Here is a 284269-nt window from a genome sequence, read left to right as displayed (position 1 = left end):
CCAGTTCAAACCAGCCCTGGGAGCTGATGGCTCCCGCTCTGTAGCAAAACTGGACAAAGGACATGGGAGTCACATCCCCCCTGTCCAGACCCTCTCCTGGGAGGGTCCCCTGAATCTTCCCAACCCTCTCCTTAGGGTACTTCAGGGCTTACCTGGATGTAGGTCCCTAGAATCGTCATGGACAAGATTCAGAACTGAAAACACTGCACTTATACCATCTGGGCACTCTGGACTTCGTTTGGGCCAGACTTCATATCCCTTTCAGTCTGTGTACCATACCGGATCTGTGCAGGGCCTGTGGAGCATCCAAGACACTTGAAGATAATCTCCCTTGAAGTGAACGAGTTACTTCCCTGCATTCGCAGGCTCCTCAACACTGCTGACTGGTCTGCTGATCCCAAGCTCCTGCAGACTCCGAAGGGTTCAACAGCACAGGTGGTGGTTATGTATGTCTCTCGAGGCCCGAGATGCCCTCTTACAAATTCTGAGGTCAGAATTCCCTGTGGGGGCTGCATTAACCAAACCTCTGTGCAACACATGCTTTTGCATGTGCATATGCATGTTGGCAACTCTGTGACAAGTGCATTGAGCTCAAAGTAGCCCCAACCTCCAGCAACTTCATGCGCAAAGATCTTCAGCAACGCCACCTCATGGGCACAGTGGCCCGCTCCTTTTGGTGAGCTGCTCGAGGTTCTCTCGCAACTCCTGTACCTCCAGCCTGGGGGTCCAAGTGACATAGACACTGTCCCCTCTGCTTTCAGGTACTCCTCTTCCAGAATCCATGTTTGGATTTCTCCGGACACTTTCTCCTCTTCCAGCTGTGGCACTTTCCTGAAGTCCTTCATTGAGGTCGGCAGCGGTTTCCGACATGACTTCACACCAATGTACCCGGCTTCCCTGGGATAGGTAACTTGGGTAATCGCATGCTCACAACGCTACTAGGGCAGCGCAACTGTCTGAGGCTGCGCAAGCCTAGCGTCTGACTTGAGCACTGGTTACCCCAGCAACCGGGCCCCACGTGACCACGTACCACCCACCCTCGGCAAACACGGAAGTACACTTTAGCTTCGCGTTAGAGCCCGTACCTCACTCCCACGGAGCTCCCGACCGAATCGCTGCTAGGCTAATCAGCCTTACTTCCTGATGCCACAAGTAAGTCCAATAATCTCCCGACTGGATAAGTCAAGGTTCGACGGAACCATATAGACCCTCTCACTTCCCTACCACTTTCCATTTTAGATGGTGGTTGCCCGGTAAAGCAGGGTCGGGGGAGCTCATGAAGCCCTGAATCAGCGTGCTTCGAGTAAAAATGTGTTGTCTATCTGTTCGCATGTGTATGACTGCAAGTGCTACCTGTATGCTAGTGTTGTGAGTGTTTTTAACTAGATCTTAAATAATCAGCACTTAAGATCTTTATTTATTGTTCAATCACGGCACACTCCGATTCTGGGGCTTAGACACAGATAATGTTTATTCCTCATGAGCCATACCCACTCATGTTCCTGGCACTCACGGGTACAGCGGCAATCGTATATCGCAAGCCACGATACAACACAGGTCCGAATGTGGCATAAAAGCCTGATGGCAGTAAACGTGTGTTTCTTTCACAAACACCACGCAAGCCTGCTCCAGTTACGATTGCTCAAGTCCGAAAACGGGCACATCCCCACACAGTGCACAAAGCACAATTCTCTGTATGTTTGCACTGGATTACTTCGCCCTCACCGCACCCTTTCTCTCCGTTTTTTCCACAGGTTTTTATCCGAAACTACACGGAGAAGAACACTTTTAAGAAATCACCGGTTTGTGATTTCACTTACACTACTAGGCTAGGGCAGGATGCACCTTAGCGTGTTTTAACCACCCAGCCTACGTTACACTGGTCCTGATGAAAACCTCTACAATCACACGAAGGTTGAAACATGTAGACCTATCCTTTTAACTCTCTTTACGTCTATTTTTTGACACAACAGCCTACCTAACCAGGCAAAGGTGCCACATGTAAATATAATTGCATATATATTTTTACAGGTTGTCCAACCACTCCAGAATAAAGTCTTTCAGTGGGTAGTGTTGAGACAACTTTTAATCACAGTTTCCTCCTCATATCACGTATAAACAAAAATAACCAGCTCCACTGTAATCAGGTGTCACAGCACACCTGGATGGCATTCGGCTATCCGGGTGGGACCCCGATGATGATGCATGTCACCATCAGGTTGGTGAGTGAGGGGTCTTCTAAGGACAAAGGATTGTCCCAGATTGGGTCGCAGGGCTTGCTCCTCAATACCGTACTAACTATACGGTATTTAGTACCCTCAGTGGTTACTCCTTCATTTGTTTAATTATTGAATCCGAGGGGACCAGGAGTTCCTACTAGACCTCTAAGGTTAAACCACCCTTTCTCTTCTAATTGTTTACAAGAGCTTTTTAAGGTTGCCTGAGACCTATTAAATCACAATAAGGGTTGTCTGGACTGGTGAAGGTGCTGACTTACATTAGTGGACATCATATACCAGGCCAGCCTCTCACAGAGGCGTTCTTCACATCTCTTCATGAGGACTTGCGGGCAATGAAGATAGAATTCTCTGCAGATCTGTGGGAAATAATCTGGAAGAAATTGGTGATAGGGTATCCGCCATGGAAAACCGCCAAACCAGGCGTGATGAAGAAATTCAATTACTGCAACAAGAAGTTCTCAGTCTAATGGAACAGCGCATCGACCAACAGGCCCATGCTGAGGATTTGGGGAATCGTTCCCAGTGGAATAATATACATATCTGGTGTGTCCTGGCTCATGCAGAGGAAAGTGGTCTCAGAGTGTATGTAGAGGCCCTTTTTCAACATATCTTAGGATTCTCTGAAGAGACGAATATAAAACTTGATCGTGTTTATATCGTGGGCCTACCGAAACCAGATAACGATCCCCTGGCGGAAATTTTAAACTGCTATCCATGATTTCCAGTTGAAAGAGAGCATTCTTCATGGGGCACAGAAATCCGTTTTAGTTAAGAAGTCACACACCTGTACTATACCAGGACTTATCAGCGATAACACTTTGGAAATGTCAAGACTTCTGCTCCGTCACTGTTCATCTGCGTGAAGCTGGAATAATATACTCCCATGGCTACGCTTTCCGACTCATATTTCATCTTGATGGATGAAAAACTGTCAGGATAGCCCTTCAGAAAGTAAGGTAAAGAAGAGATCCCAATGGCAACGGAACAAGGGAACCTCAGCAGTAACAAAACCTGACCTTTATACCATAGCCAAAGAGAGAGAATCTGTGCTTAAGAAATTGTCTGGATCTCCTGAGTAGCCAGAAGAACGTTGAATTTATGAGATCAATCTCATTTTAGTTTTGCTCTTCAGGCAGGGGGCATCAGGGTGGCAGGGATGGAGAGTGGAACATCACATTTTGATGGGACAGTCTTGTACTCCCTTCTTTGCAGGAATGATACCTCTTATAAGGATTAGGAATGTTTTTTTCTTTTCCTGCCTGGCTCATGTTTCCCAATTTTCCCTTCTCTACGACAGCCCTTTGTCATTATTACAATGTTTTGCTACTTTGTTAGATCAGTTTATAAGGTTTTGGGATTTTTTTCTTTGCTCCTCTGCATGTGTTTCTTAGTAAACACCCTTCTTTCTCCCTTTTGGGTACCCACTTCGATAGGTTGCTTTGCGACGCTGCTGCCTATCCTAGGGTCCTGGAGCAAAATACATCTCTTTTTTCTTGTATTCTCTATTCCAGGACCTTCAAGTTTTAATATCCAGGGATTAAATAATCCTAATAAGTGAGCAGCAGTAATTTTACTGTTAGACCAATCTGGTTGTGACATATGTCTGCTTCAGGATACCTAATTGCTTAACAAAGACATACCCAGAATGCAACCAAGTTGGTTCTCTCATCACCTTCGTTCTTCAGGTCCCTCTTAGAGGAATGGAGTAGTCATTCTTCTTTCTCGGAGGTTCATAGGTAAGGTTTTATCTACTGTCACAGAGATTAAGGGATGCCTATTTGCAGTTCTAAACTGCAAGTAGGCATCCCTACTGGGCACCTTTTGTTTTACCGTGGTGAATATTTACACCCCTAATTATCATCAAGAAGCATTCATTATTAACTCTCTGTCATCTGCCCTAGACACTCCGGATGCTGCTACTTTAATTGGTGGGGCCTTGAATTTAGTAATGGACTCTAATCTCGACCGCTCCAGTCAACGTTCTTACCGGACAGGTGCTTTTTCCATCGCTGGCCTGCTATGGTTGGCGGACTGTGGGTTACGAGATGTTTGGCGCCACTTTCACCCTGTCTCTAAGGATTATACCTTCTATTCTGCTGCCCATAAAACTCTATAATAGCCCATGTCACTGCAGCAGCCATCATGCCTAGATCACTGTCAGATCATGCTCCTCTTACTTTGACTCTTCGACTTGACGTCAACCAGTCCAGATCGTCTCATTGGCAACTTATAGACTCCCTTTTGCAGTCCCCCTGTATGGTCAACTCTCTACAGAAAACCCTGACAGACTATCTCCATTGCAAGGACTCTGGGGAGCTTTCCCTGGCCTCGATCTGGGGGTCCTTAGAATCTGTGATTGGGAAGCATTCATTGCCATATCCACCACCAAAAATCGCAAACGTAGAGATAAACATCAGCTCTTTGAACAATCAGTTGCGGAAATTAAAGCTATTCATAAACATACTGGGGCACCTGAAATCTGGCGAGAACTAGAAAAATCGGCTTGCCCTTAAACGTCTCTACCTCGATAGAGCAGAATATGCTTTCCTGAGCCTGAAACACAACTTCTATCTCAGTAATTACCAATGCGGGCAGATGTTAGCCCATGGAACAAAACTCACTCCGGCTCAGTGAATAAGATATGCACTGACTGCTCTAGGGAGGTTCACTCTGATGCAGAGATTGCCTCAGCCTTTAAGGGTTTCTACTGTGCCCTCTACTCCTCCTCTAGGAATCCTCTATGGGATCCCTCTCAATTCCGAGATGGCATGGCTTTGACGTCACTGCTGCCAGCACAGGAGGCTAAGCTTGATCAAACTATACATCTAGATGAGGTGATTTCAGCCATTGCTTGCTTCAAGACATCAAAATCTGAGGGCCTGATGTTTCACCACCCTCTTTTAAAAAGCTTTTTGCTATGAGCTTGCACCCTTATCTGCTCAGCTCTACAACTCACTGCTTGACTCTGGCTCAATGTTGGAGGTGGTATTCACTCAAAATATCGAGTTTTTAATATCGATTTACATTAATATCGAATTAAAAATATAGAATGGACAAAATATCAAATGGACAGAATATAGACAACAAAAATATCGAATTTGAGGTAAGTTAATATTAATTTTTTAATAGTATCAAGATGTTTAAAGTGTTTTTTATGTTAGTATATGTGTGAAAAGTGTATATTTATTTTATAATTTATTTTAATTAATTAATTTTACGGTATTTAATTTTTGCATAGTATAATTCTGTAGCGGGTTGTGGGTTTATAGGGGAATAGGGTGGGAAGTAATTTAATTAGAATTAATTAAATATGTTAATGTATTTATTGGTATTTATTTTGAATTAATTGTTAATTAATTATTAATTGGTCATTAATTAAAATATAATTGGTAATTAATTTTAATTGATTAATTGATAATTATGTTAATTTTAATAATTTATTTTCTGTAGCGGGTTGTGGGTTTATAGGGGAATAGGGTGGAAAGTAATTTAATTTATTTATTGGTATTTATTTTGAATTAATGGATAATAAAATATTTAATTGGTAATTAAATTAAATATATTTGGTAATTTATTTTAATTAATTGATTAATTGATAACTATGTTAATTTTACTAATTTATTTTCTGTTGCGGGTTGTGGGTTTGCAGGGGAATAGGGTGGGAAGTAATTTAATTGTAATTAATAAAATATTTTAATTTATTGGTTTTGTTTTGTTGTAATTTTTAATTACTTTTTAATTGTTAATTAATTAATTTATAATTGGTAAATAATTTGTATTAATAGGAAATTATTTTTTATAATTAAGTTGTATTTTTATTTTTAATTGATTAATTATTATATTATATAAAATTGTTAATTACTTTTAATTAATTTGTGCTTGGTATTAATATTTAATTTATTTTTAGTCATATATGAAGTATTTACTTTCCCTACTGTTGCACTCTCTGGAGTGTGAATAATAATTTTTACCATCCCGCTATCCAACGCTTTCCCTACTGTTGCACTCTCTGGAGTGGGAATAGTAATTTTTACCCTCCTGCTATCCAATGCTTTCCCTACTGTTGCACTCACTGGAGTGGGAATAGTAAATTTTACCCCTACGCTATCCAACGCTTTCCCTACTGTTGCACTCTCTGGAGTGGGAATAGTAATTTTTACCCTCCCGCTATCCAACGCTTTCCCTACTATTGCACTCTCTGGAGTGGGAATAGTAATTTTTACCCTCCCGCTATCCAATGCTTTCCCTACTGTTGCACTCTCTGGAGTGGGAATAGTAAATTTTATGCCTATGCTATCCAACACTTTCCCTACTGTTGCACTCTCTGGAGTGGGAATAGTAATTTTTACCCCTACGCTATCCAACGCTTTCCCTACTGTTGCACTCACTGGAGTGGGAATAGTAATTTTTACCCTACCGCTATCCAACACATTCCCTACTGTTGCACTCACGGGAGTGGGAATAGTAATTTTTACTGCTACGCTATCCAATGTTTTCTCTACTGTTGCACTCACTGGAGTGGTAATCGTAAATTTAACCATTTCGCTATCCTACGGTAAAAAATATTGTATATTTTTTAATAATATTATGTATATACATATTTACCATAAAAAACATAGGTTTCAGGCCTTATATAGTTAGGAATTAGCATTTAACCCCTTCGACGCTGATGACGAGCTGGGCTTGTCATGGCGTAGCCTCCTCGCACGCTGATGACGAGCCCAGCTCGTCACGCAAAGTGCGTTTTTGAAAAACCCAGCGTGCGAGCGGAATTCCGCTAGCGCGCATGCGGTTAAAAAACCTTTGAAATTCACTGAAAAAACCATAGGTTTCAGGCCTTATAAAGTTAGGAATTAGCATTTAAAAAACCTTTGAAATTCACTCAAAAAACTATAAGTTTTATTGGTGTTATAGTTAGCTGGACATTTCACTCATACAAAACCATTGAAATTGCTCATATATAGTTTGTTGTACTAACTATATTTCGCACACCCGCAATCCACTGATGATGATGTCACATATTACATCATTCATGACATGGTCAGTGACATCACTAATGACATCTCAAATGACATCACTGATGACATCATCCAGTGAATGTGGTATACTTCGTTATTTAAATATGCATTATATATATAGCAATTTGCATTGAAGAATGAGTGGATATATAAAAATTAAATATTTGGATGGAGGATTTAGTAGCAGTGTAATTGACTGTTTACTTTACCAATTTATAGTGTCTCGCTAAATATAGTGGATAGTAATTAAACTGCGTGAATATCTGTGTCACTTTGTCAGTTCTTGTGTAAACTGGTTCTCCAGTTGGTTACTAGGAATGTGAAAGTCTATATTAGTTATTGATTAGTTAACTGAGTATTTGTATGGAGAGTGAATGTGTGTGTGGTTCGGCAGGGGGTGTGTGACTGCCCAAAGATGTGTGAATAGTTGATTCAGTAGATATATGTACTTAAAACGACATGTTCTAACAGTTGTTTGGGTGAGTGAATATCTTTATGGGTGTGGTGATGAGCAAATATATTTCTCAATGGTACATGTCCAACAAACTACAAAAATAAAAGGTTGTGTATGTGTCAGTTGTTGTATATAAATAAGTATGCATAAGACTCAATGATTGTGTGAGTGACTGTATGGATAACTGTATACTTGTAATAATGAATTATAATACACTAAGTATGACTTACTATCTAAATGAATAGATGAAGTGGTGTTTGTATAAGTGTGGAGCTAGGTAAGTATGTAAGTATGATCCTTTGTTTGCATAAGTGAGTAGGATAACTTCATATGTGAATAGGTTGTGTGCTGGTGTGTAATGTCGATATAGGTGTATCAGTATTTTTGATAGTGCTCTATTTTTCATTGACAGCATGTATGAGTGAATCTACAGGTAAGTGATTAGATGTGTGTATACATCTAGGAATCACTGATGGGTTTTTAGATACTTGTATTGCTGTGTCAATGGATTCAAATATGATACTCTGTATTTTACAAAGAGTGACGAAAGATTTTACTAGTGTATGAAAAGGTGTATGTGATTGTCATGAGGATGATGTCATCAGTGATGTTATCAGTGATGTCATTTGAGATGTCCACAGTGATGTCACTGACCATGGCATGAATGATGTAATATGTGACATCATTATCAGTGGATTGCGGGTGCGCAAAATATAGTTAGTGCAACTAACTATATATGAGAAATTTCAATGGTTTTGTATGAGTGAAATGTCCAGCTAACTATAACACCCCTTAATATTATAGTTTTTGGAGTGAATTTCAAAGGTTTTTTAAATGCTAATTCCTAACTATATAAGGCCTGAAACCTATGTTTTTTTCAGTGAATTTCAAAGGTTTTTTAAATGCTAATTCCTAACTATATAAGGCCTGAAACCTATGGTTTTTTCAGTGAATTTGCAAGGTTTTTTTTAATGCTAATTCCTAACTATATCAGGCCTGAAACCTATGTTTTTTTTATTGAATTTCGCAGGTTTTTTAAATGACAATTTTTAAATGTATTCATTTTTTTTATACTGATTTACTACATTTTTGCAGGCAGGTGTTCAAAGGGCACGCCCCCTTTTTAAAACACTCTGCAGCACAGCTCCATGGCGCTTACTAGAGATACCTGTCGGACTAGTTACCTCTAGGGGACCTCTGTATTGAACAGGAATTAATTCCTCAAGTTAAACTGTGCATAGACGTCCTGTAGAGTGTTCTAAATTGGGGGATTACGTTCCCTTGCATATTAGGGGTCCCTAGGGGCCAACTAGCCCACCATGAGCCTCCATTATGCGCCAGGGGGCTGCGTTGCTTTTCGCAGGGGCAATGTAGGGGGGATTGGGGCCCCACCACACTTCTTCATCACTATGCCCCCGCGATTTTGTCCCCCCGGGGGTAATTTGGGAAGAAAACGGGTTTTAAAAAAAATAAATGTGGCCCTGGGGGTCCTTGTGGGACCACCTGGGCAGGCCTAGGGGGTCAGGGTGTTTCTACCCTGCCCCCTTTTTGTGTTCTACACGTTTGTTTTTCTGCTTTCTTGTGACTCGGTCTACCAAGCACAAGATGGCTGCCAACACTTCGTGGTTTGAAGTGTTGAAAGCCAATGAGCATGAAGCTCCTGCTCGGAAAGTTTTAGAACTCAAAAAGGGGGCAGGGTAGAAGCACCCTAACCCCCTAGGTCTGCTCAGGGGGGTCTCACAAGGAACCCAAGGCAAAAAAAAAATTGGGGGGGGAACCGTGGGGTGCGCGCTTGACGAATCTACACGAGTCTTTCAGGGAAAAAGCGGAGCAGAACGGGCCATCTTCTTTGAGAAATTTGCAAAGATTCGTCCACTGGCGCCAAAGTTATTCCCAATAGAATGTTACGGATTTCCTATGGAAACTAGGTCCTAACTATATATACCTACTGCGACCGCCAGTAGGTGATATATATGTATTATACAAATCTGTCAATAAAATTGTTTGAAATTAAAAAAAAGTATTTTTGTTTTTTTAAGTTACATTCATTATTTATTCATTTTAAGGTTATTTAAGTATTTTAAGTATGTTTAAGTTAATTATATTTATTATTTCATTATTTTTCAATTACTTTTAATACATTTAAAAAATTCGATATTTTGACTATTTTTTACAACAATATTTTTGATTCGATATTTTTGTACTTACCTGTTTGGAGGTAGAGAGTCGATATTTTTGCATTCTATATTTTTTACTCAATATTTTGGTAAGTCTATATTTTTGTCATCGATATTCTTTCAGTGATCCGTTGGAGGTGTCTAGTTCAGTGATCCCTAAGCCTTGCAAAAATCCTGCTCTTTGCAGCTCTTACAGACCCATTTCTCTTTCAAACATAGATGCCAAGCTTTTCACAGGTATCCAGGCACACTGCTTGAATCCCCTCATGATGGGTTTGGCTGATCTGGACCAAGCAGGATACATTAAAAAATGGCTATGCGGGGTGCGTCGCCAAGATGGAGGCGGAGTAGGATGTGCTTTTAGGTCCCTCCGGCGCCTGGCCTTCTATAGCTTTGTTTAGCACACTGCTCCGGTCTCGACTGTGGCCCTCCGGGTCTCCTTGCATCTCCTGGAGGTCCGTGTCCCACTGCCGATTCTCCGCTGCCCTGCCACGGTGTCCCGGGGGCGGAGAGCGATCTGACGGAGCTGGAGCTGGCGGCCCGCGCAAACCGGACACGGCGGTGAACTGCCGACTGTGGCCACGGCTCGGCTGGGAAGAGCTGCGCGCCGGGGCTGCATGGTGAGAGGCCCCAGGTGCTGCCCGAATGTGCGTGGAGCTGACCTGGATCCGGCGGCGGGCCCTGAAGGAGGCGGAGTGACCGAGGCCCAACACGGAGGGGGAGGCGCCTCCCAGCCTCGCGATCCACGCTAGCCTGAGGCCTGGACGTCCCGGAGGTGGCTGCCGAGAGGTGGGGTCTGCCCTGACGCTAGGCTCTCTTGGGCTGCGGAGCTGCTACTGGGGGTGAGCGCGCGCTGGGCGGCGCGAGACAGAGAGCTGTGCAACGGCCCGGAGGAGCGGGAACCCACCCCGGAGATCCCTGACCCACGAGGCAGACTGTTGGCAGCCCAGATGGCCCTCCTGGGATAACCCCCGCTCCCTCACTGATGTTGGAGGGGGGACAGCTTGTGGGGCCGGAGAGGCGGTGACCTCCCTAGCGATGTGACATTGAAGCCCCCTGGAGCCTGGGTAGGGCCTGAAGCAGGGGACGCTGGCACGAAAATCGAGCCCGGGGATTACGGGCCTACTGCGGCGGAGAGCTGGGCCTGTGGCATCTAAGGGCATGCGAGGGGTGGAATAGTGTTGCTGACCCACCCGGACCACTGTGGCGAGTGCCTTTCCCCGGCGCAGTGGCGCTGGAGCCCCTGAGCCCCGTGGGACTACTGGATTGAAAGATCACCGGTGCAGAAATTGAGCTCGTGGATTGAGGGCCTGCGGCGGCTAGGAACCGGACCTACAGCGTCTGGGAGCCCCCCCGAGATCGGCTGTGAGGCGATCGACGCATTGGGGCATTGGTGAGTGGCGCTCTATCCCGGCGCTGCAGTGGTGGTGCCCCTGGACATTGTTTACCTCTTGAGCTAAGGAACCACCAACAGTGGGTTCAGTCAGCAGGTGTGGAGCTGAGTCAATTGCGGCACCCCTCGACGTACCGTGACTGGGCTGGCTGTGGCTTTGAACGGACGGACAGATAGTGAGAGACGTGGCGGGCGCCATATACCACGTGGGGAGCACAACGCTTGCCAGGGGACCGCTGAAGCAGACATCTTGCTCTTGGGCTGAGATCTAGACAATGAAGGTGTAAAGTCGGGCCAGCGGCACTACGTACTAGAGGAAGGAGATCCCTCGCCCTGAATACCCGAATGAGTAGGGGCAACGCAATGTCCTCCACACAGCGCAAAGGGAAGCCCGGTAAGGATGGCCCCCCAAAAGGATCCCAGCAGCCGGCGTCCCCCGGACCCAGCGCATCGCCTAAGCAGAAGGATGATGAGGCCCCCGCAACCAAAGCCTTTATGATGGAGCTTTTCGCTTCTATCAAGGAGGACATCTCTGAACTCCGTTCTCAACTGGCCTTGGACCTCCGCGAGGTGAGGAGAGACGTGGACGGTATCGGTGAGCGGGTAGCTACTCTGGAGGACCACGACCTAAGCGTGGCGAATGATGTTCACCAACTGCAGCAGGATGTAATTTGGCTCACGGAGCAGAGCCTAGACTTCCAAGCACATGCAGAGGACTTGGAGAATCGTTCCCGTCGGAACAACATCCGCAAACGTGCAGTGCCATGGGACGGGGAAGCAGGTGATCTACGGGGCTATGTGCTGGCACTCTTCTTGCAGATCTTGGACGATGAGGACCTACATGAAATCAAGATGGACAGGGTCCACAGGGTCGGACTGCCTAGACGGGGAGGAGGTCCGCCACTCCACATTTTGGTCTGCGTGCACGACTTTCAGCTGAAAGAACGCATTCTTCGAAAAGCACGGGATATCCCGTCATTACAGTTCCGAGATCATCATCCTCAATTATACCAGGACTTGGCGGCATCGACACTCCAAAAGAGGCGCAAATTTCATCCAGTGACTACCTTTCTGAGGAATACAATGTCTCCTACTCTTGGGGCCAGCCCTTCCGCATTATTTTCGGATGGCAGAATAGGCTGGCGCAGATCCGATCTCTTCTGGGAGCAAAAGACCTCCTGTGCCTTGGGGACACGGCCCCCTCCCCAGAGGGCGGAAGCTCCCCATCGTGGAGAAGATGGTGGTCCTCCTCATGGCAGAGAGTGGGTCGAGAGGCGGATCGGAGACGACCTGATCGTACAACCAGCCTACAGGAGAGGGGAGAGGGGAGAGGCGGTGGCCTCTGTGGCTTCTGCAACAGTGGCAACCTCCCAGCATAGCTCCGGAGCAGCCTGAGCTCTGAGATGATGGCCGATTGGTGCCGGAGGGACACGTATCTTCAGGTACCGTGGGTAAATTTGTACTTTTTGGGAAGACACCCCGGTCAATGGTCCAGGGGGCACTCCCAGTGGTGCCCCGTCCTCACCCCATGGTGGAATCTACAGACTTCTATGCACTGGGACAGTTAAGTACATTGTTCCTCTTTGTTTTTTTTTGGGGGGTGGGAACCGGGGGGTTTTGTGGTGGGAGTGGGGAGGGGGGTAGTTGGGGACTGTGCTGGGACTGAACTTGGGGGTGGTGGCGACCGATGTGTGCTTTCTGTGAGAACCGTTTTTTTTGGAGGTATGAGACATGTGCTCCCTGATAGCCAGGTCCTGGGCTATGGTGCCCAATGGGTCTTTGATACTGATAGAGACGCCCTAGTGCTGCTGTTGGGATGGCCCTCGGTGGGGCCTGAGGATTGGTTCTGGTGGTTGATTGGATGGGAGGCGGGGCTTGATGGCGGGATACGGGGTGGGGATGAGGAGCAGTGGGGCGCCTGGCTGCCTGTGGTGGGGAGGGGGCTGGGGCCTATTGACGGTGTGGATGCAATGCGGTTGGAACTAATGTTTTGTCATGCCACTTAGTATTGGCACGTGGAATGTGAAGGGCCTGAACTCCCCACAAAAGCGCCAGAAAATTTGGAAATACCTGACTGACCACCAATTAGATGTGGTGGGTCTCCAGGAGACCCACCTGGCGCGCAAAGATGAGCTTCGGCTCCGGCTCTGGCACAAACACTTCCTCCACATCTACAGGTCATCTGCCTCCACAAAACACAGGGGGGTGGCTCTTCTGTTTCGGGCGTCCCTTCACTTTCAGCCTATGGGAGTGTGTTGTGATAAGGTGGGCCGCTGGTTGATGGTCAAGGGATTGATGTATGGCAGGTTATGCACTTTTGTGGTGGTGTACGTCCCCAATGCCGGGCAGAATAGCTTTCTCCAGGAACTGCTGGATAAGGTTGGGAATTTTGTGGAAGGGCACCTGTTTTTGATGGGGGATTTCAATTTGGTTTGGGACAAGAACCTGGGTAGCTCCCGCACTCAGAGAGCAGATGCAGGCGTTTTTTCCAATGAAACGCAGCGACTTATGGGTGACTTAGGTTTGATTGACGGCTGGCGTTCTTTGCACCCCCAATCCGAGACTACACCTTCTTCTCCCATGTCCACCATTCCTATTCCCGCCTAGACCACATCTTTTTGAGCCAAGCCCTCAGGGGAGATGTCCGCGACTCCAACATTTTTCCACTCTCCGTGTCTGATCATAGCCTGTTGGTCCTTGGGTTGCACTGGGCGATGGGAGGGGACGGGCTGCGGAAATGGTACTTCCCGGCTGCGCTTGTCCGGGACGACACATCCTGTAAGGAGCTGCGGAAGGCCATCAGGGACTTTCTGGCCCTCAACCCGGTCTCGGACACGTCTGTGTTCAATACCTGGGACGCATGCAAAGCTTCGCTCCGAGGCACCTGCCTAGCCCTCAACGCGAACCTTAACAAACTGAGGAGGAAGGAACGGGAAGAACTAGAGGTGGAACTTGCTATTCTGGAACAAGCACACAAATCGAACCCGTCCAGGCTGACCCTCCGGCCGTTGACAGCTGTGAGGGGGAAACTAAAGGCCCACTACAATAACCGAGCTGAATTCACTCTCCTGAGGCTACGGCGCCTCTCATATTCGCAGGGGACAAGTTCATGTTTCGCACCCTGGTCGCCTTTGGCTTCTCGACTCAGTTCATATCAATGATCCGTGCAAATTACAGCAGTCCCTGCTCTAGAGTATTGATTAATGGACATCGATCCGCCTGTTTCACTCACTCCTGTGGTACCAGACAGGGCTGTCCCCTCTCCCCCCTTCTCTTCTCTTTGAGCATCGAGCCACTAGCTCTAGCGGTGCGGGAGCATGAGCAGATCAAAGGTCTCCCCTTTACTGGTGAGCAGCAGAACATTTCCCTATTTGGGGATGATGTATTATTATCGGTGGGGGACCCAGCTCACTCATTACCGCATATCCAGGCTGTGCTGTCTGACTTTGAAAGGGTGGCCGGTTTTAAAGTCAACTTTGATAAATCATATATCCTAAATCTCACTCTCCCTCCAGCGGAAATGGAGCGTGTGCGGCTGCTCATGCCTCTCTCTTATACCTGGGGGTCCGACTGACACCCTCCATAGGGTCACTGTTCTCCGCGAACTTCCCCTCATTGCTGGCGGCGGTGCGAGCGGACTTGGACCGATGGAAGCCAAAGTATATCTTGTGGCTGGTCAGGATCCATGCTCTTAAGATGGTCCTCCTCCCCAAGTTTTTATATCTTTTTCAGGCCCTCCCCATTCCAACGTGGACTTCTTCCGGCACCTTAAAACCTTGATGCTGCGATTCATATGGCAGGGAGGGCGGGCGCGGTTCTCCTTCGCAACTCTGCGACGACCGCGGAAGGAGAGGGGAGTGGGCTTCCACGATATGCACCTGTACTATAAGGCCGCGCAGCTACGGGTCCTGGTGGAATGGTCCCAACAGCTCTCAGAAAAACACTGGCTGCACATGGACAGGAGTGTGGCTGGGAGATCAATCTGGGACCTGGCTTGGAAACCCAAGGTGGATAGGCCTAAGAATGCCTACATCAGTACACCCACTAGCACCGTCCTGAAAGTTTGGGACACGGTCTCTGGTGACGACCGCTGGACTACGTTCCCATCCCCCTTTACACCCATGCACTTCAACCTGGCCTTTCCGCTGGCGATGCAGGAAGGCCCCTTTCAACTATGGAGGAAGGGAGGATGCAGGGCTCTTGTTCCATGGGTCTGCACCGCTCACTTTTGCTAACTGCATGAGAGATTACGGGGTCCCGGCCGCTGAACGATTCCGCCACATCCAACACCACCACTGGGCAACCTCACCGGTAGTGGGAGATGCAGCTACAAGACCGCCGTCGCCGTTTGAGGCCTTTATCCTACGTACTTCCACCATGAAGGGCGCGATCTCCTTCCTGTACAGTTTGCTGCTTACCACTGCAGTGTCTCCCCGTCCCCGCTACATGGGGCAAAGGGAGGAACTTCTGGGCCGAGATATTACGGACGAGGAATGGAAGGGTCTCTGGCGGGACATCGCTGCACACAACCATTCGGTAGATCTGAGAGAGGCCCACCTAAAGACCCTTATGGATTGGTACTTGTACCCATCCAAGCTACATCGAATATTCCCGGCCCCCTCGGACAAATGTTGGAGGGGCTGTGGTCTGCTGGGGGACTTCCGCCACATTTGGTGGGACTGCCCGATCATCCGCCCATACTGGGAAGAGATTCTGTCCCATATCAAAGACGTCCTAGGCTATCCGATACCTGATTCCATATATCATGTCCTACTGGGTCTTCGAGATCCGGCTCTGGAACATCAAACGAGAGAGGATAAACACATCCTATGGCTCTGCCTCGGAGCCGCCAAACTCACATTGGCTGCGGCCTGGAAGAAACCGGACGCCCCGGCGATATCCCTGTGGCACGCTAGACTATGGAGATTACTGAGCATGGAGCGAATGGCGGACATCTTCCTGGGCAACTTCAAGAATTTCCTGTTCCGCTGGGGCCCCCTGGTCCGCTTCCTCTCACGAGGCCTACCCTCTGCGGTCTGCCCGTCTGCAGTGCGCGCTCTCCACCTCTATCAGATTTAATCAAGGATGTGTGAATGTGGGAATGATTGTGAATCGTTGTCGCCACCACTAGGGGGGTGGGTAGGGAGGGGGGGTTGGGTGGGGGGAAAAGTTGGTTAAATTACTTGTTGTATATGTAGTTGAGGGTATTGCACTCAATTATTCAAAATTTCTTAACGTTAATTCGATATGTGTGCAGCACTAGATTAGTGCCTGCTGAACCCTTATGCATCAATGAACATGGCCTGGGATCGCTAGATCTCCAGGACTCTAGTGCGCACAACGAGTAATTTATTTATACAAATGAAACCATTTTTAAAATTTTACTTTATCGTTAAATCATCACGAGTTTGGTTAATAAAATCCATTTACATCATTTTGTAGACAATGTATCAAAAATCAATAGTCAATGTGAATAAATCATATACAGTTTTCCAAAACAATTTTAGTACAACACAATTACATTTGTAACCCAATGCATTTCGGGGTTTACACCCCTTCGTCAGGGGTCTAGAAAAAAGAAAAGGAAAGAAAAGAACAGGAAGCTCTATTAATTTTGATGCTCTAAATGAGATGTACTGTGCAATCTTAAATGTTTTCTCAAATGTCTTACCCAGGTAACTGGTTGTCTTAGATGTATATATCTGCTAAAGGAATATAGAATCTAAAGGGTCAAAAAACGAACAGGAATAAGGAATCAGTCACATGATTCTACTTGAAAAAATTATTGCGTGGTAGAGGACTAGTCACGCAAACGCGCTATCGGTATCAACATTCGAGCAAGAACGCTAACACGGAGCCGGCTAATGTGCCTCTCGGTAAGCTAATCTAAATTGACCCGCATAAAGCGGCAATAAGTGAAGGCTGCTAATTTAGAAGACCGCTTACTAAAACCGATATCCTTTTATTTTCCCTCTAGCATGAGAGAAAACGCTGCAAGCGAGTCCCTAACGCTATTTTCTAGGCTCGCAGGTAAACCCCCATTCTTTAATAAATTCGTACTGAAATTAAATTGTGTTGCAATAGACTTATTGCAATTTCAACTCTGCTTGAACCCTAATAGAATCCATACGCTCGGCTGCGCACACAAGACCAAACAGGTGAGCTTTGTGCCTTAAGTTAAAACGCATACAGCAGGCATTTTGAGGAGAGTTTTTTTGGCGCGTATATCTTTGATCATTTGCAGATAAGTTCGCTCAACCCAGAAATTCAGGTAATTTCTGTGCCCACCGTTTTCTACCACGCAATAATTTTTTCAAGTAGAATCATGTGACTGATTCCTTATTCCTGTTCGTTTTTTGACCCTTTAGATTCTATATTCCTTTAGCAGATATATACATCTAAGACAACCAGTTACCTGGGTAAGACATTTGAGAAAATATTTAAGATTGCACAGTACATCTCATTTAGAGCATCAAAATTAATAGAGCTTCCTGTTCTTTTCTTTCCTTTTCTTTTTTCTAGACCCCTGACGAAGGGGTGTAAACCCCGAAATGCATTGGGTTACAAATGTAATTGTGTTGTACTAAAATTGTTTTGGAAAACTGTATATGATTTATTCACATTGACTATTGATTTTTGATACATTGTCTACAAAATGATGTAAATGGATTTTATTAACCAAACTCGTGATGATTTAACGATAAAGTAAAATTTTAAAAATGGTTTCATTTGTATAAATAAATTACTCGTTGTGCGCACTAGAGTCCTGGAGATCTAGCGATCCCAGGCCATGTTCATTGATAAATTACTTGTTGTGACACCTCAGGCATATGGAGGATGCCAGACTTTTTCTTTCTTTTGCTGCACTGAATCCCTCGCCTGGGTTTCACCACCCTTCCTCGCAGGGCTGCTACCCCTCTGAGATTCGAGAGGGGGATTGATCTCGATTTCCTATATAATTGCCATCGGACACTGATTCCTCGAACTGCACTTTGATAGCTTTCTATATTGCCTCCTTTTTGCCTCTTATTTTGCCTCTTGAACTGCCCCCTGCGTGGGGAACATTGCGGGACTGTCGCTTGTCTTCTTGTTTTTTGCCTTTTTTTTCTCCTGTTCTCTTTCTGCAAAATAAAAATAAAAAAAATGGCTATGAGAGGACAATACCAAATGACTTATGCTCTTCTTGGACATAACTCATTGGTTGCAGAAGGAGTCTCTCCGTCTCTCTTGCTAAGCTGAAAAACCATTCAATCATGTCCATAGGCTCAATCTCTTTGCAACTCTTTGACAGTTTGGCATTGGCAAAAAATCTATTTGATGAGTTGGCTGCATTTACAGCGCTCCCCTCTCCTCTGTCCTGGTCAATGGTGTGTCCTCCCCCACTTTCCCCATATACTGTGGAACGCATCAGGGAGGCCCCCTTTCCCCTCTTCTTTTCACTATTTATATGGTGCCTAAGGCGCAAAGGCTGAGGGATAATCCAGACGTCTACGTGGTTCCCTTTGGTGGGGATATTCTTCTTATTAACCTTTATACGAACAATGTAATTCTGTCATTAATCAACCCGTTGATGTTGTTGCTGGTGGGGACTGAAGAGCTATGCCTTTTTGGCGCAGTCCCTGGCTTCAAGGCCATATACAAAAATCTCAGATTTTGAATCTCTCAGTCATGCCCCCACATGATGCTATCTTGCGCTCTCTGTTCCCTTTCAATTTCAGCAGAAGATGCTCTTCCATATCTATGTATCCAGGTGGCTAAGACACTTTCCAAGACCGTGACCTTAAACTGTTCTGGTCTTCTCTCTCAGATGAGTGTGTACTTGTCTTATTGGACACGGCTACGCCTTTCTTGGACTGGCGCTTAGCAGCTCTCAAAATGACTATTCTCCCACGCTTATATTTTCCAAACTCTCCCCCTGTCTCCTCCACCCAAGGCCATTTCTCACTACTATTGGCCATCAATAAATTCATTTGGGACGGCAAAAAACTTCAACTTAACCATAAGATTTTATACAGATGGAAGAGTGACAGTGGCCTGGGGCTCCCCTCATTAATTTGCTATTCGCAGGCAACTCAGCTTTGCTTTCTTGTAGAATGGAATTGCCCTTATTCTGAAAAACATTGGTCCTTTATGGACCAGTCAGTGGCTGGATCCAACATTTGGAGGGATGCCAGGTTTCCACATAAATACAGAGCATGGCGGCTGTACTCCTCACCAGTGACAAGCTTGACTTTCAGTGATTGGGGCTCAGTAGCCCTCTGACTTGGTATGGCGACAATTCCCTCCACACTGACACTGATCCTAAATAACCCAGACTTCCCGCCAGGTCTAGACTCTGTGGTATTTAAACGCTGGCAAGATGGGGGCTGCAAACACGTAGGTTCACTCTTTAATCAAATAGGATTATCCCTTTTGATCAATTAAAATTAGACTATGACCTCCTCCCGACATAATCTGGATACACGAAGGGAGCCTCTCGACCCTTGATCTTCTTTGAGAAATGGTTGCTTCTTAAGTCTGCAGATTCCCATCTTATCTCTGAACTTTACACTCTTATCCAAAAGAGGGACCCATGAAAAAAACCGAAGGGCAGCTTTAGTGGGAGTTTGAGATAGAACGAGATTTAATGAACAAAGAATGAGAGGATATTTTTTATAGAACTCAATGCACAGCGCACAATATGCCCAGTACGGAGACGACATATAAGATTGTCTCCTACTGGTATTTTACACCAGCCCGCCTTCATAGTTGGAACCCGGGGAGCCTTAAGGAGTGTTGGCCTGGTTGTGGGTAGACGGGGTGCCTTCTCCATCTTCTCTGGCACTGTTCCAAACTTTCATGATTTTGGAAGAAAGTTCAAATTGATATTCATATTGCCTTGAACACCCCTATCCCTAGATTTCCTGCATACACAATATTAGGGCTACCAAACCCTTTTACTTTTCCCTTACACTCCCACTGTGGTAGACAGATGGCTCTGTCTCTGGGGGCGGACAACAGTTAATCCTATCCCTCTGGGGGACGTAGGAGATCCCTGACCATGTCTTTTGGCTACACAGGCTGTGGTTGATATTGGGACTAGAACTCTTATCCATGGCTGTGGACTCCCAGGACACTTCTTATCGATATATGCGGACCCCTTTTTTTATTAGGATCCTCTCCTCTGAATTCGGGAACTGACATGTCCGATTTATCTATGGTTGCTCACGCTGATCCCCCACGAAGAACCAGTTGCAGACTAAGACCCTAGCTCTCATGCAACCTTTTTTTCCTCTTTTCCTATCATGTGAAACCTGACAAATTTCTGTTGTTGATGGGAGCTTTGGTAGTAGGAGGAGGGGGAGGGGTGGTCACCAGGGAGGGATGTTATCTTTTATTTGTATTATAAAGTTACCGTATCTCGCTGCCGGCCCCAGGGTTGTAGACAGAAGCAGTGTACTACTGGTTGCCTTTTTTTTGCTGCTATCTATTGGTTGTAGGTGGATAGCTAAATAACTTCCCTTACAGGTTTTAATAAATTGAAGTGTTCTCTAATTTATGGCAAATATTTACTGCAAAATGCACCATTTCCCCCAGTTTCTTCTAAGTTTTTTTCGAGGAGAACCACCAAAATGCCCCAATGGTAGTTGAAGTCACCGCCTTCATTTGATCCTATATCAGTTAGGGCTTTACACTTCAACATTTCCAAAGTTCTCTAGCTACCTACGAGGACAGCATATTGTAGGACTTCAGAAGCAGTGTTTTTGCTCACCTCTGGTATTAACGGAACATCTCCAGAATAAGAAGATTAATAACTACTTCACTAATCTCCTTATTTACCTGCACTCCATGACTAGAGCCTTTTAAAAATGCACTAAAGTACAATTATGTCTACCTAGCATTACACTGTAGCAACCATAGGTATGCGAAAATAAACAAAGCAGTAGAAAAACAGCCATTCCTTTGGAATTCACACGGCAGTGAGGACGGCTCATGTACTTTTTCTGCTGAGGGGACATCTGTGGACTTCAATATGGCTAGTGAGTAGCCTGAGAAGGTCCACAATCTTGTGATTGTGGAGGCTGAAATAGTGGGGCAAGGGCTATGCGGACCAGCAGCTGGCACTTAAGACAAAGAGGTGAATTTGACAGGACTTCGCTGAAAGGGACACCCAGATGTGCATTATAATAAAACAAGTTTCCATGTAAGGATATGCTGAAAAGACATACTTTATTAGTCCTCCTTGATGCCCTAGACATCTTAGGAGATCCTCCCAGTAAAAGCTCACTCCATTGCAGCTTAAAGTCCTGGTAGTGACCTGCTTCAGGTTCCATCGGCAGCTGTAAGAGCAGGAGCAGCAAGAAAACAAAGAGTAAAATGCACTTCAAATGCATCCGAAATATACATATTTGAGCATTATAGCTTACTATTTGAAGTACAAAATATAAATGCCACATGGCTTCGATCAACTTTTCCACTGGATTGAGAGTGCTCAAATTAGCTTTATATTAGCTACTGATGTGGTGTAAGGCGCACTACATACATTCACACCTCTGTAATGACCGGATTTTCTGATTAGATGGGATCAGCCCCTAGGGGCCCCTCCAACCCAGCCAGAACGTAATCACATCCCTCCTCAGGACTATCCATCCAGGCACCTGGGTACCTACCTGAGGATGGGGAACTCGCAATATACAAGCTCATATTATTAAAAACACCACTAAATCTATAGGGATACTCACTGATTACTAGGGATATCCATACCCTACACCACACTTATATTCACATCAGTTGGTCTCGCGGCCACCCCGACCCAGACCGGTCTACCCTAGGGCAGATATGACACACAATCCGGTGCGTCTACACATGGGCCTGCAGAACCCAATGCTCCCTTTTCCAAACGGTTCGCAATCCGGCAAACCTACACGCCAGTCTCCCCCCTGACGCTCTCACTTATTCAAGCCACAATCTTGTGGGTATCCACGCTGGTCTCCTACCCAACGTTCTCACTAACGCCGCATATCAACGACGACCACATTCCTATGAACACCTATATATATATATATTGGGAAGTCTCTTCACTAAGGGTCTGCTACTACAATATTAGGAGTTAGCCAATTAATATAATGTACCTCTTATTCTTGGCATCATAGGTCCACTCACTCCCTATTTATGTGATCACCACTTACCTGATTGGGATTACTCATCCATTCATGTACCTAGTAAACACCTAGGAGATGCATTTACCTAGATTGAACAAAAATATAGGACACATGCCAGTTTGCTACAAACTGGGGGTTATTTTATTAGAACAATATAAACATTTACACAGATCTGTAACTGACAAAGACTATAGGTAGAACACACCGCTGAAAGAGAAAAGAATTAAACATACAATAGCTTAGGGAATAAGGGCAAGATTATGGGTAGAATTCACCTGATTAGTGTGTAGTCTTGTTCTAGCTGTCATCTGGGTCCCTCTCTCGTCTGTGCCTTGGCTCATCTCAGACTCTCTCTCTCTCCTGCACTCTTGGGTACACCTCTGCGCTGATCACTTTGCACTGGACTCCTCTCCCCCACGAACTGTCTCCACCTTCCAGCTTCAATCTAATGGTTCCTGCCGCTCTGATGCTTTTCATTCCACTAGCTTGTTCACTCTGTCTCTGCACCAATGTCCAAATAACTCCATCTGCTCCCACAGGTTAGTCCACGATCTCTCCTCCGTCTCTTCTAAAAGGCATTACTTCAGACTCCAGCTATTCACACCTCCTCCTGATAAGCAACTGCTTCTGACTGCTTCCTTCAGTTCCAGCTCACTATTCAACTCAGCTCTCTCTCCAGCTTGAACCCTCTCTCTCTGCCAACTCCACTCCACTGCTTTCCACTCCTCCACCTTAACACGACTGACTGGCACCGCCACCTCCACTCGACTCTCACTCTACTCGACTCACTGACTCCGCCTCTGCACTTCACTGATATAGAATGCTGTTTCCTCATGGAAAGTTCCAGCCATCAGCCTGCCGCCCACCAGGTCTCTGCATCACTTCGCACCAAGGACACACACCCAGCTGGCCAGCCTTTTGTGGTGTCTTCAACACAGAGAATAATACAGCCTACCGATAAGGGCTGGCCCAGACCGGTTCTCTCCAAGTGAAAAACAGCCTTAACTATAAACTTTGCCTTTACCCTGAAAAGCCTCTCAGCTTCATCAAGATGGAGTCGCTCTAGTTCTAGGCCTGTAGGCCTGAAAGGGATGAAATGCCCCTTAACTCTGCCAGAATACCTACATAAACCATACCAATGTGTCTAATATGTCAAAGCCAATAGGCAATAGACAGGTTAAAGTCAAGAATAAAGGATCTATTATCATATTAAGCAGCTATCCTCTTCTAGGTCTGGAAAAAAAGGGCTTAAAAGGGCCAACACAGGCTAAGAATACCTATACTAGATGTGAGCAAGACTAAGGTCTATATCACTGCTAAATAGAGCCCAAGAACTCTGCCATTACAACCTCCAAACACAAAATATATCGGAGTAAAGAGGCATCAAGTGCAATGTCACCTGCAGCAATATGTGATTCATGTCCTGACAACTGGGTCATTTTGATTTGACGTAATGTAATGCAAAAAGCATGCATGTGTATACATTATCATCATTGATGCCCAAAACAGCTTTATTAAGTGATAGGATATGATATGATTGTGCGTCATCTGCGACAACAGCCAGGTGAGGGATGGAATGCTTTAATTAATCTCAGCGACTGGCGATCACTTGGGCCACATCCCAATCCATCATTTTTCACCTACTGTGCCACCTCAATTTGGACCTAGCCAAATGCATAGAAACAGTCCAGCCGAGAGTGCCAAGCCACGTCCTACCTGAACCCGAATACAAGCAGCCTAGGACAGGTTTCATCCTGATAAGGGCTCAGAAGCCTGGTATAGCTTGATTCCAGTGGCACAGTGAGCATGGGACCCACGTCTGGGCTGCCCATTGGACTTAGGGCAACAACAAAAAAGTGATGAATGGAATGCTTGAATTAATATCAGTTATTGGCAATTGCTTGGGGTCGCATTCTAATCTATCGATTTTCACCTACCAAGCCACCTCAGTTTGGGGGCAGCCATATGCTAACCAGGCTAGACCCTGCTCCTCATGGGTACAGTCCAGTCCCAACTGCCAAGCCAGGTCCTCCCTGAACAGGAATACAAGCAACCAAGGACCAGTTTTGCCCTGATAAGGGCTCACCAGTCTGGTATTGCTTGATTTCAGTGGTGTCCTGGCACCAGTATGCCACCCTTCAGTGCAGCCTGATTCTTTGCATGGTAGTATCTACTGCTGTTTGTGCCACCATGAGGTCTTCCCATGTGAATGAAGAGGCTGCACTGGGCAATTGAGAATAAACTTCATATGGGCCAACTCTATACTTATAGTGAATCTGCAAAGGATATTCAAGGATAAACCTACGTTTGCGGAGGTTTAACCAGCCATTTGGGTATACACCTGCACACTGGTCGACTGCAAGGGGTATCATGGCCATGACTGAATATAGCAAAGCTACACTAACCATTTCAGGCTAAGTCTACACTTTTGGGAAAATGCAATAACAATACAACATGGTACATTATTTATCAGGTGTGCTCTCATGGTGAATAACTTTGGGTGTTTAATGCACCAAAATCTGGATGATTCGGTAAATACTATGGAATAGATGCATCAAGCTAAAATCCGGTCACAAACGGGCAGATTCTCAGAATCTGCCCCTTTGCAACCGGTATTTTTGCATTTGGGATGCATCATCCTAAATGCAAAAAGCGCAATTTAAGAAATCGCAAAATTGCGATTACTTAAATTGCGATTGCATTTAAAGAATCTCAAATTGCGATTCCTTAAATGCAATGCATTAAAGTCAAATAATTAGCGATTTCGCTAATAAGGGAGGTAAATTACCATGAAGTTGAACTTCATGGTAATTTGCAAAAACTTTGAAAAATGCACTAAAGTGCATTTTCAAAGTTCCATTTTACACACAAACATGCCCTTAGGGCATGTGTGTGTGCAAGATGTACCCATATGCAGATTTCAGGGGTGCAACAGGGTGTCCTTTTGACACCCTGGCACCCTTGAAATTGCAATCTCAATTTGCGATTCTCTAATTGAGAATCACAAATTGAGAATGTCTTCTCATTCATTCCTATGGGCCTCTAGACCCATAGAAATGAATGGGGAGGTATTCCTTAATTGCGACTCGCAATTTGTGAGTCACAATTAGGGAATGTTAAGAAATCGCTATTTTTTTAGCGAGTTCTTCATGCATTGCCTTTTGCTAGTCCTTATTAGCGTATCCTTATTTTTTGCTAATAAGGAATGGCAAAATGGATGCTTGGTGAATCTATAGGTATATGTTTTCCCCTGTTAAATTGCGGCAGTTTGGATCTGCCGAAATTTAATAAAGGTTGGGTTATTTAACACAGCTTATCATTATTGGATATGTTAAAGACCTTCAAACTCATAGTTCTGACCCATGCTTAAACAGGAGTTTAGGCATGGGTCGCAATATTACGGGTAGCACATAATCAGGCCCCAAGTAGTTAAAGCCAAACCAGAGCATTCTGAGGATGCACCTTGCATTTGCGAACGCAACTGTCTATCTGCACCTGTTAGCTGTGGCTGGTCATTTGGGAATGCACTTTGGAAATTGTGGCTGTACCCAGAGTATGATCTGGTTGAATTGGAATGTATGTACGGTTTGATAATAAAATTACTAACAAAATCAGTGGCACTATCAGGAGCTGGCTTTTAGCCAACATCATTATGGGTTAAAATTAAAATATATATATATATATATATATATATATATATATATATATATATATATATATATATATATATATATATATATATATATATATATATATATATATATATATATATATATATATTACCTACTGGCGATAGCCAGTAGGTATATATAGTTAGGATTTTTTCTCTATGGAACTTTTGAAAATTCTATGTCTAATAACTTTGGCGTTTGTGGACGGAATTGGCTGAAATTTTCAGGAAAATGGCACATTTTGTTTCTGAGCAGCTCCTAAAAATTTGGAGGGGGTTCGTCAAAGGGGGGCCGAGAAAAAAGGGGGGTCCCAAAACGCGTTTTTCCCATGTTAATTTCCATAGGGCGGTTGGCCTCACTTTTAGCCCGAACGGCTGAATGGATTTCCACGAAACTTGGCAAAATTGTAGGGACTGTTAGCCCGATGTGCCTTTGCTAGGTCTCAATATATGTGCCTCAGTGGATTTTGAGAAATTAACGTTTAAAACAAGATATATATCTGTAACAGCGCTCCGGGTAGCGCTCCGGTTCGCGAACTTTTCGCGTATCGGAACTTTGCGAAGCGAAGCTGATTGGCTCTCCGGTGTCTGTCAACATTCTAAACAGTCCGGAGCGGCCGCCATCTTGTCTCTCGGTAGGATCGAGAGACAAGAGGAGGCCAAAACAAAGGGGGAAATGAAGGAAAGGGGGCAAGGTAGACCCCTTCTGACCCCCTAGGATTGATGAGGGGGATATTATAGAGCCACGCGGGGCCCAAAAAAAAAAAAAATCCGATTTTTTCGCCGTAGAGACGCGTCTTGGTACGCGAACCGGGCAGCTAACCGGGCAGCTAACCGGGAAGCTAACCGGCAGTGTAACGGGAGTCTGAGGAGTAGCTGATTGGCTGTCAACATTGTAAACAGTCCGGAGCGGCCGCCATCTTGTCTCTCGGTAGGATCGAGAGACAAGAGGAGGCCAAAACAAAGGGGGAAATGAAGGAAAGAGGGCAAGGTAGACCCCTTCTGACCCCCTAGGATTGATGAGGGGGATATTATAAAACCACGCGGGGCCAAAAAAAAAAAAATCCGATTTTTTTGCCGTAGAGACGCGTCTTGGTACGCGAACCGGCAGCTAACCGGGCAGCTAACCGGGAAGCTAACCGGCAGTGTAACGGGAGTCTGAGGAGAAGCTGATTGGCTGTTATCATTGTAAACAGTCTGGAGCGGCCGCCATCTTGTCTCTCTGTGGGATCGAGAGACAAGAGGTGGAAAAAAAAAAGGTGTAAATGAATGAAAGGGGTAAGGCAGACCCCTCCTGAACCCCTAGGATTGATGAGGGGGCTATTAAAGTTCCCTGCGGGGCAAAAGAAAAAAAAAATTGCGATTTTTCGCGGTAAAGGTGCTTCCTGGTACGTTAACCGGGCAGCTAACCGGCAGCGTAACGGGAGTCCGACATATTGTGTTTTTTGAACATTTGTGATATGTGCACGTGTGGATTTTGTCTAATTGAGGTTAAAAAAATATATATATATCTTTAAGCGTGTTCTGGCGCGCTTACGTTTTGGGTTTGGTTTGCGCTGCAGAGACGATACGTCACGGTTATGCGATGCATCATGAGGCGTCTCACGGGCTACGTGATACGTCACTTAATAAAGAATATATTTTACAGCTATAGATATTAGATTTTAAAAAACCAATGAAATTCACAGAAAAAACCATAGGTTATAGACCATATATAGTTAGGAATTTGCATTTACAAAACCTTGAAAATTCACTGAAAAAACCATAGGTTATAGACCATATATAGTTAGGGATTAGCATTTAAAAAACCTTATTTTATTTGCACAAAACCATTGAAATTCCATATATAGTTAGTTGCACTAACTATATATCGCGGACCCGCAATCCACTGCTAATGATGTCACATATTACATCATTCATGACATGGTCAGTGACATCACTGATGACATCACTGATGACATCTCAAATGACATCACTGATGACATCACTGATGACATCTCAAATGACATAACTGATGATATCACTGACATCTCATTTGACATTACTGATTACATCACTGATGATATCATTTATGTGATAATACATCTTCAGACTCTAATATAACTTTAGATACACTCAGTGTAAACAGGCACTCACAGACTGTCACACATCCATGGAGTTACTCACACACCTAGTCAGTCATGCAAAGAATCAATCACATCTCCATTTCCTCAACTATACAGTTATACACACCTTACTTATTCAAACATATACTAACACATATTTACTCTCTTATACAATCCCTGATACAAGTTCACAATGATCCATACAGCCACTCACACATTCACTGGCTCTTATGCACAGTTATTTATATATGTCAACTCTCACATGTACTGTGTTTTACATATGTACTTACTTTGACATGTAGCACTGAGATATCCATTCACTCACCAATACACTCATGCACACAGTCAACCGCCCATACAGCTGTTTCCACATGCACTTTTGAAACCATACATCTAGTGAATCAACTGCTCACACATCTATGCACAGAGTCATACACCTCCCAGCCACCCACACACACACTCAGTCTCCCATACAAATACTTGGGCAACCATTCAATAACCCATATAGTTACTGATATAGCTACTGATTTAAACATGCAGCAGTTTACAGAACAACATAAATAATGATTGCCAAATTAAGACACTTTAATCACTAACCCATGCACTCAGTGAGACACATTTAATCATTCTCTGATACAGTCAGTCATGCACCTACTAAATCCTTCATCCAGACACTTATACATCCACTCATTCTTCAATATGTAAGACATATTTTAACTTTACAGAAACATACAGTCACCGGGTGTTGTCATCAGTGATGTCATCAGTGATGTCATTTGAGATGTCATCAGTGATGTCACTGACCATGTCATGAATGATGTAATATGTGACATCATTAGCAGTGGATTGCGGGTCCGCGATATATAGTTAGTGCAACTAACTATATATGGAATTTCAATGGTTTTGTGCAAATAAAATAAGGTTTTTTAAATGCTAATCCCTAACTATATATGGTCTATAACCTATGGTTTTTTCAGTGAATATATATATATATATATATATATATATATATATATATATATATATATATATATATATATATATATATATATATATATATATCCAGACAAAAAGTCTCCAGTATGGAGCCCCCGACCCTTCAGGGCGGCCTCTTGCAACGGGCACGGAGAAACCCGTCCAATCCACAAAAGCAGCACACCAAAAGAGGCCCAATACTGGGGAAAGAAGCTTTATTCGAGGTCATGCGGCATTAGAAAGCTTCCCATAAACCAACATGTTTCGGCGGGTGGGCCTTGATCACGGAAGGAAGCCAACCACCAAGTGCGTCAATGCACGCAATTTAAATGTTTTAATCACGTGACTCAATAAGTCTCTATGTACCACAATGCATCTGGGACATAAAGTGTCAAGCTGATTTCAAATTCGTTTTCATTTTACATTTTCGTGGCTCAGTCAGTGCCGAGCTCGCTGCTTGTCACCAGTGCATTCAAATTCAAAAATAATGTGCAGTCTCGTGAATGTCTATCACAGCAAATGCTCGATGTTTAAGGACTCCGTCCAAAACTCCAGTCCCCAGCACGATCTGTGTGGAAGTTCTCCACACACAATCCCTTCCAGCGCCGAACTCCGACTTGCAAATAGCATACCTCAGTGGGTGCACAGTCCGGTGAGTGGGTCATGCTCCATTATTTAACATCCACACAAAAAGTCTCCAGTATGGAGCCCCCGACCCTTCAGGGCGGCCTCTTGCAACGGGCACGGAGAAACCCGTCCAATCCACAAAAGCAGCACACCAAAAGAGGCCCAATACTGGGGAAAGAAGCTTTATTCGAGGTCATGCGGCATTAGAAAGCTTCCCATAAACCAACATGTTTCGGCGGGTGGGCCTTGATCACGGAAGGAAGCCAACCACCAAGTGCGTCAATGCACGCAATTTAAATGTTTTAATCACGTGACTCAATAAGTCTCTATGTACCACAATGCATCTGGGACATAAAGTGTCAAGCTGATTTCAAATTCGTTTTCATTTTACATTTTCGTGGCTCAGTCAGTGCCGAGCTCGCTGCTTGTCACCAGTGCATTCAAATTCAAAAATAATGTGCAGTCTCGTGAATGTCTATCACAGCAAATGCTCGATGTTTAAGGACTCCGTCCAAAACTCCAGTCCCCAGCACGATCTGTGTGGAAGTTCTCCACACACAATCCCTTCCAGCGCCGAACTCCGACTTGCAAATAGCATACCTCAGTGGGTGCACAGTCCGGTGAGTGGGTCATGCTCCATTATTTAACATCCACACAAAAAGTCTCCAGTATGGAGCCCCCGACCCTTCAGGGCGGCCTCTTGCAACGGGCACGGAGAAACCCGTCCAATCCACAAAAGCAGCACACCAAAAGAGGCCCAATACTGAGGAAAGAAGCTTTATTCGAGGTCATGCGGCATTAGAAAGCTTCCCATAAACCAACATGTTTCGGCGGGTGGGCCTTGATCACGGAAGGAAGCCAACCACCAAGTGCGTCAATGCACGCAATTTAAATGTTTTAATCACGTGACTCAATAAGTCTCTATGTACCACAATGCATCTGGGACATAAAGTGTCAAGCTGATTTCAAATTTGTTTTCATTTTACATTTTCGTGGCTCAGTCAGTGCCGAGCTCGCTGCTTGTCACCAGTGCATTCAAATTCAAAAATAATGTGCAGTCTCGTGAATGTCTATCACAGCAAATGCTCGATGTTTAAGGACTCCGTCCAAAACTCCAGTCCCCAGCACGATCTGTGTGGAAGTTCTCCACACACAATCCCTTCCAGCGCCGAACTCCGACTTGCAAATAGCATACCTCAGTGGGTGCACAGTCCGGTGAGTGGGTCATGCTCCATTATTTAACATCCACACAAAAAGTCTCCAGTATGGAGCCCCCGACCCTTCAGGGCGGCCTCTTGCAACGGGCACGGAGAAACCCGTCCAATCCACAAAAGCAGCACACCAAAAGAGGCCCAATACTGGGGAAAGAAGCTTTATTCGAGGTCATGCGGCATTAGAAAGCTTCCCATAAACCAACATGTTTCGGCGGGTGGGCCTTGATCACGGAAGGAAGCCAACCACCAAGTGCGTCAATGCACGCAATTTAAATGTTTTAATCACGTGACTCAATAAGTCTCTATGTACCACAATGCATCTGGGACATAAAGTGTCAAGCTGATTTCAAATTCGTTTTCATTTTACATTTTCGTGGCTCAGTCAGTGCCGAGCTCGCTGCTTGTCACCAGTGCATTCAAATTCAAAAATAATGTGCAGTCTCGTGAATGTCTATCACAGCAAATGCTCGATGTTTAAGGACTCCGTCCAAAACTCCAGTCCCCAGCACGATCTGTGTGGAAGTTCTCCACACACAATCCCTTCCAGCGCCGAACTCCGACTTGCAAATAGCATACCTCAGTGGGTGCACAGTCCGGTGAGTGGGTCATGCTCCATTATTTAACATCCACACAAAAAGTCTCCAGTATGGAGCCCCCGACCCTTCAGGGCGGCCTCTTGCAACGGGCACGGAGAAACCCGTCCAATCCACAAAAGCAGCACACCAAAAGAGGCCCAATACTGGGGAAAGAAGCTTTATTCGAGGTCATGCGGCATTAGAAAGCTTCCCATAAACCAACATGTTTCGGCGGGTGGGCCTTGATCACGGAAGGAAGCCAACCACCAAGTGCGTCAATGCACGCAATTTAAATGTTTTAATCACGTGACTCAATAAGTCTCTATGTACCACAATGCATCTGGGACATAAAGTGTCAAGCTGATTTCAAATTCGTTTTCATTTTACATTTTCGTGGCTCAGTCAGTGCCGAGCTCGCTGCTTGTCACCAGTGCATTCAAATTCAAAACCTCAGTGGGTGCACAGTCCGGTGAGTGGGTCATGCTCCATTATTTAACATCCACACAAAAAGTCTCCAGTATGGAGCCCCCGACCCTTCAGGGCGGCCTCTTGCAACGGGCACGGAGAAACCCGTCCAATCCACAAAAGCAGCACACCAAAAGAGGCCCAATACTGGGGAATACTGGGTGTTGTCATCAGTGATGTCATCAGTGATGTCATCAGTGATGTCATTTGAGATGTCATCAGTGATGTCATCAGTGATGTCACTGACCATGTCATGAATGATGTAATATGTGACATCATTAGCAGTGGATTGCGGGTCCGCGATATATAGTTAGTGCAACTAACTATATATGGAATTTCAATGGTTTTGTGCAAATAAAATAAGGTTTTTTAAATGCTAATCCCTAACTATATATGGTCTATAACCTATGTTTTTTTCAGTGAATATATATATATATATATATATATATATATATATATATTCTCCTCCAGTAATTTACTTTTCTAAAAATTATTCTTTCAAGTACTGTTGTTTTTGTTAACTTGAGCAGTGTACTTTTCTTGTTTGCTTATGTTACCCTAAATGTTAGTAAATCTGGGACATGGTGTTTCCCTTCCAACTTTCTCCTCAGAGGAGTGCTACCTTTGTGCACCACCATCCTACCTGAGTGTTCACTCTACTCTGACTTTCATTAAAAATGGTGGTACTTGGGAGGATGGAGGTGTTCACATTCAAGGCCCACTAGAGCGCTCATGATCAACTCTAAACCAAGAACTGACACACGTGCATATTTACTACTTTCATCAATTTTCATCATTGCCTCAAAATCAAGTCCTCACCAATGCTGCCTTACCTGCCTGTGCCCAAACCTGCTGATCAGTTTGTGGTTTTCTCTCCCTCTGCAGAAGCAGATATCCTGGCAGTACTAAAGTCCTTGAAGTCTGGATCTCCAATGGATCCATGTCCGGCTCAGGTGCTTGGGGGGGGGGGGGAGGGGGGGGGGGGTGGCCGAGACAGTATCTGGGGAGGTCACTCAGATTGTTAACCTCTCCTTTTCTACTGCGATTGTCCCGATCTGCTTGAAGCAGGCTAAACTATTGCCGCTTCTAAAAAAAGCCGGGATGGATCCAGCCGCCCTGTCAAGCTACTGGCCTATATCTCTGCTACCGGCACTGGCGAAAATCTGTGAAAAGATGGCTTTTCGGCAACTGGACAACTTCGTGGAGACTTCTAATGCCTTGCACCCTGCTCAATCAAGGTTCCGGGCAGCCTATAGCACTGAGACAGCTTTGGTGGAGGTATCGGAGGCTAGTCGGGAATGCCTGGATGGAGGCGGCAGAGCGGTTCTGATTTTGTTAGAATTCTCTGCTGCCTTTGATACGGTGCCCCACGGGCTCCTCCTCTCCAGACTGTCTGCTATTGGCATCTCTGGTCTGGATCTAGATTGGCTGACGTAATTTTTGAACAACAGGACGCAGCAGGTCTGGATGCCACCGCATGCATCTTTGCCTAGGATACTGTCCACGGGAGTTCCGAAGCGGTCTACACTTGGCCCCCTGCTTTTTAATGTATACCTGACCCCTCGGATTTATTTGGCGGTACATTTGGGGGCAAAAATTATGGCCTACGCAGACGATACCCATGTTTACCTGGCCAGGTGACAATTTGAATACGTCGGCTGTTAAGCACTGCCTCTCCTCTGTTTTCCATTGGAATGCACTAACACAGCTAAAGTGCAACGAGGATAAATCTGAGGTCCTCTTCTATGGAACCTTACCCTGTAACTTCAGAGATCTTCTATGGACACATGATATTCCCTGCCCCAAATCTATGGGTGGCCCAGCTAAGAACCTGGGTGTTTGGTTTGGAGATAACTTAAAATTTGAGGACCATATCAAAAAACTTACAGGTGCCTGTTTCGGAATTCTTAAAGCCCTGCGTAGATTTTTTCCTCTTCTCCCAAGAGATGCCAAAGAGACAGTGTCGCGTGCCCTCATTTTATCCAGGCTGGATTACGCAAATGCCCTGTTTACTGGCATACCATCTTATTTGATCAAACGGCTCCAGGTAGTCCAAAATGCGGTAGCTAGACTCTTGTTTAATATTCCTAGGAGGTCTAGCGTCCGCTCTCACCTGCGTAGTCTCCACTGGCTTCCGGTGGCACAGCGAATCCTGTTTAAAGCGCTGGTCCTCTCTTTTAGAGAGACGCATGAGCTTGGGCCAGTGTACTTGAGAAAACACTTCTCTATGTATGGTCCCAATCGCTGCCAATCAGTGATAGATGGCTCTTCTTAGATTCAAGTATGCTAGGCTGGGAGGCCAATCTACATCTGTTATCGTAGCCAGAGCCTGGAATGCACTTCCTTTCCACCTCCGCATAACGCAGAATATTGTTCACTTCAAGAAAGGTCTAAAAACCCATTTGTTTAACCAACCTACCTACCTAAAAGCTTTTATCACCTTCCTCTTCTGCTTTCCTCACTCACCTCCCACGCGCCAGGATACTCGAGAGTAATAGAGCACGCTATAAAATATTTTATAACATAACATAACATAACATAGTTGAACGATTGTTGTCCCAGGAACTTCTGCAGCTCCAAAAGTACATTTAAATTGACCGAAAGGTTAGCACTAACACATTGGTTATAGTTCCTCAGAGCCTGCATCAGGGTATTCCCTCATAATCATGGTAAATCCCTCCCACCTCTACAGATGCTGCATTTTTAGGTCAATAGTTTGTGCATCCTAGGCTCCCCAACCACCGCACCTTATTTATGTCTTCTTTGGAGCAGGGAACGTGTAATTCCTCGTTTTTATATTCATTCCTATTCCATCATCCATCAGTTTGACATTTCCATGTTGTCAATGGCTATTGTGCTAGTTATAAATTGTAATCCTCTGATTATTTACTGATATTCTTCAATACTGCTCATTTCATACGTCTTCATTTCAGTCATTGTTCAGGAGGTAAATCCAGCCTCGAGGCGGGAAACTCTAAAAACAATGCTGGATGTGTGATTCCCACCCACTACCTGGGGGCCATATCTGGGTCGGCATCCTCCAGCAGCCTCCTGACATATAGTCAAGGCTTAAGCAGTGAAGGGGAGAGTGTGGGTGTTGATATGACTGGAAAGGCTAGCATGATTCGGATTCATGAAGATTACTAGTAATTGGAGCATTACCTCTGCATCACTCATTACTTGTATTCCTCATTGGCAATACTTAAGGTCTTCGGAAAACTCCAAGACAAATCACACAAAAAACAACCGCTGCAAAACCCAGTGACATTAAAGTGAAACAATAACATTGACCCAGAATTCAACTGAGGACAGGCTCACTAATGTTCATTCCATCAACATCCAATCCCCGAAGCCTATATTGTTGGACAAGAAGGACCATCTCAGATCTGGAAGCCTCGAGCCGGCACCCCCGATCCACTCCAGAAATGGGACGACAACTAGCAAGAATGCCAGAGCAATTGTGGGATGAATATATTGACAGATGGTAATTAGGGAAGTGCGAAATGCGTGTCAATTGCATTTGCATAATTCTCTGAAATTTGGGGAAAATTATACAAACTGACATGTAATTCGCAAAGTGATAAATGGGCATCTGCCGCTATATTTGAGTGCAAGATGCGTCCTTCAATCTATTTTGGAAGCAAGGACCAATGTGCTTTAAAATGTGGGAAATCCTTGCAATTTGAATATTTATCCGAAATATGGGTAAAAATATGCAAACTGACATGTAATTATGAGAAATTCAAAAAGGACATAAATATTTAGGTGCGGAATGCGTCCTTCAGTCCCCTTTGAGCGCAAGGATCAGTTTGCTTTAAAAAACACCACAACATACAAATGCTGCACACAGCAGCCACTCACAAATGGCACATGATTAGGCAACAACGATTATGACATAATAGTGTAATTTTAAGAATTATGTGAAATAGGCTTACCACTAAATTACACAAGATTACTTCTATGTTATGGAAATGTAACTCAGGTCTAATGGTAATTGGAAAAGCCTTACATATCTGACTGCCAACCTCTGCCAACCTCAGCGTCAAGCTTTCTATTTGGGTATTGAGTGAATGGAAAAGATGAACCTCTGAAGAGGAAAACGAATAAAGGAAGGCTAGACGTGGGCTTGGTGTACCACAGTGACAAACTCTGCTAAGAAACACCCTGAGTCTAAAGAAAAGAGGGCAAGCAAGGCAGAACACCAAGCTCACCAATACAGAGATCAGATGTGAATGCTATTAAGGGGGGGCCACCTTTATAGTCTGTTTTTCCCCCAGAGTTGTAATATAGGGCAAACATGACCCAAAGGTATCAGAGCGCTTTACATGAGCACCAGTTGCTTACACAAAGACGCCTTCATTTTTGTACGGCATGGAAAGATTAAGTGATTTGCTCAGAATCACAGGATGTTGAGCGTCATTGTCGAGGATCAAACCCAGTTCCCCAGGTTCCAGGTCGACCGCCCTAGCCGTTAGACCACATCCTCTCACTTCAGGTATGCCAAAGATAAAGGCTCGAATGGGAGAACATGGAGAGCCAGGGACAAATCATACAAAGCAGAAACTGGACAAACCACAAACAGAGTCTCTGACTATCACTTAAACAGGCAAACAGCCAAGGCCTCACCATCACCATGTTACACTAAAGGTTCTTAAAGGTTCAGATATCTACCAAATAGGCCCTCAGGACATAATGCAAGGTGTACTAGTTCCAGGGAAACTTAAGGACCTCTGCAACTCACACACCAATGGAGACAATGAAGAGTCAGAAATGGTTGATGGAAAATCTGGTGAAAAAAGTGAATAGCCTAAATTAGATGGTAGGGATGCCCTTGTTCTGCAACCCACACATCTCAAGCTCCAAACCAAGAAGTACAGTGCCAGATGCATCAAAGGGGTTTGCCCATTCTGTATCTATGTGAAAATGTGTTTATGCATATGACCCATAATCTCCCCAGCAGAAGACATCTCAAGGAGACAAACATGGAGGAAACCATTTCGGCATCCAAACTAGTCAGAAGACCAGTGCCCAGGGTAGTAGAAATTAACTGTTTTGAGACCAGAAGATAATAATGAAAATTATCCCCATTTCTGCAAACCCAAGTTGAAGGCAGGCATCCATTGTCACAATCTTAATGCCTCCTGCAATCGATGGAAAGCCTGTAATTATCAAGAAGTGATCCAGCCATCATTGAATTCACGAGCAGCACAGCTGTCAAAATTGAAATCCGGGCTGTTAAGTCCCAGGAGATTGTTACCAGGGATTATGCAGATAAGAAAAGGAAAGGCCAAGAGCACAGAGAAACCCAAGGGATGCTGAAAGTGGGCTAGGCCATATAACTCTGGGGTAATCCTGGGTTCATATGATACTAGTCAAGTCTGAGCTAATGACAGTTATTTCTGTTAGACCTGACAGCCTTGGTGTGTTTTTCCCCCAAACATTTGACCTCCTTTCCTCCAGTTGTCTGGATTGTGTTTTTATTGGCATTAGGATTCTGTGCATTTTACAGCTGCTAACCAGTGCCAAAGTGCTTGTACTCTATTCTTTAAATATGATAACATTGGCTGGCACCCAACTGGCACATTTAATTTGCTTATATGCCCTTAATGTTGTGGTACCACATATGCCCATGGCTTGTAAATTAAACACTACTAGTGAGCCTGCAGCACTTATTGGACGACCCAATAAAGTATCCATTAAAAAAATGTCTTAGGCTTGCCACTGCAGGCTGTGTGCAGTTCCAAACTACCAACTCAACCTGGAAAAATAAGCCATTTTCCAAACCAAAAACTTGATTTCTATAACATAGTAGACACTCTTAAGGTAGTCCCTAAACAGTCCTATCCTGAAGGAAGATACCACAGTTGCTCTGTGGATCTTTACTGTCAGGACCACATCTCTCCGATCAAGAGACCGCCACCTCAAGCATTGCCCCAGCTGCCAGAATTCCGTTCATCAGCTCTATTTAGAGCACACACACATATCCATGCATCATCAGATCCCAGATAATTGGTGTTTTTCCACCTTGAAGATCGCCTTTTCCCACTGCCAGCAACCTCTATTTCTAATGGGTTATCTCCTGTGAATACCATTGCACTCTGACGTTTTACTACTTGTGAGCCCGGGAAGACAGTTTTGCAAGACGTCCCACCAATCTCCCTGATATTTCTGCCATATCCAACACCTCCAGGCAACTGGCCTCACCTATTCTGTTTCTAGGTCCTTCACACAATACAACCACTCCCCAGATCAATACTAGTCCTAATGAGACCCTTTTATTTAGCACAGGGTCGAAACACTGCAGACAACATCTAAAGACAGATCTAAGTACAAACACACCAGATATCTCCACTAGTGTTCTCATTAGTATACCATACCATTGGCTGTATTTTTGCTTATACCAATATGCCTTTTTATTGACACATTGTCACTTTCTTTACTTTCTTTACTTTGTTCGGGTATGGCCCTTCTCACTTGGGAATTGGGATTCTGTTGAGAAAAACTCTCTCACTACTCACTTGACCATGTTTTACTTCTACATATTTCTAACTGTCTTCTGAAAATAAAGTCAAGTCAGACTAATTGATTAATATACTGGTTGTCTCTTTTAGTAAATTTATGCTAAGAGTCACTCATGACATAGGGCCAGATGTACGACGATTGCCTTTTGCGCGTCGCAAATTGCGTCAAATTGTGACTCACAATTAGCGACTTGCAAAATGCAATGTACAACAGTGTCTCAGACACTGTTTGCAATTCCCAATGGGGTCGCAAATTGCATGCCTCATCAATATTCATGAGGCAAGCACAATTTGCGAACGCATTGGGAACGGCTAGCACTCACAGGGATGGTGGTCTGCTGGGGTTAGGTTTTAAAAAAAAGACGTTTTTTTTTTTAATTCAGCCCGTTTTCCTTAAAGGAAAACATGATGCATTTAAAAAAAAATTAGACTTTAAAATTTCATTTTTTAAGGGCAGGCGGTGGTCCCTTGGGCCACTGCCTGCTCTTAAATATCATTTACGCATCCATGCACAAAGGGGAAGGGGTCCCGTGGGGACCCCTTCCCGTTTGCGAGTGGCTTACTACACTTTTGAAAAGGGTGGTAAACTGCAAGAGTTTTGCAACTGCAAATGTGGTTGCCAAACAATTATATATTAGTGTGAGACTCGCTATTAGGAAGGGACGCCCTTGGCACGCCCCTTCCTAATAGCGAGCCGCAAACCATATTTTGCGAGTCGCCGAAAGGTTAGTGACTCTCAAAATATGGTTCGTACATGGGTCGGACCTATTTTGCGTTCGCGAACGGGCCGAATTTCCGTTTCTGATTGCAAAAAATGGTTGTACATCTGCCCCAGAGTGTTTTATGAGTTAGGGCTAGGTCACTTTTTTTGAAACCCCCCATAATATTCCCCCAAATGCCAAAGACACTATCAAACAGGCTTCCTTTTTTAGAGGCAAACTGCGTAATTGTCAGCCTTTAGCCCATCCAGGAGCCTGCTGCCCCATAAAGGCCATCCCACAGTTTTAACTTTTACCACCAATCTCCAGACCAGATTGTATCTCGCTAGGAATCGGGCAGGCATTGTGCCCTTTCAGTAGCTTTCCCTGGTCAAGGAGGATAGTCAGATAAGCTCATGACATGCCCCTGTGACAATTTGACTAAGTAAAGCATGTTGCACTTTGTACTATTTTGTGCACTTTATAAGTCAGTGCGAGTCAGATTTTTGCTCCCATTATTGAAAAAGTTTTGACCGTGCACGTATGGCAAGGGTTTTAGCTGCCTGTCTCATTGGCCTCAATAAATGCAGGTCCTATAGGAGGAATATGGATGTGTATGCCTCTCAAATAGTCCTATCAGAGTCCGATCCTAATGCAGAATACACACAGATCCAGAATGTCTTAATGTGTATATACCAATGAAAATCCTGTCAGGTTTGATAGATCTTGATGGAAAATACACGTCTCTGTATTAAATAGAGAACGCTGTTTAAAATTTGATGGTGTCTGATAGTCCGGGAATTACCACAGATGAGGTTCAGCGTTAATGTGACATTACATAGCGGGCATCTCGTACCGAAATGTCCTGCTTAATGGCCAATAGCCGAAAATCGTTCTAGCTGCAGTCAGGAACCAGAGGGTACCGGAGGATCGGACTCTGATGGGCCTATTTGAGAGGCATATACATCAGTATTCCTTCTATAGGACCTGCATTTATCCTTCATATGATCCAGTAGTCTTTTAGGATCGTTATTTCTTTGCATCTTGCTATCTGAATATCACAAAGAAACTTTGTGGCTTCCTGATGAAGGCGCAGTACGCCGAAACGCGCGTAGAAGATCCATCTCCCAGCCACTACCTTTCTATCATGATGTTGTATTGAGTATTGTATCATTTTGTCAATGTCTTGATGTTTGTTATTTTCGGAAATGTTCTTGTATTGTGTCATATTGTACTTTATTAAGTACTGTCTTTCAAGATCCTGTGTCTATTTATTTTTCAAAATTAATCGGTTGTTTGATACATGTTCAGAAATGTTTTTAATCAAATTACATTAAAGATATGAATTTTTAACTGATTACTTTTAGTTTACACTGAGTTCCTTAAATCATGTTTTCTCTTGATAGGGGTTGTTGATTGTTTATGGCCTTCGATTGCCTCAGGATTTACTTTCAATTGTATTATTACCCTGCCCTAGGAATGTTACGTATTCGCAGGGGGTCCTTGTTATTTTCATCATAATGTATCTCTATGCTTACTGATGTCAGTCCCTCTGCAGCACTTATAAGCGACTGGGCAGACTGGGCTCCACTCTGAGTGTACCTGAATAAACAGACATTGGTTTGTATTCTCTGCTGTCAGACCAACACTTCATTTGGTATGAAAGGCTGAGAGGTGGGCTTGAGTGACCCGGGTGACTCTAATCGGGCCACTTCCTTCATCTTATTTGAGGTTTTTGTCACCTAGGTGTTTATTCCAGTTAGGGTCTTAGCCTATATTACAAACAAGATGCACTTTATAGATCATGATATCTAAACTGGTGTGAATTGTCACTATGTTTGATGACGTTGTTAATGAATTGTAAATGTTAAAAGTGCGCGCTTTTATGGTTCATTGAACTGAAGTAAAGTTTATCTGACTGAGTGTTTTTGTCCAAACTAATGATTTTTCAACATTGAGGAATTCAGCACAGGATTTCCCTGTTGCATTTTATTGTTCATCTGAATGCCTGTTACACGTTTACACAGAAAAGGGGGCTGGAGCACCCTTGAGACTGCTGGAAGGAATGTACATAAATACAAAAACATACATGCATTCAGTTAAATGTATGGGGTTTAGACTGTGCAATGCCTTAACAACAGGTGCACAGCTCTGCTCCGTACTAGCCCACAGTTGCATGAAAATGCCACAGAAAGGCAGAACACTCATTTCCCTTCTCTACTGCTTTGAGAAGCTCCTTAAAGTCTAAGATTAATAGCTGGGCCATGTATCACCCTTAAATTTCAGCCCAAAGTATCTGATGGAATCCAGAATATGCCCTCTTGATGGAAGATAACACATTTTTTTCATAAAATCTTTATGAATCATGTTTCCTGCCCCTGAGTATGTGGATACCGGACTTGTCACCAGGGATTCAAACAGAAGAGCATCCTACATTGACGTATTCATCTCCGCTGGCGGGTGAAGGGATAGAATAAAGTGGACATGATTGACCTTGTCTGTATCCTTCCACTCACATAAAATGGTATCAAAGGTATTTTGATGAAGAGGCAGCCCAACCTGGGGAGTAGGTTGAAACTACCTAATCAGCGTATGAGTGAAAATAACAAGGCCATCAGTAAGAGGATGTTCTATTGAATCCAGGCCAGCATGGCACTGAGCATCTTCCTCCAATGGACTTTTCCCGTGATTCACCTTACCACTCCCCTACAAGTCTGTGAGATTTGTATCAGAACCACAATATGGAGTAATCTCGACCCTACAAAAAGAAGCCTTATGAATCTTATTTAGGGCATCCACAACTTCCAGTGCAAAATCCTGTAGCTTATCCTGCAAATCCTATCGTACTCCTTCCAGACATGCTTGCCTTGCTTGTGGTGAGGAGAGGGAGAATGGGAAGGCTTGCCTTGCTTGTGGTGAGGAGAGGGAGAATGGGAAGACATGGAGGAGAAGACAACATCATGCTGTCACTTGCTAGAATGTTTGTCCATTACCACCATAACACCGCATCAGGGCAAAGTTACCTTTATTGGAGTTTCTGAGAGCTTTGGGTTTCCAAAACAGCAACCAGGGCACCATTCTGTCAAACAAAAACCCTGTGGATCCATTTGAGTTTCCCTTTCACAGAGTGTGCCCGGAAAAGGTGTAGGTCGGAGTCTGGTAGGGACCCCACAGCACACACTCAAGTCCAGATCTTGGCTATTGGCATGACACTGAGAATTTCCCCCAGCTTTAAAGCCCATTAAGGTCTCCATGTCTTGCATTTCTAGTATGCTTCTGTAGTTTTCCATCACATAAGCATTGTGTTACAGACTAGAATAGTGGCTGAGGCATTTTATCAAACACAATAGCGATTATATTTGCTTCAAATAACATTTAGAAATGTAGCAATTTTTTCACATTTCTAGCTTTTGCATGTTTTAATGTGAAGACCAAAATGTAAGAGCTGTTCTGTAAACAAAATGAATTGGCTGCAGGCCACTAATGTGACAAATAAGAGTATAGAAAAAACACAATGACATCATACTTGAACAGCATACATAACACGAGGAGATTTCAAAGCAAGAGATTACAATTAGCACTCTTAAAGCCTTTTGTGAGTAAAGACTTGTGTGGCCACAGGACAGTCTTCTTACAAGAGAGGCTACTGAAACCACTTATCTGTACTAACATTATTTTAACATTTCTGGTTCTTTTACCATTTAAACGTCATGCTAAATAATCAGCTCAGCGGTCACTGCGAAGTCCAGGGTCACTACTTAATGTACATTTCTTTCAATGTGTCCAAACCCTGAACTTTGGTGTGACGAAGCATCATTGTATCCATTGGTTACAATGATTGTATCCATTGCACACTATTATTGTATCCATTGCACACCATTATTGTATCCATTGCACACCATTATTGTATCCATTGCACACCATTATTGTGTCCATTGCTCACCATCACTGTGTCCATTGCTTACTCTTATTGTATTCATTGCTTACCACTGCTGTATCCATTGTTTACCTTCATTGTAGCCGTTGCTTACTATCACAGTATTCATTGTTTACAATATGGGGTTCAGAGATCAGAATGCACAATTAGCTTAAATGTAACTTTGGGGGTTGGGCAATTCAAAAATACAGCAATATTTAATGCTCCAAGAGTCCAGTTCACTCTCCTTAATGGTAATTTTACTTGGTACATGTGATGGTGGCAAAAAGCCAAGTTGCTTCAATTTCATATTTTACTTTAGTTCGCCCTGAGAGTGTGATAAACTTGTTCACATAGAATGGTTCACCAATAATCAACATCCTTCACTTGATTTTCAGAATTTGTTTTACTATAGATTTTAGATTTTTTTATTTCCCCAATCGCAGAACTCTGAATTCAAATTTACTTTGGAGCTTCTAGTAAACTTTTTTGGCCTGTACCTTCCAACATATTTGACACCAGGCACAACTCTAAATACTTTGCTTTATCACTCTAGTGAAACATGATCTATAAGTACTGACTTTCTATGGTTCTGGGTTTCAATCCAAATCAATTAATTTCATTGTAAAGTATATATTGCAACAACGCCAGTGTTTTTGAGGCTTCACGAGCTCCAATAATATTTATTCCTCTTCTAATTGCTTTCCAGAGGGCTTTGCCAGATAATATCTTGGTTTGGTAAATGCACATCAGATTGGATTAAATCACAGTATAAGGATTTTTGGGGGAATAGTTAACCAAAACTATATTCATCCCCCAAAAATTCTATCCTTTTCCCATGTTATCATGTGGTGAGGCTAGCTGGATAAACTCACCGACTTCCCAAATTGTTTTGCATACAGATGGACAAAGATAATGTTATGTTTCCATTCATATATATGGTACAGCTATGGAAGTTTAACTTTAATCCATTTTTGTACAGTCTTAAATGTTCAAATGTCCATGGACACTAAGTTCCAAACATCTGGGGGGGGTAAAAGTATGTGATTTCTATGTTGGTTGGCTTCTCATAGATCAAAAGAGCAGAGAAAAGTAACTATTTTCACTTTCTGTTGTTGAGTATTACAAGGGAGATCTCTGTGCTGAAGATTGCCAGTGATGTACAAGACAATTTGGCTATAACTAGAGAAGCTTCGAATTAGGAGAGTTTGCACTGATAGGAATGACTTTCATAAATCTTATTTACCTAATGTCATGACTTCAGTTTCCCATTATTAAAGAGGATATAACTTAAAACTCTTACCTTCCCTTCCCAGAAGAGAAGGCTGAGCCCCACAGCACAGTTTGTCTATCATTGAGCCATTTTCTCGCTACTAAATCCGGTGATGTTTTGGAGAAGACGTTGCAAAGCCTATAGACTCTTATCATTATTCATGGCTGCCTTTATCTCTAAGGTGCACACCAACCATTCCCGTCATGCAATTTCTTCCACTTAGGAAACTGAATATTACCTACAGCTTTGCAATGAGTTGTTATTGGTCACTTAACATGCGGCTGGTATCATTTAACATGTATCAGTTAAACGTTAAACAACACATCATGGTAAATAGGAACAATTTGGACAACCTTGCATCAAAGCTTTCCTACCTCCCTCCAGATTGTGCAGTACAATGTGCCCATTTGCTGAGATGGCCTTCATATGTGGCTTACACTTTGACTGCATGTGTCTTGGCTGTGTAATTTAAAACAAGATATGGACATTTCTGACCCCTGTCTCATATCGTTTACTCCTTCTCCACGGCCCATTTAACCTAGAGCCACTAAGAAGATTATTTTGTTGCTTTAGTACTTTCCTCCACATTGAGTTGAAAATGATGAGAGTCTTCTAGCTGCCACTGCACTAGGTTCAAGCTTGAAAGGGGGTGAATAACATGTTTCCCTTGCAGTGGGCCACAGGTCATGACTAAGTGAAGTGATGGACACTCTATCCTTGTTTCCTACACTGGACTCTAATCTATGTGTGGGTGAAGAGCCACAGAACCGCCAGGTCACACCTGGACTTGACCCCATTCTGCATGGAATGGAAGAAGAGAATGCATGCCTGTCAGTGCTGGAGCAGGGTCCAGGTCCATGCTGGCTTGAGGAGGATAAGCGCTTCCTAAAAACTCCCACACTGGCCCCTGGACCTTGCTGAGGTAAAGAGTAAGGGGACAGCTCTGCTTCAGCATCACCAGGCCGCAGTCTATTTTGGGAAGAAAGAGAGGACATTCCAAATCCACCATGATAAGACCCCAATCTCTGTCTGATGGATGAAGTGAGGAGATGGCTGGATGCCCCAAGACTAGGCACCATTGAATGTCGAACTGAGGAGTATGAAAGCCTTCCGGCTTCCTCTAGTCTAGACTCTAATCCAGGTTCTCCAGAAGAAGAGGCATGTCTGGTTCCCTCTGGGAAGGGCCCAAACCCATGTGGAGATACAGGTGGAGTGTTCTGTGCCATATCCTTTGGATACAACATTGAAGTTGGCGAAGGCGAAGCAGACAATTGCCTACCTTCCGTCAGGGTAGGTCCCATTTTGCGTGGGATTGAAGAAAAGGATGATTGCCTATTTGGCATTGAATGAGTCGCAGAGCCACACTGGGCTGATGAGGAAATCTTCACAGGAATCCCCATTTTGGGCGTCATTTTGATAGGCTTAGAAGAATAATTTGTCTGGATGGCAGCTTCTGCAGCAGAATCGAGGCCTTCTAGAGGTAAAGAGAAGGACACCTGCTTTGTTCTCCCTTTCTTGGGTCTCAATTTGCACACAGGTGACAAAGAAGAGAGTTTCATACTTTCCCCATTGTTTTGACCATGTCTGTCTGAAGGTGTCAATGAGTTAATTTGACCAGATAATTGCTCGTCGTGACTCAAATTACTTGGAGATAAAGAGGACGAAATTGATAAAGAGGAAGGTAACTTCCTGATGACACCCACACTAGGCCTTGACCCACGTGTGGGTAAAGAAGAAGAAGAGTCAATGTCTTCACCTGCATCAGACATTAATCTACATACAGACTTAGAAAAGGAGAGACTCCTATCTTTCCTTGAGAGAGCCCTTCTATCACGTATTGTTGAAGAAGAAGGAAATTGCTCTGTTATCACCACAGTGGGAATCATTCCATGTGTGGGTGAAGAGGAGGAACATTTCTTTGGAGAGCCTACTTTGGGCGTTGATCCACGTGGGGGTGAAGAGCCAGAGAGTCGCTTGGCAGCCCCTGAACTGGGTCCTGTTCCATGTGGTGGTGATAAGCCAGACATCCTTCTTGCTGCTCTTGTATTGGGCTCTAGTGCACAAGGAAGTGAAGATAAGGTGTGTTGACCAGACACTGGGGAGGAGTTGGAGTGTCTAGTTATCCCAGTACTGGACCCCAATGTACATGGTGGTGAAGTACAGGAAAGAGGTCTGAGGGCCTGAACACTGAGTCCTGATCCACGCAGTGGCAAAGGGGTAGAGAGTGGCCTAGCTTTCCTACTGTTGCTCCTTAGCCTGCATGGAGATGAAGAGCTGGAGAGTCTCTTGGCTGCGTCTGCACTCGGCTCCAGTGCAGATACTGGTGGGGAGTGAAAGCGATGAGGTGGGTTACGCCTCAGCTGGACCTGTTATAAGAAAAAGGCAAAAACAGAAACTTAGAGGGAGAACAGAAATGCAACAGGTCAGAAAAACACATGCTTGAATGTAATGTAATATTGTGTTATTATAGATTTAATAAGAGCCCAAAAAGATGGAGTACTTAGATAGGGACATATGTTTAATTGTGCTTCATCAAGTCAATATGTGACCAAACAAAAGTAGTCGGGAGACCTAAATTCATACTGTAGCTATGGTTCGCCAGCATAAACCTGTGCAGGAGTAGGCACAAGTCCTGTTCAAGTGTTCACATGTGCAACAGGGAAGACATAACATGTTATCCAACAGAGTATGTATTATTCCTTTATCCTGGTTTGTGAATGCAGGAAACCCTGCATACAACTTTCAAGCTGAAAATGAAATCATCTAAATACATAACTGGCTGGGTGTCACACCCTGGTAGTAGATTTACAACTACTGTCACAACATGGCAAAATACATCTATACACCACTGCGGCTCTCCTGAAAACTGGGAACATTCCCATTTACTCAGCAACATATAACCTCACACTCTGCACTTTACACACTGAAACCCTTATGGCTTGCACAGATATGGTCAAGAAATGCTATGTCTCTTCTCCCAACAAAGCCGGAGGCTCTGCCTCGCTCTCTAGTAATGGATACCTATAGGTGGCCTACCCTAGGGTTGTGACCCAATAACTCTTGAAACTATTAATAGCAAATAAGGGCAGGTATGAGCTAAATTATTTGTGACTCCACAAACGTGTGGGGCTACACCTGAAATTCCAGACTAGAAAGTGGAAAGCTTAAAGCACAGTCTGTGAGATGATCCTGTTACTCATTTGCAGAAGTAAAATAAGAACCAAACCAGTACCTGTTAGAAATGGGGGTCTCTAGTTGGCAATGGTTTGCACCTTTGTCCAAGTAGGGACCCTTGCTTCTAGTCAGGGTGAGAAAGTTATATCCTTAGACAACCCCTGCTCAAACCCTTGGTAGCTTGACACGAGCAGGCAGGCTTATCTAACAGGCAATGTGTAAAGAATGTGTGCACTAATGCACTAACACAGTGAAAACACTACAATGGACACCACACCAGTTTAAAAAAATAGGAAATCTTTATCTAAACCAAACAAGGCCAAATCGACAACAATCCACCATACATTTATCAAAATAGGACTTTTAAAAAGGTAAAAACTGGTCTGTCCATAGCAAACTATGGATGCACAACTTTCTACACAAAGTACCTGGGATGTGTCAAAAATCGCAGGCAAAAACAGCCGCAGGGAAGGTGATGCATTGGCTCCTTACATGCAGGGAAGGTGATGTGTCAGTTCTTTTCTCCAGGGGAGGTGATGAGTCGGTTTCTTACTGCCACGCAGGAGAGGTGATGCTTCGGTTCCTTACTGGAGAGGAGGTGATGTGTTGGTTTCTTACTGTTTGAGGAGATGATGTGTTGTTTTCTTACTGCGGTCCGGTATTTTGGTAGATTTGTCGCCCAGGTGCGATGCGTTGAACACCGGAGGCGAGGCGTATTTTTGCGATGCTTCGCGTCATCCAGTGTTAGTGCTGTGGCCTGTGTGACGAGGCTTCGCAGGCCATTGCATTATCTGGTGTCGGTTCAGAGAAGCACTCAGCTGTGCGGCAGGACATGGCGAGGCTTTGTGTTGTCTGGCATCGGTTCCGAGGAGGGCGCAGCTGTGGGGCGGTTACTCGGCGAGGCTTTGCATTTTCCAGCGTCTGTCCGAGTAGTGCGCAGCTGTGCAGCGGGACTCATTGGGGCTTTGCGAATCTTTGCTCCAGTTCTTACGGAGATCAGCGGCAAATCCCACTTTGGAGGCCCTTTGACTGGAGGGAGGCACCTCAGGCAAGGGTAGGACTCACAGGTAGCAGAGTCCAGCAGAACCATCAGAGTTGCAGGAAGTGTTTTCTGTCTCTGAGACTTCTTAACAGGAGGCAAGCACACAAAAGCCCTTGGAGAAACTTCACAAGCAGGATACACAGCAAAGTCCAGTAATTTGTCCTCTCCTTGGCAGAAGCAGCACTGCAGGCCACCCCAGCTAAGCATCCACACATCAATGGGGCAGTACTCCTTCTTCAGCTTCTCTGGCTCTATTCTTTGGCAGAGTTTCCTCTTGAGTCCAGAAGTATTCTAAAGTTCTGGGGCCTGGGCCCCAATATTTATAGCATATTTTTCTTTGTTCTCTTGTGGCAAAAAGCCCCTCAGCTCAGTCCAAACCAGTTCTGTCCTCTCTGGTCCAGCTTCTTGGCAGGAGGTGGAGACAGCATTGTGCACAGGAAACTGGGCCTACTCAGGTGCAAGGAAAAATCCTCTCACTAGTCTAAATGCAGCCCAGGTCTATTCAGCTGAGCTCTGAGTCATCCAGAAAACACAGGATACCCCTCAACCCAACCCCCCGATGGATGTCTATGTTGAATGCACATCCCCAGCTCCCATCATTCCAAAACCAGACAGTCAAAACACAACCCAGCAGAGGCACACAGAATGGTTAAACAAGAAAAGACTACTTCCTAAAAGTGGCATTTCCAAACACACAATTTAACAACCATCTACCAAAAAAGATGTGTTATTAAATTCTGAGTTCAGAGAGACTAAACTCCATTACTCTTTCTTGTCGCAATGAAAGCTATACTTGTAAGATGTTAGAAAGCAACTCCCTCGTAAGCCTATGGGACAGATATCCTTTCAATAGTGAAAAACGAAAGTGGCAGTATTTCACTATCAGAACATGTCACACACACAAGCACATGTCCTGTCACATACATGCTCACAGGAGTATCTTGGGCCAACCTGAGGGGGTGCCTTAAATGTAAGAAAATGTAAGGTAAGGGCCTGGCAAGTGGGTGCACTTTTCGACGTGGCAGTTTAATACTGTGTGCGCAGACACTACAGAGATAGGTGTGAGACACATTTACAGGGCTACTCATGTGGGTGGCACCACTAGTGCTGCAAGCCCGCTAGTAGGATTTGATCTACAGGCCTTGGTACACTCAGTACACTTTACTAGGGACTTATCAGCAAATCAACTATGCCAATCATGGATACTCAATCAGAATCACAATTTACACAGAGAGCATATGCACTTTAGCACTGATCAGTAGTGTAAAGTGCCCACAGTCCCAAAGCCAACAAAAACAGGTCAGAAAAAATAGGAAGAAGAAGCAACAAGTTTGGGGATAACCCTGCAAAAAGGGCCATTTCCAAGAGTACCTTAAACTAAACCTTCAGGCTAGTATCCTTTAGTTGTGACTTTTTGGAAGTCCGCCCCTAACTTTCTCCTCAAAAGACGTTTGGGTCCAGAATCCCATAACCATCATTTGTTGTTTTGAGAAGAAGCTGGTGACATATGACATTGGAGAATATTGTAACTGTTGGCTTGATGAGACTTGGGGCGTGATTATGATGGCGGTTGGACAAGCGTCCGACAGCCATACTGTCAGGAATTGGACCGGCCGACAGGAAGTCGGCGGTCCCGCCATTCAAATGACGATCTGACTGCCGTGCAGGTGGTTGGAAACATGACTTGTAGCATTGAGGCTTGTGCTGTGGTGCAAAAAAGGGCTGCAGCACATGCTTCACTGCCTAAAGGCATGTTTGGAAACATTCCCGCTTTATGTGTCAGGCACCATGTGGTGCCTGCTACATGGTGCAGGGATGTTCAGGGGGGCACCTTAGGTGCCCCCTAGGGCCCATGGCGTAGGGCTAGGGGGGCCTGTAAGGGGCCCCAAAAGTCACGTTCTGCCTGCCTTTTTATGGTGGGTTAGCAGCCATGAAACAGCTGGCAGACAAGACATTGTAATCCCTGCAGCGGTGCCTAGGCAGGCACCACCACTGTTGTAGGGATTGCAGTCCCTCCGACAGTCCAACGGGCTCCTTGAGCCCGTCAGATGCGTGGCGGATGGTCTAGCCACTGGCCCACCATCCGTCCACCATCTTAATGTGGCTTGCAGACTTGCAGGGACAGATGGCGGTGAGAGCACCACCACTAGCCTGATGGTGCCGGTCCCACCGCTATCGTATTCAGGCCCTCTGTGCCTAGCCATCCAGTCTTTGCATTCTCTTGGTCTAGCCCTTCTTCCAGGTAGAGGCCACAGTCCAGGAAGGGTGTCTGCAGTTATGCTACTCATGTTGGACTTGGCAGGACAGCAATCCCATACGACTGGCTCCTGGCCAGCACACATAGTCAATATTTCTGTTTCCTATAAGGGCCTTCCACAACTAACCAATGTTTAGAACTATCCAGTCTGCCTAAATCTACATCCTGCGGTGACAAATGCAAAAACCAGAGTTGATGGACAGAATGCAGAACAATGTCATACATTCACCCCAGTACAGAGATCTGGGCCTAAATCCATCATTTTTTGCACTCCACACCACCCCAGTTCAGACATGACCATATGCAAATCAGTCTGACCCTGTGCCTCATGGGACCAGTCCAGCCCGAACTGCAAAGCCATGCCTTCCCTGGACCAGAAACAAGCTTCCGAGGACCGGTTTCGGGCATTCCAGCCGTCTTCAGCCCAGCTTGCTTGAATCCAGTGGTGTGGAGAGCATGGGACTCACGTCTGAGCATACCCATCCCACTCGGAGTGACAAATGCAAAAACCATAGTTGATGGACAGAATGCAGAACAATGTCATACATTCACCCCAGTACAGAGATCTGGGCCTAAATCCATCATTTTTTTGCACTCCACACCACCCTAGTTCAGACATGGCCATATGCAAATCAGTCTGACCCTGTGTCTCATGGGAACAGTCCAGCCCGAACTGCCAAGCCATGCCTGCCCTGGACCAGAAACAAGCTTTCGAGGACCGGTTTCTGGCATTCCAGCCGTCTTCAGCCCGGGTTGCTTGAATCCAGTGGTGTGGAGAGCATGGGACTCACGTCTGAGCATACCCATCCCACTCGTGGTGACAAATGCAAAAACCACAGTTGATGGACAGAATGCAGAACAATGCCATACATTCACCCCAGTACAGAGATCTGGGCCTAAATCCATCGTTTTTTTGCACTCCACACCACCCCAGTTCAGACATGGCCATATGCAAATCAGTCTGACCCTGTGCCTCATGGGAACAGTCCAGCCCGAACTGCCAAGCCATGCCTGCCCTGGACCAGAAACAAGCTTCCGAGGACCGGTTTCTGGCATTCCAGCTGTCTTCAGCCCGGCTTGCTTCAATCCAGTGGTGTGGGGAGCATGAGACTCACGTCTGAGCATACCCATCCCACTCGGGGTGACAAATGCAAAAACCACAGTTGATGAACAGAATGCAGAACAATGTCATACATTCACCCCAGTACAGAGATCTGGGCCTAAATCCATCGTATTTTTGCACTCCACACCACCCCAGTACAGACATGGCCATATGCAAAAGCAGTCTGACCCTGTGCCTCATGGGAACAGTCCAGCCCGAACTGCCAAGCCATGCCTTCCCTGGACCAGAAACAAGATTGCGAGGACCGGTTTCTGGCATTCCAGCTGTCTTCAGCCCAGCTTGCTTCAATCCAGTGGTGTGAAGAGCATGGGACTCACGTCTGAGCATACCCACCCCACTTGGGGTGACAAATGCAAAAAACACAGTTGATGGACAGAATGCAGAACAACGTTATACATTCACCCCAGTACAGAGATCTGGGCCTAAATCCATCGTTTTTTTGCACTCCATACCACCCCAGTTCAGACATGGCCATATGCAAGGCCTATCAGTCAAACATATATATATTTGGACTTTAGTCTTTCAAAGAAAAACTCTCAAAACACACATAAGACATGTAAAATCAATTGTTAGCAATGTGCAACACTAACAATAAAACATAATTAAAGCCACAATTCGATAGCAGGACCGGAGGCTCCAATTATGCTTTCTCCATCTTTATTTCTCTAAATAGCAGCCAAACAAAAAACTCTAAATTACACATATACAACTACATTTTCCAAAAGGCCTTGAACCACACTACCTCAACAGTCGAACAATAGTGTATAGGCATAACATACAAAACAGAGAGACACTATCATAACTGCCCCTTTCTTTGCTGATCCGCAGTCAAGCTAAGTGCCTTTCTGTTTTGAGCCTATTATGTACTGACCCGAATGTTGTTGTCATGCTTATAATGTTTTTCTTTAATTAATTTTAACTGTGTCTTTGCATGCTGCATTCACTTTGGATTACAGTATTTAGCACGCTCTGGCTTTATCTTTACATTTTTTTCCCTTTTAGGGGTTGGTGACCACCTCCGGTTCACATCCCTCCATTTTAACTTTGGTGCATGTTGCACCCATTCCTTAGGATTCTATCAATGTGAGTGGTGACTAATTTTATATGATATTGTATATTCTCTAAACTCGTGGAAACGTGCAATTTGAAAATCAGGCCTCTCTGCGAGTGGCAGAATGAGGGCACTCTGCGTTTTTAAAATACCCCTCACACACTATGAATCCCATAGTGTCATTCTCCCATCATTGGGGTCTTCCCGTCCCTCTACGGGGCGGGGCGGGCTTCGACCTACGAGTGACGCGGGGGCACTTATATTTTTGACAATAGGCTATGTGATGTGATGTGGATAGTGATATGTGTTAGGGAGTATAGGGATCTATTTACGTGAATGGTAGTGTAAAAAAAGGGTAAAAATTCCCTGGCTAGTTGAAAAAATTAACTTTAATGGCTTCGCAAGCTGGGAACATTAAAAAGGGGGTTAGCAAGTAGAATTACAAGTGTGGTCGACTTTGTCGACATGATGACATGTTTCATAGGCAGACCGCTCCTGCCTACTCATCAGGACCTCTGTTGATCCCTACAAAAAAACTCAATTCTAAACTAAATGTTAAATGCCTATGGTCCTAAAACTTAACAGCAAAAATCGGCTGCTAGGTTTAGCCTCGGGGCTTGAGGGAGTGAGGACACATGGTAGCCCAATTCCTTGTGACCGTGTCGAATTATGAGCCTTTTGAGCAAGCTCTCGAGACTTACGGACCGCATGAAGATGAAGATTAGTATTATGACGACAGACTTGTGGAAGTGATCAACCAGTCAGTCCAACGCTCACTTGACAAAGTCCTTACTCCTACCCCACTATCAGGTTCCTCTGAACCTCCTCCTAACTCTTCTACAGATTCCATGTGGCCACATTCTGATGCCTATAACAAATTGTCCCAAGGTGTTCTCATGAGCACACGTACGGTGCCAAGAAGCACTCCAGCTCTCCCAACCTACAGACACTGAAAGAGATATAGCTACCTCATCTTTCTCTCAACGGTCCGAGGCCAGCAAGGGTCCCAAGAAACATAAGGATTCCTCCTCTTCTGATCCGATCTGAGTTCCCTTTACTTTTAAACCCTCTGACATCGTTCACCTCAGGTCCTCTGACTGGGTTCCAGCGCCCGCAGTTGCGGACCATATGCAAAAACACTGTGACAAGAGCTTTGAAAAGGATGTTTGCTCTAGGTCTGACCCCTTCAGAAGACAGCTCACACTCCTCACATTGCCTCTAATGTGCTTACCTTTCTAAAGAGGTTTGCCAGAAATCTCAAAATGGGCATTACCAGAGCCCTCAAAACAGTCAAGATATATTGCTTGATGTATCCGACCGTTTTGCAAATATTCTGTCTGCTGGGCAACACCAACTGTGCCCTTGCTTCTGACAGGAATAAATTGGTGCTTATGAGAATTGATCCCCAATTGGTTGAGTTGGCAATAGCTGTACCCAGCCACTTAGCAGAGGGGCTACTCTTCGGGTACCACTTTGTCAAAGATATTGGCAAGTTGGTAAACACATTTGCCTCACTAGATAAGGCCCAATCTTCAATGAAGAAGGCATTCAACTTCAATCTCCATTTTGCCCAGGCCGGCAGCGGCAGAGAACGGCCGGTCAGCTGTTTCAACTCTCAAAGTCCTCAACAAGGATTTGTCTCTCAACACTGAGGCTACAGGCAGGACCCCTCACATTCAAGCTTCTTCCACTCCAGATCCAAGGTCTTCTGAGGACATCATAACAAAGGCGTCAACAGGGGTAATCAAGCCTCCAACAATCAATCTACAGGTAAGGATTCCTCCTCTTTCAGGCTTTCCTCTGGGGCAGACTGAGACATTTTGCACACAAATGGGCCAAGATTTAGACAGATGGTTGGGTTTTGGACACGGTTCATGGTTACCGATTAGAACTTTCTCAGGTGCCTATTCAAATCTCCCCCTCTCCCCAATACTTTTTATTCCAACAAGACATGAATTTCATAGATTCCGAGGTCAAGAACTTTTGACGAAACAAGCTATTGCATCAACCTTTCCCCATCCAAGGGTTTCTGCAGCAATGTGATCTGGTTCAGAAAAAAGGTAGAGGTCAGAGGCTGGTATTCAATCTCAGAGAGTTCAATCCATGGTATACTGCCATTCCAAAATGGAGGGTATTTACCTACTGTGTGATTTGCTTCAGGAGAAGGATTGGATGGTGCATCTAGATCTCAAAGACGCATATCTCTCCATTCCTATTTTTCCTCAACACAGACGTTCTCTCTAATTCCAGTGGCAAAATTAGTGGTACGAGTACCTCTCCCTCCCCTTCGGGCTCTCATCAGCCGCCTGGGCATTCACGAAGCTCATGAAAGCAGTCACTGAATGGTTGAGAGAGAAGGGTGTTCGCATGATGGTCTATCTAGACAACATGATCCTAATGGCACAGGACAAGGATCTTTTCCTAACACATCTGCTGTGGGGAGGGTCCCTGGTTCAATTCTTGGGGTTTGTAATCCATTCAAAGACATACGAGACGATTCCTTCAAAACAGATAGAATTCTTGGGTTTTCAAGTAGATTCAGTCAAAGCCCAATTTCTTCTGCCACCTCCGCAGGTGAAATACATCAAACAGGAATTGAAGACTACTCTTTCCAATCAGATAGTACCTTTGAGATCCTTAGCTCAAATTGTGGGTTTGTTAGCTTATTCAAGTGATTTTCCTTGCTCTGTTACACTACAGAGCCCTTCGACCCTTAAAAATACACTACCTCCAAAAAAGTTTGACCTATGAATTTCAGGTTTCCTTATCTCCCAAGGCTCAGGAAGATCTTCAGTGGTGGCTTCATCACATGGAGGCATGGAACGGCAGAGCCATTTTCGGGGCAGTTCCAGATGTCATCATAGAATGCGAAGCCAGCCGTTTGGGCTGGGGTGCAAGGTGTGGGGACTTTTCTACAGGCGGTCGCTGGTCATCAGATGAGCAAAGGCTTCATAGAAATTGCTCAGAGCTTCTGGTGGGTTCCTTCGCCATAAAATCCCTCTCTCCATGAAGAGCAACTGCTGCATCCTCCTTATGAATGGACAAAATGTTGGCTGTTCGCTACATCAACCGATTGGGGGATAACAGGTCTTGCCTTCTAGCAAACATAGCCAGGGAATTTTGGTACTTCTGCCTCAGTCAGAATATTACAGTGCTAGCAGAATATCTTCCCGGCAAAGACAATCTTGTAGTGGATTGGAACTCCAGGTATCTTGTGGATGGACTATAGTGACTGGAAGCTTCATTCCCGAATATCCCAGGTTTTATGCTCCTTGGGTCTGTGTCAGGTGGACCTCTTTGCTTCTCGACTGAAAGCTCAATTGAAATACTTTTACAGTTGAAGACCAGACCCGATGGCTCTCACCATGGATGCTTTTCTTCAGAATTGGGATGGCATTACTGCCCTTTTCCATGATTCTGAGACTTGCAGCTCAGGCCCAGCGACAACTGTCATTCTTAGTTTTGATCACTCCGGTACAGAAGACGCAACCTTTGATTCTGGCCCTTCTAGAGATGTCTGTGTCACTTCCTATTCTTCTTCCTGTATTACCACATCTTCTCTTTGATCTGCTGGGCTCCCCACCTCATCTCCTCAAAGCCAGTTAGTTCTTATGGGCAGGAAAGTATCAGGAGACATGGGCAAGTCGAGGGCATTTGAACGTCAGCTGCTGCTTTTATATGACAGGTTTTGGCTCCTTACTCCCACAAGCGATATTGTTCCATGTGGAAGAAGGGGTGGTGGGTTGGGGCCTTCAAAGGGATGTGGATCCAGTGGAGTCCGGGTTCAAAGATGTTCTCAATTTTCTGTCCGAGTGTGCTGAATCTGGGTTATATTACAGGTCAGTAAATAATTTCAGGTCAACTTTATCAGCTGGAAATTATTTTATTGATGGCAAGCAGGTGGGTATGCACCCTCTAGTGTGTAAATTGTTTAATGCTATCAGGATGGCAAACCCTCTGAAGCCAAGGTATGCACAAATGTAGGATGTGAATAATGTTCCATTCCTTTTTTAATTTCTGGCCAGAAAATTCCGAATTGACAATTAAGCGGATTTCCGCTAATCTATCCAAGCTTCTCTGTTTGCTTTTGTGTCGAAGGGTATCTGATGTCAGAGCCCTTGAACTAGCAGGTAGGCTGTTTTCACCTGATGTTGTTTCCTTTCTTATTTCAAAATGGACAAAGACTATGTCTCTGGCGATTGATTACCCTGATTTTACTCATAATGCTAAATTGTGTGTTTTGAAATGTTTGCACATTGACTTGTAGGGCTGATCCCCTGGGTCCTCTGTTGTTAGCAATTCAGAAACCTTTTAAACAAGTATCTGCAGTAACTTTGGCCCATTGGGCCAGTTGTTCAGTTCAGTTCAACTTTATTTCGGCTAATATAGCCATAAAAGCAGGAAGTACAGACGAAGAAAACATTTACAGACAAATATGTAAAATACCCTTGACAACAATTGATCACATAACACATTACAATTAATATAGTGGGGCAGAGTAACAATTGATTCTGTAACAATTAATTATATATTAGTGCATAAAATCCAGATAAAACAGTAAAAAAGGTTGATGCCTAGTAAAAAGCCAGATTAAAAGCCTACGTTTAAAATCTTTAAAACCACGCAATTTTTACAAAAAGTGAACTCAGTGCATTCTGCGTTATTTAGTGCTATGGATGAAGACTCCAGATTCCAATGTTGTATTACAATTTGTATCCAAGACGTTTCCTGATGAGAAACACAATGAATAAGAACCTGCTTATGCAAAAGACCACCAATTGTGAGGAATTAGACTTGATGATACGCTCAGCCTCTTTATACGTCCTGACACCCATATTTTTACACAAGGATTTTATCCAACGCTGTCTAGGTAACGCATAAGCGGAACAAAAAAACAATAGATGGGCATCATCTTCCTTAGCCTTTAGTGAGCAAAGGGTACAGATACCATCCTCATTTTTACCTCCCCATCTACATGTATGAGCATTGGTCTGTAATACCCCGTATATAAATTGCAAATATAAGGTTTTTGCTAATGGTGGTCTTATCTCATCCATGAACGGTTCGAATTCAGCGTTGTCTTTTATGGACAAAAATTTCTGAGTCAGTATGCCAATAGCTGGACAGTGGGATGGCTCGTCGTTAACATAAGACCAATAGGAAGTTTTTAAAACCTTTTTACACACCGAAGTCATATTCTGGGGTTTGTCCCAAAAGTGGGACAGCCCTAACCTGGTACACCAAAGTTCAATGTGTTTTAACCATCCAATTTTCTTGTACTCATCAATCTGAGTAATTTCTATCAGTACATTTTAGGGCCAGTTGATAATTGCAGAAGCCAGCATTGATGTTTCTGTTTATGGGGATCGTTCTGCTCGAAGAGCTCTGGCCTCCAAAGCATTTGTGCTGGGTTCCAGATTAGAAGACATTTTAAATGCTGCTGATTGGTCACCTCATTCTGTTTTCAAGCCCTTTTATTATAAACCTATTGTGCATGCTTCTGTTGTGGTATGAAAGGGTATGTCACCTTTGCACTAGCACAATCGGAGCCTCCAGTCCTGCCATAGAACAGAAAGTTTTCTATCATTAGCAATAAGAATTTTAGATTCTATTAAGGACACAGAGGATAGGATTATACACCCGTTGGGACAGGTAAGCTATTCTGAGAACGTTATGCATCTTGAATGTAAATGTTCGATTTTCCACACCCTTGTGATTGTTTCCAGGGTTCATAACCCCTTTACTTTTTGGATTGGAAAAAGGCTGAGGTGTCTTGGAACTCAAGTATCCTTTGGGGTCAGTTATCTTCTGGACTTCAGTGGATTTACATTGCATCACATTCCTGATCCTGTTGTTCATTCCTGCTATGGACTTCTCGTTTCGGCCACTGGTTGGACCGGTCTTAAAGCAAAGAAAGAAGCAGTCAAGATGGTGTTTCTCTGTTTTGTAGGTTTTGCCAATAGACTAACGGTGGACTATTGAGGAGGCAGGGTTCAAAGCCTCTTGTAAAGCTTAGTTTTATATGTGTAATTTACAGTTTTGTGTTTATCTGCTATTTGAAGTAGTAAAGATGGAGAAAGCATAATCCTCGCCGCTGTGTCCTTAATAGAATCTAAAATTCTTGTTGCATAGGCTGTAAAATTTTCTATTCATCCTATCATAGATGGATCTTATTATGCTAAGGCTTTATACAGGTGATGAAAATCACTCCCCGATTAACACATAATTAAAACCCTAAATCATCCTTAAAAAATAGTCAAATTGTCCACAAAACGTATCTACAGACATTAAAAATCACCTAATAGCACATGTTACATCCAGGTAACTCATTTTCACAAGTAATTTAATTGCTTGCCCTTATCCTTAATATTATTTTTATTCACTGGTTTTAACAAAGCCTTCCATTGAGCTAAGAACCGCAAACAGTCCACCAAAATATGTATTAAATCTCTCTTCATGTTGAGACCACATTTTAAGTTTTTATCACCATTTAGCAGAGTTCTGTGCATGTCTGAAGTGAGAACTTGGTTAACCACACATTTAAATCTCAGAAGACTTCAACGCATCTGTACATTACGGAGTTTCTCCAGGCAGGGAAAAGTCTAATCTCTCAACCATGAGTTCATCAAGAGGGATACAGATTTCTTATCCTTTAGGTGGATAAAATCTTTCTTACAGAAAACAAAACAAAATTCAAAATGCTGCAAGGGGCCATTCATGTACATTTCTCATGTTTATTTGAAGAAACTAATAGTTGAAATCAAATAATTAAAATAAGTGGGAAAAATAGCAATCGATGCCAGGTTTTAATCTGTAAATTTTTGCACCAATTAATGATTTACAAAAATAATACACATTGTGTTAGCCAGCCCTTCTGGTCACAGGGAGTTATAGTATTTGTTAGGAGTCCAAAACACAATACCCAAAGCTGAGTTTATATTCAGTTTTAGGTCTCGGCCTAGCGTACACTGCGCAGCAGTGTCGCACAGCCGAGATTTTATGTTTACAAGTATGGGGGCTTGAACCTGCTCCTCTTCTCCATTGGCTGGCTTCCTAAATGGAGGCCAGCCACTGGAGGAGAGGGGCATCACTCCGTTTAAGCCCCGTCTTTTTCGGATTCGGGGGCGTGTTTTTTGCAGCTTTTAACTCTGACGTCATCCGTCACTCAACAGCAAAAACTACGCCCCCGAATGCTAAAATGGCAGCGCTTTTCTGACGCCATTTCTGCCCGACCGCTGCCGGAAGAAGTCGAGAAGCTGCCGAGTCCTCCGGAAAGTGCTCGCTTTTCTTGTCTATATTCCCTGATTGCGCCCGTGGTCTTGCCTCTGTCCTGTCATTGTGCGTCTGTCCCCTCTGTTGTGCGTTTGCCCCCTAGTTGTGCTTGCTTTCTGGCCCTCCTCGCTGTGCTTGCTCCCCTGCCCCCTCGTTGAGCTCGCTTTTCTGCCCCCCCACCCCCTGTTGCCTCGTTGTGCTCGCTTTTCTGCCTCCCACCCCCTGTTCCTTGTTGTGCTCGCTTTTCTGACCCCCCGCCCCCCTGTTCCTTGTTGTGCTCGCTTTTCTGCCCCAACCCGTTGCCTCGTTGTGCTCGCTTTTCTGCCTCCACCCCCCTGTTGCCTCGTTGTGCTCGCTTTTCTGCCCCCACCCCCCTGTTGCCTCGTTGTGCTCGCTTTTCTGCCCCCCACCCCCTTGTTGCCTCGTTGTGCTCGCTTTTCTGCCCCCCCACCCCCCTGTTCCTCATTGTGCTCGCTTTTCTGCCCCCCACCCCCCTGATGCCTTGTTGTGCTCGCTTTTCTGCTCCCCACCCCTCTGTTCCTCGTTGTGCTTGCTTTTCTGCCCCCACCCCCCTGTTCCTCGTTGTGCTCCCTTTTCTGCCCCCACCCCCTGTTCCTCATTGTGTTTGCTTTTCTGCCCCCCCACCCCCCTGTTCCTCGCTGTGCTCACATTTCTGCCCCCACCCCCCTTTTGCCTCGTTGTGCTCGCTTTTCTGCCCCCCACCCCCCTGTTGCCTTGTTGTGCTTGCTTTTCTGCCCCCTACCCCTTTTGCCTCGTGGTGCTCGCTTTTCTGCCCCCCTCCCCCCTGATCCTCGTTGTGCTCGCTTTTCTGCCCCCACCCCCCTGTTGCCTCGTTGTGCTCACATTTCTGCCCCCAACCCCATGTTGCCTCGTTGTGCTAGCTTTTCTGCCCCCAACCCCCCTGTTGCCTCGTTGTGCTCGCTTTTCTTCCCCCCCCCCCACCCCCCTGTTCCTCGTTGTGCTCACTTTTCTGTACCCCCACCCCCCTGTTCCTCATTGTGCTCGCTTTTCTGCCCCCCCACCGCCCTGTTGCCTCGTTATGCTCATTTTTCTGCCCCCCACCACCTGTTCCTTGTTGTGCTCGCTTTTCTGCCCCCCCTGTTCCTCGTTGTGTGTGTGTGTGTGTGGCTCTGTGTGTGTGGGGGGCGTTGTGTGTGTGGCTGTGTGTGTGTGTGGTGGTCTCTGTGTGTGTGAGTGTGTGGTGGGCTCTGTGTGTGTGTGGGGCTCTGTGTGTGTGTGTGGGGCTCAATGTGTGTGGGGGGCTCAGTGTGTGTGGGGGGGCTCTGTGTGTGTGGTAGGGCTCTGTGTGTGTGTGGAGCTCTGTGTGTGGGGGGGCTCTGTGTGTATGTGTGGAGCTCTGTGTGTGTGTGTGTGGAGCTGTGTGTGTGGGGCTCTGTGTGTGTGTCAGGCTCTGTGTGTGGGGGGCTCTGTGTGTGTGGGGGGCTCTGTGTGTGTGTGTGGGGCTCAATGTGTGTGGGGGGCTCAGTGTGTGTGGGGGGGGCTCTGTGTGTGTGGGGGGCTCTGTTTGTTTGTGTGTGGGGCTGTGTGTGTGGGGCTGTGTGTGTGTGGGGCCGTGTGTGTGGGGTTGTGTGTGTGGGCTGTGTGTGTGGGGGGCTGTGTGTGTGGGGGGCTGTGTTTGTGGGGGGGACTCTGTGTGTGTGGCTCTGTGTGTGTGTGTGTGTGTGTGGCTCTGTGTGTGTGTGTGTGGGGCTCTGTGTGTGTTTGGGTGGGGCTCTGTGTGTGGGGGGGGCTTTGTTTGTGGGGGGCTCTGTGTGTGAGGGGGGCTTTGTTTGTGGGGGGGCTCTGTGTGTGAGGGGGGCTCTGTGTGTGTGGGGCTCTGTGTGTGGGGCTCTGTGTGTGTGGGGGGGGGCTCTGTGTATGGGGCTGGTTGTGTGGAGCTGTGTGTGTGTGGGCCTGTGTGTGGGGGGGCTGTGTGTGTGGGGGGCGTTGTGTGTGTGTGGGGCTGTGTGTGTGTGTGTGGCTGTGTGTGTGGGGGAGCTCTGTGTGTGTGGGGGGGGTTCTGTGTATGTGTGTGGGGCTGTGTGTGTGTGTGTGGCTGTGTGTGTGGGGGAGCTCTGTGTGTGTGGGGGGTTCTGTGTGAGTGTGTGGGGCTGTGTGTGTGGGGGGGCTCTTTGTGTGTGGGGGGGCTCTGTGTGAGTGTGTGGGGTGTGGGGTTCTGTGTGTGTGTGGGGCTCTGTGTGTGTGAGGGGCTGTGTGTGTGGGGGGGGCTGTCTGTGTGTGTGGGGGGGGCTGTGTGTGTTTGTGAGGGGCTGTGTGTGTGGGGGGCTGTGTGTGTGTGTGGCTGTGTGTGTGTGGCCGTGTGTATGGCTGTGTGTGTGTGGCTGTGTGTGTGGGGGGCTGTGTGTGTGGGGTAGGGGCTCTGTGTGTGTGGGGCGGCTCTGTGTGTGTGGGGGGCTCTTTGTGTGTATATGTGTGGCTGAGTGTGTGTGGGGCGCTGTGTGTGTGGGGGGGGCTCTGTGTATGTGTGAGTGTGTGGGGCGGTGTGTGTGGGGCTGTGTGTGTGTGAGGCTGTTTATGTGGCTGTGTGTGTGTGTGGGGCTGTGTGTGTGTGGGGGGCTGTGTGTTTGGGCATGTGTGTGTGGGCATGTGTCTGTGTGTGTGGGCTGTGCGAGGGGCTTTGTGTGTGGGGGGGGATCTGTGTGTGTGGGTGGGGGTTCTGTGTGTATGGGGAGCTCTGTGCGAGTGGGGGGGCTTTGTGTGTGTGGGGGGGGGCTTTGTGTGTGGGGGGCTCTGTGTGTGTGGGGGGGCTCTGTGTGTGTGGGGGGCTCCGTGTGTGGGGCTGTGTGTGTGGGGCTGTGTGTGTGGAGCTGTGTGTGTGTGGGGCTGTGTGTGTGGGGGGCTGTGTGTGTGGGGGGGCTTTGTGTGTGTGTGTGTGGCTGTGTGTGTGGGGGGCTCTGTGTGTGGGGGGGCTCTGTGTGAGTGTGTGGGGCTGTGTGTGTGTGTGGCTCTGTGTGTGTGGGGCTCTCTGTGTGTGGGGGGCTGTGTATGTGGGGTGGCAGTGTGTTTGTGTGTGGGGGGGCTGTGTGTGTTTGTGAGGGGCTGTGTGTGTGGGGGGCTGTGTGTGTGTGGCTGTGTGTGTGTGGCTGTGTGTATGGCTGTGTGTATGGCTGTGTGTGTGTGTGGCTGTGTGTGTGGGGCAGGGGCTCTGTGTGTGTGGGGGGCTCTGTGTGTGTGTGGGGCTCTGTGTGGGGGGCTCTGTGTGTGGGGCTGTGTGTTTGGGGCTGTGTGTGTGGAGCTGTGTGTGTGTGTGGGGCTGTGTGTTTGGGGGGCTGTGTGTTTGTGGGGCTTTGTGTGTGTGTGTGTGTGTGTGGCTGTGTGTGTGTGGCTGTGTGTATGGCTGTGTGTGTGTGGGGCTGTGTGTGTGGGGCAGGGGCCTTCTAGCATGCTCATCATCTGAGTGATGTTGGGCAGAGAGAATCTGTCGACCACGACCTCTTTGTTCAGGGACCTGAGGTCAATGCACAAACGAACCGACCCATCCTTTTTTCTGAGCTGCTACAATTGTCGCCAACCATTCTGTGGCCTCCACAGGTTCGATGACTCCTGCTTTGCACAGTTTTTCAAGTTCAATCTTCACTGCTTCCTGGATTGCTATCGGTAGTTTCCTTACTTTAGCTACAACAGGTGTCGCGTTTTCCTTTAGTTTGATCTTGTGGCAGTAATTCTTCAAGCATCCTAGTTCTTCTCTGAAAACTTCCTTGAACTCTGTGACAATATCCTCCCTCGTTTCTTGCACTTCTTGTATTAGGATTTGAGGATCTTTGTTGGGATTTAGATAAACCCCTAATTCTTTCTGTGCCTGCCAGCCCAAAATGTTGTCACTCACTGTAGATACATAGATTTTTGACACAGTTGCTCTATACTTGTACTCTACTGTGTCCCAGAAGTAACCCTTCATGGAAATGGGACGACCTGCATAGCCCCCAGGCCTTACATCCATCCAGTTCAATCTAATCTTTCCCCTGGACACCCGTGAAAATTCCTTTGCGCTGATGATCGTTATTCTTGAACACGAATCAAACAATGCTTCTACTTCAGTGCCTTTTACTTTTATGGTGCCTTTGGGGTTGCTGACCTGATCTCCACCTACTTGCAACACTATCTCATCACACACTGTGTTTGTCCTGTTTTTGCTCTGCTTGCTAAACCCCTGACCGCTCCTGCAGTACTGCTTAAAATGGCCTTTCCTCCCGCACTTGTTACACGTGAATTTGAGCACGGGGCACTCCTTATTGTTAGCCATGTGTCCTTGCTTCCCGCATCTATAGCAGGTACCTTTGAACGACCACCCTGTCTTGTTCTCTTTCTGCTCTTTCTGTACTATCTTCTGGCCCTTGACCTCTGACACCCCTTCACATTCAGTCACGACCTCGCTTACTTTGATTTTGTCTTCGCTTCTATTACCACCACTGTCCTGCTTTATCTCGCTCACGCACTGCAACATGTGTTCCACCTGTTTGGCAACTATTAGGACCTCCCTCAGGGGCGGGTCATCTTTCAGCCACAACTCCTCCCGTACACGTTCTGTCCTACACCCTAACACAAACTGGTCCCTTATTCTCTCTTCGCATGCACCCCCAAAATTGCACGTCGCTGCCAGTTTTCTTAGATCAGACACAAAATCTTCTACTGATTCCCCATCCTTCTGCACTCTCTTGCTGAAATGGTACCTTTCTATTATGGTGCTGGTCTTAGGAAGGAAGTGTCAATCTAATTTCTTAATGCTAATTTCTAACTCATTCAACCCTCTCGTTTCCTGCGCACCTAGATCTGGTAGGTGTTCCAACAACGCTTCCCCCTCTGCTCCTAAGTAGTATGACAGTAAGGCTACTTTCCTTTCTAACCCTAGGTTTGGGCCGCATACTGTTGCATAATTCAAAAACACCCTTTTCCACTTTTTCCAGTGTATTGCAGGCTCCCCAGTGTTAGACTGAAAAAAAGGTGGAGGTGTCACACTCTGCATCTTATTCGCTGTATTTGGGAGTCTACTCTGGGCAATGTAATCATGTGCCCTAGATACACAACGGAATAGTGTTGAATGCTAGCAAAATACTCCCTCAAGGAACACAAAAGGAGTAGAATTAGATCCCTGCACACATCACCCTATGCACAAGATTAACCATGAAGCATTAACTGTTGGAAGAGTAATTAAAAACTTTTTTCTACATTTTGCATTTTTACCCCACCAAGATAACTATAAGCACTTCAATGCAAAAGGCAGGATAGAGGTTACTCTAACCACACACACCAAACACCGATATCACAGTTTCAATACGTTCTGTATGCTCCCCACAGTTTCTTGCTGCAGGCTCTGACGACAATAAGATAGGTTACTACTACCACTATTAGGTACCCTAGAGGAACAATACACAGTTCTGTCTATTTCCCAAACCACCTTTCATCAATATATATAAGTAAGTGGGTGCAATGTACTTCGGAGCCCACAATATGGCACTGTTGTTCTTGGAGCTCACGTTCAGTCAGGCTTTCCTCTTTTGGATTTCTAGCAGAATCAAAGCTCTTATCCGTGTGGCAGGAAGTTGCACTGTTGGGATGGGGTATTCTCCCTCACACGATCACAAAAAGCTTGTAAGGTTCATTGCGATAGTTGTTTTATTTTTTTTTCTTTAACTTGTCTTGCAAGGATAAGCTTCTGATGTGATTTATTGCCTCCATTAACTGTCTTTACGCTGCATTAGGTCCCCACAAAAGCTCTGTTCGGCCGCGCCTCAGTGATCCACTCTGCCTCCCACGTCGCGCTCCTGAGATGCCTTCCGATGTGCCGCTCACAACCAGGAGGCACAATTAGACGCGCTGAATATCGCTGCTTAAGCTTGCAGTGACTATTCTTTCACCAAGCACGCTGATTCTAGCGCTATTTGCGGTCTGCACAGGCACATCGTCAGTCGTGGTATTCTTCCCTTAAAGTCACTAACTGCAGGTCTTATTTTCCCCTGTGTCCTTTTTTATGCCCTACTCCGCACTGCCCCAGACTCCTTCTTCGCCGAGTCCACTTGCCACCTCACTTACACAGCTGTCGCATAGGCACAGCTATTCTTCCGCTTCGTTTTTTTCTCACTCACCGCTGTTCTCTTCTCTGCCAGTGTGACCTTTTCCAACGTTCATAAAGGTATTCCTCTTCTCAACAAGTTTGCACCAAGTTTTTTTTTCCTTCCTTCCGATTTGCGTGTTGAGGTGGTTGTCGTGCTTCTCCCTCGTCGCCAGTGTAGCGTTTACCCCAGAGATGACGGGACACAGCGTAGGGGGTAAACAAGAGTCTTTATTAGGTCCGTAGCTTCAGACACAACAACCTCAGCCACAGCTTGCTGTCACAACAGGTGACAGCCGCATTCACTGCCGCGGCGCTCGCCTTCGAATCCTGGTCGCGGTGACATTCCAAATGATGTCACCGCGAGCAGTACCAACCTTGCAGTGCATAATGAGGGGGGATGAAGTGTGTGGAAGATACCACAGCGGGTCAGGTCCATCGCGGGATACCTTTGCGCAGTATAGCAGCACTACCATTGCCCCAGCACCACTTTTACAACAGCAGACCATGAAAACATTATGAAAACCATCTAGCCCCCACACTAAGTGTAACCGCCTGTTCAAATGCCTCGCTCGACTCGCAATGTCTCAGTAGCCATCCTGATGTCAGTGAATTTTAATGATGCGCAGTATCGTGTGCCCATGTGTTACATTGTGGTTCTATCGCTGAGTCAGAGCCAACCCTGCCAGGAGCAGTGTGCACCACGTGCTGCCACTGCAGTTTTTATGGTGCATTTTTATGCAGCAGCGCTCCGGCTTCACAGCTGAGGAAGTGCTAAAATGCGTGACTGCATTTCAATGCGGTGAGGCGGACCATCACATTGAAATGTGTTAGTCTAACGCCTGATGTGAGGTACTTGGCAGGGCTGTATTGCCCCTGCTTGCTCAGATATGTTCGAACCTGATTTGAGCAGGCTAGCCCATACGTCATTTTATGGGACTAAAAAGTAAAACAAGCATTTGCAATTCAATAGGTCTCGCATTAGGAAAGTTTGAGCTATTGGTATTGTAAATGACACATTTTTTTATTTATGTTTTGGTTTTGAAAATAGCAAAATTAATAGCTTTGTCATTTACAATGCCAAAAGTTATAACTTTCGCAAATGTGACACCTATAGCATTTGTAATGCAATATGTGTTGTATTTCAGTGACTTAGATGTATTGATATTAGAAATAATGGCTTTTAATGTTTTTAATAATTAATACTTAAACAAAAGGTATTGTAATTTATAATGGCAATAGCTTAAACTTTTGTAAATAACTTTTGTCAAGATTATGTTCAGTGTATTTTAGTGTGACGAAAATCCAAGAACAGCAGTGAAATATTAACATCTTTTTGTGACATTTGTAATAAAGCTTGACACATTGAGAGAACATATTTGAACCAGTTGTTGTTGAATGGTTGCACAGATTGATGCTGTGGTGGCGCTGAGTGATGTTGAGGTGGCGACGAGTGATGTTGTGCCATTTATTGATTCTGTGGTAGCGCAATAGTGATGTTGTGGTGCCCCTGAGTGATTCTGTGGTGGTGCTGAGTGCTGCTGTGGTGATGCGATAGATAGATAGAGTGAGTGCGATAGATAGATAGAGTGAGTGCGATAGATATGTCTGAAAGTTCAAAGTCCTCTCTCAAACAACTCATCCAATGTGGCTTGAGTCAATCGTATTTGCAAACGCAGTGTGCTGCGACATCTAGTATTGGTTTTGCTTTGAACTCCACTGTCTATGCCCAATCTGGACAAAAGGGATCCCATATACATGAACACATAGTTTTTTAGGCTAATCTGTCCTTTCCACTCTTGTTTATGTTGCCTCTTTTCTCACTTTCTAGAGACACCACCTGCTCCTCATTTATTTAAGATAATTAATATAATTCAGAAAATGATTTATATTTCTGGCGTACATTGTGGGTAAAATAAACAACAGTTTTTGAAATAATCAATGTAAACCCAAAAGAAAGAGCTGATATAGTGGTTGTTTTACTAGTACTAATAAAGCAAAAACGAGTTGACACATTCACACTGGTAGGGAGGCTGATTCCTCTTGCACTTGTTTTTTAGGTTCAAATGGTCTCTGCCACGCCTGCACCAAGGAAAAAATCCTCACTTGCTCTTTGGAACAGTGAGGTGGACACAGAAGTATCATTCTTCTGAAAGTATTTTCTAATTTACTTTGCTGTTTTCTGAACAGAAAACATAAGTGACAATCAGCGATCCCCAAAGGCAACCCAGAATGGATGACGTGGGTAGACTAGGACAATAACCAAAATATCCATAGGCCCCTCAGTGACAACCATGATATCTAATACACACATCAATGGTGAGGTAACTAAACTTAATTGTGACATCACACAAGACATAAGGTGTAAGACATCTGATGTAGCGAATATGTTGGGCGTCTTATGACAGCAAGGAATAAGATCTGAAAGGCAAGAGTAGTATGATGGGTTTTAGCGTTCATACAGAAGGGAATGGCTCTTAGAGTTTAACAATTAAGGAGTGTTATCATTTAAATACCCCTTCCTAGATTTGATGTGATCAGAGGACATATAACATTTTATCTATTATCTACAGCATACCTCCGGAACATCCTATTTTTTGTTGTTATGTCTGGGAAAGCGTAACTCCAAGTGTTGTTGCAGTTTCTTATTTTGTGGCTAAAATCAATCCTTGAAAAAGTTTAATTTGAAACAGAAGTAAATCCAGTGCTGAAAGGAATTCTCACAATCTATATTACAGCACCCACAGAGGATACGCCGCACGAAGAATCATCTTTGCCTAATCTTGAACTTCCTTTAACTGCTAGAAAACTTAATAAGATCTTCAAATCTGCAAACTTCGAGCGGACAACATCGCACCAAGAATGTTTGTAGGACTACCTGACACTAAAGCACAGTGAAGAATCTTGCTCATTCAAACTTCTTACATGGTAGAGTAGTTTTATCAGAGAAGCACTTTACATTAGGAGGTATGGCTAGCTTGTCTCTTTAGGATGTGTGGGCTGGAGGTCATTGCACTTCATTTTTAATGTGTTTAAATATTTTGATGTATTAAATAATTAAGTAGATGTATGTGATGGAGCAGGGTGAAGAGCAAAATATTGTTCTAACCTGTGAAGTTAATTTCCCATAATATATAACTTGACTAATAAGCATGTGGTGAAAAGTATTAATCAACTTAGTTTAAAATTGCAAACATTACACGTGGGATTAACAAATGTGCTTTATGTTGCATACGCGAAGAAGAAAATAATAAACTAACTTTGTCTCTTGTCTTTGTCAGTATTAAATGCGGCTGTTTAACTAATGGCATGTGCTTATTATATGTGCTTATGTCATGTCTTTTGTGACAAAAGCCTTTGGAGTTAGTGCAGATCCTGGAGAAAAAAGTAGATATATATTGCTGCATTCGTGTGCTTCGGCTAGGTAACATAATTAACCTGGTTAATTATTAGAAGGGGGCGGGTAACAGATAGGGTCTCAATTCTTTAATTAATTGATGTCTTGTGTTTGTTTAATAATAGTTTCCAAAGTGAGGCCTAAAAAGTGGCTCGGAAAAATATGGCTGACAGAGATGCAGACGTGAAAGAAATCTTGTCCAGAGTGTAGCCTTGCATTACGTAATGGAAATATTTGCTGCATAGAACATTATTAATAAAAGGAAAAAGACTTTGCTTGAATAAAATGTGCTCTCGGAAAGAAGGCCCAAGGACAGGATCTGTGATTGTCTGCCAAGGTTACGAAGTAATAAGTACAGCACTCGAAGTGAGAAGATACACTTTTGAGGAAGCCGAAAGAGACAATAGGGCTTATGTGAAGCCCGGACTTGGTAAAAATTTGATGACCTAATGGTGGACTGGCATGGCTCAGCCAATGAAAGACCTGGATTTTGTTGAAAGAATGTAGAATGTAGAAAGTTTTAGATAGAGAAAAGGTATAAAACTTGACATCATGAGCAGGGAAAAAGCTCTTGCTTCCCGATTCCTGAATGACGTGCTGATGGACTTTTGGCGCACGGAAGGACAGCAGTCTTTAATTAATATTCTTCTTTTCAGGTGAAGTGAGAAATAGACAGGGAAATAGAATTAGGGTATGGAAACTGTTATTTGCTGATACTTCATGTTTCTGATCTTGCCTTAATAAATGTCAGTTCATTAATTCGTTTCCTAATAAAATGCTGTTTTCTTATTTGCTGATATAATAAAGATTCTAAACGTAAATGCTCTTTCTTTATGAAGAATAAAGATAATAAAAATTAGATTCGAAAAGACAAGCTGGTCTTGTTTATTCATGGTCTAGTTACTATCAGTTGATCCAATCGCCTTAGTGATCTGTTTAATAAATATTAAATGTTTTTTTTTTTGTTTTTTTTTTAAATCCTCATTTGCCTGGACCCTCCTCTTATTCAGCCTCCAACTGCCATGCGCGTGCTGACTTAAGGTGCAAGTTTACCCCTGCTCCTGAAAACGCGATTTATGAGAATCGGCAGGAGATGGCCCGAAGAGAAAGCGGGTAATGACTCCAAACTTAGTGTTTAACCAGTTGAACTAGCCTTGGGACCAAATGAGGGGGGCCTAGTTCTTGGAGTTCTAAGGCATAATCATTGGACCGGGGAAAAAAAAAAAAAACAACCCCGGTTACTGTCTCCACTGAACCAAAAAATTCCAAAAAGCCCGGTTGCGTGGGCCACCTGATCTCAACATGTCTGTTTTAGAGGTTGCATAGAGAGATGATAACCAGTTTGCATGTGTTGGTGCCGAGTTTTCTATCCAGACCTTGCATATTTCCCTTCTTGCAAGCAGTATTGCATAAAACAGAAATGTCCTTGCATGACCCTTAATGCTAATATCCCATCCAAATATAATCAAGGGGAGTGAAATAGAAATCGAGATATTGAGGATAGAGTCCAAAGTCACTTTTACCTCATTCCAGAACTGTAGTATGTTTGGACATTCTTTAAACATGTGAATGTCCGAAGCTGCGATGCAGTTACATTTATTGCATTTCTTCCCTGGGATGAATTTAGACAGTTTTAGAGGTGTAAAATAAGCTCGGTGTATCGTAAAAAAATGATTACGCCTAAGCCATGCAGGTTTAACACATTTATATAGCAGGGTGCAGGATTTCTGCCAGAATTCGATACTCTGGGCTCCAAGTTCTGTACCCCATAGTTGTTCCGGGAGGATGAATTCTCCATCTATCTCTTCTAACAGGCTCCAGTACCACTGCGAGACTTCTTTGCCTCCTCCTGATCTAGCTACCAATTTCTCTTCAGTGATACTGCACTTCCCAAGAGTTACTCCAGACCTGACCAGTGTTTTGAACCAACTGTCTAATTGTAATAACTTAAACCACGAAAACTCTGAACCCAGTTGATCCCGTAATTCCTCCCAGGGCCTCAAGGATTCGCCTACCAATAAATCTCCCCATGTTGATATTCCTCCTAGTCTCAACGAGTTTGCAAGCCTGTCTTCTAGACAAAGCGGCAACCCTGGAGAGTCCCAAATGGGTGCAGAGTTAGAGTAATATGGTAAGCCTAGTTTCCTCCTTATATGTGACCATAACTTCGCTTGGGACATAAGAATTTTTAATTTTACTTTTTTGAAATATTTCTGATCGCCATATTTAAACATGAATCCATTAGTTGGTAACCCAGCACCAATCAGCATGGCGTTAAACATGAGACCAATAGAGGTATTAGATGGATTTTTTAGGAGCATTCTTGAGTGAGACAGTTGGAATGCCCACGCATAATATTGCAAATCGGGCAAAGACAGGCCCCCCTTTTCCCTCCTCCTTCTCAATTTCTTCCATGCCACTCTTGCCGATTTATAACACCAAACAAAGGAATTGAGCTCTCTCTGACATTTCTCCAAGGCTGCGTTATCGAATGCAAGGGGGATGGAGTTAAAAATAAAAGTAAATTTGGGAAGGATGGACATCTTCATCAGACTTATTCTACCAAGGATAGTCAGTGGGAGATTGGACCAAGATTTTAATAATTTCTTGCTTTCATTAGACACTCTCTCGAGGTTAACTTGAGCGATTTTGCTGACATCTTGCACTATCCGAATACCCAGGTATCTCATTGAGTTGGTTATTTTTAGTCGTAAATCAGGGATGTTCCAAGCCATGATGTCGGTTTTGCTTGGGTTAATCTCATAGCCCGAGATCCGGCCAAACTCTTCAGCTCTCCTTATTACCTCTGGAAATGTAATCTCCGGATCTGAGGTAAAAACTAGGATGTCGTCTGCATACAGAGCTACCCGCTTTTCCCACCCCCCAAATCTGAAGGATGGAATAAGTTCATCTCTTCTTAGGACTTCCGCAAATGGTTCAATATACAGATTGAAGAGGAGGGGGGAAAGCGGGCAGCCCTGTCTAGTGCCTCTCGACATCCCAAATGATTCAGATAGTGTTCCATTTATTAGGAGCCGTGCAGATGGTGAGTTGTACATGAGTTCTATAGTGCGGCCAAATTTCTCCCCAAAGTTAAACTTCCTCAGTACATCATTGAGGTAGGGCCAATTTACCCTATCGAAGGCTTTAGCCGCATCTAGGGTGAGTGTTGCCAGCGGAAGGGAGAAGGATGAGGCGATGTCAATTGCCCCCACAAGGTCGTACGTTAGATCGGAAAGCTGGCGACCTTTGATGAAGCCCTTCTGGTCCTGGTGTATAATTTCACCCACTACTGATCCCACTCGCTGCTAAAATGGAAGCAAAAATCTTGTAGTCACTGTTCAGTAGTGATATTGGGCGGTATGACCCGCATAAAGTTGGGTCGTTGCCAGGTTTGGGAATCAATACTATGGTGGCCTCGCTCCACGATCGAGGGGGGTTGTGACCTTCCCTCAAAATATCATTGAAGAGGGCCATTAAAGTGGGGACAATTGCATCGGCCAAGGTACGGTACAGTTCTCCAGGAAGTCCGTCAGGACCTGCAGCTTTGCCATGTTTAAGTGACAAGATGACCTTCCTTACTTCTATTTCGGAGATATCCATCTCAATCCCCGCGCGTTGTGCGAGTGAAAGGGATGGTAAAGCGATCTGATTTAACCATGTATCTCTTGCCTGTTGGTTGTCAAGGATATCTTCCCTGTAAATCTCCTCAAAGAATTCCCTGAAGACTGTACTAATTTCTTGATTTGCTGTCCTGAGTTCGCTTTCACCTTCAACCTTGATTCCTCTTATATGGCTTTTAGCTTGATCAGCCTTAACCTTCCAAGCCAAGATCTTACCCGCTGTTTCCCAAAATTCAAAGTTTGAGATTTTACTCGCCTCCCATCTCTTTGTTACTCTCTCTTGTAAAATGTTTTCTAGCTGATTCCTCAGTTCGGAGATGTTCTTTTGATCTTGAAGCGACCCAATTGAGCCCCCGAGTCTCTGCTAAATTATTTCTAGTTCTTGTTCGAGATTGTGAATTTTCGATATATAAGTTTTCCTCAGGTAGGAGGCTCTGTTTGTAATACAACCTCTCAAGTATGCTTTTAGAGCCTCCCAAACCGTATCGAGAGAGGCTGAGCCGAGGTTGATATCCAAGAACATGCTAATTTCGGTTTTTAAGTATGTCACTTCCTCCTGCTCTAGTAAAATAGTACGGTCAAATGACCAAGAGGAATGTTTAATTTGATCATGAAGTTTTAGCGTAAATGAGAGAGCTGAATGATCCGATAGGTGGGAGGGTATATACTTGATACTAGGAATAGAATTTTGGAGGCAGTAGCTGAACAAGGCGAAGTCAATTCTTGAGGTATGTTTATACTTTAAGTTCCTATAGGATATACCTTGTTTGTTACCCGCTTTTTCTCTCCATAGATCTGCCAAGAATATTTGTTCCATAATCCCTTTGAGAGACTGTCTAGCTTTGGAGGGAATATGACTTCTATATCCGCTGTGGTGAGTGGATTTGTCTAGTCTTGGATTCAGTATAACATTAAAATCCCCTGTCCATATTATAGGTTCCGTAGTGGTTATTAAGTTGTTCCTGACTATTTCTAAGAAAGACGGATCATCTATATTGGGGCCATAATATCCGACTAGGTTACACACCCACCCATTGATGGACAGCTTAACTAGAAGCCATCTTCCACTTTTGTCCTCGTTAAAGTTGAGGATCTGCACCTTTGCTGTTTTTTTGCAGATTAAAAGGATTCCTCTTATATTAGCGTTATGATCAGTACTGATGAATTTGTCAATCCACTTTTGTTTTTTTAGTATTAAATTGGCCTCACTTTTTAAAAGATGTGATTCTTGGATTATAATGATCTGCGCTGGGGAGTCCCGCAAGTATTGTAAAATACGTTCTCTTCTCCCTTGCACACGCAGACCATTAACATTCCAAGATAAGAACTGAACTGAGGTCATCTTTCTACATCCTCCCTAGTATATTCTTCCCTCCCGCTCACTTTGATGTTATTACCTTTATTAGCCTTATTTGTCTTATCAGTGGCAATTGAGTGGATTAAAGGAAAAACCTGAATTTGAGGGCCAGACTCCTGAGGATAGTTTGGCATTTTTGTGTTTCCCCCCCTCCCCCAGCTCCCGACCCTCCCTTCCCCCCCCCTTGGAGAACCCACCCATACTTACTCCGACCAGATGTATGGCCGGCTTCGCGCCAAGCTGCGCCTTCTCCTCCCACACCACGGAGTGCTCTTCTTAAAGAAAAAAGACTAACAAGTGCCCTGTGCATTAACCTGTATAGGGTCTTACATATATTTGCTTCCCCTTTTAGTAATCTTCGATTATTTATTTATTTATTTATTTATTTATTTATTTATATGATTATTTTCTTTACTCCCCTACCCTTTTTTTTTTCCTCCTTTTTATTTCATTTATTTATTTGTTTATTAGGGTTTTTTTTTTTTTTCTTTTTTTTCCAAATCTTTTCCCAGAACTTTTCCTAAAGCCCTATAAAGCGCCCCCTAATACTGTGCCCACTTCAAACTACATTCTCAACAATGATACATCGAGTCAAGTAAGAATGAGGTAAACAGGGGAAATAAAGAGAAGAATATGGTTGATGATTCTGCTCACTTAAAGTTTACCCTGAGAGTGATTACAAATGGATTCCAGGAGTTCATCTGCCTCATAAGGTGATCTGTCTTTGTGCATCTTATTGTTATACATAATGCGCAAGAAAGCCGGGAACCTCATCTGGACCGTTGCACCAGCTGCTCTGAATTTATCCATCTTCTGGCCCAGCTCCCACTGCCTATCAAGCGTAGTCTTGGATAGATCGGAGCGGATTTCGAAAGGGAAATCAGGGCCTTTTTTGGTTTTAAGTCTAAGGGCAGCGTTGAGAATTTTCTCTTTCAGGGCATATGTCAAAAAGTTTATAAGGATTTTCCTAGGCTTCGTCCTGCCAGAGTTTAATCGGAACGGGTCGCGGTGAATTCTCTGTATGTCTTTATCCAACTCCTCTGCTGACTCTTCGAGGTCTAAGGCTTCCTTCAATAGTTTAACTATAAAGCCTTTAAGGTCTCCGCCTTCCTTTCCCTCCGGGATCTTAAGAAGGCACAAGTTATTTCTGCGTGAATAGTTCTCTAGCGATTCCACTCTATCTTTCATGGTGTCCCCTTCCCTCCGTAATTTTTGGATTTTTGATTCGGCTGCATCTAGGTCAGCGAACGACTAAAGGAGAACATGGCGGCCGCAGGCTAGTGCGGCGCGCGCGTCAGACGCCGAGCTCTGCACCACGGAGCAGCCCTTTATCACTCTGACCTGCTACCCTGTCGAGGTCTGCTACGCGGGAATATGCCCTTTGAAATGCTGTCAGAGCTTTGTGCTGCATCTTTTCAAACCCAGATCGTAACCTGAAGTTGCCGATTGATTGTTGGTGGTGGTTCCTTCCTTGGATGTGTCACGGATGTGTCACGCCTCGCTACCTCCTTCCGGCAGCTCTCCCGGCAGCTCTTCGCCCCTTCGGGGCCCGTGGCACAGAGCAGCCGTGGAGCTTCGACGGGGCCGTTCTGCGCGGGGTCAGCTGCGAGGTAGGTTGGGCTGTGCTGGTTCTGGGGGAGCGGGGATTCAGTTGCTGCAGAAGCAGGCTGGATCCAAGTCCACCGACCGTAGCGGACGTGAGCAGGAGGGCAGGACCGGGGAATCAATTACTCTCGGAGAACGGACTCGGGAGGCTTCTGTGTGCTTGGAGGGCCCTGCGTGCAAGAGGGGTGTGAAGGTTAAGGAAATCTCTCGTGGAAGGACAGACACTATAAGTTTTAAACGTGTAATTAAAAACTTGAAAGTGATACAAAGGGTTGGCAAGAAAACACTACAACTCCCAGAGTCCCCTGTTTCAGGGAAAGTGGCATTAATTGAGCCCTCTACCGAAACTTTTGCAACAAGCGAGCCCTCTACTTCCACCTGTACAACCTCAATAAAGGGAAAGTCAAGCCAGAATCTTAAGCCTAAGTCCAAACCTAAAGGGAAAAGAAGCAAAAAAAGCAGTAAAATCGTTCTCCAAGAGGGGTGCAAGGCTCTGAATCCAACTTGTAGTGCTGGGAGAGTAACCCCTTCTTTGCGCTCTTTTTTCAAGGTACTGCCCCAAGTATTAGACTTGATACCAGTAAACAACCTGGACAAGAGCGTCAGAATAGATACCCCTCCTGTCAGTTTGATTACTACCAACATTAACTCGGACATTTTTGAGCCTACCAGAGCTCCTGATATTTCTGCCCCAGCCCCTGCATCTGACATGGCCGACCCACTGCCTCCACCTCCACTGAGCGAAATAGCAAACGCCCCGGAAAATGATGGTGAAGTGCAATCTTCGACTCACACAGGTCTTTCACATAATCTAGTGGCTAGTGACAAAGAAGAAGAAGGAGACATCCTTAAGGGCTCTACTAACACCGAGTCCGCATTGGTGGCCCTGGCAGCCTCAATCGCTTCAATGAGAGAAGAGATTCGTAATGACTTTCTAGTCTCCAAGACAAATCAGAACGACATTCGGACATCCTGCGAAGCGCTGGAGAGGAAAGTAGATGGCTTGGGGGAGAGAACAGAAGCTTTGGAGAGCTCGATTGGAGAAATGAAAGCAAACCTAGATGCAGCCGAATCAAAAATCCAAAAATAATAAATGTTTTTAAAACCATGGTAAAAATGATAAACTGCAGTTGTATATAATAGTGGAAATATTAAGTGAGTGAATTTATTAATCAGACCACATGATTCAGTTGCTCAAAAATTGTCTCATTGGTTTTATGGGCCTGTTTGAGTTTTTCATAATTATTGGTGAGTATTGAGGTGATAGGTAGCGTTTGTGAGACAGTTTTTCTACAGGAGAGTTGTTGCATGGACACTGACACAGTCATACAAACATTTCCTGTGTCCGTTGTTTGAGTTTGCTGAGCCGGGGCCGTTGGTCAGTTACGGTCGGAGGAAGTGCGAGCTGCTGCTGTGGACCGCTAGGACTGTGCGGGATCCCCGCAGTAATCACCCACTCACCTGCTTTCTTTCCGTCTGCGGGTTCGGGTGGCGGCGCGGGTGCAGTGCAGCGCGGAAGCCAGAGATCCAGCCCGGCGAGGAAAACGGGAGCGAAAGCCGATCGCGGACCGCGGTCCGCCCCCTGACCCCGCTCCTGGTTCCCCCGGCTCCTGCAACGCGGAGCGAGTCACACGGCACACGGCGCGAAGCACAGCTCGAGCGACCGGAGAGAGATCGTTTGCCTCTTGCAGCCGGCTCTTCGTCTCCGTCTGCGTCTGCCAACCTAACTAACCAGCCAGCCTGCCAGTCAGCCAGCCTTCTGGAGGTGAGCCCGTAATACATTGTACCACAGTACCACAGTATCACAGTGGACAGTTACTGGCCTCCAGGACCCTCTGCCTCCGCCTCGAGGCTGTGCCACCTGCTGTTTGACCGGCCTCCCGCCCGGCTCCTGTCCCACTGCCTTGCAGTCCCTGCAGTTCTGTCCTGGTTCCGACCTGGTTGTCGCCGCTCTTGCATTGGTGGCGGACGCTTGTCAGGCGTCAACCGGCAGGGCTGGGCAGGCAGGGCGGGGAGGGGAGGGGAACCAGCGAACAGTTAGTCAGAGGAGCTGGGGAGCTGGAGAGTGGATAAAGCTGGTAAACCTGCAACTAGGGGGCGCGAGAAGGGCTTCGAGTAGTGGTGCATGTTACATGCTCGTTAAGGCAATAGAGGAAACTGGGAAACTGGGATTCACTGGCTCCTCACTGCGTATGACATCTAAGACCGGAAGGGAAGTTTAAGCACCAGCTCCTTCTGCGGAGGCCCTATTTCCCCATTGCTGTGACATGGGAGACAGCTATAAAGGGCTCTTAATTGTCTTACCCCAGCCACAGATCTACTTCCTGGGAGCTTTTGAGGGGCTTGTCTGCATTGTCAGTTATACAGCTACATAGGGAGCAAAGCCGTAAATTTGCGACAACAGCACCAAAAGGCTACACTAAGACTGATTGCCCACCTGGCTCCGCCTGACACCAGTTAAACTATCCCCTAACTTGCAATCTAGGGGCGAAGGGTCCAAAATGAGATCAGGAAGGGTCTGAGGAAAATAAATCAATGCTCGTCTCAGCCCAAATTTATACAAAATTCTGTTTTCTAAAAAACGCGGGGGATACCCTATTTTGAAAGATCAATGAAGTATAAGGTTTACAATCGCCCCTCGAGCCATCTCAGCTACCCCTGCCCTATCAGTTCAGTGGCACAGTCCCTACAGGACAAGGACAAGAGCAAAGGAACGAACAGTACAACGCCTATAACCTCACCCCAAACAACATCAACGCCCCAGCCTAATAACTGCCAGGCAGGGCGAAAGACCGCATCCGCGGGAGTCATAACAGGGATGAAACTGACCATAAACACCAACCTAATCCAAGTACACTGGCCAAATAAAGTAAAGGATAGAACACCACCAAGAACACCAGACGATAGCAGTTTCAGTATCACCGATAACGCCGAGGGCAACAGTATGAGGAATAGAAAAATCCCAGAGGCCATAAGCCGCATCAGGGAACTCAAAAACAAGGAGGAAATTGGAATTGATCGTGAGACAGAGAAGGATTTATCCTTGATAGTCCTGGACACTCCTTGTAAAAAACAAGAGGCAGGAGATGAGAAGACGGAAAGGATTCAAAGCAAAGTAGAAAGGTAGCTGAGCCCAGCACCAGAGGTGATAGAAATATCCTCTTATTTGGGGAAGGAGGATTGGGAAGAAATTATAGCTGCATATCCGCAAGACCATAATAGAAGCAGGACGGCTTCAGACATACGGTCCACGAGAACTGAAGGCACGCAGGAAAATCAAGTGGAAACAGGCACGCCAGAAGGAGTAGCAAACTGTAAGGGGCCACCCGGAAGCCAAGAAAAAATTCTAAAACATTCTGGGCAGGAAAGCGCTTGGCCTAGCCTCCTAAATACAGTACAGCTCTTGGTGAATGCTCTACACTACCAATCGGAGAAAATGGACGCCCAACTAACGTTATTAGACACTTTAGCCGTGTTTGTGGTTGCCATAGACGGGAAGCTGGGTACGTTAAACACGTTTCTCCAGATGAAATTGAACCATTTACAAGACGCAAGCAGGAGCACCAGCAGTGGGTGCAGATGGGGACCAATCATTGATAAGCTATCCGTCCTCCCAACACTATTGACAGACCTGTGCACACAGCTAAAAAGACCTGCACAGCAAAACACCACGCTGGGCAGTGAGATACAGGGTCACCTAAAAATAAAAGACACGAAAAATGTTCTCTCCACACAAACAGAAGTGACTGAAAAAGGAAAAACTGCTGAAGACCCAGAAGTCGCAAGAAAGATTGAACTGATGAGCACAGGATTACATGTACAAGCTAAAAAGACTGATCTAAACAAAAGCATAGCGGGCAACGACATGGGACTAATGAGCCCTTTACCAACGGACACCATAGATGAAGATAACATCAATCTAAAATTTAACGCGAAACAGAGGCGAGCCAAAAAACGTAAAGGCAGAAAACATATACTCTGCTCAAAACGCGAAGGATTCATGCAACTCTTTGGCCGATCTATCATTCCTGAGCAAAACAAATCACAATCTGGGGAAGAAAAAACTTTAAATCATAATCTCAGCGAAATGAGCCTTACAACTGATAACTTGCAAAAAACAGTTAACACCAGATCAGATGAACAAAAAGTTCACTCTCAACACGGCCATTTAGTACCTGCCCAATCACCTAGGAATAGCACAACGCCTACTGATCCTGGCCTGTCAACCGCGTTAAAAAATAACACAAAGACCAGCCCCAATCCCACGCAAAACATAAAACAAGAACTCACTCCGGATAGAATGGACAAAAGAGTAGAAAGTCAAGGCATAGGATTGACGGATAGTCAAATACACGCTATTTATCAAGTAATTGTGACATCACATATACGGGGAGACCGCACAACAACAGAATCGGCACCTGTAAATCTGACAGGCAAAGCGCACTGGCCGTGCGGAGGGGGGAGACATAAAGAACCCAAAACTCTTGCACCTTACCAATGCGCCAATGACCAAGCCTCAGGCGGAGCGACCAAAATCGAAACCTATCTGGTAAAAGCAAGACCAACAGAATGTGCGGACCTGAAAACATCAATAAACATCTACAACGGAGGGCAATGCACAAACGATCAAGGGAATACCCCAGACGCTATATGGTTCATCGCAGATTTCGTCTCCAAAGGAAGACATGATATCATCAACAGAAGCAACATATTACGGCTACTATCCCATATCCCTTCACTGGCAAATGTGTCAAGCACAGATTGTTGTCGATTGAATTTATAGAATTAGAAGGCACAGGAAGGGAAGCGACAAAGGCGACTTGGGCCTCGGGAGCAATATAGCAGAAAATTCTATCTGAATCTGAGGTATTCAAAAACTGGGGCATTACGATAAAACCACATACAAAGCCAAGATATCCGGACATACTATACCCAGGAGCAAAGCTGGAGTCCAGGGATAATGCAGGCAGCCTTAGAACGTCGGTTCTTAGAGGCGCGGCAGGGCCATGTGGAACAGGCAGCAACGAGCACATTGAAATTACTTGCTGGAAAGGAGCAGACAGGGTAGCTCCAACTGAGATGAAAGATCAAAGATGGATTGTGAGAAACATAAAAAATAACAACTGACAAATTGGCCAGAACCCATGGGAGCATATGCGAAACGAAAACTGTGCATATGCTCCTGGAATATCAATGGTTTAGCCACCAAAATGTTGGACCCAGAATTCGTAGCTTATATAAGATCTTTTGACATAGTGGCTTTACAGGAAACATGGCTCGCCGAACCCCCACACCTCCAGGGGTATTTACGTTTTTTCACAGGTGCCAAAAGGACAGCTAAGTATGGGCACCTTAAAGGCGGCCTAACAACATACGTAGCAACCACTAGTTTTGTCAAGATAGAAGAAATTGGGCCTTCTTCGGCACCTACTCTTGCAATTAAGCTGGCCCTAGCACCACCAGGCTCAGGCAAAGCCAATACTGACTTCATTCTGATTAACGCTTATATCCATCCTAAAGGGGAAAAAAAAGCAGCAAAGGAACTTTACATCTTCTTGGAGGAGTGCATTACAGGAAGATCAACAACCAACATTGTGCTTACAGGGGATTTCAACCTTAACCTCATGGGAACGCCACAAGAAGAGGTAATTTTAGCTCAAAATACAACTTGGGACCTACCATTGCAAGACAAACTACAAATAGCCAAACAAACAAAATTGGGAGCACAGACACTTGAAGAACTGGAACACTTCAATATCAGAGCCCTAAACGGTAGATTTGTGGGAGACAGCCCGCCAGCCCCAACTTATTCTTCAACGAGAACAAACAGTATTTTAGATTATACCTTTATCTCACTACCTCTCTTTCACTACACAACCTCGTTCCGGATAGGAAAAAAAACTGACAGTGACCACTGCCCTCAGGAAATTGCCTTGGACATTGCGAGACCTATATTCGAGCGATCAAATGCCCCAAAAGAGACTATCCATACCACCAATTTCAAAAAAATTAAGTACGCGGTAGCGATGGGCGAAACTTTAATAGGAAGGGCACAACAACACTTTATGGAGCGCACTGGATCAAATGAAATAATAAAATGGGAACAATTCACAACCAGAATGTCAAATTATGCAACAAAGTCCATAGCATATGCAAAGCTCAGCAATATGGATAACCTATCTCGAGAGTACAGAGAAAAAATTAAGGAATCAAAAAACATGATTTACCGTTTAATGAGGGAAATACAGTTGGATCCCAATGAAAAAGTAAAGCAAAACCATCTTCGAACACTGAAATCCAAACTAAAAAAGCTGAAATGGGAGGCAACCAAAACAATGGAGGACAACTTGTGGGCAAAACTCCACTCCGATATTAAACAGAATGATGGGGCAAGGTTTTGGAAAACCGTTAACTCCCTAACATGTCCAGCAAACTTGGGGGTTTCATCTAATATCACAGAGGAAACATGGGCATTCTATCTTGGTAAACACTTCAACCAAAACCCAACCAACAACCGGGACTTATATAACTCCAACATCAGAACAGACCACAAAGTCGATAATGCACAACAAACACAACTGTGCACAAACACTAAAGACAGATATGAATTAATGAATCCCTCAAAACTGCAACACAACATTAAATGCCAAATCAAAAAAGGCAGAAGGGAAGGAGCTCCGGGACCAAATGGGATCCCGCCAATCCTCTTTAAGCAAGATGCGGGTTACTGGGCAGCAGCTCTTGAACCCCTTTTTTTGGAAATCAGGAGCTCGAACATCTTGCCAGGCTCCTGGAAGGGCTCGATCATCACCCCAATATATAAAGCAGGGGATAGGACTCTTCCTCAAAACTATCGACTAATGGTCCTAATCAACAATGAGGCGAAGTACTTTGCAGGCCTACTGCTGGAAGAACTACAGGCATGGGCCACAAAGAAATCTCTGATACCGGTTTATCAGACAGGCTTTGTTAAATCAGTGGGAACGACGACCAATATACTAGCCATGGGCCTACTAATAGACAAGGCAGAGACAAAAAAACTGCCCCTACATCTCTGCTACATAGACTATAAAGTGGCTTTTGACAACATTAACCGGAATCTGCTATGGTCAAAATTAAAAGGCTGGGGGATCGTAAAACCATTGTTGGACCTATTAATAAACTTGCACACGGAGACTTGGATACAGATAAAGGTGGGGGACGGCTCACTGCTGTCGAGGCGCATACAGACTAACAATGGCCTCAAGCAGGGCTGTGTCTTGGCCCAACACTGTTTAATCTGTTTCTGGGTGACCTGGCTCCAATTTTGAACAACTGCAATTCACATGCTTCTAAACTAGGAGGGCTTAATCTACCATGCCTCTTATATGCGGACGACATTGTTTTAATAAGCCACACTAAAGTAGGGCTTCAAAACCTCCTGAACAGCACACAGAGCTATTCCAAGGCAAACGACCTAACAGTAAACCTCGAGAAAACCCAAACTATGACTATCAGTAAAAGAAAAAGAAAAACCTTCTCGTGGTTTTGGAACAACTCTCGCATCAAAGACACGCCAACATATAAATATCTAGGCGTGAAGATTGATAACGGAGGTCGATTCAGTGTGCAAAGGTCTAGCATTAGAGGCAAAAGACTTGCTCTGGCAATTGCTTTAAAAACACTGAATAACAAGCTAACTGGTCCATCTCTAACACCTTTGGTACAAGTTATCTGAGCCAAAATACTGCCTACAATAACTTATGGAAGTGAGGTCCTACGAGGCAGAGATGCAACTATACTCGACAGCACAATCATAGCCGCATATAGAATCATTTTTAGCCTTCCTAAGCGAACCTCCCTATCACAGATTAGGCTGGAGTTTGGCATCCAACAACAGCTCCTGGCACGTCAGGGGGCCTATATATGTGTATGGGACAAAGTGAGGAAATCTGCACAAGGAACACTGAACGAATATTTGTGGAGGGAGATAAAGCAATCTTCGACCTCGCCAGCAGCTAAATATTTAGCAAAAAGTCTGGTAAATACCGGGCTGGAACAGCTCTGGGCTTCCTCCTCAGATCACAAAACGTTTAATAAACTGGTAAAGAAGTCGATTAAACAACAGTCGTGGGTACAAGATAAAGCAGATTTCTCCAAAAGAACGCACGCTTGGATAATTTTGAGTTCATATTCGGCAAAAACTCCCCAGAACTATTTTGATCTGGGATATGCCCGAAAAAACTAAATGTGCTATTTAAGGTACAGGCTAGGTCTGTTGCCTGCATTCAGCATCTCCTACACTGGCTAAAAAAGAAAGCAGGCACGCTATGCCGGCTATGTGGTAACACGTAAGAAGACATGCTTCATCTGCTATGCTCTTGTGAGAAAATGCAAGAGGAGCGGTAACTTCTTTTGAGACACCATTTTATTCGACACGGGACATGCACACGAAGGAGTGCAGTCCTTACATGCTTTTCATCCCAGGACCCTCAACTGAGCTGCAGCCTTGTAAAATTCCTAAAGGCTGTGGAGAAAAAAATGCCAGGACTTGATTCTTGAACCGATTGATCTTAATCTTTGTTATGATATAAACTATGTATACTGTCTAAATACTTGTGTGACAAATGAGAGGCTAACACGATCTTTTTATAATTAGGATGAACAGAACAGCAAAGTTCACACCATGATGGTTTGAAAATATATGTGATTTTATACTGTGTTTTACTCCAATTCATATTTTGTATTGTATTGCATTGGTTTTAATTAACTGTGCAAATAAAATTTACTTTACTTTACAGGAGCGCTGGATCAATTACTTGGTAGCAGAGTTCGGTTACTATGGTAACTGACATGTTACATGGGAATACATAGGATACATGTCTAAAACATGTTAAGTTTGTTCAGTTGTTACATGTAGTCGAAAGGTTTTTTCCAGAATTGTGAAAATTCCAAGTTGTGCCGGCCTGAGTAGTGTGACAGGTGAAGTTACACAGTGCATTTGTTCTGTTTCAAAATAGTGGTATCGTCGTATATCACAAGTGTTGTGGACGTACAGCACAAGTTTAGGGATTTAGGTGTGAAGGTAGAATGCATAGTGAGGATTGTCTATGAAATCGTAACTTTCGAGTATAGGGATACTTATGTCCTGTTTTAAAACTCACTGTGAAAAGAGTAGCAGAATTTATCTAAGCTTGAGTGAAGGGTAAGGAAGCGTTGTCTAACTTACTGGCGAATTAGTATTTCTGTTAGCAGGTTAAAGTCCTACTAAAGATTTATGTATGAATGGTTAGGGATCCTTTCCGTATGAATGTGCGTAAATGAATGGGTAAAGTAGCCTTACTTTATCGACGAATTTTAATATTCTGTGAAAATAGTGTTGTCTATTTCACGCGAAAGAATACTTGATTGTTTGGAAAGCGATCACTTTATTTAGCGAAACAGACAAATGGTTTTGTTTTTGTAGTGTTACTAACTGAATTCTATCGAAAGGTTTGTAAATATGGCACTGTAAAAATGTTTTGTAAAGGAGGTGTCAGTTGCAGCTTCTTCTCTGCAGCGGTAGCATACGTCACAAGAGTCGCGCTACGATTGGCTAACATACGTCACAGTATTCGCGCCCAGATTGGTTCATGTGACAAGACGCGCTTACAGCTGATTGGCTTATCCTGAAAAACAGTAATTCTATTAGTTGAGCAGAACAGTGACGTAGGTTAACCTGATTGGTTGGTTAGTGAGTTTCGCGCACGGATTGGTTGGTGTGGCGGAATAACAAGAAAGTTGTTACGATCCTTACCGAGACAAAGAAAATTTGTTTAAAAGACATGGATTATTATTACATGAAAGGGACAAAGAAACTTACATGGTTTCAGAAGTTGAAAAATAAAATTAAACCCGACAAGAAAATTTCAACGCGAAACGGAAGATTAATTCAGAAGTACAAAACACCAGCAGCTTATATGTTAGGTGAATATGGTTACCATACTGGTCTTTGGATTGAGAATTGATGGTATTCTAGCATGGCCAGAAGATGGATCGTTTAACATAGCGGTCTTGAGAAACTTAAGAGAAAGGATGATGGGTCTTGTACCAAAGCCTAGACCTACACAATTTGAAGCTTTAGTTGAATGGGAGGATGAAATGTTTGAATTAGAACGAGAAAGTAGAGGCATACCAAAGCGAATAGGATTAGGTCTTGATAGAGAGACACATGAGGATAGAATGTGTCGATGGAGAAAGGCAGACATGTGTGATGGTTTGTACCCAGTGAGACTAATTGATGAGACATCTGGTAAAAAGAGTTCCCAAAAGAAAAAACATGTTAGAGAGGAACGTGATTCAGAGGATGCGGTATTAGAAGAAATTTATACCAGAAAGCCACCACCTTATCAACCAGTTTGTACATGGACTTCTCCAAGTGCCCCTCCAAGGGAAATAATTAATGAGATATCTCCCGAAACAAATCTGAATTTTAAAAGAACACCTGAAAGAGTAGAGACATCTCCAGAGACAAATCAGAGCTTCAGAAAAACACCTGAGAGGGTAGAAACAGGATGTAATTCGAATATATAAGGAGAAAATAGTAATTTCACTGCAACTCCTGTTCAAAGAAATTAAACCCCAAGAAATGGAAATAGAGCAGAAAGATATGAGGGATTGCCAGACACTTCAGAATACATTCGTTTTGCGAATCAAATAATACAGCAGTTAACTAAAAGCATGGAAGCAGTAACAGTGCCTGTAACTATTGGACCTGTTCTCCCAGTGTTTGATCAAAAAGAAATTAGACATTCAGCTTTAACAGTCCCATTAAATTCAGAAATACAGAAAGTGACTGAAAAATTGTATTCAGATTTAAGCGAAATACATCGAGAAAGAATGATGCCTGATTTAACTTTTAATCAAAGTCATGTAAAACCCCGACTGGTGCCGATTCTGATTCTGGATCTCCAGTAAAAAGTTTATTGCAAAGCCCAGAATGTAAATTACTTGATGTTGCAAAATTGAAAGCAGACAGAGGAATTAATAATTGGAACAATTGGAACTGACAGATTAAAAGCATATCAGGATGATGAATTATTATTCATTTGCAAAAGCATAACATGGAAAACGAAAAACAAATATGACCAATTAGAGGAAATGGCTTTTGAATTAAAAATAGCAAACAGAAGAGTTTGCAGAGAAGTTATAGAGTGGATTTTTCTGAAAAAGACATTGAAAATTTGAACACTGCAGGAAGAATTACTCATATAAAAGATTTAATTGTGATCCTGAGAAAATGGGGTGAATTAAGTAAATGGAGAGCAAAATGGGCAAAGAGGAAATATGAAGACACAATAACCTTAGCTTTTCCTATCAGAAAAAAAGAAAAAGAGGCAAAAGAGTTTCCAATGAGAGAAATAACAGGAGGAGGCTATGTGCATGTTCCTTGGACAAGGCAGGACATTCTAATGTTCACCAATGATTTTCCCCGATTGAGAGAAAAACCTGTAGAATGGTATCGACAGGTAGACAGATTTGTGAAAGTTTCAAAAGTCCTGTGGGTTGATCTTGATGGATTCTTTGACATAGTTGTCCCATCAGATCTGTGGACAGAATGTAAAATTTCCATAGATTGGCTAGAGAAGAACACTCTCAAGATAAAGTAACAGGTGCCCCTTCACCAGATGTAATGAAAATGTATGATAAAGTGATTGTGTTTTTGAAAAACAAGATTCCCCCAAAAGAAGTGGATTGGGTTAAAATAGACATAACAACCCAAGAGCCGAAAGAATCAGTGCATTCATTCTATGAAAGATTACTGCTGGTATTTAAACAATACAGTGGTTATCAGCATCTAAGTGAAAAGGATATGAGCCATTTCATATACAGATTTGTATATGGTTTAAGCCCTGAAATTGGTGAGATGATAAGATCTGGAATTGTTGGTTGGCAGTCACAGTGGATGATATTTTGAGAAAAGCAAAATACTGTAGTGATGAATCGAAATTTGCCTAGCATAGTAACGGTAAGTTTCAATTCTATTAAGGACACAGAGGCGAGGATTATGCTTTACTCTCTTCGCTGTTTATTTAACAAAAACCACATAGCAGCCAGAAAAGCAAATCATTTTTGAAGAATATGTCATATACCCCAACACTGGGTCAAAACATATAAAAAAACATCATAACACATGGGGTAAACTACAACTCCCATCAGTCCATAAACATAGTCCTTCCACAGTGTCCATAGCGTTAAGGTAGGGAATCCATCTTGTGATCCCTTCCTCTTTCTTCGCTACTTCGCAGCCAGTTAAGTGCCTTTTTTTCCCTGTCTCTCACTCGTTATTGTGTGGTGGGGACGTTGTGGGTTCTGTCACTGTGTGTGGTTTTATATCGCTTTGGGGACCATTGGATGTGGATTCGAACCCTTTTATTCCCTTACAGAGTCCCGTATTTATTATTTTCTTGTCGCGGGGACGTTTCGGCCCTGATGCAACTGTCCCCGGGGTTGCGGCTTGTGTAAATAGCCGCTAGAGGGCGCTGTCGCGTCTCGTTCTCCTCAGCGCATCTCGTTCTCCTCAGCGCATCTTTCCCTAAGACAGGAGCCGTGCTGAGGAGAACCGCCACGTCGGAGCCTTGCCTGCCGCCTCACTGTGACGCCCGCAAAGGGTTGTATCGCCCCATTTACATCTTGACGCCCCGTGGGGGTCTGTATTTAGTGGGTTACCACTTCGGACGCCTGCGGGCGGTATCCTCAGCACTTGCCGATTTTTTTGCAAAAACCAGCCGTGTTCCTGTGTAAGCGCGCTAGGGAGGCGGCATTTGACCCGGGCTTTTCATAAGAGGGTCAGCGCGCTGTAGGAGGGGTGCTGCCTCTGTAGTGTCTGGTGTGCCAGTTCTGAAAAATCTTGCTAGCCTCCGGTTAGCCTGCCTTCCTGGTGTCTGGTGCCAGTTGACGACCCTCATCCTTACCCTCGGTGCTACAGGGACATTAGTCATGGCAGAGGGGTACTATGTGGAAGAGGAGGAAACCCACCAGTACTTGGGGGATGATGAATTTTGTGAAGCTGTCGACCAGTCTATTTTTAGGTGTGTTCAGGAGATCGTGGGGCCTATGGAGGATTGACTCTCGGCCCGCATAGTTGAAGAGTGTGCAAAGGTGGCCCCTGTACCACCAAGTTCCCATGGGGTGGCCCCGGCTACTTCGGAGGGGAACTCACCTGCTCCCAAAAAGGCGTGTAGGGACGGAGGCTTGGGGGTTCACAGGGTGTGGATAAGGAAGCCTTTGAACGCCTCAGAGATGCGTTCTTGGCCAAGGCGACTGCCCCGTACGCTTCTGCGCCACTCCCACCCCTGGGCCCTTCAGTGCCGCCTGCAACAGCCCCTTCCCCTCCGGGAGGGTTCTCCCCGGTGGAGACCGATGATGATGGCGATTCAGTGCGATCGTGGCGCCCGTCCGGATCAGCGACTGAATTTCCCCACGACGCTTCAGGGATGCTTCACCCGGACGATATTATCCACCCGAGGTCGGCAGCCTGGGCGCCGGGCGACAAGGTCGCGAAGTTCGTGGCGGGGCGTCTACGCAAGCCATTGGAAAAAGAGGCGCGTAGTTGCCTGAGGGAGAATGTCCGCGGCCTACACTGGAGGGTAAGGTGGCCATGACCCCTGAGTTGGAACGGAAAATGGCCACCTTTATGGCTAAGTTTGTTAAAGACCCTCGCAAAGGCATTGACCGCTCGTGGCGGTCATGCCAGAACAAGTTATTGGACACCATAGGCCCACTAACCAAGATCCTGGATATGGCGGAGGAAGCCAAGGTCTCAGGTTCCACCATTTCCCCGGACGTTTTGTCCAACTGGGCGCAGAGAGCGGTAATATTTTCAGGCAACGCTAACTGTGCCCTTTCAACTGAGCGTAGGCACTCGTTGCTGATCAAGTTAGACCCCAAATTGAGGGACCTAGCCTCCCCTGAGTCGAGAGAAGTGGCGCAGGGCAGCCTGTTCGGTGACCCTTTCATAAAAGAACTGGGGAAGTTCGTCTCCACTTTTTCCTCCCTGGATAAAGCTCAATCCACCATCAAGAGGGTGTTTAACCAGCGGTTTTCTAGGGGGGGCGGTTGTGGTAGGGGCCTCACGACCGGCCGAGGAGGTCAAAATCAACCCAATAAAGGGCAAGGCTCTGGCAGAGGCCAATACAATTCCTCAGCCAACTACAATAACTTCTACCCTTCCAGAGGCCAACGTTTCAGAGGCCGCGGCGGCTACAGGAATGATGCAGGAAACCACAATTCCCAAGGTGAGTGTAATCACGGCGGACCATGTTCGGATAGGGGGGAGGCTAGCCTGTTTTCCGCAAGCCTGGTCGGCACTCACGAAAGACGCGTGGGTTTTTCAGACCGTGCGCGGTTTCCTCATAGACTTTTATGACCGCCCATATCAGTTAAGGGCTCCACGTCCCATTCTTTTTTCCCAAGAGGATGTCCGGTTGATCGACGAGGAGGTCTCGGCGCTATGCCAAAATGGGGCCATCTGTCGTTCAACACGGCATCCCTCAGGTTTCCTCAGCAATATTTTCCTGGTGGAAAAGACGGATGGGGGCAAGAGGCCCGTGATAAATCTCCGTGCGTTCAATGGTTAGTTGGTCTACAACCACTTCAAGATGGAGGGTATCCATCTTTTGAGGGACGTCCTTCTGTCAAACGACTGGATGGTCCGTCTAGACCTCAAGGACGCTTACTTAGTGGTACCCATCCACCCGCCTCACCGTCGGTTCCTACAGTTCCTTTGGCGGGAGCAGATCTACGAGTTCAAAGCCCTTCCGTTCGGGCTCTCCTCGTCTCCATGGTGTTTCACCAAGCTGTTACGCCCAGCGGTGGAGGTCCTTCGGAGTCAAGGAATCCGGATGATCGTCTACCTGGACGACATCCTCCTGATGGCGCAATGTCCTAACAAATTGGTTCTTCAGCTCAACCAGACGTTAACTTTATTGCAGGGTCTGGGCTTCATTATCAACCAGGACAAGTCTGTCTTGACGCCTTCCCAGAGGATGGTGTTCATGGGGTTCCTGGTGTATTCGGTGCAGGCCTCCCCGAGCCTTCCGTCGTGGAAAATGGCCAAAATAAAACATGAGCTCTGGCAGACGATCACAAAGTCACACACATCCCTGAGTCAGATCGTCAGAGGGGTAGGTCTTCTCTCAACCGCCATTCAGGCGATCTTTCAGGGTCCTCTTCCTTATCGGGCCCTCCAGCGCCTCAAAGCATATCATCTCCGAAGAGGCCTATCTTATGACCAGTTGGTCCCATTGTCGGACGAGGTAAAAGAAGAGATGTCCTGGTGGCTCTCCCATATGAAGGTCTGGAACAGCCGGGCTATTTTCGGATCAGTTCCTGACTTAATAATAGAGTCGGACGCCAGCAGATCGGGCTGGGGCGCCCGTTGCGGCGATTTCTCCACAAGCGGAGGTTGGTCATCAGAGGAGCAGCAAATCCATATCAATTGTCTGGAGCTCCTCGCAGGCTCTTTTGCTGTCCGGTGTTGGACCAAGGACTCAGCGATGTTGTGTGTCCTTTTACGAATGGACAACATCTCGGCGGTGCGCTATTTCAACCACCTAGGCGGCCCACAGTCCAGGGTCCTGGCGAAATTGGTGAGAGATTTTTGGGATTACTGCCACGCCCACCAGGTCTCAGTGACGGCGGAGTACCTGCCAGGTCGGGCCAATCAGGTGGCAGAATGGCACTCGTGGTACCTGCGGGACTCGAGTCTATGGAAACTGGACGCACGGGTGTTCCGTTGGTTGGAGACCACATGGGGCCCGTTTTCGGTGGATCTGTTTCCGTCTCGCCTCGACTTCCAGTTGCCGAGATTCTTCAGTTGGAGACCGGATCCTCTAACGGAGGCCACAGATGCGTCTCTCCAAGTCTGGAGTCGGGAACGACCTTATGCCTTCCCTCCATTTTCAATTGTGGCAAGATCTGCGGCCCTTCTGCGCCGCCAACAAGCAGAAGTGGTGATGGTGACGCCCTGGTGGAGGTCGCAAGTTTGGTTTCCAGTTCTTCTAGAACTTTCTTGGGATTCACCAATCCTACTCTCCCGGCTCCCTCGTCTTCTTCTCAATCTGGACGGAAACCCGCATCACCTGATAATGCAGGATTCGCTCCGCCTCATGGCATGGAGGCTTTCCGGAGACGCTGGTCGCTCCCATGCCTTTCGGGCTCGGCTGAGTCCTTTCTATCTAAAGCATGGGCTAGCAGTACCACGAAGAGGTACCGATCAGCATGGTCCAGGTGGGTTCGTTGGTGTCTTCAACCGGACCTGGATCCCCTGGTCGCAGGTGTCATTCACATCCTGAATTTCCTGGCGGAACTGGCGGCGAATGGCCTGGCTTACCGGACCATTAATGCCATACGCTCTGCGATTTCGGCGGCGCACGAACCGCAGACGGGGCTCCGGTGGCTTGGTTTGAAGACTCCTTCGGGGAGTACGTCTTTCCTTACCCCCGGAGCCAAGATACTCCGTCCTTTGGGATGTTATTTTGTTTCTGAATCTTTTCCTTTCTTGGCAGCAGAACAGATATCTTTCTTTGAAAGAACTATCAGCAAAATTGGCCATGCTCTTGTGCCTGGTGTCGTGTTGTAGGGTATCTGATGTACGGGCGTTGGATATATCAGCAAGAGTGTTTTCCCCGGATGGGGTTCCCTTCACAGTGGGTCGCCGTACAAAGTCCGCTACAAGATCTATATCTTACCCAGCTTTTGTGGACGTTCCCAAACTTTGCGTTGTTCAGTGCCTCAAAACATGCGAAGACGTTATGTTGGAACTTCGCCCTCCGGGCGAACAACAGCTCCTGATTGCGCTGAGAAAACCGCATAAAGCGGTGTCTTCTCCCACCATAGCCCGTTGGGTGCGGTGGGGCCTGCAAGAGGCTGATACAAAACAGTTTGGAGCTCATTCGGCCAGAGGTGCCATGGCCTCGAAGGCGTTCTCCTTGGGAGCGCGTTTAGAGGACCTAATGCGTGCTGCGGATTGGTCCTCGGATTCCACGTTCAAACGGTTTTACTTTAAACCTGTGGTGGATATTGCGAGTCTGGTGGTTTGCCAGCTTTAAACAAGCATAATCTGAAGCCTCCAGTCCTGACATAGAATCAAAATTTGCCTAGCATAGTAACGGTAAGTTTCAATTCTATTAAGGACACTGAGGCGAGGATTATCCCACCCATTTTTCCTACGGAGATCCCTCCCCGTATTGGTGTAAGTAAACAGCTTACTTTGGGTGCACTTGCTTCTAATGTCTCTGCCTATGCATTGTGCTAGAGTTCGTCTTGCCGGTCTACTGGTGATTTACAACGCTGACACTGTTGTTGTTTTTCCTACTAGGTAATGAGGCTAAACAGGCCTCCGGTCCTGACATAGAATTAGATGCGAAACAAAAGAAGCAGAAAGAAAAAGCTATGTGGGCACAGGTAAAAGTGGCTGAACAGCAAATAGCAACTTTAAACAAAAATGTTGACCAGAATCAAGGGAAATTTAAAGGTAATTATAATAAACCAAAATTGATGGGAAACATGGAAGAGTTAAAAAAGAAACTCCCATGTTTTAATTGTGGCAAAATTGGACACTGGAAGCGTGAGTGTAAAAATCCACCCAGAAATTTTGTAAAAAATACATCATTAAATCCACAGATGCAGAATGAGATAAATGAGCAGCAACAGCTACAGCGACACAAAGTGAATCAGCAAAGTCAGATACCACAACCGCCACTTCCAAACTGTGTAAATGTGCAGAGATACAATACAGAACCAGGATTCTGCGGAGGTGAACAGGTAAACAGATCACAGAGAGTGAATGTGTCAAATGTGTCTCAACAATTTTGGATGAAAGAGGATGTGAGTGAATCGGAGGATTACTTCTGACGGTGCCTGAGAGAGGAGGAAGAGTGTGTGCTTGGAGACACTCTTGAGGTAGATCAATCTGGTCCATTTATAAATGGTAAAGTAAATGATGTAGAAATTACTTTCCTAGTGGATACAGGTGCTACCCGATCTACTGTTAGATCAGTGGAAATAAAAAACCTGCCTCTCTCTGGTGATAAGATCCAAGTTGTAGGTGTAGCTAATCAGCAAATTAAAACAGATCTAACTGAACCAGTTGAAGTTGAAATTGGTAAATTTAAAGATATGCATAGATTTGTAGTTTGTGATAGCAGTCCTGTAAATCTTTTAGGTAGGGACATTCTCTGCAAGATGAATTGCAAAATATACTGCTCACCGGATGGTATAGAGCTGCTAACTTTAGAAGAGGATGGACTTTACAAATTAACAATGCCAATGGTTGAGGCAGAAGAAAGCAGAATATTTCCTGTGTTTGATAAAAACAATTTGCCTGAAGAACTAAAAGAGACAGTGAATGTTAAAATCTGGGAATTCACTAGAGATGAAATGGGTTTAATGAAAAATGTAGATCCAGTACAAATAACAGTAAAACAAGGAGCAGATTACCCAAACATTCCCCAGTATAAAATGAAACCGGAAGTGATTGAAGGTGTTACACCTGTAATAGACAAAATCATAAAACAAGGAGTTCTAAGAGAAATCGAGAGTAGCCCATGTAACTCACCGATTATGGGAATTAAAAAGCCAAACGGAACTTTAAGAATTGCTCAGCACCTGAGAAAAATAAACAAAATTGTTGTTCCATGTTGCCCAGTTGTACCAAACCCAGCGGTAATTTTATATCAGATTCCGCATGATGCAGTATGGTATACAGTTATTGATCTATGCAATGCGTTCTTTACTGTTCCATTGCATCCAGAAAGCCAGCACATTTTTGCGTTCCGGTTCAAAGAGCGCATATTAGCATGGTGTAGAATCCCACAAGGGTACACTGAGAGTCCATCTATTTTTAATCAGTTGCTAAAGAAATCCTTGGAAGATCTAGAATTACCTGGAAGGTCTACGTTAGTGCAGTATATTGATGATCTTCTTGTAGCTGCAAAAACAAGAGATAACTGCGTAACAGATACCAATACTCTTTTAAATCATCTGGCAGATGAGGGCCATAAAGTGTCACCTGCAAATTTACATTTTTGCAAACAAGAAGTAAAATATCTTGGTCACAGAATTGCAAAAGGAATCAGACAAGTGACAACAGGAAGAATAAAAATGATTCAAGCAATGCAACCTCCAAAAACACAGAGACAGGTTAGAATGTTTTCTAGGAATGGTAGGTTATTGTCGCCAATGGATTAGTAGATTTTCGGTAATTGCAAAACCATTGCAGAGACTAACAAAAGCAGACATAAAAGACCCAATTAAATTAACAAAAACTGAATTAGAAGCTTTTGAACAGTTAAAGAGAAGTTTGTGTGAAGCTCCAGCATTGGGAATGCCTGATTATGAAAAAGAGTTTAAGCTGTATTGCAGTGAGAGAGAAGGTTGTGCATTATTAGTTTTGATTCAAAGACATAGTGACTGATAGTCAGTATGGGTATGGCGTAGTCCATGGCTATGGCCAGCTTTGGTCTCAAAGAGGTTATTTAACTTCTGCGGAATTACCAATAAGAAATGCTCAGTTGATTAAAAGACTAATAGACGGAATACAGTTACCAGAAAAGATTGCTGTGGTGAAATGCACAGCCCACAAAAAGGGAGCAGATTATATAACATTGGGAAATGCATATGCGGATGCAATTGCAAAATTTTGTGCAAGACAAAATGTATCTGTAAATCGGGAAAAAAGTAATGAACATGTTTTGAACTCTCTTATGCTAATATCTGTAGTTGAAACTTGGCAAGGAGTAAAACAGTTACAAGATGGGGCAAGTGATGAGGAAAAAGACACATGGCTGAAAGCAGGTTGCAGGCAGAGAGAGGAAGATGAGATCTGGGTTTACAAAGATGACAGACCAGTAATGCCAGACAGTATGATTTCAGACATGGCACGCAAGTACCATAGTCCAGGACATATCGGAAGAGACTCTATGATTAGATTGTTTAGGCAAACTTGGTACAATCCAAAATTCAGAATAATTGCAGAGTCTTTTTGCCAGAGATGCCTCATATGCCAACAGATTAACTCAAACAGAAAGACTGTTGTAAGCATGGGAACCATAGGACGGGGGGTGGTCCATTTACCAGAATACAGATTGATTTCATTTATATGCCACCTCGAAACAGACTCAGATATGTGTTGGTGATAGTCTGTTTGTTTTCAAGATGGGTGGAAGCTTTTCCAACATGTCACAATGATTCAATTACTGTGGCAAAATTGCTTTTGAGAGAACTCATACCAAGGTATGGTTTTTCAGTGTCGATTGAGACAGATCGCGGCACACATTTTGTAAACAGATTGCTAAAACTGATTTGTGAAGCACTAGGAATAAAGCAAAAACTGCATTGTGCCTACAGACCAGAAGCATCAGGAGTTGTTGAGCAAGTGAATGGTACAATAAAAAATCAGTTAGCTAAGATGTGTTTAGCTACAGGAATGAAGTGGACAGATGCACTTCCACTTGTTTTGATGACTCTGAGAAGCATTCCAGACAGAAAAACAGGTATGAGTCCACACAAGATCTTAATGGGAAGGGTCATGAGACAAGCATTTGTTCCAGTTGATAAACTACTGAGCATAAATGATAGTGCAATTATGGATTATTGCAAGAACCTATCTGACGTGGTGACTTCTGTGTTCCACCAGGTAGGAACTGAAGTACTTTCAAAAGAGAAAGAACAAGCTCATGATCTGTTGCCAGGAGACTGGGTGAGGACAAAGGTACATCGAAGAAGAAATTGCCTAGTACCAAGGTGGCAGAAGGCAAGACAGGTGATACTAGTCACAACAAATGCAATAAAGTGTAGGGGACTAAAACGATGGATCCATGCTAGTCATTCCATATGAGTCCCTCCACCTGAAAATCCTGATGAAGAAGGTGATGCAACTGCTGATTCAGATTCAGAAGAAGAACCTGAGAGAAATCCAGATACTGAAGATCGACAAGAAAGTCGAGATCTGGAAGATTCAAATGCGAATGAAGCATTGAATGAAGAGAATGATGAATTTGCGATACAAGATTCTGAAGAAAATGAAAATGATCTGCTGAATCAAGTAGCAGAAGAGCAAACTGAACAAGAAGTGATTCAAAATCAAGATCAGGAGGGTATTGAAAATCGGATTGGAAACTTTGGAAGAAGGAACGAAAATTCTGAAACTGGTGGATTGGAAGTAATCGAAGAAGAAGAAGAGGAAATTCCAGGTACCAGCTATAAGGTTGCTGTTCCTAACAAAGTGAAACTGCTGGATAAATAAGTACCTGAATCTGAAGAAGAATCTGATACAGAAAAACTGATAATTGAGGAATCAGCTGATAACACAGAGAGTGAAACAGATGACAGTGGAGATGAATCAAAAGTGAAAAGACCAAAGAAAAGAGCTTGGAGAGTAGAATATAACCTGACAGAGCCAAAAAGGAAGTTAACATGAAAAGTAGACAATTGGCAAAGTGAAAGTAAAGGCCTGAAATTTAAATTAGTGAATAGAGCAAAAGAGCAGGTGAATGAGATTACAAGTAAAAAAGAAGAAGACTTGAATAAGAAACAGCAAACAGAGAAAATAGAAGTGATCAGTAATAGCCCAAAGAGAACAATTAAACCAAATCAGAAGTATAAGTCACCTGAGTGGTCCTACATAATCATCCCACCAGTAATAGAAATTAGTAGTAGTCAGATTAATTTAGACGATGAAAGTGACAATGACTGATTTTCTTTGAAGTGACACAAGGTCGAAAAAATTATGTTAGGAGACACAAGGTCGAAGAAATTGTGTTAGCTGGAAAACACATTTGATGTATGACATAAAGTCGAAGAAAAGCGGTTAGAAAAACAAAATTATCTGATATAAAAAAGAAAAAGAAAAATAGGGGGGTATATTTAGTGATTTTTAGTGATTTTTCGTTTTTATTTTATTTTTTTTGTTTTATTTTTAGTAAAGATGCCTTCTTATAATAATAATTCGAGATGCTCAATTCTCAAAAGATGTTGCAAATTGTCTTTAATATGTGTAGTTGTAATAATATTAGTTTGGTTAATTTTAGCTGTCATTTTTCCTTTTGGAATAGATAAAGAGATGTATAAAGCTAATATGACTAGTAAAGCTGTGGTCAATCATGACAAGATTGTTGACCCTAATAAGATCATTGTACATAAACCAGAGATTCATCAAGATAGATCTGTGGGAGATTTTTCTAGAAATACTTTTTCAAGACTTGTATCTGAATACGTTAAGGTGATGAACGCAAAAGATTGTTACGTTTGTGTGAAATTACCAACTTCTGTGTCAGAGGGTGTGATATATAATATGCTTCCTCTTACTTACGGAGTGACATGTAGTGTAATAGCTAGTTTGCTTTATAAAACTGGACGTCTGGAGTATTATTACTTTGACTTTGATGAGATTTTTGCAAATTTAAAAATTGTAGAAAGCTTGAATAAAGTGAAATATGCTAAACAGATGAATTTTTCTTAGTGACTAGTGAACTTACTTATGAGTATGCTTTTAAAAATAATCTAACATGTAAATTGAGAACAGAAGAAAAAACATTTTTAAATATGGTGGAAGAGAGGAGAGCTATTTATAAGCGAAATGAGATGATGAAACAGACTAAGTCTAAATTTAGGCAGTTGGAAGACGAAAAGCTTAATGGTGGAAATGTTAATGTTGCAATTCACATAGATAAGCCTGTTAGTGGAAAACTTTGTATAAGAAGAGATAATACCCAATTTGATAACTACTTTGTTGGTGCAAGTCAATGTGAAGATACCTATCGTATTGTAGGGGGTTGGGGATTTAAAGGAGGTAAAGATCCAATTTTTCCTGGAATTAATTTCATTTGTAGGGATAAAGCTTATTACAGTCTTCCTGACCACTGGTACAGGACATGTTTTGTAGGTTTAGTTTTTCCAAAAATGTTTCATGTAGATAGAAATGCAAAGGGTTCATTTGAAATTGGTTATCACCTGAGTAGATTTAGAAGAGAAAGCTTTTCAGACATTTTAGGAGACATATTTGGTGCGCTAATACCTATGGTAGGAATAACCCTGAATGCAAATAAAATTAGAAAATTGTCCACAATTGTTGACAGATTGTCAACAGATACTGCAGGTGGATTCCAATTAGTTGACACAGAACTTGTTGCCATGAGATCCATGGTAATGCAGAACCGTCTTGCGTTAGACATTCTGCTAGCTAAAGAGGGTGGAGTCTGTGGGATATTGCATGTTCAACACTGCTGCACATATATTCCTGATAAGAGTCAGAATATAGAGATGTATATAAGAAACATTACTGAGCTACATAGTGAGATAGAACCCATAGAAGATGAAAGTTTTTCAGAGCGCGTAGCTAAAAGATTTGCAACAATTAAACACTGGTTTCAAGAGATTGGTAGTTCAATTATAGGTAAGATTGTTTTTCCTTTGATAGTCATAGCTATAATAACACTTTTGTTTAAAATTAGTTGCATGATACATAAGAGAAGAAAACACTTAATACAAAAGAAAAGAATTTACAAACTCAGAAAGGAGAAAGAAAAAGTAGACTTAGAAGAGTTTCGGAGAGCACAATATGAAAAATGCAGAAAAAAGGATGAGTAAAGTTTAGAAATACTAATATCAAGAAAGTCCAGAACATGTTCAAGGGATAAAAAATTATAAATTTTGGGGTATTGTTTGGTGATTTTGAAATCACCAGATGAGGGAGTTGATGGAGAAGGGTGAAGAGCAAAATGTTGTTCTAACCTGTGAAGTTAATCTCCCATAATATATAACTTGACTAATAAGAATGTGGTGAAAAGTATTAATCAACTTAGTTTAAAATTGCAAACATTACACGTGGGATTAACAAATGTGCTTTATGTTGCATACGCGAAGAAGAAAATAATAAACTAACTTTGTCTATTGTCTTTGTCAGAATTAAATGCGGCTGTTTAACTAATGGCATGTGCTTATTATATGTGCTTATGTTAGGTCTTTTGTGACAAAAACCTTTGGAGTTCGTGCAGATCCTGGAGAAAAAGTAGATATATATTGCTGCATTTGTGTGCTTCGGCTAGGTAACATAATTAACCTGGTTAATTATTAGAAGGGTGGCGGGTACCAGAATGGGTCTCAATTCTTTAATTAATTGATGTCTTGTGTTTGTTTAATAATAGTTTCCAAAGTGAGGCCTAAAAAGTGGCTCGGAAAAATATGGCTGACAGAGATGCAGACGTGAAAGAAATCTTGTCCAGAGTGGACCCTGCATTACGTAATGGAAATATTTGCTGCATAGAATATTATTAATAAAAGGAAAAAGACTTTGCCTGAATAAAATGTGCTCTCAGAAAGAAGGCCCAAGGACAGGATCTGTGATTGTCTGCCAAGGTTAGGAAGTAATAAGTACAGTACTCGAAGTGAGAAGATACACTTTTGAGGAAGCGGAAAGAGACAATAGGGCTTATGTGAAGCCCGGACTTGGCAAAAATTTGATGACCTAATGGTGGACTGACACGGCTCAGCCAATGAAAGACCTGGATTTTGTAGAAAGAATGTAGAATGTAGAAAGTTTTAGATAGAGAAAAGGTATAAAACTTGACATCATGAGCAGGGAAAAAGCTCTTGCTTCCCGATTCCTGAATGACGTGCTGGTGGACTTTTGGTGCACGTAAGGACAGCAGTCTTTAATTAATATTCTTCTTTTCAGGTGAAGTGAGAAATAGACAGGGAAATAGAATTAGGGTATGGAAACTGTTATTTGCCGATACTTCATGTTTCTGATCTTGCCCTAATAAATGTCAGTTCATTAATTTGTTTCCTAATAAAATGCTGTTTTCTTATTTGCTGATATAATAAAGATTCTAAACGTAAATGCTCTTTCTTTATGAAGAATAAAGATAATAAAAATTAGATTTGAAAAGACAAGCTGGTCTTGTTTATTCATGGTCTATTTACTATCAGTTGATCCAAACGCCTTAGTGATCCGTTTAATAAATAATAAATGTTTTTAAAACCATGGTAAAAATGATAAACTGCAGTTGTATATAATAGTGTAAATATTAAGTGAGTGAATTTATTAATCAGACCACATGATTCAGTTGTTCAAAAATTGTCTCATTGGTGTTATGGGCCTGTTTGAGTGTTTCATAATTATTGGTGAGTATTGAGATGATAGGTAGTGTTTGTGAGACAGTTTTTCTACAGGACCGCTGGATCATATGGTATATCATGTTTTATTCTTTTATGGATGAGTAAGTCTAATTAAGATCTTTGGAACTTGAGTAGTGTATGTAAATTTGCTATACTGCTCATTGAAAATAGGAACAATTAGTCCATGAACAGTTATTTTATGTCTGCCAGTATAATAAGTATGGCTAGTCTGTTGCCAAAATATGAAATGAATATATAAAAAGAACCCTTTCTGGAGAACTACTACTTATTCCAGTAGCCTGCCCACTGCCGGCAAACTCGTACTATTTAAACCACCATAGACTTTGAGCGGGTATGAAAGAGCAGACTAGTATTCCATGGGTACAGTAGAGTATGTCTAACAAGGCTAACAAAACTAAGCCCTGGACCTTGAGGAAACATTTTATATTCTAAATTTATCTCTGTTGCAGATTTTTTAAACAGGATTGGCAAGTATTTGTTTCACCACCAATCGAGGAGTGCAATCTAATCTGAACAGGGATTTCTCCTAAACCTAGTATTCAATATAGAGCTCTTACCTCTGTAAGAAGTACCAAACCCTGTTTTACAAATATTATTTGCATCTCATCTTTCGGCAAATGTTTTTCTTGGCCCAGAGATGAGACTTCACTATACGATGTAACAGTGCATCGCTATTGCTTTAATGATGTAAAACCAATAAAGAAATAATAAAGAAAAAAAAATAAAGAAAAAACAGTGCATCACTATAAATGATTATGGTTCAATATTTTTGACCTAAGTACGTATATTGCGTCTCCTGAAAAGAGCAACTGATACAGTTGTTTTTTCTCACAAGAAGTGGCCCATTTCTGCATGAATCTGTGTTGGTATTCAGCAGACCTTTCCTCACAAGATGTTCATGGTCCAGAGAAGACTGTTCGATCCACAATGTGAGAAGATGGTACATCAATCTAAACTATTTGTGCTCCACTTTCTTCTATTTACATATATTTTCCCCGAATTCCAGATACTTCTGTGAGCAGACTTTAAACGCCTAGTATTCTTTAGGTTTGATGGAACTGAAAGTGTATCAATGGGCTGGTTATCTACGGTGTTCAGGGGGACTATTTATTAATTAAGTACTGTTTGGAAGTGAATTAGTGATCTTATGGGGGGGCTGGTTGTCAGAGCGCTAATGCAGCTGAGTTTACGTTGTTGGCTGCAAACCCAATAAAGAAATACTAACAAATTCAAGACACTTCTGGATTGGTACAACAGTGTTATCTGACTCAAATGAGATACAGATGCTGCAATAGTGTCTCTCTGGCACTAAAATCATGTTGTGGCTTTGAAAAAAACAGATAAATCAAGACAGCTCGCGAGCAGGAGGCGGGTCAAACAAGCATTGACAGCGCAAGCAAAAGTGATCGCGATCAAGGGTGCGAACGGGAGTTGTGTGCACGCGCGTGATGTGCCCAGCTACCATCGGGTGCTCCCACTTTCGCCGCACAAGTGAGTGCTGTTGCTGAGCTCTTTAAGAAAGTAAGAGCACCCAATGGCAGCTGTGCACATCACACGCACGCTTGTGCACGTGACAGTAAGCTGATCGTCAAAAGTAGCCTTTCCCAGAGAACCAACTAAATGCTCGGTCAGATCAGCGCATGCACTGGATCAGGCCGAGACCTAAAAAGGAGAGAATCCTCAGATGGTTAAATGTCGAAGTCGGCCGGTGCAGATGTTATCGTTTCAAGATGTATATTTTCCAGTGAAGATCTGGATGCAATTTTAGATTTGTAGTCCTAATTTACAATAAACTCATTTTGGTTGATATTACACATCGGCATTACGAGGGATGGCATAGGATGAAAGGGCAGTGCTTTAAATGGGCCGGTACTCTCCGGTACTGAGTACCGGCACTTCCAATTTTTTTTGCCGTCAGTACCGGCACTTTTCTGTAGCCAGGGAGAGTACAGGTACCCTGATTCACGGCAGGCGCAGGTTACGTTTTCTCTACAGTCAAGGGCAGAGACCGCTCTGCTTCCGAGGAGCTTGTAATTAACTCGGCTGAAGCAGCTATTTGCAGAGTTGCTGGTAAAGATTCCCGCTGTGCCCATTTTAAAGGCCCCAAACTGCAGGGGGTTCACAGGGCCACGCTGTGATTAACAGGACAGGGTCTCTAGACAGACCTTGCACTGTCAATCAGGTACGCAGTGACCATTCAGGTGAAAGTGTCATCATCATGACTTTCATTTTGTGTAATTAGTTAATCTGTTTTTTTTACATGAAAACATTTCTCATGTGTTTTAATATGTGCTGCAACTGGTACAGAAGTCATTTTGTATGATTATTTTGAGGCCGTATCCCCGCATCTAGCCCCGCCCACTTGCCACACCTCGATTTTAATGAGTACCTGCACTTATTTTTCCCCATTTAAAGCACTGATAAAGGGGAATTAGAAAAGTAATTTACAGTTCAGTTTCTGCTTACCAGACCAACAGTTCTTATATTCACTTTTAATACAATGTGTACACGTCAGCAAGCCCAGACTACCTTTATTACTGCTATAGAAAACTGCTTCACCATAACGACCAACTTGCATTGCACAAGCCATCAATTATTCAGAACTCTCCGTTAGGTTCCGGGAATGTTCATGCACTCAGGTATCTTTATACTTGATGTCAAGTATGAATCTGCCTGGGCCCCAGCAGAGGACAGCTAGCAGGTGACAAAGACTCCAAATAAATTGATTTAACCCCTTGCATGCTGATGACGGCCCCCGTCCGTCATGCACTACGGCGCTCGTGTGCTGATGACGGCTGGGGGCCGTCATAAACCCGCCCACTTGCGATTTAGCCGCACAGGCGCAGAATCGCGGCCGCATGCAAGGGGTTAAAATCGTTCAAAGGTGTATCCCCTAAGTAACCTCCTCTGCCCAACATGCAGCAGCCAGATGCAGACCCAAGGTCTGTTGCCCCTCCTGGGATTTAGCAAACAATCTCACTATATCACATGACAATAAACTCACAGGAAAAATAACTCACTGTATTAACGAATATGACAAAGCGTGAAATGTGCATGGTACAAGTTCTAATCCATGAGATCTCGTTTAGAGCATGATTACCCTGTCATTTCTGAACTGTGCCAAAACTCCACTTTGCAGAAGGATCGGAATTCAATTACTACAGTAATCCCCACACCCCCTACCACTTTGCCAGTGTAAATTTCGGCAAGTCAGATCTGCCCGAATTTTCTTTGTGTGGTTCAGTTAGGGGAATGCGCAGAAAATTCCAATAAATGTGCAATTTAGTGCAGAACTCTCCCAGTTGAACATATAATTGTTCGTTTTCCACAGGAAAATCCAGACTAGGACGTACTGACCACACCTAGTAAAATGCCACACCTCGCAGTGTCCCCATTTACTTGGTCAATAAACAGTCACCTTTTCCTAGGGCATTTGTGGTCAGGGTCTTAACCTATCATTGTTCTGAGGTTAAGAAATGAGCTGCACTGATTCATTTTATAAAGCTTTTGTTATAAGATTCAAGATATGATTCAGATTTTCAGTCCTATACTATATGGCAATTATTTTGCATTTACATTCCCTCTGCTGGAGAGAATGTGGTCAATTCTATCTACAAACGAGAAATCTGGAGCTATTGTGGGGCCAAGGTGAAAATATATTTTCTCTAGTACATTAAAGAAAATCTACAATGAGAAGGCAATATACACTTCACGGTATGGCAATATTATAATATGTAATAATGGGTAAATCTCTAAGGGTTTGACTGGGTAAGTGTGACTTGTTGTGGAAGGTCAACAATCTAGAATGTCCATTTATGCTGGTCTCGTCCTCAAGCAGTTGAGGCTTGTGGTATACTAAACCTTTATGGCTAAGATAACTTCTGCAGCAGCTCCTTGTTGCATAGTCTAGATAATGTCAGTTCAGAGCCAGTATCTGTCGGCTCTCTCCATTACTTCAGCTCTTTCAGTAACTTCACCCAAGGCCTAGCTTGTTTGGCTCCCGGGTGTCTTATGTAGTGCTTTCCTTGCAAAGCTTACTTTAGTAATTGGTACAGATGGAAAGAGGTTTGTGGTGTATTGTGTTCTGTTCTGCTCAGCCTTTTGGGTGTCAATGTGCTTTTCTTTGTCTGTTCATCTCCCTGCTCATGGTGGGATGCGGGTGAAGATGAAGCTAAAGCTGGCATATTTCACTGCAGCTCTTGGTGGGAAGCGACTAATCGCTCAAGGTTTTATATGAATACTCCCTAGACATTTATTCATAATATTTTGGACATTCTTATAGCTGCCATAAAAATTCTTGAAATAGTTCAGTACTCAAATGTCAACACTTTTTTAAATCAGTGCTTACCTAAACCTCGATTGAGCTTATTGAGTAAGTAATCATCAGTTGGGAATCTTAACTTGTTAAGTGTGGTTGAGCGCTGGTTGAGTATGTTAAGGAATTGGATTATTAGTTGAGGTGAGGTGTAAACCCCTCTCAAGCAGAACCGCAATCCTTGTCAGGGTGAACTGCAAAAGTCACTAAATTAACCTGTGCTTAACCCTCAGATAGCTTGGTAAAAATGCAATCAGGGTTAACTTAGATGCACTGTGTTAAGTATTTATGCAGCAACAAACACTAATAAAGTGAAAACACACAACATAAATCTCACCCCAATTTAGAAGAATACAGTAAAAATTAATAAATAAAATGACACAAAAATTAATTAAATCCAATCAGTAGAAACAGAGTTATGACTTCTTAAAACTGTAAGTCAAAATTTGTGCCTAAAAGATCGTAGCGCTAACCAAGGGCATCTGATCGTGTACACCGGGGCACAGTCAAAAGATAAGCCTGCCTGCAATGGAGCGTGGTTCTTCAGATACATGACGTGAATTGGGCCTGGTATCGTCTTACCTTCATACTTAGAAGGAATTCTGCAAAAAGGTCCAGAGGGGCAAGGCTGTAGGCTGTGGCTGAGGAGGAGTAGTCCTTGTCGGGAGTGCTGAACAAGGTCTTGGTGAAGCCGTCGACGATGACGAGAAAATGGTCTGAGCAGGAGAAACTGGATTACCAGACTATGGAAGTCATTGCTGGTGGGGAGCCTGTTGCAGTTGAGCCAGTGAAGCTTTATACATTAAGACTTAGGCAACGTTTTGAAAGTAGAAAACCTCCAGCGGGACGAAACTGCAACCTGTAGCCAAAGATGGATTCAAGAGGCCGGATACAGTTGCTGAACGGTCCAGCTGAACAGGATTTACTAGCGCTGAGAATGACTTAGCAGGAGCTACCACAATGTCAGGCTGAGGGGTGATACATCTTGGGTGGATCAGCTGGTAGGTTAGTCCAGGTCTTCAGTCAGTTCTTCTAACACTCTTTGGTGAAAATGATTCTAAGTCTTAACATTTAGGGTTAGGCAGGAGGAGCACTTTTATCATCACTTTCTAGAGTCCAGGTCTGGTTGGGGGGATTAGGACTCACTCCAGTAGAGGCCATGTGCAGGGTTCAAGGTCTCTAGCTTGCTATGTCCCTGTGGCTCACACCGGAGACCAGCCAACCAGCCCTTCAACTCACACTAGTAGTCCTGGGTTCAAGTAGTAAGGCAGGCCTCAAACATTAGCAGCAGGTCAGTCCTATGGTGTGCAAAGTAGGCTTCAAGCAGAAGGGAAATCCCCTGATGTATGGGGTCGTGCTTCTGATGTCCTCCAGGGGGCAGAAGTGTACTGAAGAAGTGTTTTGAGGGTTTAATATTCATACATGGTTCCAGCCTTTGAAATGGAGGAAGCTTCTCAGCTACTCACACATTTGGTTCTCAAAAAATATATATCTTTATTCGGTTCAAAGAACCATAAAAGAAAACAGAGCATAAAATATTCAAACAAATCCAGCATGAAGTGCATTCATAGTTATAAGGTGCCAGTTTCTGCAAGATTAATTCTTACATAAATAAATACAATACAGGTTTAGATAACAATCCATGCAGTTCGTAAAAGAACGCGTTCTTAGAAACCATTGTGGTATTATACATGAATGTAAACTACTAGATCATAAGGAAAATCATTTATACAAATATGTAAATTCCAGACTAAAGTGCAATGCCTTCTGATCACAAGAAATACAAGTCAGTGAATAGGATACCGTAGATTTAGTTACAATTTTTTACACAAGGGTTAAAAATTGCTAAAAAACGTATTATTTGTAAAAATATATGTACTGTGAACATTAAAAAGTAAGGTTTAAAAAGGTACAATCTTAATGTTTTCAAATATATTAACACCTTAGCTGCTATGGAACGTCCAGCTCCAGTGCTGGACGTTCCATTGCGCAGGTGCAGTTGGAACGTCCAACAGCCGACGGCAGCACTCCCGAGGTAGTGGTGCCGTCGGCCTTTGGACGGGCGCAGCGCTTAAGGGGTTAAGACCGAGATCCTACTTAGAATTTCTGACCATTCTTCATTCTAATATAATTGGCATCCAGTAAAAATCTCGAGACTCCAAACACAACAAGCTGTTTATTATCAGTTTTCAGAATACGCATCATTTCCATGTACCTTCTCACACCCAGCTTTCTTCCTAAGGGGAAACATCCTTTACAACGCAACTTTTAACACACAGTGCTTTTACATCGCAACATTTACAACGCAGCCCATTACAACGCATTGCGCTGGGGGGCGCTGTAGGATAGGGAATAAATTTAATTTACTATCCAACACCTTCCCTACTATCCACGGGGACTGGAGTTGGAATAGTATATTAAACTCTTCACTATCCAGCACCCCTCAACACTATGCGTTGTAAAGGCATGCGTGGTAAAAGCATGCGTTGTAATGTCATACATCCTTCCTAACGGTGCAATTCATTTCTGTCTAGCTTTCTTATAAGTAGGACAGAATAAAAGAACATGGGCTCTAATTTCCCTTGTTGACAGCTGGCACATTTTGCACTTGTTATCTTCCTCTTCATTACAAGCAAGTCCTCACCTGGCCGTAAAAGATCTAACTAAAAGGGTCCTGTACCTTAATTTTAAATACAATGTTTTTGCAAGTTGAGGTTCTATTTGATCAAGGAAAACCTCAAAGCAAGGGACGGGTTTAACCATCAGATAGACATTAGTGAGTGGGCCAGCACTACTATTCGATTCAGTTTTTAAAACAACATGGTTCCAAAAGATCCTCTTAAGTTCTTTTTTTGAACTAATGGTCATTTTTTCTGGGTGGAACAAAAACTCGCTAAGCCCTAAGTCTGTTAACCACCTGCGCACATTAACCAGCCAAGGGAAGGATACATGTGGATCTAGTGCAATACATTCTTTAAGTGCCATTCTGTACATAAAAAGTTCTTCAGTAGCCCATAACCTGATCCAGTATAGTAGGGTCATCATTACTGCTCTGTCCTCTATACATTTTAATCCTAGATCATATGTGAACGGAATCATCGGGGTGTTTTGGGGCAGGGGGATCAGTGCTCGTAAGATCCTGTTTTCCCCGTGACCAATGTAGTTGTTTGCTCTCCACCCCACAATTCGGACCCATAAAGAGTGGCAGTTTGAGCCTTTGATTTATATACCTCCAATGCCGGAGTAATAGATTTAGTATAAGTGGCATGGCTTTTTTCAGTATGGGTGCAGAGTTCTGCGTTAAAACAATTGCAGACTTCTTAATATGAGGACGCCATGAGACCTTTGATTCTAGGGTCACGCCTAGGTAAACAAAGTTATGAACCCTCTCTATACTGTAGGTAGCAAGGACCCCCTGATAAGGATAAATATCCTGGGACAGGGTAAACGATATTTGAAAAAACAATCCCAGGCATAAACTGAGGAAAGTACACAATAGATTAAACAAACAGACTAGTTCAGTTAGACTGAACTAGTCTGTTTGTTTAATCTATTGTGTACTTTCCTCAGTTTATGCCTGGGATTGTTTTTTCAAATATGAACCCTCTCTATTACAGCACCGTTGAGTGTGATATTGCTTTTAAAACTTTTGTGGGGGCTGATACACATATACTTGGTTTTTGAAGGATTTATTTCCAGGCCCTTTGCTGTGCAGTACCCCTCCAGCTTGTTTAGAAGATTCTGGAGCCCCCTAGGAGTCTGCGAAAGCAAGATAGTATCATCCGCAAAGGTAAGGGCGCACACGTGGGAGTCACCTAATTTAGGCGAGTCATGTTTTGAGTTCAATAGGGAGTCTACCATGTCATTAATATAAAGGAGGAAGAAGTTTGGCGCCAGGAAACATCCCTGGCGCACACCTCTCCTCACCTGGATCTCCTCAGTTAACTCCCCACCTGTCCCCCAACAAACTTTTGCGTAGTTATTTTCATGAAGCCTTATCAGTTGCACCAGTATATTTTTGGGGACACCTTGTTTCAACACATTTTCCCAAAGTAAATCTCTTGGAACTAGGTCAAAAGCGATTTTAAAATCGATAAAGGCCATATACATACTACACGATCTTATTTTAGTATATTTCCAGGCAATGGTTAACAATCTGAACACCTGGTCTATGATGCGGATTCTTTTTCTAAACCCAGCCTGGTAAGGGGACAGTATGTCACGCTCTGTTAACCAATCATTCAACCTTTCCAGGAGGTGCTTTGCATATATTTTTGGGTAATGCCCATCAGGCTAATCGGCCTGTAGTTGGCGGGATTGTCTCTACACCCCTTCTTGTGTATGGAGACAATCACCGCCCCTTCAAAGAAGCAGGTATGGGTTGACCACTGCCTATCGCATTACACAGTAGATTCATGTACGGTGCCCATACATCTGGATCATGTTTAACCCCTTGCGAGCTCGTGACAGAACCATTCAGTCACGAGCCACGGTGGGGCTGTGCTGATGACGGAATGGTTCCATCACAGCCCGGGCGCCGCACCTGCGCGGCGCATTTTTCGCCTGCGCAGCGCATTCTATTGAGCGGGCGGGGCCGTGACGGAACCATTACGTCACAAGCACAGCACCACTGTGGCTCGTGTCGGAGTGGTTCCATCATGAGCATGGCGGTGCCCCGCGCCCCCTCCTGCCCCCTAGCGTCGCGGAGGAATTACCGCTGCGGCCAAGGGGTTAAAAGGTCCCCCGGAAGATTATCAGGCCCTGGGGCTTTCGATGCCCTGATTGATGCTATTGCCTGCCTAGTTTCTGAGATAGCAAAAGATATTAGAACGATCTCATTAAATTCTAACAGTACTCTAACAGGACTTGGGGTCTGACTGAGTGTCAATTCCTCAGGTGCATATAACTGTGCAAAATGATTAAACCAAGTAGTGGGAGCCAGGTGGTAGTCCTGGGAAGGCTTACTAAGTTTAGTACCATTTGCGATAATCTGCCAGAATAGTGAATGATCTCTCGCCGTTGCTGCAGCTAACAAATCTTCCCATCCAGCATCCTCCCAGCATTTGTGCTCTATCCTTAAGGTCTGATTATAACTATTCCTTTCTTGACGAATTAAAACTGTTTTTTTGGAGCGCAGAGTTCTAATTAGCACTTTTTTAGCAGTTCTACATGCTTCATTAAACCAGGGATTAACTAATTTAAACTTGTTCTTGGGGGAAGGTTTCCCTATTGCTGTTCTAGTAAGTAATGGTTCAATTTTTACCACTAGCATAGAGTGGATTTGAGTAATTAAAATAGGATCTGTAGCCTCTTTAGAAAGAAAGAAAGATAAAAGATCACTAAAGATATTATATATGGCAGTCAGAGGTTCGATTTTACCTAGGATTGTCGGCCATTTTAGGGCCCTCTTGTTATTACACAGCATAGGCTGAGGAATCTGCACTCCAGTACAATACTGGGGTTGGATATATTTAGCTTCTAACGTTTAACTAACGGGGAAGTGATCACTTTCCCTCCTTTCCTCCACTTTAAAATCAATTACATGTCCCCAATGTGTGGCACTTATCATAATATAATCTATTGGTAAAAACGCTTTGCCCCTAATGAAGGTATTTGCTCGCTCAATATCGGATGGACACCTGCCATTACATGCCCGCAGACCTTTTTCTATAGTGAAATTAAAAATCTGAAGAGCTGAAGCGGTGCACCTTACTAAATTGTCGGTGTTCAACTGTGGGATACCTAATGCTTGATCTTCTTCCTCAGTAACAGATGACATACCCCGCAGGGGTTCGTAGCAACAGTTAAAGTCACCTCCGATTAGGATAGAACCATCATTAGTAATAGAGTCAATAATCCCAGATAGCTGAGTGATTAGCGGAGTGTCCTTTGCAGGATTACGTGGTCTTATATATATAGTACGAAAGTAGATTTGTTTGCATGTCAAAAATAATCCCTGGATATCATCTGATCCGGTCAGTACTTCATCTATTTCAACATCTAGTTGGTTCCTAATCCAAATTAGGAGACCACCAGAAGGTCTACCCTTATTGTGGTGCGTTGCTGCAATACTAAATGTCCGATAACTCACTTTAAATATTGGTTCCAAGGCCCACGTCCCCTGGAAAAGGCATATATCAAATTTATCCATGTAAGATTGCCAATCTGGTTCCAATAATTTTTTAGCTAGGCCAGCTATATTCCAGGACAAAATATTAAGGTTGCTTATTATAATGGCACTATCGCTTACTGAAGTCTGCTCACTTTCTATAGTGGCATTAAGGTTGACAGGAGGAACGGTAATCCGTCCCCCTGCAGGTTCCTCAAATACATTTTCCTTAGCTTTTGGTTCTAGAAAGTTCCTTCCATCCCTGTCAGGGCTCCATGAAGTCAAGAGTCACAAAATATTAGTGTCTGGTTTCTTGTGTGAGCTGGAGGCAGCCGCTATTAAAATGTAAGTGAGGCAGAGAACAACTCTGCCCCCGTCCATCCTGTCAGGATGGCCCATCCTGCCCACATCAAACCCTTAATATCTCACTGTCTGGGAGGAATACACAAAGCCTAACAGAAGGGTCATGTGACCTCACTGGAAGGAGGCACTAAATGGTTAAGACAAGAAAATGACAACTTTCTAAACATGCAATTTTCCGATTTGTGACTTAAAATCCCACGTTACCATTAAAGGGATTTTAAATTATAATTCATTTTAGACAAAACATATTATTTCAATCTATCTTAATGAAAGGTAGCACTTATTAAATGTAATAAAGTAACCCAATATTATCCTATGGGAGAGGTAGGCCTTACAGTAGTGAAAAAAACATTTAGGAGTTTTTCACAACCATGACATGTCCTACTTATTAAAAACAATGCACACAACCATGTAGACTGTTTAGGGTCTACCTTAGTGAGATTTATATGTATTTAAAAAAAATATTTGGGCCTGACAAAAGGTTTATTTTGCCACGTTACATGTGGCAGTTTGAAACTGCACTACTACCTTCATTGGTAGGCCTGGGGCTTGCTTTAAAGTGCTATTTTAGTATGTGTCACAATAAGTGCTGCAGGCCTACTAGTAGCATTTACTTTACAGGCCCTGGGTACATGTAGTACCATTTTACTAGGGTCGTATAAGGAAATTAAATGTACCGATTGGGTGTAAGCCAATGTTACCATGTTTAAAGGAGAGAGCACAAACACTTTAACACTGGATGGTAGTGGCAAGGATCGCATAATCCTAATGCCAACAAACAAAAAATTCTGAAGCAGGAGGGGAGAAGACAAAACATTTGGGAGAAGGCCACAAGGATGTCAAGTCTAAGAAGTACTCACATACAAGATTAGATTGAATAGATGGTTAGGCTCAATTAATGGTCAACTGGTCAGGCTCACTTAATGCTCAAATTCATTGAGTTTTAGTTGACGTTGATCAATTTAATTTCCACATAAAAATCTCTACCAGTCGTCATCGGCGGTGCCTCCATGAGGGCAAAGGAGCATCACCTCACCTCTGAAAGTGAAGGGAAACATGAAAAATAAAAAGGTTATCAAACAAATGTCTTACCATTTCATTTTTCATTCTTGTAAGCAGTCGAGTCTTAGAGGGCTTAGCCGGCAGCAGGGAGGATCAGTGGGCACAGTGCACTTCAGTTTAAAGTTTGCATGCCACTTTTCCAGGCCAACCTGACCACTCCAACTCGAGATGTCTCAGACAGCTGGGTGGAGAGCAAGCACGGGCCCCCAGGGTCTGAAGGAGCTTCGAACTAGGGGACTCCAGACAGTCTTTTATCTGCTCTCATGCTGCCTGAGCAGCTTTAGAGCAGTTCCAGGATTGGTAGAGGGGAGATGGATTAGGCCCAGGGAGCTTGCGGCTTGTGCTGTAAGTAAATATTTATTGAATTAACTCACTGACAGGCACTGTGAGAAACTCGCAATGCCTTCAGCCCCAAATCCAGAGCTCTCAATCGAGGCCCGATTTAAACACTGTTTAAAACAGACCATGACTGAGAGCTTTGGCGCTGAGCCGAACAGCAATGCTGCTTTTTTTATTTCGTAGTGCCTATCAGTGGGCTAAATATTCGACTCACAGGTTTTGTTTGCAGCTAGCCGCCACTGCCAGTCGTCATTGAACTTGTGTCCCTACTATTAAGGAATGATTCAATGCTCTTAGATGAGTGCTCTATGCATTTTTTGCTGGGTGTGAAGTCTGACTTATACCTAAGAAAGAAGAGGAGATGCTTTATACATGACTTTATTTTAAGCATTTTAACAATATCATTTATAGTTTACTCCCACTGCTGCTATCCAGGTGTGTTACTGAGCAACTGCGTGTGCCAACATGTGAGAACAGAAGACCTGTGTTCACCAGCTCATGAACAATGTTAAACATGCAGAGGTCCAGGAGGAAAAGCATGGTATTTTGAAAGAGAGAACTGTTCATGGACAAGGGGCACCTAAACTTGGTAATCCATTTCTCCATGAAAATGCTCAGCCTGCCATTGACACAAGGTAGATTTTTCAGCGGTCCCACACACTCTACTAGAAGTATCCTACACTATTATTCAAATATTAGCTTGCACTCACCTCTGACCCTGGATTGTACAGAGTATCTTCTTTTAGACCTCCAGTCAGAGGTGTACCCCAGCCTCACAATCCCTAACAAGCCTGTATCACTTGGTGACTGAGAAAATGTATCCTTTTGAACTTCCTGAACTGAAACACCATCACAAGACCTAAACTTGTCCTTCATCCAGAGCGCATTCTCAAAATCATGACTTTCAACTGGAGAGTCACTACTTGCCCACATCTCTATCTTATGTCTGTTAGACAAAGTACCCTTTTTACATAGAGGTCTAAGTGATCTGATGGTGCATTCCTATTCTTATTTGTTTATTTAAGGTTTTGTACAGTTGTACAATGCCCATATAGCAAATAGCATTTTACAGAGAAGAAAAAAGTAACTTTGCAAAAAATATGCTAAGTAAAGTAGGATATGTAATAGAGCTCAAATACAAAAAGAGTCTGCAAAAATAAGAATTACAAAGAAAATAGAAATTAGAAATACAATAAGAATGTCTACAATGCTTGCAGGAGATATATATATATATATATATATATATATATATTCACAGAAAAAACCATAGGTTATAGACCATATATAGTTAGGAATTTGCATTTACAAAACCTTGAAAATTCACTGAAAAAACCATAGGTTATAGACCATATATAGTTAGGGATTAGCATTTAAAAAACCTTATTTTATTTGCACAAAACCATTGAAATTCCATATATAGTTAGTTGCACTAACTATATATCGCGGACCCGCAATCCACTGCTAATGATGTCACATATTACATCATTCATGACATGGTCAGTGACATCACTGATGACATCACTGATGACATCTCAAATGACATCACTGATGACATCACTGATGACAACACCCAGTGACTGTATGTTTCTGTAAAGTTAAAATATGTCTTACATATTGAAGAATGAGTGGATGTATAAGTGTCTGGATGAAGGATTTAGTAGGTGCATGACTGACTGTATGAGAGAATGATTAAATGTGTCTCACTGAGTGCATGGGTTAGTGATTAAAGTGTCTTAATTTGGCAATCATTATTTATGTTCTTCTGTAAACTGCTGCATGTTTAAATCAGTAGCTATATCAGTAACTATATGGGTTATTGAATGGTTGCCCAAGTATTTGTATGGGAGACTGAGTATGTGTGTGGGTGGCTGGGAGGTGTATAACTCTGTGCATAGATGTGTGAGCAGTTGATTCCCTAGGTGTATGGCTTCAAAAGTGCATGAAGAAACAGCTGTATGGACAGTTGACTGTGTGCATGAGTATATTGGTGAGTGAATGGATATCTCAGTTCTACATGTCAAAGTAAGTACATATGTAAAACACACTCCATGTGAGAGTTGACATATATAAATAACTGAACATAAGAGCCAGTGAATGTGAGAGTGGCTGTATGAATCATTGTGAATTTGTATCAGTGATTGTATAAGAGAGTAAATATGTGTTAGTATATGTTTGAATAAGTAAGGTGTGTATAACTGTATAGTTGAGGAAATGGAGGTGTGATTGATTCTTTGCATGACTGACTAGGTGTGTGAGTAACTCCATGGATGTGTGACAGTCTGTGAGTGCCTGTTTACACTGAGTGTATCTAAGGTTATATTAGAGTCTGAAGATGTATTATCACATAAATGATATCATCAGTGATGTAATCAGTAATGTCAAATGAGATGTCAGTGATGTCATCAGTGATGTCATTTGAGATCTCATCAGTGATGTCATCAGTGATGTCATTTGAGATGTCATCAGTGATGTCATCAGTGATGTCACTGACCATGTCATGAATGATGTAATATGTGACATCATTAGCAGTGGATTGCGGGTCCGCGATATATAGTTAGTGCAACTAACTATATATGGAATTTCAATGGTTTTGTGCAAATAAAATAAGGTTTTTTAAATGCTAATCCCTAACTATATATGGTCTATAACCTATGGTTTTTTCAGTGAATTTTCAAGGTTTTGTAAATGCAAATTCCTAACTATATATGGTCTATAACCTATGGTTTTTTCTGTGAATTTCATTGGTTTTTTAAAAGCTAATATCTATAGCTGTAAAATATATTCTTTATTAAGTGACGTATCACGTAGCCCGTGAGACGCCTCATGATGCATCGCATAACCGTGACGTATCGTCTCTGCAGCGCAAACCAAACCCAAAACGTAAGCGCGCCAAAACACGCTTAAAGATATATATTTTTTTAACCTTAATTAGACAAAATCCACACGTGCACATATCACAAACGTTCAAAAAACACAATATGTCGGACTCCCGTTACGCTGCCGGTTAGCTGCCCGGTTAACGTACCAGGAAGCACCTTTACCGCGAAAAATCGCATTTTTTTTTTCACCCCCCAGGGAACTTTAATAGCCCCCTCATCAATCCTAGGGGTTCAGGAGGGGTATGCCTTACCCCTTTCATTCATTTACACCTTTTTTCCACCTCTTGTCTCTCGATCCCACAGAGAGACAAGATGGCGGCCGCTCCAGACTGTTTACAAAGATAACAGCCAATCAGCTTCTCCTCAGACTCCCGTTACACTGCCGGTTAGCTGCCCAGTTCGCGTACCAAGACGCGTCTCTACGGCGAAAAAATCGGAATTTTTTTTTTTGGGCCCAGCGTGGCTCTATAATATCCCCTCATCAATCCTAGGGGGTCAGAAGGGGTCTACCTTGCCCCTTTCCTTCATTTCCCCCTTTGATTTGGCCTCCTCTTGTCTCTCGATCCTACCGAGAGACAAGATGGCGGCCGCTCCGAACTGTTTACAATGTTGACAGCCAATCAGCTACTCGTCAGACTCCCGTTACACTGCCGGTTAGCTTCCCGGTTAGCTGCCCGGTTCGCGTACCAAGACGCGTCTCTACGGCGAAAAAAACGGATTTTTTTATTTTTTATTTTTTGGGCCCAGCGTGGCTCTATAATATCCCCTCATCAATCCTAGGGGGTCAGAAGGGGTCTACCTTGCCCCTTTCCTTCATTTCCCCCTTTGATTTGGCCTCCTCTTGTCTCTCGATCCTACCGAGAGACAAGATGGCGGCCGCTCCGAACTGTTTACAATGTTGACAGCCAATCAGCTACTCGTCAGACTCCCGTTACACTGCCGGTTAGCTTCCCGGTTAGCTGCCCGGTTCGCGTACCAAGACGTGTCTCTACGGCGAAAAAAACAGATTTTTTTTTTTTTTTTTTTGGGCCCAGCGTGGCTCTATAATAACCCCTCATCAATCCTAGGGGGTCAGAAGGGGTCTACCTTGCCCCCTTTCCTTCATTTCCTCCTTTGTTTTGGCCTCCGCTTGTCTCTCGATCCTACCGAGAGACAAGATGGCGGCCGCAACGGACTGTTTAGAATGTTGACAGACACCGGAGAGCCAATCAGCTTCGCTTCGCAAAGTTCCGATAAGCGAAAAGTACGCGAACCGGATCGCTGCCCGGAGCGCTGTTACAGATATATATCTTGATTTAAACGTTAATTTCTCAAAATCCACTGAAGCACATATATTGAGACCTAGCAAAGGCACATCGGGCTAACAGTCCCTACAATTTTGCCAAGTTTCGTGCAAATCCATTCAGCCGTTCGAGCTAAAAGTGAGTCCAACCGCCCTATGGAAAACTCAATGTTAAAAACGCGTTTTGGGACCCCCCTTTTTTCTCAGCCCCCCCTTGACGAAACCCCCCCAAATTTCCAGGAGCTGCTCAGAAACAAAATGTGCCATTTTCCTGAAAATTTCAGCCGATTCCGTCCACAAACGCCAAAGTTATTAGACATAGAATTTTCAGAAATCCCATAGGGAAAAAATCCTAACTATATATACCTACTGGCGACCGCCAGTAGGTAATATATATATATACACATATATATATATATATATATATATATATATATATATATATATATATATATATATATATATATATATATATATATATATACCTACTGGCGGTTGCCAGTAGGTAGTTATAGTTAAGATTTTTTTCAATGTTAAATCTCAAAATTCTATTTGGAATAACTTTGGCACCAGTTGACGAATCTGCCTGAAAATTTCCTCAAAATGGCCTTGTCGAGTTCCGGTCTTTCCCTGAAAGTTTGGGGGGGATTTGTCAAGCGGGGGCCGAGATAAAAGGGGGGTCTCAAAAAACGTTTTCCCCATGTTAATTTCCATAGGGCGGTCGATTTCACTTTTAGCTCGAACGGCTGAATGGATTTACACCAAACTTGGCAAAATTGTAGGGACTAGTAGCCCGATGTGCCTTTGCTATGTCTCAAGATATGTGCTCCAGTGGATTTTGAGTAATTTAGGTTCAAAAAAATATATATATCTATAGGTGCGCCCCGGTACGCGCTCCGGGGAGCGCACCGGGCGCGCCACGAGACTTGCGCGCAGAAAGCTGATTGGCTCTTGGGTGTCTGTAAACATTCTAAACAGTCTGGAGCGGCCGCCATCTTGTGTCTGGGTAAAATCGAGACACAAGAGGTGGCAAAAACAAAGGGGCAAATGACCATAAGGGGGCAGAGTAGACCCCCTCTGACCCCCTAGGTTTGATGTGGGGGCTAAAATAGGGTCCTGCGGAGCATTTAAAAAAAAAAAATTCGATTTGCGCGGGGGGAGCGCCCGGTACGCGCACCGGGAAGCGCACCGGGGAGCGAAGCACGCGGAAAATCCAGGACCATATTTATGAAGGCCTTGTGCTGCCAGTTTTGCGCCGCCTGTGCTTCACTTTTTGTGACGCACCAGCGGTGTAAAAAAATGCGCCTTGTTACGCTATATTTAAAAAGTGACGCATCTACCTAGATGCGTCACTTTTTAAATATAGCGCAACGAGGCGCATTTTTTTACACCGCTGGTGCGATGCGTCACTTTTCTGTGCGCACTCCTTATGACATTCCAGATGTGTCATATTTAATGTATGACGAATCATGTCGCAAGGAGTTACAGATACGTCAGTATTTCTGACATATCTGTAAACATAAAAGTGACGCGAGGCAGGCGCAAGATTTTGACGCAACAGCATCCTAAAAGTGACGCAGTGAAATCTCATAGATCACCAAGCTTTTTGCGGGGGAATGCCCCCTCTGCATACATTATACCTGACGCAGATATAATGTGGCGCAGGGTTTTAAAAAGTGACCCATGTACCTAGATGCGTCACTTTTTAAAAATAGCGCAACGAGGCGCATTTTTTTACACCACTGGTGCGATGCGTCACTTTTCTGTGCGCACTCCTTACGACATTCCAGATGTGACATATTTAATATATGACGAATCATGTCGCAAGGAGTTACAGATACGTCAGTATTTCTGACATAAAAGTAAACATAAAAGTGACGCATTGCTAGAGTGCGTCACAAAAGTGACGCAACTCCAGTAATGCGTCCTTTCACAAGGGGAAAGCACCATCGCACCAGCGGTGTAAAAAATGTGCCTCGTTGCGCTATATTTAAAAAGTGACGCATCTAGGTAGATGGGTCACTTTTTAAAACCCTGCGCCACATTATATCTGCGTCAGGTATAATGTATGCAGAGGGGGCGCTCCCCCGCAAAAAGCTTGGTAATAGCGACGCAGTAAAATATATGAGATTTCACTGCGTCACTTTTAGGATGCTGTTGCGTCAAAATCTTGCGCCTGCCTCACAGCAGGTGTAAGACTGACGCAAGACCTTTCACATGGTGCTTTCCCCATGTGAAAGGACGCATTACTGGAGTTGCGGCACTTTTGTGACGCACTCCAGCAATGCGTCACTTTTGTGTTTACAGATACGTCAGAAATACGGACGTATCTGTAACTCCTTGCGACATGATTCCTCATACATTAAATATGACACATCTGGAATGTCGTAAGGAGTGCGCACAGAAAAGTGACGCATCGCACCAGCGGTGTAAAAAAATGCGCCTTGTTGCGCTATATTTAAAAAGTGACGCATCTAGGTAGATGGGTCACTTTTTAAAATCCTGCGCCACATTATATCTGCGTCAGGTATAATGTATGCAGAGGGGGTGTTCCCCCGCAAAAAGCTTTGTAATAGCGACGCAGTGAAATGTATGAGATTTCACTGCGTCACTTTTAGGATGCTGTTGCGTCAAAATCTTGCGCCTGCTTCACAGCAGGTGTAAGACTGACGCAAGACCTTTCACATGGTGCTTTTCCCATGTGAAAGGACGCATTACTGGAGTTGTGTGACTTTTGTGACGCACTCCAGCAATGCGTTACTTTTGTGTTTACAGATACGTCAGAAATACTGACGTATCTGTAACTCCTTGCAAATTGATTAGTCATAAATTAAATATGACATATCTGGAATGTCATAAGGAGTGCGCCCAGAAAAGTGACGCATTGCTGTTTTCACGTAGCGATGCGTCACTTTTCAGAAATGAGGCCTCCAGTTTATTCACTGTGTCACCTCTACGACCCTTTCTTGCGTCAATACGTCCCTTTTGCATACATTACACCTGACGTAGGAATAATGTGGCACAGGGGTTTACAAAGTGATGTATTTACCAAGAAACGCCCCTTTGTAAATATGAATAAATAAGGTGCATTTTTTATTGGAATGTTGTGTCACAAAAAGTGATGCTTTGGTGGCGTTAAAGTGACGCATGGCTTCATAAATGAGGCCTTCTACCTTCAACTCCAGCAATGCATCTTTTCTTATCCTTCAACACTCCTGTTCTTTTTCAACATTTTCATTGAATATCAACATTCCCCATATTCACTCTTCTTCTCATGACTTTCTTTCCTAACACTCACCTTCTTTCAGTCCTCCTACTTCACTTCTTTTTTCCTCTCATACCTTTCTGTTCTTTCTTACTCATTCTCCTTTCAATTATCAATGCACTCTATTTCACTTACTCTTTTTCATTTTTTTAAGAATATAGCTCTTTGATGAGGATTGGAGGTAGTTCTGAAAAGAACTTTTGGTTTTCTTCTTTTTTCTAAACAGGAACAAAAACAGGGAATGGAAACTGCTCAACAGGAGCAAAAAAAATAAAAAAAATTAGGGGTGTGAAGGGCAGCGATGGTTTTCTAATGCTCGAACCATGAGCTGTACACTTTGTTCTCCAAAGGTAAGCAGTTGATTGCAGTATCTGCATCTGAGGGCACCATGGTTAAAAGCAGGTAGAATGTTCGGAACCAGCTCTTGTGATCCCCCCCTCCCAGAAGAAGTTGCTCCTCCGGTTGATGTAGAGGCCCCATCACTGGGAACCTCTTGTGCCAGAGCCCTGACACTTTCCCGGGCAAAATTCTGGGGGTGCTTCCTCTCCACATGCCGGATCATTGTGAAGTTCCCAAAAGAGTACTTTTTCAAAGGGTTTCCTCGTGACAGCTCTTCTTTGCAGATCTTGCACTGCACTTTTGGAGCATTTACCTTTTTTAGTCCAGGTGGGATTATAAAAAATTTCCAAATGAAATGTTCCTTAACTTTTCGTTGAGGAGGCTGTTCATCGATAAATTCTGGTTCATCCTCACTGCTGGATTGTCTGCTAGCCATTGTAAAACCAACAAATATCCAGGAGCAAAAAGGCAGGTCTTTCAGTCACAAAAGTGAAAGAAGAATTGAAGGAAATGGGTGGGGATTTCATTCTTTGTAAAAAAAACTGTTAGCAACTAATGAAAAGTGTTATTTTAAGGTCACATGACCCGACGCGCTTACGCTGCGTGCTCCGGAGCGCTTCCGGGTGCGCAAACGCGGCGCGAACGTAGGCGCGAACGTAGGCGCTTCCGGGGCGCATACGTGGCGCGAACGAAGGCGCTTCCGGGTGCGTTTACGCGGCGCGAACGTAGGCGCTTCCGAGGGCGCTTATATTGCGCGCCGAAGTGACGTCATCAAACTTTTACGGAAATGCATAATCATTTTCCTTATAAAAAAAAACTGATTTTATTTGTATGGTACGAAATGTTTTGCATTATTATTAACTTTTCATTCCTATTTTTTTTCACGAACGAAAGTAGCGCTCTGGGTGCGCTATCCGGTGAGCTTACCGGTTAGCTTACCGGAAAGCTTACCGGAGAGCTTACCGGAGCGCGCACCCAGAGCGCAAAAGAAAAAAATTATATAAAAAAAAAAAAAGAATACTTACACAAAACAGCAAATTGAAAAAAAAATAAAAAGGTTAGAAACTCGATATAGTTAGGAATTAGCATTTAAAAAACCTTTGAAATTCACTGAAAAAACCATAGGTTTCACACCAGTTATAGTTAGGAATTAGCATTTAAAAAACCTATTAAATTCACTGAAAAAAACATAGGTTTCACACCAGTTATAGTTACCTGGAAATTTTACTGACATAAAACCATTGAAATTCCACGTTATAGTTAGTTGGACTCACTATAACTTGCGCGCCTGCAATGCACTGCATATGACGTCACATATTACATCACTCATGACATGGTCAGTGACATCACTCATGACATCACTGATGACACCATCCTTGTGACAGAGTGACAGACCTCCTTTCAGTGTAATGTAACCCCTGAAACACATATTCAAAAATAGAAACTAACATTTACAAAAAAGTGGCGATACCTATACCAGTTACAACAACCAATTCAGTAATTCAACCATTTATATACACATCCACTCATTCACCAACAGTTCTATATAGTCATTCATACATATACTCACTTATCATATGAAGTGAGACACTTTTACATCCGTTAACACACCGACAGTCTTCCAAAAGTTACTCACACATATACTCACACATGCAAAGAAACTATTGAACATCCATTTATTTGCATATACAGCTATACACACACTACCACCTTACTTCTAAGGAAACTTACACATACTTACTCTCTTAAACAATCACTTATAGAATCACATACTTATTTAAACAGGAACTCTTACAATCTCTCACTCTCACATTTACTCACTTATATAAATCAATACTCCATATACTAGAATAAAACATATGTATACACACTCATATATAAAACATATTTATTTTTTCAGAAAGACACACATTCACTGGATGGTGTCATCAGTGATGTCATGAGTGATGTCACTGACCATGTCATGAGTGATGTAATATGTGACGTCATCAGCAGTGCATTGCAGGCGCGCAAGTTATAGTGAGTCCAACTAACTATCACGTGGAATTTCAATGGTTTTATGTCAGTAAAATTTCCAGGTAACTATAACTGGTGTGAAACCTATGGTTTTTTCAGTGAATTTAATAGGTTTTTCAGTGAATATATATATATATATATATATATATATATATATATATATATATATATTACCTACTGGTGGTCGCCAGTAGGTATATATAGTTAGGATTTTTTCTCTATGGGATTTTTGAAAATTCTATGTCTAATAACTTTGGCGTGTGTGGACAGAATTGGCTGAAATTTTCAGGAAAATGGAACATTTTGTTTCTGAGCAGCCCCTGACAATTTGGGGGGGTTTCATCAAGGGGGGGCCGAGAAAAAAAGGGGGGTCCCAAAACGCGTTTTTCCCATGTTAATTTCCATAGGGCGGTTGGCCTCACTTTTAGCTCGAACGGCTGAATGGATTTGCACGAAACTTGGCAAAATTGTAGGGACTGTTAGCCCGATGTGCCTTTGCTAGGTCTCAATATATGTGCTCCAGTGGATTTTGAGTAATTTAGGTTAAAAAAAAGATATATATCTGGGCGGAGCCTAACCACACATCTGATCTGATTGGCTGTCAGCACTTCATCCAAGAAGTGTTGGCAGCCATCTTGGGACCAATATACATGATTGCACCTCATTAAAAAGCATTGTAGTTAATAGAGGGTTTTAGGACTTTAGTTACATTATAAATCATTTGTTGATGGTACCATACTCGTTTTAGGAATTGTGGTGGGTTCTAAGGTGATTTTACCATGTGAAAGAACCTTCTGCTGTGATATCATGAATATTGTTTGAAAGAAAACTAATATCTCATGATTTTCCCACAGTGGTTTGGAAGGGGATCTATAAGCTAAACTGAAAGCATATTTTCTGTAAATTCATATTATCTTTCTCAGTCATGTGAAAATGAAGTCTGACATTCTCAGTAAAACATGTACATCCAACAAGGACAGAGACTGTCAGTTGATTCCTTTGTGTTCTACTGCAGCCTCCTAGAGTGTTCTAAAGAACAACTAGAGCGCTAACAGTCCTACTTATTACAAAGGTATGGCACACCTGAAGCCATCTTGATTGGAATAAAGTGGTAACTCTTAAAACATTTAATTTAAAAAGAAACAACATGAGGGGGTATATTTTGCCATAGAAAGTATGATTAATTAATTAATTAATTAATTAATTGTGTTCTTATATAGCGCAGGAATCACTCCCGAAGGGGTACCTCCGCGCTTCGACCGCTGCGAAACCCTTCCTGGCTTCCCTGAGAGATGGTCCCTTAATGGGTATCTCCAGGGTGAGACCAGGCATCCCCGGCGGTCTGGTGGGGCCGTTAGTGAAGTTGAGGCAAGCTAGTGCCCAGAGTTGCCGAGTGTGATCGCTGATCAGAGTGGGCACCGAGGAGAGAGAATTACGAGTCCGCTGACCCTGGTCCAGAAACCTGCCGCGTCGGGAATCGAACCCTGGTCCCGGGCCGTCCTCTGCTCTCGGGTCTGCCGCCTCTAACCAGTGAGCCACACTACTTCACAAGTGCTGCAGAATGAAAAATTAGGGCACATTTTGAGTGACTTCTCAAATCCTTTTCTATTTCATTAAAACATTCTGACATGCAGTCTCCCAAAATGGCCACCAGAGACAAAAGAGCCCAAATATAGCCCAAATATCACCCAGATGTAGCCCAAGCATAGCCCAACGACAGAATATCCCAGAGTGTTCTAAAGAACAACTAGAGCGCTAACAGTCCTACTTATTACAAAGGTATGGCACACCTGAAGCCATCTTGATTGGAATAAAGTGGTAACTCTTAAAACATTTAATTTAAAAAGAAACAGCATGAGGGGGTATATTTTGCCATAGAAAGTATGATTAGTGCTGCAGAATGAAAAATTAGGGCACATTTTGAGTGACTTCTCAAATCCTTTTCTATTTCATTAAAACATTCTGACATGCAGTCTCCCAAAATGGCCACCAGAGACAAAAGAGCCCAAATGTAGCCCAAATATCACCCAGATGTAGCCCAAGTATAGCCCAATGACAGAATGTCCCAGAGTGTTCTAAAGAACAACTAGAGCGCTAACAGTCCTACTTATTACAAAGGTATAGCACACCTGGAGCCATCGTGATGGGAATAAAGTGGTAACTCTTAAAACATTTAATTTAAAAAGGAACAAAATGAGGGGGTATATTATGCAATAGAAGGTATTATTAGTGCTGCAGAAAGAAAAATTAGGGCACATTTTGAGTGACTTTTCAAATCCTCTTCTATTTCATTAAAAAATTCTGACATGCAGTCTCCCAAAATGGCCACCAGAGACAAAAGAGCCCAAATGTAGCCCAAATATCACCCAAATGTAGCCCAAGTATAGCCCAATGACAGAATGTCCCAGAGTGTTCTAAAGAACAACTAGAGCGCTAACAGTCCTACTTATTACAAAGGTATGGCACACCTGAAGCCATCTTGATTGGAATAAAGTGGTAACTCTTAAAACATTTAATTTCAAAAGGAACAAAATGAGGGGGTATATTTAGCCATATGAATTATGATTAGTGCTGCAAAAAGAAAAATTAGGGCACATTTTGAGTGACTTCTCAAACCCTCTTCAATTTCATTAAAAAATTCTGACATACAGTCTCCCAAGATGGCCACCAGAGACAAAAGAGCCTAAATGTAGCCCAAATATCACCCAGATGTACCCCACGTATAGCCCAATGACAGAATGTCCCAGAGTGTTCTAAAGAACAACTAGAGCGCTAACAGTCTTACTTATGACAAAAGTATGGCACACCAGAAGCCATCTTGATTGGAATGAAGTGGTAAGTCTGAAAACACTCAATTTAAAAAGGAACAACATGAGGGGGTTAATTTTGCCATAGAAAGTATGATTAGTGCTTCAGAAAGAAAAATTAGGGATCATTTTGAGTGACTTCTCAAATCCTCTTCTATTTCATTAAAAAAATTCTGACATGCAGACTGAAACATGCACTTTGAATACCAGCAGCAGACGTCCCTGGTGAGCAGTAGCTTTACTACAGTGATCTAATGTGCAACTAGAGTGCTAACATTCAGAATTTATGGCAAATGTGTGACACATCTGAATGCCTTCTTGATGGAACCAAAGTAAACAAGCATTGAAAATGCAATAGATCTCGCCCTCGTTTAAGTTAAAGCCATTCTGTTTGTAATGAGGTGGCTTTTTAGCTTTGCTTTTATTAGTGTTTTTTCAACTTTCATGTAAATAGCATGCATCTGTATGCATATAAGTATATGTATGCATGCATTTATGTTTGTATTTATATAGATATACAGATGATATATGTTTATATATGTATGTATATATATATATTCACTGAAAAAACCATAGGCTATAGACCATATATAGTTAGGAATTAGCATTTACAAAACCTTGAAAATTCACTGAAAAAACCATAGGTTATAGACCATATATAGTTAGGAATTAGCATTTACAAAACCTTGAAAATTCACTGAAAAAACCATAGGTTATAGACCATATATAGTTAGGAATTCGCATTTACAAAACCTTATTTTACTCACACAAAACCATTGAAATTCCATATATAGTTAGTTGCACTAACTATATATCGCGCACCCGCAATCCACTGCTGATGATGTCACATATTACATCATTCATGACATGGTCAGTGACATCACTGATGACATCACTGATGACATCTCAAATGACATCACTGATGACATCTCAAATGACATCACTGATGACATCACTGATGACATCTCATTTGACATTACTGATCACATCACTGATGATATCATTCATGTGATAATACGATGAACCTCTTCAGACTCTAATATAACCTTAGATACAATCAGTGTAAACAGACACTCACAGACTGTCACTCATCCATGGAGTTACTCACACACCTAGTCAGTCATGCAAAGAATCAATCACACCTCCATTTCCTCAACTATACAGTTATACAAACTTTACTTATTCAAACATATACTAACACATATTTGCTCTCTTATACAATCCCTGATACAAGTTCACAATGATCCATACAGCCACTCACACATTTACTGGCTCTTATGCACAGTTATTTATATATGTCAACTCTCACATGTACTGTGTTTTACATATGTACTTACTTTGACATGTAGCACTGAGATATCCATTCACTCACCAATACACTCATGCACACAGTCAACCGCCCATACAGCTGTTTCCACATGCACTTTTGAAACCATACATCTAGTGAATCAACTGCTCACACATCTATGCACAGAGTCATACACCTCCCAGCCACCCACACACACACTCAGTCTACCATACAAATACTTGGGCAACCAATCAATAACCCATATAGTTACTCATATAGCTACTTATCAACACATGCAACAGTTTACAGAACAACAGACATAATGATGCACAAATTAAGACAGTTTAGTCACTAACCCATGCACTCAGTGAGACACATTTAATCACTCACTCATACAGTCAGTCATGCACCTACTAAATGCTTCATCCAGACACTTATACATCCACTCATTCTTCAATATGTAAGACATATTTTAACTTTACAGAAACATACAGTCACTGGATGTTGTCATCAGTGATGTCATCAGTGATGTCATTTGAGATGTCATCAGTGATGTCATCAGTGATGTCACTGACCATGTCATGAATGATGTAGTATGTGACATCATCAGCAGTGGATTGCGGGTGCGCGATATATAGTTAGTGCAACTAACTATATATGGAATTTCAATGGTTTTGTGTGAGTAAAATAAGGTTTTGTAAATGCGAATTCCTAACTATATATGGTCTATAACCTATGTTTTTTTCAGTGAATATATATATATATATATATATATATATATATATATATATATATATATATATATATATATATCCATCCAACAGAGTTTGCCCAAAGCAATGAGAGCGCACACGATTTCAGAAGAAACCATCCGGTTTATTTCAATGAAAAAACGAGCAGCAGCATTCATGTTTAAAATTCATTCCGTCCGACGCGTTTCAAGGCTCCTGCCTCTTAATCATGGACCTTTTCATGCACCCAGCAGCTGACTCTGATGATTTCATTTTGAGCATGCCTCCTTTACACACCTCCAGTGAGCCTCGCTGTTTACGTCACTCTCTCCAAGCATGCTAGGATTTGTAGTCCTAATCAGAGTTATTCATTACCTTCCAGTAGGTGCTGCTTCGTGTATGACCTCTTTTGACCTCTCGTTTTTTCATTGAAATAAACCGGATGGTTTCTTCTGAAATCGTGTGCGCTCTCATTGCTTTGGGCAAACTCTGTTGGATTTAATTACACGGCAGCCCTGCCGTGGAGAGCTGCGCCATCTCCAAACTCACGAGTGAGAGGCTGCAAGTTGGAACTGTGCCATACTTGATTTCCAGCATTTCAGAGGATTACAAAATATAAACGGGCTCAGCAAACATGACCCACTGGAGGGGAACAAAAACTTCCAAAAAATGAACTTTAAAGAGGTCATACACGAAGCAGCACCTACTGGAAGGTAATGAATAACTCTGATTAGGACTACAAATCCTAGCATGCTTGGAGAGAGTGACGTAAACAGCGAGGCTCACTGGAGGTGTGTAAAGGAGGCATGCTCAAAATGAAATCATCAGAGTCAGCTGCTGGGTGCATGAAAAGGTCCATGATTAAGAGGCAGGAGCCTTGAAACGCGTCGGACGGAAATGAATTTTAAACATGAATGCTGCTGCTCGTTTTTTCATTGAAATAAACCGGATGGTTTCTTCTGAAATCGTGTGCGCTCTCATTGCTTTGGGCAAACTCTGTTGGATATATATATATATCACACAAAAAAATCCCCAGAGGCAGGACCGCACTCCGCAGCAGGTAAGTTTACACAAAACTCTTTTATTAGGCATGTGACTTTCCTTCCCCGCATATTGTCCACAGGCCTGACGCGTTTCGAAGCTTTTTGCTTCTCTTCAGAGGCTGGTAACCATCAGGACGTTCTATGAGGCTCTCCATGTCCCAGCTAGAATGCTTCCAATGATCGCACAGCTTCCGGTATGCCCCCATTTAGGGAATCAGTTTCTAATTGCATCTTGGGAAATGGAATCTTTATAGCCTAATTTACACCCTCCATTGGGTTTGTCCGCTGTACCACAAGTTAAGACACTTTTTCTCAAAGCCCTCCATTAGGCTCCCGGATGAGACTTCACATGCCTTTAGTTTAACTCCTGCTGTGCCCATCAAAACGTGACGTTACACTTCTGCGAGACCGTTCATTTGCTCTTTGGCGGTGCGTTGTCCTCGCGGCCTGGAAGCGCCGCGTATATATCACACAAAAAAATCTCCATTGTGTGATATAGGCCGCGAGGACAACGCACCGCCAAAGAGCAAATGAACGGTCTCGCAGAAGTGTAACGTCACGTTTTGATGGGCACAGCAGGAGTTAAACTAAAGGCATGTGAAGTCTCATCCGGGAGCCTAATGGAGGGCTTTGTGAAAAAGTGTCTTAACTTGTGGTACAGCGGACAAACCCAATGGAGGGTGTAAATTAGGCTATAAAGACTCAATTTCCCAAGATGCAATTAGAAACTGATTCCCTAAATGGGGGCACACCGGAAGCTGTGCGATCATTGGAAGCATTCCAGCTGGGACATGGAGAGCCTCATAGAACGTCCTGATGGTTACCGGCCTCTGAAGAGAAGCAAAAAGCTTCGAAACGCGTCAGGCCTGTGGACAATTTGCGGGGAAGGGAAGTCACATGCCTAATAAAAGAGTTTCGTGTAAACTTACCTGCTGCGGAGTGCGGTCCTGCCTCTGGGAATTTTTTTGTGTGATATATACGCGGCGCTTCCAGGCTGCAAGGACAACGCACCGCCAAAGAGCAAATGAACGGTCACGCAGAAGTGTAACGTCACGTTTTGATGGGCACAGCAGGAGTTAAACTAAAGGCATGCGAAGTCTCATCCAGGAGCCTAATGGAGGGCTTTGAGAAAAAGTGTCTTAACTTGTGGAACAGCGAACAAACCCAATGGAGGGTGCAAATTAGGCTATAAAGACTCCATTTCCCAAGATGCAATTAGAAACTGATTCCCTAAATGGGGGCACACCGGAAGCTGTGCGATCATTGGAAGCATTCCAGCTGGTACATGGAGAGCCTCATAGAACGTCCTGATGGTTACCGGCCTCTGAAGAGAAGCAAAAAGCTTTGAAACGCGTCAGGCCTGTGGACAATATGCGGGGAAGGGAAGTCACATGCCTAATAAAAGAGTTTTGTGTAAACTTACCTGCTGCGGAGTGCGGTCCTGCCTCTGGGGATTTTTTTGTGTGATATATATATATAACCTACTGGCGGTCGCCAGTAGGTAGTTATAGTTAGGATCTACTTTCCATAGGAAATCCGCAACATTCGATTGGGAATAACTTTGGCGCCGGTGGACGAATCTTCGCAAATTTCTCCAAGAAAATGGCCCGCTCCGCTCCGCTCCTTCCTTGAAAGTTTGGGGGGATTCTTCAAGCGGGGGCCGAGATAAAAGGGGGGGTCCCAAAACGTGTTTTCCCCATGTTAATTTCCATAGGGCGGTCGAACTCACTTTCAGCCCGAACGGCTGAATGGATTTGCACCAAACTTGGCAAAATTGTAGGGACTGGTAGCCCGATGTGCCTTTGCTATGTCTCAAGATATGTGCTCCAGTGGTTTTTGAGTAATTTAGGTTCAAAAAATATATATATCTATGGCAGCGCCCCAGTACGCGCACCGGGGAGCGCTCCGGGCACGCCACGAGACTTGCGCACAGAAAGCTGATTGGCTCTCTGGTGTCTGTAAACATTCGAAACAGTCCGGAGCGGCCGCCATCTTGTGTCTCTGTAAAATCGAGACATAAGAGGTGGAAAAATCAAAGGGGGAAATGACCATAAGGGAGCAGGGATAGACCCCCCCTGACCCCCTAGGTTTGATGTGGGGGCCATAAAAGGGCCCAGCGGGGCAAATTTTTTTTTATTTTTTTTGATTTACGCAGGGGGAGCGCCCGGTACGCGCACCGGGGAGTGGACCGGGGAGCGTCCCATGGGGAAAAATGAATAATAGAGTTTTTAAAAAATGTAGCCTTTTTTTTAGAAATTGGAGGTAGTTCTAAAAAGAACTGTTTTTTTCTTCTTTTTGTTGTTTTATATTTTTTTATTGTTTTTTGAACATTTTAAACTTTTTGGGGGTTTTCTGAACAGTTTCATATTTTTTTGTATTTTTCATGGGGAGAAACGAAAAAACAGGGAATTGAAAATGGCTCAACTGGAGCAAAAAAAAAAAAAAATAATAATAATTAGGGTTTATTGGGGCATTTGTGGTTGTCCCCAGCTCTGTTCTCCGTAGGAGATGGTCTTCCCACAATATTTCCAGATAATTCGGAAATCTGCAAATCGTGGCTGAATGCAAGGCATCGTCTCACTTTCCTCTGGTGCCGACGGAGTGGGTTGCTTTCTTTTTGTGGTGTGCTTGTGGATTGGGGAGGGTTACTGGCCAGTTCCCTCATCTCTGCAGCAGAATAGTTTATTGGATGCTTGCGCTGCATGTGGCGAATCATCGTGTTGTTTCCAAATGAATATTTTTTATTAGTGTTCCCCCTAGAAAGTTCCATACCACAGATTAGGCAAGTCACCTTGGCTGCATTTACTTTTTTCTTCCTCTCTGGGATCGAAAAAAACTCCCATATAATGTGTGGTCTTGGCTGGTATGAGGTACTTTGTTCTTCAAGCCATCTTCTCCTCCCCTCTTCCTCCTCCTCCTCCTCTTCCTCCTCTTGTTGACCACCAATGATATCTTGTGAGTCCAACTAACTATAACGTGGGAATTTCAATGGTTTTATGTCAATAAAATTTCCAGCTAACTGTAACTGGTGTGAAACCTATGTTTTTTTCAGTGAATTTAATAGGTTTTTTAAATGCTAATTCCTAACTATAACTGGTGTGAAACCTATGGTTTTTTCAGTGAATATATATATATATATATATATATATATATATATATATATATATATATATATATATATATTCAATGAAAAAACCATAGGTTATAGGCCATATATAGTTAGGAATTAGCATTTACAAAACCTTATTTTACTCGCATAAAACCATTGAAATTCCATATATAGTTAGCTAACTATAAGCGCTAACTATATATCGCGCACCCGCAATCCACTGCTGATGATGTCACATATTACATCATTCATGACATGGTCAGTGACATCACTGATGACATCACTGATCACAACATCCAGTGATTGTATGTGTCTGTAAAGTTTAAATATGTTTCACATATTGAAGAATGAGTGGATGTATAAGTGTCTGGATGAAGAATTTAGTAGGTGCATGACTGACTGTATGAGTGAGTGATTAAATGTGTCTCACTGAGTACATGGGTTAGTGACTAAACTGTCTTAATTCGTGCATCAGTATGTTTGTTGTTGTGTAAGCTGCTGCATGTGTTGATCAGTAGCTATAAGAGTGGCCATATGGGTTATTGATTGGTTGCCCAAATATTTGAATGGGAGGCTGAGCGTGTGTGTGGGTGGCTGGGAGGTGCGTGACTCTGTGCATAGATGTGTAAGCAGTTGATTCACTAGGAGTATGAGTTCAAGAGTGCATGTGGAAACAGCTATATGGGCGGTTGACTGTGCATGGGTGTGTTGGTGAGTGAATGGATTTCTCATTGCTACATGTGCAAGTAAGTACGTATGTAAAACACAATACATGTGAGAGTTGAGATATATAAATAACTGAACATAAGAGCCAGTGAATGTGTGAGTGGCTGTATCGATCACTGTGAGCTTGTATCAGGGATTATATAAGAGAGTAAATATGTGTTATTATATGTTTGAATAAGTAAGATGTGTATAACTGTATAGTTGAGGAAATGGAGGTGTGATTGATTCTTTGCATGACTGACTAGGTGTGTGAGTAACTCCATGGATGAGTGACAGTCTGTGAGTGTCTGTTTATACTGAGTGTATGTAAGGTTATATTAGAGTCTGAAGAGGTTCATTGTATTATCACATGAGTGATGTGATCAGTGATGACAAATGAGATGTCATCAGTGATGTCATTTGAGTTGTCATCAGTGATGTCATCAGTGATGTCATTTGAGATGTCATCATTGATATCATTTGAGTTGTCATCAGTGATGTCATTTGAGATGTCATCAGTGATGTCATCAGTGATGTCACTGACCATGTCATGAATGATGTAATATGTGACATCATCAGCAGTGGATTGCGGGTGCGCGATATATAGTTAGCGCTTATAGTTAGCTAACTATATATGGAATTTCAATGGTTTTATGCGAGTAAAATAAGGTTTTGTAAATGCTAATTCCTAACTATATATGGCCTATAACCTATGGTTTTTTCATTGAATTTTCAAGGTTTTGTAAATGCAAATTCCTAACTATATATCCACTATAACCTATGGTTTTTTCTGTGAATTTCATTGGTTTTTTAATAGCAAATATAAAAAGCTTTAAAATGTCAAGTACGTGATAGATAAAAACATTTTCGTATTTATGCACGCTGATGTGCTTTGAACGCTGCCCCCCCCCCTCCCCTCTTTTGCCTTAGTAGTACTCTCTCTTTGCAGATACTGAAGGGTAGTTAACGCAGGCCTTTACCCCCGTTGTAATCCGTCGTGCCTCCTTGTCTCTCCATTTGATTGATTGTTGTCCAAGCATTTACTGTTTTAGAATTGGTTCTCTTTGGATCATTCTCTATTTACAAACAAGCACAAAGTCGCAATACTCTGTTTAGTCTTTGCAGATAGTGAAAAATCGTGTAAAAAAATAAAAGTAATCGAGCAAAATCAGTAGGCCACTAATTGGATCTCTTTTTGACCTCGCTAAAATAGAAATATTAGGAACAACCCTTCTTGAGAAATACGAAAATAGTGAGATGAACTGAGCTCCACACCATGAGGGCTGCAAGACAGCTCGGCTCCATCACCCATCCCGCACAAAATAACGACAAACCCTATGCAAATATTAAAAATATAGACAACACACCAGCAAAGAAACAGGGTAAAACATTTTATTAAAAAACTATTTACATAACGTTGGTTTATAAGATGATGTCAGTAGTGGACCGATGTGTGAATAGATCGAAAACAGCACAAGGCTCCAAGATCCGGATAGCAAGCTCCTGGATGTTGGGTGCCATAGTTTAGAGTTCTGAATTTCAGCCTTTTTCAATGCCTGTGCTTTGTTGAATCAAAATGGCGGCTTGACACAAAGCTGACTCAAGCGTTGTTACTGATGCTATGCAGACCAAAACTGGTTTTCAGTTTGTACATTTTTCTAGATTTTTCAATCCAAGTTTGGTTGACTTTGTAGAACGATGGCTTCAGATTTTCAACATACGGTGTGGTGGCGCTGACTGGGAGGGGGCGCTTCGCTCCTGCCCCCTCCCCAAGAAAAATTTTCATACGTGAAAGTACGTTAATGGTTTTGGTCCCTGAGATGCTTCGATGTCACTACCATTCTCAAATAGCATAAGTTCTGGATGTTGGGTGCCATAGTTAAGAGTTCTGAGCAGCGCTTGTAACACTGTCTGAAGCTTATTTCCACCTACTGCAGCTTCACTATTCTCAAAGTAAGTGAGTGTCGTTTGTGGACCTGACTGCATTAGAAAACAATGTGATATGTTACCTTCCTAAACAGCTTGACGGAGGCCCCTGAGGGGCGGTGTGATGGCCATGGACTCGGAGAAGACGCTTGGCTCCGACACCCTCCCCAAGTCTTATAGCACTGGTGTAGCCTGAGATCGCCCCCGACATAGGCGGCCGGCTCCCGGGGTCCGGCGGAACTTTTTGCCTTTTGATGACTCTTCAATTCTGGACCTTGTCCCACAATCCGTTTGACCTGAAGACAAGCTGTAGTGGGGCGCCCCTTTATCGTTTTAGTTGCCATTCCGCCCGCTTTTGCTACACTGTGCCTCTTCCGCCATTCAGCTGTTTTCCGCCCGCTCTTGCGACTACAGCGTCTCGCTCACCATGTAGTTGAGATGCGCCCGCTCTTGCGGTGCAGCGATAGGCGGCTGCCACAGGACTCTCAAAATGGCGGCCGGCTCTTCGGTTTTGGGCCTGGTCCACTAAAATGGCCCTGGGACACCTTGGAACTCGGACGCTTGTCTGCTAGGGCTTGGGTCCCATTCTCGAAAAGCGTCCCCTCAGCCGTGAAGATTCTACAAAAGTCTTGGGGGCCTCCGACTCCCGCAGGCTTCTGGTGGGGAGCGGCTGCCATGATTGCTCGTGGAATGGCCACGACGGAGCTACGAGATGGTAGTGGTCTCATGCTGACGCCAGCTTTAGTCTGAAACATCCAGAAACACTGTAGACTACCAATTCGATCAGTTCCGGTAGCGCCCCAACATGACCCGGAAGAGAAGAACTTGCCCTCCCCTCTTTGACTGATGGTTCTTGTTGCCTGTCCCCTCTGTTGTCATTTAACAGAACTTTTTGGACTGCTGAAAGGGGTTGTGTTCTGAACGCTGGTTGGTGGAGACATTTAGACTATATTCTTGACCTACGTTGTCGCGTAATGCGTTTTATGACACGCCGCGTTAGCGCACCCGGAAGTGATCCGAGGCGCGGCGCGCAGCGAGTAACGTAAGCATAACAGGTCATGTGACTTGTTAATAAAACTTTTCATTGGTTCATTTTACTTTTGTTAATTTAATGATGAAAAGCTTGGTCATATGACCTAAAAATAACGCTTTTTATTATTTTCGAACAATATTTTTTTTTCAAACATATGTTATAATATTCCAGGCTAATGTACTTTCCCGGAAAATTTACAACTGTCTTGCAAGTAAAATATATTCCTTTTTCGAGAAAGAGGGCGTTTCTTCCTTCCATGACGGAGCCGTTGAGTAAAAGAGATTCGGCCTGCTGTCTTAGTCGCCGATACGCCTGATTATCAGATTCTTATCGATCACTTTATGTTGCAGACATGAAAAACACAACTGCCCTTGACCATTTATCTTTACTGCGTTCCTACATATTATACCTTTTATCCGTCATGTAATTGGACTGCTTTATTTCACTTGCCTTTTACTGATTCGAAAACAGTCACTAAAAGTAAAAACTTTACAAATGAAAATACTACTACCGTGTTTTGTTTTAAAAACCTTTATTGTGAAAATGTCAGTATACAAATACGGGCCTATAACCACGTGGGCCGGCCACGGAGCAAACTGAAATCGTATATGATGAGGAGACATTTACACTGTAGAACAACGTAACGAGCGGGCCATTAGGTGACAAGAACAAAGGTGTCTAACAGTTGCGGAATCGGTGGACGTACATTTTGTAATTAAAATACGACAGGGCCACTTACAATAACATTTTCTAGATATACATTTGCGGGCAAAGAGTTACGAGTCCCATTTATACCGGCGCCATTTTGGGCGAGGCCGGGCAGGTCCAAGATATAGTCAAAATGTCTCCACCAACCATCGGCCAGACCAGAACCCCTTTCGGCCCTTTATGCTACAAGATGGTGTCTTCCATTCAGAAAATATTGGTGGCAGCATTTTGAAAGGAAACAGAAACAGCCGTTCTCCTAGTGAGTTTCACATTGTTACATTTAGGAAGAATGTTGAAGAGTAGTATGTGGAAAATCTGAAGCCATTTTTCTACAAACTCTCAATCAGACTTGGATGGAAAAAAAAAACCTGAAGAATGTACAAACTGAAAACCAATTTTTGTCTGTATAGCACCAACAGTAACGCTTGAGTCAGCTTTGTGTCAAGCCGCCATTTTCATTCAATCAATAGCGTCCCCCTGCACACATTCAGGGACCTGGTCGTGTCTTCAGATGAAACGCATTGTAGGAAAAGAAGCAGAAAGGAAAAGGAAAAAAGTTCCGCCGGACCTAGTGAAGCTGCAGCAGGTGCAAATAAGCTTCAGACAGTCTTACAAGCACTGCTCAGAACTCTCAACTGAGGCACTCAACATCCAGGACTTGCCATTCGGATCTTGGCGCCTTGTATTTTTGTTTTGTTTTTGATGGAGGGGAAACAACAAAAAACAGACATTGAAAAAGGCTCAACAGTGCAGGGCGCCTTGTGCTGGTTCTGACCTATTCACACATCGGTCCGCTACTGGCATCACCTCATAAACCAACGGGGCACCCCACGCCGACTTTCGGCGCAGCATTGTAGGATGGCCACACCAGTGCGGCAATTTGCTGGACACCACCTCGGTGCCATCCAGATCTCGGCGCGTTCATTCAATCAATAGCGTCCCCCTGCACACATTCAGGGACCTGGTCGTGTCTTCAGAAGAAACGCATTGTAGGAAAAGAAGCAGAAAGGAAAAGGCAAAAAGTTCCGCCGGACCTAGTGAAGCTGCAGCAGGTGCAAATAAGCTTCAGACAGTCCTACAAGCACTGCTCAGAAATCTCAACTGAGGCACTCAACATCCAGGACTTGCCATTCGGATCTTGGCGCCTTGTGCTGGTTCCGACCTATTCACACATCAGTCCACTACTGACATCACCTCATAAGCCAACGGGGCACCCCACGCCGACTTCCGGCGCAGCATTGTAGGATGGCCACACCAGTGCAGCCACTTGCTGGACACCACCTCGGTGCCATCCGGATCTCAGCGCGTTCGAGTCACTGTGCCGGAAGAGTGACCGGAACTCAGCTGAACACGCCGTCTTTCGGCGCAGCATTGTAGGATGGCCACACCAGTACGGCAATTTGCTGGACACCACCTCGGCGCCATCCGGATCTCGGCGCGTTCGAGTCACTGTACCGCAACAGTGACCGCAACTCAGCTGGACACGCCGTCTTTCGGCGCAGCATTGTAGGATGGCCACACCAGTGCGGCAATTTGCTGGACACCACCTCGGTGCCATCCGGATCTCGGCGCGTTGTGCTGCCTTCGGCCTATTCGCACATCGGTCCGCTACTGACGCCGCCTCACGTGCCAACGGATTTTCTACGCTTTTTGTAGCCCTATGTCGCATAACAGGTCATGTGACTTGTTTATAAAACTTTTCATTGGTTCATTTTACTTTTGGTTTCCTAAAGATGGAAGGCTTGGTCATATGACCTAAAAATAACACTTTTCATTGGTTTAGAACATTTTTTTTTCCCAAACGATGAAAGCCCCACCTTGTTTCTGGATCATTCAGACTGAAGCTGGCGTCAGCATGAGAGCACCACCATCTCGTGGCTCCGTCGTGGTCATTCCGCGAGCAATCATGGCAGCCGCTCCCCACCGGAAGCCTGCGGGAGTCGGGGGCCCCCAAGACTTTTATACAATCTTCACGGCTGAGGGGACGCTTTTCGAGAATGGAGCCCAAGCCCTAGCAGGCAAGCGTCCGAGTTCCAAAGTGTCCCAGGGCCATTTCAGTGGACCAGGCCCAAAACCGAGGAGCCGTCCGCCATTTTAAGAGCCATGTGGCAGCCGCCTATCGCTGCACTGCAAGAGTGGGAGCAACTCAACAACATGGTGAGCGAGACGCTGTGGCCGCAAGAGCGAGCGCAACTCAGCTAGATGGCCGCCACCTGGGGAGGCCCGTTCACGCCGGCTCCCCCACGCCCCCCCCCCGGGCCGCCGCACGCCAATTTTCGGAGCAGCATTGTAGGATACCAAAACCAGTGCGGCAGTTTACTGGACATCACCTGGGTGCCTGTCGTACATGTTGTGTCAGCCATGTGACACTGGACACAGACCGCTACTGACGAGGCCTCCCCCCGCACCACCCGGGACGCCCCACGCTGTTTTTCTGTGCTGCATTGTAGGATCCCTAAACCAGTGCGGCACCCAGGCGACATCACCTGGGTGCCGTCCAGAACTCTGCACGTTGTGCTGCCTTGGGACTATTCGCACAACAGACCGCTACTGACGAGGCCTCCCCCCGCCCCACCCGGGACGCCCCACGCCAATTTTCGGAGCAGCATTGTAGGATCCCTAAACCAGTGCGGCACCCAGGCGACATCACCTGGGTGCCGTCCAGAACTCTGCACGTTGTGCTGCCTTGGGACTATTCGCACAAAAGACAGCTTCTAACCATTGTTGCTTTTTGTGTTGAGAAATGTTTAAATGTTTTTAGTTTTTGTTCCGTTTGTTAAAGTTAGTAGTTAATAAAGTTTTATAACCTTACTTTGTTGGAGTGTTATCTATTTTTTTAAAAACGGGTGAATGGGGCCTTGATTCGGGTTATTGTCATGTGTGGGCTTTGGAAGTGTGCTGCTGCAGGATCGGACATTTCAAACTCAAATGCACGTTCTTTTTCTTACCTTTCCGAAGCATGGAGCGCAATAGCAGGCAGAGAAAGGGTGATGCACGTGTTGAACACTACCTGACCTGGCAAGTTGCTGGCAGTGCCCCCCCGCCCGCTCCTGAAAGAGGGCACACACACACCGCCGCCCCGAGTACTTCACAAATCTTTAAAAGACCATGCGCTTGTTCATGAGGCTTAAATGGTTTATCACCTCTTCTAGAACCCCTACATCGACCCTCTGACGTTTCATGGAAAAATTACCATGTAACACAATACCAAGCCCTGTCAGCTGAAACCCCCAAGGAATCGTGGGGCATATTATCAAGGGGGTTTATCTCCGCTTTTTTGGCTTTAAAAACCATGAAAGCGGAGATAAAATTATTTCCTTTTTATCAAGCTGTCGCTAACACCAGTTAGTGACAGCTAAAAGGAGATAGCGACCATCTTGGGCCCCGCTTTGCATGTCAGTGATACTTATCACTAATGACATGCAAAGTGGCGTGCCAAGATGTTAGCGACTGGAAACAGTCCCTAACATCGCTACCTTCTATTACCAACTTTTGGAGATATTCGCGCTAAGCGCGAATATCTCCAAAATCTAACACCTGCCCTGAGCAGTTCTTAGCCATGTTATCCAATGGGAGGTGGATAACATGGCTAAGAGCATTAGGTCGATAATACATGAATATCGCTGACTTTTCTGCGATAATAGCAAGGTTTATCTGCGATAAAAATCGCCGATGTGCGGCGATAATTTTTGTCTCTAAACAAGTTATAGACAAAAATTATCGCTAGTTGTTCGTAATATGCCCCCGGGTTTTTGCTTGCAGAAATCGGGAGGCGGGAGACTAGCACTGAAATCAGTACTCACACGCCTGAATCAGGAGGATTGGCATGTCTGAATTCTCTACAGCTGGGGCCATAAACTACATCCGCAGGGTTAGGTGATAGCCTGGGACCAGCCTGGCATCTAAAATGGCTGCCGTGCACGACAAAATTGTGGCATTCGAAAAAAGGCAAGATGGCGCAGCCGCTGGAAGAGATGTATCAACATATATCAGCCTCCTCAGCCTCCCTCAGGAAACATAGGGGATTAGGATATGTCTCCCGCACCCCCTTATACCTAGTACTTTAATTAACGAAGCACAAAATGGCGAATTCCCGTTTCGCTACCAGTTTGCGGCCCAGTTCGCGGCCCGTGAAGCGCTTCTACCGTGAAAAATCATTTTTTTTTTATTTTCCCCACGGGACCCTTTAATAACCCCAACAACATTCCTAGGGGGTCAAGAGGGGGATACCTTGCCCCCTTTCATTAAATTCCCCCTTAGTTTTTCACCTTTTCTTCTCTCTCGATCCTACCGAGAGACAAGATGGCGGCCGCTCCGGACTGTCACGCAGCAAAAAAAAAAAAAAAGCTCACGCACAGCCGCTGGAAGAGATGTATCAACATATATCAGACTCCTCACCCACCCTCAGGAAACATAGGGGATTAGGATACGTCTCCCGCACCCACTTATAACTAGTAATTTAATTTACGAAGCACAAAATGGCGAATTCCCGTTTCGCTACCAGTTCGCGGCCGCGCTTCTACCGTGAAAAATCATTTTTTTTTTATTTTCCCCACGGGACCCTTTAATAACCCCAACAACATTCCTAGGGGGTCAAGAGGGGGATACCTTGCCCCCTTTCATTAAATTCCCCCTTCGTTTTCCACCTCTTCTTCTCTCTCGATCCTACCGAGAGACAAGATGGCGTCCGCTCCGGACTGTTTAGAATGTTGACAGACACCGGAGAGCCAATCAGCTTTCTGCGCGCAAAGTTCCGATAAGCGAAAAGTAAGCGGACCGGATCGCTGCCCGGAGCGCTGTTACAGATATATATCTTGATTTAAACGTTAATTTCTCAAAATCCACTGAAGCACATATATTGAGACCTAGCAAAGGCACATCGGGCTAACAGTCCCTACAATTTTGCCAAGTTTCGTGGAAATCCATTCAGCCGTTCGGGCTAAAAGTGAGTCCAACCGCCCTATGGAAATTAACATGGGAAAAACGCGTTTTGGGACCCCCCTTTTTTCTCGGCCCCCCCTTGACGAACCCCCCCCAAATTTCCAGGAGCTGCTCAGAAACAAAATGTGCCATTTTCCTGAAAATTTCAGCCAATTCCGTCCACAAACGCCAAAGTTATTAGGCATAGAATTTTCTAAAGTCCCATAGAGAAAAAATCCTAACTATATATACCTACTGGCGACCGCCAGTAGGTAATATATATATATAATGCTAAAAGCAATAACAATATTACAATAAGCAGGCAGTAACCAATTTATCACCAAGGGACCACATTTGTCGAAATTTGGAGTGTTCCAACGTGGAACCTCTTCTGTGAGGTTCATCAATTTTCAAAGGTTCAGCTATGTTTTCACAAAAGTTAATGTAGTTATGCCGACATTTTTGCCTTCCTTCTCCATTTTTTACTGAATTCATTTTTCTGGGTCTTGGGACTCTGTGCACTTTACCACTCCTAACCAGTGCTAAAGTGTTTGTGCTCTTTCCTTAAAATAGATAGAATTGGCTCACACCCAATTGGCCTATTTAATTTACTTCTAAGTCCCTAGTAAACTGGCACTACATGTGCCTTGAGTTTGTACATTAAATGCTACTAGTGGACCTTCAGCACTGGTTGTGCCACCCACTTAAGTAGCATTGTTTCTAAATCAATTTAGTAACTGCAATACAACACATGTTATCTACAGGCTATTGTGCCAGTGTGGCCTTCAATATATTGGACTAACCTCCCGTAAAATTAAGGTCAGGGTGCAAGAACATATCAGCACTATTAAGGCAGGCAAACTCACGACAAAACTGGTACAGAACTGTTTTAGTGAGAAACACTCCTTCACTTGGACGGTTCTGGAGAAGGTGAAGGGCACCCCACAAAACATTGAGAATGTCTTGTTATCGAAAGAATCAAGTTGGATTTTTAGAGAGAAGACTGATCACCTGAGACTCAATGAAATTATTGAGTGGAACAGGATAAGACTCTAATGTGCTGTGTCTCTCTGTGTTCTGTTGCTCTTTGGTATCACCAGGGCTTTGGTCTACCATATATTCAGTTCTACCATTTAGCCATTGGATGACATAGTTTATTTCCAGACTAGAAGGATTTCTGTACAACATACCTAGATCTGTACCAATAATAGGTATGTAATTTCCATAGGAGAGGGTTATCCAAAACGTGTATTCTTTAAATTGATGTAGAATAGTGTCATGCACTCTTAGATAAGGCATGTTTATCGTAAGGGCAAATAATGATCTCTTTGGATTGAAATACACTCTATATCCGATTTCCCAAGCCTTTCAATTGTAGTCCTGACTTTTTGAATACCAGGGGTGTTGGGATTAAGATAAGCTACTAGATGTGGCGAGGTGCGTCTTTGCTGTTTTTGGTTCACCATTGCGGCAAGGGCAGCGCTTTTAATACTTGGGCTCTGAGCACTGTTTATTCGCTACCTGCCTTGTGCTTTAGATGTTTGACACCAAGACACGTTTTGGCAGAGAAATATTCTGGTACTAAACACTTAGTGGCTACACGAGCTTTGTCACGCAGCTCGACACATACAAACAAACGGCTACCGGCATTAGTAAAGCAGCGCTGAAGAGATACTTAAACCCGAGGTTGAGGAGTGCCATACAGGATACTGCTCAGCTGGTTTTCTTAAGATTGAAATTGAGACTGTGGCGCCCCGCAGGGTATTGACTATGTGACCACATTACGAGTGTGAATAATTAGTAAAGGTTGCTGCATGAGAGTGGCATCTTACGCCATAACTTTCACTCAGTAAGTTGTGATGTCTTCCTATGTGCTTTTTAATTACCATATATTTTCCAGTAGCACTGACACCGATGTATGATTGTTATTGCACTCCTAGATTGATGTTCACAGTCGTGGTGATTACAAATACTCAGCTTTGGAGTAAGAATTTTAGTCCCTGAGCTCCCCGGCAGCTGGTATGAGATAAGCAAGCTGCTTGAGGGTAAATATTGTAGTTTTATTACCAGACACGCATTATCCAATGTTGACTGGGGTTTTTAATGTTCCTTCCTGATGTGCCTTCTTTCTCCTGACAGTCTACAGTGAGCAAGTGTCCAGTAGTGGTGTGGCAGCAAATTGTGCGGCCCTGAAGAATCTGCCAAAATTTTCATGGCAGAGTAACATGTCGGTGTTAGGTAATGGTTTGCTAGTCTAGTTACGAGCCTTTTTAATTCAACAGAGCACACACATTTTTCAATAAAATTTGCGGAAGGGTTGGAACTGTTGATTTTAAGCACTTTTGTTTGTCACAAGCAGATTTCTTTTGCTACCACGTTTTTTCTTGCACTTCTTTGGCTGCTGTTTTGGACACACCTTCTTTTGAACCGAATGATGACCAATGATGAGAAAGGGGCCCAGTCTGGAGTTTACATACCAGTTGCCCCGATGGTGGTGTTCCCGTGAGGTGTCATTCGGTTCATCACACTTTTTTTTACCTTTAATTGTTATACACTTGCCATTGATTTAAGGTTCCAGACATATATTTGGACTCGCTCTTGGTGACTGTCAGAGAACGTTTGGCCATTAGGTTTTTTCTTTTAGAGATGCAAAAAAATCTGGACGTTGTGCAGCACGACATCCCGAACAAAATATAAAATACAGGGAAATATAACGGTGAGCAGTACTTTTTGACTGATCAGTTATATAAAAATTACTGACACAATTTACGTCCACAAGACAGGGTGTTTGTTGTTGACGAGGTTCTTGAATGGGGGGCTGCCCTGTCTGTTGTTTCCCTCTAAGCTCCGTTTTGTTATAGGCCGTTTAGCTGGAACCATTTAAAAACCGCCCCAAGGCACTCTCGGGTGCTCTCTCCGTCGAACTCAGACCCCTTCCCGCAAGTGAAGAAGCGCTGAGTATCGTCGGCCTATGATATGATCTGGGCCCCAAAAGACTCCGCCAGTGTCGCCAGAGGGGTCAGGAAGATGGTAAAGAGAGTAGGGCCCAAAACAGAGCCCTGGGGAACTCCGACCTCCAATGGCGGCACTGTCGCAGAGCACGGCGGGGCCCAGACCGTTTGACAGCAGCCCGCTAAGAAAGATCTAAACCAGCTGAGCACCGTCCCCCGCAGACCGATTTCACGGAGTCTGATGAGGAGACCCTCATGGGGGACAGTGTCAAAGGCCGCCGACAGGTCGAGCATCACCAGCATGGCCTTGCCTCCTACATCCAATACCTCCTTGATCGCCTCCGTAACTTCCAACAGCGCTGTCTCGGTGCTCAAGTTGGTACGGAAGCCGGATTGAGTAGAATGTAACAGATTGTGGGATTCAAGGAAATTGAAGAGGGATGTGTGTACGTGTTTCTCCATGATTTTGACGAAAGCTGGCAGGAGAGAAATAGGCCTATAGTTGGCAAAGACTTCTGGATCCAGACTGGGCTTCTTCGGTAATGGAAAAACCATAGCTTGCTTCCAAACTGAAGGTACCACCCCACTGCTTAGAGAAAGGTTCAGCAAGGGATTGACAAGGGGATAGATTACCTCCGCCATTTTCGCCCAAAATTTGGCAGGGCAGGGATCAAGAGTGGACGCTGACTTTAATTTAGCTAAGAGTTCCAAAGATGTAGCTACGGATAAGGGTGGAAATTCCGAGAAAGTGGGCTCCAAGCTAGCTACAGACCCTACTAGGACATTCGCGCCGGGGGCTACCACTACTCCAGACAGCAAGAAGGAGTCCTGACTGGATTTAATTTTGGTGGTAAAAAAATTAGCAAGAGAGGTCACCCATGGTTCCGAGTGCGCCCGTAGCGGCATCCTCATTTTGGGTGCAGTAAATTCCCTTAGAATTGTAAATATCTCCTTGCAAGAATTGGTGGCCATCTCAATTTTCCTTGAGAAATACGTTTTCTTCTCAAGCAAAATATCTTGATGGTAGGCTTTGATGGAAGCCCTGTACACCAGCTTGGCCATGGTGTCGTACTGACGACGCCAGGCCCTCTCCGCAACCTTACACTGACGTCGTGCCGAGGCCAAGGCTTTAGTGAACCAAGGAGCGGAGGCCCGTTTCATAGATTTACAGGGGGCAGTCTCAGGGGCAAGTTCATCTAACCTTTCAATAGGCCAAGCCTGCATAGAAGCAAGATCTTTTTCTAGGACCCCAGACAGTGGGCAAGGATGAAGTAGACAGGCCTGGGCCAGCATTTCAGGGGTTACACGATGATACGCCTGAGGGGCCTGACACGGCCGTAGAATGGTACTGCATGGAGGTTTGTTAGTGCATAGAATGTAGAATTTAATCAAAAAGTGGTCCGACCAAAGCACCGGAGCAGGGGTAGAAACATCAATGGGAACAGTGGAGAACACCTGGTCAAGGGTATGACCCTGGTTATGAGTGGGCATAGTGAGGTAGGGGGAAAGACCGAGGGGAGAAGTGATATCGCAGATTTTTATTGTATCTACATCATCCCCCTCGTCCATATGGATATTAAAATCCCCTAATACAATGCAATGCTCTGCCCTCAAACAAAGTGCCGATGCCACTGCCTGCAGCTCTTCATAAAAAGAGCCCAAGGGCCCTGGCGGTCTATAGATCAGTAGCCCTGAAAATGATTGGTGTGGTGACAATGATATAGAAAATGCCATGGATTCACAACCTGAGATAACATCTGTGGGGATAATGGAACATGTAGCAAATCTATTCACCACGATAGCCACACCCCCACCCCTACCCTTCACCCTATCCTGCCTGAATATAACAAAGTCAGGGGGGATTGCCGTGGCTATGTCCGGGTTCGAGGCCTCCCCCCGCCATGTCTCTGTGAGCAGCAGACAAAGAGGCTCCTCCTTGACCAGGAGCTCGTAGATGTCAAAAGCATGCCTGCTCAGCGATCTTGTATTGAGGAGCAGACATGAATGCTTGGTGGTGGCCGCATTAAAATGAGACACAAGCGGGGGCATTGCCCGGAAGCCAGCCACAGCCCGGGCATCGTCTCTTGCCCCGATGCCGCCCCGGAGAGACCGTGCGGCAAGAACTCACCCCTTTTCTGAGAGACAAAAGGTCTGCAGCTGTGTACTTCAACATTATACCAGCTGACTCAAGCAACAGAGAACTACCTCCGACGCTCCCACCGCACCAGTCTGCCTCCGGGACGCTGACAGGCGCAGACGGGCTTTCCTTCGGCGCTCCTTAGGCGTGATTTAGGCGAGTCCGCACTGCGCGTCCGCTGCGCTGAGAGAGGGTCCTCTGATTGTATGCCGTCTCAGCCGAGAGGCATCAGAGAAAGTGCAACATTAGTCAGCCGACCAGCGTGCAAAGCTCCCCCCAAGATGGCCGCTCCTGCTCCCGCCACACTCCTCCTACGAGTCCCAGAGACCCCAGCGGCACCTAATCGGCCGTGAGGATGGGAACCACCTGATGTAGGCTCCTGTGTGGCGTCGCCGGCACAGTGGGGCAAAAGGGAGGACTGCGCAAGGCAGGGCGAGCGAAAGAAAAGGGAAAGGCAGGTCGAGATGTTATCCGGCTACCGCCTCAGATAACGAAAAAAAATAGGGTGAAAATAAAGTACACAGTAAGTTTTACACATTAAAAGCACAGTGCAAAAGTTAAGAACACAGCGCTAGCAATCAGCGCAACAAAACTCTAAAATGAGGCAGTTGTTAAATGCTAGTGGTCAGCAACAATAGCAATAGCACCCACTTGCCCGCCCCCAGCAACCGCCATAGGCAAAGCGGGGGGGTCAAATGATCTAACCTGGCCCTTAGCGATGCTTGACTTTATGCCGTCTCAGCCGAGAGGCGTCAGAGAAAGTGCAACACTAGTCAGCCGACCAGCGTGCAAAGCTCCCCCAAGATAGCCGCTCCTGCTCCCACCACACTCCTCCTTCGAGTCCCAGAGACCCCGGCGGCAACTTATCGGCCGTGAGGATGGGAACCACCTGATGCAGGCTCTTGCGCGGCGGCGCCGGCACAGTGGGGCAAAAGGGAGGACTGCGTAAGGCAGGGTGAGCGAAAGAAAAGGCAAAGGCAGGTTGAGATGTTGTAGGGTCTGTAGACCGTCTACTGCCGGACGGCTGTCATGCGCTGCGTGTACCTGCCGTGAAGTACCATTGCTACCAGCGGGAGTTGCCGATGTTAAAGACATAAGCGCGAGTGCCTGCTTTACAGATTGGGACGTGCTTGCCTCTGGGGTGGCCCAATTTGCGTTCCCTTATGCGGCGTGGTGGGAGAGTGGAGCCCTACTCTACCTGACTTTGCACAGGACTGCAGACACTGACTGTGGTGTATACGTGCCTCTGCGCCACAAAGGGGTAAAAAGTCTGGAGGCAGTGCTATCACACCTGTAACTGCAGGGCGTGTACAGGCCTCATCCTGTGGAGGTTATAGGGGATACCGTGAGCTCCTTGGAAGCCCTCTTGCCAGTGGCTAGCCGCAGCGGCGTATACCTGGGCTCGACACGCTTTTGAGCAGAGCTCGTGGAGTGGTTTGGCGTATTGGACTCACTTTCACCGTGCTGAATGCTGGTGGAAAACGGGGCGTAGAGAGACTATGACTTGGCCCACGTGGTGCGGCCTGAACCGCCCATTCTTTTCCTCACCCTACTCTATCGACATGGGCAAACCGGATGCCAAACAGCTTAAGATAACATTCGAGCACAATCGCTCGACGCGCCATATGGATTCTGAGAGTGAGCCCCAGACGAGCAGTCAACATGAACTCTGGGCGGAGGACCATGGTGAGGACTTACGGACTCTCATGCTAGAGATGCGCTCTTGCCTCCGGAATATTGATACAAAATTGGACACCCTAACGTCACAACTAGACTCCGTTAAGTCGCAGGTGCTGACACACGAGACTCGCCTCGATCCTCTTGAAAACTGTCACACTGAATTCCACGAATTCCAGGTGGAGACCAAGGAGCAGTTGCTTCACATGGATAAACTCCTGGGGATTATCAGGGCCAAGAATGACGATTTAGAGGCAAGGTCAAGACGCAACAACCCAGGTGGTGCAGGCAGTGCAACGTGAATTTCTCCCGGCCAAACGGATCCTCTTGCAGGCGCAGATTGCGTACTCCTTGGTGTACCCGGCCAAGCTGAAGGTATCGTACGATGGTACTGCTCACTTTTTCACGGATTCGAAATCCGCACTGAAGTTTGCCAAACATATAGGAGGCAATCACGCAAAAAACCACTGTGCAGTGGAGAAACCTACAGAAGGCCACCCTAGCGACAGTGACTGAACTGGGTATCGTATTGTTTGGCAGGCTGTCATTCTGGAACAGTTGTACTGTGGGGTCCATTTGGATGTGGGTTTGGTTTTTCAAATGGACATGATGTATTTTGATATGTGGATCCTTTTTTACTTGTGGAGCCGTGCTCTTGTGTGGTTGGTGCCCTCCACAGAACTCCTGGCCACCTTTGTTCGAGCAAGGTAGATTGCCGGCATAACTGCGCCCCTGTGGGAAAAATCCCAGTTTTGTTATGATTTGTTTTTGTATTTTTTCTCTAGGGTGGGTATTCTGCAACCTGATTGGGGGGTTGGAGTGGGTGGTAGGGGGGTGAGTTGGTTTTCATATTCATTGCCAGTATGGATGTAAACTGTTGGCTAGTATGTGCAATCAGAGATTGGAAGTCACTTCGTGGGCGCTGCACCCGTAGACAGTATCGGGGCAAACTCCATATGTTATCACTAAGGTATTAACTTGCATCACATGGAACATCCGAGGGCTCAATGATGGCAGGAAATGTAGATTGGTTCATGCTTATTTATCCAGACACAATGTTGATGTTTGTATATTGCAGGAGATGCATTTAAATGTCACACCTTCACAGAGGCTCAGACATTGCAGATGGGGCAATATTTACTCCTCTGTTTACTCTAACTATGAACCCAGGGTGGCCATTTTGATTAAAAAGGGTTTGGATTGGAGGGAGGGGTTTGTGCATGTTAACCCTGAAGGTCGCTACGCCCTCGTACAGGGAGTTTTGTGTGGTGCCTCCATTATTATTGTTGAGGTCTATGGTGCTAAGGAGGACTCCCCGGAGTTTTTTAATAATGTTTGGACGAAAGTAAAGGCGATGGGCTGTGGTACAGTACTGTGGGGGGAGATTTTAATGCTGTCTTAGACGACGATTTAGACAGGCAGGGGTCATCCCGTGCATTGCACCCAGCTGCCAGTACCGCCCTGAAAGCTATAATTACATTGGGGACTTGATAGATATATGGCATGCCAGACATCCCCAGACTAGAGAGGGCACCTGTATTTCCAACCAACACAGCGCATGGTCCCGCTTGGACTTCTGGCTCGTGTCCCGAGACGTGGCCGCCTGGACTACTGATATCACACACCTGCCGCGCTCACTGTCAGACCATGGGCCTTGTATGTTGAAACTGATTATCCCGAGTTCACCACAGCGCACATTTACTTGGCGACTCCCACCATATGCCTTGCTGGATGAAGCATTCAAAGAGGAGATACGGATGGACACCACTGAATATTTTCATTTAAACACCGGCTCAGTAGATACTGTGGGTTCACTTTGGGAGGCGTTTAAGGTTGTGATAAGGGTCAGTGTCTAGCCAGGTAGGCTAGGGTACTGAAAGCGATCAGGGGCACGCTTACATCATTGGAGGCTCAAATAAAAGACCTAGAGGGCAGATTCTATTCTACCGATGATCCAACTGTACTTGGCCCCTTGAAGGCCAAGCTACTGGACTTCTCCGAAGAAGCGCAGCAGGAGCCTAAGTTCCTTGGGAAGTATGCAGAGGCTAGGCGCTACGGGGAGGGTGACAGACCGGGGCGCACTTTAGCTGGCATGATCAGACCGTCTAGATCTACAATGTTTATACATGAAATATACACTGCACCAGACACTGTTGTTAGAGGCCAGGCCGAAATCCTGAGTGCTTTCTCCACTTTTTACTCTTTCCTCTATACAGCCACCCAGGATACATGTCCTGAGGGGTTACCGTCATTTTTGGACTCGATTGCGCTGGTCTGGTTCAATAGAACTCGCAGAGAGTATATGGATCTCCCATTTACTGTTGAGGATGTTGCCCAGGTTATAAAAAGACTTTCGCTGGGCAAAGCCCCCGGACCGGACGGTCTGACCACATCTTTTTACAAAACTTATACTGAGGAATTGTCGCCTAAGCTGCTGGCTATTTATGAGGAGGCCCTTGAAGGGGGATATTACCTGAGTCTATGCGGGAAGCTATGATTATCACCCTGCTAAAGCCTGGGAAACCAGAATCGGAGGTCGATTTGTATAGACTGTTATCGATGATTAATGTTGACGTTAAAATACTCGCTGCAGACGCTTCTCCCCATATTTGCATCCATGATCAGCCGGGGTTTATCCCGGGAAGATCCACCTCTCACAACTTACAAACCATTTTCTTTGCCCTGCATTATTTGCACCCAGATGTCCGAGCTGCAGTGGTGTTTTTGGACGCCACCAAAGCATTTGACACTCTTGAATGGCCATACCTCTTCGCCATACTAGGTCGGATGGGGTTCAGCCCGCTCTTCCTTAACTGCATACGACTGTTATACACCTTACCTAGAGCTCTGATTAGAATGAACAGGATGCTGTCTGACTCCTTTCCCATATCGCGCAGCACAAGACAGGCGTGCCCTCTATCTCCACTCCTGTTTGCAATCGCAATGGAACCCCTGGCAGCCCGTATTCGGCAGCAGCACACGGCGTGTGGTATAGGATTTAGCAGTAGAAGCCTGCTCATCTCCTTATATGCCGACGATGTCACTATCTTGTAAACCCAGAGGAGAACCTAGACCCAATCCTGAGGGTATTTATATGGTTTGGAGGCCTTGCCGACATTGTTGTCAATTGGGCGAAATCCCCTAACAGATGGAACACCTCAAGTGAGCTCTAAATAGCCCCTAAAAGGGGAGGCTGGGGAAGTCAAATATCTGAGCATATGGTTAAGTCGATATACGCAAGAGGTATGGAATCTTAATTATGGACGGGCGGTTGTGTGGCTAGAAGAAAAGGTCCAGATCTGGACAAAAATACCACTGTCCCTGGCTGGGAGGATCGCGTTGATAAAAATGGTCGTCTTGCCCAAATGTTTATATCTGTTTGTGAATATCCCGATCCCACTCTTGTTGCACTTTTTAAAAACTCTTGGGGCGCAGCTTATTTCATTAGCGTTTGTGGGGGCACAAGCCGAGATTATCTTGGGACATGTTAACACTTCCGTTACGATAGGGGGGACTGGGGGCCCGGATATGCGCCTTTATGCACTCTGCGCTCAGGCTAAATTTTTGCATTTTTGGGTAAACCGACGCCCTTCCAACCCCATGTAGCAGTGGAACTTGATGCAGTTACACCAGTTCCGCTCAAGGTAGCCGTCTATGCCCCGGCGTGACTCCCACGTGGTGATACAGACTCTTCCGGAACACTGAGCTGGGCTTGGGAGGAATTGCGTAGGCGGGCAGGGGTCCCCATGTTGTATGCTTTCTCAATCCCACTGGCTCAAAATCCGTTGTTGCCCTGTGTAGGTGACGGAATTGGTAAGACACAGGCATTGAAGATGCAACTCCACACTTTTGCCGATTTGTTCCCAGGTGACCAATTCAGGTCACTTCCAACTGCGGACGAGGGCCAGGAAGTGCCCTTCTCCGAGCTGTTTCTATACCATAAGTTGTGAACGGCCTGCTGTGCCTTCTGCGAGAACTTCCCTGCTGCCCTTCCGACCCTATCTGCGTTAGAAAACCTGCTGAAGTCCCCTTCTCCCCGCAAACTTGTTATGCGCCTCTACACACACTTGCAAAACACCACCCCTGCGGTACGGCCTAAATCCCTTCAATATTGGAATAAAGAACTGCCCACCCCTCTTACTGAGGCACAATGGGAATATTGTTGTGGACAGTTAAGAGAACTTTCACCCAACTACAAACTCAGATTGATCCATTTCAAATATTTACACAGGTTCTATAGAACACCCATTAGCCTACACCGCATGGGGCATAGGGAAAATGGCAGCTGTTGGCATTGTAACTATTCACCTGCTTCCTTCTTACATATAGCGTGGGATTGTCCAGGGATAGCGGATTATTGGACCAAAGTATTTGCCATCGTGAGCAGGATAGTTGGTGGCCTGGGGGTTCCATCTCCGATCCTTGGGTTATTGGGGTATGTGAAAGACACTCCTCCCAAATTGCGCAAGTTACATGCTTCGCTTTAGTTGTATGCTAAACACCAGGTTGCGGTGCATTGGGGTAGGAAGAGAACACCATCCCTAAAGGGTTGGATGGTGGACGTGACTTACGGGCACACACAGCTGTCTGTTTTCTGGGAGCTGCCCCCCTTCTTCCCGCCCTCGAGATATCTGGAAGCCATTCCTGACATGGATTCGGGGACAGACTGAGGCGGCTGATGGGGAGCAATCTGAGACACTGCAGACCATGGCATAATGTGACATTTTTAATTTTGAAATTGAGTTTTCCTGCATGCCAGTGCCTGTAAGAAGATAAATGTATGTACTTAGTGTTTTCTTGATCAATGGTGTAAGCGAGACGACTTCCACGATTATAACAATGTGACACTGAATGCACTGTACCAAGCCACACTCGGATTAATGTATCAACAAACTGGCCTGTTATGTTGTTGTACTGTTTTGTACTTCAGCAAAATGTCAATAAAAAAGCAAAACATGTTTCAGGTCTGCCATTGCAGAGACTGTGTGAGCAGTTTTAGATTGCCATTTTGACACCTGACAGAGTAAACCTTTTGCCAGGACCAAGCCTTCCTTTTTGATAGATATAAGTCACCCCTAGGGTAGGCCCTGGACAGCCCAGAGGGCAGGGCGCAATGTATTTAAAAAGTAGGACATATACTTTTAAGATTTATATCTCCTGGTAGTGAACAACTCTTAAATTAGATACATTTTTCACTACTGCAAGGCCTACCTCTCCCATAGGGGAATATTAAAGTTACCTTATTTTTATGTTATAGAAATGTATACAGCGCACAGCTACTCCCAAGACTGTCCCAGTGCTAAAAGACAAGACACCACCTAAGGATGATACTATGCTGATTGCCTGAAAAGCCAATTCTTCAATTTTATTTGGATGACAAGGAGGTCCTGTGTTAGAAGCAACTCCCTAGGGAGCGTGTTCCAGTTAACAGGCCCTAGGTAAGAGAATGATCTGCCGCCCGTTCTGAGCTGGCACATATGTGAGATTTTGGCCAAGTGTTCAGAAGAGGAACGCAAAGTGCGGGCAGGGATGTAGTCATGGATCCTCTTTCTCAGATTACCCACACTTGAGCCGTGCAGGGCATTATGCATTAAAACCATGGCTTTGAATCATATCCTCATTCTTATTGGGAGCCAGTGAAGAGCCTCCAAATGAGTGAACATGTGTGATCTAGGAGAGAGATTAAGTAAAAGCAGAGTTCTGAGCCACCTAAAGTCTACAGAGAAGATATTCCGGGAGGCCAAGATAAAGGGCACTACCGTAATCCAGCCTAGAGGTTATTGGTGCCTGGATGACCGTTTTCCTAGCAGACACTGACAAAAGGGGCAAAAATCTTTTCAGCAACTGAAGTATTCCAAAGCAGGAGCCTTTCGGAGCCTGAATATGTAGTTGTAAGGAGAGGGCACGATCAAATGTTATGCCTAGATTTCTCACAGCGCTCAGTTGGGGGCCCAGGAGTGGAGCTTCCTTTGGCCAGCAAGATCCCCAGAGGTTAGGGGAAGAATCACCGAAGATCATGATCTCGGTGTTATCCAGGTTGCATTTTAGTTGGTTCATAGCTAGCCACACAAACACCTTAGAGAAGCCGGCTGTAATAGCCTCACCATCTAGCTCCTCTCCTTTTCCACAGGGGACGAGGAGCTGGGTTTCATGCGCTTAAGAGATTACTTTCACACCCAGCAACTCTGCCAATCCAGCCAGTGGTGTAAGATACACATTAAACAGGGCGGGTCACCAGTGTTTTGATAAAAAATAGATCGCTATGTACCGGCAGTCGCAAAAATGGTGTGTGGCACATGTGGTGCCAAAACTGCGATTTGATAAAGCTTTAGCTCACGTTACAGGTCCCAAGGATAATCCTAAAATAATTCTGGGTTTGAAACGCATTGACTGCTTGGTTGTATCCAAACAAGTAGTTTGTGTTTTAATTGTGGTATCAGGTCTACAGTGTGGTTTGATAACTAATTAAATAGAGTTCGCATGACCCGAACATAAAACTGTATGGCCAGCTTCTTCCACCTGGGTATACATTGCATCAAAAATAACTAATGTATTCATACTCTTTTTGCACTTCCCTTGGATGTCTAATCCTTTTCTCTTCTTTTCTTAGTGTTTGTTGGAATCTGAGATTTTTCACACTTCACAAAATGTTTTAAGAATGTAAAGTGTTGTATTGTTTTATGTGTAATTCAATTACTGTATGTTATATGGTTGGATTATGTTTGTGGTTCTATGAATGCTCTAAATGTCCATGATAATAATAACATGAACTATCCTTTATAAATAATGTTCTAAAAAGACAAAAACATATAAAAAGAAAATGAAACATTATTTGTTTTCCAATTCAAGTTGCGTGTCATGCGCACTCTTAGAAAGTTGGCATTTTCTTGCCTTATCCATTTGATGCCTGCAGCCTGCCTCTGGGTCACATAATTGGGTGTAGACGACAGCTATGCTTTGTGTATTCCTCTTAGAGAGACAATGGGGACCTTAGGTGTGACTGGATGTGGCATCACTGGCAGGATGGGGAGGGAGGAGCTGGGCCCAGCCCCACTTACACTTGAATAGGTTGAGTCCTTTCTCCATACAAAGGGCTGCATACCCATGTAGATGATCTGGTGCCAGGGCCAGGAAGGCAGGGCTCCGATGCAATTCAAAGGCAAGCCTCTAAAAGCTTCTACCCACTTCAAAGGCACAACATTGTATACTGGACATCAAACACCACTACTTACGTATACTGTTGTACTGCTGAAAGGACTGACACTCTGCTGGACTGCTGCTCTGAATAAACTACTGCCCTGCTGACTGCTGCTATCTTGCCTGGGAGAGGGCAGGACCTCCATCTCCTGAACTCAGAATCCAGAGTGATTCCAAAGGCTAGTTGGCTGGTTTACTGATCTGAAGCCTCAGAGACACAACAGGTTGCTACAAACCTTTCATATGCACCTGGACTCAGCCATCTGTGAGTCTATCCAGCCAGGTTGTGCCACCCGAGTCCTGGACCTTTGGAAGTGGGCTTAAAGTGCTATGCCAGCCCCTGAAGACCCAACAGAGCTGACACATTTCTTCTGCTGCATGCCGGAAACCGAAGCAGAACTGATGATTCACCACATCTGCGTGGTTTGGACCCATCGCAAAGACCTGCACTGCATCATAGCAACCCTGAAGTGCTGAATCGACTTGACTGTGTGACACATCCTCAGCGCACAATCTCACATCCCTCATTGATGCCAGCCTCAACGACTATGCCAGACTCCATATTGCATCCTTGCAGATTTTATAAACCAAAGTATTGCTTCGACTGCGTGCCACAGCCTCAACGTCTGACTTCACATCGCAAGCTCTGTCTATGGGATCCTTGATGACGACACAGGCCCTCACATCACCGCCTTGCCACATCTCAGAACCGACACATCGCTCCAGCTGCATGGCGCATCTTGGATGCGCATCCTCGCAACGCTCTGCAAACCAGAATTTAGGGTATTTTGTTCAGCAGGCCTAACTGAGTCACTGCAGCTTCATTGCGGTCAGCCAGAACTTGTGACTTTGTCCTGGTTCAGCGAGACCAGATATCTACAGTTGGCGCTTTGTGCTTTTAGGTGCTTTCTTTTACCCAAATCTTTAATACTGAATATCTTCGGTTTTACTAATTTGATTATTGTTGTTTAGGTCTTTTTTTATTTATTAAAGTAATGCTTCAAACAATAATACACATTGCCTCTAAGTTAAGCCTGACTGTTCTGTGCCAAGCGGCCAGAGGTCTAAGCGCAGGTTAATTTAAGGTTGGGTTGACCCTCACCCTGACAAGGATTGTGCTTGCTGCTTGACCAGGGCTCTCATCACAGTCATTCAGTAGCCCATTTCTCACAGCCATCATTAAAATCAATCACTTATTTAACAAGCATTAGAAATGCAATAGGTCTCGCATTTTCTTGAGTTAAAGCTATTGGACTTGTAAATGGCAATGTCTTTTCCCCATGTATTATGGAGTGTATGTATGTGTTGTGAAGTGGAATTATGTAGGTTGGATTGGAATTGTTCATTGTGGAATTGTGCGGCACGGAATTCTGTAGTGTGGAGTGGATTTGTGTAGTGGAATTATGTTGCATGGCGTGCAGTGAAAATATGTGGATAGCAGTTATGTGGCATTGAGTGTACTGGAATTATGTGGAGTTGGATTGTGTGTTATGGTGTGTAATTATGTGGAATTGTATTTTGTGTTGTGAAGTGGCAATAATAAACTGAATCAAACATTACCAGATCCAAACCTAAAGTAAGCTGTAAAACATTCATGAGGTAAAAAAGTATTAGAGAATACAAACTGAAATTTCAGAAACAGAGAAGGGCTAGACTTTCCTAGTACTGCATGTGAGAAGTTGGCCTGGCATATGATGTCCACTATTCTAGTGGGCACCTTGCACCAGTCCAAACGACCCTTATTGATGGTAGGTTTAAAGTCAACCTTTATAGAAAGCTATCCTAGTGGTAGCTGTGGAGAGCAGTCTTCAGGCTAAGACTTAGAGGCGAGTTAAGAAAGTTGTTTTACCAGTCTTTATTCTCTTGAATGATCAAATGAAAGCACCCAACACAAGGTATATATCAAATATATATGTATTTATTCTAAACACAACCCCTCTGGACTCTTTATGAGGTCAGAGGTAAAAGTACAATACAAGGAACTTAATTAGCATACGATAAGTTGCACAGTATACGTTTTGCCCTAGGGGCCTCACAAACCATATACTAAAATAGTGTTATAGAACCATGTGAGGGTTAGGGCCCATAGAACAGCTGGGGAAACCAGGAATCACCCAAGGTAGGGATACAGGATACCCACAGGGGACGCGTGCAGTGTCTAAACACAGCCGGAATCACCATTGACTATCTATGGAGAACTAACAAGTTACAATTTTAAAGAATAAGGGCACTTAGAGGTGAACTACGATGGAACCCTTTTAGACTAGGAAACTTAGAGAGTCAAGGCCCATGGGAGCACTGGAGGCCTCGTGTTACCTCACTCCGGGAAGCCGGGTGCAAAGGTGTCTTTTTGTGTCGGGTTTCGTCGTTGATTCCAATGGAGAGCAGCTAAGAAATGCTGCAGGCGACCAGAGGTAAAGTGTCCGGGTGGATCCAAGGGTGGATCGGAGATGGGAAGAACCTGAAAGCAGAGGGGACAGAGTCTGGGTCACTAGCCAGTGACCAGGATGGCGACAGGAAGATGCCAACTGATGTCGGGGGTTTTCAAGTGAAAGAGGTGAAGCTTGACTCTTCAGCCACGAAGACCAGGAGGCGCCGACGACGACCAGGAGCTGGATTCGAGCTGTCCCACAAAGGATGTCGAGTGCTGCAGCGTCGGAATCCGGATTGGACCCAACAAGCCTTGACAACAGCATCCCACGGAAGATGACAAGATTGGCTTCGGTTCAGACCAGCAAGGTCTGAGGGACTTCTCCTTTGGAGGGGAGTCAGAGCACGTCTGGAGCAACCTGGAAAGCTCAAGAAACGAAGGGGTGGCGTTCGTGGGGGCTCACTAGCCAATGGACTAGGAACAGCAAAGAGCCTCGAGCTGGGGTGAAGAAAGGGGGCTCACTGGTCACTCGTGGAGTGCTGGCCTCTTTACTTCGGTGCAAAAGGTGCTCGGGGCAGAGGTTTCAAATACCCCAATGCACAACTTCGGGATACCTCGGGAAGTAGGTGCAGTTGCAAAAATGCAGGATGTCCAAGAGTTTTAGTCCCACATCTCGTATCAGCTACGGGTCTCAGCATTGCTGGGATCGCAGATCAGCTTCAGAGATGTCTGGAAGTCCGTGTCCTGTGTCACAGCTTCTTCGGGATCGGCGGGAGCCTCGAAAATGCAGGCCCGCAAATATGCTTTTGGTGCCTATTTGGAAAGGGTGGTCACTCCTTGAATACAAGGGAGATTTCTTCCATCTTCCAGTCGATATGGAATGTTGAAGGTCCATGATATATGTTGCAGAGTTTCGTCCAGGGTAATCTAAAGTCCTAGGGACTGGGTTCCTATTCTTATAGTAAGTTTAGGGGTTGGACTTACTCTAGGGTCCCACCTATGGGAGGACATGGGGAGGGGATAGTTACACCCCTTCCCCTTTGTCTAGTTTCGCGCCAGAGCTGGGGCAGAGGGCCCCAGCAACCGGTTTGAACTGGGAAATACAAGGAGCACCTTGTGTGCCCCAGGCAGTGTCTGAAAAGCATTCACCGAATTCAACCCACCCTGCCCCAATACACTAAAGCCTGTCTTGGGAGGTGCTAGCAGGAAATCTATTTTCCAGGCCTCCCCTGCCGGAGTTTCGTCCAGCGGCAGGAGGACAGACTTGTGTCTGTGGCAGCAGCATGCATTTTGTGATGCTGGGGTTTTGTTTAACTTTAACCGGGTACACCAGTGTGTACACGTCTTTTCACTCTAGAACGGTGGAATGCTACGCCCGCCGCCAGAACTGGCAGGGGGTAGTATTCCAAATCATTTGACACCAAACACAACATGTTTTGTTAAAACCAAACTAAAGTCAGCATTAACCGCAAGGATTATGATGCACTTAAGAGTATAAGGAGAAGTGTGGCTCACTGGTTAGAGGAGGCATACCTGAATCTGAGGTCAGACCCGGGACCAGGGTTCGATTCCCGACGCGGCAGGGTCCTGAACCCAATTGTCCACGGACTCGATAATTCTCGCTTCGGTGCCCACTCTAAGCACGAGTTCACACTATGCAGCTGTGGGCAACAAGCTTGCTTAATCTCCACAACGGCCCCCCGCAACGGGATGCCTGGCTTTCACCCTGGGGATGCCCAGCACGGGTGATCTCACAGGGAAAAACCAGGACGGGTTCCCAAGGCAAGCGCCGAGATGCCCAAGGGTAACATCGAGCACTATATAAGAACACACATACATACACACATACATACATACATACATATGGTATGGCTATATCATAAAACAGCTATAAGGAGATATTTCTGAAAGCTGCAGAGGGGCTCAGGTCATGCTAGGGCACCCTATCAAACAAAACCAAGCACTTTGACTTCAGGATTGTCAAGGCCTGCCATAGGAGTGACTTACAGCCAGACTAAAGTCGAAAAACCAGTGAAACACAGCAAAAAGTGGGGAGAACCATAGGAAGAATACCCTATTCTCCAACACAGCACCCCCCCCCCCAATGCAAGGACATTAAACAAACCTTGACCAGTTGAGTCTTCATGTTCTAAGTGGAAATATCTGGAGAGTCCATCTGCATTGCCATGGTTACTCCCAGGTCTATGGTCCACTGTATAGTCCATCCCCTGTAGGGAAATGGACCACCAGCTTAGTTTGGGATTTTCACCCTTCATCTGTTTTAGCCATAAGAGGGGCTTATGGTCTGTCTGAACTGTGGAGTGAGTGCCAAACAAGTATGGCCCCAGCTTCCTCAGAGCCAAAAAAACACAGTTTGACAATGAATTCTTTGAAGTAGTTAGGGCTTTGCAGAATTGGTGCAGTGCACATGGCCTGCTTCAGGTCATCAAACACCTTTTGACAGCTCACTATCCATTGAACTTTCTTAGGCATTCTTTTAGAAGTTAAGTCATTCAGGGGTGTCACTATGGAACCATACCCCCTGACAAATCTCCTATAGTACCCAGTCAGGCTCAAGAAAGCTCTGACCTGAGTCTGGGTAGTTGGAGCAACCCAGTCCACTATTGTGAGTAGCTGGACTGGTATATGATGTTCACTATTCTAGTGAGCACCTTGCACCAGTCCAAACAACCCTTATGGTGATGGTTGTAAAGTCAACCTCATAGACCAGCAATCCTAGAGGTAGCATGGACAGAGCAGTCTTAGGCTAAACAGAGGGCATGTGACGCCAGCTGTTTTACCTTATGTAACCCCTTTTAATACCAATTGAAAGGAGACCAAACAGGATATATAAAAAATATATATGTATTTATTTCTAGACAATCCCTCTGAACTCTTTATGAGGTCAGAGGGACAAGCACAATACAAGATACTTAATTAAAATACAATAAGTTGCACAAAATACAGTAGGGCCCTAGGGGCACGCTAAACCATATACTAAAATAGTGGTATAAATACCACTGCTCGAAAAAGGAATAGGCCTAGGGCATCGCTGGGGCTACGCTGTACTACCAAGAGTTAGGAAGCAGGAGACCCACGGGAGGCGTGTGCAGTCTTTACTCACACGCAAGTTACCATAGAGAATGAATGGGAACGTAAAAGATAGAAACTAGTTCTTTTAGGGCACTTCTGACTGGACTCGATGAAAGTTACTTGAAACCTAGACAGTTGGATAGTCAATACCCACAGGAGCACCGAAGTACTCGCGTTACCTCACCCACAGGAAGCGGGTGCTTAGGTGTCAAAGTGTGTCAGGTTTCGCCGCTGAATCCTATGGAGCCTTGAAGAAAGATGCTGCAGGCGACCAGGAGAGAAGTGTCCGGTTGGATCCAAGGGCGGATCGAGGATGAAGAGGACCTGAAAGCAGAGGGGACAGAGGCTGGGTCACTAGCCAGTGACCAGGAAGGAACCAGGAAGGAACCAGGCGATGTCGCGAAGCAATCAGGTGCTGTCATGAAGCTTGTCTCTGCAGCCAGGTGGACCAAGAGACGTTGACGACGACCAGGAGTCAGGAACGGACTGTACCACAAAGGCTCCCGCTGTCGGCTGTGTCGGCTTCCGGATTGGAGTAAACAAGCATTGGCAAAGGCAACCCACGCAGAAATCGAAGTTGGCTTCTTAATCAGACCAGCAAGTTCTGATGGGCTGCTTCTTTTCAGGGAAGCAAGGGCCAGTCTGGAGCAACCAGACCAGCAGTGTAAATTCAAAGGATCGTCGCCAAGATGGCCACTAGCCAACGGGTAAGTGACCGGGCAGATGCGTCGAGCAGGAAAATGCAGAAGGGCCCCACGCAGAACTCGTGGAGTGTGCAGGGCTTATCTAGGGTGCAGATGATGCTCGGGGCTGGGGCTTCTCAATCCCCAATGCACAGCTTCGAGGGTGCCTCAGAAGCTGCACGGTAAGCAGGTCGCTGACTTTTTAAGATGGCCGGTCCCACATCTCGCGTCGCCTCCACCGGTCTCAGCTTTGCTGGAGCTGTGGATCGGGCTGAAGGAAGTCTGGAAGTCCAGTTTTCTCCAGGCTCTGTGCTCGGGCTCCGGCAGGAGCGTCGACAAAGCAAGTCGTTGATCGCTTGGATGGTGCCTGCTTGTGCAGGGTGGTCACTCCTTGATCTCAAGGGAGATTCTTCAGTCGTCTTCTTGCAAAGTAGATCATTGAAGGTCCAGAGTTTTAGTTCAGAGTTTCAGTCAGGATAATCTAATGTCTTGGGACTCAGCTCCTACCTATATACCAAATCTAGGGGCTGGATTACCTGCTAGGTCCCTCCTATGGGTGAGACCAGGGAAAGGGGTGGTTACACCCCTTTCCCTTTGTCCAGTTTCACGCCAGAGCTGGGGCTAGAGTGCCCCAGCACCGGTTTGAACTGGACAATGCATGGGACACCTTGTGTGCCCCAGGCTGTGTCTCCTTTCTTTCAGCCCTCCCTACCCTAATACACAAGAGCCTGTCTGGGGTCGGTGCTAGCACCACCCAAGACAGGAAACCTATTGTCCAAGCCTCCCTCGCTGGAAGGACTCCCAGCAGCAGGAGGTCAGACTTGTGTCTGTGGCAGCAGCATCCATTTTGTGATGCTGAGGCTCTGGTTAACTTTAACCGGGATTAGTAGGAACAACATGTCTTCTCCCTCTAGAAGGGTTGAATGCTACCCCCGTCGCCAGGACTGGTGAGGTGGTAGTATTCCAAAACGTATGACACCTTACTCAACATGTTTTGATAAAGCCAAACCAGAGTTAGCATTTAACCGCGAGGTTCATAATGCACTTAAGAGTATATGGTATGGCAATATCCTAGAACAGCTATAAGGACATGGTTCCGAAAGCTGCAGACAGGCTCAGCTCATGCTAGAGCACCATCTCACATAAAACCAAGCACTCTGCCTCCAGGATTGTTAAGGCCTGCCATAGGAGTGACTTATAGGTGTATATGTGTCTAGATATAAGGTTAGATATAGGTATACTATATCTAAGCAAGGGGTGATTACACGACCTTGCCCAAGCTGAGTGATCAGCCAGTTGTGTCAAAGTGAGTGGCCAGCCAGGGGTGGCATAATACATGCTGCAGCCCCTGCTAGGCCTTGGATACACCTATGCCATGGGTACCTATAGTACACTGTACAAGGGCTCATAAGGTGACCCAATACCCAATTGGAGATGTACCTAAAGTACATGGAGTCCATTTTACAGAGAGAGCCTGTGACCCTGATTAGCAGGATCCCAGGCCAACTAAGTCGAAAACCAGCTAAACACTAGGCAAAAAATCTGGGGTAACCATAGTCAGGTATCCACCTTCCTACAACTATGGTCTATATTTTGCTCTGCAATGGTTGAGCTTGGCCTCCACCTACAAAGTGGTCCAGGTACACAACCTGACTCTGCCCTATCTGGCACTTAGTAGCCATGATAGTTAGGCCTCCTTTTTGCAGGGCCTTAAAAACATTTTTCAGGTGGATCAGGTAATCTTCCCAGGTTGAGCTAAAGACAGCAATATCATATAGATATGCTGCACTATAGGCTTCCAGACCTGTTAATACATTATTCACCAACCTTTGAAATGTGGCAGATGCATTTTTAGACCAAAGGACATTTCCACAAAGTGATAATGCCCACTAGGAGATGAAAATGCTGTCTTTGGTTTTGCATCCTCAGCTAGCCTGATTTGCCAGTAACAAGCTGTTAGATCAAATGTACTCAGAAACTTGACAGAGGCCAAAGTATATATGAGCTCATCTGCTTTGGGTATTGGATGGGCATCAGTCTTAGTGACTGCATTGAGACCTCTGTAGTCTACACAAAACCTCATCTCTCTCTTACCACCCTGGGTGTGAGGCTTAGGTACTAGGACTACTGGACTAGCCCAAGGGCTATCTGAAGGTTCAATTACTCCCAATTACAACATTTTCTGGACTTCAGTCCTGATACAGTCAATGACATGATCAGGTTGCCTGTAAATCTTATTTCTAACGGGCAGACTGTCCCCAGTGTCCACTTCATGAATGCACCAGGTAATCGGAGTCAGTGAAAACATATGTCTGTACTGTTATAGGACTTGTCTGCAATCAGTTTGCTGCTGATCAGTGAGGCTGCCTGCCAAGGCTACTCCATCAACTGATCCATCATCAGGGTTCTGAGAGAGCAGGTCTGGGAGAGGGTCACTCTCTTCCTCCTGTCCTTCAGTAGCCATGAGCAACCCCATGTCTGTCCAATCAATATATGGTTTCAGCCTGTTGACATGAAGCACCTTATGGGGGCTCCTGGGGGTTCCAAGATCTACCAAATAGGTAACCTCTCCCTTCTTTTCAACAATAGTGTGGGGTCCACTCCACTTGTCTTGGAGAGCTGCTGGGGCCACAGGCTCCAACACCCATACTTTCTGTCCTGGCTGGTAAACAGTCAGTACAGCCTTTTGGTCATGCCAGGCTTTCTGTAATTCCTGGCTAGACTCAAGGTTTTTAGTTGCCTTTTTCATGTACTCAGCCATCCTGGCACGGAGACCAAGTACATAGTCCACAGTATCCTGTTTAGGGGGTTTGAGAAGTAACTCCCATGCGTCCTTCACCAGACAAAGTAGTCCTCTGACAGGGTGCCCGAACAGAAGTTCAATTGGGCTGTAGCCAACCCCCTTCTGAGGAACCTCCCTGTATGCAAACAATAGGCAGGGAGCATGATGTCCCATCTCCGCCTGAGCTCTTCTGGGAGACCCTTAATCATAGCCTTTAAGGTTTTGTTGAATCTTTCAACTAAACCATTGCACTGTGGATGATAGGGTGTGGTGAATGTATAATTCACTCCACATTCCTTCCATATTGCAGTCAAGTATCTGGACATAAAGTTTGTACCTCTGTCAGATACTACCTCCTTAGGAAACTCCACTCTTGAAAACACTCCCAAGAGGGCTCTTGCTACAACAGGTGCTGTAGTGGTCCTAGGGGAAATAGCTTCTGGATACCTAGTGGCATTGCCCTCCACCACTAGGATAAACCTGTGCCCAGATGCTTTCTGAGGATCCATTGGTCCAACAATGTCAATCCCCACTATCTCAAAGGGAACCCCCACCACAGGTAGTGGTATTAGGAGGGTCTTTGTAGTGCCACCTGCCTTACCACTGGCTTGACAGGTTACACAGGAGCAACAAAACTCCTTTGTGTCTTCAGACGTGTGGGGCAAGTGAAAGTGAGGGAAAACTCTGTCCCAAGTCTTGTTCTGGCCCAGGTGTCTTGCTAAAGGAATATCATGGGCTAGTGTCAATAGGAAGCCCCTGAACTTTAGAGGTATGTACCTGGCTTAGGGTCTCTATTCTCTGAGTACAGGAGTCCATCATCCAAATAAATCTTATGGGTGCTACTAGCATTCCCAGCAGCCTCAGCAGAAGCTTGCTATCTGAGGGGTTCGAGAGAAGGGCAGCTCAGCTGCTCCTGACTCAGATCTACCCTAGAAAGGCCCCCTTTTCCCAAGAACTCAACCTGATCAGGCTCAAGCTCCTCTGGGACAGTTCCTTCTTCAGGCTTACAATCATCACCCCCCAGAGACTAATCATCACTCTGAGTCAGGGGGGAAGGCACTGCCTTAACCCTACTGCTCCTTTTCATGGATGGCACCTGGTCCATTATTCCAGAATCCAGGGCCTGTTCAGTGTTAGACTTCCTGACCTGTGACCTAGTCACAGCAAACACATGTGCACGGATCCCTAACATTTCTGCATGGGTCCTTAACTCCACTTCAGATCAGGCTGAAGTCTCTAAGTCATTTCCAAGCAAGCATTCTACAGGGAGGTCTGCACTTATCACAACCTTCTTAAGGCCAGTTACCCCTCCCCAGAAGAAATTAACAACTTCCAGGGCATGGATGGTCCTGACATTGCTAGCATTGATCACTTTGGTAAGTCTCACCAAGTATGACTTGTCCAGTGTCCACAAATTCTCATGTCACCATTGTGACACTTGCCCCGGTGTCCCTATAGGCCAAAGCCTCTTTCCCATTTATCAAAGGCTGTTGTCTGTACTTGCACAGGTTACTGGGACTCACAGGGGAGGTCATATGCATGCCTCCATCACAGACTAACACAGCCTGAGTTGGAACTCTGACAAGGCCAGAGCCCATCTCAGATCCCAGGGTTAACCCTACTACACCATTTCCTGAGAACCACCATTTATAGCTGAACTAGGGGGAAAAGTTGCCCTAGGGGCAATGGTGACTGGTGCTGCATCTTTCTTGGTGCAGTCATTGGTCCAATGGCTATTCTGTTTACAGACTTTACACCATGGTTTTCTTGGGCCTTCTTTCTTTTTGGAAGATTGGGAATTCCCACCATTAGAAGCTTTTTGGGGACCTTGTGAAGACTTCTGGTCTTTACCCTTCTCCCTACCTTTTTTATCTTGCTTCTTTTGGGCACCACCTTGGTTCTGTACATTCCGCTTCACCCTGGTTCTGACCCATTTGTCTGCCTTCTTTCCCAATTCTTGGGGAGAGGTCAGATCAGAGTCTACCAGGTGCTGATGCAACAGCTGATTTTGACAGTTATCAAGGATCTGCTCCCTCATGACCAGATTACACAATCCTGTATAGTCACACACTTTACTGCCCAACAATCAGCCCTCCAGAGCCTTAGTAGCACAATTTACAAAGTCAACCCACAGGGATGTGGAATTCTTATAGCTGAAGCCCAGGACATATTGTTTGGGGTCAAGGGCAACAAGTTTTAATGTGTATTTTGTCCTTGGGACAAGTAGGCCCAACCCCCTGCAGCACAAACCCTTCGGCTGCCAGTTTGCAGTAGCACATTAAGGGCCAGGGAAGGGCACTGCCTGAAGTTAAGTTATTATTTGTGTGCCTATGTCAATGCTGTTCAAACTTGTATTTATGGTTCATTAATTGAAAGCCTTTAATAATAGGGTGAGCGCTCTAGGTAAATGTAAGTTCTGACTGCACTACTGACAGTGGTTCCAGTATAAAAATGTGTACTCTCTGTTTCAAAGTTTAGAATTATGAGGCTATGCAGAATGCTCCCAGAATGCTCTCTGATTAGATGCAAATATTTGCAGATGCTTGAAAGCAAGATTAATGACTCTTTGCTTTCAATATAAAATGTTCCGAACAAAATGAAAGTAGGAAAAAAACATTTTGTTAAACTACTGTGAAATTTTAGGTACCATTTCTTTGCAGCATCATTTAGTAAAATGTGTTGATGCATGCTAGTATTTCGCACAAATATTCATATTAGAAAATCAGTGTAACCAGTTTCAATAAGATTATGAGAAACATAAAAATAAACAAGCATTGGCAAAGCCAGTAGGTCTGAAATTAGTGGTCAGCTTTTTAGTTTTGCCAATACGTGACTTGCTTTTGCATGGTTTTTGTAAAGCCTCCTTGATGTGAGAGCTGCCGGGCCCTCACCATTGTAACAAACATGGGCAAAAGCACAAAAAATTGGTCTCAAAAAAGAACACACTGCCACATTAGTTACTGCCACTGAACAAAACTACTTTGTGTGCCAATATACTCCTTGTGAAAGAGCTTAATGCCGTCACTCACAGTCAAACCAGCCGATAGAGAGGAAGAGAGAATTTTAATAAATGCAAAAGGTTGTGGTAAATGCCAGACCAAATTAGGGGCCCGATTATTAAAGATAGTCTCAAAAGTGCACCCTTGGTATATGTCCTTGCATTAAGTGCAGCTATATGGCTTTCGTGAATGTACAAGAATTTACAGAAGTAGGGCAAGAAATGTACTCCTAGAAAATATTTGTGAACTGCAGTTTATCATGAGCAAATATGCATGTGTAGATTTGCTCATGCGAAAACCAGAGTGTTTGCAAGGTCATTTTCCCATCAACCACTTTTTTCCCAACTCTGGAAGAAGGTTTACGTCTGCCATTGTCAGGAGTAAATTTCCAACATTTCTCAGTATGGGAAAAGATTAGAGAAGAGTTGTCGAAAACCCTTAAAACATGCAAGTTAGTAGTTTGGCACAGACTTAAAGGGCATTCCAACCCTGGAACTATTGCTCGCCACTACCTTCAGTCCCAGTATGTAGATCTGCAGAAACGTGGCAACATAAAGGGATTGCTAGTATTCAAAAACTACTATGGTATGAGCCCTGGCATATTCAGAGAGGCTATATAAGAGCTCTTATATAATGAGATTGCTGCCATAATTTGGCGCCGAACCACATGGCACCAAAGGGACAAGTGGATTTTGTTACAGGACAAGTAGATTTATGAAGCAACCTGCCCCATGGACAAGTAGATATTTTATCAAATTCCACACCCCTGAACCCAGTCCTGAGTCTGTGTCTTCTGGGTGTCTCTAAACTGAGATGCTGTTGGGAGCTACGTGGATTGTGGCTGGGGCTTGAGGCTCGCGGCGAGCTGGGGGTTGAGGCGAGCTGGTGACTCTCCCGCTGCTGCTGCCGTCGCGGCCGGGCTTTGCTCCGCCCCCCCCCGTCCTACCTGAGACTTGCTGCTGGTGTCCGGCCGGGCTTGGCTCGGCCGGCACCGCTGGGGACTCCATCACCCAGGATCCTTTGCGCCAGGAAGACACTCATCGCGCGCCAGGAGGCGCATATAACCACGCCTGGTGCTGAGCCCTGTGGGAGACGCTGTTGGGAGCTACGTGGATTGTGGCTGGGGCTTGAGGCTCGAGGCGAGCTGGGGGTTGAGGCGAGCTGGTGACTCTCCCGTTGCTGCTGCCGTCGTGGCCGGGCTTTGCTCCGTCCCCCCCGAATCCTACCTGAGACTTGCTGCTGGTGTCCAGCCGGGCTTGGCTCCGCTGGCACCGCTGGGGACTCCATCACCCAGGATCCTTTGCGCCAGGAAGACACTCATCACGCGCCAGGAGGCGCATATAACTACGCCTGGTGCTGAGCCCTGTGGGAGACGCTGTTGGGAGCTGCGTGGATTGTGGCTGGGGCTTGAGGCTCGAGGCGAGCTGGGGGTTGAGGCGAGCTGGTGACTCTCCCGCTGCTGCTGCCGTCGCAGCCGGGCTTTGCTCCGCCCCCTCCCCGAATCCTACCTGAGACTTGCTGCTGGTGTCCGGCCGGGCTTGGCTCCGCCGGCACCGCTGGGGACTCCATCACCCAGGATCCTTTGCGCCAGGAAGACACTCATTGCGCGCCAGGAGGCGCATATAACCACGCCCCTCGCCTCGCGAGGTCGCGCGCAGGTCGCGCCGGGAGAAGCCCGGGACAAAGGCGGGCCGTCTGTGGCCATCAGGGGCTGAAGGAGGCTGGGCTGGGCCACCCCCATAACATCTATTGCTGGCAATGGGTAAGCGCAAAAAAGCTACTAATATGGAGGAGGGCGGGAAGAACGCTAAGGTTCCAAGGCACTCAAACTCAATATTGACTTATCTTACATCGGCGGTGGGAGCTTTGACGAAAGAGATTGCCAACGCTGAGCTCGAACTGGCTCTGGCAGCCACACCTACCCCCTCAGCTGCCACTAGCCTATCGACCCCCCCGGGCTTGAGTGATATAACACCTAATGTCAAACCCCTGCCTCCACTAGACCCCGTTGTGACAATTGTTAACCCTCCTCCTCATATATGCCATTCAACTAGGGTATTTACCCCAGAGCTGAGCCAGCAGCCAACCACTCAACCAACCAAGAGTCCGTTGGATGACAACGTAACCAGTTTCTGCCCCCCAAATTTGCCAACTGACCGACTGGGGGACAAATTAGAGGAACTTTTTGTTGCTAGGATCGAACCACTACTTGTTGGTATTGCAAAAGACATTGTGGACACACTAAACACCTGCCTAGAAGGACTATTAAAGAAATGTGCTTTAATTGATAGTCTTGTCAACAACCCCCACCTCATATGGTCCAGCACCCTAGAGTAATGTGCCCTGAGGGCAGGGGAGGGAGGAAGTCAAATGACTGGGGGGATTTGACACAGGTACTAGGCGTGGCACCGCAACCTGAGTAGTACAGAGGTTTCCAACGCTAATACATTAATTCCAATCAAGGATGCACCCCCTCTTATCTTGGAGGGGCAGCTTCAGCCCTGTACATCTGAACATGGGAGGGTATCCTACAGCAAATATAAACTAAATTTGCCACCTGAGGCGTCCCCACTAGTAGCGGTTTTCATCGGGGTCCCGCCACTAAGGGTTGGGGAGGTGGAATCTACCACGGACATCATGGCTAAAACAAATAAGTGGTGCTCGGATAAATGTTGTGGGGAGAACATTGCAGATGAGATTATTTATGCAAGGAGGGTGGGTTGGATTGGCAAACAACAGAAATCTACCCAAGGAGATTGTGTGGTCATCAATTTTACCAGGGCTAACCTAGCAGATAGGTCAGAGCCATCCCAAAAGAGCCTATCTTCAAAGGACCAACTGAGACCTGTACCGCTGTTTTTTTTTCACCCCCCCCGCTCGCTCTACCCTATCGAGACGCCCCTGGCGCAGTAGGCCTGGAGGGCGCCAACTATTGGGAGAGGGCAGGACCAACACACATGTACCCCCACAAACCCTAAGGTGTCCAACTATCCCACTAATTTGTCACCCCCTTGATCATCAGAATGGCCGGGAGGGCCCGGTACTGGCCACGGAAAATCGTTTTGGCCCCCTGTTGGGTTTGGAGGATATAGACTGACTAGCAACCAATAGTACCCCTGCAACAGAGGAGACAGGGCAGCTAATAAATGATGAAGCTGGGGCTTGTAAGATATTAAGCTGGAATGTGGCAGGTATTAACTCCAAACGTAAAGATAATGAGTGGATTATCTTTGTCTCAGGACATAAGGTGATTGCCTTACAAGAAACATGGGACAGCACCGCTAATTTTTGGTTGGATGGGTTTATCAGCTTTGCTAAAGCTGCTACCCCTAGCTGCGCTGGCAGAGCTAAGGGAAGCCTCCTTATTTTATTCTCACTAGAACTCAACGGATCTTTAAAACAGATCAATAATGCTTCCCCCAACATCCTCATTGTTGAAAGGGAGATTAGCCCCTCCAGGAGGACATTATATATAAATTTCTATAACTCCTGGAACAGGGACAATTGTGATAACAATATTGCTAGTTTAGACGCAGTTTTAATGTCTGTCAGTCAGAATACACATTTCGATTCGGAGTACATACTATTGGGAGATTTTAATATTCACCCCTGTAAACAAATATGTGGCCTAAGTAACAAGGAAGGGGGAGATGGTCCAGAAGGACCACACTTCGAGCACACTACATCAGGTGAGGAGCTAGAAGATTTAATGGCCAACCATAATCTCTATGAACCGGAGGGGGGCACAAGAACAGCTACCTTTACGGGTACTGACCCCGGAACAATTATTGATTACATCTTTGTAACACAAGGCATCCTAAACAGGGTCATTACCTATCGTAGAGTCCCTTCCCATCATAGTGATCATAATCCAGTCATACTGGATGTAGCCTGGGGAGATTATATGGGTCCAACCCCGGGACCAGTCAGATTACAGCACACCCTACGTACATCCGACCAGGGTAGACGGCTCAAATGGGCCAAGGTGTTTCCGGAGAAATTTTATGCAGAAGTTTTCCCGAAAATCGAGGCCCAGGTGGCGGTGTGCCAAAATCCAAACGCCAGGGAAAGCGAGATCATAGGGGCTTTTGAGACCATGTGTGGGCAGATCTGGCAGGATCTTTTGGCAAAACCCAGGAAAGGAGTGCATAGTAAGTAGCGCTGGTTTGATGCCTCCTGCTCAAAGGCACATAAGTCCCTAATGACAGCCTTGAAGAGAACTCCTAGGATAAGGGACGACATTGTAATGCTGAGGAAGAATTACAAGCTAGCCGTCAAGACTAGACAAGATAACATTAAACGTGAAGCATGGGAGAACCTCCTATCCTTGGCCGTCTTGAAACATAGCAGGCAATTCTGGGAAACAATCAAACAGCCTTTTTTCTCTGATTCAACTAACGATGTCATGGACTGTGTTATCCCTGATGAAAAATGGCTGGACTACTTTAAAAAGGTATATGGGGATAATGGGATCGGTGGTCAAGCATGTCCCCTGGAGGGCCCGGATGCCGCTCCTTTTTATTTTAATACATCTGAGGTGGAGAAAGCTATTTTGGCCACTACCAAGAACAAGGCCCCTGGACCGGACGGGGTGCCTGCTTATTTCTTCATACATGCACCCAAGTTATGGGCGGGGGTTTTGGCTAATGTCTTTACCGCCGTTAACGGCAACCCCATACCATCCACCTGGGCCATTTCTACCATCGTCCCCATTTTTAAGAAGGGCCAGCGGGACGACCCTGGGTGTTATAGGCCCATATCCCTCTTGGACTCTACAGTTAAGATCCTAGGTAGAGTCCTCCTGGACAAATTGAGGGATAGCTTAGAGTGTTGCGGGGGGCTGGCCGACATTCAGTACGGCTTCAGAGAGAAGAAAGGAACAGTTGAGCAATGCTCCAACCTACACCTGTTGATCTCAAAATACACGGTGGCCAAGGAGGGGTCCCTATTCCTAGCGTTTATGGACCTCTCCTCGGCCTTCGACCTGGTGAACAGGTTTAAGTTATGGACCACACTCCTGAAGATGGGGATAGATGAGGCACTGGTCAAGTTCATGGCCTCTCTCCACCAAGAGCTTTTTGCTGCAGTGCGGGTCACTAATGAGGGAAGGTGCACGTCTCGTTTTAAGTCCATGCAAGGGGTCAGGCAGGGCTGCATACTGGCCCCGTTGCTCTTTACAATCTACATTAATGGCCTGGGTGCCTACCTGGAAGATGTTGCTGGTGATGTTCCTCGTGCAGGAGCAGTTAAGATCCCTGCGCTCCTGTACGCAGACGACGCAGTGCTGATAGCCCGCACTTCTGCCTGCAACGTCTCCTGGATGCATTTGGCACATTCATGGACCTTATGGACTTAAAAATAAACACAAATAAGTCCCATACTATGGTCGTGGGGCGCTAAGGCAGCAAAGGTAAATGTAAAATCTTCAAATGTAAGGGAGAGATCGTCCCCAGAGTTTCCACATTCCCATATCTGGGGGTTCTTTTTTATCAGAGGGGATCCTGGGGACCCCAGGTCAGGGCGAAAAGGCTGGTGGTGACTAGATCTTCAGCAGCTATCATGGGATTTGTGAGTAGGTTGGGTGCTAGGCCGATGGAAGCCCTTCTGAAGATTTATAAAAGCAAATCAGTCGCTTTGGCTTCATATGGTTCACCCCTTTGGGGTTATGTAAACTTGGAACCAATTCAGAAGGCCGAAAACAGATTTATTCGGACTCTCCTGTCTGTCCCACAGTCCACACCAACTTTTTCAGTACATATGGAGGTGGGCCTGGACTTCGTCACTGATGGGCTGAACATGGCACCCCATATCTTTTGGTTGAAGACCTGGCTCAACAAGGAGCTGCCTCTTAACCATAAGATCATAGCTGACGTCATGTCTTTGGACCACTCTAAAAGGGTGCCATGGCTGGCCTATTTGTTGAAGGAGTTCTCAGATCTGGGAAGACCAGAACTTTTTACATCCCCCCGGGACATCAAAAAACAAGATATAGATCTGATCAAGAAGCAATTTATGGGTAGAGCAAGAGCATCCCGTGAGGAAAAGGAACTTGTGAAACCGGCAGTGAGGAGGCATTATCTGCTTGTAAATTCATTTGCACTAGCACCTTACCTTGGCTTGGTCACGATCCCATTCCACAGATTCCTCCTAACTAAGTTTAGGTTTAATTTGTGACATTTTTATTTGGGCAGATTAGTCCCATCTTTTCTCTTGTTCTTTCAAGCTCTAAGGTCTCCTTTGCTAAGGCTATCTTGTGTCTCCTTATTCTCAGTTGCGCTTCTTCCATTCTCACCTGATGTTCTCTCTTCTCCTAGAAGGTACCCCTCCTATGAGCAGAGACAGAGGACCCTATAGATGTGCCATAATGATTAGATTCCACTGAAGGTGATCTTGGCCTTCCGAGCACACCACCAACTCTTCCTGGAGGGACGACAAGAGGGCCACTTTGGCCTTCCTCATCTCCAGTAGGAGCTGGGTTCACCAGGTCTTGGTCATTGTCACCTGCCTGGTCAGCATCAGAGTCTGAGTCCTGGTGAGGTTCCCCACTGGGATTCTCCTCCTCTGCTGTACCCACCCCACTGCCTACCCTTACAAGCTCTGTAGCCTGCCTAAAGTCATCAAGCAGTAATGCCTCTATGAGGCGTTGGGTATTGGATTCTGCCCTGTCTTTAATTTTCTCATGGCACATAGAGCCCTTAACTCTTGGAAAGCGAATGTGTCATACATAGATGTCTGTACTTGTCTGACATCTGGCAGATACCCACTAGGTCCTTCTCTTAAAGACATGACTAGTGAGGTGTGGTGTATGCACTACCTACACTATTTGTTTACCTACTAAACCTCTCTTGAGTTGTAGAAAGGTTGTGTTAAGCCCTTGACACACAGCTCTAAGTTCAGTAGAACTTACTATATTTTAAGCTTGTATTATATGTACCTCTGGGACCTTTAGTAGATTTTCAAATGATCAACACTTGAGATTATCTGGTAAAACAATGCAAGCTGGAATCCCACACGCTGCACACCAATGTGAGAAGTTGGCCTGGCATATGCTGTCCACTATTCTAGTGGAAACCTTGCACCTGTCCAAACGACCCTCATTGATGGTAGGATTAAAGACAACCTTTATATGAAGCTATCCTAGTGGTAGCTGTGGAGAGCAGCCTTCAGGCTAAGTCTTGAAGGAATGTAAAGCAGCTTGTTTTACCAGTCTATAATCTCATGAATGACCAAATGAAAGGAGAACCACACCAGGTATATATATATATATATATATATATATATATATATATATATATATATATATATATATATATATATATATATATATATATATATATATATATATATATATATATATATATATATATATATATATATATATATATATATATATATATATATATATATATATATATATATATATATATATATATATATATATATATATATATATATATATATATATAAATGTATTCTAAACACACCCCTCTAGTCTCTTTATGAGGCTAGAGGTAAAAGTACACAAGTTAAACTTAAGTAGCAAACAGTAAATAAGCACAGTATACGTTTTGCCCTAGGGGCCTCACAAACCATATACTAAGAAAGTGGTATAAGTAGCGCTGTGAACATAGAGACAAGGCCTAGGGCCTGTACAACCACTGGGGCAACCAGGAACCACCCAAGGTAGGTACGCAGGAGACCCACAGGGGACGCGTGCAGTATCTAAACACAGCTGCAAATCACTATTGACTTCTATGGAGAAAGTTGCAAGTAGATTTTTAAAGAATAAGGACACTTAGGAGTGGACTAGGAACAAACCCCTTCAGTACTGGACAGTTGCAGAGTCAAGACCCACGGGAGCACCGAAGTACTTGTATTACCTCACCCAGGGAAGCCGGGTGCATAGGTGTCTTTTCGAGTCGGGTTTCGTCGTTGTTTCCTATGGAGAGCTGCAAAGAAGTGCTGCAGGTAACCAGATGACGTGTCGGGATGTATGCATGGGTGGATGGAAGATCTGAAGAACCTGAAATCAGAGGGGACAGAGTCTGTGTCACTTGCCAGTGACCAGGGAGGCAACAAGAAGATACCAGCCGATGTCGGGTGATTTCAGGTTAAGAAGGTGAAGCTTGACTCTTCAGCCACGAGGACCAGAAGCTGCGACGGCAATCAGGAGCTGGTTGTGAGCTGTACCATGTTGGATGTCGAGTACTGTAGCATTAGTATATGGATTGGACCCAAAAAGCATTGGCAACAGCAACCCACGCAGAATTGCAAAGATTGGCTTCAGTGCAGACCAGCAAGGTCTGAGGGACTCACCCTTTGGAGGGAAGTCAGGACATGCCTGGAGAAACCAAGAAACAAAAGAGTTACCTTCGTGGGGACCCACCAGTCAACGATCCAGGGATCGCGAAGAGGCCTAGAGCAGGAATGCTAGAAGCCGGCCCACAGAACACTCGTGGAGTGTAGGCCCACAATCTTCGATGCAAATGGTGCACAGGGCTTGGACTACAAGTAGCCTAATGCACAACTTTGGGAAAGCTCTGGAAGTAGGTGCACTTGCAAATATGCACGGTGTCCAGGAGTTCTGGTCCCACGTCTCTCGTGATGGCTGCGGGTCTTAGCTTTGCTGTGATCTCGAGTCGGCCTCAGAGATGTCTGTAAGTCTGTGTCCTGTGTTGCAGATTCTTCGGGATCCGGCGGGAGCCTCAAAAATGTAGACCAGCAAGATGCTTCTTTGGAGCCTTTTTGAACAGGGGGGACACTCCTTGACCCCAAGGGAGATTCTTCCATCTTCTAGTCTAAATAGAATGTCGAAGGTCCAGGATATATGTTGCAGAGTTTTGTCCAGGGTAATCTAAAGTCCAAGGAAGGGGGGTCCTATACTTTTACTAAGTTTAGGGGATGGACTAACTCTAAGGTCCAACCTATGGAATGACCTGGGGAGAGGGTGGTTACACCCCTTCCCCTTTGTCGAGATTCGCACCAGAGCTGGGGCTGAGTGCCCCAGCAACCGACCGGTTTGAACTTGGAAATGCACAAGTACACCTTGTGTGCCCCAGGCACTGTGTAAAAAGCTCCAATGAATGCACCCACCCTGCCCCAACACACTAAAGACTGTCTGGGGAGGTGGTTAAACCTCCCTGGACAGGAAACCTATTGTCCAGGCCTCCCCTGTCAGAGTTTTGTCCAGCAGCAGAAGGTCAGACTCGTGTCTGTGACAGCAGCATCCATTTTGTGATGCTGGGGCTCTTTAAAACTATTACCGGGTAAGTAAAGGTGTACGTGTCTTCTCCATCTAGAAGGGTGGAATTCTACCCCTGCCGCCAGGACTGGCGGGGGGGGGGGTAGGATTCCAAAGTGTTTGTCACCAAACATGACATGTTTTGCTGCAGTCATTCCAAAGTTAGCATTTACAGCGAGGTAATAATGCACTTAAGAGTATATGGTATGGCTGTATCACAGAACAGCTATAAGGAAGGGATTTCGAAAGCTGCAGAGGGGCTCAGCTCAAGCTTGGGAACCCTCTCACACAAAATCAAGCACTCTACCTTCAGGATTGTCAAGGCCTTCCATAGGAGTGACTTATGGGTTTATATGTGTCTGTATATGTAGGTAGATATAGGTGTACTATATCTTAGTAAGGGTTGCTTACACCATCTTACTCAGGCTGCAGTAGCAGGCCTGTGGTGCCATTTTGGAAGGCTTCCCAGGGGTGGCATAATACATGCTTCAGACCCTGGTAGGCATTTGGGGTACCTATGCCCTTGGTACGTAAGGTACCATCTACTAGGGACTCACAAGGGTAACCAGTAACCAATTTGGAGTGTACCTAATGTAGATGCTATCAGCTTAGAGAGGAAGCAGCTAGGCTGGGGTCCTGGTTAGCAGGGCCCCAGACAGACTAGAGTCGATAAATCAGTGAAACACAGCAAAAAGTGGGGGTAATCATTGTAAGCAGATCCTACTCTCCTACACCATTTGCCACATAATTGTGTAGGAAGTTGCTATTAGTTTTTCCCCGAAACCCCATACTAATAAAATAGATTTACGTCTAGGTTTCAAACAGGCCAAACAAAAGAGCGCCAAGTTAATGAATGATGTGTTGTAATAACGATTTGTAGTGATGATGGAATCATCAGAGGAGAGGGAAGTGCGAATGCTAATTTTCTATTCATAAAAATATGTGCCATATTTGAGCTATTGCTAATACTGAACCACGTTTACGTTGTCATCCTTCTTGTTTAACTCCTTAACCATGGCGCAAATTCCACCGTGGTGTAGGAGTTCTGAAGTGTGGGCGGGGCCGCGTCAGCCAACGGACATGCACAGCACTAGCCAAGTAGTGCTCGCGACTGCAGTTGGCCGACGCGAGCAGCGAAGGGGTCAAACATGATCCTATGTCACATGATATTTTTGTTGATGTGGTTGCTAAAATAAACTCTGCTAATTTCAAATAAGTCTAGGAAAAAGTTAAAGATACCAACCACACACTTTTTTCAATCCTTGTATTTAGGGAAGAAAACAAACCAGTATTACTCTTAGGTTTGTTGGGTTTATCTTGTTCGTACCCTTTTTAATTTCTATTTTTTCATTTTTCAAAAAGATTTTTATGTATGAAAAAGAACACAAAACATTTTTAACATTTACACATAAATACAAAACATTATTCACATATATATACACAATGTACAATTTTTCACTTTATTTACACAGATCATAATCTATACTTGACAAAGTGACGCTCAATGCCAAATTCAATAAACCACATATAAATGCAGACAATCAAAACTTATTTTTGAAAATAAACCACATATGAATTCATTGGTCTATAGATCAATTGATGTCTATTTTATATGCCGACGCGTTCCGAGCCAGCTGACTTCAATTCATAGGTTCTCTTCAGGGCTCTGTCTTTAGTAATTATCTAAAAAATGTGTACAAAGCAAAAAGTTTGTTTTAGCTTTCTGTTTTAATCACTTGTCTTTTCTATCTATTCAAACTGTCGCTATTTATACCTGTTTATCCAGCAGCCGCCGGTCTACAGGTTTGACTTCAATTCACCCAATTCTTGTAATCTTGATCCTGCACCCAAAGTGAAAATAAATTTGTCACCATTTGTGCAGGATGTCTTAGTCCAACAATGTCAAGCCTCATTTCTCCCGGAACATACCTTTCTATATCTTTCAGTGCTCAGGATTCTTTTCCAAATTTCTTTGTGCAGAGACGCTCATTCTGTGCCTTTAAGGCTGACCTGGAATTTAGACAAGCGTCCTATTATGTTTCAAAAAAGTGGTTTAGGGGCGTGGCTAAGATGGCGGCCTGAGAGGACGTGTTTTCACGGAGCTCCTCGTCCCGATCCCCCCGTTGCATAGCCACGCCGCAGCAACTCGCCCAATTTTGGGGAACGGGGCGCCCCAAGCTCGCTGAATCTCAGAGGAGGCCATTTGTCCGGTGGCGTGGCCCCGGTGATCCCGGACGGACCCGCCTGCCGCGGCCGCAAGGCGGCCCCGGGCCCTTTGGTGCCAGTGCAGACGGAACAGCCGAGAGCGGAGCCGCGGGGCCGGACCCTCTGGGGCGGCGCCGGAGGTCGTGGAGGCCGGGCCGACGGAGCAGCGCTGGGAGGGGTGCCCCGCTTGAGGGAGCCGCAAAGGTAGCAGCGGCCACGCCGATAGCCCTGAGAGGGCCCCGCAGAAGACCCGGCGGAGGAGCGAGAGGCGGCGGCCTGACAAACCGCGCGAGGCCCCGGCCTGGGCCCTCCCCCCCTCAATCAACAGGGAGGCGAGGTACTGCGAGCCCCAGAGCAAGGCGACCTTTGGGGGGCGGCCGGTCGGGCCTCCTCCACCCCGCATTCAGCACAGCCTGGGACCAGGGTCCGTGCCGACGGCGCTTATCACCGGCCGTTAGGCGGCCATTTTCCACACGGCCTGGTGGACGGCGCGGGACGAGCTCCCCCGAGATGTCCAACAACAGCCGCCGGAGGGGCCAAACTATCCCCGATATGCTAGCGAAGGGGGCCCCCAAAGGGGACAAGAGCCCGGACAAACCAACGACGGCCCCCCCGCCTAAAGTCAAGGAGCGGGAAGAAGGCGACGCTCCGGCCACCAAGGCCTTCATGGAGGACCTGTTCTCCTCCCTTAAAGCGGACTTTCAGACCCTCCGGCAAGATATGGCAGGGGAATTCAGGGAACTCTGCCGCGATGTTGACGACATTGGAGAGAGGGTGGCAGCTGTGGAGGCCTCCGACCAGGCCAGGAGCGCGGAGGTGGAACATTTGCAGCAAGAAATTCTCCGGCTCCACGACCAACAGACACAGCTCCAGGCCCATGCCGAGGACCTGGAAAACCGGTCCAGGAGAAATAACATTAGGGTGAGAAACGTGCCACTCAAGCCGGAAGGAGGCGATATCGCCGCATACTTGGGGGACTTGTTCCGGGAGGTCCTGGGAGAGGGAGACAGTTTTGACATACGCATAGACAGGGCCCATCGGGTCGGCCTGGCACGCAGAGCGCCGGCCCCCCCACCCGACATCCTAGCCTTCCTCCCGGACTACCCCCTCAAGGAACGCATCCTGAAAGCAGCCCGCCAAAAACAACCGCTCCACTTCAGGGACCATGCCATCGAGCTCTTTCAGGACCTGTCGGCGATCACTCTACAAAAGAGGCGGACATTCAAGGTGGCGACTACTTTTCTCCGAGATAAAGGTATCCCGTACTCGTGGGGCCACCCTTTTAGACTGATTTTTAAGTGGAACGGCACACTTCACCAGCTACGGTCCCTACGGGACACTTGTGCAGTGCTGGGCCTCACTGCGGAGGAAGAGGACCTGAACGATGACGCGGGCCCGAGCCCTCCCAGGCGCGATCTTCCCGCCCCCAGGCGGACGGCTGGCAGACTGTGCGGAACCGCCGCTCCCCCAAGAAAGGATTCAAGCCAGACCCTACGGAGGTCGCGACTGAACATGCGGCGGCGATTCAGAAGGTCTCCGCGGACACGGCGGCTGTGCCTTGAGGAGTCATGTGCACGAAGGTAGACTAATGCATAGCACGCTGTACGGGGGTGGGACGGGGGGCTCCAGGTCCGCCATTGCCACGTTTTCCCACTTCCAGAGACTTCACCAGGGGCCTGGACAATTGCCGAATAGGCTCCGGACAATGTGTTTTTGTTGGGGATTGTTGTTGGGGATTGTTGTTTTGGGTTTGGGGGGGCATGTTCGGGGCTGGGGGGGGGGCACTCGGTGTGTTCGGGGTGGGCTAAGGACTACAGGACACGAGGGGGGCAGGAGGGGGCCGGTCCTATTGCGCTTCAATTCTACACTCTCCCATGGCAGTTGATGATATCCGCGTCCTATCCCTTAACGTGAAGGGGCTTAACAACCCGATCAAATGCAGGGCAGTGCTTTCTTTTTTAGAACACTCCGGAGCTGAGCTCTGCTTGCTGCAAGAAACGCACCTGCTGGCTAAGGACTGGCACCGCATGAAGGCTAGGGCCTTCCCACAGCAGTTTTTCTCGGCGACCTCCGAGAAGAAGGCGGGGGTGGCCCTCCTGGTATCTAGGCATTTTAAGGGGCAGGTGGGCAGTAAGGTGGCCGAAATCAAGGGCAGACTCCTAGCTTACACTGTTCACATTGGCACGTTTTCTTTCACACTTGGCTCGATCTACGCGCCTAACGCCCGCCAAGAGGTCTTCCTGCGGGGTGCCCTGTCGGAGGCGCTGTCGGGCGACCTGAGGCATGTCCTGAATGGGGGAGACCTGAACCTGGTCATGGACAATGAGAAGGACAGATCAGGCAAGAGGTTTGGGGACTCGGGGGCGCTTTCAGCAGCGGGAAAGCAATGGCTCACAGACAGGGGGTTGATCGATGCTTGGCGGGAATTTCACCACACGGCCCCGGGGTACACTTTCTATTCCGCAGTCCACCGCACCTACGCCAGAATAGACAACTTCCTAAGTTCCACTGACCTCCTCCCCATGCTTACAGACATTGACACTACCCCAGCGGCACTGTCGGACCACGACGCGGTGGTCCTTCGGTTGAGCGTTCCTCACACACCCCCGCACAAAGGACGCTGGAGGCTTAGGGAAAGCTTACTATCCAGACAGGGAACGGTCCAGAGGCTCTCCCAGACCATTACTGACTATTTAGGGGTGAATGACACTAGGGAGGTAACCCATGCTACGTTATGGGGGGCGCTCAAGGCGGTAGTCAGGGGCGACTTCATAGCGATTGCGGCCGCAGACAACAAGGAGCGCAGGGACCGCCGGAGGGAACTGGAAGAGCAGGTGACGACGCTGGAAAGGGCCCACTGTCGCACGGGAGCCCCCCGCATTTGGCGTCAGCTTAAGGCGGCTAGGGCCCAGCTGGCGAGCCTGGACCTCGACAGGGCGGAATATGCAGCGCTTCGCCTCCGCCACACATACTACGTGGGCGGCGATAAAACAGGTCGCCTCCTGGCCAGCACACTTAAAGCCAAGACAGTCCGCTCCAAGGTCCCAGTTATACAAGGGGAAGGCGGCGAGGAGCACCGGGACGATGCCGGCATAGCCGAGGCTTTCCGCGCCTTTTATGCCCAACTCTACGCCGCAGACCCGGCCATAGAGGGTGCGGCCGGACAGGCCTACCTTGAGACCGTAGACGTCACCTCCCTTAACGAGACCAACGCCAGCGCCTTGGATAGCCCTATCCGGCTAGAAGAGGTGGTGTCGGCCATTGCCAAACTTAAACCCCTAAAGGCTCCGGGCCCAGACGGTTTCTCCGCGGGTTTCTATAAAACCTTTTGCCACCTTCTGGCGCCGGTTCTCACGAAGCTTTTAAACTCCTTCGGGGGGGGCGGGTTCGATCCCAGCAGAGCTGTTGGAGGCAGACGTAGTGGTCCTGCCGAAGCCTGGGAAAGACCCCAAGAAATGCGCAGCCTACAGGCCGATATCACTGCTCAATGTCGATCTGAAACTCTTCACGAGCATTTTGGCTTCGCGCCTGGGCTCTTGCCTCCCGGGCATTATTGAGCCCGACCAGGCAGGCTTTGTCCCTTCCCGCCAATGCGCGGACAACACCAAACGCATATTGCATGTCATCGACAAGGCCCACTTCAACGCCTCGGACGCTGCACTTCTTTCAGTGGACGCCGAGAAAGCGTTTGACAGGGTGGACTGGCGGTTTCTCGACCACACTCTAGCGAAATTTGGGGTCGGCCCTCGGTTTCGCTCTTGGATAGCGGGTTGCTATACGTCGCCCCGAGCATCCATTAAGGTGAATGGCCGCAGCTCGAAGCCGTTTGACATCCGACGAGGCACGCGGCAGGGCTGCCCGCTCTCGCCGCTCTTATTCGCCCTATATGTCGAGCCCTTCGCTCAGCGGGTCCGGGACAATGAGGCAATCACCAGTGTTAGGTTCGGGGGAACGGAACAGACGATAAGCCTATACACGGACGACATCCTAGTCGCGGTGGACAACCCCAAAGTCTCTCTGCCCGCCTTCCTGTCCGAAATGGAGGCCTTTGCTGCGGTATCGGGATTTAAAATGAATGTACAGAAATCAGTGGTCCTCCCGCTAGGGCGCAACACCAAGCCAGCTCACATTCACGCGCTTCGCATAGGGGGGCTGGAGGTCAGCACCACGGTCCCTTACCTGGGGATAGATTTAACTCCCGCAACCACACAGACGATAGAACTAAACTACACTACACTTCTCTCCCGGGTGCAGGGGGACATCGCTCAGTGGAGGCAAAAACCGCTGTCCTGGCTGGGCCGCGTAGCGGCCGTTAAAATGACACTTCTCCCCAAAATCCTCTACCTCTTCCAGACTCTCCCGGTCACCCCCCTGTTGGGGATGGTCAAGAAGCTCCAAGACGCCTTGAACCACTATGTGTGGGCGGGCAAACGACCCCGGCTCCGCCGAGACCTGGCTATGCGAGTCACGGCCGAGGGGGGCCTGGGAATCCCGGACTTGCAGCGCTATTTCCAGGCGGCACAACTTCGGTATCTGCTGGAGTGGTCAAGACCCACCTCTGAAAAGCACTGGTTATTCCAGGACAGGGCCATGGCGGGCATGCCCCTGTGGAAGGTCCCCTTCCTGGCGCGCCCAGACAGGCCGGCATATTTGCGAAAATCCCCTATCACTAGGACCCTACTACAGGTCTGGAACGCCACCGCTGTCCCGAAGGGCCTCACGTCTTTCCCATCACCCATGACACCTCTGCTGGACAACCCGGCCTTCCCTCCAGGGTTACCGCCAGGCTCGTTTCCCCAGTGGCGATCGTCGGAGTGTCGGTCGGCAGGCCACTTGTTTGACACGGATGGCTTCCTCCCTTGGGACGAGGTGGTGGCGGGCCACGCCCTCATTAAGCCCCACCGCTACCAGTATTTCCAACTCCGCCACTGGCTAACTCACACTGAGGTGGCCCCGCTCGTAGGCCGCCCAATGACTCCTTACGAGAAATGGCTTGTGACCAAAAAGTCGGACTCCGGGTCCATTACCGAACTGTACCTCTTACTCTCCCCACCCCCTTCTGGGGAAAGGTCGGCAGGCCAGAAACGTTGGGAGCGGGAGTTGGGGCGCTCGCTGTCTGATAGAGAATGGCGGGACATATTCCATAGAGAACACCACACTGCGCGAAACACGGCTAGCAGGGAGGCAGCGGTGAAAATCGCCTACTACTGGCACCTGACCCCCGAGCGCTTACACCAGGGAAACCCAAGCAGAGATCCCACTTGCTGGAGGGGGTGCGGACACACTGGGACCATGCTTCACATATTGTGGGACTGCGAGGCAGTTAAGGAGTACTGGGAGGTGGTGCTAAAGGACATTGAGACCTATTTTGACACTGACATCCCACGCTTCCCAGCATACGCGATTTTAGGGCTTCCCAATAAACTCATGTTCCCTCTCAAGTCACTGCGGGGGCGGCAGATGGGGCTGGCTATGGGGGCGGCGACACACCACATTCTGTCACTATGGGGCACACCGAGGAAACCCACGCACACGGGGTGGCTACACAGGTTATGGTACATCATGGGGATGGAGAGGATCCAGGCCTCGCTCACACAGACTTCAGACGCCTTCCGCGAGACATGGCAACCGCTCTTATCTTTATTGTCTCAAGAATTCACGGAACTCACATGCCCGAAATACCTGAGGGTCCTGAAACTGGCGGAGGTATTCCGCGGAGAGACGACCAAAGCAGAACATAAAGTCTGATCTGGCTCTTCATAGGCCTCCGCTATGCTTACCTGTGACACGCCGAGGGGGTGGGGGGGGGGGCTTCGTTGGGGGGGGAGTTGGCTTGGGATCCGGGAGGGGGGGGGGCTCAGTTCTTGGGGGGGGGGGGTAGAAAAGAGTTCTTGCATCTGGAGATGGGCTTGTTTTTTGACGCATAACTTCACATGGGTGCACAATTTCTCCGCCGGCTGGACTTTACGGAGACAGGACTCCATCCAAAGCACTTATTTTGTTACTTTGCCGATACTGCATTTACTTTTTGTCTTCTCCTGCTGTATGTTGTTGCAATGTGGAACTCAATAAAATACATCTGATCAAAAAAAAAAAAAAGTGGTTTATTTTCACCTTTTCCTCACGTTTTAATTGGTGAAGCATACCTGTTGTAATTCTACTGTATAGTCAACACTCTCCATTTTCCTTAGTTCCTGTGTGTGGGGGCGATCATCCAATATTCTTTAGTTCGCTCTCGACCTGTAATTCATGAATTGGTCCCTGTTAAATCTACCGGTGTAACTATCTATCCTTCCTTACTATCCTTCACACTCGAGGTGGCACACCTGTTATGTTCTAGCGACCCTCCGCGTGTTTTTCCATTTCTTTCGAGCAGCAATTGAATTTTGGGGGCACTCGTATCTTTCACATATTATGAAGACCTGGGATTAGTTTCCATGTTTATAAACAAGACTTTTCTTAGTCTAAGGTATTCTACACTCTCCTTACCTGTACTCCTGGCGATCCGGTGACTGCAGGTTCAATCTGTGGACACCGTCGCCATCTTGGAACGGCTTAATATAGATTACCCATGTGTTCTGTGTCGGTCATTTTTTGTGAAAGATAAACATTTCGCGTCAAATCATACCGGACACGAAAAAATGGTTTAAAATAGATGTGTGTATTTGAAACTATATCCTTTATCTTAAGTGAATCATTGTAGATAAAGGCCCGGGTTCCACTTATATGTTCGTCTATTGGGTATTTCATCTGCGGCGGCCATATTGTAATGGGCTTTTTGATAGTTCGCAGATGTTGTGATTCAATAACCAAGTACCAACTACATACACTTCCGACACACTGACGCTCAAGTATTTATAGTCTTGAAATTTCTGACAATGAGTTCAAACCTGAGAGCGCACTATTAAATTTTAGTATTAGGTACGCCTCTTTTTGCAGTAAAACTCTTTCAGGGTCCACTGAAGATTTTTTGTTTTGGACGCTAAACAAATACCCAATAGACGAACATATGATGAAAATATAAGTGGAACCCGGGCCTTTATCTACAACGATTCACTTAAGATAAAGGATATAGTTTCAAATACACACATCTATTTTAAACCATTTTTTCGTGTCTGGTATGATTTGACGCAAAAGGTTTATCTTTCACAAAAAATGGCCGACACAGAACACATGGGTAATCTATATTAAGCCGTTCCAAGATGGCGACGGTGTCCACAGATTGAACCTGCAGTCACCGGATCGCCAGGAGTACAGGTAAGGGGAGTGTAGAATACCTTAGACTAAGAAAAGTCTTGTTTATAAACATGGAAACTAACCCCAGGTCTCCATAATAGGTGAAAGATACGAGTGCCCGCAAAATTCCATTGCTGCTCGAAAGAAAAGGAAAAACACGCGGAGGGTCGCTAGAACATAACAGGTATGCCACCTCGAGTGTGAAGGATAGTAAGGAAGTATAGATAGTTACACCAGTAGATTTAACAGGGACCCATTCATGAATTACAGGTCGAGAGCGAACTAAAGCATATTGGATGATCGCCCCCACACACAGGAACTAAGGAAAACGGAGAGCGCTGACTATACAGTAGAATTACAACAGGTATGCTTCACCAATTAAAAACGTGAGGAAAAGGTGAAAATAAACCACTTTTTTGAAACATAATAGGACGCTTGTCTAAATTCCAGGTCGGCCTTAAAAGGCGCAGAATGAGCGTCTCTGCACAAAGAAATTTGGGAAAAAATCCTGAGCACTGAAAGATATAGAAAGGTATGTTCCGGGAGAAATGAGGCTTGACACTGTTGGACTAAGACATCCTGCACAAATGGTGACAAATTTATTTTCACTTTGGGTGCAGGATCAAGATTACAAGAATTGGGTGAATTGAAGTCAAACCTGTAGACCGGCGGCTGCTGGATAAACAGGTATAAATAGCGACAGTTTGAATAGATAGAGAAGACAAGTGATTAAAACAGAAAGCTAAAACGAACTTTTTGCTTTGAACACATTTTTTAGACAATTACTAAAGACAGAGCCCTGAAGAGAACCTATGAATTTAAGTCAGCTGGTTCGAAACGGGTCGGCATATAAAATAGACATCAATTGATCTATAGACCAATGAATTCATATGTGGTTTATTTTCAGAAATAAGTTTTGATTGTCTGCATTTATATGTGGTTTATTGAATTTGGCATTGAGCGTCACTTTGTCAAGTATAGATAAGGATCTGTGTATATAAAGTGAAAAATTGTACATTGTGTATATATATATGTGAATAATGTTTTGTATTTATGTGTAAATGTTAAAAATGTTTTGTGTTCTTTTTCATACATAAATATCTTTTTGAAAAATGAAAAAATAGAAATTAAAAAGGGTACGAACAAGATATACCCAACAAACCTAAGAGTAATACTGGTTTGTTTTCTTCCCTAAATACAAGGATTGAAAAAAGTGTGTGGTTGGTATCTTTAACTTTTTTCTAGATATATATGGTCCAACCAACTACATGTCCCAGGACCTAACTTCTTTTATTTTGCAAATTTCAAATAGGTCAACACTAAACATTTTCAGATAAAGTCTCCTGAATGTACTACTCCAAGGACATATATTGCTTGTCCTAGTTCAGTTAATATTGTATAACAAGACTGTTAAAATGATAAAACCATAATGTATTGGTGGTGGAAAAAAAATCACTGAATGTATTTGGTGTAGAAATTATTCCGGTAAACTGTTTCCTATTTGTTTAAACGTAATAAATCATGTGTTTCCACAGAATGTATAAACCCCAATGTCTAAAATACTATAGGAGTGTACATTTCTCTCATAGGGCATAGACAGTCCCTACTCCCTTTCTTAAAAGGCAAATTTATGCCAGATTTTATACCGAACTGTACTGAGTTATTTTACCTATGATTGACATGCTACACTCCTAATTTACTGATGGCATGTTCTGTATAATAACTTTAATAGTTCGATAAAGCATTCAAAAAAATCTATTTTCTATCATACTTATGAGAATGTTTCAGAAGTGTATCGTGCGCCCAATTTTATTCCAAAGTGACAGTTCCAATAGGGGAGCTACACAGTCCGAGCTACAGGGACTATACCACTCCGAATATTGAAATTGCAATGCTAAATTTGTATGGCTTTAGTTAAGAATCCTGCATGGGTTCAACGCGCCAACACATACCCACAAAAGTGCAGAACCATTTTATTCTGAAGACTTGGTGAAATGCTGGGTGGTTGAAAATGTATGGCTTGCCACAATTCCTAGAAGTCTTCCTCACAGAAATGTGATCTAAATATGTTGTGGTTAAAGGTTGAGGTTTGCAAGGGCTTCTGCAAAGGAAAACACTGAGAGCCATATAAGTCACCCTACCATGGATTCTCCCAAGTGTCTAGTTTTATAAAATGTGCAGGCTTGCTATGTTTAACCAGGTGCCAGCTGAGCTGGGGCCAAAAATTCACAGCTCCCAACTTTGCAAAAAAAGAGTCAGTTTTTAGGGGGAAAATGTGAAGTGCCCATGTTGTGTCTTAGACTCTTTTATGTTGCAGGCACTAGGTCTACCGCACAAGTGATGTACCATTTTTATTAGGAGGCTTGGGGGAATGATGGGCAATATAACATGTGTGGGTGCCTTCAAATTCCAGGAGTTGTACTTACAAAAATGTGAGGAAAATGTGTTTTAGTCAATGTGTCAGGTGTGCAAGCTCTTCTGCAGAGGAAAATCTGGTGAGAGCCAAGCAAGTCCCCCAACCATGGAGTCCTCAGAGTATTTAGTTTGAAAAATATGTGCAGGTTTGCTAGGTTTTGTTTGCAATTAAAGGTGCTCTCTGCATAAGTAGGAGTCAGGTAGCCAGTTAAGTAGATTAGCAAGTTGTACATTTATTGAAGAGGTTACAGTTTGCGGAGTAAAGTGTCCCACCAGGAGTAGCATTCTCTCTACTCAGCCCATTCTCTCAAACTGTCCACTCTTTCAGTCACTCGCCAACATTCCATGACATCACACACTGGCTAAGCAGCAGGGGACAGAGAATCTATGGAGAGAAGGCTTTGCAACCAACAGCATTATTAGAAAATAATAAATGCAAAAGGAAAATTAAGATAGAAAATAATGTAATCAATAAGTCCTATAAATAATTCAAACCCTACAAATTATTCAGACAGGTCAAATAACAAAACCTTCATCACTTGCCACCCGCCACTTGCCCTCCTGCCGGACAATGGACATACAATTAACAAAACTTCTACTGCACACTTTTGCATATTGGCAGGACCAGGTAAATATAAGCCATGACCAGGAAAATACACACGCCCTCTACAGCCCACACTTTTGAGAAACATACTACAAGGTCCCCCTCTACTGCATACTCTTGCAGGAACAAGACCAGGGACTAGAGTTGCTCACCGACTACTGCACACTCTTGCAGGACAAGGGAAATACACACACTGTCACCCTCTAATGCATTCTCTTGCAGGATCAGGGAACACAAACACTCACCCTCTACTGCCTACTCTAACCGGAGCAGAGACAAATACTACGCACCCACCCTCTCCTGCATACTCCTGCAGGACCAGGAACATTTGCAGTTGATACCTCAGTTCTGTTCAAGGCTGAAGAACACTGGCCAAGTATAGTTTTCTTAAGCTTTCATTCTGTATCTGATGTTTGAGAGAACTCTGTTTTTAGGTGGCACCATGGCAACGTGCAGGCGCTGCTGCAAGACCTGCTGTAATCAAAACACTGCCTTATTCCCGCCTCCTGCTTACAACTGGTTCACCCAAGCATCGCTTTTCTTTGCTGCCTCCTGACTCCTTCCCACAGCCGACACCTCACTTACTTTCAGGGCTCAGGAGCACCGGTGAAGTGTATGTAGGCTTGCCTTCTTTATCTCCTGTTTGTGAGAATTTTTTTCTTTATTTTTGTTTGCAACGCACTGAACGCAGCACATAGTGCTTACACTTTAATAATGGTGGTGCGCAACTTTTTAGCAATGGAGGCAAAGGAAATTTCTTTTCAAGATGTGCTCCTCGCCCGACTTGTTTTAAATGTCTTGAGTTCACTCTCAAGGAATGTGTCGACTAGAATTCCACAAAGCTTCATGTGGAAACGACATTTGTTGATTTCTCTCTCAGTAAGCAACACATTAAACAGGCAGACTGCGGTTACATCTGCACCCTGCACTCTGCGGTTACAGAGCCTCTCCCTCCCTCCCTTCCTCGCCTCTCTTTGTCGCCTTTCCCCACCCTCTCTAAAATATTCACCTTCGCTGCCCTTCCTTCCCAGTTCCATTATTCTGCCACCTGCTTTTGCTTCTCAAGGTTAACAGTGTCTGTTTACTTTTGGTTTGTCATGAGCATCGAGCGTTATTTGGAAGCGCTGCATAAAGCACGTATATGTGAAGAGACAAGTGAGCAGCCATGGTAGAGCACTGCAGTTTCACCACAGCTCATAATTCACTATCATCACCGATAGAGCAGGGATGTATCTCCGCTTCACAATATGTCTGGGGCCCGTCTTCTAAACTGCCAGAGCCCCTCTGGAAGCACAACCTGTGGTGCACTGGTCTCTGAAGTGGACAATACAAGTATGTGCTTCAACAAAATATTACCTCTCATTTTCGAATACTCTCTTTCAGATTGCTATTCAGTTTGCATTTCAGGTTATATTGATGGGTCATTAAGTGGCAAATTCATGCAATGTGCCTGAAGCCTGTTGGATACCATATCATAATTTACACACAGCCTTCCAACGATAATTCATCTAGAAATAGCAAGAACATTCTGCACACTTCGCAAACTAATTATTGAAGTCGCCCTATTGTAATGTTTCTCCGATTTATTTTGCCAAACCCTCCTTTCCTATAACAAGTCATCAACCCAGCACACCCATCCCCCCACCCGTTCTCAATTTTTTTTTATATAGCGCAAAATCAGTTCCACTGCATTAGAGCAATTTGCAGGAGAACTGGAGTACATTACACAATGTCACTTTCATTTATCTATTTATTTCATAGGACTGCAGAAGGGCATGTTGGTAAAGAAAATCCTTATCTTATCTGTGTGCAACTCAGATTTCAATGCCTTTAACAATAAACCCATTTAGGTTCTAGGAGAAGGGGAAGCAGGAAAATAAAAACAAGCATTTACAATGCAACGGTCTCGCATTTGCAAAACTCAGAGCTATTGGCATTGTAAATGACAAACTTTATGAATGTGTTGGTTTTGAAAACAAATAAATAAATTGCCTTGTCATTTACAATGCCAATAGCTTAATCTTTCGCAAATACAAGACCTATTGCATCTGCACCCACACACACACAGAGCCACACATACACACACACACACAGAGCCACACACATACAGAGCCACACACACACCAAGAGCAACACACACCCAGAGAAACACTCACACACTCAGAGCCACACACAGATAGAGCCACACACACAGAGCCACACACAGAGCCACACACACACGCACACACAGCCACACACACACACAGAGCCACACATACACACACACAGAGCCACACACATACAGAGCCACACACACACCCAGAGCAACATACACCCAGAGAAACACTCACACACACAGAGCCACACACACCAAGAGCCACACACAGATAGAGCCACACACACACATACAGCCACACACACGCACACACAGCCACACACACACAGAGCCACACACACACGCAGGCAGGGCGAGGCTCTGCGGCGGTCACTCAGTCGGAGGAGAGGTTAGGGGATCCGGGTGAGTGCAGTACACCCCTCTAGCTCGCTCTGGTGTGAATGCTTCTGCGGGGGGGGGGGGTGTCCAGACTGTTCCTCTGGATGTGGCGCACTCACGTTACCCCCTCAAAGGCTGATAATCTCCTCAGGTCTCTTATCTCAGCCTCTTTCAGAAGTCAAGAAAGATCCCATTGGCAAACCGAGGAGGGAGGCGCCCAGCCTCCTCTGAAAGGGACAGGTTGGGTGAAATGCGGAGCCTTTGACAATCATCCACCTATCTCCAAACATCAGGGAGCTGCTGAAATGGGCGCTGCAGTGAGTGTGGACAATTAAACATAAACAAAACTAATGAATAACTACACGAAAGAAAGAAAGGCGAGGACTGCCGACCACCCAGATACAAGGGGGTTAACAAAGAGACCCCAATGGTGGTGAGTGTCTCCGACTCCAACAGCCCCATCACCAAGCACGGGTCCCAACCGGACCCAGCCGGCTTCACCACAGCCCCTCCGGCCTTGTAGAAAGTGGTCTAGCATGTCACTGATCCCTTCCCCGACTCTCTACGCCCCAGCCCTACCGGCCTTTCACAAACAAGGTAGCATATATGACTCCCCATAGCCCTACCGACCTAGCCTGTATACAGTAGCCTGGAGTGTAACTGATCCTAATTCTCGCACTGAGTCAGCCCCAGCCCTGCAGCCCTTTCATTGAGAACTCACTGACATGGGACAGACTCCTGACCAGCCCTACTGGACTTAGCAAAAAGAGACAGAAAAAACGCCTGTCTCTTCCCCGCCCGACCCCTTTAAGAGGCATGCTCACAGTGTGAGCTGTCTGTGTCTACTCTGGATTGTAAACATCCAGTCACATTGAAACAGCGAGTGGACTTGTCGTGTTTTTCGTTTTCAGCAGAAGGTTTGGCGCTATCTGCTGCCCTTTCCACGGGTCTCATAAAGGTTAAAATTCTTTAGTATGCTGCATGGGGGAGCTGTCAGAGAGCCGAGTTGCCCGGAGATTGATCGCCCACCTCCTTTTGCTTTCTCTGGGTCTGTTTTTTTTCAAAGCAACCCAGCACACAAAGTTGATTTTTTTCTATAGTTTATGAGAAATGAGAAACTGGCTCAGGCACACCCAGAAGTAACAAAGGCAGCCGCATGGCAGCCCGTACACTCACAATCTGATGCAGCCCCACCCCCAACCACAGGTCCCAACCGGACCCAGCCGGCTTCACCACAGCCCCACCGGCCCTGTATAAAGTGGTCTAGCATGTCACTGATCCCTTCCCCGACTCTCTCAGCCCCAGCCCTACCGGCCTTTCACAAACAAGGTAGCATATAGGACTCCCCATAGCCCTACCGACCTAGCCTGTATACTGTAGCCTGGAGTGTAACTGATCTTAATTCTTGCACTGAGTCAGCCCCAACCCTGCAGCCCTTTCATTGAGAACTCACTGACATGGGAGATACTCCTGCCCAGCCCTACTGGCCTTGGCGAAAAGAGACAGAAAAAACGCCTGTGTCTTCCCCCGCCCGACCCCCTTTGAGAGGCAAGCTCACAGTTTGAGCTGTCTGTGTCTACTCTGGATTGTAAACATCCAGTCACATTCCAACAGCGAGTGGACTCGTCATGTTTTTCGTTTTCAGCAGAAGGTTTGGCGCTATCTGCTGCCCTTTCCTCGGGTCTCATAAAGGTTAAAAATCTTTAGTGTGCTGCGAGGGCAGGCTCTCAGAGAGCAGAGTTGCCCGGAGATTGATCGGCCACCTCTTTTTGCTTTCTCAGGGTCTGTTTTTTTTTCCAAATCAACCCAGCACATGAAGTTGATTTTTTTATATATTTTTGAGAAATGAGAAACTGACTCAGGCACACCCAGTAGTAACAAAGGCAGCCGCATGGCAGCCCGTATACTCACAATCTGATGGCTGCAGCATCCCTGAAGCATGCAGCATCCCCTGACCACGTCCCCTCCTGTGCTCTGGTAGCAGCTTTGGAGAAGGTGTCCTCAGCTCGCCTTGACATTGTTTGATCCTAAGACCAAACCAGAACTGACCTTGAGTGCGTGCACCTGGCAGGAAGCTTTGCCCAGCTTCCTAGTGCTTTACAAATCACACTAACTACCAAAGGCATGAAGTAGACTTTCTCTCTACCGTCCCAATCTTACGGGCTCGGTTTGACTTGCTGCTGTGGTAAACGCTTTCTTATCTTTTATATGGGGCCATCTGGTCCGATATAGAAAATAAGACATCTTTTACACCAGCAGTAAGTCAAGGAGTCCCGTCTGAAAAGGACGGGGCTTAGAGAGAAAGAAGAACGTCACTGGGACCTCTTCTCCAATGGCTGTCCACCGTTTAGGAGGCCAGCCAATGGAGAAGAGGGTCAGGGCTTAACCGTTGCTAGTGAAGTACACTCTAAAACATAAAATCTCGCGAGCTCGAAAGCGCATGTGCGTAGTACGCCACGTGAGACCTAAAAAATACAGCGTTGCTCTTCCTCAACTGAAACGTGACAGCCACAAATAATGATGAAAGTGACCCTTTCGCTTAGTTTTTCAAATTTCATTTGCCAGACCCTCCTTTCATAAAAAGCAAAGGCAGCTATAACAGATTTTAGGAAAACTTTTACATGACCATTCACAGAAAACAACCTTACTGCTAACACCTTGTGTGACTTAGTTATGAAAATTGCTTTCCCCACGCTGCTGCATTTACTAAAGGGGTTCTAAGATTCGGACATTCCTCAGCCCTTTGCTTCACAGGAGACTGCAGGCAGAGACGAGGGGTTGTCATTCACAACACTCCTTCTTAATTAAAGGCCACACAGTTTTTCTAACCTCAAGGAAAAGCTAACCATAGGAGTTTTATTAATCCCCACCACTGAGTGGTTTCATTTGAAAATGTTTGCAGTATTCCAGTGTATTAAAATTGTATTTTGCTTGTGAAGTTGCATTTTGGCCTTAGTTACTATAAAAGAATAATCACTTTTACTCGTATATCTTTAAATTACCATTTCTTGCAGGCTGTATGCCCTAGTCCAGCCTGAGCGGTCCCCTGCCCGCGTGAGCAATTCCACTACATTCTTGTACTTGTGCTACCCCCCCTATGCCAGACCAATCTGCCCAGCAACGGCTGTGACTGTAACAAGAGCACTGTGCTCAGACTCGGTAGAGTCACATCATGTCTTGCTTTCTGCCAAACCTCCCCTGGAGATTCAATATAATATACAGTAATATAGTAGTTGAAGAATAGGTTTTTATGAATTATTTTCCCCACTTTTAATAAAACACAGACACTACCTGATATGTAAACACATTATCAGCTTGTTCTGAACCTATTGTTTACTATGCGTGCTAGACAGTGAAGTTACTTTACTGCATCAAGCGGAAATTCAGGTCCAAGTATTGTATGAGTGCAGACTTCCAGTGGCGTAACAATAGCCCGCCGGCTCTGCGGTTGATCCCCGAGCTCCAGGAGGCACCTCTCGGCACAGTGAAGCATGGGACTGAGAGCTCCTGACTGGATCCGTACCGCGGGGTCCTTCCATGTACCTTTCAGGGGGCCCCCTCATGTTTTATTACACCACTGTAGCCTTCTCCTAATTATCTGTGATAGGGTCTGAGGTGAACTTTATAAGGAGATGTACTCTTTTGAAGATATCCTTGGTTGCACTTATTTGATTGAACTTGCTTGGCTTATAGGTGGTGCCTGGTGAGAAAAGATTTTCTTGGTGAGCTGTTTTTGCATCATGGAAAGCACACTCCGCTCCAAAGTGCTTGGGAACCAAGAGCAAATGATTTCTCAACCTGGTAACTTACCATGAGTAGTCGTTCTAGGAATCAGCATTCAAGAATGTGACTGAAATTTCATATATTTCCACTACGCAACTTCCCACCACACCACACAATTCCACAAGAAACAATTCCAATCCAACACATCTCTCCCTTGGACTTCCAAGAACCCAGTCCACTCTCTCCCACACACCCACTGCCCCTCTCATCTCTCCCTCACACTGCTGCTATCCTCTCTAATCTTGCAATCCCACTGCCCTCTCTCATCCCTCCCTCACACTCCCTATCTCCTCTATACTGCCTTTTCACACATGCTAAGTACAGTTTCTTTCCCATACCTTTCTAAGGTTTCCGTCCCTCAAACCCACACTCTCCTCCTCTTACTTGGGTGTCTTCTGAGTATAAAGATCCTCCATCTTTATGTGCTTGCGGCTTTCTCTCCCTTTCCTTTCTGCTCCTCTGTCTTGTGTTCATTTACCACTTCCTGTACAAACTACCTCTCTATCTTCCTTTCTATCTATTCTGTACAGCTCTTACCCCAAGCTATTCACCATGCCACATAATTCCACTACACATATTCACTCCTCACCACACAATTACCGACCTAACAATTTCAATACAAACCACATATTCCACTCTACACCACAAGCTTGAGTAATGGCTTCAGTTGTCCCTCTTCAAGGGGGTGTCAGCCGACACCCTCGTTTGTTAAGTGAACACTACGGCGGCACATACCCTTAATCATTCCACCTGCTGATGGAGAAGGTTCTCATTTACTGGATAAGATTTGCCTACCCAAAGAAACCCATACGAGGGTGTCGGCTGACACCCCTGTGAAGAGGAACTACTGGAGGTATTACTCAAGCTTCCCCCCACGTGTTTTCAGGCTGTCCAACACACCCCTAGTCCTGATGAAGACCCGACACAGATGCATTTAAGTCTGCACTAATACATAGGGTTGAAAGGTCGAAGTTGATTATGTCAATCCGTCCATGCAAAGTCGCAACGCAAATAAGGAACAACTTCATTCTGTAGTGACTATTGGTTTCAAAAGTGGAAACACAAGAAATTATGTTTTGTTTTTGGAAAGCAAAAAAAGATGGAAAGCAAACGGAAGGGTGCTATTTCTCAAGAAGGCAAGATGGCCGCAGGCAGTTTGTAGCACCAAGTCGCATCTCACTCCTCCTCCCTCTCACATGGAGTGAAGCCCGGGCGGTTTCTTGCATGGAGATGAGACAGGCCCCCACCGACAGAGGAAGTGAAGTGAGACCATTGTCCATCTTCACTCCGAGATTCTTAGCAACTGCAGTATCTGTGGCAGGTGGAAACATGGCGGTCTTAACCGGCGATCCCACGCCGCGGGGCTTCTGAAATCTCTTCACTGGCTGCCCATATGAAAACGCATTGCTTTTAAGACCCTTACAATTGCGTTCAAGGCCTTGCGTCGCAAGGGTGCCCACTATTTAAGGCACAGGATCAGCTTTCACCATCCGGCCAGAGCCTTGCGCTCAGCTTCACTGTCACTGGCCACGATCCCGGCTATCAGGCGTGCTCGCATTGGAGGTCGCTCCTTTAGATACCTTGCACACAAGGCTTGAAATGCTCTGCCACTGTCACTAAGGAAGATCGAAAACCTGCTGTCATTTAGAAAAGAGCTCAAAACCTGGCTGTTTTGTCAATAAAGTCCATCTGGTTCCTCGTTCTGTGCCTTGTTGGGTCTGATTGCGCCGGGACACTCGGCATGAGTAGGTGAGCGCTCTACAAAACCCCGGATAACATAACATAACAAAGAACGGAAGCAGGCGAATTCGGCTCAAGAGCCGCTGGAGAGCGATTCCATGAGGCAAGCTCTGGTGGTTGGAGGTGCTTTTACGGAGGTGCACAGGGGCAGTGGGACTGGACAAACAGCGTTGGCTGAAGGATATACCAACACTGTGCCTGCATACAAGGGAAATGGTGAGTTAGGGGATCGAGAGCTAGGAGGGAATCTGCCTGATGCACCCAGAATAGTGAGCACCTGGGCTAGCGATCCGATACTCGCATTTCAGAATATCTCTAAGGACTACAACTTGAGGGGGCTCAGGGGAGACTGGGTGCTGGTTCACCTGAAGGAGATTAGTTTTATTCAGTAAACGAAGACTCCAAATCGCTTTTGTCTAGTGGAACTAGCACAGAAGGAGATACTGATTCTGGTAGCAGCTCTATCCCCCAGAAAACCAGATCTAGAAAGAAAGGTAACCCCTCTGGAAGTCCTACAGACCCTACTAAGAAATTAACTTGGGACTATTCAGCTACATCCTTGGTGTACCAGGACCACGACAACCCACAAAGGCAATCAGGGGAGCACTTTTCTCCTCACCCCCAAACCCCGCCCCAGCCTGCCTCATTAGACATACTTTTTAGCACCTTGAAACAAATGCAGAATGAAGCAAGGGTGGAGAGTCGCAGGGCCAGACAAGGGACAAAGAAAATCCAAAACTCATTGCGGAAAATGAATAAATTGTACGAGAAAGTAGCAGAGAGAGTGACTCAAGTCGAAGAAAGGACAGGGAAGCTGGAAGATGACTTTAGCAGCCTACAAACTTTTACGCAAGGACAGCAGAAGATGGCAGAGGATATACAGTGTAAGCTTGAGGACTATGAAAATGAGCAGTGAAGGAACAACATTAGATTGCTAGGTGTGGCGGAGGGGCTTAAAAGGCAGGATGCGAGACTGTTTTTTGTAAACGTATTAAAGGGCGCCTTTCCCGAGTCACCATCTTGGCAGTGGGAGAGCGAAATACAAAGGACACATCGTTTTCCACTTGTAATAAGGAAATGGCAGGGTGCAAGGCAGGAGGACAGACCTAGAGCTATCCTGGTGTACGAGGGCAATTATTTACTGAGACAGAAAATCTTAGATAAAGCAAAAGCAGAGGCTAAGCGCTCAGTTAGTAACATCCCCTTCTTTTGCCAGGCCAGACTTCTGCCACGTCACTATAGAGAGAAGGGGGAGGCTTAGACAGCTAATAGCTCCTATCCAGGCTTTGGGTGCAGAGGCATACCTTCTATACTCTGCCAAATTGAAAGTGGTTACTAGAGGGCAGGTGAAAATGTTTTTTTCTGAAATAAAAGCAAAAGAGTATATGGAGGAACTACGTGGACACAAGGGGGGGGACAATAATTATGGTTAAAATACAGCAAAACAAGCTTAGGGGCTCCTAGGCGCAAGAAGTAGACCGTTCATAGGGCATGTAAGTCAAAGGGGCAAGGAGCTTATGGGCTAGAGCTAGGCATAACACTGGTTTTGACCACGGGGAGGGAGGAGGATGCAACAGCTACATTCCAAGCGGACACACTTAGGTCATGCTTGACCCATTTGCCTGTATGGTGGGTGGGGGGGGTTGTTGGTGGGGTGTCAGGAGGGGAAGGGGAAGGGGGGGCACACTCCGCACATACAACACAGCACCCTGGGCTCTGGTTCAACAAAAAAAATGGTAGATAAGGCAAAATAACTTTTTGATGTATTCTAATGGCTTGTCGAATTGCCTCAATTAATGTCTGTGGGCTGAACGATGTTTAAAAAAGGATGCGTGTTGCTGCACTTTTTAAGACATTGCGGTTGGATCTTGTTTGTCTACAGGAAACTCACATAGATGGGGCAAAGGGGTTTTTGTTGGAGCAGCTGGGGTTTTCATTGCTAGCTCACACAAAGCAAGGTTCCAAGACCAGAGGCGTGGCTATTTTGGGCAAAGGGAGGGACACCTCGGTAATTAAAAAAAAAAGAGGATTGGGCGTGGCTAGCAGCTGAACATGGCGGTAGCATAGCCGTGAGGCTCCGAGAGTGAGGCGGCTTCACCACTGAAAGCCGCACATTTATCCGACAATCTGTAGCCTCTACCCGGAGGAACCTGGGTCCAGGACCGAGCGGAGTCCGGCCGGCGAAACCCTGGAGGAAATCGTAAGCCGGGAAGTGACGCTGAGGGCTCCGTCTGTTGAGGGCCTTAAACGGACTAGAACACCAAGCACCAGTACCCCTGGATGCCGGGCGGAAGTGCAGGAGAAGCGGCAGAAGATAGCCGGGTGTCCGAGCTGGCGGAGAACTCTCGATACACCTCGGCGGAGGCAAGGACTGGAATCCTCCCTTTCCCCTCCCAAGTGCCTTCTGCAACCTACCAGCACCAGCGCGGGCTGTATCGACGGAGGTGAGCAGCGGTGGAGCGCCCGACACAAAGCCGATCGGGACGCTCGAGAACGCGCAGCCCTGCGCGAACCACAGCAGCGGCAGGGGTGTAAGTATCAAACACCCGACCCGGTGGGAGAGGTCGGCAGCAATTTCTGATTATCACAGCTGAAAGCAACGGCGGTCTCTGCTGTGCACTTTATTGATCCGGACACCGGAGGAAGGGGACATAGTAGATTCTGATAAGCACTGGCCCCGCCTCTACACATAGCAGCCGGGGGTCGGTGGCGTGGCACACCGCAGTGCCGTGGGAGCGCCACACTGCATAATCAGGCTGCAATATCCTGCCCTGGTGATTTTACTGGCTCACGCCCGGGTGGTGAGTGGGCACAGGAAGATGCAGAGACTGTGGTGACTTGAGGCAGAGGGCACAAATGACGTGGCAGGGGCTCAGGGCGCCCAGACTCGGCAGGCGGGCCTGCAGAATTTTCCAGCAGCCGGAGTGAGACAGAGGAAGGGAGATCCCACGAGGCGTGTGCATTGCCGGCAGCATTCACTGGGGAAGAGGCCTTGGACAACCCCTGTGAGGAGGGGGGCTGCGGCCATAGAATGCAAAAAACGGCCAGGCAAGACCTGCGGCACCAGCCGCCAACAGCATCCTGCTGCGCCACCAGAGGTCCGGATTTCCGTGCGCTTGGGTGGCGAGAGGTCGTCAAGACTGCGGTACGGCCTGGAGTCGGCCTAGGTGAGGCGCTCCCGGAGGCAAACCACAGGGACAGCGGCAAACGGGCACCACCGGCAGGAACCATGGCAGGCAGGGGCACGAAAAACAACGCATCGCAATCCAGATTGGAAAAATTCGCCTTCGACAAACATGCCCCCTCTCAATCGGAACCCCGCACGTCCACGGGAAAAACATCGGAAGGTGAGGGGCCCAAGAAAGCAACGCTTGAAGATGTAATGAAGGCGTTGGCGCAGGTGCAGGCGACGGTGGGGTCCACAGCCACGGAGGTCACCCTACTGCGTGCAGACTTTCAAAAAATGGGCGAGAGAGTGAAGCAGGTCGGGGTGGTCACAAAATCCTTAGTGGAGGATGTATTGGAACTACAAAGAGCGATGGAGCGTGTTGAGGCAGAGAATAAGGCGCTAAGGGGAAAGCTGGACGATCAGGAAGGGCACTCCAGAAGGAACAACGTAAGGATTATTGGGGTTGCGGAATTGGAAGGCACCCGCGCCATGGACTTGTATGTGGAAGAACTGATCAAGACGCAACTTAAACCGAAGGGGCTCTCGCAATTCTTCTCCGTAGAACGAGCGCATAGAGTCCCCGGGGGAAGCCCAAACCTGGGGCCCCTCCAAGACCAATCTTGGCGAGGCTCTTTAACTTTCGTGATCGCGACGCCATCCTGCAAGCGGCGAGAGTAGCCACGCCGATACAGATTCAAAACTCCACACTCGCCTTCTTCCCAGATTATACTACGGAGGTCTCACGTCGGAGGAGGACTTTCCTTGAAGTTAAGAAGGAGCTGAGAGCAAAGGAACTGGCGTAATCTATGCTGTTTCCAGCACGACTAAGAGTGGTGGCAGACAGTAAGGTTTGGTTTTTTGACACACCGGGTGCGGCCCGAGACTGGCTGGAAGGATGGAGACAAGTAGGTTTGCCCCGCTGCACTAACAGGACTAACCGGAACCAACAAGGAGACAGCCAAGCGGGATCGCAGACTTCGGGCAGAGATGGCACGGCACGGTACACTTTGAAGCAGAAGACAGAGTGGAATAGTGAATTCCCGGTACACCATAAGGTGATACCTTAAAGAGACTTTACCGGTGGGACCGAGCTTGGACACTGACCTTGAAGATACCGAAGAGGGCAGGGGAGCCGTCTGCTCCGGGGGATACTTCACCCCAGCAAGCAAGTAACTGTTCATGGGATGGGTGAATCACTCTGCTAAGTTGGGGGGCGCGCAGTTCCAGGTCCCTTAAGCAGGGAGGCAGGGAGGGGGGCGGCATGGGGGGTTGTTTTGTTGTTAAGCCGAAAATGCAGGTTAGGGCTAGACACACAGTTAGGCACACACTCAAGGCAGGTTTCTGGGGCGGACGGCACGTTCAGATGGAGGGACATGGTAGCCACCTAGATGGTGACGATGGCAAACATGCACGACTCCCAATCTAACCCCCCTGAGAGGGAGGCGCCGAGGTCGACAGTTGCTCCCCTTCACATTATGACCTGGAATGTACAGGGGCTGTGGGAAAAAATCAATTGAGGATTAGTGCTGCACGCAGTGAAGCGGCAGGGCCCGCCTTAGTACTCTTGCAGGAAACACACCTCACCGGAGGGCTTCCAAAGCGCTGGATAGAAGGGGATAGGTCATGGCGGTATACTCAGACTTCACCTCGGGGTCCAGGGGGACAGGTATACTAATTAAGAAATCATTTCCGTTCATCATATTGAGTACAAAAACCGATGAACAGGGATGTTTCGCAGCGATCCAGGGGCAGTGGGAGGGGAGGCTCCTGAACGTTGTATCAGTGTATGTCCCCCGGCACTACACTCCGTCACGCTACCAGCACTAGGTGACTTTCACTTGTCGCTACCAGCAGGGGGCACGATTATCGGAAGGGACTTTAACGCTACAGCGGACGCCTCGGTGGATAGATTCCCGGTCATGGCAGGGGCCCCCGTGCCTTTCCGCTTTAACAGCTTCTTGGCAGCCATGGGTTTAGTAGATGTATGGAGACACACACATCCGAATACGAAACAATACACCTATCACTCTACAGTACACAACAGCTTGTCACGGATAGATTATTTTCTAGCGTTAGGAAATGGCTTGCAGCACGTTGAGCAGATTGACATCCTACCTAGGGGGATATCAGACCATTCCCCAGTTGTTCTGACCCTATCCACTCAAGAGAAGTCACGTAAAAGGATCTACCCTATACACGCCTTGTTTCTTAAGGTCCCAGAGATTCGCAAGGCACTTCGAAAAGCCACCAAAAACTATTTCGATGAAAACACGAATTCAGTACGGTCCCCAATTATATTGTGGGAGGCGTATAACACGGTCTTGTGGGGCCAGGCGATAACGTCCATCGGACATAAGTGCGAGCGTCAACTAGAATTGTCACAGTTGGAGTTAGCAGTGCATGACGCGAACGTGGCCCATATGGCGGACCCGACGCCAGACACATTGCGCACAGTACTCCTGCGTCAACAGCAGTATAAGGCTCATTTACAACACCTGACGGCTGAGTAGATCACCGCGACCGCGCATCGTGTGTACGATGTGGGGGACAAGGCAGGGAAAATGTTGGCATGGTTGGATAAAAGGGGGGGAAGCGGTAACGGGATACAAGAAGTGCACGACTCGGAAGGAGTGGCGCATACGCGGCCCAAGGAGATAGTACGGGCCCTTGCAGAGCATTTTGCAGATGTCTACACTCTGGACATGGAGGTATCGGCAGATATGGCACGAGCCTCACTCAGCCACATAGTTACACAAACACTGACACCAGAGGCTGCTACAGAGCTGGAGGCAGATATTACGACTGAGGAAATCAGACATGCCAATCATGCAGTAAAGTCAGGGAAAGCACCGGGACCTAACGGTATCCCGATAGAATGGTATCAAACTACGTCTGAGCAGCTCAGTGAGCCCCTACTGGATATGTATACCGATAGTCTGTCTGTGGTTGAACTTCCGCAGGACCAGACGGCTTCCACGATAGTGGCCATCCGCAAGCCCGGCAAGCCCCTTGCGGACTGCGCGTCGTATTGCCTCATCTCCCTTCTTAATGCGGAAACCAAAATTTTAGCAAAACTCTTAGCCACCAGGCTACTCCCTCACCTCACACAACTGATACACCCAGACCAGTCGGGCTTCATGCCCCACAGGAACACGGCCCTCAATCTGAGGCGCGTACATGGAGTGCTGGCCAAAGTCACATCACACTCTGGCCCAGCGGTCATATTGGCACTTGACCCGAAAATGGCTTTTGATTTGGTGGAATGGCAGTACCTCTTCGAGGTGCTGTCGCATATGGGGTTTGGTCCCAACTTCATAGCATGGGTGAGGATGCTATATACCAACCCCGTGGCACAGGTCGTGGCGAAATTACATCTTTCCCCGGTTTTCCCCTTGGCGCGAGGCACAAGGCAGGGATGCCCCTTGTCTCCGCTACTTTTTGCACTAGCGCTGGAACCGCTGGCGACGCTAATTCGCTCCACTCCACTATTGAAAGGAATCTTCTGGGCAGAAGGGTGGGAGGACCGTCTCTCGCTCTACGCTGATGACATGCTCGTATATCTCACAGACCCGGATCGTAGTATACCGGAACTTCTTTCCCTGTGTGATGCTCATGGGAAGGTCTCGGGGTATACAATAAACTGGGCAAAATCCGAGCTGTATGTGTTACGGGGCGCACCGCCCGTTCTTGCAGCCGATTGTCCCCTGCGATCCGCGGGGTCCTCTTTCAAATACCTAGGCATACATGTCACCAAAGATCCAATGGAGTTCTTCGACAAAAACCTGAAGCCACCGTTGGACCGGTTGAGGCAAGACGTTAAATATTGGGCAACCTTGCCTCTCAAGCTTCTGGGCAGGGCGGCGCTCTACAAAATGATGTCACTGCCGCGATTTCTTTATGCTCTAGATAACACGCCCTTCCCGGTCGCACCCAGATATTTTGGGCAGGTGGCAGCGCTGGTATCCAATCTGCTCTGGAGTTAAGGCGCAGCACGCATTGCGCAGGTCAAGATGAACAGGAGTTGGTACGAAGGGGGAATCGTGTTGCCGAACCTCCAATTGTACTACTGGGCAGCTCAATTGAGGCACATAAATCAGTGGCTGCACGCTCCACAGGATGACCCAGCATACAGGGCAGACAGGGCGCAGTTGGGAGTCAACAGTCTGTTAGCACCCCTGTACAACAAGAGTCTAGTGAGTAAGATGGTGGGGCCGACAAGGCTCACGGCTACTCTATGGCGCACAGCACAGACTAAACTTGGGTGGAAAGGACGTATCACTAAACTTACCCCGCTGTGGGATACAAAAGCATTGGGGAGCCTTCGACACTGTAAGGGCTTTACGCAGTGGGACAATATTGGGATATCAACAGTGGGAGACATGTGGGACAAAGGCACAGTGATACCTTTTACTCAGCTTAGACAGCAAGATGAGTTAGGGGAAACAGAATTGTATAGATATGTGCAGATTCGACACGCCCTGCTAGCAGTCATACCACCCGACTCAGTGGTTCTGGAGGCGTCTCCCCTTGAGGGCCGCCTCCTTACGGACTTCATGCAACAAGGGGCTACCTCCCTCACTTATCGTAAGCTGATTAACAACTTGCCAGACCCTACATTAAAACTGAAAGAGAAATGGATGGCGGAGGTTGGGGATATGGATGAAAACTAATGGAACGAGGCACTGGCTTCCCCGAAGGAGGTGGGCATATCAGCCAGATTCCATTTAGTGCAGCTTAAGATCATACACAGGGTGTACTACACCAGAACGACCATGCACATGATACAGCGGGCGCAGCATCCTTATTGTCTATGAGGTTGTGGGGAGGAGGGTACGCTTCTGCATACCATCTGGGAATGTCTTCGAATAATGGAATATTGGAGACAAATAATGCGTACCATTTCACAGACACTAGGGCTGTCCCTTGTCCCTGAACCACGCAAATGCCTGCTGAATGTGTGGGAACCGAATGACCTCACAAGGCATGGCCAAACGTGGTCCACGATAGGCATGCTCATAGCGAAACGAGACATAGCACAGAAATGGGGTGCGGCGGAGGCCCCCACACTGACACAATGGTGCGCGAATATGGATAGGGTGATGATTGCGGAGAGGGCGGTATACACAGCGAGGACATGTCCGCGCAAATGGAATAAAATATGGACCCCATGGAACGTATTCCGGGGGGAGATATGCGACCCATTGCAGGAGGATGAGCCATTAATTTCGGATGAAGAGGGGGAGGAGGGGGAGTGAGTCGTGAGTGGATGTGGGGGGTAGGCACAGCTACCCCGTCATACAGTTCGGTCAAGTAACACGATGGGGGGGGGGAGGGATGATTCGGGGGCCTGGTCCACCGGGACACCCGAGTGACGTGACCACATGTAAGCGTGCTAAGTGTCAGCTAAATTGATGTGAGAAACCTTATTTACCCAGAGACATTATGTGCCACACATAGATGGGTGAAGTGCTCGGACCGATGTGTACGCCTTTTGATTTCTATTTTGTTGATATGTTCGTTTTAGTTAGAATGTTTCTTAAAAGAAGAAAATGGACCTAATTGTTCTCCGATGTAAAAATGCAGGTTCTACACACACACCAATCCACAACGCCGCTGGACCCCCGGGTTGTCGGCTAACGGGCTGTGTTAATTTGTTGATAATACACAACACTGATTATTGTTGCTGCCGGCCCTAAGGGTTGTAGGCTGTATGCTGTGTACGTCCAGAACGGTATAATAAAGGTCTTTATAAAATAAAAAAATAAATAAAAAAGAGGATCAGTGGGGTAGATGGGTAATGGTGGAAATAGTATTCAGGGGAGAAAAGTTCACACTGGTCTCAGTATATGGCTCTACGGAAGACGACCCTGATATTTTCGAATTCTTAGACTCGGAATTAGCCCGTTAACATTAATGGTCGTGATACACAAGCAGGACGGGGATATACTGGCCGAAAGAAAAAAGAATCAAGCAATAGCGGCTATGGCACATCATAACTCACTAATTGATCTCTGGGCTAGACTGCACCCCCAAAAGGATGGCTGTACATTTTTCTCAGCACCCCATAAAATCCTGGTAAGACTGGATTATTTCTGGATATCTAACTCCCTACTCAGCAGGTCCCAAATAGAAAAACACCCCCGAATAGTATTGGACCATAATCCATTGATTACAACTATTAAATTAGATAGGGTAGACAGCAGGGAAAACACCTGGACGTTTGAGAGAGCCCTACTTAAGGACGACGGATACATTAACTACATGAATAACTGGATAAGGGGATTTTGGGAGATTAATAGAGGGAGTGCATCTTCAGGCATAATATGGGATGCATTCAAAGCAGGAGCCCGGGGGAGAAGCTGAGCTATACGATACACAAACAGACATGTGAGAAGGCCAGCGTGGAAGAAATAGTTCAAAAACTAGCCAAGGCAGAGGAGGAACTGAACTTGATAATTCAGCGGAAAATGCCTTTGGAACCACATCGACTTAAAATTATCTTGATTAAAGCTGAAGCAGTCGAGGGCATCGCTAGTAAAACTGCAGATAACTACCTATCCAAGAAAGAAAGATCTTATGAGCTGAGTGAAAGGGTTGGACACATACTAGCAATACGCACCAGGCAGAAAGTATCAGCAGGGGAAATTAAGGAGATTTCAGATAGCCAAGGCAATATTGTGTCCGAGCCTGAGGGGGTAAGGGAAATCTTCCGGCAATTTTACACAGATCTTTATGGGGTGGAAGCTGGCGGTGGGGTTGCAGATATACAGGAATACATTGAACATAATTCAGCCCCGACCCTTCCGGAAGAAGAGAAGATAGTCTTAGAATCCCCGATCAATTTAGAGGAGATTGCCTCAGCACTGGAGAATCTTCCCTCGGGAAAGGCAGATCTCGGTCGAATTTTATAAAGTCTTTCAAAAAGCGCTCATCCCCGATATTCTAAACACTGTACTACAGGCTCATCAAGGCAAGTCAATTCCAAAGTCCTGGGGGTGGGGGGGGCTGATGTTATAGTAATTTTAAAGAAAGGAAAATCACCTATAGCACCGGGGTCTTATAGGCCTATCACTTTGATAAATTCCGATGCCAAGATTTTCTCTAAAATACTTGCTAAAAGACTAGCTAGGGTAATTGAGGGTATGGTTAGCAATTAACAGCACAGGTTCATACCAGGGAAAGGCACTACTCAACACGTTAGACAGGTAAATACTCTGTTTGATGCCACGGGAGTTCCGGGGGACCCGTTTGCAGCTTTATTTCTAGACGCGGAAAAGGCGTTCGATAGTGTCTCTTGGGATTACCTGTGGTTGGTAATGAGATGGTATGGCCTAGGGGAAGGCTATATCTGGGCCATCCAGGCGCTGTATAAAGAACCCACAGCCCGGATTAGGATCAACAGAGGTTATACTGCCTCAGTGCAGATAAATAGGGGGACTAGGCAGGGCTGCCCTTCCTCACCACTGTAATTCATGTTATATTTGGATCCTCTGCTGCGTAGGCTAGAAGCTAACCCAAGGATTCCCTCTTTAAGGATAAACTGCAAGGAATTTAAGGCGCTGGCCTACGCGGATGATGTGGCTATTGTCACACCGAATCCTGCCCTTGCAATTGGTGAGGTTGAACAGGAAGCTCAGCAATTTGGTCAGGTTTCAGGCTATAGGCTTAATAAGGCCAAGACCCTGATAGTTAAAAGCTCCACACACAATCTGCAATGATAATCGCGTAGTCAGTTCGGCAGTTTACCTAGGGGTCGAGATCTCAGCAGATCTGGACGGGGTAGTGGAACGGAACATGGTACCCCTGATGGCTAAAGTAAGATCAGATCTAGAGAGAATGCACAATCTTCATTTATCATTAGTAGGCTGCACAAATGTTATCAAAATGATAATTCTACCTACATTTCTGTATTTTTTCAGGGCAATACTGTTATTTTTTTAAGCTAAATGGTGTTCTGGATTAGAGTCAGTCCTGAACAAGTTTATTTTGGCCCATGGCAAAACAAGGAGGGCATACAGGTTTATTACCCTCCGTAGGGCTAGAGAAGGATGGGGGGCCCCAGATTTCAGGATGTATTATTGGGCCGCGGCCCTGCAGTATATGCAAGGGTTGATCGGGGCGGAGGGTTGATCCTAAAATCACTTCCACTTCCACTGATGTTTATGCAACTATCTTGGGGGCAGAGACAGAGAATTGTTTCCTTAACTGTACTGATGTTTCCTATTATAAAAGAGCAAGGTTTAAGACAGTTTGGGCCGCCCACAAAATTTGGGCTGCCTTTCTGAAAAATTTCGGAGGGGACGGTTCAATAGGTATACTCGTTTGTTTAAAAATAGGTCATTACCAAAGACGATCTTTGCAGACTCGGTTATGGCAGATTGGGCAGGAAAAGGGATTGTGAAGAAAGGTGATGTGGTTGGACCAGGCTGGGTTTTGCAGTTCACGGATTTAGAGACTAAATTTCACATAGATAGGAAAAGCTTTTTCAAATACTTACAGGTCCGGAGTTTTTTTGAGTAATAAACATGGAGGGGCTGCAGGGTTTAACAACAATGGGATTTTGGATAGTATAGAAAGGGGCGGGGATTGTACAATCTGCTTCTATGCAGTTCTTGCGGCGGCCAAACCAGATGATCTGGAGAAGCATGGAACCAAATGGGCTGGGAAATTGGGTATCGAGATAAGCTATTTTCAAGTTTCATTAGACTTAGGTTGCTCGATACTATGTTCAGCTGCACTCCAGGCCCAGCATTACAAGACACTATACACCCTCTACTTCACCCCGGCAAGAATAGCTCAGTCGGGAGGTACCTCAGGGACCACTTGTTCATGCTGTGATGTACCAGAGGCAGACATAATTCACATATTTGCCACCTGTCCGCAACTGCATATACTTATTAGAGATATCGAACTTTTCCTTGCCCGGTCATTGGGGATTATTAGCACTCTCACCCCATCCTTGATACTGCTCGAGGTCATGCCAGGTTTGGACGGCACTCATGGGGAGTTTTTATTCGTGGCCATGGCAGTTTTAAGACTTTCCATAGCCAGGGCCTGGCTGGATCAAACACCTCCTACAATGCAACTTTTGGCTGTTAATAATTTAGAAAAGGGCCTCTAAGCTAGGTAGGGAATAAAGGCGAGGCTGCTCGGAAAGAAAATCTGGGAACCAATTCAGAGATGGAAGGAGGGTATGTCGGAGGGCTGAATATATGCAATAATAATATATATCTTCTGAGCTGACTTTATTTTTATATGTGCAAAAGAATTGACCTTAAGCAACTATAGTTTTGATTTGAGATTCTTCTTGGTATTATCTTTTGTTATGATATGTATTGTGCTGTGTTGTATCACTTGGGAAAATCTTTTAATAAAAATATATTTTTTTAAACGTATGTTTTGTTTATATGTATGAATATATGTCACTTTTCTTATCCTTGTACAGCACTGTCATCACCACTCACGACCAGTCACTAAGCATTTCACGGTTTATGTGTTCTTTGTGTTATTTTGTTTCGGACAGCCAATTATCTAGTGATTAATACAGGCAAGGTATGTACTAAAGAATTATCTTTGGAACTAAATTCAGTGTTGTGTGTCTTTGTGTACCATACATCCAATGTTGCTGCAGAATATGTATTAAGTACAGTGAAGCAAAGAATTTGTTCTATTCCAGACAGAACCACTGTTTTTGTTTAGCTTCAAGACTCAGGTTCTAAGGGTCACTGGGTTTCCCCATTATAACTAATGATTAGATCCCACAGTGGCATCAGAGTGGGGTTAATGTGCTGAGAGGCTTGCTACCAAACTTCCCAGATTTTAGTAAAGCCGTTATGGAGCTGTGGAGTGACCAACTCCCAGAGCATATACTCTTCATGGCCTTACTACCCTTAGTGTCTTAGAATAGATTTAGACACTATAGAAATACAAGGCTCATCCACTGTAACCTCAACTGGGGGCTAGTGCACCCTGCTAGAGGGGTGACTTACCTAGGCGCCAGACATGGGTTGCAGGCATGGGACACAGGGATGTGTGCCACGTCGACTCTTCTCTTTTCTCTGCACCAACACACGCAGCTGCAATGGCAGTGTATGGGTTTTAGCGTACAGGGCCTCTCAATCAATCAATCAATCAGGGAATTGTAAGCTCGCTACTCACCCGTGAGGGCCTCAAGGTGCTGAGGGGGTTCCTCAGATATGTGTAGCCGAAGAGCCACATCTTGAGGGTCTTCCTGAAGGTGTTCAGAGAGTGGTCTTGTCTGATGTCTGCCGGTAGCCCATTCCAGCTCTTGGCTGCAATGTGAGAGAAGGATCTTCCGCATGCTCTGGCTCTGTGGATGTGTGGGGTTTTGGCCAGTGTGAGGTTGGGAGATCGGAAGTTTCTTTTGGGTACGTGGAAGTGGATTCTGTTGTTGAGATATTTGTGTCCGTTGTTGTGTAGGCCTTTGTAGGCGTGAGTGACGATTTTGAACGGCATTCTTTTCTCCATGGGGAGCCAGTGGACACTTCATAGGTGTTGGCTGATGTGTTTGTGTTGGAGGATGCCAAGAACGAGTCTGGCAGCTGTGTTTTGTATTGTCTGGAGTTTGCAGAGTAGGGACTTGTTGATGCCGGTATAGAGTGCGTTTCCATAGTCCAGTCTGCTGGTGATGAGTGCGTGGGTGACGGTCTTCCCTGACACTTGAAGGTGTTGCGGAGGATGTGGAGGGTGTTGAAGCAGCTGCAGCTGGAGGTGACAGTGTTGACCTGTCGGTTCATGGTGAGTGATAAGTCAAGTATGATGCTAAGGTTCTTGGCGTGGTCTGAGGGAGTAGGTGGGCTTCAGAGGGTGGTCGGCCACCAGTTGCTGTCCCATGCAGAAGGGGTGGTACAGAGGACGAGGACTTCTGTCTTCTCAGGCAGCTGCTGGTCATCCAGACTGCAACGTCTTGCATTCCTTTCTGGAAGTTGAGTTTGGCGGTGGTGGGGTCTTTGGTGAGAGAGAGGGTGAGTTGGGTGTCATCGGCATAGGATACGATGTTGAGGCTGTGTTGTCGGACGATGGCTGCGAGGGGGGCCATGTAGATGTTGAAGAGGGTTTGGCATAGTGATGAACCCTGTGGGACTCCGCAGGTGATTTTCATGGGGTCGAAGAGGAAGAGTGAGAGTCTGACCCTTTGGCTTCTTCCGGTGAGGAATGATCGGATACAGTCCAGGGCTGTTCCTTGTATGCCTGTGCCTTTCAGTCTGGCGACTAGTGTGCGGTGGGAGACTGTGTCGAATGCCGTTGATAGGTCGAGTAGGATGAGGGCTGCGGAGTGGCCTTGTTCTAGGAGGGTGCGGATGTTGTCTGTGGCAGCGAGTAAGGCGAACTCTGCGCTGTGGTTGTTTCGGAATCCGGATTGGGATGGGTCAAAGACAGCATTCTCTTCAATGAATTGTGTCAGTTTCCTGTTGAATGTTTCCTCTGCAACTTTGGCTGCGAAGGGGAGAAGCGAGAAGGGCTAATAGTTCTTGAGGTCGGTGAGGTCAGCTGTGGGCTTCTTGAGCAGGGCTCTGACTTCTGAGCACTTCCAGTCATCTGGGAAGGGGCCTGTTTTGAAGGTGGTGTTGATGGTGCATTGTAGTTCGGGTGCGATGGTGGCCGCGGCTCTGTGGTAGATGTGAGGGGGGCAGGGGTCGGTGGGGGCCCCCGGGTGGATGCTTTTCATGGTCGAGGCGGTGTCTTCGGCCGTGATCAGTGTCCAGTTGGAGATGGTGGGCTGGCTGTAGGGCCTGGTGTTTTTGGGGGGCAGGGGCAGTCTGTGGCACCTGATAGATGGTCGATGAAATTGGCGTAGAGGTTTTTGATCTTGAGGTGGAAATACGTTCTGAGGTGGGCGTGGGCTGCTTTGGGTGCCTTGGGTTTGGTGATGGCGAAGTGTACGCAGTGGTGGTCGGTACATGGTGGACGCTGTTTCCGGCAACGAAGATGGGGTTGAGCTCTTTGGGCCGGTGTATTGACGAGTTGCTTAAGTCTGATGCTGACAAGGTTGTCACGAAGGATAGTGGAGTTGGGGTCGCTGGGGTTGTCGAGGTGGAAGTGCAGGTCTCCAATGAGTATGTAGTTTGTTGAGGTGATGGCATGGGGTGCGATCAAGTCGGTGATGGTGGTGGTGGAGCGTGTTTAGGAGCCAGGGGGTCTGTAGATGAGGGTTCCTCTGAGTGTGGCTTTGGGGGTGGTCTGGATCTGGAAGTGCAGGTGTTCGGCGGAGGGGAAGGTTTCGCTGGAGGTGGTGAGGCAGAGGTTGCTCTTGTGGGCGATGGCGAGGCCCCCTCTTGGGTGGTTGGGACGGTCTTTCCTCTGGATCTTGTATACGTCTGGGATGGCAGTGCTGATGTAGGGGGTGGAGGATGCGTTGGTCCAGGTCTCTGTGAAGAAGGCGATGTCGGGCAAGAGAGAGGCGAGTAGTTTCCAGATTTCCATGGCGTGTATGTCTACGGAGCGTAAGTTGAGGAGGATGCATTTTTGGGTGCCGCAGGTGCTGGCGTCGGCAGTGTTGGAGGCCAGGGTGGCGGTGAGGGTCTGGCAGCAGTGGAGGCAGAAGAACTGGCCATGAGTCGTGTTCGGCAAGGCCTGTTGGCATTCTCCAAGTCTTCCAGGGTTGAGTGCGAGGAGGGTGGTGGTCTAGTAGCCATGGGTAGTGGGAGGTCCAGAGTTCCTGGTGCTGGCCACGGTCGGGTCGTGGATGGGCGCAGATGGGCTTGCCTTTGGTCACCTTTAAGTAGGGGGAAGAGGGAGGGAGCCAGGAGTGGGGGAATTCCGGGGGGAGGGGCCGCAGGGGCAGCAGCGGCGAAAGGCAAAAGGAACAGGCAGGCACAAGAAAATAAAAACAGTAGTGGAATTAGAGCAAGACACAGATGGGCACAAAAACAGTTGCACAACAGGCAAAAATTAAGAAACAAAAAAAACTTCTGAGAAGGATTACGTGGTTGCAGGCAGTCTGGTCCCAGTTGGAGCAGGCAGCAGGCCCAGGAGGGGGCAGTAGCCTTGTATCTCCCAAGGAGGAGGTCGGGGTCTGGAGGAAAGAGACGGCACAGCAGAGCTGCGGGGAGAGAGTGTGCCTAGACCGAGGGTCAGAGGTCTTACTCTAAGGCCTCTAAGGATGGCACAATAGGTGCTGCAGCCCTTAGAGGTCTTCCCTGTTCACAGTGCTCTTGGTACCCATGGTACCTTTTACACTGGGCTTACTTGTGGCCAGAGATGTGCCAATTGTGGGTACAAAGGTATCATTTTGGGAATGAATGCAGGCCCTGGAAACCTGATTGGCAGCGTTAGTACCCACCAAGTCAAAGGGCATCATGTTTCATGCAAAAAGTAGGGGGTAACCATGCAAAAAGGGACACTTTCATACACAATGCTTGTTTACTTTATTGTTCTCAAGTATTTTGGGAGGATTCCAAAAACCCTACTGATCACTCCCTGTGGGCCTGCCACCATCTTTATTTGCAATGGATGCCATGTCGGAGGGAAAAATGGAAATGAGGTATCCACATGAACAGCTGCTCGTAGACAGACTGGCGAGCTACTTGGGAGAAGGATACCTCCCTGAAATCAGTGAAGAATGGCTGTTGTTTTTCTGAAAAGTGTGCCGTCATGGAGCAAGACCAATGTTTTGGTGAATGAACTGTTCCTTTGAAATATGTTTGGAACTGCATCTGGAACCACTCATTGATTGCATAGATGTGGAATGTCGTGTCACCTTTGGAGTCCCACCAGAGGTACTGAAGAGCAATCATGATGCCAATCCTACAAAACACTCCACACAAGCTCAGCAGAAATATGCAGCATTTCACATGCAATCTGAAGGGTCAGCCCCCAGCACACAACAACACTGCTATGACAACTTCAGCTAACGACGAGCTTGAATACAATAGTGCTAAAGGGTTGCAATGAACCAATATACAGAAACTGTTTCTTGGTGTCCTGCCATCCATGTGTACGAAGATGCCTTTATTACACTACATTTTTCTCTTCTTTCATCCTGTATTTTTGGCCTATTTTTGTTTGTTTTAGCTGCTTTCTTTTTTTTATTGGCACATGAAAATATCATGCCTAGTAGGCTTATATTGACAAAATGTATCTCTTATTAAATCCAGCATCAACCATTTTGTTTTACTGAAAAGATACCTTTTATTAAGCGAACCCTGACAAATTTTATTGAAAATGCAATATTATTATTGCAATAGCTTAGAACATGCAAGGCTCTCAAGTAAACGCTAATTGAATGCAACTTCAATGGAATTATTTTTGAAGTGCACAAGAAAGGCTTTTAAGTAATCATTAAATGTATACCCCCCACTCTGCAAAAGCTATGCATAGCTTTGATTAAGCTTGATGACAAGCTTTTAAAATGTGCTCTTATATTCTTTGATCGTTTTTATGCAAAATGTAACTTTCAGCAAATTGTGAGATAAAATATTCTTTTACACATTACATGTATATTGTCATCACTGGCAAACAAGGCGAGGAAAACATAGATTCCAGTGTCAGACTCAATTTTTAGGTTTCGCCTAAATCTCTTGTACTTAATATATCTTAAAAGGGGTCTCATATCAGTTCCCAAAACTGAATTACTTTGTTCATTTGCTTTGGTGGGTAACTTTTTTTTGGGTTAACTTCCCCTGGCTACCCTCATTTACAATGCTTCTTTAAAAGCTGTTCACTCTGTTTAAGCCCCATTCACTGTCAAGATAAGATATTTTCCCTTGGAAAAGGCAGACAGCTTCTAAAAGTATGCTGTAATGCTTGCTTTTAATCACTTACTAGTGTAAAGCAGATGTTTTGGCCGTTGAAAATGTATGGCATTTTGTATTAATTATATCTCACATAACTTACCGGGATGGTAAAAATAGAAGAGAACAGGGAACAAAAGAAACAAGAAGAAAGGGACTAGGAAGCAATGCCGTGTTAAGACACTTACCCAAGTGTGACATGCTTCATCATAGGGTCCCCTCTTCACTCTGGGACCGGAAGGTTCCCAGGGTGGGCTACTACTCTCCCGTAGGAGAGGAGCTGTGTTTTTTTTGTCAACCGTACTACAAGTTCTATCTTCTGTGTAGAGGAGGGAGGGGCAGAGAGCAAACAAAGAATTGTGCACGAGTTAAATTTATCTCTTAGTTGTTAGGAAAAATTTTATTTTGGTATCCCCAATGAATAGAGTGATTGAGTGATGGATATTTTCCTATTCTATATCCTGGTAAACTTGTTTATGCCTACATAGACAAACAGATTCATGGCATTCCTCAGAACCAAAACTATGAATCACTCTGCTTCAAATAAAAATTGAAAAGTGAGAACTATACTTTTACTGGTATGAATCATTCTGGTGGTACCGACATCTAGTACGGTCCACAAGGTACTGTAAGATACAAAAAAAAAATCTAACAAGAATGGTTAACATTCTTCTATCTTTCAACACGCAAGTGTCCATCACCAACACTGCACACCCACTATGACGCAGTTGTTTGCCAATAAACTAACTGCATTGGTCCTTACCATGTGTAACCTATAAAATTAGATCCACCTTCATCAGTACCTTCATGGCAAGTTAGAGCTACAAGGATGTACAAAGGTAGTGTCAAAAGTCATGTAAAATCAACAGCAAGGTTCCCTATTGCCTCCTAACAAACTAGCTGACTAATTGACAGTCTGCTCTAAAGTGACTCTATGGTAATAGCAGAATAGGGAGCCATATTCTTATAATAGTATAAACTCAGTTTCTCAAAAGAATCAATGCTTGAATCAAGTGTGACTATTTAACAGTTAAGCGGTTAGGGAACTATAAGATGACCAACAAGGGGGCGGGGAAAGTCAAACACCCCCTGTGTCATCATACTGGTTGTGTAAAATAAAAATAAACACATTTTTATTTATAACGAAAAGAGCAGCCGGATGCACAATACCGCAACACTGGAAAAATATTATTTCCCTGAGGTCTTCAACAATCTTATTACAGCATTACTAACTCTTTTTTCGAAGGTGCCACTCCTACGTCAGTAGAAGTACAGTGTAGCATAACAAATAAACCGCACGCACCGAATGAGAAGGATCTTACCTCAACTGTCTTGATTGCCGCGTCTGTGAAGGGCTGGCAGGGACAAGACTCTGTAAGACGCTCCCATTTGATCGCGGGTTGGTAGAACTGAGCTTTGCGTCACATGATACAACCCGAGAACAATGTCAAGCGATATATGGGAGCTGTAGTTCTTAAAATAAAGACCGACCTCCATTGTAACATATTGTGAAAATCGTTAAAGGAAAGTCGTTCATCCCATAAGGGTGTCGTCATATGGGTAACAAACAGACGTTATCTCCAACTTCAATATGTAAGAGACCTCCAAGAAGTTATGGTGCTGTCATCATACGGAACACCAAGGAATATCATTGTTAAGTCCCCTCTTGTGGGTATTTAGTCTGAATACCCAACGTTGCACCCTCAGAAAAAGGATCTTATCCAGAGGGCCCCTTTGTGTGTCATAGTTAGGTTCCTTTAGCACCACTTAAGTAAGATCCTCTGTGTGCCCTAACTCAAGACAGTGTCTGGTCAGCTTAGTGTTTGATTTTTTTACATCTGATGGAACCACAATGTCCAACAATCCTGTTCCTCACTTTGCGGGTGGTCATACTCACATACATGAGGGTACAAGCGCACCAAATCAGGTAGATTACACCCCACGAATTACAGTTGGTGTGCTTTGTCAAGAGCCACACTCCCCTTAGCCCTAGATCTAGCTGTTTTTTTGTTGTTGTGTAAAAGCAAATACGGAACAAGACCCGCAGGGGAAGTGTCCCATAATTGATAGGCCACCCCGTAGTGACTGTTGAGATGCATGCCCATTACCACTTTGTGGCTTTGTGTTCCTTTCTTTTCACTTTGTTGTCATTATCAGATTGATTTTGTCAACTTAATCTATTTGGTTATTATGATCAAATTCTAAATGTTGTACTAAATAATGCATGTTAAAAATAAAGTTAATGTTTCACACACTCCCAAGCGTTTTAGTTTGGTCCTACTTTGTTATCACTGTTAGGGCGACAGATGCTTCTATTTCTGAAGTATAGGGTGGGGCGGGGGGGGTATCATTGTCCCGAGTTTCTTTGGTTGTTTTCCGTTGCCTCCTTCTTTCATCGCATCAGCACTCGCAGGAAGTCACACTTTACACATCAGGGGACAGGGTATATGACATCCCGGCTCCCTACCACACATCCCCACATTCCTGTGTCCGGCCGAGCGTCCCTTCGGGGCCTCCTCCCTTCTCTGCGACAGGCCATCAGAATGGTTGACACACTACACCAGGTATTATCTCTGCGCCTTCTGTCCTGGAACGTCAATGGTTTCCTTGACCGCCTCAAGCGTACGGCGGTGCTTCGCTACGCGCAACGTCTTGGGGTGGAGGTCCTACTGCTGCAGGAAACCCACTTATTGGGTAATCACTTCCCCTTTTCAAAGCGCTATGGTTACAGCAGAGTCTGGCACTTGGGCTTCACACGTGGATCCCGTGGGGTTGCGATCCTGATCCAGCGCTCCCTTCCTTTCATGACCACACGTGTCATCCAAGATGACCAGGGCACCTTCTTGGCCCTGTCTGGCACCCTGAACGGCTTACCTCTTAATTTGGTGTCACTGTACTCCCCCCATCACGGATGGCCGTGACCCTTGCTGCTTCCATTGGACTGCTGACCTCCTTGCCCCCGGGCTCCACCTTCTTGGTGGTGACTTCAATGCGCTCCTTCCTCGGATCTGGACACGACAGGGATCCCTTCCCATGGCAGACTGGCACAAGCGAAACACCTAATGAGCTGGGCCTAATCCTTAGGTCTTTGTGACGCATGGCGTACATGGCACCCGCATTCCAGACAATTCGCTCATACCTCAGTCACATACCACACTCACGCGGGTATAGACTTCATCTACATTCCCTCGACCGACTGTCTTAGGCTTCAGAATGTTGCTATTCTCCCGCGGGTATATCCGACCACTCTCCGGTGATGCTCACTGTGGGGACTCCATCTACCTCACAGGGTCAGACTTGGAGATTGAACGTTTGGTTCCTCCAAGACAAGGGATTTTTGAAAGTGGTAGGACAGGAAATCCAACGCTACTTTCAGACCAATGAAGGGTCTGTGTCATCGCTGGGTGTCCTGTGGGAAGCTGGCAAAGCCACAATCCGTGGAGTCGCCAAGGGGCAACTGAAAATTCAGCGGCGAGCGCAGCTGGACCAACTCACCTCCCACGAGGCCCAGGCCCTACGCCTTGAGCGGTCCACCGCCCAGAACCCTGATGCCTCAGAAGTGAGACTCCTTGCTCGCATTCGAAAAGAGATCCGACAGCTGTCAATGGATGCGGCTAAACTCCTCTGTCGTTCCTCTATCGCTAGGGTATACGGCTTGGGACACAAGAATGGTTCCCTCCTCCATAGGCTAGCCACTTACCCCAGAGAGAACTGTATAATCCCCGAAATCATAGATCGGGACGGTTTGATATGTAATTCCTTAGCCGACATGGCCCAGACCTTTGCTCAGTACTATCGCCAGCTATACGCGGCCCGGGCTCCCTCCCGGTCTCTCACAGACATGTTGCGAATGGGAGGCTGTCAACTTCCTTGTTTAGACTTGGTCTGTCAGGAGGACCTGGACCGCCCCATCACCCATGAAGAGACTGGGGAGGAGATTGCACTTGTTTTGTCCGGCAAGACGCTGGGTCTGGAACGGATGGCCTCCCCCAGGAATATTATGCCCTGTTCCGCGAGATGTTGACCCCTCACCTTGCCCAGCTATTCGATGAGGCGGTGGAGAAGGGTTCCTTTCCGTCAGAGACTGATGTAGTGACCATTGTGGTCCTCCCTAAATCCCAGCCGCCCTCGCCTCGGTGCACGGAATATCATCCCATCTCACTTATTAATACAGAGCTGAAGCTGTATGCCACGATCCTCGCTCAAAGCCTCAAACCCCATTTCTATACGTTTGTCCATCCTGATCAATGCAGGTTCATTCCCTCACGGGCTACCCGGCATTGTCTGCGGAGGCTTCACTCCGCCCTGGCCCATCGCAACCTATTCACCCCCTATCTCGCTCTCCTTCTGGTAGATTTTGAGAAGGCCTTTGATTCAGTGGATTGGTTTTTTTTTGATGATGTCCTGGCTGAGTTGGGTTTTGGACCCCGCTTTTGGGGTTTCGTCTGTGTGGTGTACGCTCGTCTGAGGTTGCATGTCTTAGTGAACGGGGTTCTATCTGAACCCTTCCAGGTCTGCAGGGGCATGAGGCAGGGCTGCCCCCGCTCTCCCCTGGTCTTCGCTCTGGTGATGGAGCCTCTGGCGGCCCAGATACACTCTTGTTGACAGGTGCGGGGCTGGGAGTGGCCCAATACAGATGCAGATAAAATCGCCCTTTACGCCGACGATGTCCTGATTTACTTGTCCGGCCCTGCAAGTTCGGGGCCCCACTGTCTCCAGATCTTCTGATCTTTTGAACAAGCCTCCGGCCTTCGGGTTAATCCGGATAAATCGGTGTTGGTCCCCCTTCACATTTCCAGGGAATGCTTCGAGTGGCAGTCCACCATACCGCTCCGCCAGCAGTGCTTCAAGTACTTAGGGATCAGGGTGACCTAACTCCCTGAACTCAGCTGGGGTCTCAATGTCACGCCCCTGGTGAAGCGGTCCATGGCAGACCTGTCGAAGTGGCAACCATTGCCCCAGAACCCCATGGGAAGAATTGCGCTTTTTAAGTTCAAGAAAATTTTATTTGATAATGACAAGAGAAAAACCAGGTGTCAAAACAAAGTACATTGGAATATAAACTTGAAGACTATGAGGAGAATACAACAAGCATACAAATGCAAATATTATGAGAAGGCAGGGCGCTAGAGGGCGCACTTGCCGAATGGCCGCACATGCGTGAGGCTCCGGCAGCCTGGCATGAATATCCTTCAATAACCCTTTTTTTCCCTGCACGCACCCGCCCGAAAATCCCCACGGAGGTGCACCAGGGGACACTAAACACACGGTGAAAATTTGGAGGCGATCCCCCTTGTGACACCGGAGTTGTGACCTGCGGAACTCCCCGGCCGGCGTGTGGCTTGCCATGCCGGTGCCTGCTGTCGGCTGCTGACCCTGCGCGAGCCCGGGGATCACCACGAGGCGAGTGGGCCTCCAACACTTGGAGAGCGGCGCTGCTGATACTGGCGGTGAGACCAGCGTGGAGAGGGGGCCAAGGAGATACGTGCGGCTCACATAGCTGGCGCGGCGGGGGCATAGGAAGTGCGGAGTCCCCCGCTGGTTTCACCCGGCTGAAAGCCTCATTGCTGCAGTACTAGGCGCGATATATCGGCGCCATGGAGGACTGACTGGCACACCTCCAATGGACCCGTGACGTCCTGAGGCCTGACCCCCCACCAATACATACGGCCTTCATAACTGCTTGCTGTCGCCTTCACGACGTGCTGCCAGATCCGACAGCCTAGCACTATTGAGTAGATCCTCACGGCGCTACGCCTCCTCATTGCTGCAGTACGAGGCGCGACATATAGGCGCCATAGAGAACTGCCTGAGCACTCCTGCAGCGGACCCGGAACGGCACTATTGGGTAGGTCCTCAAGGCGCTACATCTCTAGCCGGCGCTCCTGCACTTGCTCCCAAGGGGCCGACTCAACCCCCCGATCTGTATCACCGCGCACTCCCCCCGCAAACACCAGCTGTGCTCTCCTCACTGCCTGGCGCCCCATTTACGGTTGTGGCGCCGCTTCACCGCACTGCGTGTTGCAGGGACACCGCCTCCTTCACGTGCTCCTACCTAGCGGTGGCAGATAGCGCATAGGCGCAGGGACTTCCCACATATTGGTGCCGGCATGGGGAAGCCAAACAGCCGCCAACCCAAGCTACAATTTGAGCCCGGGCCGCAGAAGAAGACGACGCAACACACGGGAGACGCGGCGCCGCCCCGGAGCCCGAGCACGGAGGCCTCGACATCGGCCCCACTTGCCCTGGATATGGCCACCATGCTGCAGGAGATGCGCCAAGGCTTTGCGACAGTGGTCGATAAAGTGGATAGACTTTCATCTAGGATGGATGGTATTGCCCAAAAGATGGATGTTCATGAGGAGCGCATAACTGAGGTGGAGCGCAGAATATCCGAAAATGACGACGCCACCGCGGCACATGATACCCGGCTGGCCAGAATGGATAATGTGTTGAAGGTGATTGCCGCCAAAAACGAGGAGTTGGAAGCTAGAAGCCGTCGGAACAACATTCGCGTCACGGGCATTCCGGAGTCGACCAACACAGGGAAGATGGAGTTGTACATCGAAAAACTGCTTACAGCGACAGTGGGGGCAGACGTCCTCTCGAGTCAATTTATAGTGGAACGCGCCCACCGCTCCCTTGGTCCTCAACCCAAACCGGGAGCCACACCGCGACCCATAATTGCGCGCCTGCTTATCTACCGGGATCGCGATGCAGCGCTCCGCGCGGCTAGAGCGAACCAAAATCTGACCTATGATGGCGTGCCCTTCTCAATATACCCTGACTTTACCCCGGTAGTGCAAGAGCAACGGCGAAAATTTCTGGCAGTCAAGAGGAAACTTCGTGACCTGAACATCGACTATGCTCTCCTATACCCGGCCAAACTGCAAGTCACCCATCAGGGTAAACAACACTTCTTTGCCAACCCACAACAGGTCGAAGACTACCTTAAGACTCTGTCCAAGCGACACAGAAGGCCTGTGGACGCCGAGGACTTAAACGCTTCTGGTCCCGAATAGTCAACAGCTAACTTTTTTTGGCTCCTATACTTACACTCGGATGGATCGTTCACACTCCCTTCCCTGCGCAGGGGGCCCTATCCTTCTCTGCTGTGGCGGCTGCTACCCCGGGGGAGCCATAGACGGGTGCAGGACTGCAGGTGGTAATGTATGCCAGGCCCCCACCCCCTTACTCCCGCTCTGCTCCTTAGGGAGACCCCAAGGGTGGACTTGCACGGAGTGGGAAGACTGGGGGTGGTGGAACGTGCACCTCTGATGACCCTAACTGGGAGTTCCCCAATGACATTGACTTTGACTCTTTTATGTTGGTTGTTTTCTTGCAATGTTTCAGTTTGTGGGTGGGGGGAGGGACTGGGATGCTGGCAAGTTGGGGTGGCTTCAGTGGGTGGGGGGTGGTGGGCTGTTTTCTGGGCAATGCGAATGTGCGCTAGGCTAGATATGTCCTCTTTCAACAGGGCTGGGAAATGTCGCCCTCTGTGGTTGCGTACTGTGAACTGTCTTGCTTTCTTCCATTTAGGTCCTTTTGTTGGGACTGTGGAGCGAGGGGTGGGCAGGGGACTATGCTGGGAGTTATGTTGGGGTTTAAGTTTTAACATGTGCATGATGTGTTTTGAACTCACGTATTTGCCCTATGGAGGGGTCCTTAGTTCTGAACCCGGGGTGGGGGGAAGGGACAGATATGCTTTGCATGGTATGTGGCTGAGAGATGATGGTGGGGGCGGCCCCTCAGTGTTCTACTCCCTGCTCCCTCGGGAGGCCGCTGGGCCGATCCGCTTGGGCGAAGGCCTGTTTACTGCTGTAGAGCACTGGGCCATCTTACTCGCTTTAATCCTGCAATCACTGTTTCATGTCTCGACATGGGTGACACACGCTTGAATGTGATTACTTGGAATGTGAGAGGGTTGGGGGACCATAGGAAGAGAAGACAGATATTGAGCTACCTTGATCGCCATAATGTTCACATTGCTTTCCTGCAGGAAACGCATTTTGCACCGCACAGACCACACACCTTTGGCAGTAGGTGGGCTTCCCATACGACTTTCGCTAACTACTCCTCCTACGCACGAGGCACAGCTATTATGGTTAAGAGGTCCACGCCTTTTCGATTTGCTGGCTCCAGGGCTGATCCCCAGGGGAGATATTGCCTACTATGGGGTAGATTGGGGCAAATGACAGTGACACTAGCATGTTGTTACGGGCCTAACACGGACGACCCGCAATTCTTTACTTCCTTGTGGGCTGCGATAGTGGAGACTGGACCACAACACCTCATATGGGGTGGCGACTTCAACACGACACTGCAACCCCCTCTGGATAGGTCACACCCCGCCCCCCATCATTATACCAATGGGCGAGAAGTCCTTAGAGCAACCATTGACAGTAACAATCTCATAGACGCCTGGCGTTCACACTGCGGGACAAGAGGGGAGGGTACACACTTCACAGCGCAGGCACAATCGTGGGCACGACTCGACTACTTTCTCCTCACCTCCCAATTATATACGGCGCTGGTCCACGCGTCGCACCTCCCCAGGACGTATTCCGACCACTCCCCCGTCCTTATTACATTGACCGGCTCGGAGCTCGGCCCCCCGGTGACGGCGTGGCGCATGCAACCCTCGATGTTATTAGACTCGGTGTTCCAAGAAGAACTCCGGGATGAATGCTTAGATTTCTTTAAACGTAATAAGGATTCTGTCCAAGACGTAGAGACCATATGGGACGCCTTTAAGGCAACGCTCCGGGGCTTATGTATTTCAAAAGGTTCAGGTGTACTCAAAAACATATTGACTAGACTGCACAGTCTGGAGGCTGCCCTACTTGAAGCGGAGGCTCGCCTTAGGACAAACCCAGACAATGCAACCCTTGCTACCATTCGTGAAAAGCTGTCGGAGTTCTCCGAAGAAGCTGCCCGCGAGGTAAAGTTTAGGAACAAATATTGGGTGGCCAGGCGATATGGAGAGGGTGAAAGACCTGGGAAGGCCCTGGCAGCGACGGTTAAACTAATGCGCTCGCCAACGGTCATACTAGAACTTGAGACTGCTGAGGGATTGGTACTTAGGGACACCACCCAAATCCTGAACGAATTTGTGCGGCACTATGGTGCGCTGTACTCCTCCAGCAGAACTGGCAGCCTCACCCTAGACGATTATCTAGCGGATGTCTCCTTGGGTTGGTTGAGCGATGGACAGAGGGCCTTCTTAAGCGCCCCCTTTGAATTGGATGAGGTCAGGGAGGCTATTATGAGCATGAAGTCGGGTAAGGCCACTGGGCTAGATGGCATCCCTATAGAATTCTACAAAACGTTTATTGACTTTATGGCGCCAGTGCTGCGGGAGGTTTATGAGGACGCGCTAGAGGTAGGCCATCTCCCCGCCTCCATGAGAATTGCCCTTATTACATCACTGCTCAAGCTGGGCAAGCCCGCCTCCAGCTGTGATTCCTACAGACCACTGTCCCTATTAAATTGTGACATGAAAATCCTAGCGAAACTAATTGCAGCGCACATCAGCCTCCTTCTGCCGGCTCTGATACTTCCGGACCAGGCCGGATTTGTCCCGGGGAGGGCGACTTCGCACAATCTCCGTACCTTTTTCTCTGTCTACGACTCAGTCCACGAAGACCTCCCAATGGCGGCCGTTTTTTTAGATGCCACTAAGGCGTTTGACTCGCTAGAATGGGACTATGTGTTTAAAGTGTTGGAGCGCATGGGATTCCCGCTTATATTTATCTCTTGGATCCGATTATTGTATACACGTCCGGTGGCCAGAGTCCTCATCAATGGGAGATTGTCTTCGGACTTCCCAATCTCTAGAGGGACGCGGCAGGGTTGCCCCTTGTCCCCCCTCCTCTTCGCCATAGCCACTGAACCCCTGGCTGCTAAATTGCGACAGCATCATATGGACAGGGCGCTACGTTGCTTTCAGAGGCAGATACTAGTCTCTATGTATGCCGATGATATCACCCTTTATATTCGACACCCTAGCGACAACCTGCATCCCATACTCCGAGAGTTTTTTACGGTTTGGTGCCCTTTCGGGAGTTCAAATTAATTGGAGTAAGTCATGTATTTTTCCCCTTACTGCCTCGACGGGCCAATTTCCGCTGGAATTCCCGCTTGCCTGGTGTACAGGAGATTTTAAGTACTTGGGCATACATGTGGAAAAAAACTGAGAGGAGCTCATGCGTGCTAATTATGGCACTGTGATGGACAGGATGAGTGACAATATATCCTGATGGATCACACTTCCCCTTTCCATGGCTGGGCGGGCCTCATTAGTTAAAATGGTCATACTTCCTCAGCTTTTGTACCTCTTTTTGAATATCCTGTATCACCCCGGGTCCCATTTCTTTCGGTTGCTGCGCTCGGAATTGCTCCGACTGGTGTGGGGTGGGAAGGCACCCAGGCTCAAATGGGAAATTCTAGTCCGACCATTCTCGCAAGGGGGCTTCGGTATTCCTGACTTTGAGCTTTACTTTCGAACTGCTCAAGCCCACTATGCGTACTTCTGGGTACGGCAGCAGAGATATATGCCTCAACTAGCGGCCGAACATTGGTTGGCCCACCCGACCCCCATCGAAGGAGCACTTTACTCCCAAGTTGAAGGTAGAGACAAGACCCCCTCCACGGTGTCTAGCACAGTAACGGCGTGGAACTCCATTGTATCAAAGCTTGACTTGCACTTCCTATATGCTCCGCTGCTACCACTGACCTGTCACCCGCAGCTTTCTCTCCTACAAGAGGCTGGCTTCCAAAAATTATTGAAAAAAATACATGTCAAAACATGGGGGGACTTGTATCGAGATGGCGCCTTCCGTACAAAGGACCAACTATATGAGGGCATACAACCGACACCTCTGGACCTATTTTATTATATCAGGCTCCGGCACGGACTGCAGGCCCTTACGCCTGACTTCCCCTGTGAGCCCCCAGTGCTTCTCCCCCTACAGGCCATGCTGCTTCATGACACCCCAAACAGACTGGTATCCACACTCTACAAATCTGTTCGAGCCAACATGACCTACACTGCTCTACCAGCTAGGCACAAATGGGAACAAGATCTAGCCTTGACTCTCACAGATACACAATGGGAATTTTGCCTACAGCAGACCGAGCGCATATCCTCCAATAGCAGGTATAGGATAATTCATTATAAATTCCTGCACAGACTGTACCACACCCCGGCGCGCCTACACAGGTTCCAACTCAGGCCCACAGATACGTGTGACAGATGTGGAGCCCCTGGGGCTGACTTCCTACACCTCGCATGGGAATGTGCTGGAGTGAGCCGATACTGGATTCAGGTGTTTCAAGCGTTGTCTAAAATGATACACATGACGGTTGTTCCGTCCCCATTGGTGGCCCTTCTGGGATATGTTGCACCTCTCTAGGCAGCTCACCGCAAATATGTGGCATTGGCCATGCTTCTGGCTAAGCGCAGGGTGGCCTGTAGATGGGGGAGGGGAAGGGCACCCAAGTTTAAGGATTGGATGAGTGACTTGGTGTACTGCCAGGAACAATTACATACTTATTCCGAACTGTTGCCACCTACCTCTAGGCCTACTGATATCTGGGCTCCGTTACACTGTTATTTGATAACCGACCCATTTGAAGATGACCGCACTGGCAATTGAAACGTTAAGGACTGGCGAGGTTTCTTCTTGGGTCTGAACTGAAGCTTCTAGACCAACTTGTTTGGCGTGATGAGCTTGCTGCTCCCCCCCCCCCCTCTGTTTTTCCCCGGCCTCCCCAGCTCAGGGCTCTATGCTCCGACCTCCTCGACTTCACCTATGTGTCCACCGGCCTACTACCCCAGATGCCTAGGCCTGCCTCTCCTTCGTTGGGCGGCCACGTAGCTCTGTCGGCCACATGCCCTCCACGGTCTAATATGCCCGCATGGGCGCCTGATGTATTTGCTTCCCCCTTCCCCCCGCCCCCCCCCCCTCCCTTCCTGGGTTCATCTAGATACGGCACATGTTACTGTTACTATAAAAATTCAAAAATGCAAAACTCATTGATCTAGCTGTGAAGCCGCTGCACATGTCACTTGATTGTTCTTGTTTGACGCGGTTGTAATCGCACCCATGTACTGCTGATTGTTACTTGTGCTACTATATGCATCGATAGCGGCCGGCCTCCGGGTTGTTGGCGAGACGCTGCGTGCTCCTGACAGTGCTCAATAAATGTTTTGCACCAAAAAAATATATATATATATATTATGAGAAGGTAAATCTGGGTAATGGAGGAAAGGAAAAAGAAAAGGTAAAAGAAAAGCATGTTAAACAGCAAACATAGTAAACATGAAAATATTCGAAAGGAATAAGAAGATGGCACAATGAAGAAAAATGGAATGCATTGAGCAATTAAGGAGGTTTGAGGACTTCCTGTTGCGAAGGTGGTGGATGGAACAAACGCTTAGTACATGAGTCCAAATAAAGCGTGACAGGGAACCATAAGTCCATGCGTTTTGCAGCCATACATGCCGGAAAAACATAAGCAGTGTCAAGTCTATGATTGTGGCAGACATTAAACCACCACCCCTTGAAGGAAATATTGGAGAAGTCTTTCCAATTAACCGTTATTTGCTGGAAAGCAGCAGCCAGTAGTAAGTCAACAATCTGAGGCTTTAGATCAACATTGTCCCAGCAAGGGGAAAGGCTGCCCAGGAAGATGTGTATGTGAGAAAAGGGGATACAAGTATGAAAAATCAGATTAATTTGAGCCCAGACCTGTAGCCAAAAACCATGAACAGGAGTACATAAAAATAACATGTGAAACAAAGTAGCTTGTGGTGATGAACAAGACCAATTGCGCTTTTTAAAATGATGATTCTTCCCCGGTTCCTCTACATGCTTCAGAATACCCCCCTCATTTTTCCGAGAGCGTGGTTCCACGAGCTTGACAGCCTGGCTTCCAAATTCCTTTGGGGGAAGGGCAGGTCCCGATTGGCCCTGGGCGTCTGCCAGATCCCTTCTTTTGATGGGGGTTAGGGATGACCCATTTATATCTCTATTACCTGGCCACGCATTTGCTTTCACTCCACAACTGGTTTAATGGGGGATGGTCCGATCCGGCCTACAGGTTGGAACTCAGTGAGTTGGGATGGCCCAACCTCCTATCGATGATGTACGGGGTGCCTGTCACGTCTCGTCTGCCGGAAGTGACGCGTTCTGTGTTCCTGGCCTGGCGGGCCATGCTCCGCCACACCAAATGGACTCGCACGCTGACAACTTACACCCTTGTGGCAGGGTACCTGGCTCAGGGAAGTCAATGGGCTACAGGGCCTCCAGTCGTGGGATCTAATAGGTATTTCTCAGCTGGGTGACGTCTGGGTGGGTGACCACATGCGCTCCTTTCGCGACCTTCAGGCTAGATACTCTGTGCATCACTTGCAGTTTTACAGATATTTACAGCTGCGCCACGCCCTTCAGATGCACCTCACGACTGGTACACATCTCCCGGACCACAGCCCGCCTGAGGCACAGATCCTGCTGGGGGACCTGGGGAGGGGAGGTATCTCCCACATTTACCGTACACTCATTAACAACACTCCCACCTCACTTGATCGGCTGCGAACCCAGTGGGAGGAATGGGTGGGCTCCCTGGAGGAGGAAGACTGGTGCGATGCCCTTATGGCACCCAGGACGGTCACAGCCTCGGCCAGACTGCGTATGGTACAGATTTACTTCTTACATGCTGCCTATTTGACACCAGCAAGCCTGCACCGTGCGGGGTTACAACCGACCTCAGCCTGCACAAGATGTGGCCACTAGCCAGCTGACATTTTCCATATAGTATGGTCGTGCCCAATCTTGGCGCGGTTCTGGGGAGACATTGAGGAGAAGCTCACTGAGGTACTGGGGTGGGAGATCCCACATGACCCGAAGCATGCAATTTTGGGTATCACGGACGGGTTGGATGGGTCCAGGAATTAAAAATTATTTTACACTATACCGATGGTGGTGGTGAAGAGGGACATAGCTTCTGTCTGAAAAAAACCTGACCCTCCCACTGTGGGGAAATGGCAGGCCGGGGTTGACAGGTGCGCCACGCAGGAGGGAGCACTGTATGCAGCGAGTGGCTGTCCCAAGAAGTACCGTAGGATTTGGGGGAAGTGGTTGAGGGGCCTAGCATAGTCTTGTAGGGGATACTTCAAAATTGTCCTTTTGATTCTGTATGTAATTAACCTTGGAATGTCCAGTTTGGTACATGCATCCTTCTGTAATCATGGCATCTTGCCGTTTTGCTGGTACTTTGTTAAAAACCAATACAAATGTGTTTATCAAAAAAAATGAATATGCAAGAGCTCTGCTATATTTTACTACTAAACAGATAGCCGCAGGTGCAGTTACCTTGCAGACAACAGCATCATGATTTGAATAGTGTAGCAGGTTCAGTAGCACTGTGCTCAAAAGTTGTTAGAACTCCTCCAAACGCATAATATTGCTATATTTGACTAATAAAAGGCAGTCACAATTGCAGTTACCTTGCAGTTAGAAGGGACTTGATTTGAATGGTGCATCATGTGATGTGACACCAGGGCCAAAAGCTCTAAGGATCCTACTAAACCCAGATTAGTGGTAACATTTTAAATTAAACTGGCAATCACAACTGCAGTTACCTTGCAGCTGAAAGAGTTTGATTTAAATGGTGCCACAGGTGCAGTGGCACCAGAACCAATAGATCTAGGCAGCCCACTAAACACCTAAAATTGCTATATGTTACGACTAAGCAAGCGCCACAAGTGCAGTTACTTTGCAGGCAACAGGGTCATGATTTGAATGGTGCAGTAGGTCCAATAGAACAGGGCACAAAAGTTGTCAGGACTTCTATAAACACCTAATATTGCTACAGTGTACTACTATACATGCAATCACAACTGCAGTTACCTTGCAGTTGAAAGAGACTTGATTTAAATGGTGCAGTAGGTGCAGTGGCACCAGGGCCAAAAGTTGTCATAACCACTAAACACCAATTATTGCTATATTTTCCACAAGGTCATTATTTGAATAGTGCAGCAGGCGCGGTGGCACTGGGCCCAAAAGTCATCTGAACTCTTCTAAACACCTAATATTGCTATATTTTACAACTAAACAGGCAGTCACAAGTGCAGTTATCTAGCAAGCCAGAGGGTCATGACTACAATAGTACAGCAGGTGCAGTGGCGTCAGGACCAAAAGCTCCAGGCAGACCGCCAAACACTGATTATTGCTATATTTTACAACTAAACAGGCAGTCACAAATGTAGTTATCTTTCAGGCACTAGGGTCATTCATGATTTGAATGGTGCAGGAGGTGCAGTGGCATCGGGTCAAAAAGTTGTCAGAACTCCTCTAAAAACCTAACATTGTCATATTTTACTCTAAACAGGCAGTCACAATTGCAGTTACAATGCAGTTGAAAGGCCTTGATTTAAATAATGCAACAGGTGCAGTGGCGCCAAGAGTTATTATAACGCCACTTAACACCAAATATTGTTATATATTTTAGTACTAAACAGGCAGTCATGAGTGCAGTTACCTTGCAGACTATGGGATCATGATATGAATGGTGCAGCAGGTGCAGTGGCACCAGCCCCAAAATGTGTCATGAACTCCTTGAAACACCTCATATTGCTATATTTTACGACTATATAGGGCACAAGTGTGGTTATCTTAAAGGCACTAGGGTCATGATTTGAATGGTGCAGGAGGTGCATTGGGTAAAAAAGTTGTAAAAACTCCTCTAAAAACCTAACATTGTCATGTTTTACTCTAAACAGGCAGTCACAATTGCAGTTACCATGCAGTTGAAGGGGCATGATTTAAATTGTGCAGCAGGTGCAGTGGCACCAGGGCCAAGAGTTATCATAACTCCACTCAATACCAAATATTGTTATATTTTAGTACTAAACAGGCAGTCATGCGTGCAGTTACCTTGTAGACAACAGCATCATGATTTGAATGGTGCCGCAGGTGCAGTGGCACCAAGCCCAAAATGTGTCATGAACTCCTTGAAACACCTCATATTGCTGTATTTTGCGGCTTTACAGGGCACAACTGCAGTTATCTTAAAAGCAATAGGGTCATGGTTTGAATGGTGCAGCAGGTTCAGTGGCTGTCCATTCAAAGCACTGCCCTTGCCCAGGGAAGTTTATTTGAAGCCAATTCCAAACTTCAGAGACAGTCTCTGGCCCATTCGTGCCACCATTTCCGGACAAGCTTCTTTATGAAGCAGGATCAGCTTTCTCGTCTGAACAGCACCCGTAGGTTTGCAGTAACGTTATCAACGTGCGAATATACTTTGGTAAAGAAGACACAAGGGAAAACAGGGGGTAAATAGGAGAACCACGAGAGAGTTGTGAAATTATATAACAGTCACATACACTGAAGAGGATATGGGAGCCAGAGGCAGAGCGAGCTACTGGAGAGAGGAGGGCAACTACGTAAAATGGGTAGAGAGAAAAGACAGAATCGCGAATTTAGACGGCAAGAGAGAGTACATTGCATTTTGTTGCAGGTGGTGGGGGGAATTCGTATCACAAGCAGAAGAGCGGAGACTAGCTAAGAGGCGAAATGTTCCCAGAACCGTAAAAGATTAATTGGCGGAAAATCCAGGAATAGAGATGGACGTGTTCATTGCTCCTACACAATGAGTCATGCCAATATACAGCCTCCTCTCGGCTCTCCCAGCAGCTGCAGGTGAGGGAACTGAGTCATGCGAGAATAACAGATTTTATCCAGAGCATCGCACAATGTTCTGCTTACTGGTCAACTAGACTTCCACACGATCGATGCTAGATACTACAAGTACGTTTTTTTCGGACAGGGAAGTGACAGTCTTATCAGCTGTGTTATTATAACGCACGCCGTCCCTCCCTCTTACCCCCGTCCCAAGTAAGCACCTTTTCACATTGATGCGTTTCCACACACAACTGCAATTATTTAGCACCTCATATCCCAATACGGAGCAGCATATGCGATGGTGACGTAAACCGACTCACCTACAGAGCTACATAGGGGTATACCACATGACTCACTCAGCCTTTCATATTTTCGAGGTTAATGCAATGATGGCAGTGTGCTGGATGATAACGTCTACTATTTAAGCACACACGCACAATTCGCTTTGAGCTCTGCATTACAGGCTTCCTAGATGCAACTATTTTACAAATTTAAACTTTCAAAAACAACGGCTACGCAGCACATCCTACCTGGGGTAGCTGTCCTTCCGGCATCTTCCGTGCAGCGCCTCCTACGCAGCTGAGATTATATTTAGTTACTCCACTCCAGCCGAGATCCAGCTCTTGCTCTCTGCCTATTGGATGCTGTATTTCGCTCTCCTTCAACACACTCGCACGCCCCCTGGAAGGCACCCACTGTAGATGGCAGGGGCTGTCAACTTTACAGTTAAATCGCATGCATACAACAGCGTCATTTCTTTAAGCATGTGTTCGGTTACACCCCTCTCCTAGCAAGCCTTGCCCTTCGGGTGGGAGTGCTTCGAAAAATAGCAGAGGCAGTGGTTGTGCAATGACGCTGCACAGTCAAGGAGGGCATTTTGAAGGAATCTGTTATGCGTCACGATGCCAAGATCCATCAAAATTAATTAAAAAATGTCCCAACCCCAGGCGACACACGTACACCTAAGCACAGGCTCCCCTTTCGTGGGCTCAGCTACGCTTAAAGCTGTTGGCGGCGAGGCAGCTCACGCTGGTCTTCTGGGAGATGCAGTCTTTAGCAGCATGTGACTCTGCGAAGATGTCAACAACACTCCCTCTGCAGTGCTAGGAGCCAGCAATGACTCACGAGCGTTTTTAATGAAGCCCACAGTAAAGGGGGGGGGGGAGTTAGAATCGGAGGTGAATATTATCAAAGAATCCCATTAATTGCTTCCTCCAGAACCATTAAAACAAATACATGAAAAATAAAACAAATGGGTAATGATATAGGGAAAAATAGGATACAATTTGTACCAACACACACAGAGTAAAGGCCTGCAACTTCTATGCAGAAATTTCAAGTTAAAAGCAGCTTTAGGCTTCAGTAGGAATACAGACACATGCCTCTGCACAAGGAATAGGTCATAAAAAAGCATGTTACTTAGGACAATGAATTCATCTGAACTTATCAGGTCACACAGTTCATTGTTAGGTCAGGAAATGGCCTGCAGTCACAAAGATAAGCTACTGCCTAAAGCATGTTGGACCTGCAAAATCGTTCTACCACAAGCCCATCTGCTAGAGAGATAAGCTGAAAGGTGTCAATCATGCATTTTGTAATCATGTTACTAATGCATGCACACGTACATTAAGCACACACACACAGGATGGACTGGCCCAGGTGCAAGCCTTCACTGCTCATAATGACATGAATGTCCCTTCAGTTGAAAATCACGTCACAGTTACACAATGCTGGGGATGATGGAAGAAACCTCAGGCCAGAGGTCAGATAAGTGTAGCCAATAGGCATTAAGCAGAAATATAATCAGTCGCTTGGCAGGGAAACAGATGTATGTAAAATGTTGTTAATAAAATTTAAAGACTGAGAATAGAAAAACCACTAAGGAGGTTTCTGCCAATATGAGATACGAGGGCCATGTGGCCCAAATCTATATGTGCTTTGTTTCTAAGAAATTATTGTATCTGCCGATTTCAATCTACTCATGTGTGATGTAAAACCTATGCTTGTAACTTTTTTCTATTGTGGTTTTAGAGTATATAAGCCACTGCTTTTGAACATTTCGTTGGACATCAGAATCCAGTCTCGGCTGAGCCTGGCTTATCTCCCCAGCTGATTAATGCATTAAACCATACTGTATTGTCAACCTGCTCCTTTGTTATTCTCACAGAGATTTTTTCCTCCAACACTAGAACCCTTTCCTTTCGAATCTTTTCCGTTCTATGACGTTAGCATATACACAACACATCCATGTTTGCCCATCGTCAGGGCCTCCATCCTCCCTTCACACTTCATCTTCCTTTTGCCAAATTATCATTTCGTTCAAACAAAACTTTTCCTAAATGACCAAACAGCCAAACTTCACCAAGGTGAATACGAATTACCAGGATACCAGAAGTACGTACCACCAACCGAGAGGCGCAGCATACCAGAAGTAAAATGGATACCCCCCAATTCCCCCTATCCCCCCTCCCGCTGTGACAATTAAAGGGCACGGCTGCAGTTGGGCATGAGTGTGCGCAAAGGTGAAGGGTCAGCAAATGACCAAAGCAAACTTGTGATTAAAGGGCCCAATCAGGGCCACAAGAATGGTCATAAGGTGACTGGGCAGGCAGTCCCCAGCATTGTCGCCGGAAGAAATTGATGCTTGTCACCAAGGACTACGAAGCCGCACAAGAAGAACATCGGAGCAGAGCGTCACCACAAGGATGATAACTACTGGGCATAGGGTGACCAACCAGCATGGGTGCAAATTAAGGGCGGTAGCTGTAAAAATTCAGGACAAAGGATCAAAATTCAGGACAAAACTTCGGGACAAACGGTAAGTTTTACAGGCACATCATAGTAAGTTGGGCAATAGTATAAAAGTAAGTAAATAGACAACCACTTAAGTACAAGTCAAAATACGTTTATATTAGGTTGAGACAATCATGAACTTCACGTTTTTTTGGTATGCGCACATCTTTGACCATCTGTGCAGGTCTTTTGTGGTATTTCATATGATAATAATCTATTCATATGGTTACTGCACAGGGTTGTCCAGTCTGATATTTTGTTTATAACTCATGGTCCTAAGCAGGCATATTTGGTGAAAGAAGGGGTCAGGAAGATATTCTTGGATAGACTTTGTTACTATCATCTCATATCTGAGTGCCATTGTGAGATGTAAAGCAGCAGGCATAGGCAAACTAAAGGGAGTATTGCTGTGATGAACCCACTATAGGGAACGCATTATGAATGTTTCTGCAAGTTGAACTTAAAATATGGAATCTGACTTTGCCTATGGGGGCTTCGCAGAAAGTTGCTTTAGCTGATGGAAGTCACAAAGGTGTTTTTCCCTGCATTTTTCTTAAAGAAGGCACTGTTGATACATTATTACATAGTTTATTTTTGGCGCCTTGCCTACTGCTACAAACACAATATACATCTCAAGCACAGCTCATGGCACTATGAGACTCTCCTTAAAACCTTACACCAAAAAAAAAAAAATCATACAATTACTAGTGTAACATTCAAGTAGCAGTTGGGTGTCACTCAAAATGTCATATGCATGTGTATAGATTGCCCATATAAGCACACAGCAAATACAAAATAGTAATACATAGGCAAGGGAGTATCCAGAAAATGTAAATGCCTCCCACTTTGTAATAAAGCTCTTATGACACCAGGAAAGCAAAGTAAGTCATCACAACCCTCACCAGAAGAGCTCTCTTGTCCAAGGATCTAGCCATTCATCCTTTCCTCAAACCCCTGATATCCACCATTTCAAATGTACATCCTGTCATGTATTAATTGTTTCATCCATCATTCAGTCTTTCACCATTCGTTTTGACCTTCTATCTGTGTGCCCATCCATATCCAAATCTTTTCAACCATTTGTAAACCTATCCATCATCTATCCTTCCATCCATCATTTCACTCACCCATACCGCTATCCACCCTTCCCCTCATCCATCCATCTACCTTTTTTCCCATTCCATCCTTTCACTCATCCATCCACTCTTCCACCCCTTCACTCATCGCTCCAACCATTTACCCTTTCGCCCATCCAGCCATGCTTTCACTTAGTTATCCATCGATCCACCCATTCACTCATCCGTCCACCCAGTCACCCTTTCACTAATCCATCCATCCTTTCTTCCAGGTCTCTACACTTCCTTTCACTCATGAATGCCTTCTTTCTCACACCCATCTTTACAGTCTTCTTTTCACTCATCCATGCACCCATTTGCCCATCCATTCTGCCAATCATTTATACATGCTTTCACTTACCCACCTCCCTTTTTCTCTCCATTCCCCTTTCAATTAGCCACTCATCCTTCCATCAACCCTTCACCTATCCACCCATCCATCCATTTACTCATCCACTCTTGAATCCATCCATTGCCCTTATCACTCATGTATCCTTTCATCCATCCACCCTTTCACTCATCTATCCATCCTTTTGTCCATCTACCCTCCCCTTCACTCAGCCGTCCATCCCTACATCCACCCTTTCACTCATCCATCCATTCATTCATTCATTCATTCATTCATTCATTCATTCATTCACCCTTTTACGTATCAAGTCATCATCCATCTAGCCTTTCTCTTATCCATCCACCCATTCACTAATCCATCACCACCCTTTCACTCATTCATCCATCCTTTCAGTGACCCATCCACCCTTTTACCCATCCATCTACCCTTCCACACATCCATCTATCCATCCATCAATTTACCCTCACCTATCCGTCCACTCACTCATCTATCCATCCTTTCTCTCATTATCCATCCATTCACCATTTCACTCATCCATTTAGCCTTTCACTAATCCATCCAGCCAGTCACCCATTCCTTCACTTAATCACTCACCCACCTTTTCACTTTAATTATGAGCTGAGCCTTTGTCTACAGAGTTGCAGACAGAAGAGTCCCATCAAGAACTTCACCCTCATTGTAGTTCCTAAAGCAAGGAGTGGGGGAAGGTTCACTATGACCCTGCACATAGGCAATCTGAAAACTTGGAAGTCATGAGTCATGCATGATGCACAATGCCAGGACCTGAGGTGACTGTGTCATGGTGTTATTTCCAGGGCTTTAAGTGGGATGAAAAAAGAGGGGACCTCTCCAAGGGCTGTGTCTGTTTAATTAAGGCAGTGGCTTAAAACACCTAAGCTAAACATATGTGCTGAGCATAATGTGCCACCGACTGGTATTTTGCTGTTTCTATCATTGCATCCAGTAACATTAGACCTAAAACAAGCCATGACTATTGGCTTTGTCAATGGATGTTAGTTACATAAAATAAATAAAAAAAACAGCGACTATGGCTTTGTTGTATATAACAGTAAAAATGCTTCTGATCTGAAATGATGAGACTCTGTAAGAACTCTAAATAACCTTTTATTTTTAATTTCTTTCACCAGCTTCATTTCAAGATCTGGCACATAGCAGCATGGGTGTTTTTGTACATTTGCTTTGTACATTTATTCACCTAACCCTAACGGAAGGCCCTGCCTTAGACTGAGGCAGGAGGAGGCCCATCACATGCTGTAACGGCCCAAACTGGCCTATTGTTTTTCTGTATTTGGGAATCAGCTGCATACAGAATGACAGTGGGCGGGGTGGGGCTGCTCTTGTGCTCCAAGGATGCGTGCGAGGCGGCTCCATCAGGGAGCTGAGACCTCTTAAAGGAGAACTTGCTCCCTGCAAGGCCCCAAATTACTTACAAAAGGAGTAAGTAAAAGGGACCGTCATGGACAACGGGTGTGAGGTCCAAATTACGGACGGTCCGTGAAATTTACGAAGACTTGATTACCCTAACTGGGCAGAGGGAGTGGTGTGGTGTGCAGAAAGCCATGGTCGGGGGTTCACCCTTAGGGACATCCCGCTTTAAGGAGAGGTGGAAGAGATTGGGGTACTTCAGAGTGCTGCGTGGCAGGTACGGCTGGGATGAATTAGAGCACAAGGTATTAACAGGGAGATGCAGTTGTGAAACATCGTGCAAAGAAACCCAATAGACATGATGAGAAGTACAATGTGATGAAAACTGGACCCAAAACTAAGGACTTCCAGCCCTGTCCCAGTTGAGGAAAATTACTGGAAGCGTGGAATTTAGTAAAGTAGGTATACGGATGGGCATTTTTCGGGCAACACTAAAAATGTACATATAACTACAAGCAAATGGTGGCAGTGGATTTACAGCAACGGCCAGCGCCTCTGATGTGTTTGCACATAAAATAGTTTGGCTGCAATTTTTTTCACGCCGTGCTCTATGTCTTATGCACAGTGCCACCCACAGTGCTAATAACTATATATAGAAGCCTCCATATATACATGAGCAGTACAAAACAAAGACAGAGCACAGCACAGCACCACAAGCATATAGCTGACTATCTCCAGTCAGAATTAAATATTTAATACATAGAACATAAGAACATTTGTGTCCAGCAAATGGTCTTCACCGCTGTAGGTAAACTTTTTTCGTAGCAATGATACAGCCGACACGTGTTTCATCGCCATTTGCGACTTTTTCAAGGCTTCCACGTATAATGGGGTCTCCTGTATTTAGAACCACGATAGATTCACCATGTAGGATAAGGATAAATATTGTCCAAATACACAGTTAGCGCTGTCTCAATACTTATGTCAGTCTGAGAACTCAACCGGAAATGAGTAAAATAGGCACCTAGCACAGAGCCCACTATGTGGCGTCTTCGTATGGTCCGCTATATCTAATCGGATGTTTTCTCAGGCCTTCAAAATTCAGTAAAAGGGGCAGTAATTAGTCACCGTTAATGCGCCAGTAGTCGCAAGTCTTCGAAAATTACGATAGCTCCTCCAAGACGAGCGTTAGCTCTCCGCAAGAGACTTGCGAGCGGAGAGAACCGCTGCAAGAGACTGAGTGACTACTGCAAGCACCTAGACGATGCACCCCTGCGGTCTGTGAGCACCCGTAACAGTGAGTGAAGAGACTGGGCTGCAAGCTGGCGGTGCGGCAGCCGGCACGAGGGGACTACAATGCAGGGCTCAAGATGGCGGATTGCAGGCCATCTATATTTGGAGGCCGTGTTTCGTCAGAAAGGTCTTGACTGGCCCAGTCAGATATCAGGCCAAGGTGTTTGTGATTAATTACAACATTCGATGAGGTATGCGTTTTATATTTTCACCAGCAGATCGAGTGGCGAGCTTGTTTCAGATTAAGGCCTGACCCTAAAATGGTGGGGTTGTGAATGGGACAACATTTTTCTCCTGATCCTAAGCGTGCTCTTTATTGCGAGAGGGAGTGTGTTTGCTGGTGGTCACTGCATCCTGAGCAATCTGTGCTGATCTCTTCAAGGTGGGGCCGTTCAGACTATCAGATTAATTTCGCTACTTAGTGCCTGACTTCAAAATGGCGGAAACTCGAAGGAAATGTACATCGAGTACCTATACTGGGAGTGCCGTTCATTGCCCGTCAGCTGCGTGGTTATAATGTGAGGTACTCGTTGTGCTTTTAAAGGAATTGTGCCATAATATATCATAGTTTACCTTGAGCAAAAGAGCATCAGTGTCGAAGAGCACAAGGAGCAGTGGGGACCTGCCCTGCTGCAGCCCCTCGTGAACCTGTCGGGGCCCGAAGCCATGGAGACTGGCGTGAAGCAGCAGCAGCGGAGGTGGCCACAGCACCAATGCGGGCTAACCTCAGTAGAAGAGGCCCAGGATACACCAGATAAAAGAGAGGCCACAAGTGGGAGACCTCTGGGACAACAGAGGAGCAGTGTGAAGACCAGATGCGAGGAGTGTACCAAGCTGTGCCCAATGCTTAACCCTAAGATGGCTGTCTCTGGGGACATCTGACACACCAATTTTCTAATAATGGCCACCATGAGTGGGCCCCTTTCCAAAGCACTCCCTCTCCCTTTGTTGGGGAGGGATCCCGCATTTATATCATGGGGTCACAGCGACAAGGGAGTCTCACACAGCGGAGGCCTGGGTTTCTATCTCATTACCGCTGGGAGTGCAGCACCGGATATCGTGACTGGCCTGCTCGATTGAACTTTTGGACTATACCCCCCTAGGCGGAAACTATAACCTTTCTGTATGTACTGCAGGGTTGTGTCTTGTCCCCCTTCCTATTCTCCTTATATACAAACGGTTTGGAAACGGAACTTTTGAGGGGGGCTCAAGACCTCCCCCAAGTAAAATCACGCCCTATTCCCGCTCTGCTTTATGCGGACGACGCTGTCATTTTGGCCCGTACTCCACGAGAGCTTCAAAAAGCGTTAACTAGGTATGCGGTTTTCATGGGTAGCCTTGACCTCCATATCAATATCAAGAAGACCTTTGTAATGGTGGCAGGCAAAGGGAAAAAAGGGTTTAGAAACATATCCCTTAACAACCAAAATCTTGAATTGACGGCCCAGTACCCCTACCTAGGGATTACAATAGACGATAAATTAAATTGGAAAGCGGCAGTTGAGGCTAGAAAACATTCCCTTAAGCGTGCAATAGCCGCATTAATGGCTTTTTCACAAACACTAGGTAAACAATCCCCTGTGGAAATGCTGAATATTTATAATGCAAAATGCCGAGCAGTAGCTCTGTATGGGGCTGGGGTTTGGGGACATGTCGATGTCAGTGCTTTACAGGTGGCAGAAAACTCCTTTCTAAGATTTCTTCTAGTTGCACCGAGGCGAATTTCTATATACGCATCCCATATTGAATTAGGCATACCTTACATTGAGGATCTGGCTAAAATCCAACCTCTCCTATTATGGAAGCGTATCTGGACCTCAGAAAAAAACATGCTAACTAGAGGAATTATGGTGGACTCTATGGCACTAGATCATTCAGGAGATATAAAATGGCTTGCCTATATTAGAAACTTCTTTACAGATCTAGGCCTCGAGGATTATTACATAACACCGGAAAAGATCATTGAAATATCTAAGAAGGAGTTAAAAGAAATGGCCCTGAACCACTTAGATGGAATAAGACTCGCAAGTGAAATAGGGAAATCTTCTGTTCACCACGCAATTATGGTTCATTCTGTCCCCACTATTCAGCCTTACCTAACGCTGGAAATTGGCATCTTTGATCGTTTTCTGCTAAACAGATTTAGATTAAATCTGTTCCATCGGTTAGTAGCCTTCCCAACGAGAAACACTTGGGAACAAACGTTAGGCCACTGTCCTTGCGATGATACATCTGTACAGACCACCATACATACAGTTTTGTTTTGTAAATATTACCATGCTCATCGCAAAATCTGGCTGGTACCACTGCTGAAATCATGGGACCTAAGACAGTGTCGCCCTGCCATGCTGCGCCTTCAATTTTTGGACTCCGAAATTACCTGCTACCACATGGTTAACTTTTTAAAATGTATTTTTAAACATAGAAATAATCTGTGAGAAAAATTGCTTTAACCAAAATGAACTGAATCAAATGAAAAAGATTTGATCTTTTTTTAAGCAACACCTCTCAAATTTGCACTGGAAAAATGTTTTAATTGTAAATTTGCTGTATTCTGATTTTATGGTACAACGTGTATAAAAATGCTTTTATGGATTTCTATTATGAAATGCAGAATAAAGAAATTTACTTACTTACTAGTCGCAAGTCTTCGAAAATTACGATAGCTCCTCCAAGACGAGCGTTAGCTCTCCTCAAGAGACTTGCGAGCAGAGAGAACCGCTGCAAGAGACTGAGTGACTACTGCAAGCACCTAGACGATGCACCCCTGTGGTCTGTGAGCACCCGTAACAGTGAGTGAAGAGACTGGGCTGCAAGCTGGCGGTGCGGCAGCCGGCCCGAGGGGACTACAATGCGAGGGCTCAAGATGGCGGATTGCGGCCCATCTATATTTGGAGGCCATGTTTCATCAGAAAGGTCTTGACTGGCCCAGTCAGATATCAGGCCAAGGTGTTTGTGATTAATTACAACGTTCGAAGAGGTATGTGTTTTATATTTTCACCAGCAGATCGAGTGTCGAGCTTGTTTCAGATTAAGGCCTGACCCTAAAATGGTGGGGTTGTGAATGGGACAACATTTTTCTCCTGATCCTAAGCGTGCTCTTTATTGCGTGAGGGAGTGTGTTTGTTGGTGGTCACTGCATCCTGAGCAATCTGTGCTGATCTCTTCAAGGTGGGGCCGTTCAGACTATCAGAATATTTTCGCTACTTAGTGTCTGACTTCAAAATGGCGGAAACGCGAAGGAAATGTACATCGAGTACCTATACTGGGAGTGCCGTTCATTGCCCGTACGCTGCGTGATTATAATGTGAGGTACTCGTTGTGCTTTTAAAGGAATTGTGCCATAATATAGCATAGTTTACCTCGAGCAAAAGAGCATCAGTGTCGAAGAGCACAAGGAGCAGCGGGGACCTGCCCTGCTGCAGCCCCTCGTGAACCTGTCGGGGCCCGAAGCCATGGAGACTGGCGTGAAGCAGCAGCAGCGGAGGTGGCCACAGCACCAATGCGGGCTAACCTCAGTAGAAGAGGCCCAGGATGCACCAGATAAGAGAGAGCTCACAAGTGGGAGACCTCTGGGACAACAGAGGAGCAGTGTGAAGACCAGATGCAAGGAGTGTACCAAGCTGTGCCCAATGCCTAACCCTAAGATGGCTGTCTCTGGGGATATCTGACACACCAATTTTCTACTAATGGCCACCATGAGTGGGCCCCTTTCCAAAGCACTCCCACTCCCTTTGTTGGGGAGGGATCCCGCATTTATATAATGGAGTCACAGCGACAAGGGAGTCTCACACAGCGGAGGCCTGGGTTTCTATCTCATTACCGCTGGGAGTGCAGCACCGGATATCGTGACCGGCCTGCTCGATTGAACTTTTGGACTATACCCCCCTAGGCGGAAACTATAACCTTTCTGTATGTACTGCAGTGCCCGAGCAACTAAGCATGGGTGAATTTTGCGAATCTGGCGTTCGTGAATTTTGCAAATTTGCGAACTCGCAATCCGCAAAATCCGCGAATTCTCGCGAATTTGCAGATGGTTTTTTTTTGTGTTCGCAAGGATTTTTGCCAGTTCGCAAGGCTTTTGTACCAGTTCGCAATTGCGAACTTACATGTCGGCTTGCAACGGTCGCGATTATGTTGTTTCTACGTCTGGTTCATCATCACAGGTTCCCAGCACCCTCTGTTTCACCACTGCCACCCTCTGTTTCACCCATGCCACCCTCTGGTACATCAATGCCACCCTCTGGTTCATCATCACTGTAGATTATGGGGGGAAAAAGCAAGCACACTTGCCCTGCTTCAACTGACATGAATTAATTTGGGGTTGATTTATTAATGTGTCACTGTTTTAAAATTCCAGTCTGGCGCCTGCTTCCTTATCTGTAATTTGCTTTCTGTTGCAGTGCAATTTTTTTTCCAGGACCTTTGTGGCCTACTTGTAGCTATTCTATGAGCCTGCTGTGAGGGTCAGAGCAGGATCATACAATTGTTGCAACTAGCAACTGAACTGGGAATTTGCGGATTTTTTTTTGTGTTCGCAAGGATTTCTGCCAGTTCGCGAGGGTTTTGTACCAGTTCGCAATTGCGAACTTACATGTTGGCTCGCAACGGTCGCGATTATGTTGTTTCTACGTCTGGTTCATCATCACAGGTTCCCAACACCCTCTGTTTTACCCCTGTCACCCTCTGTTTCACCCATGCCACCCTTTGGTACATCAATGCCACCCTCTGGTTCATCATCACTGTAGATTATGGGGGGAAAAATCAAGCACACCTGCTCTGCTTCAACTGACATGAATTAATTTGGGGTTGATTTATTAATGTGTCACCGTTTTAAAATTCCAGTCTGGCACCTGCTTCCTTATCTGTAATTTGCTCTCTGTTGCAGTGCAATTTTTTTTCCAGGACCTTTGTGGCCTACTTGTAGCTATTCTATGAGCCTGCTGTGAGGGTCAGAGCAGGGTCATACAATTGTTGCAACTAGCAACTGAACTCTGGAGGGGCCCCAGTCAGGAAGCACTACAGGGAATGGTTACTAATGATGAGTTTGAACTTTTGCACCTGCTGAATGCTTTCACTTTTGCAAAACTCGTTTTTCTGCAGAACAGCATTACAGCAACTGTAATGCCCCAAACAAGCTTACTTGTGAAAGTTGATTTCTAATCCAAAAGTGATCCAAAGAAAGTCAAAAGGCCTCAAATCCAAAAAAGTGCAGGCAAATGTCAACCTAAGGAGTTATTCTGATAAAAATCATCATTTTCAGAAGGTCTATGCTGCTTGCTAGTGGATTTCTTGTGCAGAATTGCAATTTTTGTAATTTCGCGAGTGCGAGATTGTTGCTGCCGCCGCACCTACATGTTCGCAATTGCGAACTTACACCGCACGCCGCAAAATTGTATCACCAAGAAAAAAAAATCCGCTGCGTGCGAATTTGCGGATTTTCGGTAAATTCGCGAGCGTTCGCGGATTGCGAATTTACCGAAAATCCGCAAAATCCACGAGCGTAACGGATTTTCCGCCCATGCTTATGAGCAACCTCTGGCTGATGACCGGTGGAGCTGTCCCATGCAGCTATAGAGGAGTTTGGTCCTGGTTCACCCCTCGGCTGTCACCTACCCATCAGGACGTCGGACACTGTTTTTCCTTGTCTCCCTGTTGTGCCTCCTACACCCTCCCCCTCCTCTTCCCTCCATTATTCTCTGTCTACCTCCCCTATTCCTTCCCTCTCTCTCCTAATCTTCTCTCCCCTTGCCTATTTTTTTTTTCCTCTTGTTTATGCTATACTTTTGTACTCATGTAATTCCTGTAACTACTCTCCAGTAACTGATGTAACTCTGTAACCATGTTCTGAAAAAAGGTTTCTTCCTCATGTAAAGCGCTTTGATACCTCCGGGTCTAGCCAGTGCTATATAAAACTCAATAAATGATTATAATAACAGCAATAACAGCAATGCAACAGTCAATGATCACCCTCAATCTCAAGTACAAATAACACAACCGGTACAACTACAAGTATCAGCAGCAGTAGTACCTGCTAAATTAAACCAGATGGGAGGCAAGCGGACACTGTTAGCCACGGAAGGGAAGTTTTAAACAAAATGTATTGAAGGACGCCCTATCTTTACAACACCCTACTACCCCCCTGGATGATTTAGGGTTCAACAGTCTACAAGATAGTAAGGAGATCCAGGTAGGGAAAAAAGGGAATGAGTCAGAAGCAACATATTGTTTTTACTCCTTTGCGGATGGTACTCCCTCAGCGGATGAATCTATTTCATGGACAGGCTCTAGCGACAGCTATGCCAGTGATTGTAGTGGACTCTGCTGCCACCTTGCGCAAAGCGTCCAGAAGATCAAGCTGAGCATGGAGGAAACGAAGTACGAGAAAAGAAGACCTGAACTGGGACTATTTTCCGACGTCACTACTGTTGGGGTGCTGCAGGGAATCTAGAGGCTGCTTCCCAAGATCCTCTAGGCCCTCAGGATAGTTCGGTTTCAACACTGGATGTTATACTACAAGCAATCATGTCTCATCTGGAACATACAAGGCTAGACGACAAACGTTCACACCTGGCTCTCCGCAAAATGCACGGAACAGTTTGGAAAGTGGTGAAAGTTTGTAACAATATTAGTGACCGGTTAACTGAGCTGCAAACAAGTACCAGAGCCCTGGAGGATGATATTTCAGATGCTAAGGCACAATCAGTGGCCCAAGAGGCTAGACTGACAGACATCCAATGGAAGCTAGAAGAATAAGAAAATCGCCAACGGCACAACAATTTACGCTTCTTAGGCATTCCGGAGGGATGAGAAGGCACTGATGTCCGCCTGTATTTGATTAACCTGCTGGAGAAGGCATTTCCTGACCTACAAGGGTGGAACTGGCAGCAAGAAGTCCAGCGCGGTGACTGAATTCCTTTCAACGTGAAAGCTCCAGCTGGGCCAGATACGAAACCAAGCGCTATCCTGGTTTATTTTGGGAACTTTCTATTACAACAGAACATTTGAGAAAAGGCTAAACCAGAAACCAAATGGAAAGTTGAGGATTTTGCCTTCTTCGCATGCCAAACTTTTGCCACGTAACAGTTGAAAGGCGATGGAGACTGCGGCAAATGATTGCTCCATTTCAAGCCAAGGGTGCCCAGACATATTGATTAATCCAGCTAAGCTAAAGATAGTAGTGGGGGGACACACTCATTACTATAACTCAGAGATCAAAGCACAGGAAGCTCTGGCAGAGCTAAGGGGATAAGAGAGCATAAGAAGGCAAGGTTTATTTTGATGATAGGCAAAAGACTGCTAACATAAATATAATGTGATGAGAAATGGTTAGCAATATCTTATCAAAGGGTGGCCAACAGTTTGGCTGGGCACTCGTTCATAAACAAAAAGGGAAGCAAGGAGCTAACCTAGCTTTAATATGCTCTAGATTTGCGAAATTGGTTGAGGGTGATCCTATGTATCCTTCCCCCTCCTATTTTCTTTGCTCTTCACTTAGTGTATCTGTATGTTACGATTGTTTATCTCTGCATATAGTCTTAAAGCATTGTTTTCTCTTTTATTCTCTTTTTAGGATTGCATAAGGGTGTCACTGATCATGGTGTTGCACTCCGTCGTCACACACACAGACCTTCGGTCTGGAAGCTTCCAAGGTGGAGGGTGAGCCAGGGGGCAGGGGTTACGGGGGAGAGGGGGAAGAAGGGTAGGCTGGGGGTGAAAAACAAAAAAGAAAGCCGGGTATACATTGCAATGAAGGAAAGTATATGATTGAGAAATGTGATAAGCAATGGCCAATAATGAGGAAAACTGCATGACATTATGGATAGTTATAATATGTGTTCAGCTAACGTGGGTGGCCTAAATGATAAAAAAGATGAGAGATAGGGTCTTTGAAATACTTAAAACTATTAATGCAGATGTCATCCGCTTCCAGGAGACACATATACCTTGGAGCAATAAAAACATTCTTGAGATTAGGGGCTATAATGTGGCAATATGCTATTCCCAAACTACTATGATTAGAGGAGTTGCTATATATATATATATATATATATATATATATATATATATATATATATATATATATATATATATATATATATTAAGCAACGTATTGGTATGGCTATGTGGACCTTAGAGGATAAGTGTTGGCGATGAGCAATCATAGGGTTACCTATGGGGGCGACAGTGATGAATATCAATGGGTCTAACCAAGACGACCCTAACATCTGGGAAGAAATTGAAGTCGAACTTGCCTCCTGGCCAGAGCCATAGATAGTGTGTGGTGATTTCAACATACAACTAGAGGTGACAAAAACTTAAACTCAGACCCAGAAATATGAAGGAAGGAAACCCAAAGTATATAGGGCAATGAATGCCGCTAAAGCATGTCATGGACTGGTTGATGTATGGGTAGAAAAAACTTCAAATGACCCTGGATATACTTACTAGTCCCACCCCCATAGAAAATTTGTATGCTTGGACTACTTTTTAGCCTCATGTAAAGTGGCGAATAAGCTGGAAATTAAAAAATTACCGGATTGTGTGGCACTTACAAACATACACTTGGTCATTTGACAATAAGCTACTTGCTGATGAGGAATTCTGTGCCCGTATTAAGCAATGGCTACATCATTTTTTTAATAGCAATAGGTATGGCGCTACTCGGGGATAGTATGACACTTTCAAAGCTAATGTGAGGGGAGAAGTTATTAGGTTTGTAGGCCGATGTCGGAAACAATAAAAGGCAGAGGTTGATCAATTAATAGGGAAATTGGCGGAACTAGAGGCAGAGCTTGTCAAATTAATAGTCAAGGGAGTTCAGGAAGACTTAGGGGTTGATTATGATGGTGGGCCATCACAACCACATTTACCCCCGCCATATTACCATGGTGGGGGGCACCGCGGTGGACGGAAAGTCCGCCCGCCGCTTTTCCACCGGTCGACAATCATTACGATTGCTGGCCGGGCGGAGCTGGGGCATAATATGGTGGCAGTGCCTAGCAGGCACGGCCATCCATGTTATGATGCCTGGTTCCTTGGCTGGCAGAAATTGCTTTGGGGGCCCGTTGCGGGCCCCTATGGGGTTGGGGGCTGCACTTGGAGGGTACCTTTGGTACCCCCTTCATTGCCATGCACAAGGTGGCAGGCACAGCACGGTGCTTGCCACGTTGTACATGGCAATGCGCAACATGCCTCTTTGGCGTTGCGGCAGGTGCTGCAGCAATGTCAAATATGGGAAATGCGACCCCCACGGTGGCGGTTGCATCCTAATTGGTGGTGCGGGAACTCCACACTGCTGGTGGCCGGTCCCTGCACCGCTAAGGTGGTGGGCGGACTAAAGTCTGCCCGCCATCCTAATGGGGACCCAAGTTAGGGAGCATGTGACAAAACTAGCTCAAGTAAAGGCGGAAATTAATAGCTTTTTCCAGGAAAGGGTGGCCCAAATATTCCAAGCATATTGGGGGGAAATATATGAATATGGCAAGGCAACAGAGAGGTTATTAGCAATGAGGACAAGGCAAAAAAGCGCTAGGAATAACATCTTAAAAACTAAGAATAGCAGGGATCAATTAGTGACAGTATTTGAAGAGTTCTACAGAAGGATGTATCAAGCTGATACTCCTGAAACAAGTCGGATAGACCCTGCCCCATAAGCCCCGTACTACCCAGAGTAGACAAAGCTACAGCTCAGGAACTAGTCCAAGAAATTACCATGAAAGAGGTTCGGGAGGCACTAGGATCCCTCTCTGCCGGGAAGACAGCAGGCCCGGATAAAATACCAGTAGAAGTTTACAAAATACTCTTGTATGAGATTCTCCCTATTATGCACAACCTGTTCTTGGGTGCACAATACAGTAGGATCCCGCCCTAATCATGGCAGGGCACGGACGTGATAGTATTTCCAAAAAAGGGTAAATCAGCAACTACCAACCTCTTATCTCGATATTGCTTATGAATTCGGACGCTAAGCTATACTCAAAGATAATAGCCAAGCGACTGCAAAAGATCATAGTGGCATTGATATCACCTTGGCAACATGGCTTTGTCCCTGGCAGGGGCACCACAGACCACAGACTACTCGATATAGCAGAAGTAGAATCTAGAGAGCTAGCTGTGGTCCTCCTGGACACGGAGAAAGCCTTTGACAGGGTATCTTGGCAATATCTATGGGATACTCTGGTAGAGAGAAGGCTTGGTTCAAGGTTTGTGTGAGCTATCCAAGCTATGTATTATAAACCTCACGCGCAGTTACAAATAACGGGTAACACTTCAGGGGGGATTGACATTGCAAGAGGGACGCAGGAAGGCTGTCCCTGCTCCCCCATATTATTTGCTACATATCTTGACACATTTATCAATCAAATCCTAAATAATCAAGCAATCAAACCAGTAATCACTAAAGGCTCTGAAACTAAGATCCTTGCGAACTCGGACGACATTGCAATAGTTACATCAGAACCACAGATGGCAATTAGGGAAATAGAAAGTATAGCAGAGAAGCTTGGGATTATACCTTTTAAACAAGGGCAAAACTCAAAATATATGCTCTTCCGAGTGCCAGCTACAAGATCCACGCCAATGTGAGGTGGCTACTTATTTAGGAGTTAATGTAACATCTTGTTTGGATAGCCTTTGGGCAGTTAATATTGATCCGATTATGGGGAAAATAAATGGGGAGCTTAAGCTGCTGGATAAAATGCATCTCACAATACTAGACCGAATGAATGTAATAAAAATTAAAATATTCCCGAAGATCCCTTTTCTACTCCAAGCAATACCACTGGAAATAGCCGAAAGTAAAATAAATACAATCAACGCCATGTTCACACATTTTATTTGGGGTTACCAGAAGATATGCAGTGCACTGAAGTATCTGACACTACCAAGAGAGCGTGGTGGTTGGGGTGTTGTGTGGCGTTTAGAGCTCCGAGTGAATTTTCCAGAATCATGCCCTTATAGAAGTACAATTCCCATTGCCCTTATATAGGCATAGAAATCAATCCCTTATTTAGGCATAGCCCATGCTACCCAAATACAGGCGTAGCTACTTCCACCCGTACCAAACGTCACAACGATTTCTTGGAAAATCGGCTTAAGCAGTTAGGGAACTTACCCATGCTTGAATATTGATTTGTCCAAGAACTCATGAACTTTGCAAAGTACAACTATTCCCTAGGGGATCTTTCCTGACGTTCATATGCCCGACTTTACGTCAAACTATGGCATTCCTAAACACCTTCAAGGTATAAATATACCCTCACTTGCTATAGCAAACCACGGTGGTTCGGAGCAGTTCGACTATCTACTTGCCCGACGCAGCTCGCTACAGCAAGTGCAGAAGGAAGCCGACCCACCAGCTGACGCACTGATCAGGAGGCTGCCCTTCTCTCGCCAAGAATCCAGCTCCAGTGTTTCCAAGCTCCCCTTGCGGGGTGTTGGGAAATCGAAACCAGAAACAGAGCAGACCAGACCTCCTTCATTCTAAACCAGGTATTGAGCTGATTAAACAACTAAACCTATGCTACACAATACTACACAATACTTACTTCTTCCCTCGTACTAGACTTAGCTTAGGTAAATTGGGGTAGGCGTATTTAGAAGCACCAGTTGAGTATTTTAGTAAATGTTATTTATGTATGTATTTTTACATGGTTTAAAAACGATACAATGCTCTTACAGTATTATTTTATAATACTCTTCTCGCTGTACGCATTATACTTTGTAGTCTGCATAGCGATTGTAGCAGTTCACTTCTCTTGCATGAGAAAGAAGATTGTTCAATAAACCTTTTTATTGAAAACGCCCATGTCTCCATTTCTCTGCAACTCTGTTGAAACGGAGCATGCACGATTGACTGAGTGAAATACTTATCTATTGTTTCCGCGACTCTGAGAGATATATTTCTTATTCTTGGGAAACAAAGTTGTCATGTTTATGCGGTTGTCAGAAACGAATCCCTCCTTGTGTATTCGAGAAAGTTTTGAGTGACCTCTGAGCTAGCTGGCACTCACTATTAAGTTTAGTATATTCGCTAGAGACCAAGTCGACCTCAGTCCTACGTCTAATCTATAGGATATATTATTCGAATGCGCAGAGCCTATTGGGAATATAGGAACTACACTCATGGCGCCCAAAGTTTGGTAAGGCACTAATTTAACTGTAGATACTAAAGTAACTCAGTGGTGCTTTTCTCAGAGACCCCTTTTCCGTAATACTCCAATAGACGTCTGGAGTGGGTAAAGGAATAATATCCTCCATAACTGAGTAGGACGAAAATCCTATGTATTAGTTTTTGGTTTTTCAACGTTGAAGGATACAGTGTTCTAAAATATTGTGTACCTTATCTTTGTTTCCTTGAAACTTGCTCTGCAATTTTCAATAAACAAAATGTCGGATAGCGATACAGAGACAAGTAGTGCTACAGGCAGCAACACCGTACAAGTCTTGAACTTTACAGGTCTCCAAGAGACTGACGCGGATGCCATAAGCATGCCAGAAACTTAAAGGAAAGCCATCACTATGAAACTTATACGAAATGGCCTATCAGCAAGAGGTGGTAGGGTAGTTTTTGTAATTGAGGCACATGAATATCATCTGACAGAGGTATTCTATTCATGGATAGTCTTCCCTGAAGCAAATCCAGGAACAAAAGTGTTCCACTTCTACAAAGAAAATGAAGCTCCAATGGAATACATTCCTTTCGAGGATGTTGAAATTCCACTAACATACCAAGAGCATGCGCTCTGGTTTATAGGCGCCCTAAAACATGCACATTACATTACCAGGCTCGGTCCTCTAGGTAGACCTTAAGCAACATGGCAGATATTAGCCGGCTATGCACCACATCCTGCCATCGAACATATGACAGATGCGGAACTATTAGTTCAACTAAAAGAGCTCATTAAAATCCACAGACAATTGGTTCAATATGTCATGTGGACCTTTACTGCCCAAACGGCAATAAGGATTCCACAACACACCCCTCACCAGGGGAACACAAATAATATTACACCACAGACTATGCAATCAGTCACTGGTAAATTACCCGCAAAACAGGAACAAATTCCATTCTGGATAGCTCAAAAAATTACTCAAATCAAGGCAGTATTTCCTGATACTACCCCTCATGAGAAACACAGAATTCTAACAATCTGTTTAAGAATGGGGATTGCACCACATCTGGAGGATTGCGACACATGGGGTACAGATTTACTGCAATCTACACCAAAACACATGGTTTTCGTCTATGGCAGTAATATCAGACGTCCTGAAACAGATTCAAAAGGAATACGGGGCAGAGCCTGCTTTAAATCTGGGTATGAAATTACTGAAAGATTTCAAACAGGTCTCGACAATATTATTAGCTAATATTAAATGTGAAGCAGCATCCGTGGCGATCGGCCAAAAGATAAGAGAATTTGATGTAACTGAGCAACCATATCAATTAGCCAGGATAATTGAAAAATCATATGACAAACTAGGTACAGAAGTTTGGGTGGTAAACCAGTGAAACCCCAACTGACTGAAAGTTCTGAAAAGGACTTTTTTAAAAACCCTCCTACTCTGAGGAGGAGCTTAGCACGCATCCAAGATGGTCGCGTGAGCTGAGAGCTCCCGAGACCCTCGCCGCCTCCTACATCTATCCTGTCACGGATCCTGTTTTTAACGACGGGTTATTGTAGCTATAACTCTCCTGATCTACTTGGCCTTTTCAAAAATTGAATCGGACGCCGGAAACCTAAAATACTCCATCCTGACACCTGAAGGCCTACACCGTGAGACAACCTGGGACTTGAGCATCCGAAATGCCCAGGGCGTAGTTGAACAACAACGGCTGATGGAAGGAGACTACTACCCCTGGTCTACTTTCGGTTTCGATTTTCCTGCTCTCGTCTGCTGAAAGACGGCTGCTCTTTGTTCTTGCCGGTCCATGAGACAACTTGCTCAACTGCTCCTAAACGGCGCCCTGCATTTTGATTTTTCGCAGTTTTCTCAGTGAGGAGCCATTCGCACCAGGTCCCAAAAGCCCCTTTGGGGCGCACAGCTCAATATGGCGGGCAAACCTGAAAGCGATAAACGGACGACCAAGAATACGTCTCGGGGTGGTGCCACTCAATCCAACATCATGGATCAAGGGTTCCCCCAGCGGGACTGACAAAACTCCGGAGGACCTCGGAGGTGGCCCCCCAGAAACAGAGGAGCTGACTCTGCGAGATGTAATGGGCGCCATCGCAAGCATGAAGTCATCCATGGGCCAGCAGTATGAAACTTTGGCCTCCAAGATCGACACAGTGGCTGTTGATGTCAGTTTGATCAGGACGGACTTGGCCAAAACCAATGAGAGGGTCAAGTCGCTGGATATCAAAACTGCCAGTCTTACCACCGACGTGTCCGACCTTCAGACCGAGGTCCGGAACTTACGAACCTCGAGTGAACAGTTAGCCCGCCGGCTCGAGGATTTTGAAAGCCGCGCAAGGCGCAACAATATTCACATCGTCGGAGTTCTGGAGTCTTCTGCTGAACAATCGACTGATCTCCTTGTGGAAGATCTGATTTTAAACCATCTTGCTCCTAAGGGCCTCAGCAACTTTTTTGCGGTGGAGCTTGCCCATAGAGTTCCGGGCGGAAAACGCAAACCGGGTGCCACACCACGACCCATAAGTGCTAGGATCTTCAATTTCAGGGACAGGGACGCCATCTTGCAGGCCTCGAGGACCAACGGCCCCACGAAATTTGAGAACGCATCCATCAGCTTCTACCCCGACTTAACCCAATCGGTGCAGAAACAGAGACTGGGATTTACCGGGGTAAACGTAGACTGAAAGACCTGGGCCTGAAGTACGCCATGCTCTTCCCTGCCCGGCTACGGATCAAACATAATGAAAGTGTACTATTTTTTGATAGGCCGGAGGTGGTTAGTGACTGGTTGGACACTTTGTCAACGCAACGGGACCATACGGAGCAACCTAGAGGCGCGGAGGGAGGCCAGACGGACCAGGAGGAGTGAGGAGACTGGCGTGAGCAACTCCCATACCGCGCTGCGGTGGTTCGTCTTATTTTTGAGTCAATGACACTTTCACGATACAAACCCTGAGGTGGCGGGGGGATTGGGACTTTTCCTCCTCTTGGGGTGCTCCTTTTTCTTCTTGTAGATTAGTTTTTTGGGGTAGGGCGACAGGCACACTGCAAGTTGGGGTGGTATTTTGTATTATCGCAGGGGTGCAGGGAGGGGGGATGTGTGTTTGGGGCTTTTTGGGGGAGGGGGGGTTTCTTTCCTTTGTTTGAATTGTTTTAGAGGCTACGTATTGTTGTACATTTTGATCTCTGTGTCCTTCTCGGGGTTTGGGGGACCCCGCCAGTGCTTATGGGATGGGGATAGGGGGTTGAGAGTCTTAAGTTGGAATGTTAATGGCTTGGGGGACAGGATAAAGCGGGGGATAGTACTTCAATACTTGAAACGCCACTCCCCTGATATTGTACTATTGCAGGAAACACACTTGGTGGGGAACACGTTTCACACTATGAATCGGAGGGACTATCGGTTGATTGCACATTCAGGGTTCACCTCTGGATCGAGAGGGACTGGTGTTCTGGTTAGAACTTCCCTCCCCTTGGAGGTTGATGATACTGTCCTGGATGATAGGGGATGGTACGCAGCCATTATTGGTAGGTGGGAGGGGAAGACGATCTCCATCCTCTCGGTATACGTTCCCCCGGGTTTACAGACCACGACGTTTGCCGACCTGGGGAAACTGGTGCTGGAGCTCCCCGAAGGGATTTTGGTCGTGGGAGGAGACTTTAACTCTGTTGTTTGTGGCATGGAAGATCGTAACCCTCCCAGAGATCTCACACCGTCGCAGTCCTGCCTTGGTGGCTTTTCTGGATACATTTGGGCTGGTCGATTGTTGGCGGATGTTACACCCTGGGCAAGCGCAATACACCTTCCATTCGGGGGCACACGGGAGCCTCGCTAGGCTCGATTACATCCTCATGCGTGCGGCACAGGCAATATCGGTGAGAGAGGTCCGACATTTGCCCAGAGGCATCTCGGATCACTCCCCGCTATGGCTACTTATAGATCTCCATCTGGAAGCCGGGGGTCGGGTTGCCCCGATCAATCCTTGGCATCTCCGTAATCCGGAAACCCGGCTGGTGTGGTTAAGGCTATCGATAATTACTTTGCCGAAAATGTGGGATCGGTGTCCTCGCCTGTGTCCTTGTGGGAGGCTTTCAAAACTGTTCTTCGGGGCCAGACGCTGTCGCTGATTGCCTGTGCTAAGAGACGTCATAATGAGGAGGTTGTGAAGCTAGAATCTGAAATCACTGCCCTAGAGGTCGACCTTGAGTCCGGGGTCATGCAAAATAAGGTGTATGTCTTGAATTTAAAATAGTCTGACTATAAAGCCTTGGTGACGAATGCTGCTAAAGCCATGAGTCGCGAGCAACAGGGCCGTTTGTATGATGTGGGTGACAAAGCAGGGAAATTGATTGCATGGTTGGACAAGAGGGAAAGACTGAGTCGAGTGGTGCCGGTTGTTGAACGTGCGGATGGTGTGCGTGTGGTGGATCCACTGGAGATCGTGGAAGAGTTTGCATGTCATTACGGTGTATGCGCCAGTCTCCGATAGGCCGGAGGAGGACTCGCATCTTTTACTAAGAGATATCGCACTGCCTAGCTTATCTGACTCTGATAGAGAGCTTATGGAGGCGGAATTCTCCACCGATGAAATAGCGCTCGCTATTCGCTCCATTTGCTCGGGAAAAGCTACAGGCCCAAATGGTATACCCATCGAGTTGTACAAGTTGTGTCCGAACAAAATGGTGCCGTATCTTCGTTCGATGTTTTTGGAGTCCAATGAGAAGGGCTCGCTTCCCCGAGACCAGAGATTGGTGTCTATCGCCGTAATTCATAAAGAGGGGAAACCCCGTGGGCTGTGTACCTCTTACAGACCCATTTCACTTCTGAATGCCGAACCTAAGATCCTGGCGGAATAGTTAGCGAATCGATTAATTAAAGTGATTGGGGACCTGATACATCCAGACCAGTCTGGCTTTATTCCAACCCGCAACACTGCGTTGAATCTACGCCGTCTTCACGGCGTTCTTGCGAGGGCGGGGACACTGCGTGAGCTGGCCATTTTGGTTTCTCTAGACGCCACTATGGCCTTTGATACAGTGGAATGGCCATACCTGTGGGAGGCCCTTACGAAGTTTGGCTTCGGGCCGGTGTTCATTAGCTGGGTCAAGCTTCTCTATGAGGAGCCTCTGGCTCAGGTTGTTGTTAATGGTAGGCTCTCAGATCCCTTCGTTCTTGGGAGAGGTACGCGATAAGGTTGCCCCCTGTCCCCGCTGCTGTTTGCTTTGGCTTTGGAACCCCTGGCCGCATGGTTGCGGTGGGAACCATCGCTTAAGGGTATCAGGTGGACCCACGATTTTGAAGATCGCATATCATTATATGCGGACTGCATTCTCCTTTACCTCACTTCTCCTCGGAAATCGCTGGGGGTACTGTTTGATGTCCTCAGCTCCTTTGGTAAGAACTCTGGTCTGGTGATCAACTGGAGTAAGTCCTGTGTCTACTTGCTCACTGATGATACACCATTAGTGCCGCGTAATTGCCCAATACAAATTTCACACTCCGGCTTCAAGTATTTGGGAATATATATCTCGCTTGACCCCGCAATTAGGTACCAGCGTAATTTGCTCCCTCCGCTTCTTCGGTTGAAAGCCGATGTGAAAGCTTGGTGTAGGCTGCCGCTGTCTCTTGTGGGCAGGGCAGCTCTATTCAAAATGATGTCCCTGCCTAGATTTTTGTATGCACTCCAAAACACTCTTGACCTTGTGCCCACCAGCTATTTCCATGAGATTGAAAGCCTTCAGAGAAAGTTACTGTGGATCGGACGACCCCGTATTGCCTTGGCTAAGCTAACACTGCCTTGGTATGATGGAGGAATTGCGCTGCCTGACATCAGACGTTACTACTGGGCCTCCCAACTAAGTGCGGTCAATCACTCTATGTATGGCTCGGTGTCCAACCCGGCCTTCGCCATGGACAAATGGTTGCTCCCGGACGGGAACTATCACAGGGCACTATATTCCAAGCAGTCAGATAGGACGTTAACGGGACCCACCAAGGTGGCGGTGCGGATTTGGTATAGTGCAAACGCAGCTATGGGCTGGTCGGATATTGTCACTCGAGTGGCTCCACTATATGTTACTGAGAAGCTAGGCAATTTGTGCACCACCAAGGGCTTTGAGAAATGGGACCTCATCGGTATTAGCAAGGTGGGGGATCTTTGGATTAAGAATAGGGTAAAGACCTTCGATGAGGTAAAAACTGAATATGCGCTTAGCGATAGGGAATACTTCCGGTACCTGCAGGTCCGGCACGCGATTGGCTCGGTCTTCCCGACCGGTACCCTCATTCCGGAATCCTCATCCCTGGAAGACAGAGTGCTCGACGGTCACGTCCCGGACGGTACCATCTCTCTCATATATAAAAAACTGATAAACGACCAGACAGACCTTCTTCTACAGCTGCGGGAGGCCTGGACCAGCGATGGACTGGAGCTAGATGATGAGGATTGGCAGGCAGCAATATCCTCTCCTAAGGAGGTGGCTATCCCGGCCCGTCTTCGACTGGTGCAACTTAAAATTTTACACCGCGTGTACGTGACAGGCCCCCGATTGTTACGTATGGGATACTCTGTGGATGGACTGTGTAAGCGTGGGTGTGGAATGATGGGTACCTTCCTCCATATTCTATGGGAATGCCCCGAGGTAGTATCCTTTTGGAACTGTGTACATGACGTCATGAAAGAGGTAACAGGAGTTTCGATATTGCCTGAGGCCCGTAGGTGTCTGCTAAATGTGTGAGAACCCACGGATTATAACGTGGCTCAGACACAATGGGCCACTTTAGGGAATATGGTCGCTAAACAAGACATTGCACAGCTGTGGGGGTCCTCGAGGGTACCCAGTCTATCCGCCTGGTCAAGGAACATGGATTGGTGCATGCTTCGAGAAAAAACGGTGTATGTCGCACGGGGTAGACCCAAGAAGTGGGGGAGAATATGGAACCAGTGGAATCAGTATCGCGGAGTGATCTGTACTCCCCCTTTTGTAAATCCACTGGAGGTGCTGCAATCCCCTTATCCTGATGTTCCTTCTGTGGTCTTAATTTTAGTTGATACACTGATTGCTTGCTCTCTTCCCCCTACCCCCCTTTTTTACTGCTTATAGCTTCATCTGCTGATACATAAGAATCTTTTAGGTGCGGTTCTCCCCCTCCCGGAGGGATCACTCATGTATATACTTCCTGTCTTGCCTCGTCAGTTATATATATTTTTCTTTCTTATTTATTTTGTTGGTTTCCCTTTTTATAAAACAAAAAAAGAAAAACCTTATTTCTCCTGTGTCTCAATATGCATAGATATGACATGTAAGCTTAATCGCCGCCGGACCCCCGGGTTGCCGGCTGAAGCGCTGTGTAACTTATTTATCCTATGCATTTGTCTATATTGGAGACAGGCGGCCCTGGCGGTTGTATGCTTGCTACTGTATTATTATAACTGTCAATAAAGGTAAAAAAAAAAAAACCCTCCTACTCCTCCCAAAAAGAAGTGGGAGAACACTAAACAAACTTTTACAGAGAAGCGTTCTCAATCCCGAGGTAGGTCTCCTCTAAAGGAGCCCTCTGAAAGGAGGTATAACCTTAGGAACAGGGATAATTTGAGAAAACCTGATAAATATCAAGATACTGATACACGTTCCTCTCGTACTTTTCAGACTTCATCACAGAAATCCGAAAGAAGAGGACGATCAGAACAAAAGGAAGAATGCGTGAAGTCCAAAGACAACAAGCACGTTCCAAAAAATAAGAAAACTCAATTCACCAAAAAGAAGGTCGCAGGTCTAAAGATCAGACATGCTGAGGATCTTGAGGACACAACTCAAGAATGGAAATGGGCTCACACGATGTTGGACAGCGCAGCAGAAGTCACCATAGCTCCCAAGAACTTAAAGGATCATCTGGAGACAGTGGACTTGAATGAGTACATCCAAGTTGAAACTGCAGATACCAGGGTTAGTGTCCCACATAAGTTATAATTATTTATTAGGGGATTTGTATTGTGCATGGCTGCCTCAGTGACGAGGCGTCCCAGCACAGCCAGAAACCAGAGAGAGAACAGAGAGACCTACAGACGCCTAAACATCAGATAATGGAAACAGCCAGGTTTTTATGGTCTTGCGAAACAACAAGAGATTGGGTATACCTCGAATGTGCGCTGGTAGAGAGTTCCATAGTATGCTGCCAAGAGGCCAAACGAACGGCCCCCAGCCCTCGCTTTCCAAATTTGAGGGACACAAACAAGCCCACAGTCAGCACATCTCAAAGCACGCCTGGGCATATAGGGCTTCAGTAAAATAGATAACCCAACGGGGGCTTGGTGCATCAGGATTTTATGAGAGATGCACAGCACCTTAAACTGAATGCGTTCTTCAATGGGCAGCCAATGCAGCTTGGGGAGCACATGCGCCACCGAATGGGATCTAGGTAGAGCCACTAACAGACGAGCCACTGTGTTTTTAATCCTCTGCAGACGTTTAATGTTAGCTTTGTTGGCACCCAGATATAGAGAATTTCCATAGTCAAGTCTAGCAAGGATGGAGGCCTGCACGATAGTTTGGCACACTCTGGGAGGAAAAAAACAAGCAGGGCTCTCAGTCCTCTCAAGAGCCCAAAAACAAACAGCGGCAACAGCTTTTGTCTGTTTCTCAAATGTCAGTCCATTATCGAACCAGACACCCAGATTCTTAACAGTTTCCTTGGGTGACGGGCGGGTTTAAGATGGTCAGGCCACCACTGTTCGACCAGAGATCCTGGTCCTTCCCGAAAAGCAGGATCTCGGATTTGCTGGCATTTAATTGAAGACAGTTAGCCTTCATCCAATCGAGATGACCGACAAATCCTCCTTAAACTTCTCCAGGTTGGCACGGCAATTTTTGGAGAAGGCGATCACCAGCTGGGTGTTGTCAGCGTACAACACAAAGGGCAGCCCCCTGCCTCTAGCCACTTCCGCCAAGGGTCTTACATGAAGATTAAACAAAACCGGGCTCAAAATAGAGCCTTGAGGTACCCCATGGCACAGGGCATAATCCTGAGAGTGAAAAGGTGGCACTGAAACCTGGAAGAACCGCCCTGCCATGAAGGAACAAATCCAATCCAGGGCACCGCCCCTGATTCCAACTGCACGGAGGCGTTCAAGAAGGATTGCATGAGACACCGTATCGAAAGGAGGCGCGTAGGTCCAATAGGACCAAGGCCATGGAATTTCCCATATCCAGCCTACTCCGGATGGATTCCGTTTCCTGCCAGGAGCTCTGACTCGGTACTATGATGAGGGCGAAACCCATGTTGAGATGAATCATAGATGTTGAACTCATCAATAAATTTGGACATGATGGAATTCACATGCGCCTCCACCAGCTTGCCCAAGAAAGGAAGCTGGGATGTAGGGCGGTAGTTGCCAGGGTCTTCCGGATCCAGTGATGACTTTTTTATCAATGGAATGACATTCGCGTGCTTCCACGCCCTGGGGACGGAAGCTAGTTTCAGGGATAAATTGGCCAATTCTAGACCCACGGGGGCAATAAGTGAATGGAGCTGGCGGAAGTGGGCAGATGACAGCGGGTCAGCTGGAGAGCCAAACCTAATTTTGAAGAATAAGGCCTCAAATTCCTGGGGCGACAACAAAGGGAAGACTGACAAGCAGTTATCCTTCATAATGTCCGTCCCTTAAGACACATCGTTCTCAATAGGGGTAGTCTCGTTAGAGATGCCCTGATAAATCAGCACCACTTTATTCACAAAGTGGTGTGCTAAAGCCTTGCATTGATGGTTAGAGGCTATAGGGGAGGCACTAGTCGCGCCTGCACTCTTCATATTTTTGAGTAAAGAAAAAATGGTCTTGGCGGGATTAGGGCTAGCCAAGATTTTATTGACTACAAACTCTGCGCTCGTTCTGCGGATGAGCTTATGGTATTCCTTAACTGCCGCTCGATATTCTAATTTTGCAGAAGCCTCATAGAAGCGGTGCCAGGCACGCTCCAGGTGCTTGCACCCCTTCTTTGCCTTAGTTAGTGAGTCGTTAAACTATGGGTTCGATGCCCCGTGTCCCTTACCTCCCCGTTTGCCCAGAATGCAGCAATCTAAACCGGCCACCACCCATCGTGAAAACACAAGTTCGCCCCCTCGATGTCTGCGGGAAGCTGGGGTCTGTGCTCCGCTAACCAAGTAGCAAGCACATCCTGATTTAGCTTGTGCCAAGGCCGTTTTTCCACAGAGGCTGGACGGGCCACATCAACTCTGCCCAGCCACTGTAGAGAGAATGATACCAATGAATGATCCGCCCAGGTCTGACGGACCGGGATCCAGCAAGTGACCAGCCACATGAGAAACCTCAAGGACATGTTGCGGCAGCTGGAAGGCTTCCAAGTCTGCTAAAAAATGGCGATCTCAGCCTTTCCTTCCAACTCAAGGTGCAGATTGAGATCCCCCAAGATGGTAAAGTTTGCCGCCTACGAAGTAAAACTCTGGATGGAGGGGGACATAACTAGAAAAATAAGAGCATTCTTTTGGGAGAAGCTCTCTCAGGATTATGACATTCTTTTAGCTGAACAAGACTGGCCACCTGAATTTGTCAGGGAGTGCCCACATGGCAAAAACATCATTATGCCAGCATTCTCCAACCACATTCCAATTCATTTAAAATATACTTATGCCAGGAAATGAGCAGTAGCCCAGGCTCCTGCATTATATAAAAATCATGTAGGATGGGATGAGGATTCTTCTAACCATAAAATCCAGTTAAAAATTCAACCAACTGCACAAAGGCAGGACCCAGTTAAGCAAGAAGTTAAAAAACAGATCAGGGAGATGTTAGATCAACTTGACTACCAAGGGGTGATTGAAACATGCACCTCGTCCATGAACAATCCTTTGTTTCCTGTCTCCAAACCAGAAAATACATATCATCTAGTTTTGGATTACAGACATCTAAACTCTTGTTGCAAATCTTTTGCAGTACAAAATGCACACAGTGCAGCACTAATGAATAACATTGTGCGTAAAAAATATAAAACCACATTAGATATTTCTAACGGTTTCTTCTGTCAAAACATTGCACATGAAAGTAGGTGTTTACCTGCTTTCTCAATTATGGGGACACAGTGTCAATTCTGTCACCTCCCCCAAGGATTCAAGAATAGTCCAGGGTTATTTTCAGCCAGAGTAACAGAGTTACTACAAACCTATGATGTTGAGGCATTATCATATGTCGATGACATCTATCTAACAGACGATGACTTGGATAGGCACTTGAACAGGGTTAACACCATCATACTTACGTTCGCCGCTGAAGGGTATAAATTCAATTTCAAGAAATCAAGAATTGCCCATTTAAACGTCCTTTTCCTAGGATATGAGTTATCAAGTGAAGGCAAAAGCCTGGCAGAAAAATTTCCATAGAAATGTGCGCTGCACCAACCTCCAAAAACGCTGAAAAATTTACAGTTGATTCTGGGTTTCCTCAATTTTGGAAGAACTTACATTCTATACTACTCAGAAAGGGTTAAACCTCTCTATGAATTAATTAAACCTGATTTTAAAACAATTAATTTGACTAAAAAAGTCACAGAAAATTTGCGTTCAGTCCAAAAAGACGTTAGCAACAACACATTTACAAATGCGCGTCAACATACGCAACTCAGTGATCGAATCATTCCAGGAAGTTAGGGATTCATGTAATTAACCTTTAATGAGGGAGAAAAAGTACCAATATCTTACAAATCTCACTTGTACAAACAAGCAGAAATGAAATTTACTTTAAAAGAAAAAATTCTGACAGCGGTTTCAACTGCCGTAGCAAAAGAGAGAGCCCTCGCACAGGTAAGCGCATATTGGTCGTTACACCTGTACCTGCCTTAGAGGCAGTGAAGAAAGCGAGCATTTCGAATGCAAAAGCTTTACATCCGAGATGGATACAATGGGTCAATTCTCTTGCTGCAACAGACGTTGAATACGTTTTTGACCCCTATTTGAAAACACAAGAATTTCTACAATACAAACAAGAATGTCCTCTGCCTCCTGAGATTCTGCCTCTAGAGCAGAATGAACGTATCATTTATACTGACGGATCAGCACAGCCCGCTATTGGGGGTAAACAAGCTTATAGTGCTGCATGCACGATCGTTAAAGGTCGCTGGCGAGATGGCAAATTCCGACCTATGGTCACTAAAACGCAATCACTAGGAGATTGTACAGCTCAGCGAGCTGAACTACAAGCATTCAAGATGGCACTTGAAAATACTGATTGCTAATTCCCCACACTTATAATGTGCGATTCATAATATTGCGTTCAATCGTATAATGAATACTTGCAGAACTGGATTGAAATTGGTTTCAAAGATGCAAAAAGTGGCACAATTAAGCATAAGCTGCTATGGGAACAAGTAGTTCAGTTACGACAAGAACTACAAAAGGCTCACGTGATACATACACTGAGTCATCAACGTGATGGCGTTCACGTTGCAGGGAATTCATTGGCTGATGAAGCCGCGAAGGCAGCTGTGCAAACGGCTTCTGTAGCTGTAATCACTTGTTCAAAAACAAAAATAGACAGCAAAATAATGCAAGCTGTCACAGCTTCAAGCAAAGACAGTGGTAAAACATTACCAAAAAGCTTTCCACTCAAATACTCAAACATAACTGATGTGAATAATGTTCCGTTTGCTCGAATCCCTGGAGTGGGGGATAGAGTAATTCCAAACATGGAACATAGATTAGGACTAATTTTAGCGGCACATGAGGGGTTCGCCTCTGTACACGCAGATGTTTCCTCCTCAGTATCATTAATAAAACAGAGATACTGGTGGCCGCGCATGAGGAAACAAACCAGAAACTATGTTTTGGAATGTGAAATCTGCCAAAAGATGAAAGTATCTACTGTGAAACGTCCTGTGCAGAAGCCCTATTGATTTCAGACAAACCATTAGCTGGCGTTTACCTGGATTACTGCGGTCCCTTACAGAGGGATGGTAACTATAAAAATATCATGGTCGCAGTGGATGCGTGCTCAAGATTCATTTGGTTGTGGCCTCAGCACTCGGCTGACGCTCAAACTGTTATAAAAGATTTGCGAGTCTTCATCGGCTGTTACATTCTGGCCAGGGTCCTGCATTTAGCTCTCGAGCTTACAATGAGGCCATGGCCAAATTGGGCGTTGCATTGCGGTATTCTAGTCCATTCCATCCAGAGGGAAATTCAGTAGTGGAGAGAAAAAAACGAGACATAAAGCAATCTATAAAAGCTAGGGTATTAGGCTCGGGGACGGGTGGGTTAAACATCTAATAAGTGTCCAACGTAGTCTTAACAATCTGCCAAGAAGTTCTCTAGGGGGTATCACTCCATATGAAATCCTTTTTGGTATTAGAATGATTGTGCCGGACCTCAATTGTCACACTTCAGTGGTAGAACAAAAACCCTTTGATATCAAAGATCGTTTGGCTGTTTTGCAAGACTTAAATGAAAAAAGATCCAGACAAAGTAATGTACTCCTGAAGCAAATAACCACTGAAGAGAAACTATCCGACCCAGGGGTGCCGCTCGCCTTGCCTGCCTTCACTTTGTGCTCTCCTGCCACCAACGCTGCTGTGTGTCCTGACTGCGTGGGCTGTTCCGCCCTGAGGCGCTGATTGAGGACCTAGGAGCCCGTGTGCTCCACTTTGGACTTTTGCTGCTCGAGTTGGGGAGAGAAGCGTCCTACGCAAGTAGCGGGAGCGGGACTGCGAGGCCCAGAGGTGCTAGCGCTTGTCCATCGCGCGCACCTGGTGCCTCTTCCCGCCCCCTTTCTGAAGGCTACTTCACCTCTCGCGGCCCCCGCTCCGCGGGTGCCGCTCGCCTTGCCTGCCTTCACTTTGTGCTCTCCTCCCACCAACGTTGCTGTGTGTCCTGACTGCGTGGGCTGTTCCGCCCTGAGGCGCTGATTGAGGACCTAGGAGGCCGTGTGCTCCACTTTGGACTTTTGCTGCTCGAGTTGGGGAGAGAAGCGTCCTACGCAAGTAGCGGGAGCGGGACTGCGAGGCCCAGAGGTGCTAGCGCTTGTCCATCGCGCGCACCTGGTGCCTCTTCCCGCCCCCTTTCTGAAGGCTACTTCACCTCTCGCGGCCCCCGCTCCGCGGGAGCCGCTCGCCTGCCTTCACTTTGTGCTCTCCTCCCACCAACGCTGCTGTGTGTCCTGACTGCGTGGGCTGTTCCGCCCTGAGGCGCTGATTGAGGACCTAGGAGCCCGTGTGCTCCACTTTGGACTTTTGCTGCTCGAGTTGGGGAGAGAAGCGTCCTATGCAAGTAGCGGGAGCGGGACTGCGAGGCCCAGAGGTGCTAGCGCTTGTCCATCGCGCGCACCTGGTGCCTCTTCCCACCCCCCTTTCTTCCTCGTACTTAAACAATTTAACATACGCGAACGCGGGACTCGCGCGGACAGAAGCGCGGACGAAGACCGGACAAAGAGCGGGCCCTCTGTGGCCCTCAGTGGCTAAAGTAGGTTGGGCTGGGCCCCCTTATTAATTTCTGTCTATACAGAGATAATTTTATTTTTCAATCCTTTGACTGTATGTAGACGTTGGCTATTGCTGCTTATTCAGTGACTTTATATATGTTTCCGATTGATTGACTTTGTGATTAGATAGTATTCGTGTTATATATTTTAACTTGCTTACTGGCATTGTATATTTCTCTATTCCACATATTTTGATATTAGTAAGCAATATGACTGCTAAAAAGCTAAGATCTGGAAGACTGTTGGGGGGAAGATCAACAGCTAAGACCAGATCCAACCCACTCCGAAATAAGAATGTTTCAACGATTCAGTTGAAAGGCCAAAACCAGATTTTCCAGCTCTGGGAGAAAGCGGTAGATAGGGTACCCCAGGAAAATACTGCTTCTAATAAGAGCGTGTCCTTGATTTCATCACCTAACCCATCGTTTAACCATCATCCGAAGGAGGCAGAACCGGGAACTCTTGGTCTAAGTTCATGTACTACTGTGGGTATCCCATCTACTACTTCTTTACCTTTGGAGAATGATAAATGCTTAATTTCCAGCCCAGATAATCCCAAAAATATCAAGACTCCATTAACATCTGTAAATGTCTTCCAAAATGAGATACTTTCCCTCTCTAAGTTGAGGGAGGATATAAACGAAGACTCACAGCCTCTGGATATTGACCCAGTGTTATGCGAACGTTATTTGGTTGATGTACCTAGGGCATTACTAGAAGCTGTAAAGACCCCAATGGGTGCTACACCTTCGGGTCTTCATCTCTTTAGCAGTACCCCCTCTTCCAACTCACAAGATCTTTCTCTTCAGTCAAATATGTCTAAAACTCCAATGCTCAATATAACAGGGATTGAGGCTACTAATGATCCTAGCCTGAAACTATCAGAGAAACCCATATCTGAATTTTTACTCTCCTTGGAATATTTGCTATCTTCAATTCTGACGCTACTGAATAAATTTGTGGGTAGCTCGGATTGTGTATTGGATTCCGTTACCCAAATTTTAAAGGCATTATTATCAAAAACCTGTGAAAGGAGCTGTGGCCCAGTTTCTCCTATTACAATACCTCCCAAAAATCTTTTGGCTAATACACCTTGTCTGTTAACTGAGAATATACTGGTTACACCCGTAGTGAAGGACTTACGTCCTATTTTGAAAACATCTGCTTATAATTGTATAAGTGATTCCATTCCAGATATTGTATCTGAGGAAAATAATATTGTACTGCCAAATGCTAATGCCGAAAAGGCATTATATCCTATTTTTGATCTAGACTTTAAGGGGCCGGAATTGGAGGAAAAAGTGGAAAAACATGGAAAGCATAAGGGGAAAAAAAAGAGGAAGTCTCTCCGTAGATTTAAAAAGAGGAGGCAGAGACAAATTCTCTTTGAGAATCCCCAAGTTTCCTTTAAATCCTCCTCTGCTGAGGTTGAGAATGACAATGATAATGGTTCGCTGAGGCATGACTCAATTAGGTCATCTACTGAATTTTTGGGGCCTCCCGTTAATTCTGATGAAATTATTATGAATTGTTCTAAATTAAATTCAATAGAACAAGGTGTAGAAAAAGAAAAATTCATGACCCACCGCTTAGCGGTAGAAGAAAGAAGCCCTGTCCCTGTGGTTTCCACTTCTTTAAATCCTTCTGCCCCTTCTTTCCATACACGGGCAGAGGGGGCAGTCTTAGGTCAAAATTTTGTTTATAAAGCTATGGAAACCCGTACTGACTCTCTGCTTTTGGACTTCGTCCCATTATTTGATATTGATTTAAGCCTGAATAGATCTCTTTTGCTGAAATGCTGTAAAGACATCGAGGGATTAAAATTAATTAAATCAAGCGACATTGACCTAGTAACAATATTGGGATCAGGGTTTATGTCATTTACTAGGGTAAGGTTCTGTTCAAACCTGATAGGGAATCTTATATTAAATAAAGCAGAAATTTTCCAGAGTCAGGGGATTGACGTGGTGCCGTTTACCGCCACATGTGCTGATAATCATATTGTGAATGGTCACCATAGGGGATTGGGTCAGGTTGGTCTCTCTCAACCTTTTGATGATTTAAAAATTTGTGTCTCAAAAACAAAAAGGATAGTAACACATGTTATTCCTCCCCCAATAACAATAAATAGGGGTATAACTGAAAATGAACAGCAATGGAATTGGTTACCTGGTGCCCTGGCGACTAAGGTGACGGACAACCCTAGACTGTTCTCTCACCTTTAGCAGTATTTTTTCTGTTATCTCCTGGAATGCTGCCGGCATCAATAACAATCCTGAAAAATTATCATATCTTTTTTCTTTGAATGCCGATATAATCTGCATCCAGGAAACCTGGTGTACTGATAAATTGAACATAGCGAAGGATTACTACGTATTGGAGGTGGCGGCAACCCCCTCTAGTAGAGGTCATGCAAAAGGGGGAATTGCTTGCCTATTATCCAATACAATAAAGTGGAGTTTCTCTCACCATACAGATCCCAGTAACCTTTTTCAGGCAGTGACTCTCTCCAACTTAGATAAAACTGGGGAGAGACACCCCCTTGTTATAATAAATGCCTATATTCCGCCAGGTTATCCTTTTAATACTTTGATGAAGAACATTTTTATTTTTATCAGACAAATTAAAAAAATAGCTCCTCTCTCAAATTTTTTGTTAGTTGGTGACTTAAATTGTAAAGTGTCCAATCATAGTTTGGAGCTTTTCAGGAATAAAGAAAAAGAGGAGGTTTTATTGATACCCCAAGCCCTCTTTCCAGATAACATAAAAACAAATAAACGGGGTAAATTGCTGCTGGAAGAACTATATAGCACGGAGGGACTTAGAGTTAATGGTAGGCTCCCATCCGATGTTCCTGCAAACTATACTCATAGCTCCTTCAATAGCAAATCAATTTTAGACTACATAATTGTTGACCACCCTATTTTCTCTCTCTTAAGGGATTTGGTTGTTATGGACACTACCCTTAGTGACCATAATGTCATTATACTAACGCTTTTTCTAGAGCCCCCTAATTCTGACACCTGGGCGTTTGATAGGGATGTGGTCACCTTCCAAAAAACAGGAAGATGTTTCTGGGATTATAAAGCTATGAAGGGTTTGGAACCTCTTCTTGAAAAAACACTATCCACTATCCAATCTAAGCAATTGGCAGGGGGTGGAACAGTCCTCTTTTGATGCTTTCATTAAGGAGATCATCTCTGCCGTTAAAAAAATCGAATTTAATTAGGAAAAAAAACACCCTCCCTAAGGCAGTTGTTTCCCTTAATAAGGAAATAAATAAATTGGTGAGGGAACAATACATATGTGGTGCAGTAGAAAGATCTCAGAAAATATCTCTCCTTAAAAGGAGGAGAAGCAGGATAAAGAAAAAAATGAAAAGAGAAAAAGAGGACCTGTTATGGATTGGATTGCGGGAAGCCGCTGTTCATGGGAACTCTAGACAATTCTGGACCCTTATTGGGGAGGGATGTGGTTCTAGAGTGCGTCCACTTCCAATCCCTATCTCCGAACAAACCTGGGTCTATTACATCTTAAGTCTGTATGCTAAGAATGATCTGCATGTGAAACTTAGGGGAATTGAGGAAGATACTACTTCTATAACTGAATACCCCTCAGAACTATCTATAGAATTGGCTATAAGGGACATGCGTCCATCAGGTGCCATGGGTCCTGATGAACTCCCGATATCAGTCTTGAAACAAAATCCAGTATCCTGGAGTAAAATCCTATTTCCCCTTTTTAGGATTTGCTACATTAAAAAATTTATTCCAGCATCCTGGAAGGGGAGTATTTTGGTTCCTATGTTCAAAAAGGGCGATAGAAACTTACCCATTAACTATCGCCAAATAGCTCTCCTAGACGCTATTGGGAAAGTGTTCTGTAAATGTTTATTATCCCTAATTAATGATTGGGTGGCGCAAAAACAAATCTTACCCTTAGAACAAGTAGGCTTTCGTAAGGGTCACGGAACACTGGATAATCTTTCCGCTCTTCAGACAATTATAGATAAATATATAAGGGTACGTGGCGGAAGAGTTTATGTGGCCTTTATAGACTTCTCCACAGCATTTGACAAGGTTGACCGTCCACTGCTGTGGAGAAAGCTCTCTGCTATGGGAATGCCGCCTTATCTTCTAGATATGATCCAGTTGCTACATACAGACACCTGGTGCCAGGTCCTGCAAGGAGCAGATAGGGGGCTTTCCAAGATTATCCCCTCATGTAATGGCCTTAAGCAAGGCTGTCTCCTTGCCCCGTTACTTATTTCGTTATATATTGCTGATTTACCTGCTTCTCTCTCCTCCTGCGATGGTATAGCTCCAATCTTGGGCGGAAAACACATTTCATGTATGTTATATGCGGATGACATTATAATAATGGATCTCATTCCCAAAGGTCTCGCTAAACGCCTCCTTGCTCTACATCAGTATGCAGTCGCTCATTTTTTTAAAATTAATGCATCCAAGAGCAAAATTATGTACATCACAGGCCGGAAAAAACATAAATTTAGGAACTTTACCTGGTCTGTGGGAGATGACAAACTGAAGGTAGTAAAGAGTTATGTTTTCCTTGGGAAATTAATTTGTGATAATTTAAGCGCTAAACCCCATACCGATAACAGTGCCCGGAAGGCCTTAGCCCAAGGGAGAAGCTTAAGTGCACTGTATTTGGCATTGGGAAGAAGGCATTTTTCACATTTATTGGAGGTCTTTAGGGCAAAAGTCCCTTCCACCCTTCTATATGGTTTAGAACTAATTGATATTAAGCACTGGGATTTCTTAAATAAGGTGGAGGGAAAATTGCTAAGAAGCATATCCACCGTCAGTTCTGCCTGCTCCGTGGCAGCTTGCAGACTTGAGTTTGGACTGCGCAGTAGCTGGGTGCAGGGCCTGGCAGCTGTGGTACGTTGGGTCGCAAGCATAGCCAGAGGAGAAGAGGGGACTATGAGGTTCCTCCTAAAGACTGAACTACTGGGAAGTCTAGGGGAACACTCCCTAATTGTTAACAACTTTAGAAAAGCTGTATCCCTCTTGCAGCTGGAAGAGAGTACTCTCTTTTCTCTTCCTGTATCCCAGCTAAAGTCTGTCCTGAAAGAAGCTACTTGGGATCTTAGCTATAGACTAGACTTTACTTCAATCTTTGCTAAGAAGGGTGCTAATTTTCTTACCGATTCATTCGCAAGAAAATCCGTCCAACCCTACGTTACTTGGAATTTACCTCATGGTATTCGGAGATTTTGGTTTTTATTGAGACAAGACTTGTTACCCTAAATAATCTTTTGTCTAAATGGTATGGAGTATCTGCAATTTGCAATTTCTGTCATCAATCTATTCAAGATCGAATACATGTACTCTTTATATGCCCAGCGCAGCGTCCTTATCGCAGCAAATGGTTAAGACAAATATGTCTGCAAATGGGCATTGTAAATGCGAATTCTTTTATGAGTGCCTTACATAGTCCCCCTAATGAGAGATTTTGCTTCTATATTTATAATTTCTTTAAATGTTTTCTAGAAATTTTTTGAATATCGGCATGCCTATCAATGTGTCACTTTGTGTTCTAGTAATTGCTATGATTTGTCTACCCTCACTGTGAATGGTATTTTTGTATTGTACTCTTTTCTTATGTGGACCTCTAAGGAGTTCCAAAACATAATAAAGATTGAATTGAATTGAAATATCCGTCCCAGGAAGACCTGTCTGGATTCCAAAGATTGGGGATCTAGTCAGAGAAAAGATCGCAGACAAGAAGGAATTTGTGTCTTCTTACAGACAACCAGAACGATTTCCATTTCAGAAGCTTTATTCAACAATTTACAGTCATAAAAGTATTTAGCAAAAATACAAATAGAATTAATTATATAAAAACATTAATCATAAAAGACATACGTTAAAACACATAAAAATAACTACTTAACATTCCAGTTTATGTGATTCATAATTAAAATAGTAGATTACACTCTTAAGCAAACCTCCTTTGGGGGCTAGTCGTGTTTCAAGTATAGCGAGTTCTCTTGTCCTGGTAATTGAAATCTCATTAGAGAGCAACATAAAAACAATTAAAATATATACAAGACTCATCACTAAATACTGTACCTTTATAAATTAATTAGTTTCTGCAATGTGCAACTAAATAAGGCACAGTGGATCACTCGCTATATTCCACCATAACCTACTCAGTGATATAATCATTCATTTAGAGCGTCTCAGATTTTACTCTCGCTCTGGGTTATTACGTGAGCCCTCAAAATCCATGACCACCCTAGAAATTTTGCCATGGCTATTGCAATGGGCGGTGAGGTGTCGGTCCGCAGAATGCGTTCTGCTTCTGCTGCACGCCTCGAGCCCAGGAGCCTACAGATTGGGAGCAACCATGCCCGACGCGGGGCAGCATAAGCAACGCAGACAAAAAAGATGTGGGCCAGGGATTCGTTACAGGTTCCACAACCCGGGCATGTTAATACTACTTGAGCTGACCATTTTGGAGTAAATTATCTCACCGGGAGCATTCCCACCCTGAACTGGAAGTACAACTTACGGTCCAATGGTTTAGTTATTATGTCCCAGTAAGATTCCAGATTCGGGTGGTTTTATGATCCAAGAAATGGCTAGTGAGGGTAGATGACTCCCTTTTCCTAATTTTATTAACCTGGAACCAATCCCAGTACTTAGCCTTCCGCTCCTTTTTGTTGGGTAGTGAGAGGTTTCAGGGTCTGCCCAAATCGAGATCATGCCTACATCAGCCAAAAGATCTCTGACCGCCCATAGCCATTTGATACGGTGTGAGGTATCAGCCCTTATTATTTCTAGGAAACCTTTTGCATAGCCTGCAAGTTCTGTTGTGGTCCAGAGTCTCCTCCAATACAGGAGGGGGCGAAGTTTGGCTACTGCTGCGGTCGTTTTTTTACCTAGATCAATTAATAGTGGGCACATTGAGGTACTCTGGGGTAATCTAGTGATTTTTCTTAGGAATCTGTTTTCTGAGGTGGTAAGAGCTACAAGGTTGGCAACAACCCGTACCTGTCCTAGCCATCCACGGATCAAGAACAGTATTACTGCCGCCCCTTGCTGGTAAAAAGGAGAACAGGTATGTGTCCATCGACCTGGTAAAACCACATCATGTGGCCGATCATAAGCAGTAGGCCAAGTGGGCTCCAAAGATGTAGCAGACGCCCGAATCTGGCTACTATCCAAGAGGTTCAAACTGAGAGACTCATTACCTTTGAAGGATCTACAGTGCGAAAAGAAGGACTATGCAATAAAGCCATGGAACTTGTACCTCTTGAGACCCAAATAACAGTTCGTCAAGAAATGCCTGTCTACAATGAAATAGAAACTGACTATACAAATGTAACAAGTGATAAAGTGGTTCCAGCAATTACATCGATTCCTGAAGCAATCCCTACAATTGACAGAACTGCCTCTGGCTATTTCATTAACTTTGATACGTTTTCCGAGGAGTCCAGCGAACCAGAAACGACGCCAGTAAAAAGAACTTTTAAAGAACAAGCAACAGAACTTTTTCATCAACTGGAAAAGACTTATCTGGTTTCACAATGGATTGAACTTTGGATTGTGTTGGGTGTACTTTTTCTCCAACTTTGGTTGACTCTTGTATTTACTTCGGGAATGCTGATAAATGGAAGATATGTTAGAAAGGACACAGGAAGTAAGAACTCCAACTTACTCCTCAAGCCACACAAATCATCTCATTGTGAACAAAGAAACTTGTCATCAGTGAACATCACAGCCATTCCTATACCTGGTGGTATAGCTTGGGACAGAACTGAATATGACATTCTTGGTCCAGCAGAGCTATTGAAGATCTTACACCAATTCAAGATTTCCTTGAGTGACTTTGTTTCATCTAGTACTTTTTCTTATGATTGGGACTTCGAGACTGTTCATAATATGATGTCAGACTTAGAAATGTCTGCACAGTTTACTAATCATGAATACTTAGAAGGTTCATCAGATTATGAACAAATGTATTGTTATAATCACTATGGTCATCATTTCTTGCACAAATCGGCAAATCCTAGAAATGTATTTACTTATAACCAATGGGAACATTGTCTGACGCCACCAAAGGGTAGCTCAAACACATTTTATGGCAAATTTCCATACTTTTCAGGGTATAATGTTTCAAATCCAGAATCATTTTACTTTAAAAATGTTAATAGGACAGGAAAGAAAAGTATGTAGACAAATACAAAGCAAATTTATTCTGCGGCCTTTTATGCTCAGCTGTCTGCATTTGTTTTGACTTTTGGAAAGACAACATTGAGACAAAAACTGTCTGGGGTACAAAAGACTGGCAGGTACAGGGCTTAGAAGCTTTATTTAGAGCCTGCATCATCCCAGAGCAAATAATGTTTTTGAGTAACACTGTCCAACAGACATCTTGTCTTGGGTTAGCCAAGATAAAAGAGTTAAACAAACCGTCCATAACTACACCTACACCTGATAGCAGTAACACTTCAGAGGGGGTGGTAGACGTACATACTATTTTGCTCCACAACAGAACAGATCCTGATTGAAAAAATGGTTAATCTGGCCCACAGACACAAACACCTGTCAAGATAGATTCCTGAAAAAGACACAAGGGTTCACATTCACTAGGCCAGATCCAAGATATGTTCAGAGACAGCATCCAGGGATAGTAACATCATACAGTGTAGGGAAACTGTGCCTTGCATGGCTACACAAGTCTACACTGAAGGAAGTAAAACAACACTTATGTTTACTTAAAGATGGCGCTGAACTGAGGGACTTCTTACAAGGACCATCTAAACCGCGTCATAAACATTTTATATATGCCGGTATCTATGCCATGTATAATGAAACATGGAAGATTACGCAAGCAGAGACTGCAGAACGAATACTAGAAATTGATCATATTAATTTAGAGAAATCTCTCTCTGTATTGACAATGGGTTAACGACTCTGTCATCCAGGATATATTCTTTGGACAGCATAGTATCCTCTGCCATAGACATAATAGAACATGACTTGGTCAAGTTGCAATATGGTCAGTCGCAACTACGTTCTATAATCCTATTAGGCTGAACGTTACAAAACCTTTGTTCAGGCTGTGTGCCTTGGCATTTATTCAACACCACGTCACTGTTTTCTGAATTTAATCTCACAGATAAACAGATCAAATTGGCACAGAGGGAAGCAGACTACACGGTGCTGAGCATTGAAAAACTTGAAAGTTTGCGATTTACAGTCGCTGAAAAGCCAGCTATTGAATGGCTAATACACGGTACAATCACTCTGCCTGTTACAATTTTCCATTTTCAGTTTTGCTTAAAACATATACCAGCAGGTCTATATGAAAGGTTGGGTAAAGAATACATCAAGACATCCTGGGAAATTAATTACCTTGCACACACAGATGTTGGAGTGGGGGGAAAGAAGTGTTTCTTAGTGGTAATAATTGTGAAAACGCACTAAGCGGCTCTCTCCTTTGTCAGGGTACTAATTTACATGGGGCCTGCGATGGTTCCTCTAACAACCTATCCTGCCACCTGCAAGGTTCACCAGCTGCAGTGATTGATCTGATTTTTAGGCAGCTTTCTAATGGAAGTTACATTATGTTGAATGATCACAGCTGCTGTGGCGTGTTGCCAGGTTTAGCCTATCTCGTAACTGCCAGTCAGGGTCACTTGCTGTATGCAAGTATTGTTTCCAAAAACCAAGACAGACTGGGAGTCACCATTATGGCCTTCAATGAACATCTCTCCTATAGGAATTGATACTTTCAACAGAATGAAAGCCATTCTTTTACAGAAAACTGTGCCATTGACCTCTGCCAAACAGACCTATGATCTGCAAGTCGCAAGGACTTCTGCAGAGATACACACCCTATTAACTACAAACTTCTCTGTACATTTCTCAGAAATGTTAGGTCGTATCTTAAACATGTCCGATACGAGTGGTATTGTACATGTATTTAAGATGATTTTTTCGGGACTGTTAGCACCTTTTGAAGCAGTCCTAGGCATATTTCCAAACTTCGCGCACTCTGTGTTTGGCGGATTGCCTCTCGTTTTGGGACTCGTAACAGGGATTCTATTTTTGCTCCTTCTGCTCCGATATGGCAAGCTAAATCACCAGCGATACCCAGTTCACCATGGAGTATACTCTTCTGGCAATGAAGTGTCGTGAGCGCATAGTCCAAATTTTGGGATTAACTTGTTTAAGAGAATTAAATACCACATGGTTTATATCATTCAGAACAATCTGGCAAGATTGCATCTTACCTGTTCTACGATGCCTGTTATGTGGAGAAGAATGCGTGTTAGATATCTGTCTCACACTCCCATCAGTCATGCCAACGGATGATGATGCTTTGCTGGACCCGGTAAAGGCCCATGCGCAGTGTTGTCCCCAGCGGCTACCAATTCTGATGACGGCATTCATTGAGATCTCACAGACGAAAAATGCTGACGGTGAGGTATGAGAGAAAAGCGGCACACAGGTACCATCCAATTCGAACATTGCTAATGCGACCAACGCTGACGGTGATGCTTCACATCTTTGTGCAATTAATCTTCTTAACGAGGTAATCCAACTTTCACCTACAATGGTAGACGAGTTCTTTTCAGACACAGGATTTCATTTTTTCTCCAAACAATAAAACTGACTTTTGATTTGGAACACAGTGTTCTGAGAGACTCTGAATTCGACCTTCATTTTTTCAAAAAGTTTCTAACTTTAGAACTCTATTTTTTCAATGATCAAGCTTTTGTTTTTCCAAATTTGTATTTTTCATCTTTTTTGGCACAAAGTAATCTGCCTAAAGTAGAACTATTCATAGAGAACTAGAATTCTTTGAAAACTTCCAAGAGACAATATTTGACCTTGTCCACATACAAACAGTTTATATAATCTGCCATGGAATTGTCTCAACTTTTTATTCTGTATTTAAGAGCCATTTCATAAATGTATTTTCATGATTCATTCGGATAGCATTTTTAAATGTCATCTATATGCTTTGAATGAAACATTGCTTTAAATGCGTACAGCACATATACTTTTCGTGTACAACCAGTACCAATGCATTTTTATGTATTTTGGGAGGGTTTACTTTTAACACATCATGTTTAGATATGTTTTAATGTGTTTAGAACTTAGTAATGTCGTACATAAGAAAGTGGAGTGGGTGTTGTGTGGCATTTAGAGCTCTGAGTGAATTTTCCCGATTCATGCCCTTATATGGGTACAATTCGCATTGCCCTTATATAGGCATAGAAATCAATCCCTTATTTAGGCATAGCCCATGCTACCCAAAGAAAGGCATGGCTACTTCCACCCGTACCAAACGTCACAACGATTTCTTGGAAAATCGGCTTAAGCAGTTAGGGAACTTCCCCTTGCTTGAATATTGATTTGTCCAAGAACTCATGTACTTTGTAAAGAACAACTATTCCCTAGGGGTTTGTCGGAGGGAAGGTGGGGAACAGAAGCGAGGAGGCCGTATTGGGTGAATATTGTAGGGTTTTATCAAGGATATTCAGTAGCCCAGAGTAGGGGGTGGATGTAACTGGGTAAATAAGGTTAACAAAATAACAGTCCAGAGTCACAAAAATTGCTCTCGGGAGTGATCTTCAGTGTCTGCTCTCAGGGGTGTGATCAGGAGGTCAGGTGGAAACAGCTCCGGTGGAACAGGTGATTCCTGATACTTCCGTTGGGTAGAGTCTTCCCCGGAGCAATAGAAGCACTCAAAAGAAAGAAAAGAAAATAGCGGTCACTGACCGTATCTGGAGAATAGCCTTAACCTTGTCCGTCACCACACCATGTGCGAGGTTTGGGGTCTTCAGTGGGAGGTAGGGTATCAGTGGAAGGTAGGGTATTACGTGAGGGGTTCTTTTAGGTTACTAATTATATGAAAGGGAGCAAGAGTAGTGGAGTTTTTAGTGAATCAGAGCACCTGGACCATTCAGAAAGCAAGGGAGATAAAAACAACGCTATCTCCCCAGAGTGTCCCCACCCCCACCCCACTCTCAGAATCCGCCCACAGTACCCATCACGTACCGTGGTCTGCCACTCGTGCATGTCCTCCTGGCTCCACCACCCCTCGGACCAGGTCTCAGGGTCTTCTGGATCTTCGTTGGGGATTCCTTCGGCGGTTCCTCGTCGAAATAGGGAGTCCTTGGCTCTGTCGGCATCAGCTTCCAATTCCTTCGTCTCCTCCTCAGCTGGTGCGCCGATGTACTACGCTTCCGGGTTTTTCTGCTGGTCTTGACCTTTGTTCTCATTATTCCATTGGTCAGGTCGCTGAGTCCTGCCGCTTCCGGGAACGACATCCGGGTCATGTACGTCGTACTGTGGGGCGGGGAAAAGATTCCTGGTTATTGGGTTGTCCGCAACATCTTAGTCGTCATAAAGACGGTAAGGAGACCAGTGGGGAGAAATGACAATGGGGATTGCTTCAGCGGGTGGTGTCTCCCATCCCTGACTAAGCATGGGCGGAAAATCCGTTCCGCTCGCGGATTTTGCAGATTTTCGGTAAATTCACAATCCGCGAGATTCGCGAATTTCCCGCAAAATCCGCCAATTCGCACGCAGCGGATTTTTTTTTCTTGGTGATACAATTTTGCAGCGTGCGGCGTTCACTGACCGTCATTCAGCTTTGCTGAGTTGTTTTTCTTGATATTTTGCGAGTGCTGCGCCATTTTGGATCTTGCTGCGGGATCCCGCTGGAGTTTGGCGACCGCGATTAGGTAATCGCTGCTTGCCACCTTGCACAGCACGCATCGCGAGAGTTCGCAATTGCAAACACGTAGATGCGGCGCGCAGCAACAATCTCGCAAGCGCGAAATTACAAAAATTGAAATTCTGCACAAGAAATCCACCAGGAAGCAGCATATACCTTCCGGAAATGATGATTTTTATCAGAATAACTCCTCAGGTTAACATTTGTCTGCATTTTTTTTTGCAAGGAGTCCATTTTGGGGGGGAGGGGGGGTGGGAGGAAGGAAGTGCACCACAGTCTCCAACTTCCTGTTCCTGTCCAGCAGGCTCCTCTCAGTGCTTTCTTCATGTGCTGGTCACTTTCATTCGGATTCTTCACCTGGATGGATTACTTTTTGTGGATGCTGCTGGATATTTGATTTGAGGCCTTTTTAACTTTCTTTGGATCACTTTTGAATTAGAAATTTCACAAGTAAGTTTGTTTGGGGCATTACAGTTGCTGCAACTACAATGTGGAATTTTCGATTGTTGGGCTGTTGTTGGGGCCTTTTGCCCAGGGGTACTCAGTGGTGGGTGGACTGAGTCTTTCTGTGGGGTCTCTTGATTAAAAACATAATGGAGGGCCTGGATGGCTTGGGATTGTGCTGATTTTTCTGTGATTTTTCGTTTTTTTGGGCTGTTGTTGTGGCCTTTTCACCAGGGGTAGTGAGTGGTGCATGGGCCTAGTCTTTCTGTGGGGTGTCTTGAATTTAAACATCATGGAGGGCCTGGATGGCATGGGATTGTGCTGATTTTTCTGTGATTTTCGATTTTTTGGGCTGTTGTTGTGGCCTTTTCACCAGGGGTAGTGAGTGGTGCATGGGCCTAGTCTTTCTGTGGGGTGGCTTGAATTTAAAAATCATGGAGGGCCTGGATGGCATGGGATTGTGCTGATTTTTCTGTGTTTTTCGATTTTTGGGGTGTTCATGGGGACAGGCCATGTGGGTGGGGCCATTTTGAGTGCTGCTACAGGCAGGCCCTGGCCATGTGCTGGGAGGCAGGGGGCCATTTTGAATGCAGGCAGTGTTCTTAGGTCTGCAACCATTTGACCTAGCTTTCAACCTTTATGCCCAGGGGTAGTGAGTGGTGCATGGGCCTAGTCTTTCTGTGGGGTGTCTTGAATTTAAACATCATGGAGGGCTTGGGATTGTGCTGATTTTTCTGTGATTTTCGATTTTTTTGGGGTGTTCATGGGGACAGGCCCTGTGGGTGGGGGCCATTTTGAGTGCTGCTACAGGCAGGCCCTGGCCATGTGCTGGGAGGCAGGGGGCCTTTTTGAATGCAGGCAGTGTTCTTAGGTCTGCAACCATTTTGCCTAGCTTTCAAGCTTTATGCCCAGGGGTAGTGACTGGTGCATGGGCCTAGTCTTTCTGTGGGGTGTCTTGAATTTAAACATCATGGAGGGCTTGGGATTGTGCTGATTTTCTGTGATTTTCATTTTTCCGGGCTGTTGTTGTGGCCTTTTCACCAGGGGTAGTGAGTGGTGCATGGGCCTAGTCTTTCTGTGGGGTCTCTTGAATTTAAACATAATGGAGGGCCTGGATGGAATAGGATTGTGCTGATTTTTCTGTGTTTTTCGATTTTTTGGGGTGTTCATGGGGACAGGCCATGTGGGTGGGGGCCATTTTGAGTGCTGCTACAGGCAAGCCCTGGCCATGTGCTGGGAGGCAGGGGGCCATTTTGAATGCAGGAAGTGTTCTTAGGTCTGCAACCATTTTGCCTAGCTTTCAACCTTTATCTCCAGGGGTAGTGAGTGGTGCATGGGCCTAGTCTTTCTGTGGGGTGTCTTGAATTTAAACATCATGGAGGGCTTGGGATTGTGCTGATTTTTCTGTGATTTTCGATTTTTTAGGCTGTTGTTGTGGCCTTTTCACCAGGGGTAGTGAGTAGTGCATGGGCCTAGTCTTTCTGTGGGGTGTCTTGAATTTAAACATCATGGAGGGCCTGGATGGCATGGGATTGTGCTGATTTTTCTGTGTTTTTCGATTTTTTGGGGTGTTCATGGGGACAGGCCATGTGGGTGGGGGCCATTTTGAGTGCTGCTACAGGCAGGCCCTGGCCATGTGCTGGGAGGCAGGGGGGCATTTTGAATGCAGGCAGTGTTCTTAGGTCTGCAACCATTTTGCCTAGCTTTCAACCTTTATGTCCAGGGGTAGTGAGTGGTGCATGGGCCTAGTCTTTCTGTGGAGTGTCTTGAATTTAAACATCATGGAGGGCTTGGGATTGTGCTGATTTTTCTGTGATTTTCGATTTTCTGGGCTGTTGTTGTGGCCTTTTCACCAGGGGTAGTGAGTGGTGCATGGGCCTAGTCTTTCTGTGGGGTGCCTTAAATTTAAACATCATGGAGGGCCTGGATGGCATGGGATTGTGCTGATTTTTCTGTGTTTTTCGATTTTTTGGGGTGTTCATGGGGACAGGCCATGTGGGTGGGGGCCATTTTGAGTGCTGCTACAGGCAGGCCCTGGCCATGTGCTGGGAGGCAGGGGGCCATTTTGAATGCAGGCAGTGTTCTTAGGTCTGCAACCATTTTGCCTAGCTTTCAAGCTTTATGCCCAGGGGTAGTGACTGGTGCATGGGCCTAGTCTTTCTGTGGGGTGTCTTGAATTTAAACATCATGGAGGGCTTGGGATTGTGCTGATTTTTCTGTGATTTTCATTTTTTTGGGCTGTTGTTGTGGCCTTTTCACCAGGGGTAGTGAGTGGTGCATGGGCCTAGTCTTTCTGTGGGGTGTCTTGAATTTAAACATCATGGAGGGCCTGGATGGCATAGGATTGCGCTGATTTTTCTGTGTTTTTCGATTTTTTGGGGTGTTCATGGGGACAGGCCATGTGGGTGGGGTCCATTTTGAGTGCTGCTACAGGCAGGCCCTGGCCATGTGCTGGGAGGCAGGGGGCCATTTTGAATGCAGGCAGTGTTCTTAGGTCTGCAACCATTTTTCCTAGCTTTCAACCTTTATGTCCAGGGGTAGTGAGTGGTGCATGGGCCTAGTCTTTCTGTGGGGTGTCTTGAATTTAAACATCAAGGAGGGCTTGGGATTGTGCTGATTTTTCTGTGATTTTCGATTTTTTGGGCTGTTGTTGTGGCCTTTTCACCAGGGGTAGTGAGTGGTGCATGGGCCTAGTCTTTCAGTGGGGTATCTTGAATTTAAACATCATGGAGGGCCTGGATGGCATGGGATTGTGCTGATTTTTCTGTGTTTTTCGATTTTTTGGGGTGTTCATGGGGACAGGCCATGTGGGTGGGGGCCATTTTGAGTGCTGCTACAGGCAGGCCCTGGCCATGTGCTGGGAGGCAGGGGGGCATTTTGAATGCAGGCAGTGTTCTTAAGCCTGCAACCATTTTGCCTAGCTTTCAACCTTTATGCCCAGGGGTAGTGAGTGGTGCATGGGCCTAGTCTTTCTGTGGGTTGTCTTGAATTTAAACATCATGGAGGGCTTGAGATTGTGCTGATTTTTCTGTGATTTTCGTTTTTTTGGGCTGTTGTTGTGGCCTTTTCACCAGGGGTAGTGAGTGGTGCATGGGCCTAGTCTTTCTGTGGGGTGTCTTGAATTTATGTATTAAATCTTTTATTGAGCACAGGCAAACAATATGCACCTCAATATGTGATGTGGGCCGGCCCCACTCCGGGGAAGCCAAAAGCGGAGATCCCACTGATACCCACGACCCGGCCATCGGGCCACACTGTTCGTTAACACAGCAAGCCGCCTACAACCCAACCGGGCCGGCCGCGTCATAAGAGGTGCTACAAAGGTGCAAGCTAAGTAGTACTAGTGCAACGTGAAAGAACCATCAAACTGTTAACAACCCCCCTACCCTTCCCACCCTTACCCACCCCTCTCCTTGTCCATGTCCGGGAATAGTCGGTTGGTTACTGTCTTCCACTAATGGTCTGGTGGTGCTGCGCTCGCCTGGCCTATACGCTTGTGGGAGCGTGTCTTGGGTTCTGGGAGAGGTGTCTCCGCAAGGCGTAGCAGGCGCAGGTAGCGTGGGCAGCTCACCTCACGGAATTCCCCCGTAAGTAGGGCGAGGAATGGTCGCCAGAGCTCCGCAAATTCCGTCCCCCTCCATGCCGCAGCCAGTGACAGTTTCTCCATTCCCAGGATCGCCCAGAGCCGGTGGAGCCACCCCAGCTGTTGCGGAGCCTGGGCTGCTCTCCAATGGGCCACAATGTTCTGGACTGCTGCCACCAGAGCCAGTGCGATCAGCCGCCCCCTCCAGGACTTCAAAGGATACATGAGGGTGTTCGGGAGGCCTAGTATAATGTATGCTGGGAAGCGCGGCAGCTGTGTATCTAGATGTGCGTCTATAAGGTCCAGGATAGGGTCCCAGTAGGGGCGAAGTGCCTTTCAGCTCCATAGCAAGTGTTCCAGTGTTCCTAGCTCCCCGCACCCTCTCCAGCACCTATCGCTAACTCGGGCATCCCATTGGTGTATTCTCTCAGGGGTATGGTACCAGTACGTGGCTACCTTAGTTAGTGTCTCGGTGAGCCCGGTGTGGTGTGCTGAATGTCTGGCTCTGTGGTACACCCCCTCCCATTCCTTCCTTGTGAGCTGCCGCCCCAGGTCCCTCTCCCACCTGACCTGTCCCGCGTTGTATGTGTGTGCCTGAGTGAGGAGCAACTGCTGATAGAGGTCCGAAATCAACTTTTTATCCGAAGTGCGTGTCAGCAGCCACTTTTCATAAGGCGTGAGGTGTCGTCGGGCCCCAGGCTGGATTGAGGGGTGGAGCACCCAGTGCCGCACCTGCAGGTACTGTAGGCGTTCCGATTCGGCCACACCGTAGTCCGCCTTGACCTGTTGGAACGGGAGGATCCCATTGAGGTCGAACATGTGGCCCGCCGCCCTACAGGGCGTCGACCACCAAGTCGTAAATGCTCCGACATCCAAGCCTGGTGTGAAGTCAGGATTTTCGAAAATGGGGGTCATAGGCGAGGGAAAGGTGGTTAGTCCACTGGCCACGGCCACTCTATCCCACACTCTCAGAGCGGTGCTGGTGATTTCAGAGGCGTATAGATTAGGGGGCCGATGCTGGCGTGACAGGAAAGGCACGCCCTGAAGAGTGCGACCTGCCACCGCCTGGTCCAGGAAGAGCCAGTGTTTGCCGGACTCCAGTTGAAACCACTCCACGAAGGTGCGCAACTGCGCCGCCTGGAAGTACAGGGTGAGGTCGGGCACACCAACCCCCCCGTTCGTTGGGGGCAAAGTGGCGAGGGTATGCTTAAACCGCGGTCGGCGGCCGTTCCAAATGAATCGCGACAACTCCGATTGGGTCTGTTGAAGCCAGCCGGCCGGGGGATTCAAGGGGAGCGTCTGGAATAGATATAAGATCTGAGGTAGCAGTGTAATTTTGACTGCGGCAATTCTGCCTAGCCACGAAAGTGTAAGCGGCTTCCATCGCCGGAGCTGCTCCCGGAGTTTGACTGTGAGCACCTCATAATTGATACGCGCAGTACCCCGCACAGTAGGAGCCAGACGCACGCCCAGGTACGGGACGGCTGCATCTGACCACAGTATCTTGAATTCGGACTTAATCTCGGTCACCACGTCCGGGCGCAGGGAGATGTTCAGGGCTTCAGACTTAGCTTCATTGATCTTAAAACCCGAGGCCAGGGCAAAGGTATGGAGCTCCACAAAGAGAGCACGCAGGGATTGCATCGGGTCGGTGAGTGACAGCAAAATGTCGTCAGCGTACAGGCTGATTTTGTGCGTGTCAGCACCAAATTTAATGCCGGAGATGAGCGTGTGTTGTGGCACCCTCTGGGCCATCGGTTCCATGTACAGTGCGAATAGGAGCGGCGATAGTGGACAGCCCTGGCGCGTGCCTCTGCCAATATCGAATCTCGGGGAAGTATGGCCGTTCATCCTCACGGTGGCGTTGGGCCGGCGATAACAATTGAAGATGCAGTGGCGGAGTTTCTCCCCGAA

General features: G+C 45.7%; 1 protein-coding gene across 1 annotated transcript; it reads right to left on the bottom strand.

Moving 5' to 3' along the window:
- Positions 1–41106: 41106 nt before the first annotated feature.
- LOC147685053 (uncharacterized) lies at positions 41107–232987 on the bottom strand. Its single transcript, XM_086940937.1, has 2 exons — positions 232576–232987; positions 41107–46828 (listed from the first exon to the last, which is right to left on the bottom strand). Exons 1-2 carry the CDS (start codon positions 232780–232782, stop codon positions 45032–45034), a joined length of 2004 nt encoding a protein of 667 aa, XP_086797063.1. The 5' UTR covers positions 232783–232987; the 3' UTR covers positions 41107–45031.
- Between the last annotated feature and the right edge of the window lie 51282 nt (positions 232988–284269).

This window comes from Lissotriton vulgaris, chromosome 10, assembly GCF_964263255.1.
Source record: "Lissotriton vulgaris chromosome 10, aLisVul1.2, whole genome shotgun sequence".
NCBI lineage: Eukaryota > Metazoa > Chordata > Amphibia > Caudata > Salamandridae > Lissotriton > Lissotriton vulgaris.
This window is presented reverse-complemented; position numbering and strand designations above follow the sequence as displayed.

What these genes read in the sequence shown, in the direction of transcription:
- LOC147685053 (XM_086940937.1), bottom strand. Translation starts at nt 232,782, where the DNA reads ATGCGATTTAACTGTAAAGTTGACAGCCCCTGCCATCTACAGTGGGTG. An exon ending in CGGAAGGACAGCTACCCCAG is followed by an intron (nt 46,829 to 232,575) that starts GTAGGATGTGCT and finishes TTCTTATAACAG; the next exon opens with GTCCAGCTGAGGCGTAACCC.